This window comes from Taudactylus pleione, unplaced genomic scaffold (genome assembly GCF_031769625.1).
Source record: "Taudactylus pleione unplaced genomic scaffold, aTauple2 ptg000366l, whole genome shotgun sequence".
NCBI lineage: Eukaryota > Metazoa > Chordata > Amphibia > Anura > Myobatrachidae > Taudactylus > Taudactylus pleione.
Window position 1 is genome coordinate 8,575,472 of NW_028284767.1, and position 288,358 is coordinate 8,863,829.

The following is a 288,358-nucleotide window of genomic DNA, read 5'->3' on the forward strand; positions in this document are numbered from 1 at the left end:
AATAAGACAGAAACTTGTGGAGGATATCTCTTTGAAATATGATTAGTTTGATTATTGTAGAATGTTATTTATGTACCCCTTAGGTGAGCTTTGCATCATGTCAACTATTTGATGACTTCTGTGTATTTTCATGCTTAGAACTATATCAAACTACCGCAGTTGCCTCAGATTTGAATCTCTGTCCATCCTCTGTCTTGGTTATTGCTGGTGAAGACTTTGCCAAACAAGTTTATAGCTTTATACTAGGGATGTGCAGGCTCGGTTTTACTCGGATTTACTCGGTTCTTATCGCCACTTTACCGCAAATTCGGATTTATTATATTGACTATCCAAAACACATGATAGGCGATAGCCAATAAAATGCCGTTTAAAGATCCGAATAAATCCGAGTAAAACCGAACCCGCTCACCCCTACTTTATACAGATTTTGATGGAGTGGGCTATACACCATATTCACACTTTATCCTGATTCATGGTCTTCTTATCATCTAATTTGTGCAAATAATGATTCTATATGATTACACCATCACCATTACTTTGACAATGCTAGAGATCGTCTTACAATAAAATGATCCAGATTTGTTGTTTTCTCTGCTGTCTCCTTACTGATACTGAATAAACGTATTCTTACTAATTTTTTGGTAACTCAGTGTCATACATTCAAATGATTTATTACAGGATGGCTACAATGAAAATTGCTGCCATCTTCCCATCGTATTTAGTCCCAATGCCTTTGCATCCGATTGCACTTTAGTTTACAGGGGTTGCAGTGAATGTGCTGTCTTTGCTTGAGTTTTAAATCTCTTTACTATGTTTACTCTACCACGCTGATTACCTTTGTCAGTTTGCTGAAAAGAAGAATAGCATGCACTAAATACACCCACATGCATGCAGATGTCTTTCTCCAGGAAACCTATCACTCCTAATATTGTGAGACCTATATCTAGCATCCTAAATTCCACACTGTAATTCAAATATCTGCCCATAGCTATAAAAGTGTTGCTCTATTTCTGAATAAAACTTTTTTTTTTTATAATACTCTATCAATAGGAATAAATATGTTCGTATTTAATTATTTTTGAACTGCTTAACCAGCGAAAAATTGATTTTTCTTAAAACATATCAGATATTAAATATTACTCCCTCCAAACTAGGGAACCAGTCTACACTTAAACAACTTGTTGTGTAAAGCTGGCCACACATCTAAAGATTATTTGTCCAACCAGCCAACTAGTTGATTGGTTGGAGTGAAAATCTGGTAAGGTATGAAAGCAAATGATCAGCAATTTGCTCCAAAACGCCGGAAAATGGACAAAAATTGTTTGAACAAATTGTTTAGAACAAACATTTAACAAACTTGTCTGAACGACCATTTGCATCGGTTTTCTGGCATTTAGGAACAAATTGCTGATCATCATTTACTCCCATTCCTTACCAGATTTTCATTCCAACCAGACAACTAGCTGGCTGGTTGGACAGATAATCTTTAGATGTGTGGCCACCTTAATTCATCAATACAATTCACTGCTGTTTTATCTTGTGACCCTGATTAGGCCCTCCTTAATACAAAGAGGTTGCTATACCTTTCCTCTAAAAACAATACATATGATATGTACATATTGGATATATATTTGCCAGTGATCTATGGGTTTATAAAATAAATCTAATTACATGTTCTAACTATGGAATAATGGAGGGGATACTTAAAATGTGTTCATTTCCCAGACCTGAGAGAATGGCAGCTTATTAGCACTACACAGTATATACTCCTCATAGTAACCAAGAATTAGAAAACACCAGAATCCAGCAATATTTTCACCTCATCCATAATAAGAAGGATTTCTTTTCAGTTACCTGACGTGCATTTAAACAAGTTAGATGAAGTAATGTGATAAACTAAGTACCATGAAAGAATGGAGAATCCAATATATACAGGCTTCAGCTGAAACACCCTACAAAATGTACACAAAGGGGCAAAATTTACTAAGCGGCGGTTTGGTGGCGGGTTCTATTCTAAACCCCGGCGGTTTGGTGGCGGGTACTATTCTGTTCTAAACACAGGTGGTTTGGTGGCGGTTTTGCAGCAGTTTCTAAATGACAGCCCTGTTCTATTCTATTCTAAAATGTGTTTTGACCGTGGTTTGGCAGCGGTTTTGCTATTTGCAGATTTACTAAGGCCAAAACCGCTGCAAAATTGCCATCAAAACACATTTTAGAATAGAATAGAACACGGCTGTCATTTAGAAACCGCTGCAAAACCGCCACCAAACCCAGAGGGTTTAGAATAGAATAGAACCCGCCACCAAACCACCGGGGTTTAGAATAGAATAGAGCCTGCCGTCAAACCGCCGCTTAGTACATTTTGCCCAATTCGTCTATTATAGACACAGTCACCAGTCTGCAGACTGCTCAGCTTATTAGTGAAAAGGCCATTAAAGTTGTGAGAATTGCTAGCAGCATATGTTTAGACAAAATGAAGAAACACTTTTGTTGGCATTTCCAAATGTGATAATTTCAAAAATCAATGATGACTTCTTGTGGATATGATGTTTTCCACAACACAATCATTGATGTCCCTGTGCAATATAAATAATAACAAACTGTGGGAAAGTTTGGATATATGAAAATGTTGAGAAACTCCTAGAGATGGCATAAAAAGCACCTGAATGACCTGTGCATACATCGTTCTTCCCTCCACCCCAATATCAATGGCCTGTATATAGTGAGATCTCCAAAATGAATATCTACCATTAGAAGTGACCTCAATACCTGGTGTAAAATTTAGATTTCCTGGTAATAAAGTATTAATGCATCAAACAGAAATATCTTAATGCATATGCTGTGTGTCTTTCACTTGTTTTCTATTTGGCGGCATAAATCAGAGATTTAATTAAAAAAAAATGTATCAAACTTTGGTCTCAGAAAACAGATTACAGCTCCACCAACATTTTATATCTGTCATAAGCCATGAGGTGGCGTATTTAGGCTGCTTCTAATTCTGGGCATACATTATACAATTATGTGGGCTATCTGCCTGATATCAGCTTCTCACCCAGATAATTGTACTGTGTATTTGCGCACCTGATTGCAAAGTATCGATTGGTTGGACAAGCCGAATCGTAGAGCATTCGATGCAATATTTTTGGAGTTGCAAAGTATGTACTGCCCTGGCTGACCAATTACATTTCCCCTGCTCCTTCACAGGGGTGGAGCGGGGAAATGTCTCCTCCCCAGGGAAGGAAGCCAGATATCATGTGGACATACACTGTGACATATCTCACAATGTATGGCCACGATCTGCTGGGTGTCAGGCTGCCACATAAAATGTCTGTCAGTCTGATTTTATCGGCCAGTGTACTGTATGCCCAGCAAAAGCAGCTTAACCCACCCAAACGCTACAATGTTATCAACAGATATATTCATGCCTCTAGGTATAATAAGAAACACTTCATTCAGGTCCAATATATTCTGAGAATATGTTGCAGCTTCTTTCTAGCAAACCTCTCTGTCTGGCCTCTCCTGGTGCTTTCACTCCCCTGCTGGGACTCTTGCTAAAATTAATATTGGAATAGATGGTCAGGACTATACATGCCACTCTTCCCAATTCTGACATTTTCTCCTGACCTTAAATTAGCTTTATCTGAGCAGTGAATCTCTTCCGACCTGACTTGAATAGTGCAGATATGACATGCCAGCTTCTGAATATTTGTTATGCTCAACTGTTGCCTTTCATCAAGTGTTAATCCCTCTGATAACTCCACTGTCCAAAGAAAAAAATATCTAACATTATATGATATACAGTATGCAAATACTGCATTGAATGTTCTAGGTGGCATAATTCCAAATATTCTGGAATAGGAAGACTGAATAGATTAAGAACGCTCTCCAACAAAATCAGCCTCTTCAGCCAAATCTTCCATCTGTGCACATTTCTACATAGCCTTCATCAACTGGTTTTTGACCCTAAAGAGCAATTCTCCAATATCCAAATCCTCTGTGCAATATTGTAGGCGTAGGTCATACGCATATGGCAAATATGTCCACTATTAACTTCTGTTTCTCTTTTCCTCTTTGCACCCATCACCTGACCCTTGGATTACTTTTATTTCACAGATAACCTAACACAATAACAAAGGCCCTTTAAGATGATCCCCAATATTTCTTGAACCAGTCAGCATTGTATTTTCCATCTCTAGAAAGGAGTATGTTTTACGATGGAGATTAAAAATAAGATGCTGTGCGGTATACGGATAGATCGACAATGTAAAGGTCAACAGTCAATGGGTCAACACTGGATTATCAACATGCAATAGGTCGTCAGGTACAAACGGTTGACAGTGACAATAGGTCGACAGGTTCATATGGTCAGCACAAAAATGGTTGACACATTTTATGGTTTCTCTACATATTTTTCAGGTGAGGGTTAGGCACTTGGGGGGAGGGTTAGGCTGCCAGAGGCGATGGTTAGGTTTAGGCACTTGGGGGAGGGTTTGGGTTAGGCACTTGGGGGAGGGGTAGGAATGGGGGTAAATTAAAAAACCTGTTGGCCTTCTGCACTATTGACCTTTTGTCAGTCGACCTTTTGTCTATGTCGACCATCTGGTGTCAACCCATTGATTGTTGACCTTTACATTGTTGATATTTTGTACCACTTCCATGTTGTGCATGGTGCTTATAGAGGGATTAAGAACTTCAAGTGCTGACATATTGGATACTTTACAAAAGGCACAGACTTCTGATGCATCATGAAAGACTGATGCCATGCCATTGTTATAGACCTTATATATGTCTCAATCTTCTGAACAGTGTGGATTATTTACCTTTCCAGTAACTTCCAACTTTTCTTTTCACCTCTCTCTTTCTTCCCCTTTTGTTACCTTCTTTCTTTTTGTAATTATAAAATGCTTAAGTATGAACTTTCATATTGAATGCACCACATTCAATCTAAATATAACATTGTTTCTTATTGCTTCTCTGGCCTGAACAGTAATGTATTGGCAGATTGAAAATAATAGCAATAAAACATGAGTCTGCCTTTACTTATATACTTATTCATTTGGTGACTTGGGAACGAGTGCAGGTACCTGTGTCAGAACTAATTAATCTACATGTCTAAAGGTCCCCAAACACCTACCGAAAGGTTGCGCTATTCTGCGATCGGAAACACTGATCCACCGGTCAGAAATGCCAACTGGTGGCCATCGATGTTCCACGATCCACTGGAGGATCGGGGAAATTCTCCATGTTCAATTTCACCGCTTTGCAAATCACAGTCATACTTTGGCAATTCAATTAAATCCAAAATGTTGGATTTCACCAGTCCTGCAACCCGACATATCTGGATTGCAGGCTCGCGGCAATGCGTTGCTGGTGTATGGGGGGCCTTAGAGTTGGTCATTTGTTTGGGATGAGGCAGCTGTTGGTAAATGAATTTGACTTTTAAATGTGATAGGTCTTTTCTTCAACTAAAACCTGTTTGCAAGAAATGGATCTTTAGTGGGTTCCTCGATCATAAAATATTTTTCTTATTTACATGAACAGTTCATACTTCAATGTAGTGTACTTACATCTGCCAAACACCCTATTTCTCTGCATTTTGCCACGATATCTCCAGCCCGCAGCTTCCACCTCTTTTTATCAATTACATTATTGGTCATAAGCTTGCAATCCCCTCATCATTTCCAGAATTCAACTGCTATTCTGCAACCAAATACTTGGAAAGTGTGTATGCAGCCTTTATACTTTTATTAGGTGTTAAAAAAAACAAAATTTGTTACTAACTAGGGTTACTATTTAACAGTGGGTTGTGAAAATCAATGTCTCAAAATTGACGGTGGTAATGTGAATCATAGGGTGATCTAGGCTTCTAATTTGACTTGTAAATGGAGGCATTTAGAAACCCTCGTTTTAAACATCACTTACATGTACATCTAAACCAGCTTTAAAAGTTAATTACAATTATATCACATTAGCAGAGAGCACCAAATAGTGCAATTTACAGCGGCACAGTGCTGAGAAAGAGATCTGCCCACTGAAAAATGATATATTCCTGTGACAATCCAGGGAACATTTTCATCACACCTAGAGCAGCAAATATACTGTAAATTCGCATGATGGACAGTTTAAAACACACATATCTGTTCATGTTTTCATGCTAGGCAAAGCATCCCTCCCCTTCACTGATCAATGTGGTTTTGACACCTCTATAAAATCAACCATAATATGACAGTCTGGCATTTTTCTTTCTTATTCAAGATGTATTCAGCATCTTAATAAATGTTTTTTTTTCTGTTTAGTAGCAACAGGCGACTTCTGTATGTCGGACTGTCAGACCAGTAAATGTCAATAGGAAATGTTATGTCAGTACAATTAGTTCAACCCCAATAATCAGGTGAGTGTATTAATCTTTTTTAAGTTGTCAGGAAATTGGCTACTCTACAGCTTGCTGACATCTAAGTTAATATGGCAAAACAGGAAGTGTCACACGTGGCAGAACTATAGGTTTGTAGCCGGCTGAATACGCAAAATCTGTAATTAGTATATTAATTAAAAAGACTGCCTGAGGGGAGATATTATTGAAACAGTTAAGGCCATTTGTGTTTGCGAGAGCTCCATGGAAGTGTATAAAGTGGGAAGGGGAACTTTACAGGCCAGGTTGCCAGCAATGTCAATGATGGCCTGGAGATAAAAAGTTGAGAAAGAAGTCTGAAATAGCGTGACATCATTGAGATAAAAAATATAATAATAAAATAAAGATTTCTTTATGGCACGATCCTTTGTCTTTATTTTTTTTTTTCTTTTTTTTTTTTATAAATAAAACGACCAAATCATAGGAAGCGTTGACACTGCAATGTCAGAAACCAAATGGCTTTCATTTGATGCAAGATTTGATTTTGAATAAAGGGTGATGCAGATAGTAAATATGTCAACCCATATACTTTAAGAGAAGAATTTTGTTGACGATCAAACCTATCTCTTCCAATGTATTCCTTGTTTTTATTGATGGCAAAAGCTATGAAACTGAACGCAGTTAATTGCAGCCGCTTGTGTTTTTAGGAAAGTTAATCATATTAATATTGGACTGAATAATTGGCACAGTTTGTGCTCTACTGAACCACCTGCATTAACTATTACATGTGATTGTATTTGACGGAGATCCTCTACTAGAAAAAGGGGTGAAGTTTTTAGTTTGGGAAAAATCAAGCATTTATCCATTACAGTCTTGTCTTTGCAGTGCTACTCTGGGACATCACTGCGTTCATCCTAAGCTTATTTCTTATTGTAGAAAAGTTAATGCGCTACTTTCATTTCCAGTTGGAGTCCCATATTGACCTTACCCTTATGATATACAGATAGCCAGACGTTTCCAAATCAGTGATGTAACTTCTTACTGGCAAACACACAATGAGAAATCTATAGGTTTCATTCCATTTCCATATACCCAGTCTCCTATGGGCTTTTCAAACTAACCGCCAGCCACATTCGGTACTGCACAATTAATATATCCCCAATAAAATCATGGGCTGGCGCCTTTTCTTCTCTCAACATGCTTTCTTTGTTTAATCATCATCTTTGACATCGTCCACTTGGCGGTGGAGGCAGCTTCAAGTGACAAAGCAATAAAACTAGTCACCAATAAAACAATAAATAAGTGAGTTACTCCCTTTTCATTACCCCAGAAAGCTGGGGGTTCTTTTCTTTGTTTTATTCTTCCATTAGAAACGATGAATACAAAGTAAGCAATGGGAAAATAGTAAAGAAGCCACAGAACAAAAATCAACTGCCTCTTTCTCTAATGAAGAAAACCAAAGAAACAGTAAAACAAAAGCAGCTTAAACAGTGACCTCATTCTTGCTCCCAGTACGCAGGTGTTGGCTGGGGAGATGGCCAGGGATGAATTGAAGTTGCTCAATGGTATTTTGACGTTTAGTAGCAAAGGCCTGCCGTCGATTGGCGGTGTGGTTAGCCATATCCCATGTGGTCTTGGGAGAATTGGAAGATGTAGGGTGGGAATTCATTTTAATCATGTGGTGACGGTCTAGCATTGGGGTGCTAGCACAAACATTGGTGTGAGAAAAGGCCTTCTGGTGCCCCAGACGCATCTCTTGGAATGGTGTTGGCCCACGATGGTGCATCCTTTCGGGGGATAAAAGATGCTCCTGCGAGTGCAAAACCTCACGAGAAAGAAGACGTTCTTGAGAGATGAGGCGGTCTCTGGGTATAGTGTAATCGTGGTGAACTGGGTAGTGATTGTCCGAGAGGATGTGCTCCTGGGACATGACTCGTCTTGGCGTCTGGGATTTTTCCATATAGCCATCATGATCATAATTCATCTTCACGACATGAAGAGGGAGAGTGCCACGTGTTAATTCTGCTAAGTGTTTTCTCTTTAAGTAAAAATCATCCATATCTTTCTCTGCTTTTAGAAAATATAAAGCACAAAAGAATATAAAGTTAAGCACATCAGAATCAATGACAAAGATTTTATGTAACACTGATGCAAGACTCACATAAATCCCTACATTAATAGGACACTGCTCACAACCTATTAGAGTCAATTAATTCTCCTCTCTACAAGATTAAGTTAGTCCAGTTCATTCTGCCAATTATTACATAAATTGCTTTTTTTTTTTCCCCCCCAAATAAGTGTTTTTTCCGTTTCTATTATACAGGGTTTATGTTATGTTTTTTTATGATCAGACAGTTTGTGGCTGGTTCGGAGGCATTAGCAGCCGCTTTCCATTCTGGCTGAGGATATCTGTTTACTACATTATGCCATACTTGCCTACTCTTCCAGAACCTGCGGGAGGCTCCCGATTTTTCATGTACCCCCCCCGTACCACCGGAAGAGTAAGCATTTCTCCCTCATCTTGCCCACTTCCTAGTGAATTGGGCAGAATGGGGAGAATCTTACTGTGAATCCGCGGCCCAGTGGGAAGGGCTGGGCTTAATAACCGATTATATGATTATTTCGTCATTTGGCTCTGCCCCCTACCTAAATGTCCACAATTGACGGCATTTCGGCGTGAGGGTGTAAGGCCAAATGACGCGACCATCCGGTCACGCCCCATCACTGCCCACCTGCATCTAGTGAAGGAGCCTTCTCCCAGGAAGCTCCATTTAAATGTCGGCAAGTATGCATTATGCTAAAGCAGGAATCTGGCTGTGTATACTAATAATCAGTGTGACTGCATGTGGTTGCCTATTTCACCGACGTCATCAATAGTATCGGAGCTTACACCAGTCCCATGTTGGGTGCAAAAGATCCTGCAGAAACGCATATCCGCCCACACGCAGCAAATGAGCACTGAAGTCGCTCGACACTCCCAAAGCACTTCAATGAGTAATATCAGTTCTGTATGATCGCAGGGTCGCTGCCCACTTATTGCCCAGAAACACACATTTCACGAATTGTGTGGTCTGCTGACAGATATATAGCTGTCCTGAGCATGGCATGCTATCTCTTTGTTTTCTAGCAATTCCAGTCTGTCAGTGGCAACATTTAAGTAACAGAATGCTACAGTATAACTAGGAGCTGGCTATTCTGACACACAAATCAATGCACAGACCATTTCTCAATGGCAAAAATGGACTGTTCACTTGCTGCCTAATATATCCCATCCCTTGACAGGTGCCATTGTAACAGATAGATAGATAGATAGATAGATAGATAGATAGATAGATAGATAGATAGATAGATAGAATGAATCCTGGCGCCGTAATCCTGAAAGTGCTCAGAATTCCAGCTGCAGAATCTAAATGACTGCAATCCCGGCGTTGAGTATTAGGGTTAGGTTTAGTATTATGGTGAGCCACTAGGGAGAGGCTTAGGGTTAGGCTACAGGAGGGGATGGTTAGAGTTAGACTGTGGGGGTGGATACTTAGGGTTAGGCTGCGGGGGGGGGGGGGGGGGCAGCTAGGGTTAGGCTGAGAGAGGGAAGGGTTAGGCTGTGGGATAAATGGGTTAGGGATGGACACCAGGAGCCCACCATCAAATGATGGCTGGGCTTCTACCATTGAAACTTTCGATGCAATGCTAACCAACTAACGTATTAAAATAATTTGATGGTAAAAACTATTTATATGATGTGTGCATACGCAAAAAAGCGTGGTTGGCAAGCGGCGAGTTCAGGGTTGTGACTAAGGGCGGGTTTGGGTGCGGGGCCCAGAGCCGGAGCAACAGCAAACATACAGAAGAACAGAAGACAGACTATGCCTGTCGTAGATTAAACCACAAGGCTATGGGTGGTTTGTGTGAGGTCACATGGGTGAATTTTAGCCAGTTAGGTGTTAGTGGGTGGGGTTAAAGGTTAGAGTATTTAAGGCTTGTGGTCACATGGTACTAGCCTCTTTGTGAAGAATTTTCCCTCCCATCCGGCCACCCTTTCATTAGGTTTTGTTCGGTTGTTTGCTATTTTCTATTCTTGGGAAAGAACGGCAGGTCATTCAGCTCGGATGCAGTTGAATTGTATTTGAGTGCACTCAATTTTGTCTGGGCATTCAGCGGGACAGTCCCATTTTTTTGGGACTTTCCCGCTGACCCACCCGTGGGCCACAGTGACCCACGATGGGGGGGAAGTTGGGGGAGCACGCACCGCTGCACCCCCAGTGCATAGCAGAGCAGCGGGTAAGCAGAGTGAGAATAGATGCCGTGCACATGCGCACGGCATCTATTCACAGTGTGGGGAGGAAGCCCGTGGGCAGCCCAGCATCTCGGATATGCTGGACACGCCCATTAATGATGTAAACAGAGGTGTGTCACTAGGCCACTCCCCTTTACAATCAGGTCATGCCCCTTTTTCAGGAGCACGCATCTGAGGCACGCTTAAGTCCCTGGCTGTGAAAGTCAAATGTTGGGAGGTATGTATACACAGTAACATGTACAGAGACAGTCCAGCTCTAGTCCAGCATGCCCGGTATAGGTGACGGGGAGGCTGCTTGCTGCTGAAGTGAGTCCAGTCAAAGTGTTACATTTAGGGATGTTTGCCGACCATCAATGTTTTTCTTGTGTTGGCAGTGTTTTTACTATTCGATGGCAGCGTTCCGATGTTTGCTGCCATTGAATGGTAATGATTCTATGGTGTTGTGATGTTTTTGTGTTTTTTAATGCTGAGAGCTGCACTGTCACTGCCTGCAGCTCTTAGCATCGGGCATTTTGCCCCACCCCAGTGCTGTCTCCTGCCATCCCTGAATTAGGGCTATTGCACATGCACAAGAAGGGTGTCTTGCGCATGAGAAGATCAAATTAATAGTTTTTTTCATTTAATACTTTTGATGCGATGGTTACTTACCATCACATCGAAAGTTTTGATGATGGGAAGACCAGCCATCATTTGATGGTAGGCTTCCAATGTCCATCCCTAGTTACATTACAGCCAGGCAGCGAAGAGGAGAGAGAGAAGAGAGACACTGCTGCTGCTGCTACAAGGTGAAGGATGCACACTGATTGGCTCTCTGAGACAGTGAGATCCAATCAGAGCTAGCAATATGCCCGGTTGCCTTGCAGCAACCTAGAGAGGGGAGGGAGAGCGGGGAGGGAGGGACTGAGTGTTACATAACTGAGGCAGTGAGAGACAGCCTCCAACGAACCCAGCATGAAGATTCTCTGATGCAGACACAGCACACAGGAGCCATGGAATGCATAGCCATTAGGATTTAAGAAAACAAGATACCATCGAATGATTACCATTCAATGGTGGCAAACATCAGAAGGCCACCATCGAATGGTAAAAGCACTGCCATTGGAACAAAAACTTTGATGGTTAGTAACCATCGGTGTTCAATGTCCATCCCTAGTTAGGGTTAGGGGTAAGGTAAAAGTTGGAATATATATATTTATATATACATACACAGTATATATATATATATATATATATATATATACACAGTATATATATATATATATATATATATATATACACAGTATATATATATATATATATATATATATATATACACAGTATATATATCTCCTCATGAGACAAACAGCACCCACTCCAGCATTAATAAATAAGAGTGCACAGCACATATAATGTTACTGTATCGAGCAGAGAGAGCTGGCACATCCTTTCAATAATTGTTAAAGTTTTAATCCATCACAAAAAGGATCCATAAATAGCATCCATCAATAAAGTGCATATTCGTGAAAAAAGAGGTCAGGGCATAGGGGTGACAGTAACAGTCAATAAATCCATGTGAAAATATGGATACTTATCACAGGTCAAATCCCAGCATGTAATTCCCGACAGCTGTTTCGGTGTTTACTGTCCATGATGAAGGTGTCACAGTAAACACCGAAACAGCTGTCGGGCATTACATGCTGGGGTTTGACCTGTGATAAGTATCCATATTTTCACATGGATTTATTGACTGTTACTTGATGCTGCTTTACATGTGTTTTGGTCTCCAGTCACCCCTATGCCCTGACCTCTTTTTTCACGAATATGCACTTTATTGATGGATGCTATTTATGGATCCTTTTTGTGATGGATTACAACTTTAACAATTATTGAAAGGATGTGCTGGCTCTCTCTGCTCGATATATATATATATATATATATATATAAATATAATGTACTAACTTACTTCTTATGTTTATTTTGATATATTTGTTTATTTGCCACATGCAGTAGTCATTGCAATGCTCATAATGGCAGCACATGCTGGTTTGCAGCATCACTCACACCTCCATTGGGGTGATTAGTAGAGTGAGTGACATTGGGCTATTGTAAATGTCAGCAATGTGTACAGAAGCACATCGTGTCCCAGTGTTGGGGATGGTTGATGGTTGAATATAGAACTCTATTTCAAACTGATAACACAAACTGGAACTCAGCAAAAGGACTTCTAGGAGAAGACTTACCTAGCCTCTTCAGGGAAGAGTACCTGCTGATGTCAGACCTGATGGCAGATTCATAGGAAGGTGGCAAGTGGGAGAGGTTATGGAAAGAGCGAGAGGATGACAAGGTGTTGTATCTAGTGGAAGAAGCTGGAAGCTGAATATTGTTCATTCGGTAGTCTGGTAAAAAAAAAGTACATAAGGGTTTATCAATACACACAGTCATAAAGTATGTTCAAATCATTAGGGAAAATAAGTTTGTTGAAAGAAAAAAAATATTATATTAACTAATCTAATATTTGGAATTCATATAATAGCATTAATAAATAAATACTAATACTCCACAATCTCTAGGAAAGAGACAATTTAATCTCTCTTTCTCTCTCTCTAGCAGGGGCATATCTATAATGGGTGCCGGGTGTGCGTGGACACGGGCCCCTGGGTCCAAAGGGCCCCCGCTCTACACACCCTGCACCCATAATGTTACTTACCTCTCCGGAGTCCCACGTTGGCATGGGGGTCCAGCTATGGAAAACGACTGGAATACGGCTGCGGCGGACATTTTCCCGGTGATCTGTGCATACACTATAGACTCTGGGCACACTCTAGTGCCCAGAATCTATAACTCCAGTGCTGGCCGTGCACAGCTCAGTGCGCTGCCGGCCATCAGGTGGAGAGGAGGGGGCCCATGTCGGAGACTGCACACGGGTCCCCTCCTCTGAAGAAACGCCCCTGCTTGGTACCAATTATTTTTCCACATAGTTCACATACTTGTTTGTTTCAATGTTACACCAAGGCATCTACCCTGGCATAGGAGAAATTTTCAAGCGCCTGAAGCCAGGACATGATGACTTGCTGAACTTCACTGTCTGTTGCGAATCACCTTCCAACCAGGCGCTTCTTCAATGGTCCAAAGAGATGGAAATTACAAGGTGCCAGGTCAGGGCTGTAGGGAGGATGGTCCAGTCCCTCCCTGAATGGTAGCGCCAACAACTCACGTGTATGGGCGGGCAAGTGTGGCCTGGAGTTATCGTGCAGCAATACGACACCTGTTTGCAGCAACTCAGGTTATTTTCGACTAATTGCCCTCCGCAACTGGCTCAATGTGTGTTATAGCTGGATAATTGGCTGAGACAGAATCAGTTTAAAATTAGATTGGAACGATGCCATCTTGCGAATGGCGACAAGACTCCATCTTAAAAATGAGATTTGCAGGACGCCATTTTGCGAATGGCCGCCCAGTTCCATTTTAAGTTACAACTCACGAGCTCAGTACATATGGCAATGTTTTAATAATCCTTTCAGAAACCATACCCTGACGTATCTTAGGACAGCCTTGCATAAAAAAAAATACCATAGCAAACACAGTATTCACGCAGAGTTTAGTAAAACAGCTTCCTGAGAAAAGTAATTAGAAAAACAATACACCAGGATACTGTAGGTGTTTTTGAATGTAAATGGAGAGACCCCACATTTGGACAGGTGTTTCTGTGGCAATTGAAATCTGAATGAACAATGGTAAGAAATCTGCTTGAAAAGAACTGACACGGGTATCATAAATAGGCAGAAGAGAACTTTTGAATTCACTGTCAGACAGGATGGCACCAGCAGACAGCTGGGGGTCTCTAACCTGTTTGAGTGTGAAGCTCACTGCCCATAAGCCTTGCATAGTAGTTTTAAAATAAACATGTGTTGGAAGGGTATGGTATGTGTATATATATATATATATATATATATATATATATACAGTCAGGTCCATAAATATTGGGACATTGACAGAATTTTCAGATTTTGGTCTCTATTCACCACCACAATGGTTTTGAAATGAAACAAGCAAGATGTGCTTTAACTGCAGACTTTCAGATTTAATTTGAGGGTAATTACATCCAAATCGGGTGAACTGTGTAGAAATTACAACAGTTTCAATATGTGCCTCCCACTTTTTAAGGGGCCAAAAGTAATGGGACTATCAACTCAAAAGCTATTTCATGGACAGGTGTGGGCTATTTCCTCATTATTTCATTATCAATTAAGCAGGGAAAAGGTCTGGAGTTGATTCTAGGTGTGACATTTGCATTTGGAATCAGTTGCTGTCAACTCTCAATATGAGATCCAAAGAGCTATCAGTGAAGCAAGCCATCATTAGGCTGAAAAATTAAAACAAACCCATCAGAGTTTGCAAAAACATTAGGTGTGGCCAAATCAACTGTTTGGAACATTCTTAAAAAGAAAGAACGCATTGGAGAGCTCAGCAACACCAAAAGACCCAGAAGACCACGGACAACAACTGTGGTGGATGACAAAATAATTATTTCCCTGGTGAAGAAAAACCCCTTCACAACAGTTGGCCAAATCAAGAACACTCTCCAGGAGTTAGATGTATATGTGTCAAAGTCAACAATCAAGAGAAGACTTCACAAGAGTGAATATAGAGGGTTCACCACAAGATGCAAACCATTGGTGAGCCACAAAAACAGGAAGACCAGATTAGAGTTTGCCAAACAACATCTAAAAAAGCCATTACAGTTCTGGAACAACATCCTATTGACAGATGAGACAAAGATCAACTTGTACCAGAGTGATGGGAAGAGAAGAGAAGGAAAGGAACTGCTCATGATCCAAAACATACCACCTCATCAGTGAAGCATAGTGGTGGTAGTGTCATGGCGTGGGCATGTATGGCTGCCAATGGAACTGGTTCCCTTGTATTTATTGATAATGTGACTGCTGACAAAAGCAGCAGAATGAATTCTGAAGTGTTTCGGGCAATATTATATGCTCATATTCAGTCAAATGCTACAGAACTCATTGGACAGCTCAGTATTCAAGCTCTAGAAGGAATGACGATAACATCACAGCCAGCAGACACACCTGCATCCACTCCTGCACCTGAAGAGTTACACGTCCTCACTAATCCTACACCACCGCAAACACAGCCCTACCCCACCTCTCACACACAACCACAATTCCTGTACTATCCTCTCCCTCAATATCCTTACCCATACCCACCACCTTTCCCTCCTGCTCAACCCACACAACAATCCTTTCATCCACCCCACCCACGAAGGTGTTTTAATTGCAACCAGCCAGGACATGTAAGTAAGAACTGTATGGCAAAGAGGATAGGACCCCCTAACCAGGGAAGTAACTGGATATCCCTATAAAGGATATACACAGAGACCAGCAAATGTCCAACAGGCACCAGCTCCAATTGTGGCCGTTAATGCTTTATTGGAGAGTGGGAGCCAACGCTAGGAGTCGGGTCATACCTGTGGTCTACAGATAGACAGGTTGACGGGAAGTACTAGGGAAAAACCGGTAATGGTTAATTGATGTAACTGATACCCAATCTCTGTTCTGCTTTCTTCCCTGTGTCCTAACACCCTGACTGTCAGTATCTCTATGCTTTCACATAGGGGGAGGTGTACACTACACATGGAAACGAGTGTCCCATGGGCTCATAGACAACCCCAGTATCTTCTCCAAGGCCTTATACAACTGTTTACAATGTTTTCTACCTGCTAATGGATCTGTTCTGATACAATATGTGGGCAATTTATTGTTGTGCCCTGTTTAATTTATACCATGTTTAAATGATACTAAACTGTTGTGCTTCATCTCTCACACACAGGACACAAAGTTGCTAAGGACAAATTGCAGCCATGCCAGGCAAATGTCAAGTACTTGGGAAACTGTCCAAACCCAGGGGCTAAGACACTACCTAGAGCAGTAGCTATTAATAACAGGGTTTAATTGTACAGAAGGTTGTATGCAGATACGGTATCCCTAGAGTATAGGGATACTCATTTCACAGGTGATGTCTTTAAAAACAAATATGTGTAAGTTGGTGGGTATTAATAATATCAAGATCACCCCAGACCGTCTCTTTTTCTTTTTTTATCTGTCCCCCTTTGAGATACTGTTTGACAGGCAGCCTCATGTGAAAATATGATAATGAGGTTACTGTGCAGTGTCTCACGAAGATGAGTAAGAACAACTGAAATTGAAAATGTTATTTTCTAACATTTTTGATGCAAACTGTCATTATGTCAAACCTGGAGAATTTGCTATGATCTGAAATTTTTTTTTCGCCCAGGTTTTTTGACTGATCATTGGGAGGGTCCGTATCAGGTGTTGCTGACAAATACCACATCTTTGAAGGTGGCCGAGAGACACCTGGGTCCATTCCACTCACTGTAAAAAGGTCAACCAACTGGTAGAGAAACAAGGCGGAGACAAGGCTGATAACGTGGACCTGTCGATCGCGAGCTTGTTCTGGAAGGATTAAAAGGTTGTAGTGAGATAAATGAGCTAAAGAATTTTGCAGGTCCTTGCTGCGGCAATTGACTGGTCTGCTGTGTTCATTTCTATATTCTCTTCCAGAGTTTCCATCATCCTGGTATGTTCGGGGATATCTGGTTTCTGTGATGGGGGACCGATAGAGGAGATGGGAGCTGATGGCAGTGCTGATGGAGTGGAGTCAGGAGGAGGAGTGCTATGCCAATCAGGGGAGTGTCTGACCAATCTTAGTACTGTAACTGTTAAAAGATATGACCCTCACACATGTTGAAATGCTTGGTATTCATAAAAACATACCATCACCATATCTTCACACGCAGTATGAACACAGAGGCAAAAGAAATATGATACCTGGTGATGTGCATAAAGCCACTCAGTTAATTAGTGAGACAACTGGCTTTCAAGTTTTAGTAGCATTGGATCCCACCAGAATCGCTCGGGGTACACTAAATTTTAGATATATCCAAGATCTTGCTAAATTGATAGATAATATCACCGAGATGTATGATGACACCTTCAGGTATACAGGTAGGGAATTGCAAGCGTACAAGAAAGAACTAGTGCAACACAGACTAGTGTTAAATTAGTTAACAGCTGTCACTGGAGGGTACTGCATAACTTTGGCCACCCAATTTGGAGTGAAGTGTTGCACTCAGAGCCGGATTTAGACCTCATGGGGCCCTAGGCAAGATACCGGTTTAGGGGCCCCGTCTCTCAAACAATCCATAGCACTATTCTTTCATTCCTAATTCATGCTGCTGTGCAGCACCCTGGTGCGCCACGGCCTTGAAAGGTTGGCTAGATGAATGAATAATATATGTATTGTTTTTCATAAGACTCAGAGAATCGCCGTTATTTTCACCTGTGTGTGTATATATAAATATATATATATATATAATATTTACACACACACACATACGTTCATATCATATATATATATATATATATATATAACACACACACACATATAGATAGATATATATATATATATATATAGGAGACACATACTTACACATGTGTGTATATATATATATATATATATATATATATATACACATAAACACATATATGTGTGTGTGTGTATATATATATATATATATATATATGTAGACACACATACACAGTACATATACACACATAGCTTTAGGACCCCAGTGCCTTTAATTAATTACATCTTAATTGGTGGAAAAAAAAAAACTGTTCAACACTGCCTCTTACTTTTGTGATGCTGGCACACTGGCTCAGCCACAGCCGCCCTCAGCTGCATCGCGGCCGGCATGTTACAGCTTCCACCCGCCTCTCTTCCTTGCAGCTGTGCGGTTGGGGCCCGCTCGTTCTTCCCAAGTCACACCCTCTTCTTCCATGCAGCCTGCGCGTCACCCAGTCACTGGGAGTCGCAGGCTGCAACTTGGTATTTGATTGGTCCACCGTCAGCCCGGCAACCCAGCACTGCTCTGCGGCGCCGACGGGGACTGGGGACTGTGCGGCTGCTACTACTGGGAGGGTTGGTTGCGGATCACAGGATTTAATATGCGGCGGGGGGACCGGGAAGACTTGCCCCCAACTCAAAACTCTGCACTGCAGGATCTGTCCAGGGTCAGATTACCGGGGACCCGGCTGCGGGCCCCAAGGGACCCGCCGGGCCCTAGGCAGCCACCTAAGTTGAATAGCGGTAAATCCGGCCCTGGTTGCACTTATGTCACAAATGATACTAGCGATCCCAAGGAGGTGATAGACCGGGATATGGATGAAATTCTGCAGCTAAAATGGGAATTTTGAAAGAACCATAATGCTTCAGTGGCTGAAGTAGAGGAGAAGGTAGAGGAATGGGTTTCATGGTTGAACCCAGCAAAATGGTTCTCAGGTCTAGGAGAGTGGGTCCAGGAAAGGATCGCAAGCATAGGTAAGCTCCTGATCCTCATACTGGTTGTCATCATAATAATTGGCTTATGTGTCAGGTGTGTTCCTGACACATAAATGTGGAAAATGTAAAGATAAGGTAAACCAGAAGAACGAAATTATGATGGTGAATAGTAATGACAATGGGCCTGATTCAGACCCACTCGCGAGCGGCTGTCCGCTCGCAAGTGGGTCGATGGTGTGCACTGCGCATGCGCACGACGGAGGGAGCTCCGTCGTGCGCATGTGTGAGACGCGACGAGCGAAGGACTTTCCTCGCTCGTTGTGTCTGATCAAAGGGGGCGTGCTGTCGATGTTGATTGACAGCACGCCCCCTTTGGTGGGCGTGCCTCCCAGACGGGGGCATTCCCAAGGGAACGCCTACCGTCAGAAGCCGGCCCACTGACATCACTAGTGATGTCAGTGGGAGTGATTTTGGCTCTGATAGAGCCAAAATCACTCCGGGCCTTGCGGTTGAGAAACTCAACCACAGGCTCCGGCTCGCAGTGGCGATGGTCGCGATGGTCAAGACTATCGCGACCATCAACCTGCACGCTCGTATAGGCTGTGGGTGGTGACCCACAGCTATACGAGCGTCCAGGAGGACGCTCCATAATTATGGAGGTGGGCCCTGATTCAGAGTGAGCGCTCTGGTCAGAGCGTCCGGCTCTGAATCAGGGCCAATATGAATACTGAGGTAAATGTAGAACTGCATTACAACCCTGAACTAGGAAATACCATTGTATAATGTATTATATTTAGACATGCATAAAATGTATTATCAAAATGTTATTTTTAAACACCTTAAATAATGTAAGACCCTATTCCCCCTCAAGACTTCCTTTATAGGATAGGTGCATTGCGGCTTCTGGTACAAGCTTGAAAAGAACTGACACAGGTATCATAAATAGGCAGAAGAAAACTTTTGAATTCACTATCAGACAGGATGGCACCAGCAGACAGCTGGGGGTCTCTACCCTGTTTGAGTGTGAAGCTCACTGCTCATAACCCTTGCATAGTAGTTTTAAAATAACATGTGTTGGAAGGGTATGGTATGTGTATATATGTGTGTATATATATATATTATATATATATATATATTAGGGGTGAGCGGGTTCGGATTTCTGAAATCCGAACCCCCCCGAGCCCCCCCGATCCGAGTCCGATCCGAGTCAGGCTCGACTTTTCCCGCCTGACTCGGATCTGACATCGAGGCAAAACGTCATCATCCCGCCTTCCGAGTCTCGCGGGTTTTGGATCCTATATAAGGTACCCGCGTCGGCGCCATTTTCTCACTCGGCTGTGGACAGTGAAGAGGGAGGGTGGGAGTTAGTGCTGTGTAGTGTAGTGTAGTGTAGTGCTGCTGTTGTCCACTACTTCAAAGTCCATAGGGGCTGGCTGTGTTGTGCTGTGCTGCTGTTGTTAATAGGGGCTGTGTCCACTACTTCAAAGTCCATAGGGGCTGGCTGGACTGTGTTGTGCAGTCAGTTCCAAAGTCCTGTGCAGTGTCCCAGTCCTAAAGGGGTGCTGTAGTGTTGTCCAGGGGGTGCTCTGTCCATCAGGGGTGCTCCCCCCAAGTGCTAAAAAAATAATATATTTTCTGTGTTTGTGAATTGTGTGCGCAGTAGCCGCACGTGCATCAACAAAGTAGTGCCAAGCGTGCGCCTGTGTCATAAGTAAAGGGCCGGCTGGCTTGACCGTTAAGGGTGCTGTAACCCCCGAAAGTACACTCCAGTCCAAACCAAAAAAAAAATTATTTTCTGTGTTTGTGAATTGTGTGCGCAGTAGCCGCACGTGCATCAACAAAGTAGTGCCAAGCGTGCGCCTGTGTCATAAGTAAAGGGCCGGCTGGCTTGACCGTTAAGGGTGCTGTAACCCCCGAAAGTACACTCCAGTCCAAACCTAAAAAAAAATTATTTTCTGTGTTTGTGAATTGTGTGCGCAGTAGCCGCACGTGCATCAACAAAGTAGTGCCAAGCGTGCGCCTGTGTCATAAGTAAAGGGCCGGCTGGCTTGACCGTTAAAGGGTGCTGTAACCCCCGAAAGTACACTCCAGTCCAAACCAAAAAAAAATTATTTTCTGTGTTTGTTAATTGTGTGCGCAGTAGCCGCACGTGCATCAACAAAGTAGTGCCAAGCGTGCGCCTGTGTCATAAGTAAAGGGCCGGCTGGCTTGACCGTTAAGGGTGCTGTAACCCCCGAAAGTACACTCCAGTCCAAACCTAAAAAAAAATTATTTTCTGTGTTTGTGAATTGTGTGCGCAGTAGCCGCACGTGCATCAACAAAGTAGTGCCAAGAGTGCCCCTGTGTCATAAGTAAAGGGCCGGCTGGCTTGACCGTTAAAGGGTGCTGTAACCCCCGAAAGTACACTCCAGTTCAAACCAAAAAAAAATTATTTTCTGTGTTTGTGAATTGTGTGCGCAGTAGCCGCACGTGCATCAACAAAGTAGTGCCAAGCGTGCGCCTGTGTCATAAGTAAAGGGCCGGCTGGCTTGACCGTTAAAGGGTGCTGTAACCCCTGAAAGTACACTCCAGTCCAAACCAAAAAAAAATTATTTTCTGTGTTTGTGAATTGTGTGCGCAGTAGCCGCACGTGCATCAACAAAGTAGTGTCAAGCGTTCGCCTGTGTCATAAGTAAAGGGCCGGCTGGCTTGACCGTTAAGGGTGCTGTAACCCCCGAAAGTACACTCCAGTCCAAACCAAAAAAAAAATTATTTTCTGTGTTTGTGAATTGTGTGCGCAGTAGCCGCACGTGCATCAACAAAGTAGTGCCAAGCGTGCGCCTGTGTCATAAGTAAAGGGCCGGCTGGCTTGACCGTTAAGGGTGCTGTAACCCCCGAAAGTACACTCCAGTCCAAACCAAAAAAAAAATTATTTTCTGTGTTTGTGAATTGTGTGCGCAGTAGCCGCACGTGCATCAACAAAGTAGTGTCAAGCGTTCGCCTGTGTCATAAGTAAAGGGCCGGCTGGCTTGACCGTTAAGGGTGCTGTAACCCCCGAAAGTACACTCCAGTCCAAACCAAAAAAAAAATTATTTTCTGTGTTTGTGAATTGTGTGCGCAGTAGCCGCACGTGCATCAACAAAGTAGTGCCAAGCGTGCGCCTGTGTCATAAGTAAAGGGCCGGCTGGCTTGACCGTTAAGGGTGCTGTAACCCCCGAAAGTACACTCCAGTCCAAACCAAAAAAAAAATTATTTTCTGTGTTTGTGAATTGTGTGCGCAGTAGCCGCACGTGCATCAACAAAGTAGTGCCAAGCGTGCGCCTGTGTCATAAGTAAAGGGCCGGCTGGCTTGACCGTTAAGGGTGCTGTAACCCCCGAAAGTACACTCCAGTCCAAACCTAAAAAAAAATTATTTTCTGTGTTTGTGAATTGTGTGCGCAGTAGCCGCACGTGCATCAACAAAGTAGTGCCAAGCGTGCGCCTGTGTCATAAGTAAAGGGCCGGCTGGCTTGACCGTTAAAGGGTGCTGTAACCCCCGAAAGTACACTCCAGTCCAAACCAAAAAAAAATTATTTTCTGTGTTTGTGAATTGTGTGCGCAGTAGCCGCACGTGCATCAACAAAGTAGTGCCAAGCGTGCGCCTGTGTCATAAGTAAAGGGCCGGCTGGCTTGACCGTTAAAGGGTGCTGTAACCCCCAAAGTACACTCCAGTCCAAACCAAAAAAAAATTATTTTCTGTGTTTGTGAATTGTGTGCGCAGTAGCCGCACGTGCATCAACAAAGTAGTGCCAAGAGTGCGCCTGTGTCATAAGTAAAGGGCCGGCTGGCTTGACCGTTAAAGGGTGCTGTAACCCACAAAGTACACTCCAGTCCGAACCAAAAAAAAATTTATTTTCTGTGTTTAGCCGCACGTATATATCAAATCGATATAACATAAATGGAGGACCAAACTTTCTCCGATAAAAATAAAATAGAGAAAGATCAAGAACCACTTCCTCCTAGTGCTGAAGCTGCTGCCACTAGTCATGACATAGACGATAACATGCCATCAACGTCGTCTGCCAAGGCCGATGCCCAATGTCATAGTAGAGGGCACATACAATCCCAAATGGCAAAGTTCAGGAAAATGACCTTGAAAAAGACATTTAAATCAGCTGAAGAGAAACGTAAACTTGCCAATATGCCATTTACGACACGGAGTGGCAAGGAACGGCTAAGGTCGATCCCTAGTATGTTCATGACTAGTGGTTCAGCTTCACATGACGATGGAAGCACTCCTCCCACTAAAAAAATCAAAAGAGTTAAGCTGGCAAAAGCACAGCGAAGAACTGTGCTTTCTAAGAAGATATCACAAATCCCCAAAGAGAGTCCAAGTGTGGTGGTGGTTGCGATGCCTGACCTTCCCAGCACTGGACGGGAAGAGGTGGCTCTTTCCACCATTTGCACGCCCCCTGCAAGTGCTGAAAGGAGCACCCACAGTCCACTTGCTGATATGCAAATTGAAGATGTCACTGTTGAAGTACAACAGGATGAGGATACTGGTGTAGCTGGCGCTGAGGAGGAAGTTGGCGAGGAGGATTCTGATGGTGATGTGGTTTGTTTAAATCAGGCTCCGGGGGAGACAGTTGTTGTCCGTGGGATGAAAAAGCCCATCACGGTCATGCCTGGGCAGAAGACCAAACATTCCACCTCTTTGGTCTGGCAATATTTCTATCCAAATCCGGACAACAACTGTCTTGCCATATGTACCATATGTAAAGGTGAAATAAGTAGGGGTAGGGACGTCAACCACCTAGGAACATCCTCCCTTATACGGCACCTGCAGCGCGTTCATAAAAAGTTACTGTCAAGTTCAGAAACTTTGGCTCAGACCGTAAGCAGTCCAGGGACACCTAAATCCCGTTGTCCTGTTGTATCCAAGCGCCTGCAAACCACACCGTCAACTCCCTCCTCGTCAATTTCCTCCTTAGTCAGGATCGGAAGTAGTCCTGCAGGCCATATCACTGGCATGACTGACTCTCCTATCCGGGATTCCTCCGGAGGATCCTGCATTGCTACGCCTACTGCTGCCGCTGCTGCTGTTGCTGCTGCTGCTGGGAGTCGTTCATCATCCCAGAGAGGAAGTAGGAACACCACTACTTTTACTAAACAATTGACCCTCCAACAGTCCTTAGCGAGGAGGATGAAGTACGACAGCAGTCATCCTGAAGCAAAACGTATAACTGAGGCCTTGACTGCTATGTTGGTGTTAGACGTGCGTCCGGTATCCGCCATTAGTGCAGTGGGATTTAGACAATTGATGGAGGTAGTGTGTCCCCGGTTCCAAATCCCGTCTAGATTCCACTTCACTAGGCAGGCGATACCGAGACTGTACAGAAACGTCAGAAAAAGTGTCCTCAGTGTCCTGAAAAATGCCGTTGTACACAATGTCCACTTAACCACGGACATGTGGACAAGTGGAACAGGGCAGACTAAGGACTATATGACTGTGACAGCCCACTGGGTAGATGTATCACCTTACGCAGCAACAGCAGCAGCGTCACCAGTAGCAGCATCTCAGAAACGCCAGCTCGTTACAAGGCAGGCTACGCTGTGTATCACCGGTTTCAGTAAGAGGCACACCGCCGACAACCTCTTAGAGAAACTGAGGGAAATCATCGCCCAGTGGCTTACCCCACTTAGACTCTCCTGGGGATTTGTGATATCTGACAACGCCACCAATATTGTGCGGGCATTACATCTGGGCAAATTCCAGCACGTCCCATGTTTTGCTCACACAATAAACTTGGTGGTGCAGAATTTTCTGAAAAGCGACAGGGGCGTGCAGGAGACGCTTTGGGTGGCCCGAAAAATTTCTGGCCACTTTCGCCATTCAGCGACTGCGTGCCGAAGACTGGAGCGCCAGCAAACACTCTTGAACCTGCCCCGCCATCACCTGAAGCAAGAGGTTGTGACGCGGTGGAACTCAACCCTCTATATGCTTCAGAGGATGGAGGAGCAGCAAAAGGCCATACAAGCCTATACATCCACCTATGACATAGGCAAAGGAGGGGGTATGCACCTGACTCAAGCGCAGTGGAGAATGATTTCCGTGTTGTGCAAGGTTCTTCAGCCCTTCGAACTTGCCACACGTGAAGTCAGTTCAGACACTGCCAGCTTGAGTCAGGTCATTCCCCTCATCAGGCTTTTGCAGAAGCAGCTGGAGAAAGTGAAGGAGGAGCTAAGACGGAGCGATTCCGCTCGGCATGTGGGACTTGTGGATGAAGCCCTTCATTCGCTTTGCCAGGATTCCAGGGTGGTCAATCTGTTGAAATCAGACCACTACATTTTGGCCACCGTGCTCGATCCTAGGTTTAAAGCCTATGTGGTGTCTCTCTTTCCGGCCGACACAAGCCTGCAGAGGTGCAAAGACCTGCTGGTGAACACACTGTCAGCTGAAGCGGAACGTGACACGTCAACGGCTCCTTCTTCATTTTCTCCCGCAACTGGGGCTGCCAGGAAAAAACTTAGGTATCCTAAGCAACCCGCTGGCGGTTATGCAGGGCAGGCAGGACCAAGTTTGGACATCTGGTCCGGACTGAAGGACCTGGCAACAATTTCTGACATGTCTACTGTCACTGCATATGATACTGTCACCATTGACAGAATGGTGGAGGATTACATCGGTGACAGCATCCAAGTAGGCATGTCAGACAGTCCATACCTGTACTGGCAGGAAAAAGAGGCAATTTGGAGGCCCCTGTACAAACTGGCTCTATTTTACCTGAGTTGCCCCCCCTCCAGTGTGTACTCCGAAAGAGTGTTTAGTGCAGCCGGGAACCTTGTCAGCGAAAGGCGTAGGAGGTTGCTTCCACAGAATGTGGAGAAGATGATGTTCATCAAAATGAATTATCAGCTCTTCCAGGGAGACCAGCCTCCAGAAGGTACAGAGGGACCTGTGGTGGTGGATTCAAGTGGGGACGAGTTAATACTTTGTGAGGATGAGGATGTACACACTGAAGAGGGTGAGGAATCGGTGGATGAGGAGGATGAGGATGACATCTTGCCTCCGTAGAGCCAGTTTGTGCAGGGACACATTAATTGCCAGCTTGTTTTGTGGGGGCCCAAACGAACCAATCATTTCAGCCACAGTTGTGTGGCAGACCCTGGCGCTGAAATGATTGATTTGTTAAAGTGTGCATGTCCTGTTTATACAACATAAGGGTGGGTGGGAGGGCCCAAGGACAATTCCATCTTGCACCTCTTTTTTTCTTTGCATTATGTACAGTTTGGGGCCTAGTTTTTCTAACTGCCATCCTGCCTGCCACTGCAGTGTCACTCCTAGATGGGTCACGTGTTTGTGCCGCCCACTCGTGTCGCTTAGCATAGTCATCCAGCTACCTCGGTGCAACCTTTTGGACATAAAAACACTATTGTGAGGTGTGAGGTGTTCAGAATAGACTGGAAATGAGTGGAAATTAAGGTTATTGAGGTTAATAATAGCATAGGAGCAGAAAAACCTACAAATTCTGTGATTTTAGCTGTTTTTATGCTTTTTTTCAAAAAAATACAGATCCAAAACACAAAACCCAGAACCCAAAACACGGAAGGGTGGTTTTGGCAAAACCAATCCAGATCCAAAACACGAAGAAAGATCCAGATCCAAAACCAAAACACAAAACACGAAAAGTGGCCGGTGCACACCCCTAATATATATATATATATATGTTATCCATCATAGATAGACTTACACACTGCACACTCACATAAAAGGTTCCATAGCTTCAAAGTGTAATGTTCAAGGTTTATTCATTTATTACTAATGTTGTGAAACAAAGACTATTTGATATTTAAGGTTTAGTGCATGATAAGCAAACCGTGTTTGGTGTTGTACTGGTCTACTCTGTCTCAATAGCTTTCCGGTGTCATCGGTGAGAAGATCGCAACATGCGTTCGCAACTTATGGACTGCAGAGAGTTAAAATACTAAAATGTACTTTGTAATGTTAGCAGCTTAGATTTGCATGCAGGGGGAAAAAGGAGACAAAAGGCTGTCGGAGGTTTCCCTGTGTCCATTTGAATCGACCTGTTAAATGTCCTGTAACAGAAGCACCGTGACGGAGAACCAATGGAATTATGCCAAACTTGCCTATTGTATTGCTTATCCCTGTAAGGGTAGATATGTGCGTTCAGACCCCAATCTGGAGTCTTCTTGCTGATGCTGTTGATGGAGGTTTCTTGTTTATGCCGGTAACTGGTCCCAGTGCGCGTGTGCATGTATAACTGTACCTTGGGTCTGTATGATTTCTTTGCACTAAATTGTCTTTAGATCATAGCATGTAACCTACTGTTTTTATGTTGAATAATAACCTTTGTGCGTTGGAAACACATTTCAAAGTCTGAAGGCATTTATTTACTGTATGACTGTGTACGCAAATAGCGACAATTCTAGAAGGTATAGGCAGGATTTAGAAGGTATAGGCAGGATTGTACCAAGGTTTAATTACGTCATAACATGTGTTATAATAGCGGTCAGCATTCACAGTATCTCCCTTGGTGAGGAAATCAACAAGAAGCACGTCCTTAGGGTCCCAAAACTCAGTCGCAATGAACTTCTTTGCTAATGGAGTATTGAATTTCCTTGAAGGTGGGGACGATGCGTGTTTTCATGTCATGGATGCTTGCTTCGTCTCCGGTGTCACATGATGCACCGACGCCTGTAATTATAAGCTGCAGGAACTCATTCCATCCTCATGGTACCGCGTCAAGTGTATAAGAGACATTCCCATCCTATTAGTTTTGTGAACTTCTGTGAGTTGCTTCGGTTACCAGCATGAACACTTTTTCCTATACCCCAGTTGCTTATGAATGATAATGTGCACAGTACCCATTGTTCAGTTCAGTTTTCAGCAATATTACTAACTCAAATAGGTCTGTCCTCCTGAAACAGACCTTCAGTGCAGCACAGAGTGTCCTCTGTGGTGGCCGTGCTGGGCCGGTCGGATCGCTGCTCATCTTGAACGTCTGTCTGGCTATTAATAAATGCAGTGCACCAATCACAAACCTGTTTCCGTGACATTATGTTATCACCGTACACTTTGACCGTACAAGTTGGCGATAAATTTTAGTTGCTGATGTGCCTTTAGACGCAGAAGTCTGATCACACTACACACCTCAATGTTTGACAATGATTCTGCCAACTCCGCCATCCTTACCACCCTCGTACTTAGGTTCAATTTAATTAGGTGTGACATGGCTCCTGCGAGTTATTCTCACGGTGAACTTGCACCAAAAATTGTAGTTACATTCAATTCCAAACTCACATTAATTTTTCATAGGAAATTTGCGTTTGTTTGTGTGCAATCCCCTGAGCAGGAGAAAAGGTAGGGAGGACCTGTAGTTTAAAGTACAAATGTCGGGACACAGTGCAGAACCTCTGGTTCACCCCTCCCAATGAATAATCACACACTTGGAGAGATTTATATAGCATGATTTTTCCAATAAAGACATGTCAGTTTTCAGGCGAATTTCTCTAAAAAGCTCCATAATGGGTTAAATGATGTGGGAAAGGTATGCAGAGGTGTAAATGATGTGGGACTGTATGTGGAGGTGTAAATTATGTGGGACAGGTATGCGGAGGTGTAAATAATGTGGAACTGGTATATAGAGGTGTAAATGATGTGGGACTGTATGTGGAGGTGTAAATGATGTGGGACAGTTATAGGGAGGTGTATATTATTTGAGACAGGTATGTGGAGGTGTAAATGATGTGGGTCAGGTATGTAGATGTGTAAATTATGTTGAACAGGTATGCAGAGGTGTAAATGATGTGGGACAGGTATGCAGAGGTGTAAATGATGTGGGACTGTATGTGGAAGTGTAAATTATGTGGGACAGGTATGCGGAGGTGTAAGTGATGTGGAACTGGTATATAGAGGTGTAAATTATGTGGGACTGTATATGGAGGTGTAAATGATTTGGGACAGGTATGCGGAGGTGTAAATTATGTGGGACAGTTATAGGGAGGTGTATATTATTGAGACAGGTATGTGGAGGTTTAAATGATGTGGGTCAGGTATGTAGATGTGTAAATTATGTTGAACAGGTATGCAGAGGTGTAAATGATGTGGAACAGGTATGCAGAGGTGTAAATGATGTGAGACAGGTATGCAGAGGTGTAAATGATGTGGGACAGGTATGCAGAGGTGTAAATGATGTGGGACAGGTATGTGGAGGTGTAAATTATGTGGGACAGGTATGCGCAGGTGTAAATAACTTGGGACAGGTATGCAGAGGTGTAAATGATGTGGTACAGGTACGTGAAGGTGTAAATTATGTGGGATAGGTATGTGGAGGTATAAATGATGTGGGACAGGTATGTGGAGGTGTAAATGATGTGGTACAGGTACGTGAAGGTGTAAATTATGTGGGATAGGTATGTGGAGGTATAAATGAAGTGGGATAGGTATGTGGATGTGTAAATGATGTGGGACAGGTATGTGGAGGTGTAAGTGATGTGGTGCAGGTATGTGAGGTGTAAATGATGTGGGATAGATATGTGGAGGTGTAAATGATCTGGGATAGGTATGTGGATGTGTAAATGATGTGGGACAGGTATGTGGAGGTGTAAATGATATGGGACAGGTATGTGGAGGTGTAAGTGATGTGGGACAGGTATGTGAGGTGTAAAAGATGTGGGATATGTGGAGGTGTAAATGATCTGGGATAGGTATGTGTACGTGTAAATGATGTGGGACAGGTATGTGGAGGTGTAAATGATGTGGAACAGGTATGTGGAGGTGTAAATGATGTAGGACAGGTATGTGGAGGTGTAAATTATGTGGAACAGGTATGTGGAGGTGTAAATGATGTGGAACAGGTATGTGAAGGTGTAAATGATGTGGAACAGGTATGTGGAGGTGTAAATTATGTGGGACAGGTATGTGGAGGTGTAAATGACTTGGGACAGGTATGCAGAGGTGTAAATTATGTGGTACAGGTATGTGAGGTGTAAATGATGTGGGATAGATATGTGGAGGTGTAAATGATCTGGGATAGGTATGTGGATGTGTAAATGATGTGGGACAGGTATGTGGAGGTGTAAATGATATGGGACAGGTATGTGGAGGTGTAAGTGATGTGGGACAGGAATGTGAGGTGTAAAAGATGTGGGATATGTGGAGGTGTAAATGATCTGGGATAGGTATGTGTACGTGTAAATGATGTGGGACAGGTATGTGGAGGTGTAAATGATGTGGAACAGGTATGTGGAGGTGTAAATGATGTAGGACAGGTATGTGGAGGTGTAAATGATGTGGAACAGGTATGTGAAGGTGTAAATGATGTGGAACAGGTATGTGGAGGTGTAAATTATGTGGGACAGGTATGTGGAGGTGTAAATGATTTGGGACTGGTATGCAGAGGTGTAAATTATGTGGTACAGGTACGTGAAGGTGTAAATTATGTGGGACAGGTATGTGGAGGTGTAAATGACTTGGGACAGGTATGCAGAGGTGTAAATTATGTGGTACAGGAATGTGAGGTGTAAAAGATGTGGGATATGTGGAGGTGTAAATGATCTGGGATAGGTATGTGTACGTGTAAATGATGTGGGACAGGTATGTGGAGGTGTAAATGATGTGGAACAGGTATGTGGAGGTGTAAATGATGTAGGACAGGTATGTGGAGGTGTAAATGATGTGGGATAGATACGTGAAGGTGTAAATTATGTGGGATAGGTATGTGGAGGTATAAATGAAGTGGGATAGGTATGTGGATGTGTAAATGATGTGGGACAGGTATGTGGAGGTGTAAGTGATGTGGTGCAGGTATGTGAGGTGTAAATGATGTGGGATAGATATGTGGAGGTGTAAATGATCTGGGATAGGTATGTGGATGTGTAAATGATGTGGGACAGGTATGTGGAGGTGTAAATGATATGGGACAGGTATGTGGAGGTGTAAGTGATGTGAGATAGGTATGTGGAGGTGTAAATTATGTGGGACAGGCATGTGAAGGTGTAAATGATGGGGGATAGGTATGTGGAGGTGTAAATGATGTGGGACAGGTATGTGGAGGTGTAAATGATGTGGGATAGGTATGTGGAGGTGTAAATGATGTGGGATAGGTATTTGGATTTGGATTTATGGGAGAGGGGTTTTTGAACTTGCAAATGAGAGGTAAAAGTGTTTATTCCGTCTTTTTACAAACTTGTATAAAAACACTGAAAGATTAGGGTTGGATACAGGAATCTGAGTGCCAGCAGCCCCCCGACAGGGGTCACAATCCTGAAAGGAGGTAAGTATACTCTCCTTCCCATACCCCTAACCCTCCCCCTCCACAGCCTACACCTAACCCTCCCCCATAGTGCGTAAACCTAGCCTCCCTCCCCCACAACCTAATCCTAACCCTCCACCTTTAGTGTCTAACCCTCCCCCTAACTCCTATACTTTCGGGATGCCAGAGCCGGGATTTTAACTGATGTTGGAATTCTAGTGCTGGCATCCACGACTACCACAAATTGACATTTCTAAATGAATCTCGGATGCGCGCATTCATGTGATGTCTGCGTGTTTCATGAAACAAACTGGCTTTCGCAAACTCGCTCTTAATATAATTGACCCCTTAGGGTGATGCTGAGGGGATGTAGTTAGCAGACCGGCAGCCGGGATGCCGCCAGTCTAAATCCCAATGGGGAAAGCCCGAAATGGGACTTAAGATAGGTGTCGTAGTACTGACACCTATCTTAATCCAGAATCATTAGGGAAAATAACTTTGTTTTAAAGAAAAAATATTGAATGAACTAATCTAATATTTGGAATTCATATAATAGCATTAATAATTAAATGTTAATATTCAACTATCTCTAGGAAAGACAATTTAATATCTCTCTCTCTCTCTCTCTCTCTCTCTCTCTCTCTCTTTCTCTCTCTATCAATACTGAGGGGCCCATTTATTAAGGATTGCATTTTGCAATGCGATCAGGGCATGCAGTATCGCCCATGATCGCATTGCAAAATGCGATCATACCGGCCGAATGTATGACCCGGCACATGCACGGAGACGGGCTCCGAAAAGAGCCCATCCCTGCAATGTGGCTGGAGCGCATTCTGGGCGACTGCGGACTGCACATGAGCGGCGCCCATTGCCAGCGGAGGGATCTGGAAGATCCCTCCGCCGTCTCAAATGCGGTAAGTGCCCATCGGACACAGCGGCTAATGCTATCTGCAGATGGCGTTAGCTGCTGGGGTCAATATAGGGAATGCGAAGCATTCCCGATATTGATACATTTGGCAGCATCGCATCCCCCATAGAAACTTATGGGGGAGGCGGCTGCTGGCGGCAATGGAGGGATCATACATTCGGGGGATACTAAATATTTGAGGTAAATTTACCTCAAATGATCTTTGATAAATGAGTCCCTGAGTTTTGGACATGTTGATGCAATAATCCCTTATATGATGGTGGATGTTAAGTGGGAAGTTGAAGGGGGAGGTGAGATACTAAATAAGCGTAACATAGATTAAACAGTAACTAAGAATGTATTAGTAATAGTGTCCTGGACTCAAATATTTTTGCAAATTCACAGAGATTTTACGTGTTCAGCTAAAGTTCAGACGTGTAAATACAAGGGTGGTTCAATAAATAAGGTAACAAGACCTCTCATTGCGAAAACGTATTCAACTCGTACATATATGAATAATCAGTAGTGTGGCCTTGGTAACGATTATTTTTCCACATGGTTCACATACTTGTCTAAGCATTTGTTCCAACATCTATCCTGGCATAGGATAAATGTTCAAGCACCTGAAGCCAGGACATGACGGCTTGCTGAACTTCAATGTCGGTTGCGAATAACTTTCCAACCAGGCGCTTCTTCAATGGTCCAAAGAGATGGAAATCACAAGTTGCCAGGTCAGGGCTGTAGGGAGGATGGTCCAGTACCTCCCAATGGTAGCGCCAACAAATCACGTGTATGGGCGGGCAAGTGTGGCCTGGTGTTATCGTGCAGCAATACGACACCTGTTTGCAGCAACTCAGGTTGTTTTCAGCGAATTGCCCTCCGCAACTGGTTCAACGTGTCATAATAGCAGTCAGCATTCACAGTATCTCCCTTGGTGAGGAAATCAACAAGAAGCATGTACTTGGGGTCCCAAAACTCGGTCAAAATTAACTTCTTTGTGTTAGGATCTGCTGTTAGCAGATCATTTTAGTTGCTATTGAGACACTGCATTTAATCTTGTCTGTGTGCTCATCACGTGTTCAGTAATTAACTGTCTGCCTGTGTGCAGTATCAGCTGCTCATTAATTGTCTTGTCTGTGTGCACAGGCCAGGTGCACACTGGTCTGTCATTAGGGAGGCTTGCAGGGCTTCCTCTGATTGGACCTTGTATCTATTAAATTACAGCCAGCCCTTCACTCCATGCCGGTGATAGAGTTACTTGTGCTTCCGGTTGTTCCAGTCTCCTGTTTGTTCAGTTGAGTACCTGTGACCAATTTGAGTATAATTCACTTCCGTTTGTTCCATCCAGGCGGAACGGTCTGCATTCCATCTGCTGTGTGCTGCTCGAGTCATCTAAGCAGCACAGTATGTATCTCTGCCCTCAGCCGCGTGTGTCATCCCAGTGGTTCAGAATACACTTCCGTCCCAGGCGCATGCCAATGTCCGGCGGCTAGTGTCAACCCGGCGACACTGGTCACATCTCAGCATCTCAGGTGTGCAATCCGGCGCACCGATGCCAGTGTCAACCCGGCAACATTGGTAGCATCTCAGCATCCGGGGTGCACAATCTGGCACACCGACGCCAGTGTCAACCCGTGGGCATTGGTAGCATCTCAGCAGTGTCAAGGCTGCTTCAACAGCCCAAAGGCTGCGTCTCACCTTCGGCCCACAGGTCACAACTAGTAAAGGCAAATCAGCCATCAAGGCTGCTTCCACAGTCCAAAGGCTGCATCACTCCCTCATCCCTCTGACCACGACTAGTCAATGAAATTCAGCCCTCAAGGCTGACACTAAACTTGATCTTGCGTGATTAACCCTGAGTTCTTAACACTTTGCTAATGGAGTTGTTTTGAATTTCTTTGAAGGTGGGGACGATGCGTGTTTTCATGTCATGGATGCTTGCTTCGTCTTTGGTGTCACATGATGCACCCACGCCTGTAATTATAAGCTGCAGGAACTCATTCCCTCATGGTACTGCGTCAAGTGCATAAGAGACATTCCCATCCTATTCGTTTTGTGAACTTCTGTGAGTTGCTTTGGTACCCAGCATGAACACTTTTTCCTGTACCCCAGTTGCTCATGAACGATAAAGTGCACAGTACCCACTGTGTTCAGTTTTCAGCAATATTACTAACTCAAATATGTCTGTCCTCCTAAAACAGACCTTCAGTACAGCATAAATTGTCATCGGATCGCTGCTGGGCTGGTCGGATCGCTGCTCATCTTGAACATCTGTCCTGCCAAGGGAGTGCATTTTTTCCAGGTCTCCTCACATAATCACAAGTTAAATAATTAGTTCCACCTGTGGATCTTTTAAAATGTATCAGTGAGTAATGAATACACCTGTGCACCTGCCAGGTGACCTGAAACATATAAACTGTGTGGTGTGCTGAGGACCAAGGGCCTGATTCAGCTTTGGGAATAGAGTGAGAAATAGCACTTAACTGTGAACCTGGACAAACCATATTGCAATGCAAGGGGTGTAAATACATAATTTTTTTTTGCATGTGGGGTAAATACTGGTTGCTTTTGAATGTAGCCCACAAATACTGCGCAGCTTTATTAATACTCTACAATTTAGATGTCAGTTTTGACACCTCCCTCCCAAATCTAAATCTCTCTCAACATTTTAATCTGCCCCACCTGCAGTGCAGCATGGTTTCACCAAGATGATCAGTTGAGTGAGATATCTCACTCTGGGGTCTATTTACTAAGCAGTGTTAGGAGACAGAGTGAAAAGTGATAAGAAAGTGATAAGGTGCCAGCCAATCAGCTCCCAACCGTCATTTTTCAAACACAGCCCGTGAGATGACAGTTCTGAGCTCATTGGCTGTCACCTTATCACTTTCTTATCACTGTTCACTCTGTCTGCTAACACTGCTTAGTAAATAGACCCCTCTATTTCCAAAGCTGAATCAGGCCCCAAGTTTGAAAACCACTGCTGCTAGATTAATGGTGCGTACACACGTTACGATATCTATGAACGATATGAACGATAACGATATCGTTCAACGATATATTCTACATATCATTTATTTTTATGCAGTGAATGACCAACGCCGCGCATTCCCAGATTAACGAAAACGATATCTATGATCGTCCGTACATGCAGGCCAACTTGCACGATATTGTCAACTTTGCCTGTTCAGAGATGTGGCAGGATGACTTCACTGAAAGATATCTTTCCAGTCGTTGGTGGTACAGATCGTACCGTGTGTATGTAGCTTAATTAGTGAAGAGTGCTTGGTTGGGTATACATCCAAACAGGCTGGGATTTAGCACTGTGGGAAATTTTTCAACTGCAAAGCTGTGTACACATGTTTAGATAAAATGAACGATTTCAAATCGTTCACTTTAATGCCCCTGCAAACGACCAAATGATGGTCGATGCACGGGAACGAATGGTCATTATCGACCATTGTCCGTTGCCCTGGCAAACCGGCATACATGGTCGTTAATCACGAGTCGTTATAGGTTAATGTATGTGTTGAATGTTCGATAATGATCATCCAACACATGCAGAACGATCAGATAACGATCGTTATCGTTATCTGATCGTCGCTGTGTCTGACCGTGTGTACGCACCTTAAGACATTGGTTTGCAGTTGCACCAGTACTATAATCTGTGAGTAGTTTAAAAATGTAACCGACAAGAATTTTACAATCAAACAATGAATGATATAAATCCACTTATGTAATATATCACCTACAATATTCCATGTAGAATGAAATACAGGAAGGACCATTATAAAGTTAGAGGTCAGGATCAGTCAGCATCTCAGAAGCGGTTTCGCATTATTATAATAACAGACATAACAGACATAACTAGGTGTCTTACATTTTTGCCAATTTGCAGAGTGGGAAAAGTATTATATAAGGGATTAACAAGGAGAAGGCTAGATGATTACTCAAATGAAATACTCTGGTACCCAATGATCTAATCATAGATTTTTAAATGAAATCAATACAGGGGATAAACTATTAACTCCAGGTACAGATAAGTGACGATAAACAACTGTGAAGAATCTGAAAGGAACTATTTGTAATAAGTAATCCAATATCATTCACTATTAGAGAGGCTTATGTGTATAGCCTGCTGTTGCAATGATCTCATGACTCTAGATCTTGTGCGACAGGTGCATTCAGAATATATGTCATCAATTTAACTGCTTTTTATCATTTTTCCACACTTATGCAATTATGCATATAACAGCCCTTTGACTCAATATAAGATCCCCAATTACTTTTATTATGGCTAATAATACATTTCTATATTGATTCCCCGGATCAGTTAGGCTTTTTAGGGGGTACAGACTGATTTCCTCCAAACAGTGTTAGTAGATAAATTAAATTACATTTTTAAGCAGGAACATGCAGGAACTCAGGGCCTGATTCAGCAAGGAATGCAAAGGAGAGAACGCACGCACTTGGCCGATGTTTTTGTACTGCGCATGCACATGCAGCGCACAGCGTGTGCGCAACCTAGCCAGTGCAATCGGGTAAGCGTACGCAGACTACACGCAGCGTGTACGCAGACCCCTTCCTATATTGTTTGACAGGAAGTGCTGTTTGTGGGTGGTGATGGGGGTGGTCGGGCGAATGCAGGCGTGCCTGTGCATTGGGACACCATTTTATGGGCATCCATAATTAAGCCAGTGCGGCGACAGACGCAGTGATGAGACTTCGTGCACACAGGAAGTTGCCAAGATCCTGCGCGAGGTCTGGCCAACCACTATTATGCAAATGTGGTCGATGGTTCTCGATGTTACCGATGTTTACGCTAACTTGCGTACTCATCAGGCTTTGAGTAAAGGGAGCTGGGCGGCCTAATATATAGCGTTGGGCGTCTGCATCTTGTGGTGCTGTCTCCGTGCATATGCATTGATTAGCATATTCTCGCAGCGGATGGGTGCTTGTGTTCTCTCCTTTGCGTTGCTTGCTGAATCAGGCCCTCAGTTCCTAAACCTCTCATTAACTTTGAAGTAATGTCCTGGGCCAAAATTTATTTTCCGTAAGATAAGTTTTATTTTAAATGCCCCTTCGTGTGCCTTCTTTTCAAAATACTCTATATATGTATGCTGGTGAGCAGCAGATTCTATGTGGGGCAGGAGAGATCCGCCCACACAGAGTAGAAAAGCATTGTGGGAAGATGCCTAAGGGCTGCCAGATGACCAGAGCCCAGGTGAGGCTGCTGGTGGACAATCAGACAGAGACAGTCCAGGTGGGGCTGCAGTGAGAGCGAAGCAGACCAGGTGGTCAGGATCATACCTGCAAGGAGGCAGGGAGATCCCTATACCTCTGACACTGTCCCTGTGAGAGGCGGCAGCCAACAAGCTAAGAAAGCTATACCAGGCCAGGAGGCCAGTGTCCAGTCCTGTATGCAGCAGGAAGGACCACAAATCTCAGAGACTGGGAGAGACTTTCATGCAGACTAGCTGCTTCTGTAGAGTGAGCTAGTGCCCTAAGACAGGGCTAGGTTGTTTGCTATATTCTATTTTTGTTAGCTGATTTCTATGAGGCAGTAAAGCACCTTTTTCATTTACTTTTACTGAAATGCCATATGTGGACCACTGGCACCAATCTACTAAGCTAAATTACCCCCAAGTTATCACATTATATATATATATATATATATATATATATATATATATATATATATATATATATATATATATATATATATATATAGTCAATAATAAATGGGGCACTCACCAGAGCAAGTATCAGCATCAGATTCCTTTAATGCTTACATATCCATTAGTATGTCATGTCGACGTTTCGGTCAAAAACTGACCTTTATCAAGGCAAGCATCCAAAAATCAACACATCACAGCCTCAGCTGTTCTTTAGGCAGCTATGCTGAAGCTGTGATGTGTTGATTTTTTGGATGCTTGTCTTGATAAAGGTCAGTTTTTGACCTAAATGTCTACATGACATACTAATGGATATGTAAGCATTAAAGGAATCTGTTGCTGATACTTGCTCTGGTGAGTGCCCCATTTATTATTGACTGTATCTATCTGGGCCTATCTAGTTCCATTGGGAAGCACCCCACTATTTGATTGCCTAAAGAGGATGTGAGTGCGGACTTATGTGGCTATATATATATATATATATATATATTATATATATATATATATATATATATATATATATATATATATATATATATATATATATAAATATATATCATCCAATCTGTCAGCAGTTGCACTCATGTTCATTATGAATAAAATTCCGGGGTGCTTCCACAGTCATCCAGTGTAGACTCTTCTTCACTGTATGTTAACAATAATTTTCAAGAAAAGGAGCACTCACCACATTCACCAATATATCAAAAGAAAAACGAGTTTAATTGCCATAGAAGAAGGCAAATATCATTATCCATGTCCATGAAAAACTTATTGCTGTGGCATGTCCCAGACAAACAATCATTTGGATTGATATATTTTATTCAAACAGTTACTGACACAAGTAAAACTTACCTAGCGTTGCTGAATGCTTTGGACTATTAACAGTGAGGATAAAATTATGATGCAGATTATCTAAAAAAGAAATAAGAATGATAGAAAATCATTATTCATGTACATGGTACTGTGTGACAAATACAACATTTTTCTGTTTCATGTGCAAAACATCTTCGCATGAGATTCAGGGTTTGATTCAGCAAGGATCACAACTGCGATTATGCACGCAATTGGCCTATTATTGCATTCTGCGCATGTGTATGCATCGCAGTGCGCGAACCAGCAACTGCGATCGGGACTGCAATCGCAGAGACTACGCAGACCCATCACAGACTGATTGTCGGGAAGTACCATTTGTGGGAGATGACGAGGGGTGGTCGGCGAAATGCAGGCGTGCCAGTGCGTTTGAACGCCGTTGCAGGAGCGTGCATAAATTAGGCACTGCCATGCCATATGCAGCTTCCACTGCGTGCAATGAGGTTATCAATTCCTGAGTAAGGTCAGAGCTTGTGCAAGTGTGCGTGAGGCTCCGATTGTACTCAATGTTACCGATAGTTTTGCAGTCTTGTCCTTATGTTCTGCTGCAACAGCATATCAGCCGCAGAGGATTAGCATACTATAACAGAGAGACTGCATGCGTAATCGCTATTGCAATCGCAGTTGCGATCCATACTGAGTCAGGTCCTCTGTCCATTATTATACTAAGTAAACCATAGTTATTCTTTTCTTACTGATATTTCATGAAACCATATGTATTTACTGTCTCGTTCTCATTTTATTTAAACCTGTAAAACCATTTCTTGGTTACACTGTTGAATCAATACATTGTTGTAATCCTGTCTGAGTTTATGAGACATGATTATAGAGATCCCTACAATATGAGATTGGTGGAGCCCATAACATATTAATGTCATTTATGACAAGTAATAGGCTTATCTGACGTTTCTTTTACTCCAAAATCTTCACAGATTCTTCATCACACATTGTTTATGAACATCTTTTCCAACTTAATTTACCTTAAAAACAGTAAAAATAACAGGTGCACACACCTAATACATTGCCACATATAAGACACTTTATTAATCCATAAAAAATGTGCTTACAAGATAAAACAAAAAAAACATTGGTGTTTATTTGCAGGGATGAAGAAGAGACCCGAGTGCAGTCTCTGGCCCTGATTCAGAACTGGACGCTCTGACAGAGTGCTCGCTCTGAATCAGGGCCGGGCTATTTTTTTTTTAGAGCGGCCTCCTGGCCGCTCGCATAGCTGTGGGTGACCACCTGCAGCTATAGTGAGCGGCCAGGAAGATGGTTGCGATGGTCAAGACCATCGCGACCATCGGGCTTGCGACGAGACCCTTGTGGTAGGGTCTCGTTGCCGCAAGCCCCAGAGAGATTTCAGCTCTAACAGAAATCTCTCCCACTGACATCACTGGTGATGTCAGTGGGGCCAGCCCCAAACGGAGGCATTCACATGGGAACGCCTCCATTTGGGCAGTCACTCCCCTGGCCCGCCCACCAAAAAGCGGGCCGGGGGACAGCACATCGACATCGACAGCACGCCCCCTTTGGTACGAGACCCGGAGCGACGGCTTGCCTGTCGCTATCCGGGTCTCACGCATGCGTACGATGGAGCCGGCTCCGTCATGCGCATGCGCTCTGGGCCACCATCGACCCGGTTGCGAGCGCTCAGCGCTTGCGACAGGGTCTGAATCAGGCCCTCTGGCAGTAAGCCTGAATCACCTGCACATGTGCAGATCTCCTGAAACATGTTGCCTGTGCCATTTTCCCTGTGATTCTGGACTGGCAGCAGACGCATTGGTAGAGGTAAGATAATAGTTTATGGGTGCAGGTTGAGTGGTGGTGGCCCCATTGGACCCAGGGGCACGTGCAACCTTTATAGATACGCTGATGCTTAACTGAAGCTCCAGAAAGTAGATGGTTTCAGTAATACGGGAATGATCCAGGATGACACAGTCACAGCATACGAGGTCACCCATACATAACAAAAAATTCAAAAATACATGTATAACAGAGTGGCAATGTAAGAAAGCACAAAATAATTATGCTGCATGATAAGGAATGGCAAATGCAGGCTTAGTATTGCTGAAGGTAAAGCATAAACATTAGTCCTATCCCCGATAGAAAAGCACATAAACATACAGTACACCATACTTGCCAACTCTCCCTGATTGTGAGGGAGACTCACAGAAATAGCAGCAATCATCTCCCTGACTCCCTGAAGATTCTAATGGGATCATTAGTATAATTTAAGGCACAATGGACCTGATTCATCACGGATCACAATTGCAACTGTATACGCAGATCGTCCAATGTAGCATTCTGCACATGCACCGCAGTGTGAGTGCGCAGGCCAGTATTGCGATTGCACTGCGATCACATATGCAGATACAAAGCCAGAGTGAGTGATGGGACGTCAGCGTTTGGGGGTGGTGACGGGGAGTGGTAGGAGAAACGCAGGCGTTCCTGTCCATTTTAACGCCGTTTCCTGGGCGTGCATAAATTAGCCACTGCGACGGCATTCGCAGCTTAAGTACTCACTGCGTGCGACGAAACTTACAATTTCTGAGACAGGTCAGACTTGCTGTAATTCTGCGTCAGGGTCCAATGTTACTCAGTGTTACCGATGTATACGAAGGACTATGAGGTCTTATGGATGGGAGAAAGCGTTAGTGGGCATCTCTATGCTGGCTGAGCAGTTGCAAACATTAGTATATTTTCACAGCAAAACTGCATGTGTAATCACAGCTGCGATCGCAATAGCATTCCGTAATGAATCAGGCCCAATGATCCCTGTGGCTACATGCATTTTCTGAAAAATATCAGTGTGTTTTCATCAACAGATAGATATTACTAACTGCTTTGGGGCTCATTACCATTTGGATGTAGGTAAATTTTATGACACACCTCTCAGATGTAGCAGTACACGCCCCGTGTGCCGCCGTCAGAGCCGTAACTAGACTTTTTGGTGCCCTGTGCCAGAAAGAGCATTGGCGCCCCCCTCATTTTTCAAAGGGACATAATACATCCAAAAAAGGGCCATGGCTTCATGTGGAAGGGCCAGAGAAGAGATAGGAGAGGCCAGGAGATGCTGGGGATGACATAAGAGGAAGCTACAAGCAAGAGTGATAATAAACAGAAATTTGATAGGGCCAAACAGCGCCCCCTGACCTGTGGTGCCCTGTGCGATGGCACCGGCCGCACTACCCTAGCTACGGCCCTGCCCGCAGTGCTCATTGGTGTTGCTTTCACAATCTCCCTGAAATGCTTTTTCAAAAGTAGGCAAGTATGACATAAAGAGTGCCTTCTCTTATCGTTTGGGTACCTTTGTGATGTCACTGCTTACTAGTAAATTGAAGTCTCATAAATGTTAGGTTAATGCTTAAAACAGCTGCCTACCCTGATTTGCATTTCTTTATCTGAAGAGATGTTTTATAAATCACCAAATTGAAAATGTCAAAATTCTGAGTGGCCACTAGATGGCAGTGCTTACTGCCATGTTGCTTGATAACAACCAATAAAAAAACCCTGACATTTTGTCGCAATTACTAAACATGTACAGTTTCCCAGAGGAATGGCTATATCCCCGAAATTGCAATAGTTCATCTATGATCTTTATGTAACATAATATGTGAAGGGGTAATCTTCAAACGTTTCATTTAGGTGCAAGATTTGCACAAAAACGTAGAGACATTGGACCTCGATTTGAATAAGCAGATCCTCAAGCATTTTATTAAGAACAAATAATTAGGAGAGAGTGACAGGAAAGAGGGAGAGTGAAGTAAGAGTGTGAGAATGAGAGAGCCAGGGGAGGGAGTGAAAGGATTTGGGAAGGGAGAAAGAGATGGAATAAGAGCGGAGGACAGAGAGAGAGATAGGGGTCAACTGATAATTAAGTATCCAACTCGCTGTGAGTAGTAACAGTGGATACAAAATCACGAGCAATTCAATATTGCTCCAGTACAGAGACAGCTGATCTGAATCAGCTGTCTGTGCGCGATTCTTATCACCACTACTTTATTAACGGTGAAACTTAGCACTGTGGTTCACCAATGCTCACAATAACCCTGTGTCCGACAGAAGGAGCCAAACGGGCAGAGAGATCCAACTGGATCCCTATTTGCAACTCCCGACCTCCTTTCCATAGGAAGGAGCAGGGGTGTGGGAACAAATGACATCTGAAGATGACGAAGGTTCCCGCTGTCAAGCTCCAATAATTTAGCATTTTCAGATGCTTGATGAATCTAGGTCCCCATACTATTGTATGGGGACACCGGGCCAGATCGGGACTGAAAGGTAAGCAGGAGATACAGTATCTATGATATTTCCTGAGTTACCTTTATAATGAATGGCCCAGATAATCACAGTACTCAAATATTATATGAAATTCAATACATAGAGCATTTATTACTCAGAATCAATGGAAATTCATGATTTCGGGCTCCACTGGTCACTGTCTGAAATGTTCTATGGACAATACATCTTATATTTATGCTTTCTGATCTTGTTATAAGATCAAAAATTCTGGCGTAAGGTTTTAAATTTTATTAATCAAACTTTTGATATTGACCTGCCCTTTTTACCTATCCCAATGTTATTTGCACATTTCAAAGCATGGAAAGACGTGACATGTGTACGGCATATTTTACCACTCTTAATCTTTATAATCATGATAGTAAAAAAAGCTTATACTGTACTTCAAAAATGGATTAAGAGGACAGCCCGTTCCATTGAAGAACTTAAATCAATGATATTAGAACATATATATTTTGATAGACATAATGCTCTTTCTGATATTGAACAAGGTGTGCGGAGATGCTATTCTAAGTGGGAGCCATACCTTCTTACTCTCCCATTACAATTGCAGACTGGTATAAACAAAGTATTTGAAAATATGACCTGGTATCTTCTCCAGCGTGTTGTATGACATAGTGCTATAGCCCTTGACATCTCACTTTGATCCTTATCACTATCCAGACATATCTGAGTGGTTTAATAGGAATGTTTGCTAATGCCACTATTTTTCACCAATACAGACCAAAGGCTGCAGCGAGCTGGCTGGCTAAAGTAAGCGACAGAGCAGCGGCACAAACGCACAGCAGTTTAAAAAAATATAGGACATCTATGAAACATTGCCACACAGCAGTGGCAGACAGGATGGCAGTTTAATAAACTATAATAATGTCAGTCGGCAATACCCCAAATTGTGCCAAATGTAAAGGAAAGAGGTGCAAGATGGAATTGTCCCTCCCACCCACTCTTATGTGGGATATTAAAAAGGACATGCACAGTTTAACAAACCAAGCACTTTAGTGACTAGGACTGACACTTTCGTGGCTGAACTCCTTGGTTTGTTTGGGCCCCCACAAAACATTTTTTGGAAGGATTACCTTCAATTATTAAGGAGGAGGCTGATGATGAGGGTGTTGATGGTGGAGATTGCATGTTATGGTCCAGACTGCTGGTAGCTGACACTGGACTGCTTGTAATTAATTTACAAATCATTATAATTTTGTTAAACAAATTGCATGAACTCAATGCAAATGACGTAACACAGAGGAGGTGCCTAGATGGTTAACGTCCCTTCCTCTGCTAACTTTGGCTTTACAAATGGTACAGATACCTTCACAACTGTTGTCAGAATTTAGATTAAAATAATTCCACACCCAAGACGTGGCTTTTCTGGCTTTCTTTTTATCATGAGCAAGAGCTGCTGCCACTGGTGGCTGATTTACGCAAACAGCATCCTCATCATCAACATCCTCATTGGCGTCAGATAGGACACAAATTTCCCCCTCATCCTCCTTTTGCACTTCCTTCACACTATCATCCTCATTTTCTATTATTTCACCATCTAATACTAGCACAGCCGTCATGGCATCAGTGATCAGCTGTGAAACTGGGTGACAGCTGTTATACTTACTTCCTCTAACAAAGGACTGTTTAATAGTCAATTGTTTTTTAAAAATTACTACTAGTAGTAGTCTTCTTGGTCCCTTTCTGGGATGAAGATCCACCCCCAGCAGCAGCAACAGGCGTAGCACTCAAGGATCCTTCTGAGGAATCACGGATAGGAGAGGAAGTCATGTTTATGAAACTGGTTGCAGGACTACTTCTAATCATGAATGAGGATGTTGATGATGATGTAGGTGTTGGTGGTGGATATTGCAGGCGCTTGGATCCATATAGAAGGGAGCAGCTAGGTGACACTGGACTGATTGTTGTTCATTTTTTTGTCCCCAAAGGTTTCGAATTTGAAATCACCTTTCCAATTTGATGAATGCGCTGCAAGTGATTTAACAGGGAGGAGGTTCCTAGATGGTTAAGGTCCTTATCTCTGCTTACTGTTACATGGCAATGGTTACAAATGGCTTGGCAAAGGTTGTCTGGATTTGGGTGGAAATGATTCTACACATGAGAAGTGGATTTTTTGGCCCTTTGCCCAGGCATGGCAACAATGGGATTTTTCCCACCATGGGTAACAACTGTTGCCTGATTTACAGTTTTTACACAAACATCCTCATCATCAACATCCTCAACATCCTTGTTGTTATCACTAACTACGTAAATATCCTCCTAATTCTACTGGTGCAATTCCACAGAAGCATCCTCAATTTCTACATCAGCATGTTGACTTGTGTTGCTCATCCTCACATTTGCAGATGGCACACAAATGGTGGAAGGAGGATCATCTTCAAGTACAGTATTAGAAAGGTCAGGCTCACACATGGCAACCGTGGACACACTTGGACTCTCCTCGGGGTCGTTGAATTTTCAGAGACAATTTTAATTGTACCTCTTCTACAAGCAGAATGGCTTAAATCATCACAACTAGAACTACCAGTCATAAATAAAAGCCAAGGCCTTATCCTTTCCTTGCCATTACGTGTAGTGAATGGCATTATTTTTTTTTCTTTAACAGGGTAAAAGTAGATTTTTTTGCAAGGCCTGACTTAAGCCCTGGTGCATCGGCCTTCATGATGACGGCCTTGCATCATCATCATGACTGCTGCCGGCAGCTACAAAACTGGTATGTGGATCCTGTCATGTGACTGCCCTCCATACTTACTGCGGTCTTACAGCAGTGTCACCAAGCAATTATAGCGCAGACAAGTTGTGGCTAATGCACACAACCACATACAGAAAAAAAAAATATTTTTTTTTCACACTGAGAGCACCCCTGAACGAGGCAGCAGCCACTTGATAAATGACACAGGCAGCACCCCTGCACACCAATGTTGCTGATAAGTGTGGCTAACGTGCACACGTAGAAAAAAAAACTTTATTTTTTAATTTTTTTCGCACTGGGGGTGAAGAGCACCCCTGATGGACAGCGCACTCCCTAGACAGCACAGCCAGCCAGCCCCTATGGACAACAGCCAGCCCCTATGGATTGGACAACAGCCAGCCAGCCCCTACATGGACAACAGCCAGACAGCCCCTATGGTCATAAGCCAGACAGCCCCTATGGACAGGACAACAGCCAGCCCCCTATATGGACAACAGCCAGCCCCTATAGACACCAGCCAGCCAGCCAGCCCCTATGGACAGGACAACAGCCAGCCCCTATATGGACAACAGCCAGCCCCGCCCCCTATGGACATTAAGCAGCCAGCCCCGAGTGACAACAGTAGCCAGCCCCTATGCACAGCAACAGCACAGCGAACACATTCACAGCCCCCTCCCTCTTCCCTCTCCACAGCCGGAATGAAAATGGCGGCAATCACGGGGAACATTTATGCAATCCAAAACTCGCGAGAATCCAACAGCTGGATGATGACGTTTTGCCTCGTTTTGAAATCTGTGTCAGGCGGGAAAACCCAAGCCGGTTCGGATCCGACTCAGATCTCCGAAATTTGGGTGGGGCACGCCTCCCGCTATTATGCCACGCCCCCTTGGTCCAGCCGGCTATACAGGGGTTAAGTACTAAGTTGCTGCTGGGATATATGTGGGAAGAGGTACTGTGGAAAAATAGATGGCCCAAGCGGGTGAGCAAGCATCTCAGTGACTTGTGGAGTACAAGGGTGCTTTCATCATAGATAGTTAGATAGATAGTCACATAGTCACATATAAATATATATATATATATATATATTTATATGTTTGCATATATACTGTACTATGTATATTTTATATATATATATATATATATATATAAATAAATCCCAAATGCTCAATATAAAATCCGACGTTTCGGTCCTCTGTGGACCTTTGTCAAGGTATATATATATATATATATATATTTTATATCTATATATGTGTATATATATATATATATATATATACACACCACCACCCTCCTAAAGCAAGAGTCTAGATCCGCCCCTGTGGGAAGGTAGTAGTCTTTTAAACTTTGCAGGTCTGTTTATGAAATAGTAGAATAGAGCGATATAACCATATAGAACACACATCCAGCAAAAGGAGGTGTTTTCACCAGAGATGGAGTTTATCCCTCTTTAAGAAGCTTCCGGCCAACAAAGGTTATTGTCAGGTATCTCCAACTTTCCAATGCAAAGTAAAGTCTATTTCAGAAGAATCACAACATTACATATACTGCCGTAATCCTCTTATTGGTTATGGGTTCGGTTCCCACTATGGCCTTGACTGTGTGGAGTTTGTATATTCTCCCTGTGCTTGCGTGAGTTTACTCAGGGTATTCCGGTTTCCTACCACACTCCAAAAATATACTGGTAGGTTAATTGGCTCCAAAACAAAACAAAAAAATTAACCCTAGTGTGTGTGTGAGCATGTAGTAGGGAATTTAGATTGTAAGCTCCACTTTGGCAGGGACTGATGTGAATGGCCAAATATTCTCTGTAAAGCTCCTTGAAAAAGGCCACGAGCTGAAACACATTGGAGACAGAACACACCTGTGTTCACACCCCACCGACCTTGTGACCGGAGTCACCCCCTCGCGGCCAGATGCGAGCTCCCACAGCTGTAGCACACCACACGACTGCTCCCTTCCATCGCCTCTGAATTTGCTGCACAGGAGAACCGCCGGTCCAGGTAGCCGCTAGCACCTTCAGAAAATGGCATCCTGTCCTGGACCCCGGTGCTCTCCCATCCCCCGGCCCTGTCGGCCACACCAATCAATGACCATCCCACCCAGCACACGGTGGCTCGCAGGGGCTGGCCCTCCAGACCACATCTCGGCACCAAGAATCGCCACCCGCTAGGCAGCGCCAGCGACCACCCACAGACTGAATCACACCATCACCAACAGCAAGGGGTACCCTAATAGCCCCCCTCCAGGCGTAGTTGCAGACCGCAGCATTGCCTACATGGCACCGGCACTGTTCGTCCAAGTCAGGACAAGACTGCCATCGTCCCTGTGCTTATTACCCCATCAGCAACGCCACACCCAAGGCACCCAACCAGTAGGTAATTTGCATGCATACTTCACCATGCGGAACGTCCAAAGTGATTCCTACCATCCATCTGACGGCTCTTAAGACTGCAGACCATGGGTCCAGCAGGGAAGACGTGCCGGTCTACAACCGCACAGTAAGGAGCCCCCTGAAAGGGTCCACCAACCTTCCCCCAAGCCAGTCACATCTTGCCACCACCTCACACCCCCTTACCCCTCCTGGGACCATTCCGGAGCAGCACTGTGCCTACTCATTAAACGGTTTGGCCCCATACCTTCTTGTGCGTCTCTTATTTCCACATAAGCACTACACAATATGCACACACAACCCCCTTCCCACAGATCTAGAGAGCACACCTGACCCACCCTTCTTACAAATCTCTGTATAGCACTGCGTGCGCTATATAAATAACTGGTAATAAATACAATAATAATAAATAATAAATTACCATCTCAGGATGGGAATAGTGGAAGACCATTACAGGAAAAAAAAATCATTATTATTTAAATAAGGCATATTTCCCTAAAGTAAGAATATTAGAAAAAAGTATTTTTTATTTTACAATTTTTTTATACAAAGGTGGTTCAATAAATAATGTAACAAGACCTCTTAAATGTATTTAACTCGTACATATATGTATAATCAATAGTATGGCCTTGGTACAGATTATTTTTCCACATAATCCCCATACTTGTCTAAGCATTTGTTCCAACGGTACACCAAGGCATCTATCCCATCATAGAAGATATCAGTGTGAAGCACCTTATGCAAGTACATGATGGCTTCTGAACTGCACAATTGGTTGTGAATCGCCTTCTATCCAGGTGCTCTTCAATGGTCCAAAGAGATGGAAATCACTCAGTGCCAGGTCAGGGATGTAGGGAGGATGGTCCAGTACCTCCCAATGGTAGCATTGTAAGAACTCACGTGTGCTGTCGGCTGAGTGTGGCCTGGCTTTATTGTGCAGCAATACGACTCCTATTCAAAGCTACATAGGTTCTTTTCAAGAATTGCCCTCTGCAACCGGCTCAGTGTGTCACAATAGCGGACAGCATTCACAGTATCTCCCTTGGTGAGAAAATCAACAAGAAACATGCCCTTGTGGTCCCAAAACACGATCACCATGACCTTCTTTCCTTCTTTGCTGATGGAGTTGTTTGGAATTTTTTTAATGGTGGGGCAATGCATGTTTCCATGTCATAGATGCTTGCTTCGTCTCCAGTGTCACATGATTATTATTATAACATTTTATTTATAGCTTGCCACAAGTGGTCCGCAGCGCAGTACATACAGTACAGGGTGCACAGAAACTTATTTTACAATACAGTAACCAAAATATAAACAGAGCACAAGTAACAATTAGCAACACAATTCTCCATACACAATACAGCTGGGAAGGTGAAGGCTGTCATTGAAGTGCTTGAGAAGAGGGCTGTGAGACAGTAGGGAGGAAAACACTGCTCCTCCGAGCTTACAATCTAGGAAATATGACATATGGCATGAGCGTGTAGAAGGGGACCTGAGTGCAGGAAGTAGGCAAGTTAGAAATGGCTGAGGCAGGTGGGAGAGCGACCTGGTGACACAGTTATGTGGAACGACCTGGTGACACGGTTACGGTAATGATGCACCGACATTTAATTTCCTGCGGCAATACGCTGCAGGAACTGTACTCCCTCCTTATGGTACCACGTCAAGTGCATAAGAGACAATCCTATCCTATTGGTTTTGTGAACTTCCGTGAGTTGCATCGGCATCCAGTTTGAACACTTTTTCCTGTACCCCAGTTGCTCATGAAAGATGTTGTGCACAGAACCCACTGAGATGTTCAGGTCATCAGCGGTATGACTAACTCATTTGCATCTCTCCTCCTGAATCAGACCTTCAATGCGGCACAAATGCAAACAAGTTGGCGATGAATTTCAGCTGCTGATGTGCCCTTTAGACGCAGAAATCTGATCACACTACGCACCTCAATGTTTCACCATGTTTCCGCCAGCCCCGCTAACTTACAACTTATGTTGGGACAGTATGACTTATATGAGGTACAGTCTAATGGACATGAGAGGCAGCAGTGGTCCACCTGCTCTGGCCAGATGGGAAATTGGAATGAAATAGAGAACATTACACGCGTGAGAGATCTTGTTACCTTACTTATTGGAACCACCCTCATACTTTTTTAACTATTACTGTACTTTATTTCCATGACAGTGAAACGAGAACCCCAAGTACTGGTTAATGGTTCCACTGCGCATGAATATTCTGGTAAGTTGCCTCATACATACGCAAAAGGCCCAAGCTAAAGTATCGGTCAGCTGCCCTGGCAAAGTTTCATTGGTAAATTGTAGCGATAGAAGATCTTTACTATCACTGCATAGTACATTTTAACAAAGATGCAATGAAATGTCTGGGGCACTGAATGACCTCATGACCGCTAATCACCTATCTGCATCTTGTTAGTAGTATCCACTGAATGTCACTGTATGTCACTGACAGCCTCCGGTTCACACTGTGTTTCCCAATGTTAAAGTGCTTGCTTTGGCCTGGTGTTGCCATAGAAACCACATGAGGGGCTGGCCATATTAAGAAGAGAGATATGATGCATGCCCTTTAGCTACAACAGATCACTTATAATAGACATTTTCGGCTAGCTGGTATCTCATTAGCCTTAGAACACTATTACAAGTGATCTACCTTTGCAGAGAGACAAAAAAGACAGGAATCACACCCATCTAAACCCATAGTGTAAACAACAGTATATACACATACACACAAACACAAACATGATAAAATAATGAAATGTGATAAAAAAAAATTCAGGACTTTATTTCCCTCAACTCTGACCGCACAAAACCATATTGTGTGACAAAGAAATGATTTGCTTGTTGTAACAAGTTATGTCACGCAGAATATGTTTCCCCAACGTATAGAGCAATGCTTTAATTCCTCAGTTTATTCCTGCTCTATTTAATTATGTGCACACTAAGGGGCCTATTCAGTTATGCTAGGTACACACTAGACGACTTGCAAATGATGCCATGTTGTCAACGATTTCCCTTGAACCCCCAGGCAAACGATCTAGTGCATACACACTGTGCAATCTAACAAATGACCAAACGATACATCTTGCATCGTTCGGTGGTTATATCGTTAACTATATAATGTAACCATATCGCCTGATAGTTCGGTAGAGCGTACACACTACACGATCTAAGGGGAATCGCTAACGCGATCGACAGATCTTCCTGCATTTACAAAAGATCTGAAGCTGCGACGAACGTTGCCACGGGAGCGTGCATAGTGCGTACACACTGGACGATTTGAACGATGCTTCGGAATCGACCAAATCATTCAAAATATTGGGCCTGATTCAGACCCACTCGCGAGCGGCTGTACGCTCGCAAGTGGGTCGATGGTCTGCACTGAGCATGCGCACGACGGAGGGAGCTCCGTCGTGCGCATGCGCCAGACACGACGAGCGAAGGACTTTCCTTCGCTCGTTGTGTCCGATCAAAGGGGGCGTGCTGTCAATGTTGATTGACAGCACGCCCCCTTTGGTGGGCGTGCCGGTGGCGTGCCTCCCTGACGGGGGCGTTCCCACGGGAACGCCTCCCGTCAGAAGCCGGCCCACTGACATCACTAGTGATGTCAGTGGGAGTGATTTTGGCTCTGATAGAGCCAAAATCACTCCGGAGCTTGCGGTTGAAAACCTCAACCGCAGGCTCCGGCTCGCAATTTCGATGGTCGCGATGGTCACGACCATCGCGGCCATCAAAATGCACGCTCGTATAGCCTGTGGGTGGTGACCCACAGCTATACGAGCGTCCAGGAGGACGCTCCATGAAAAAGGAGCCCGGCCCTCATGCAGAGCGTGCGCTCTGCTCAGAGCGTACGGCTCTGAATGAGGGCCATTGTCTAGTGTGTAGGGGCCTTTAGACATAAAAAAGAGAAAGTGAAGTGCTGTGTAGAATTCAGTAAATACTTTATTAGTACATAATTCCTATAATAGCATAAAGATAAATATGACACAATGTAATTATACAGACTGTATCAATTCTAAGAACTTGTGTAGACATAAGTAAAAACCATTAAAATTATATCAGAGCAATAAGTTCCTATACGATAGTTTGGAATACAGGTCACTGGTAAAATACGCTGTTAGTATAGCGATCCACAATAAATTGAACCAATATAATCCTGTAAAGTGGTATTAAAAAATAAAAATAAAAAAATATATATGAAAGTCAGTATTTAACAATGTGTTCTATAAACGCTCGGCCTCTACTGATGGTCTTTCTAGGAGAAACATTCTGAGTATATATGGGGCATTATTTAAAGGTTGAAGCAAAGTAAAAAATAAAATCCAGGAAAGTTGTACCTTGGTAAACCCATGAGGGGTTGGAGGGAACATGTCCTATTTCGGCTCAATTGCATTTTTAAATAATATTTGTATGCTAATGCAGAAACAGTATTTTCCCTGCATGTAAATAAGTAAATGATGCATTTGCACCCCTTGCATGATTTTCAACATGGTTTGTCCAGAGACAAATTTGCACTCTTTTTTGCTCTGCTCCCAACTCTGAATGAGACCCATTATGTTCATGACTGGTGACTTCAGGTCCTATTCTGGACACATAACAGCTACAAGGGAAGGAAGGGAGTGGATTGGTTGACTGGTGGATAGTGGCAAGAGGGAACTGGCCTGATAAGAGTTTTATGCAGGGCTGACCTTGGTCCTTCTTACATTACCTATAGGGAATGGGTATGAAATACAGCCGGCCGCATGGCCAGCGGTTCAATTCCTGTCAGCGGCAGGCCGACATCAGCAGAGTTCCGAGCAGCGGAAGCCCGACAGCGCTGGAAATCCCGATCGTGGATAGGTGAGTATCTACTAACCTAACCTAACCCTAACCCTCCTTAGGGGTGCCTAACCCTAACTTCCCCCCCAAGTGCCTAACCCTAATCCCCCCCTCTAAGTGCCTAACCCTAACCACCCCCTTCCCCGCTGCCTAAACCTGAGTCCCCCGGGGGGGTGCCTAACCCTAAGTCCCCCCCGGGGGTGCTTAACCCTAACCCTCCCTCCCCCTAGCCTAACCCTAAACCTCCCGGGGGGGTGCCTAACCCTAAGTCCCCCCCGGGAGCGCTAAACCTAACCCACCCCCCCGCAGCTGTCCGCTCGTGGCGACCGGCATCACTACGATCGGGATGCCGGGCACCGGTCTCCCGGCGTCGGGGAAATGCGGGCGTCTACATCTAGACGTCCGGCATTTCACCCTTGCCGGGATATGACAGTCGGGGAGCCGGCTGCCGGTATTTAGGCAGTCGGCTTCCCGATTGCTTCCCACCTATAGGTGGCAAAGATTGAGAGGTGGCTTTTTCCTTCTTCAATGCTTACGGTACATTACACTTTTATTTAACCAGAAAATTAAATGAGGTAATGACAAAGATCACTTTAAGTGTATATCATTGTTGTGGAGAAAACAGTGGTGGTTAATTAAATAGGGAGTAAATTGTGTAACTGGTGCAGTTGTATTCCCTCTCTAACAGTACTGAGAGGCACATATGTATGCGTATCACATCACTACTCTGCTGTGTTTGGGAGACTTCTCCTTCCAGTGCCGGATTAAGGTTTGTGGAGGCCCCAGGGAAACTAAGTTGTGGGAGCCGCCGCCTACCGATAAAATAGTCAATAACATTATGCTGGCGATGTTATGATGTTATTAAACAGTATAATATGTAAATACTCCTAGTACAACAAAATGTATTAAACACACTGTAGTGCCCCAATTTCACATTATACCCAGGGGCGCAGAGATAGGTAAGGGGGACAGGTACTGGTAACCCAGGGCGGCTGGGTCAGCTGCTGAGGTAGATAGTCATTGTCCCCCTCTACTTAGCTCTGAGTGTGTAGAGGCCCGGGGGCCAACGCCCCGGCTGCCCTGTTTATCTGCCAACTGTCTCCTTCCACTCTCACTCTGATTTTCCGCTGATTTCTACTAAATTCCTCATAACATGACAGATTTATCCTCACTAACACTTAACATAATCACACAAGTGGTAAGGTCACTGCCTCAGACAAGATCAGCAAACTCACTGTTCCTGTGCATTTTCTGATGATCATATTGTGCTATATCCACTCAACTGAAAACTAGGGAATCACAGGTAAGCGTGTAATGATGATAAGTCTGTGATAAGGTGCCAGCCAATCAGCTCCCAATTGTCATTTTTCAAACACAGCCTGCGAGATGACAGTTGGGAGCTGATTGGCTGGCACTTATCACAGAGTTATCACTTTCCACTCTGGGCCTGATTCAGGGTCGATGGTGCCCAAGTGCGCATGCGCACGACGGAGGCGGCTCCGTCGTGCGCATGCGCGAGACTCGGGTTCACACCAAAGGGGGCGTGCTGTCGATGGTGATTGACAGCACGCCCCCTTTGGTGGGCGTGCCGGGGGCAAGGCTGCCCAGACGGAGGCGTTCCCATGGGAACGCCTACCATCTGGGTCCGGCCCCACTGACATCACTAGTGATGTCAGTGGGAGTGCTTTTGGCTGTGATAGAGCCAAAAGCAGTCCTGGGCTCGCGGCAGCGAGACCCTACCGCAGGGTCTCGTCGCAAGCCCGATGGTCGCGATGGTCTTGACCATCGCGACCATCATTTTGTCCACTCGCTATAGCTATGGGTGGTCACCCACAGCTATGCGAGCGGCCAGGAGGCCGCTCCAAAATGAAGGAGGGACGGCCCTGATTCAGAGCGAGCGCTCTGTCAGAGCGTCCGGCTCTGAATCAGGGCCTCTGTCTCCTAGCACAGCTTAGTAACTAGATCCCAGAGTGTGTGAATTAATGTTGTAAAGTAAAGAAATAAATAGCTATATAGCATTAAAGATATTGGGCCAAATGTAATAGGTCTTTATTTTGTGCAAAGTGATGATTTTTCTCTTGTCTTGCCTAAAAAAAATAGTTTCTTATAAATAATACATATTTTAGTTTTCTTATTCTATAAGACTGAACCACCTGAGGAGTATCCCAGGATTGGGTGGATTTATCTTTCTTCCTGAGATGGGTAAGACAATATGAGTCCCACCATGTCATATGGGAGCTTTCCAATTGGGATTCACTGCCATTTCCAAATTACAGGCCTGTGTTGTACCCTGCTCTGATTTTAGCGATAACATCAGATGTGTCTCCACTAGCATACTCCCTGGTCTGGGCTTCAACTGCTCATGTTCCTCCAAATGTATAATAGTGACTAAGGGGACATTTATCTTTCTGGAGAATCTAATTGTGCCCCCTCCCCAAAGTTAAAAACACATTTTTTTAAAAATATTAGGTGGTCTTGGACATGAGAAACTTCGAATTATTTGTTTTACATATTGCATCAACAGAGCAGTAAGGGCATAGGAGCCAACTTGTTGAAATGATTGTGGTGCTCTCTACCTCCAGCCACATGATAGGAAATTGCAATGCACAGACTCAGCTAGTGGCTGAGTCTGTGCACCACCTAATATTTTAAAAAAAATGTGTTTTTATCTTTGAGGAGGGGGCACAATTAGATTCTCCAGAAAGATAAATGTCCCCTTAGTCACTAGTAGTGATGCCGGTCGCCACGAGCGGACAGCCGCGGGGGGGAGGGTTAGGTTTAGGGCTCCCTGGGGGGACTTAGGGTTAGGTGACTCATCCAAGGTGTCCATCAGTGCTCAAAGCACACACTCCATACTCAGAGGCATGACTCTATTAGCTCTCTTTCTATGCAGCTTACTGCCGTTGGTGTGGCTCCGCCCACAGCTCTGCCAGCAGTGTCTGACTCTACAGAAGCAAGGCTGTGCTGTTGCTGCCTCATCTCTTGTCTCAAGCAGTATGAATTCTGTGTACAGACTCAGCTAGTGGCTGCGGCAGCACCAATATTCAGGGTGCTCATAGTATACACCTCGCCCCCTCCAAATGACATAAAATGCCCCTGCACACACATGGTTAAAGGCTACGGAAGCACAAATATTGGAGGTGGTGAAGCACCCACATAACTGTCTCCTCTGATTTATGGCAGTGTGCCCAGCCATGCACGTACAGTTGTATTGTTAAGAAGGCACCATGGCACACATGTATTCATACTGTACACAGAATTCATACTGCTTGAGGATTCAAGTTCATAACATTCCTCCTTGATTACATCGCTACCTCTCAAGAGACAGGCAGTCATGTTCACCAACATAGCAGCCATCATTTTCAAATGAAAACGCTTTTTAAATATAGTCATTAGGGTTAGGTACAGAGTTTTACTTTGGGATCTAATTATGTTTTGGGAATTTTTTTCACTGGGTTTTTCATAATAATAGAGGTTTCTTGGGATTGGTATGATAGCTCGACAATCAAAATGTTGATGCTGAGCAGAGCTGGTACAGTGTGAGGTCGAATGCATACTGCCAACATGTTATTAATGCAATTTAAAGCATTTTAACAGTGTTAGCTTTACAACTATGGTAACGCATCAAGGGCCTCATTTACTAATGAGTTTTATCACCAAAACGAGTGATAGATTTCACTGCGTATGATAAATGCTGCTCCAGCCAATCCGCTCCCAACTGTCAACTATTAGAAAAATGACAGTTGGGAGCTGATTGGCTGGAGCAGCATTTATCATACACAGTTAAATTGATCACTCGTGTTGGTGATAAAACTCGTTAGTAAATGGGGGCCCATGTTTGAAGTTGTAAAGTTTACACTGTTAAAAAGCTTTAAATTGCGTTATTAACGCATTACGGGTTCTACCTCACACTGGGTTCTATTCAGCAACAGTGTAGACATTGTCACAAATTATATTTATATTATATTTGTTTTTTCTCAATTCTTTTCCCCGCTATTCAGGAAACACCTTCTCAGGGACAGTGGTTGCGTTAACACGCTGTCCCTGCAAAGTCCCCCAAAGACAAGTCTGCCTGCTCTGCTCTTTCCCCATCCCTGCACAGTAAATATATATATATGTATATATATATATATATATATATATATACAGTATATATATTTATATATATGTATATATATATATATATATATATATATATCAGGGACGTGCATACTCCTAAGATTTGATATAAGAGTGATTAGAATAATACAAAGAAGATAATTATAACTTATAAACATTTTTTGTTTATTGTAATCATTTTTATAGTTAACGTTCACCAGTTTTGTGTAGCTCCCGATGACTGCAGGGAGACAAGAGATGAGGCAGCAACAGCACAGCCTTGCTTCTGTAGAGTCAGACACTGCTTGCAGAGCTGTGGGCGGAGCCACACCAACGGCAGTAAGCTGCATAGAAAGAGAGCTAATAGAGTCATGCCTCTGAGTATGGAGTGTGTGCCTTGAGCACTGATGGACACCTTGGATGAGTCATGTGATCAGGAAGTGCCCTGCAGGGTTTACAGATTAGAACTGAGTCAGCAGCAGCAAGAAAAGACACAGTGGGTGGAATTCAATTCTTTCTTGCCTCTATCGCGCCCGACGGAGCTATTCAATTCTTGCTCCTGTCGGGCACGATCAGCTGCCAGCGCTACATTTCAGCTCGCAGCCCCTGGGGGATGAGGGCTGAAATGTGCGAAAAGTGACATGTTTGAGCGCCCAAACATCACTTTTCACGATCGCGCCCAGCACTTTGGTTGGAGTTAGCCGATTTACGCGGCTAAACCCGACCACTTTGGGTGCAATCAGCGTGAAAAGCTGGCACAATTGAATAGTGGCCCGCGATCTCCTGTCACTTTAGACGGGAGATATGGGCCGCGAAATCAATTGAATTCTGCCCAGTGATGCAGGTAGGAGAATCAATGGACACTGAAGCTTAGTGCAGTGAGGGGAGAGTTACAGTGAATAGGGAGTGACAGGCTTCCAGCGCTCAGACCCATCTCCATGTGTGCCATGTTCTACTTTTCACCATGTTGCTCGAACTTTGCAACATATTTGATCATTTGATTCATTATTATCACCATATAGACATGTCCCTATAATGCATAAATCTTCCTTCCTCTAAGTCCCCCCCCACATCGCTCCAGATTTTAAACTGGATCTCATTCAAAGTTATATCTAATTCAAAGTCTTGTGTCGGTTTTTGGCTGCACATTGCAAGCTGCTTTTATATATTTTAAAGTCCTGGATTTCTCACTGGGAAATGAATTATTAAATTCATTTGTACAACAAATGATCCTGACCGCTGCTCATATATTTACTGCATTTATATACTATATACATGGATGATAATTTACTGCATTTATGTACTATATACATGGATGACAATTATCCATTTACAGTGCAAGGTGTCAGGTTTTGTGACCTATATATTATATATATGTAAATTACGCTTCTATGTGTGCTTTTTATATCTGCAAATTGTTATACTTTTTATATCATTTCAATATTACTTTTAGAAAATAGTTTGTTTTTTTTGATGATCTTTCAGTATAAACGTCATGTACCCTGTCCAACAATAGTTATTCTGTATATTTGTTGTTATACTATTTTCTCTATATTTTGAAGCCTCTCTATAAGATAATCATGCACAATTACCTTTTGTCTCTATTTTCTATTGTCGATGAATTGTCAGGATATTGCCCCCAAACATCTCCATCTAGTCTTATTTCCTTTAAATACACATATATTTTTTAATAACCCACTCTGAATCACTCACAATTATGTGAGCACTTTTCCTCCACACTCTTATGGTGCGTATCCACTAGACGATATGCTCCCTGAGCGATATCGTCTAGTGTGTCCCGGCAGGGTGTGCTCAATGTCGTTCATGACATTGAGCACACCCGCTGAACGATATCATTAACGATATCGTTCAGCGCCGGGCTCTCTCCCCCATTCCCCAACATCCAGCAACCTGACGACATCGTCAGGTTGGCCTGCATTTTAACCCAATGAACGATGACAACGAACAACCCGCGGGAACCTGCGTCGTCGTTATCGTTCATCGTTTTTGTATTAAAAATGGACGATAAACTGGACGACTGAACGATAACGATATCGTTATCGTTCAGTCATCCACTTTACCCACCATTAGTGCTCAACTCAGTAACTCTCAAATCACAGAGCGGTTACCATGTCGTGAATACACTTCACATTGTTACATTTTGGATAGAACACAGATCTCTCCATTTTGAATCATCTGGTTATCTCTAGTAGAGATCTAATATTACATATACTGCGCAACTGAGACCAGCTTCCTCTTACTGTATATTAGTGAATATCAAAGCATTACTTGTGCCGCACTTAAACTATCATGGCACACTTAAATTATTAGTTAATAAAAATATTTTGTTTTAGTGGATGATATAATGACTTCATGCACATACCCAGAGACATGTCACAATATTTACAGTAAGATATACTGTAAGTCATTTTCAACTTTTCCTCTCTATTTTCTATTCACCATGCTTCTCCCCATCTGCTTTCCTTGTTCCTCTAGCATTATCTTAATTATTCAGTTACGCGTGACACTGTGCAGGATTTTTAAGCCTTCATCTCTCACTTGTACTGTACGGCAACTGCCTGAAGAAGCAGACACATACCATGAAACGCATTGCAGATTTATATATGTAAAAATACCTTTGTCTCTTACTTTTAAATTTTTTGCTTTATTCTCATCTACTCTTTATAAATTAATTTATTTACTAAAGTTCTCTGTCTTAGAGAATGCTGCATGCTATTTAAAATGCCTTTTAGACATAAAACCCTGACACTGAGCACAGGTTGAATCCAGGGTTTTCTGTAATTACCCATTTCACAAATGGGTGACGGCCCAGGTTATACCCATGTCGTCACCATTCACACCGGACCCGGGTCACTCCTTTCACACATAAGCTGGGTCGCCGTCCCGAGTCGCGGACATGGAACTGTCAACCCGGGTTGCACCTTTCACACAGAAGCCTGGACCAATGCGCACACATGCAAAAACGCAAGTTTTTGGCTTATGTGTGAAAGAGGTATATTTTATATTGAAACTTAAGAAGTGAATATTTTTGGAAAACCAAATTGTTCTTAATAGGTCTTTTTCTATGGAGTTGTGGATACCTTTTTAAAAAAAATTTATTTGTTTTTATACCTTTCAGTATGACGGAATAAGCAATCTTACATTTGATATAGTGCATGACAGTGATTAAAACTGATCTTGATTGATTCGAAAAAAAAAAAAAGAGTTTAGTATAACATCATCCTGAATACTAAATTGACAATTAATTGTGATGTTAATTAGCCTATCACTCCACACTCAATGCTCATATGGAGGCATTGCTGCATGTATTGGTGAATTCCTCCCCTGTATTTAATAAGAAAAGTCTTAGGACTGTAGCCTCTAGGAGAAAGGAAGAAGATTCCCAATAAACTCCTAAAAGAGCATGTATATGAAAAAAAACAGAGAAAAATAGTTTTTGTCATATACATGCTCTTTTAGGAGTTTTTTGGGAATCTTCTTCCTTTCTCCTAGAGGCTACTAGGCCTGATTCAGAGGCGCACACTATTTGCGTGCACTCGCTCTGAATCAGGGCATCCCTATTTTTTTTTTACCGGCCTCCAGGCCGGTTGCACAGCGGTGGGTCACCACCCACAGTGTGTGCGTGCGGCCTGGTGATCATCGGGCTTGCGAGGAGACCCTGTGGAAGGGTCTCAGGTCTCGCAAGCCCGAATGGACTTCCTGCTCTATTAGAGCACGAAGTCCACTACTGACATCACTAGTAATGTCAGTAGGGCCGCCCACAAATGGCAGGCGTTCCTTCGGGAACGCCTCCGTTTGTGCAGCCACCCCCCCCCCCCGCCTACAAAACGGGGCGAGCTGTCAATCAACATCGACAGCCACCCCGTCTTGTAGCGAGCCCCGGGGGGAGAGATTTCTCGCTCGCTCCGGGGCTCGCGGACGCGCGGTGCGCACGCAAATGGCCCACTTGCGAGTGCTATGCGCTCACAAGTGGGTCTGAATCAGGCCCACAGTCCTAAAACCTTTCTTATTAAAGACAGGGGAGGAATTCTCCAATACATGCAGCAATGCCTCGATATGAGTATTGAGTGTGGAGTGATAGGCTAATTAATATCACTTTTACTCTTACTGCTGTTTTCTCCAAAATAACAGCACCACAAGGAAAGTGTGCATTGTAGCTACCTGTTATCCATTTCACCATGACGATTGACCAGCATGGGCAGGATCTTCTCTCAGTAATGTATATAAAAGGAAATGCAGTCAGCTTGGTAGCACACGCTGGTTCCTCCATTATCACACTGCATTGCAGGTACCTGGCTTATCTCCACTATCGTGTCTATACATTATTGGGGAAGCCTGTGATGTGAGCTCAGTGTAAAAAGGAGTGTCTGTGCAAGAGGAGATATCTACGTAAAATGGGGATGTCTGTCTGGGCAAAATAGTGCATACCTTTGCAAAGAAGGGATTGTATAAAGGGTGTAAAAGAGGACATCTGTGAAAAATAAAAAGGATATTTGCAAAAGTGGAATTGGCAGTGCAACTGCAACAACATGTCAGGAATATCGTAGTTCTTATTGTACATAGGGCCCGATTCAGACCCGCTCGCTAGATGCGTTCACACTTAGCTGTCAGCTGCCAAAGTATTAAAATCTGGCAATTGCACGGCAAGCCTTTAGCACGCCCACTATGTCTTGGAGTGCGATCACAATGTGTATATAGACGCCCACCAGACTGTCATAAGACGCCCACTTGCCATTAGTAATACATGTCATCTCCAGGAAGTGTATGCAACAATTGGTAACATCGAGTAACATCGGACCCAAACTCAGCACTTCTGGCTGACCATACCCTACCGCAAGCACTGCGAGTGCTTCAGTGTGTATTTCAGCCATGGCATGTGTATTATTTATGACGCTGCTTCTTAATTATGCACGTCTCTGAAACGGCGTTAAGACGCCCAGACATGCCTGTGTTCTCACCACCACAACCCTGTTTCCATCGACCAACCCCTGTCACTACCCACACACAGCTCGCGCTGTCACTCATTCTAGCAAGGCAACTATGCACAGCGTGCAAACGCTTCCCAATCGCATGGACTAGTTCACACACGCAGACTGCATCTTATAGCATGCGCACAATGCAAACATCGGCAGGCTACGTGCGAACGCAGCCTAGCGAGCGGGTCTGAATCGGGCTCATAGTACAAAGAAAGCAAAGTCAAATATCCAAAGTATATTACAGTAGAATCGCACCCACGAAACCGTAAATGAAACATCTTCACAGGGAGCTAGAGATTGCCAATCTTGCTTTATGTAGAGATTGCACACAGAGCAGTTAGCTTGACCATGTGTGTGCCTGAATACTTGCACGCAGTCATTAGCTAGTGAGGTATGAGATGCATTAGTACCTACACAGGTGCCCACATGTACGACATTGTACAAAACCAGGTAACAAGCATCTTTTAATTACAAAGGTGCAGATTTATTTTGAGAGTGACTTAAATGTATTCTGAATTTATCATATTTTAAGCACTTCATACATACCATGATATGAAGGTGGAAAAGGTGAAATTGGCACATCTATAATACCTCTGCCATCTGGCTATGGAAAGACAGATATACAATATGCTGGTGGAAGGCTTATTAAGAATCAAATCTGCCCATTTACATTTGATCGGATTTATTCTTAAAATAGACATTCTTGTTTACTCAAGAATGTATCATTTCTTTTCTGTTTTCTTTTCTACCACCTGCTTTGAATGTTTGCCATAGGTATATATTATTCTTTTAATAAAGTAACAGTGCCTAACATCTCTCTACAGCCTAAAACCTCCCCAACATGCCATTTTTAAAATCTTGTTCCCTTGTTTAATTTGTGCCAGAAATGAACACCGGGTACTATAAGAGGAGTGGAGATGGGTAATTTCTCAAAAGACAGAGAAAAATAGGAAAACAGTGATTCCTTCATTGGGGCACTATTATTGCAGTATTATTACAGTTTTAAAATTTGTACTTTTATTATAATCATTTAAAAAAAGGGTTTAATTGCAGCGATAATCACCAATTCAATCAATATGATTAATCCATGCATAAGGATTAGAAAAAAGAGATGTATTATTCTGCCTCTCCGGGCATGTAGTGGACCAATCACACAATCTTATTCATGACTGGCTCATCTAGCCAGAACCAAAATAATTCATATCTGGTCAATGTACACAATGAAACAGACTGTGCTGTATTCAATAACTAAGGGTGAAAATACTTAAAACAATGTATCTGACACTGTAAAATTCCTCCCGTACAATATAAATTAATCCAGGAGACTGAACTTCCTTACTATCGACTATTTGAGAAGATTAAGATGATTAGGAGGAGAAAACATGTAATATTTAGCTTGTCAAATCTTATGAGAGAGAGAAATATGTTTCCTCTTAGATACCCATGTATAATTCCCATCTTTAAACAATGTATACAGAAATTAAGATCATGTGAACAATGTCAAACAACCCACAATATGATCTCATGTGTTTAGTATGAGAGAGGAAAGAATAAGGAAACAAAGCTATAGTAATCTCCCCTAATAACACATGGGGCTTCCACAGTGCAAATCCATGTATCTAAACAATTGTACGAAAGACACATACCATAAGAGGTAATACCTAAAGTGCTTTATTGTTATTGAGATACCTCTCAATACAGGTTTTCCATAATGACATTCCCTCCATTCAATGTGTATAAGTGTATCTGCAGTCGATTAAAGAGTGTACTGTACTGGGTTACCAATGATTTCTGCTTTCCATTCATTTGCCTCATGAACAGTGAATGAAGGATGAGAGAATCTTTAATACTTTTCCAGTGCAGGAAGTATAGAAATAGAAGACATGACGATTCTGTGAACAAGCCCTGCAAGGGGTGAAACGTGCAGGTGCATCAGATGTCACTGCAGGACCTGGTCTGCGCAGACAGGACTGCACTTCTTTAACACTTTCTGAACATCCAGGTATTCTAGACACTCTCTCATCACCCTGCTCTGGGTCACCCTGCAAAACCTTGCTAAAATCGAAAGCATGAAGCAGGTCTATTCATTTAGGGATTTGAAGTTCGATTTGAACTTCGATTCTGTGTTCGATTTCAAATTGAATATTAGAAAATAAAGGATTTGTGTGTTAGTCTATGTAAAAGTACCAATGTTTTTTCGATGTTCGATTTGAGTGGGATTTGAGAGAAATTTGGTTTTATTTCGATTTGATATTCGATTATGCCTTTAGTAAATCTACAAATGCTAAATCAAATGAAAATCGAATGTCAAATCACACTAAAATCGAATATTAGTAAATATACCCCTAAATTTCTTAAATGTGTGATATTGCTGATTTTGTCACAGCTTACCGCAGTATTACAAAATCCATGTTAATTGGTTCATGTATGCGCAGGCAAAATAAATGCCCATTCCAGTTATCCTCCTAATCAAGGCTGTATATATGGGTGTTCAAGCAGGGTGCATGGAATGGCACACTGCAGCCAAAACTGCTGCTGCAGTGCTGCCCAGGGCATCCTTTGTACACTCTACAGCCGTCCGAAGCATCCTGAGGAGTGTAGTGCTGTAATTCCCAGGGCAGCTGCCCCTGCCCTCTCTACATGACATCATGGAGCGTGGCTGGCACAGGGAGCAGAAGCTCCTGTTACGGCACGACTCCTAATATAGAGCACGTTTTAACATATTTTGGATGGGATGTTCTAACTGCAAAATGTGGTAAAAACTGCAGTTTTTGGAGTTTGACCTCATTCCCCATATGATTCAAGCTCCAAAAAGCAAAACTAAACAAAGCTTGTACCCAATAGGCAACTCCATCTATAGATGACATTGCCTAATTGAAGCTTCTTTCCACATAATTCCCAGAGAGGGATCCAATAGGATCTTTCCCAGGGTCCCCTGTGGCTCGCGCATGCACTGGCTCCACCCTTATGATGGGGTGTCCTTGCACTGCACACGTTGATGGTTCTCTAATGGGCGGCCAGAATCCCCGCAAGTTCTGCGGAATCTCCTGTCCCCTATGTGTGCTGAGGTCTGGAGGAGAGAAAACTTCCTCCAGGTAGCGGTGGTGACAGCAGCTGTGATGGTAGCAGTCATGTGTCCTCTCATGGAGGTGTAACAATCCTGGCGTTGGTGTGCTATTGGTCCATTGTCTCCCACCCCATTGTCTCAAAACAAACTTCAACTGACTATAAGTGTGCCTTGAAACTTCTCCCTGGGATACCCCTGGGCCTGCATGGCCCCAAAGCATCAGCCTATCAGCCTTATGAATAATACGGCCCTGACGGAATTAATAAATGATGCTATGCATGCGGTAAGTGGCAGGATGTATTGCATTGAAAATGCGATGTTTGATACATCCCACCCTTTATGTTTTAAATATATTACCATTTTAATGTTTTTACATTGATATTTTGCACACAAACTGGAAAGTGTTGGTGAAAAAAGGCATTCCATTCAAAGTCCATTGATTGTGTAAAAATCTGGTAATTTGCATGGGGGAACACTATGGGTACCCCCGTTTTAGCCTTTAATTGAAAGTCGGGGCTTTAAATAGCCGCAGCAGGTGTTTTTTTCCCGACATTGAAGAAGTGATGCAGAAGAGCAATTAGGTTATTTTTTTCTTTTTTGTAAGTGGTCCCATCAAATTTGGGGTACATGAAAATGGGTACTAGCATATTTTGATGTCACAAAAATAAGTTTTAAAAAATTCTGCATTTGTGCACCTGCCGCTATAATTCTATTCTAGAAAACACCTGCTGCATACATGCAGAATAGCCCTGAACCTATTTGCCTATTGTTTAACAATTTTTTCCCCATTTTTTTTTTTGCACCCCAATTAAATTAATTTTTTGGGGTGTCCCTATTTTTTTTTAAAACTTTTTTTGACACAGTTCTTTTTTAAATGTCAATCTCAGGGGTGCAGGCTATTTTTTTTAAGCCTGCACCCCTAAACCCCAATTCTGCACTTTTTTTCGACACCTATTCAATGGTGAAAAGTTTTTTTATCAAAGACTTTTCAAAACTGCGATAAGTCTTTGAAATTGAATACGGTGTAAAACTAAATCAAGTGATATTAACGCAAAAACGTTAAAAAGTGCGATATTAACGCAAAAAAACCAATGTTATCGCACCCATAATGAATACCCCTATATATATATGAATTGCTATGATGCAGCGGCCACATCTCTTTCTCATGCCGAAATCCGTTGTGCTTCATCTGCGACTTTGTATGTATTTAAAACTAATTCCTGTGCGGTTAAAGTCGCAGCCCAGCGTCAGTAGTACGTTTGTGTTTCGCTGTGCCTGTCATGAGGATAAGGTGCAAACTTGAAAGAAAAAGATGGTATGTTACTTTTCTCGGTGCGGCTCAGTCGCACCAGGCATCTCTCGTATGGACGCTAGGTTTTTTTCTGACAGACTTTCAATGTATTTGGGTCAAAAAATTCCAGATCAAAAGTTTCTATAGATTAATACCTGTGGGCGTAAGGGTGTGTCTATAATGGTTGCAGGGTGTGTGGTCAGGGGTGTATCTAGGGGTCTGAGCGCTCCTGGCAAAGTAATGGACTGGCGCCCCCCTCCTTCCATATTTTCTGAATAATTACATTCTGTGTCCCCAGCTATCCCCCTTCTGTCCCCAGCCATCCCCCTTCTGTCTCCCCAGGCATTCCCCTTCTGCCTCCCCAGTCATTAGCCTTTCCCTTTCTGTGTCCCCAGCCAACTCTTTTCTGTGTCCCCAGCCATCCCTCTTCTGTGTCCTCAGCCATCCCTCTTCTGTGTCCCCAGCCATCCCTCTTCTGTGTACCCAGCCATCACTCTTCTGTATCCACAGCCTTCACTCTTCTGTGTCCCCAGCCCTCCGTCTTCTGTGTCCCAGCCATTCCCCCTTCTGTGTCCCCAGCCATCCCTCTTCTGTGTCCCCAGCCATCCCTTTTCTGTGTCCCCAGCCATCCCTCTTCTGTGTCCCCAGCCATTACTCTTCTGTGGTGTCCCCAGCCATCCCTCTTCTGTGTCCCCAGCCATCCCTTTTCTGTGTCCCCAGCCATCCCTCTTCTGTGTCCCCAGCCATCCCTCTTCTGTGTCCCCAGCCATTCCCCCTTCTGTGTCCCCAGCCATCCCTCTTCTGTGTTCCCAGCCATCCCTCTTCTGTGTCCCCAGCCATCCCTCTTCTGTGTCCCCAGCCATCCCTCTTCTGTGTCCCCAGCCATTCCCCCTTCTGTGTCCTCAGCCATCCCTCTTCTGTGTCCCCAGCCATCACTCTTCTGTGTCCCCAGCCTTCACTCTTCTGTGTCCCCAGCCATCAATCTTCTGTGTCCCCAGCCATCCTGTTCTGTGTCTCCAGCCATCACTCTTCTGTGTCCCCAGCCATCCTTCTTCTGTGTCTCCAGCCATCACTCTTCTGTGTCCCCAGCCATCCCTCTTCTGTGTCCCCAGCCATCCCCCTTCTGTGTCCCCAGCCATCCCTCTTCTGTATCCCCAGCCATTCCCCCTTCTGTGTCCCAAGCCATCCCTCTTCTGTGTCCCCAGCCATCACTCTTCTGTGTCCCCAGCCATCACTCTTCTGTGTCCCCTGCCATCCCTCTTCTGTGTCCCCAGCCATTCCCCCTTCTGCATCCCCAGCCATTCCCCCTTCTGTGTCCTCAGCCATCCCTCTTCTGTGTCCCCTGCCATCCCTCTTCTGTGTCCCCAGCCATTCCCCCTTCTGCGTCCCCAGCCATTCCCCCTTCTGTGTCCCCAGCCATTCCCTCTTCCAGTCTTCAAATTATAAAGCAAATGGAAATCAATTGTCAGGAATGTGAGCTCTTTACTAGATCTGTAAAATCCGCAAATTCCATGTGTATTACTGGCTGGCTGCTGGGCTCCGACATGGAGGGTAACACCAGCTTTTGCTGGCGTTACCCTATAGAAGCCGCATTGTGCTGGTATGAGGGATCCGATCGAATCCCTCCCAGCATGCCACGCAGCCTCCACGTCACTCAGCGCATGCACAGATGGACTCCCGGGTCATAAACCTGGAAGTACAGGGCGCAAGACTGATCGCAGAGGACAGCTCTTATCGGAAGAGCTGTCCTTTTGCAGTACTGATCGCATATATGTTAGTACATATGCGATCAGTAGGGATGCGGTGACTGGCGGGAGGTACTCTGCAAGGTTAGTACATCCCGCCCTAAGTCTGCTAACAACAATCAGACAAAATTGCATGCAACTCTGAATTAGGCCCATTGTTTCAGGAGGAATGGTATTGGGTTACTGAGCCTGGGGCCTTAGGCAAGATACTGGTTGGGACTCCTTTCTCCAATCTTCTTTGTCAAGAAATCTCACATGAAACAAGTTATGGTCCTTTGGACCTTTCAGTGCCCACTGGAAGCAAAGATGAAGCCTCTGATGCCTTATGAATGATCCATCATTGTTGTAAAAAGATAGATTGCCCAAGTGATTTTAGTGCACTGGTACTGTGTGGCCTTCTAGTAATGGTATAGATCAGTGGTTCTCAAACTCGGTCCTCAGGACCCCACACAGTTCACATTTTCCAGGTCACCTAACAGATGCACAGGTTATTCATTACTCACTGTCACATTTGTAAGATGCACAGGTGGAGCTAATTATTTCACTTGTGATTCTGTGAGACCTTGAAGACATGCACTGTGTGGGGTCCTGTGGAACGAGTTTGAGAACCTGCGGTATAGATTAATGATAAAAACTATTATACTTTCAAAACTAAACTTCATACCTGTGGGTCTGCACTACATAATGTAGGTAAGTGTCTGATAAACCAGATTTATTTATTGTTCTCATAAACAGGAGACAAAGGGGTAGATTTAGTAAGGTGTGGTTTGTCAAAGCCGCCAATCATCATTTGATATTTCCGTCCCGAGATAGTAATATCATAAGAGGACAGCTGAGGGTACAGATATCACCACTGTCCTTGATAAATGTGCACTAACTAGGTTCCCCCTCCTTTGCATGGAGAAGCCATTGCATGAGAGCCACTTGTATGGCCACTACCAGTGATACACAATGAAGGCCATCGAAGGCTATAGGGATCGATAAATAGGGAGGATCCTTTCTCCCTTTGATAAATAGCCCAGAAATCTGTGGAGTGGACTAGTAGCTAATCATTAAACACACAGTTTTAGTGTTACATTACTTTTATTCACACAAAATTCCCCAGTGGACTAATCTGACAAAGCAGATGTAACTATTACTGTGTAATATAGTCAGTGAATCATAGAACTAATCCCCTGACAACATTAGCTGAAAGGGTATGATGAAGTGGCTTCTGAAGTAGCTATTACTTCAGAATAAAATACAGTTGCAGTAAATATACATTTATAAGTAGGGGTAAGTCACTGATAAACACGGAAATGGTGAAGGGAGATTGTAAATAATGTGTTATCTAACCCTACCCTCATTTGCAGCAGATCAGTACACTGCTGACAATTATATGTTATAGAGAAATCCCAATAGATAGCATTATTCATATATTTGCTAAGGGGTGAAATAGATTAATTACAGAGACTATTTCACAGATACTTGAACTCTTTTGCGCTAAGACATTTTATTACAGAAACTTTTAATGTGTCAATAAGATATACTCAGAGATACAAGGTTATCACTTTGAATTGTAACTAATTACCAACAAAGTCATCAAGTTATACTCTATGTATCCACTTAGGTAACCATGCTTCCTGGGTGTTTTATGGAATGGAGTGTATTCGTATAATTCATTGAAATGTATTCAAACAATATTATTGCTAATAATATTGTAATTAACTGAAACATATTTAAGCATTACAACTGCTAATATTATTGCATATAGAGCAATGTACTCATTGTTTTTTCTTCTCTCTTAAGTTTAGACTAACCTTTCCATAGATGTTAGATTACTGTGACCCTTGTATCCAGCCCATCTATGTCACCCATGTTTGTCTGGCCCCTCCCCTTTAGAATGTAAGCTCTCACGAGCAGGGCCCTCTTCCCTCATGTGCTTCTCCTTCACTTAATTATACTCTACTTTACAACAGCACCCAACTCTTGGTTACAGACACCATGCTGCTTATCTAATACCCTTTTCCACGTAAATTCCGGGTCTGACCCAGAGCTGGAACAAAGTTCCTATCCGGATCAGACCAGGAATTTTGCCGGCGCCGACTCGGGATATTCCCGAGTTAGCGCCGCTCACATCGCAGTCGGGTCTGCATAGACCCGGCTTTTGCGGAGTGAAAGTGGTCGCTTGGAGATGACGTCAACTCCAAGCGCCACTGAAGCCGGACCAATCGGCCGGCTAGCAGCGCACTACAGGTCATCGTGACCCGGAGTGCGCTGTTCTCACAGCAGGGTTTCACGGGCTACGCCCGTATTAAACCCTGCTAGTTACCTTGGTTGGATTGCCGGGTCACTCGACCCGGCGATCCAACTCTCTCCCCTTTTACACCAGGGAGCTGCCCGGGTTAACCCTTTAAAAACCCGGGTTTTAGCTCCGGTGTAAAAGGGGTATAAGTGTTATGCAGCAATGTATAAATCATGTATCTGTCCTGTATTGTTTGTACTGTTAATTTCTGTTTTCTTGTGTGCTTATTTGTTTATGTACTGTGTAAGGCACTGTGGAACCCTTGTGGCGCCATATAAATAAAGGATAATAATAATAATAATAATAATAATAATAATAGAGAATTTTTTTTTAAAAACACAATATTTTGTGAATGATACAAATTAGTAATATATTGAAATATATATACTCACACACACACATATATACAGAATGTATGTATGTATATATGGAATGCTGCATATGTGCTTGTGCCTTCTAACTTCTCAGGATAGGCCTCTCTAAGCAGCTTATTGAGGACTTGGAAATATGGAAATAAAGATAATCGTATTAAGTAGGAGAGAATGACTATAAAAAAAGATGTATAAACTAGAGATGAGCGGTTCGGTTTTGGCTCGGATCTTCCCGCCAAATTTGGATCTCAGAATGTGGTAAAGCAGCATCTTGACGCTCTGCATCGTTCTGACATCCAAACTTGGCGGGAAGATCCGAGCCAAAACCGAACCGCTCATCTCTAGTACTATAAACACATGAAACTAGCAATTTCCACTACCAGGAATATCATTGAGAAATGGAAATTAGGGGAAATGTTGGAGTCTAGACTAGATTGGAAGACCCAGAAAAGACCCTAAAAGTGCTGCTTGTAAATTGGTGGCATTTGCAGAGCAGAACTCACATATCACTGTAAAGGACCTGCAGTTAGGTTTAGCTAACAGCAGAGATGAGCTCCGCATGTCCACAGTACATAACAATGAACTGCATGGAGGCATTGTTAGAAGGAAAAATAGTATATGTCCTTTTCAAAGGTCAATGTGTAAAGTATTTATGACAATAGTTAGATAAGGCAGAACAATTTGTCAACAAAGTGCTGATAACTGATGAATCAAGATGTGTTTTAGCCACAGCAAAATAAAAAACTAATTTAGTAAAAAAGCAGATGAGTAATTTGAGGATAGAACATCTTGCAATGCCAGCCATGATGCATGGAGGGGCGAGCTTAGTACTTGTTCTAGCTGCATTCACCATGAGAGGGGCACGGGATCCTTTCAGAATGCTGACAGTGGGGATTCCGGCGTTCAGAATGCTGACAGCGGGGATTCCGGCGTTCAGAATGCAGTCGACGAAATCCCAACACTTATCAGGATACCAGCACCAGCATCCTGTATGGTGGGATCCCAAAGGTAAGTAGCGGGGTTAGGGGTAGGGTTAGGCACTAAGGAGGGAGGGTTAGGTTTAGAGTGCGGGGAGGGGGAGGTTAGGTTAAGGCACTAGGGGGAGAGTTAGGCACTAAGGGGGAAGGGTTAGGTTTAGAGTGCGGGGAGGGGGAGGTTAGGTTAAGGCACTAGGGGGAGAGTTAGACATTAAGGGGGAAGAGTTAGGTTTAGAGTGCGGGGAGGGGGAGGTTAGGTTAAGGCACTAGGGGGAGAGTTAGGGTTAGGCACTAAGGGGGAAGGGTTAGGTTTAGGGTGCGGGGAGGGGAAGGTTAAGTTTACGCACTAGGGGGAAGTTAGGTTTAGGCATCGGGGAGGGAGGGTTAGGAGTAGGGTTAGGGGTTAGGTTAGGATTACTTACCTAGAGCGGTCGGGATTGCACACTGGTTGAGATGCCAGCATTGGGATTCTGACCGCCAGCATCACGAGTGTTGGCATCCCGTACCCATCCCGGGGGCACAGCTAACTGCATTGCAGGTAAAATCCTTTTAAATAGTGTGTAAGAGCTCTTATTCTCTACATATAAACTGAACAGTGTTACTATTTGTGTGACATAGTAAGTGAAGCTTTTATGGACAGAAATCACAATATGGAGGTTCAGAGCCGTAATTAGACATTCTGGTGCCCTGTGCGAGAGAAAGCACTGGTGCCCCCCCCCCCTCCCCCCCTACGATATATATCCATAATGTGCTAAGTTACTAATGTAGCAGCTGATCATGAAATATACAATCATTTCTTCTTGTTTGCCATTTAAATGAAGACAGAGGATGATTCCTGTGTTTTCATTTAAATATGATGATGGCAAACAAGAAGCCATTATTTATTGGTCACCTGCTACATTATAACCTTATATTTAGCACAGTATAGATCATTTTAATATTAATATAACATCAGGTCATGTTGTAACCAACTCCCCCCCCCCCCCCCTTCTTCCCTGGGGCTCTCTTCTATATGCAATCAGAAGCACTCACCTGGTCAATAATATTCTATGACCAGGCACAGGCTGAGTGACTGACACTTGAATTTGGAGTTGGATTGACACTGTCAGCATCACTGGAGTACTACCTGGCCTGGCCCCTACCTGCCGCCGTGTCTGTGTGCCCAGATACAACTGCTCCTCACTCTTACCAGCGCCACAGTGAGAGTGTAGAGAGGAGACGTCATGACGTCTCCCAGACCTTACAGGAAGTGCACTGACTGTGGGTGCCGGCCAGGGAAGGCGGCACTGAGGGAGATTGATACACAGGCAGGGGTTACTGTGAAGGAACCTGGTGCACACTGATGATATAAATAGCATTGGGTGGCCCGGCATATAACAATTTCAGTGGCAGCCGTTTCTGCCCCAGGGCATCCTGCACTCTGTGCGGTGGTAACCGGCCGCACCACCCTAGTTACGGCCCTGTGGAGGTCCCTTCTTTCAGCTTTCTCCTGGGCTCAAGCTGTCCTGTGTATACATGTGGGAAATTATTACAGGACACAGCAAGTTCTTCAAAAGTTTTAATCTAAACATAAGGGTAATAAAGTGCATGATTTCTAGGCACTCCACACTGACCACCTCTCCCCTAGGTGCTACCACCCTGCTTCTTATCTAATGTGGAGCCGGGTCAGGGTGGCATCTACTATTCTTGGGAATGTGGTGCTGGACTGTGATATCATGGTGCCACACCACCTAGAAACATAGAAGAGTGGCAGCCAGAGGTGCTGACAGCCATGGCGGGCCCGGGTAAAGGAGGCACGGCCACGCCCCCTTACAAAAAATAAAATAAAATAACTTTTGCAGCGCTGTGAGCCCCCCAGCTCGTCGCAAAGCCGGGAGGGGGCAAAATCAGTGTGATCGCTCCACCTACAGGCATAGGAGACTGCTGAGGCTGCTGTGAGGTAGGAGGGAGGGGGGGCAGAGCCAGACCTGGGCCCCCGCAGGGCCCCTCCAGCAAGCCTGTGCCCGGGTAATTAGTACCTGCTCCCCCCCTCTTGGCACCCCTGGTGGCAGCTGCCAGCTTCACATATGCTGTATAAAGGGAGAGCCCATGCTGGAAAACTTGGAGAGAGATAAAGTGGAGAGAGACAAAGTACTAGCCAATCAGCTTCTGTCATTTTACAGGCTATGGGGTTTATGCCCTGTTTTGCGGTAAACAAGGCTTTTCTCTGCTTGGTGCTATTCACAGAGTAGAGAAGTTCATTACTTCTCTAGCAGCACCCCCGCTCCGTGGCTTAACAGCATCACCATACTGTGGTATAGTGAGTGCAATTCATTAAGTGACAGAAAGCTCAGCTTTCCGCTTCTACCATGTGTTCAGATTCACCAACTCAGGAAGGCGTAGTCTGAACACCGTGACGAAGCGGGCAGGGGAGTTGCTTACTTCCCTGTCTTCTTCACTGCTCCCAGCACTGGCTCCGCCCCTCGACATCTCAGCAACCACCGCAGCCTCTCCTGAACTGCGACCCGGCACATGCGCAGAACGGACATGGCTGCTGACTCCTCTCTTCCCCGAGAGGACCGCAGCTGAATACAGGATCACCAGTGACCTGGATACTGGATTGCTTCGTCGGCAGGGTAACTATACATGAATTGTTACCTAGCCAAGCTATATATTGCATCGAACTGATGCAATATATAGTGAAAATTAGCAATTAATTTACGCAAATCTAAATGAATAGACCCCTGTGTTTGAAAAATGACAGGAGCTAATTGGTTGGTATTTTATCTCCCTCCTCCTTTTCTCTCTCACTGTGCTAGAGTAAGTGCCATCTTTCTGAATTTATCATTGGAAAGATGGTGCCTATGGATGAACATATAGTCGGCAATAACCACACAGGCAGGCACATTGGAACAGGCTTGGGTGGGGGAACTGCTTCATGGTGATAGGCGACGTACTGGCAGTGACACTGCACACAGGCTCCCTAACCTTAAAATACCTCTGCATGAACACCATTGATGCATATCTGGTATCTCCACTACCAGTTTATTTATCTGCTCACATCAGTGGCGTAACTAGGGTATTTGGAGCCCAGGGCAAATTTGAAAAGGGAAACCCCCCCCAACATCCCGATATGTGCGCGCGCCGAAGGCGCGCACGGGGGGAAAACAATGGGCGTGGTCACTTAAAAATGGGGCGTGTCAACATGACACACCCCTTTATTTTCACGCTGAACATTCCTATCCATATGCACCTTAACCCCAGTAGTACCCCTTATACAGTACCCCCAGTATGCAGTTGTGGTCCCTCTTATGCAGGCCCATAGTAGTGCCCCTTATACAGTATCCCCAGTAGTGGTCCCCCTTATACAGCCCCCAGTTAGTTCCCCTTACTCAGTGCCCCCAGTAGTGTTCCCCCTTATGTAGTGCCCCAGTAGCAGTCCCCAGAATGCAGTGCACCCAGTAGTGGTATCCCCTTATGCAGTGGCCTTTATATAGTGCACCCAGTAGTAGTCCCCCCCTATGCAGTGCCCTTTATATAGTACCCCCAGCAGTAGTCCCCCCCATGCACTTTTCCCAGTAGTGGTCCCCCTTATGCAGGCACCCAGTAGTGATCCCCCCCATCCAGTGCCCCCTGTAGTGGTCCCTGCACTGCCCCTAGCAGTAAGCCCCTTATATAGTTCCCCCAGCAGTAGTCCCCCCCCTCCCATGCAGTGCCCCCAGTAGTGGTCCCCCTGATGCAGGCCCCCAGTAGTGACCCCCCTATCCAGTGGTCCCTGTAGTGGTCCTTCCTGTCATTGCCCCCAGTTGTGGTCCCCCCGAGTGCAGTGCCCCTAGTAGTAGGCCCCAGTAGAGGTCCTCCCAATAATGGTGCCCCCAGTAATAGCCCCCCCCCCCCAGTAGAGGTCCTCCCAATAATGGTGCCCCCAGTAGTTGCCACCCCCCGTTGTGCCCCCACCCCAGTAGAGGTCCCCCCAGTAGTAGCCACCCCCCTCCCCCGTTGCGCCCCCAGTAGTGCTGACAGGTTTTTAAAAAAATATATATATAAAAACATACTTACCTGAATCCACGCTGCTGCTCCGGACCGCGACACCTCTCCCGCCGCTGCTGCCGCCCGCCAGTCCTCCCGGCCTGGCGCGCTCAGTATAATGGGAGAGACGTCATGATGTCATGACGTCTGTCCCATTACCCACTGCTTCCGTCCGGCTCTTGCAGTGGGTGCTGCAGCAGTCAATGAGAGTCTATCTGACTCTCATTGGCTGCTGTTTAACACACGCATCGCCGCCAGCGCTGAGCCCGCTTCCTGGCGCTATTGGGCAAGCGCTCAGGGGGAGGGAACGGGCTCAGGTGTGCAGCACAGGACTGGCGCTGGAAGCCTAGCGCCAGTCCTGTGTAAATGTGTAACGCTGACCGCACTCACTGTGGTCGGAGCTACACTGGTGTCTAACTAGGGCGGGCCGGACCGTGACCGGCGGCGCCCCCCCCGCGCCGCCAGTCCCACGGCGCCCAGGGCACGCACCCTGCTCGCCCTGCCCTAGTTACGCCACTGGCTCACATTATATTTACTGGACCTAATTTACAATGCACTTGATGGCACACTTTAAACACAGCGGTTCTGCATGCTGTAAAGTACATGCCTATTCTACAGTCTCTGCAGTCTTTACTGTTTATGGTAAAGTATTGCTCTATTTAGCCTTATTTGTCACATGAAGAGTGAAGGTACATTATGACTGCCTTTATCACTTGTTACTTTTCTGTGACAGCACCTATAAATGTACTTCCCTGGCGATATAGCATCCTATTTAGTTCCTGTATATATTTCCCTATCAGCACCATACTGTTAGACTGCAAGCTCTGAGCTAGCACACAATTCATGTCCTCTTGCAGAGTGGAGATGGCCATGTGCCCATCCGCACAGCTGGGAGTATCTCTTGCCTCTGCATCCCTTCATCTCATTTCAGTAATCTAGCTCCACAAAGGGAAATGCTGTTTTCTCACTGCTCTGCTAGTCTTGGAGAACTGGTGCACTCATTCTGCAGTTTGCCCTCGCTCTGCCTAAATCCCACTCCATGCAGAAATCTAGATGCACTTCTGTAAATTGAGGGGCACTGTAGTGCCCACAGCAACTCTGTTGACCTCTATTGTGTTCTGCAAAAGCTATTAAAGTACTGTTCAACAAGCTTTATTTATTAACAGTTTCTTATATAAAGCAGCAAATTCCGTTGCTGCTTTATAATTTGAATCAACATTAACATTTTACTGGGTTGTAAAAGACATAAATACATACATACATTACATACATACATACATACATACGTACGTATGTATGTATGTAAAAGACATACATAAGGGTAAGAGGGCCCTGTTCGCAAGCTTACTATTTGAGTGCTCTTCCCTCGAATGGATGTTGGAAACATTGCTCTTGCAAGTCCAATACTAACAGTGCTCATTCATGGTTCTGGATACTAAACTAACAAAATGTCTGTTGCAATAAGTGAACATTAATCTTTCAAGTCAAATATTGTTGGCGGTGGCGGTAATTCCCACAGTAAATCCACCAATGCTCAGTATGTCAGGCATTTATTACAAGGAGCTGCACTAATGCATTACTGTAGTTATCTAGGTGACAACAAAAGGGTTAATCATTTTAGAATAACCAGTATTGCTGAACGTAAACAAATTCCTTTCTGAAAGCATCTAAGACTTGTGCGTGTGTGAATGATTACACCTTCTTTTAGTTCCTAAATACAGGTAGACAAATATATCCTTTCTCTCATCATATAGAAGATATGAAGATGCTTGTCAGCATGGCTGTACAAAGGCATTTTGTATACTTTTGTGTAAAGCATTGAAGCATTTTACTTGTAAAGCCGCACTGGGTTGTGTCAGTTCCTACACAAGCAACATATTTGGATGTCTCGGGAAGTGCCAAATAACAAGCCTTAATATAACTAAATGCTTGAAAGTATGACAAAATGAGACAGTTTCCAGTGGAGCAGCCCGCTGATGCGTGAACATTGAAAGCAAGGCCTTAGGAATTGCTATTGTGAGCGGCAATACACAGAGTGCTAAACAGTGTGACTAATATGAGGAAGCAAAGGAGTGCATCCACATTATTTTCACTGGGATGTTGTAATGAGTCACTGTACTATGCTTTGTATCTAAACAGTCTGTGTTAGTTTAAATTATTTGCTGAATATCTTGGAATTTCCAATAATTAAAGGCTTAATGGACTAATCAACAGTGAACTGTAATAGATGAATGGAGAATGGTCCATATAACCCTGGTTTGATTATTGAATATTCTAAAATCCCATTAATAAAGTGCATTAAATAATTTGGGCTTTGTAGTTCAGGTGTTAAACTCCTGATCCTTATAATGTGTCTAGAAAATAATGGCTTGTGCGCAGGACTCTCTCCTTTTTTGGTCTCTACATAATTAGGTAATCGGCGGGTTATATTTATGTACTGTAGTAATGTTTATATACAGAGCTGTAATCTTGTTTAATATTATCCTGTTTGATCTCCCCTGTGTTATGTAATTTGAATACATGTTTTACCCTACATATGACGCAGCGGAACTCTTGTTTGTTGATATATAAATTTGATTATAATGCCTTTAAAATACATTATAAGTTTCATACAAGACACAGTTTCCTATTAATGTCAACATTTTGGGCTGGCATCCCTGTCAGACTGGGCACAATGTTGTGGTGTGTGGACTGTTTAGAAGCGAGACCAGGGTTATTTGTTTATTAGTTCTTTATATTTTATACAGAGTTCATGGTAGTTTACTCTAAAACATACAAGTTGGGGGATTTGAAACCGCCACACATCGCCAGCAGTTTGGGTTTCCTAACTAATGGATAGTAAATCCTGCTGCTTGCAGGGCACAATCACCTATAACAGCTTCAAAACCACCCAAAAAATAAAACCTTAGTAAATTTTCCCTGAGGTATCTTTACGGTATATTCACTGTTTTTCGTGTAAGGACTTTTAAGGGGAATTTTAACCAAGCCACCGTTTTTTCGCCACAACATCACAATTTTGTAAAACATTTCCATCTCGATTTTTCAACAGAAAGTATAAATTAGGGATGTGCAGGCTCGGATAGGTTCGAGTTTGCACGTGGAGTTCGGATTTTTCCCTCCAAAAAAACGGAACTCAGAACGAGGCAAAACGTCATCTTGCATGGACGAACATCATCATTCCTGGACAAAAGACCAGGAATGATGATGTTCGTCCATGTAAGATGACGTTTTGCCTCGTTGTGAGTTCCGTTTTTTTGGAGGGAAAAATCCGAACTCCACGTGCAAACTCGAACCTATCCGAGCCTGCACATCCCTAGTATAAATCACCATGTTTATCAAGTGACGAGTTTAAAAATAGCTGAAAAACCACCAGTAGAATATGAGATGGCTGTGACAAGCTGTTTCAGTTGCAGGGGCTGAGTCTTAGGCCCACGCAAAGTGGCTGTAGTTGCCGGTAGCCGCGGAAGCCAGACTTACTACCTTGTGCTAATGCGAGAATCAATAGAGATAATGCTGGGATTTGTGTGTATGTAAGCAGAAACCTTTGCAGTTCAGTGATTCTAAACAATCCACTACAACCATAATCATTAGTATCAGCACTTGCACCAGCTAGAGATCTATCAAAAACAGGCTTCCCAGGGGTGTGGCCTGGAGTAGCATGGTGTAGGCAGCATTTTGCCAGATCTCCCATAGATGCCCTGATATTTATCCTGTTTCACTGGCAGTTCCTCCATTGGTGTACCTATATTAGAGGAGCATCTTCTCCTGCTCCCATGGAGTGCTGTGGTGAGCTGTTTGTGTGATTCCTCCCGGATATTTCCCCTTTGTTTGTGTGGCCGGGTCATCTGCCTCCTCCAGCCTGGTGTTCCTGCTACCTTTCCTGGCTCCCGCTGCTGATCTCTCTACGCAGCCTTACCTGTGAGTTGCCTCAGGCTCGTAGACTGCATTCTGAGGTGTCCTGAGAGTGAGTCCAGTAATCTATCTCCTCTTCAGCTCCCAGCAGCGGATCCTGGTGGTTGGGGTGTGCGGTGTGCTAGCCACCACCATCTTGACACCGGGCTTCATTTTGAGTGCTGCACTAGTCGTCCTGCTGCTCCGATGCTCCTGGGCTGCAGTCTTCCTATCTGGTTTACCTACTCTTGGGGTGCTTTAATATACCTGCTGCCTCTGCTGTGACTTTCCACTGGTCTCAAACTCCTGAGGATGTCTTCTGGTGCTGGTGGCCATTTTCTAGTTAAGTGATCTCTACTTGTTCCTGATATCCCCTGGTTGTTACCTGATATGGCTGTGTACCAGTTAATATTTTTCTGGACTGTTTACCTGTTCTGCTTCTCATGCCTGTGAGTTCTTTGACTGTGGTTGTCAATTGTCATCATGGCTCCTCTTCAGCAGATCCTTCAGGCTATAAGTGACTCTACCCAGAGACTTGCAGACAGAATTGGAGAGTTGCAAATAAATCTCTTTCTTACTTGCCATGTGGATAAGCCCCTGATCCCTGATTCCAACTTCCTTTCCCCTCAAGTTCAAGATCAGTTACCCACTTTGGTGCTCCAGGTTCGATCCAAGGTTGCCTACCAACTTGTCTCCGGTCATCAAGATTCTGCTCTAGCGAGTTTAAAAATCCTTTTTCCATTTCCAGCATTCATGATGAAGATCTGTGATATCTTGTGCAAATGTTTTTTGTTTTTTTGTGTATACTCCTGAGTGATATGTGGCAGATTTTTTCATCTCTTTTTTTCCCAGCAGGTGGCTGAGGCCTGGTCAGATTAGATCTTTGGAATCTATAGATTTGTCATAATGTTTTATATGCTATTTTATTTGTCTTATACACTGTTATCATTTCATATATTATGTTTTCCTTACGTTATTTGTAATTTTTTTGTCCATATAAGTCTGATTAGGAGGAACTTCAAATATATTTTGCAACCCATCATCAGGCCTTACTAATTGTTACTTTTAATGTGTACTCTACATATCCTGCTTTTTCTTTTTTATGTTATTTCATATCCTCTGTGTTCTAAGTATATCTGTGAAATTTAAAAAATTCTCTATGGGAGGAACTCCAGTTTTGTATAAAGCGAGAGAGCTGGGCCTAGCTTATCTTAGATCATCTAGTATATTGCCCTTATTATTTTTGTAAGTTTATAATGCGCTATTTGGGTTTGGGGGGGGGTTGGGGGTTTATAGGTAGATTAGTGTAGTTTAGGGGGGGGCGGGTGTTAGGGGATCCAAGTATAACTAGGTTGGGTTAGGTTACAGAGGGCGGGGGGTTGTGGGGAGATTTGTTTTGGGTTTCTTTATTTTGTTTCGTTATTTTGGTATATATTTGTTTGTGTGATATGCGGTTAGTATATTTTGGATATACTGACAGTTAATTTAAATATTTTATTTTGCCTCCTCTAATTATATTTGTTTTCAAGATTAGTAAGCCCGAGTGGCGCCTTCATGTTTTTTCTACTGTATACTCTATATTTATGATAGGGAGTTACGCGTATATCCTGTGTTACTTGATAAGCTTTTTCATTCTTATATATACTGATGTAAAACCATCTATATGCCACATCTTAGCAGTTTTGCCTGTCATGTTTATGTTTTTTTTTTCCTTTGGATGTAAGTCAAACAATATCAATAAAAACTAATTGAATTTAAAAAAAAAACAGGCTTTCCTTCCCCGTACGCAGGACACAGAATCACATGGAGCTTCTGATACACACCCACAATACTCCCATGATACTCCCACAAGTCAGGGTAGTTACATGCGATTGCATGGTCACCACCCAGTCACACCCCAAAATGTCCTATTTCACAGAAATACAAATCCAGCCAAGTTCCATGCGACTCAGAGTAGGACAGATGCAAACAGTGGCGTAACTACAGCCTCCGCGGTGGCTTGGGGGCGCCGAGGCTTGTGGGGCGAGGTGGCTGCAGATTCCATGTGGACTGGCCGTCCACATGAAATCTGCAGTAAACACCCCTTCTAAAATTGCCGCCGCCTAGGAGGAGACATATGCTAGAGGTCCTACTGGACCTCTAGCATCTGTTAGTCACCCAGGCAGGGCGGTAGTGTGGACGGCACATAAGTGCCGTCCACACTACATTACTAGCAACAAACACACAGCCGCCGGCGTCGGCAGCTGTGTGTTTGTTTTAGCAGCCGATGAGAGTCTGTCAGACTCTCATCGGCTGCTGCGCCCACTGCGGGAGCCGGGCTTCCGGCTCCTGCAGTGCGTGATGGGACAGACGTCGTGACATCTCTCCCATCATTCAGGCGGGCCGGCCCGGGAGGACGCTGCACGGAGGAGCATGCCGGAGCGGGGATCAAGGTAAGCTGAGTTTTATTTTCTTTGTGTGTGTGTGTGTGTGTTTCTGGCCGGGCGGGGGGCACTGCTGGAGGGACTACCACTAAGGGCACTGCTGGGGGGGAGGACGGACTACTACTAAGGGCACTGGGGGGACAGACTACTGCTAAGGGCACTGGGGGGGGGACTACTACCACTAAGGCACTGCTGGGGGGGAAGGACGGACTACTTCCACTAAGGGCACTAGGGGGGACTACTACTGCTAAGGGCAGTGCTGGGGGGAAGACTACTACTAAGGGTACTGCTGGGGGGGACTACTACTACTAAGGGCAGTGCTGGGGGAGAGGACTACTACTAAGTGCACTGCAGGGGGGGACTACTACTAAGGCACTGCTGGGGGTTAGGACTGGGGACACTATATAAGTGGGTCTACTACTGGGGGCATTATGTAAGGGGCACTGCATAGGGGGACCACTACCTGGGGCCCTGCATGGGGGGGTGTCAGAAATTTTTTTGGCAGGGGGGAGCAAAATTTATAGTCACGCCACTGGATGCAAAGATGTGTAAATTCACATCTTCGCATGCGCTGTATGCAAACACTGACTGTGAGCAGAGATCTGTACTGTTCAGATTCAGCCCCACAGTATCAGCCAATCAGAAGATGAGGAGACACACTACATTTATTATGTGAGCTATCATTATGTATTGAATAAGGTATTATTTGATTAATATATTAGGGGGGTAAATTATTGACTAATAGAGAATAATCTACCAATATTATTTATATGATGTTTACAATAAAATGTATTTATGACGGGAAAGCAATTAATATTTTACATCACTATAAATGATGACCACATTATAAAATATCAATTGTTTCCCCACATAAAATACATATTCTTAACCATATTAGCAATCATTTCATATTGGAGACTCAATATATTATATAAATAGTTATTAAAACTTCCTGTGTGGTTACATGATACAGCAACGTGCCTTACACATTATGACACACTAAGTAATGCCACTTATAACACAGTGTGCCACACCGGAATGCCCCTTACAACACATTATGCCACACCGGAGTGCCCCTTACAACACATTATGCCACACAGCAATGCCCCTTACAAATCCGACACAATAATGCCACATATAACACATAATGACATACAGTAAAGCGCTTATAACAAATTTATGCCATGCTGTAATGCCCTTATTTCACATTATGCCACACTGTAATGCCACATACAACACATTATGCCACATACAACACATTATGCCACACAGTAATGCTCCTTACACATTATGCCACACAGTAATGCCCCTAATAGCACATTGTGCACACAGTAATGCCAAATACACATTATGCCAAACAGTAATGCCCATTACATCCCACCCTGACAGATCTACTTCACCAACCCTCCTTTCTGCTCCTGCCAGTCCGTCACCTCAGCTCAAGACAGGTTGCACAGTTTTTATGTCCGTGTAGAACCAGATTATTGGGAACATAGTTTATAACCAGTAAACTGTGTATCAAATTAGTGCCCCTTATACAGTGCCCCCTGTAGTTGTGCCCCAAAAAGCAATGCCCCCTATACTAGTGCCCCTTATGCAATGCCCCCTGTAGTAGTGCCCCTTATGCAATGCCCCCTGTAGTAGTGCCCCTTTTGCAATGTCCCCTGTAGTAGTGCCCATTATGCAATGTCCCTGTAGTAGTGCCCATTATGCAATGCCCCCTGTAGTAGTGCCCCTTATGCAATGTCCCCTGTAGTAGTGCCCCTTATGCAATGCCCCCTGTAGTAGTGCCCCTTATGCAATGCCCCCTGTAGTAGTGCCCATTATACAGGGCCCCCTGTAGTAGTGCCCATTATGCAGGGCCCCCTGTAATAGTGCCCATTAAAGTAGTGCCCCCTGTAGTAGTGCCCATTATGCAGGGCCCCCTGTAGTGCCCCTTCTAGTAGTTAGCCCCCTGTAGTGCCCCTTCTAGTAGTTATCCCCCTGTAGTGCCCCTTCTAGTAGTTAGCCGCCTGTAGTTAGCCCCCTGTAGTTAGCCCCCTGTAGTTAGCCGCCTGTAGTTAGCCACCTGTAGTTAGCCCTCTGTAGTTGCTCCCCCCTCCGCGCGCACACAAACAAACACACACACAAAAGAAAAAAACACAAACACTTACCTTTATCCCCGCTCCAGTGCTGCTGCCGTCCATACCCCGGCGTCCGCTCCTAGGCACTATGGGAGTGATGTCATTACGTCACTCCCATAGTGCTCTGCGGGACCCGGAAGACGGAGCTCACTCTTGAGCTCCGTCCCCGGCGTCCGCTCCTCAGCACTATGGGAGTGACATTATTACGTCACTCCCATAGTGCCCTGCGGGACCCGGAAGACGGAGTGAGCTCCGTCCTCCGGCTGCCGCCGGGGGTTTGAATAGGAACCGGGCGCCCGCTGGTAACACACTCAGCGGGTGCCCGGCAGATGGAGGGTGCAGGGGGTGCGACCGCACCCCCTGCACCCTCCATAGTTACTACTACTGTCCCCGTCGCCCCCAAGCTACCCAGCGCCTCCAAGCCACCGCGGGGGCTGCGGGGGTAGTAGTTACGCCATTGCCTCCCTCATCCCCAAACATGCACAACCTGATGATATCGGCAGGTTGGGCAGTGTGTTCAGTCGATGACAGATGCCGTCAACGACCAGTGGGGGCGCCTGCATCGCTGGTTGTTGCCAGCATATTCACTGCACGATTAATAAATGATTGAACGATAACAATGTCGTTATCGTTTAACGTCCATTTATATCGTGTAGTGGATACGCGCCTTTACTCTATATAAAAAAGGGTCATCCAGAAAATTTGAGCAGGCTTGTGGCATGTGAATGATTAGAATTAAGGGGCAAAACTAAATGCCAAATCCCCACCCTATAAGCATATTTACTAAAATGCCAGTTTTTGGAAGTGGAGTTGTTGCCCATAGCAACCAATCAGATTCTACTTATCATTTATCTAGCACCTTCTAGAAGATAATAGCTAAGAATCTGGTTGCTATGGGCAACAACTCTACTTTTAAAAACCTGCACTTTAGTAAATATACCACTTATGGTGCGTACACACGGTCAGATATTACAGGACGATAAGAACGATAACAATATCGATCATATCATTATCGTTCATATCATCCTGTTCTTGTGGCCCATCCAACCCCCAAACGATGGTAGATGCGTGTGCACGGATGGTCAATATCGATATCGACCATCGCCCGTGCATGCAGGCAACCTGATCGATGTCGATTATAGTTGTTTTGGGGTTGGTGCATGTGCTGGATGTTCGATATCGAACATCCAGCACATGCAGGATGATCAGACAACGATATCTGATCGCTGTCTGATCGCTCCGTGTGTACGGAGCTTAAGTGTGTTCCCAAACGGCCTTGCCAATTAAATAAATCTTCAAATTGCCCCATGTGTAATATAGTGAAATTGGGAGCGGACTTTGGGCCCATCATTGTCCCAATAAAAAGTACAGTAAAAAAATATTGTGAAATAATAAATATGATACAATCCTAAATGATTTCACATTGCCTGTTTGGGATTCCACTATTATTGATAAAATAACTATTGACCACCAACATTCCATTTGAATGTAGAATATGAGTATATATGTACAAAGTCTGAATATGAAGCGCAAAGAATACATAATCTTCACATTCCACATCTGTGGTCATAGTCAATATATTCATTGTGTATTTCATACAGTATCTCAGGAAGGCAACATAACTTTGAAGAAACTAATTACTGTCAAATTATAAATAAGAGGTCAATGGCCCAATTCCCGAAATCATTAGGAGGTGAAAGGAGTGACTTGTGTACATTGGGAGGTAATATTATGTGGGAGTGATAGAATATTTGTCAAATAAAAACAGCCATTCTTGTCTGGATAGCAGATTATCTGGACCTTAAATAACCGTTCTATGATCTGACTTTGAAATAGTTTTATTTGATCCTTGTTTAAAACTTTACAAAATGTCCTATCCCATAACAGCCCGTGTGCCTCTTTACATAGTATTATGTGTTCTGTATGACTGCACCCTGTCCTTTATCTGCAGCTTTCATTATGATGGCTTTAGTATTCCTAAGCACTCGTAAAGCTGAGTATTTATTTCTTGTTAAATTCCTTAAAAAATCGTAAGTATTCTATTTTGTGCTCTTACAGTGAGTGGAATAGTATTTGGATCTGCGTTCAAAACTGCTACAGTTTTCAGTAGTATCAAAACTACAGTAGGGATGGTGTCTAATTTGGGGTACACACCTGGCCGACTGTCCCGCTGTCCAAGCTACCGAATTGGTAAACATACACACTTACCAATCGGCCACTTGATATGTCTGGTGAGACATCACAACTGGGCGGGCAATTTAGATTCCTGCCCGGTTGTGATGTCATTGTCGGCGGTTCCTGTGGCCAGCATCACAGGTTGGTAGGTCGCACAAACACACTGGCAGAAGTGCACGATATATATCTGCAAGATATATTGCATCTGCCATCCTGCCCAGCTGACACGATATATCTGTGAACAACGTGATTCACAGATATATTGTATGTACACACAAGCCGATACACTGAACAGTATATTGTACAGTGTGTAGTCAGTATAACCCATCATCTATCTCTGTAATTCCTTCCTCTCTTAATTTTTGACAGTAGGAGCCAATCCTGGCCTTTATTTATTCTTTATTAATTATTTAAGGGTAAAACACCCTTCTTCTGCAAGTAGTTGAGATAAATTCATTTAGTTTGACAATAGGGATCAAACCGGGTTTCAAATCTTTAGTAGGTAATCTCCTCTGGGAGTCTGTCAGAGGTTTTGAGGACAAGTTAAAAGTATGTTATATACTTAATTTATTATTACTCTTCAAAAAAAAAAAAAACCCTTTCTCTCTAAGGGGGTATATATCAAAGCTGGGAGAGAAATACAATTGTAAAAAATAAATCACCAACCAAACAGCTCCTAACTATCATTTTATAAACACAGCCTGCAAAATGTAAATTGGAAGCTGATTGATTAGTACTTTATCTCTCACAATTTTATCTCTCTCCCAGCTTTGATAAATACCCCCTTATATCTGTTTCCTTTCTGATGTCCTTTTGAACAGAGGATCATAAGGGTTGTAGTCATGGAATATCTCTAATATTTGGTCTTGTTGATGTGTTAGATATCATAATCTTATTATACTCTGAATTATGTCTTTGTCTATAAACCATCTTGAGTTCTACTGACAGAATTTTCAGGTATCTTACTAAACCATTTTTTCTTTTCAGTTGAATCCTTTCACAATTAGTACTGACTCCCTTCGACTATTTTGCTTATAAGACAAATCTATAGAAGCTATACATGATCTAGATATAAATCAGATCGAGATAACATCTCTGGTTATTACATTTTCTAATATTTGTCCATACTTGATTTAGTTGATAATCATATATATTCAGAGAAATCTTTTTATTTTTAATTATCTATCATATTTGTCAGCTCTGTTGTTAGTAATTCTATATTTCTATTTGAACATAGGTAAATCTATATAATGTACAGTATAAGAGATGATTTCACCTGATCTCTCTATATTATCAACAATCGTATCAAAGAGAAGGAACACAGATACAGGGTAGGATATACTATCACTAAAATGTGGTCAAACCTCCCAAAAACTGGCATTTTCAGAAGTTTGAACGCATTTCCCATATGTATCAAGCTCCGGAAAGCGAATCTTTCCGAAGCATGCACCCGATCATCATTGCCATCTATAGATTGTGTTGCTTAATAGAAGCATATGGGCTTCCTTTTACTTCATACCCTGAGAGTGATCCAATAGGTGTTATTCCATTCTTTTAGGAGTTGTGACATAGACAAAGCCTTAAAGATCCACAATCCATTAGGATTTTTTTTATTATGAAAGTGTTTTTGCAGTTTCCAGTAGTGCATCTCACTTTGAAGTAAATGTTTAAGCTTATTACATCTGCCTCCGTTGCATTGCTCAATATATCTACACTTAAATTGAACATATACAAGTCTCTATTGTCCCTTGCTAAAGCATAGGAGATCTGCTCCATTATATATCCAGAATAGTAGAGTCCAGCCTAAGAAACGCAAACACACAGACACCAAAAAACAATTTCACTAGTGCTCTCAGAAAAATACAAATCTAGATTAAAATATCTGTTGACAAGCAAAGAGTGAAACGCGTGTCGAGGCTATCAGAGACCATGCTACCCATGTTATTATTTTACAATATACAAAGTCAATATAGGTAGGGAATTGAGAAAGGGATCTTATCTATACTGAATAAATACCACCATAGAAGCCCAAGTTAGAGACTTATATTAAGCTAGCAATAAACGTATATACTTAGAGACTCCGGCTATAGACAGGATACTTTAATACTCCAGGTATAGATAGGATATCATAGTTACACAAGTAATCCTTATGTACCCCTATCCATATATATCACTGCATACAGTAGTGTATTAAACGTTCCTAACATTCCTACTGATACATTGGAGAACAATAAGAAACAATTAGTGTAACAACCTTACCCTGGTTATAGTTTTTCCATACAAGAGCTTCTGAATTTGAATAAATCAGCATAAACCTCAAGAGTTTACAATAGTTACAAAAATCTAACAGCTTTTTATATATATATTTTTTGGCCATCTAATTCCCTGATTTAACATAATGAAAAAGAATTGTGAAAGTCTGTGTCAATTTATTCATTGAATAAATAAGGAATTGCAGTTATTAAATGAAGATGGCAATTTAATAGCGCCTGTATATGTGAAAACAACGAATACATATAATATCACACATACTACAGTTTCTCAGAAGTGACGTTATAAGAAGTTAAGTAAAACATGAATAAATAGTTCAGGTCAATTAGTTCCACACATTGCAAATAGTACTTTGTTTTATTCTAAGGTTATTGCAGATGTACATAATAGATTAATGCCCTAACCAGCACTGCAGACAATCAGCTATTCTATAGTGGACTTTTCTCTATTAGTTCCACTATCTGTACCTTTAAATGTTTGTATGACAGCTTTGTATTTACAGCAAAAACCAAGAAAAAAGAATAATAAAAAGCGCTGCTGATTGGAGACCTTCTGTCTTAATAATAATAAATACCGTTTAATATAACAAATGGCCATATATAAAACACATAAAATTAAAACACAAGACAATTTGCATAAATAACAATGCATAGGTATAAATACTTCTGGAATATCAGGTTAATATCTGAGCATGTGGTTATATAAAGCAGCCGAGATAATAGCAAGCTGCCGACAACTCCACAAATGTTGCTATGATGTAGAAGTAAACATATAAATACAATATAATAAATGAAACAGCTCCACACTTCACTAGACTTTCTCTGGATTATATCCCAAAATGACACTTCAAGATTCCAAGTGTATTTTAATCCATACCATTTTATTAGGTCAAGGACCAATTGAATAACAGTATTTTTTGTTCCTTGATGGTTGGAGAGGACTTGGTTATAAACATATGTGAGAACACGATCTCAAGTTTTAATGTCCATTTAATAGTTGGGAAATTTCTCATAGAGAGATAAAGATCCTCCAATTTCCCTTAATGGGATGTATATATATATATATATATATATATATATATTCAGCCAGGTACAAGTAGTCTCCGCTATCCTTCACCTGTTTTGTAAACAGAGATATTGGCAAGAATTTTGCTAATGCCCAGGTGAAGGTGTTCACTAAGAGTTATCTTGATGTGGTTACTCACAGTGAAGTTGATCCAACAGAGCGCACTGTTTTAGTGGATGATAGTGTGGAGCTGGAGCCTGTAACGCGTTTCCCCGCCTCGTGGTATACCTCAGCGGCTTCCTCAGACAGAATGACTCTATTTCCATTCTTCAGGATAACTCTCAGTGAACACCATCACCTGGGCATTAATAAGATTCTTTACAAAACGGGTGAAGGATAGCGGAGACTACTTGTACCTGGCTGAATATATATATATCCCACTAAGGGAAATGGGAGGATCTTTATCTCTCTATGAGCTCTATTTATTAACATTATTTTTACTAAAATAAAGTGAAAAGGGGTGTTTTCACACCCTTTTCACATTATTTTAGTTTCACCTACAGTTACTATAGGGCAATTGGAGTAGAATTCGTAAAATTCTTCTCCAACCCCTAAGTATCACTTATTTTTAGTAATCAGATCGCATTTCCCATAATTGTAATGGGAAATGTGATCCGACCAAAGGTACTAAAAATAAATTGTAAAAAAATACCGGGGAAAGCCCTGTGATAATAACGCCACCTAGAGGTGGTGTTATCCAGGGTCTCCCCCGGTTAACGGACTCCTGCCCTGCTCTAACGGGCAGAGCAGAGCCGGGAGCCGGCCCCAGTGATCAGCTGTGTTGTATAAACAGACCACACACTGATACACTGCAAAAAAAAAAAGTGAAAAAAAAATTCACCTAACTGACCCCATGGACCGGTGGTCGGGGCTCTGGTGATGACTCCCCTCTGGTCAGCTGGTCTCCCATGCTGCACTGCAGCCCGGTCATCAGCTGACCGGGTCATGGTGCAGGATTGGAGATCAGCTGACCGGAGGACATGGAAGACATCACCGGAGGTCGGATCATGCAGGTAAGTCTAATTAAGGGAGGAGGGGGTCGCAGGGGGGAGGAGGGCTTAACAATGGGGGTGGGGCTTAGCACTGGCAGGGGTAGCAGCGGAGGCCGGGCAGTGCATGCGCGGGGCACTAGTCATGGTATATTTTTGCGAAAATACCGTGACTTGTGTGCGGAGGGGATTCGCAGGGACAGAGCTTTCTCACAAGCTCTGTCCCTGCAAGGGATTTGTAGTAAATCCCTGTGATATTGTCTGAATTTGCAATGCGAATTCAGTCGGTAATATCACACTACAATCTGTAAATAGAGCCCTATGAGAAATTTCCCAACTATTACATGGACATTAAAATTTGAGATCGTGTACTCACATATATTTATAACCAAGTCCTCTCCAACCATCAAGGAATAAAAAATACTGTTATTCAATTGGTCCTTGACCTAATAAAATGGTATGGATTAAAATACACTTGGAATCTTGAAGTGTCATTTTGGGATATAATCCAGAGAAAGTCTAGTGAAGTGTGGAGCTGTTTCATTTATTATATTGTATTTATATGTTTACTTCCACATCATAGCAACATATGTGGAGTTGTCGGCAGCTTGCTATTATCTCGGCTGCTTTATATAACCACATGCTCAGATATTAACCTGATATTCCAGAAGTATTTATACCTATGCATTGTTATTTATGCAAATTGTCTTGTGTTTTAATTTTATGTGTTTTATATATGGCCATTTGTATGTTATATTAAACGGTATTTATTATTATTAAGACAGAAGGTCTCCAATCAGCAGCGCTTTTTATTATTCTTTTTTCTTGGTTTTTACTTTTAAGAGGTGTAGCAGTTATCTCTATTAAGAAGCTGCAGCGTGGATTGGGTACTAAGATTGATATCTCCATAGTCTGATCAGGCGCCTAGGTGTGTGTGTTTTGGTGCTTGTTCTGTATTTATAGCATTTCAATTTTAACTGTCATTTCTAATGAATAAATATAGGGCCTTATTCAGAGCCACTCGTAAGCGCCAGCTCGTTCGCTCCGAGCGATGTTTGGCCAACTGCGCATGCGTACGGATCGTTATACGCATGCGCGAACCAGTCAGTGCGGTCGAAATTCATGTGCTCGCAAAATAGCGAATGCCTGATAATTTGAGTGACAGAATGAGGCGTATGTGGGTGGTAACAGGGGAAGGTGCTTGAAAACGGGGAGTGGAAATCAGAACGCAGGCGTGCTTAAAGGTCAAAACGGGCGTTTTATGGGTGTGCATAATTAAAACAGCAGCGTCATTAACCACGTCACTGGGTTATTTTAGAGCCAGAACTGCTCGCAAAAATATGAGATATGGTAAGAACTTACCCTTGTTATCTCTATTTCTACGAAGTCCATAGGGTTCCACAGGATACCTTGGGGTATAGGTGTGACGTCAGTCGCAGGGCACCAAAGAGTTAAGCTTTCAGCCTCCCAGGATGCACTAGGTCCCCCTCCTATACCCCGCCCCCGGGCCAAGGCACCTCAGTTAGTTACCAAGCCATAGGCCGGAGGAGGAGAAGGAAGAGAGAGAACAAAGATCTGGACACATACAAGAATCACATTCTCACCAGAGGGAGACGGAAAACCGGTGACCAGAGCAAAGCCCATCTGCAGCACAGGTGCGACAGGGCGGGAGTCCTGTGGAACCCTATGGACTTCGTAGAAATAGAGATAACAAGGGTAAGTTCTTACCATATCTCATATTTTCTACTTCAGGGTCCATAGGGTATCCACAGGATACCTTGGGGATGTCCCAAAGCAGTATCCTTTAAGGGTGGGGACGCTCCTGTGCAGAAAGGAGAATCCGCCGCCCGAAGGAAGCATCCTGAGAGGCGAAGGTGTCAAACCTGTAATACCTCACGAAGGTATGGACAGAAGACCACGTAGCAGCCTTGCAGATCTGAACTGCCGAGGCACCACGTCGAGCTGCCCACGAAGGACCCACAGACCTAGTGGAATGAGCCTTCAGAGAAGGAGGGACCGGTAGGCCTTCATGAAGATAAGCTTCAGAAATAGCCATACGGATCCAGGCTGCCAAAGTTTGCTTTGAAGCAGGCCAACCCTTTTTACGGAAGCCAAAGAGGACAAACAAAGCGTCCGACTTCCTAAACGAAGAAGTGCGGTCAACATAAGTCCTTAAGGCCCGCACAACATCCAAAGAGGCCTCACCCACGGAAAGACCCGGTGAGTTAAAGGCCGGAACAACTATTTCCTCGTTAATATGAAACTGGGAAATAACTTTGGGAAGAAACTCGGGCCGAGTGCGGAGCACTGCCCTGTTCCCATAAAAAACCAAGAAAGGGGGTCTACAAGAAAGAGCCCCTAACTCAGAAACACGTCTGGCCGAAGCAATGGCCAGAAGGAAAACAGTCTTAGCTGTTAGCCATTTAAGATCCACTGAGCCCAGTGGTTCAAACGGCGGTCCTTGGAGAGCCCTCAGGACCACAGCCAAATCCCAAGGCGCCACAGGTGGAACAAAGGGCGGCTGAATGCGGAGAACACCCTGCATAAAGGTGCGCACATCCGGGATTGTAGCAATCCTACGGTGAAACCAGACAGATAGGGCCGAAACCTGTACCTTCAAAGAAGCAAGGCGAAGCCCATGATCTAGTCCCGCTTGCAGGAAGGCGAGAATCCGAGACAGACGAAACTCCCGCGGTGCATAACCTCTCGGTCGACACCACTGGAAGAACGTATGCCACACGCGATGGTATATCCTCGCGGAAGACGGTTTCCGAGCTCGTAACATGGTACGCACCACAGAGCTGGAAAACCCCCGGGACCTCAGCATGGCCGTCTCAACAGCCACGCCGTCAAAGACAGCCGAGTCAGGTCCGGGTGAAGGCAAGGACCCTGAGACAGAAGGTCCGGTCGTAGCGGCAACCGCAGAGGAATGTCCACGGACAGACCCTGAAGGTCTGAGAACCAGTGCCGTCTGGGCCACGCGGGAGCTATCAACAGGAGCGTCCCTCCTTCCTGTTTGAATTTCCGGATTACCCGTGGAAGAAGGGAGACCGGAGGGAACAGGTATGCGAACCGGAACGTCCACCGGACGGACAGAGCATCCACCAGAGACGCCCCTTCGTCTCTTGTGCGAGACCCGTACACCGGCAACTTGTTGTTGTGCCGGGACGCCATGAGGTCGATTTCTGGAAGACCCCACCTGTCCACCAGTAGTTGAAAAACGTCCGGGTGCAGGGACCATTCCCCCGGATGAACGTCCTGGCGACTTAGAAAGTCCGCCTCCCAATTGAGCACTCCCGGGATGAAGACCGCTGATATGGCCGGAAGATTGCGCTCCGCCCAAACCAGGATCCGAGAGACCTCTACGAGAGCCGCCCGACTGCGAGTTCCTCCTTGCCTGTTTATGTAGGCCACGGTGGTAGCGTTGTCCGACTGGACCTGCACCGGGCGACCCTGGAGAAACCGCTGTGCCTGCTGGAGAGCATTGAAGACCGCACGGAGTTCCAAGATATTTATTGGAAGCTCCGCTTCTGTCGGCGTCCACCTGCCCTGGAACAAGTGTGGACCCGAAACTGCTCCCCAGCCCCGAAGACTGGCGTCCGTTGTCAACAGGACCCAATTTGGAACCCAGAACGGACGTCCCTTGTTGAGGTGGGTCGTCTGTAACCACCACGTAAGGGACAGGCGAACCTCCTGGGTGAGCACAATCGTCTGGGACTTCAGAGACTGAGTCAGCCCGTTCCACTTGGACAGGATCAGGTGCTGCAGAGGTCTGGAGTGAAACTGGGCGTATTCCACCATGTCGAACACCGACACCATGGAGCCCAGTAACCTCATCGCCGAGTGTAAGGACACCCGGCGGCTGTGCAGACAACTGCGCACCCTTGACTGTAAAGCAGAGATCTTGTCCTCCGTCACGAAGATCCTTTGCTGTCCCGAGTCCAATAAGGCTCCAAGATGCAGAATCCTCCGAGACGGGATTAGAGTGGACTTCTGCCAGTTGATTAGCCAGCCGTGCCGTTGCAGCAGTGCAATGGTCAGGTCCAAGTGGCGTAACAGGAGCTCTGGAGATCCTGCCACCAATAACAGGTCGTCCAAATACGGCAACATGCGGACTCCCTGCAGCCGCAGAGAAGCCGCCATGACCGCCATCACCTTGGTGAAAACACGTGGTGCTGTTGCCAGGCCAAAAGGTAACGCCCGAAACTGGAAGTGGTCGCTGCTGATTGCAAACCTGAGGAACTGTTGATGGCGCCAAAGAATAGGGACATGCAGGTAAGCGTCCTGTATGTCCAATGACACCAAGTAGTCCCCAGGTTCCAGCGCCAGAATGATGGACCGTAGGGTCTCCATCCGAAACTTCGGGACCCGCAAAGACTTGTTGAGTGCTTTGAGGTTGAGAATCGGACGATATGACCCATTGGGTTTCTGTACCAAAAATAGATTTGAATAGAAACCCTGGCCCCTCTGGGAGAATGGAACCGCCACTATAACTCCAGCCTGGAGCATAGTGTGCAATACCTTCCGCAGCTCCGTAGCCTTGTTCCGGTCTGATGGGAGACCCGTGGTGAAGAAGCGAGCCGGGGGTCTGTGCCGGAAGGAGAGGGCGTATCCGTGGGAAACCACCTCCAGAACCCAAGTGTCTGTCGTAGTGGTCGACCAACACTGGGCGAACTGTAGCAGGCGGCCTCCCACCCTGGGATCCCCCAAAGGGAGGCCCGGACCGTCAGGCCGCAGGCTTGCCATCTGGCTTGGGGGCCGGACGTCTGGTACTCCATGCCTGCTTCCGGGGCTTGACCGATTTCTTAGGGCCAGCCTGTCGAGGAAACGACTGTGGTTTGGGCCTGCCCTGGGCCCTAGATGACCGAAAGGACGATGGTCCCGAACCAGAAGGAGCAGCGGCCGACGGGAGACAGGCAGATTTGGCTGCCGCCAGCGTGGCCACAATCTTATCCAGATCCGGACCGAAGAGAACTTCTCCGGTAAACGGCAACGCTTCCAGACCTTTCTTGGAATCTGCGTCCGCCTTCCAGGATCGCAGCCACAAGGTGCGACGAGCAGCTACCGCTGCTGAAGAAATTCTAGACACCAGAGTACTAATGTCTAGAGCCGCCTCGTTGATGTAGGTGGCCGAATCACGGAGATTGCCAATCAACTCCGCCTGATCGGCCGGACAGTCGGATTCAAAAGAAGCCTCTAATGAATCCGCCCAGCGCTCCATCGCTCTGGCAACCCAGCAAATGGCCATAGCCGGCCGTGCTGCCCCCCCAGCAAGGGAATAAGCGGACTTCAGGCAGATTTCTACCTTGCGGTCCGTAGCATCCTTAAGGGAGGACATGGATGGCATCGGCAATGTGGCACTACGGACAAGACGGGTCACGTGAGAATCCACCTGTGGAGGGGATTCCCACTTCGCAAAATAATTATCCGCGAACGGATAAGCCACCGCCAGGCGTCTCTGCGGCTGGTATCTTTTGCCAGGTTGTTTCCACGCCTCCTCTAAATGGTCCACCAACTGACCCGAAAGAGGAAAGACTGTGGCATCGCCCTTCACATCTTTGAAAAAGGCATACTTAGATTTAGCCGCTGGGGGAACTTCGTCCTCAATCACCAAGGCTGTGCGGACCGCCCGAATAAGTCCAGGAATATATACTTTGGACTTAGCATCAGCGTCCTTAGTATGGAGAGGTTCCTGATCGTAAGGATCTAGAATCTCCCCATCATCAGACGTCCCTTCGTCATCCTCATAAGGAGCGGACAGAGACGCCACCGGCCTTTTATGAGACCGCATCACAGACTCCCCTTGCAACACATCCGACAAGTGCTGTACAGAACTCGTCAGGGAGTTAACCCACGCTGGCTCCTGAGAACCCGGGAGCGGGGAAATAGGGAGACTGTGGGGTACCACCAATTGTCGTGGGAACCCCTGCATGGGTGACGACACCACAGACTGCTGGGACAAACCCATCGGAGTAAACGCGGGCTGCGGAGCTAACTGGCCCACTAAAGCTGTTAACGCCTGAGCGAAACAAGCCCAGGGCGGCTCCTGTACCGGTGCTGTAACCGTAATAGGCCGCGCCATGGACAAACACTGCCGGCAAAGGCCCTCCGCGCTACCCTCCCCCTCCGCTAACGGTACTTTGCACGTGGTACACTGTAGCCGGAGGGGAAAATCACTTTCAGACATGATGGCACCACGTATGTGACCTCTCTCACCAATTAAGTATTAAATAGGCGAGAGACCACCCTGCAGCACCGCACCGCAAGGGCTTTAGCAGAAAGAACAGGGACAGTAATAAAGCTGACAGTTTAGAGAAGAAAAGATTACAGGCAGCAGCGCTAGCACAGTCACATACAATGCAGAAAAATAACAATTCCTGCACTAACAGCGCTGATCACTCAACTACACAGACACAGGGCCTGGTAGGACACAGCGCTGCATACACAGACCTGACCACAGCGGAGGAGAGGTATGCGGGGGGACCCAGACCACGATGCTTCCGTCCAGCGCTTCCAGCAGCGTTCACCATGCGTTCTGGAGAAGATGGCCGCCGAGGAGCAGAGAGGAGGCTGGCCTGGGGGAGGAGCGCTGCCACAGGACCAGTCGGCAGCATGCAGAGAGGGCTGTGTGCAGCGGGGGAGGTGCCGGCTGTGAGACAGGGAAGGCGCGCTCCCCTGGCATGCATTTAACCCCTGGGACGCCGCAGCGCTACCGCTCTGCTGCGGTCCGCTGTCCCAGGGGGTAGTGGAAGCGCAGGTTGGTCGCCTGGCTCCACGCTGCAGCCAGTCCCCAGGGAGCCCCCTGCCTGGGGACTTAGGACCATGTGATCAGCGGGGACCCACCGCGGGACCCCGCTGCTTACCTCTGTCCCCCTTGAATCCGGCCATGGTCCGGAGCATCTGGGGTCACCGCTAGCTGTGACCCCAGACGCCCACCAGCATCCCCGGATCAGTACCGGCGTTCTGGTACCGGCGGGGTGTAGGGAAGACAGCATGGACGTCAGGACTGACTGTCCATGCTGTACATCCAGATGTGCAGCCACAGCTGCATGAAGAATAAGCTTCAGGGGCTCTTCTAGCCCCCACTCCAACAGGTGCACCCGACTCCGGCCGGGCACCAAACTAAACTGAGGTGCCTTGGCCCGGGGGCGGGGTATAGGAGGGGGACCTAGTGCATCCTGGGAGGCTGAAAGCTTAACTCTTTGGTGCCCTGCGACTGACGTCACACCTATACCCCAAGGTATCCTGTGGATACCCTATGGACCCTGAAGTAGAAATTGTGGTAGCAAAAACCGACCACAAGAATAGCGAGCAGTTCATACCCTGTTCGATGTACTCGATTAATCTAATAAATAGCGGACATGACGTAGGATGCGAGCGGCCAGGGGGCGTAGTCTCCCAAAAAATGACCGCAAGTTTTGTTCGCTCGTTCAGACCTAGAGGCGTGAACAGACCGCAAACAGCGAACGGTTCATTTGAATAGCCACCCCTATTTTCAGGATGAGCGAGCGCTAATTGCGTCCGGCTCTGAATGAGGGCCATAATCTTTTAACAAGTTCCATGGATATGTATGATAATTCTTCCTTAGAAAAATAGAACGTTTATTGGCATTTAGAAAGAGAGGTCTACTTTTATCTCTGCTTTACTATATTATTCTTCATGTGATTACTTTTGCGAAAGTGTCATAGCATCCCCTTGTTAAATAGCATCAGGTATCCTGACATTTCTAACTGGTTTAGGAACTGCAGTAAAGGTGCTATTCTATACTGTAGTATCAGACTAAGGGCCGTATTCAATTGCCGGCGAAAAGCTGAGATCAGTGAAAAGTTATCGCTGGTGACGTCATTTCGCCAGGCAAGAACTTTTCCCCGTATTCAATTGCAAAGACTTTTCGCCAGTGCGGAAAGTCTGCGCCTTGTAACCAGCGGAAAAGATTCGCCTGTGAATGGAGGAGGAAAAAAGTGCAGAAATTTTCCTGCAAGTACTAGTACAGAGACATCATTCAAGGGAGGATTTGTGGGTCAGCATGCCTCTAAGCACAATATTATTGAGTGCATGTTCCCCAACCAGGATGCTGCTGAGGCCCTGTCCCCTCTAGGTATTTTTTTGGCCTTTTTAGCAGGCTAAGAACCTCCTATGCCGGGTTCATGTATTGCACATGTAAAAACTCCTGAGACCTCCCTGACATGAACCTAATCTTCTGGGCCCCTGGACTCAGGGCTGGCTCTACCATTAGGCAGCTGCCTAGGGTGCCGGGATCTGGGGGGGTGCCACTGAGTTTGTCCATCACATAATTAAGGATGTCGTTAAGAGAGGCATCTCTGCTGTACTCAATGGAGGCAGGTAGCTGGGGAACTTATGAGACGCCACCTCCGCACTTTCACCTTACTGGCTGGGAATTGGGTAATTGGTGGTGGTTGCGGAGTGTACGGTAGGCTGAAGTTTTGCCTAGGGTGCCAAGAAACCCTGCAACAGCCCTGCCTGGACTGTACATGCACCCACTCCTGAGACTCTCCCTGACATGAACCTAATCTTCTGGGAACCTGGGCTGTACATGCACTCACTCCTGAGACTCTCCCTGACATGAACCTGATCTTCTGGGCCCCTGGGCTGTACATGCACTCACTCCTGAGACTCTCCCTGATGCATCTTGGTGGATGTAATCTTTGTTTTATATTCAAATAAGGTAGAGAGCAGGGATGTGCAGTCAGGGTAGGCAGATTTAATATAAAAATGATTAGAATAATACAAAGAAGATATTTATAACTTATAAATATCTTTTTTGTTTATTGTAATAATTTTGACACTCACCAGCTTTGTGGAGCTCCCTGGGACTGTAAGGTAACGAGAGATGAGGCAGCAACAGCTCAGCCTCACTTCTGTATAGTCAGACACTGCTTGCAGAGCTGGGGATGGGGCCACACTACGGGCAGTAAGCTGCACAGAAAGAGAGCTAATAGAGCCTATGAGTATCGGGGGCATGCCTTAGGCACTGATAGATACCTTGGATGTGGCATGTGACCAGAAAGTGCACTGCAGTGTTTAGAGATTGGAACTCAGTCAGCAGCAGCAAGAGAAGACATGATGCAGGGAGGAGAATCCATTGATACTGAAGCTTAGTGTAGTGAGGGGAGAGTTACAGTGAGTAGGGTTTGAGACAGGCTCCCAGCACTCAGACCCATTTCCATGTGTGCCTTCCCAGCCATTGACCTCACCGCACGTCACTGGTAGAGAGAGAAGCTACAACAGAGCTGGTACCTTGCCAATTTCATGTGTGAAGAAGTCTAATGGTGACAAATGAGCAAGTGTGATTTAAACATTTTGGAACCCTAAGAAACACCCATCTATTGGCTTGTGCAAAAAAAAAAGGATGTCTAGCAGGCAGTGTGGAAACTCAAGTGGACTCAGCTAGGGGAGGCGAGTTGTCATTGTAATGGGGAGGCGAGTTGCCATTGTAACGGCATGGAACGCCGCCAATGGCGCATCACGGCCCAATCTTGCTTCTGAATCTTGGAATTTTGTATGTGAGTGTGGTATATAGCTGCTCTTACTCGGGACGTTACAGCAGGCTGGGAAACTCGATAAGGAACTGCCATATACTAAATGACCAGCCAGTAATTTGTCCTGCACTGTGTTAATTTGAGCAAATGAGGACCCACTGATGGATATAGCTGCATGATAGGAGAGCTGCCAGCAGCTGGGAGGACATACTGTGCTATACTTACTTCAACACAGAGGAGAGTTATATTGCTATTACAAGCTTTTAAGGAAATCATTCTGTAGGGCAGGGATGGGGAACCTCAGGTTCGGGGGCCGTATAAGGCCCACGGATTCTTTTGGTCTCGCCCCTGAGCTTTTCTCTACTAGCCTCATCTGGCTAGCAGTGTGCCTAGAATGGCACCCTGCAGCCACAATCTATGCAGCATAATTATTTCCCTGGTGAAGAAAAAACCCTTCACAACAGTTGGCCAAATCAAGAACACTCTCCAGGAGGTAGGTGTATATGTGTCAAAGTCAACAATCAAGAGAAGACTTCACAAGAGTGAATATAGAGGGTTCACCACAAGATGTAAACCATTGGTGAGCCACAAAAACAGGAAGACCAGATTAGAGTTTGCCAAACAACATCTAAAAAAGCCATTACAATTCTGGAACAACATCCTATGGACAGATGTGACAAAGATCAACTTGTTCCAGAGTGATGGGAAGAGAAGAGTATGGAGAAGGAAAGGAACTGCTTATGATCCAAAACATACCACCTCATCAGTGAAGCATGGTGGTGGTAGTGTCATGGCGTGGGCATGTATGGCTGCCAATGGAACTGGTTCCCTTGTATTTATTGATGATGTGACTGCTGGCAAAAGCAGCAGAATGAATTCTGAAGTGTTAAGGGCAATATTATATGCTCATATTCAGTCAAATGCTTCAGAACTCATTGGACGGCGCTTCACAGTGCAGATGGACAATGACCCAAAGCATACTGCAAAAGCAACCAAAGAGTTTTTAAGGCTAAAAAGTGGAATGTTATGCAATGGCCAAGTCAATCCCCTGACCTGAATCCGATTGAGCATGCATTTCACTTGTTGAAAACAAAACTGAAGGGAAAATGCCCCAAGAACAAGCAGGAACTGAAGACATTTGCAGTAGAGGCCTGGCAGAGCATCACCAGGGGTGAAACCCAGCGTCTGTTGATGTCTACGCGTTCCAGACTTCAGGCTGTAATTGCCTGCAAAAGATTTGCAACAAAGTATTAAAAAGTGAAAGTCAGATTTAGGATTGTTTAGTTTGTCCCATTACTTTTGGCCCCTTAAAAAGTGGGAGGCACATATAGAAACCGTTGTAATTCCTACGCCGTTCGCCTGATTTGGATGTAATTACCCTCAAATTAAATCTGAAAGTCTGCAGTTAAAGCACATCTTGTTTGCACATTTTGGCCTCTATTCACACCGCCATTGTGGTGGTGAATAGAGGCCAAAATATGAAAATTCTGTCAATGTCCCAATATTTATGCACCTGGCTGTATATTAAAATGGCCCTCGGCAGAAAAAAGGTTCCCCACCCCTGCTGTAGGGAATAGAGCACTGTAAACCGTAAGGATTGGGACATTCCAAGCTGTGTGGGGGAACTGCTTACAAACACAGCTAATGACTATCTTTGATGATTGCTACATTTTAACAGATACACACTGCTATTTACTTCTATATGCGTGCTTAACTCAATGCATTACTTACAGCTATACTAACATCAATACTGAATCAAATATTCGCAGCTAAATGTACAGCAATACAACTATTGCTGCTTCTATAACCATAATAACATCAAGGACTGCAATTATTCATATGCATGCTGCATTATATGTAAAACTGCATATATAATTTTTGATTAAGTATTGCAAGTGTGCCATCCCATGTTGATTAATAATATTTTTAACAATATGTGGTATATTTTATGCTTTTGTTTTGTTATATATAATATATTATAGTGACAATCAGCGCTACTATTTATATTTATATTGTGCTCTTGTTTTATAGAATAGGTAATTGCCCCTTTATAGAACCTACGAGTTGTCAGTTTAATTAGTACTGCTAGTTCAGCGCCAGCTGTTTTGCATTTTTTTGGTGTTTATATATTTGCACTAGAGCCTTCACAAACTGTACACAGTGACAGTGTAACCACACAAAATATTCCTCTTTATGAGGTTTAGGAAACCAAGCCCAATGCCACAACACAATTAGCCTTTTGAAAAGAGAAACATTGTAGTAAAGACGAGTTATACCCCTTTTACACCGGAGCTAAAACCCGGGTTTTTGAAGGGTTAACCCGGGCAGCTCCCTGGTGTAAAAGGGGAGAGAGTTGGATCGCCGGGTCGAGTGACCCGGCAATCCAACCCAGGTAACTAGCAGGGTTTGACGGGCGTAGCCCGTGAAACCCTGCTGTGAGAACAGCGCACTCCGGGTCACGATGACCTGGAGTGCGCTGCTAGCCGGCCGATTGGTCCGGCTTCAGTGGCGACCACTTTCACTCCGCAAAAGCCGGGTCTATGCAGACCCGACTGCGGTGTGAGCAGCGCTGACTCGGGAATATCCCGAGTCGGCGCCGGCAAAATTCCGGGTCTGATCCGGATAGAAACTTTGTTCCAACTCCGGGTCAGACCCGGAATTTAGGTGGAAAAGGGGTATTAGAAGATTGAAATCCAGCTGTTTGCTAATAAGTTAACACTAGGAGGACATCATTCTCCAACACATATCTTCAAAAAGTTTGTAAGGGTCCCTATGTACCAGCCAATGGTAAAAAGTATATAACACATGTAACTTTGACAAGGAAGATGGCCCCACTAAGCTCTGGGCCCCATAGCAGCTGCATCCCTTGCACCTATGGTAGTTATGCCCATACATACCTTAAATGTAGGAGATTTGGAAACAAAAATTGCCTAATAGTGAAATGATTGGAGTAAAGAAGATGAAAGATGCTTGTACAAGAGTACGGATGTGCTTATATGGTAGTACTAGGTTACACAGTTAAATATTGAACTCTTTTCTTTTCCAATCCACTTCTGTAACTTATATTATAGAGCTATTGGCCTGTTGTTTTTGTTATCTACACCCTAAATTACAATGTTGTTTTCTTTACAATAAAAAAGGTTTATATAAACTCGTCAACATCCTTTTCATATGCAAAATCAATAAAAAGCTGTGTCTTACTCCTCCCGCTCCCATTCTCACATACCCTCAAGTATGAATACAATTATAAATCCATGGCCGGTGGTACCATTCGGCAACTTAAGCACCAACATGTCAGTGGCATCTAAAACAAATATGACATCATGTCACTCATTTAGGTATTTGATTTTTCCCGACACTCCTGCATTGGGCTCTGACCGCTGTGATGATTTACTTTATACATACTCATTAGCTTATAATGGGTAAGAACGTGTTTGTGGAATTATTTATATTAACTTGAGCCCGCTGCTCCTCCTCCATATTATTAATAGACTAGGAGTTTGGCACCGCACCAATATTCCGTGACATGGCGAGGCAGCAACCAATAGCATCACAGACAGCACTGTGTGTGACATTACTTAAGGGATCCTGAATGTAATGGGCGTCTCTGACCTGTATAAATGATAGTAGTTTAGTTGTTCAATATTGTTCTTCAGTACACAGGTGATTCTAGCTGAATATAGGAATTCTCTTTTGCCACCTCAATGTTTCTGGGGTAAAAACATTTATCAATTGTTGGGAGGTAGGGAAGCCCCCATCGTTGGGTGTTAACACGTAGAACATACTCTAGCCTATTCAATGCAAATTGGGCATATAGCATTGTATTTTATTAACATTACATTATTATTCCCTGAATACATATTGCAGTGTGGGAAAGGCTCTACCATGTATACTCACCATGGTTGCTCTTCACAGGTTTTACTGGGTTGTAGAGGTTTTTTGGAGGACGAGATGGTCCATTGTCATGTATTCCTGAACTCACAGTTGTGCTGTTATTTCTTTCTCCATGGCTCCCCTGAGCTGACTGGTGACGGAGAATGTCCACAAGTGCTCTGAAACAACGACAGTAATAAACAATGCACGTCCAACAAGTCTATGTAGTTAATACCAACGATGTCTGTAAGAGAGAATGGCTGAGAAGCTGGCTCCCCTGGGCATTTCTCTGATTGTGATAACAAATGAGACACAAACCACCAACCCGTTTTCCAGTACCACAAAACAATTATATTTTCGTTTCCAATCACAGTAATCTTACCCCCATCATTATTTGTATATTATATAATACAAAGGAGTGTGCGACCTCAGAACTCTTAGTCGTATAATCCAATACACAAAATGAAACCAAAAATGTGTGTTCAAAAACATTTGCGCACCGGAAGACATACACTTTACTAATGATGTTCAAAGCACATTAGTTAGTAGTATTCCTTTGTTTATTGAAATGAGAAAAAGTAGTTATGAGAAGTGTTGATAAAGTTACGGTAATAAGTTAAAAATTGCTATGTATTATCTCCCTCTGGCCCCCATTTATCAATGGTCGCTTTTGCAACGCAATTAGAGCATGCCAGTAACGGCCAGGATCGCATTGCAAATGTGATCATACCGGCCGGATGTATCATCCGGACATGCAGGGACACGGGATGTCTCAGGAGAGCTGGCCGGCAGTGGACTGCACATGCACAGCCGCCATAGCCGGGGAGGGTTCCGGCGGATCCCTCTGCCTACTAATTATGCGCGGTGTAGCTCATAGGCTACAGCGGCTAACGCCATCTTCAGATGACAATATCTGCGGGGGTCAATATCTGGAATACATCGCATTCCGTATATTGGTAAATTTGGCAGCATCGCATCCCTCATAGAAACCTATGGGGGATGCAGCTGCCTGCGGTAATGGAGGGATCACTGCTTCGGTTACTCCTTAATACATACGGGGGATACTTAATATTTGAGGTAATCCCCCGAAAACAGGTGTTTTCGGGGTTTATACCTGAAATACACTTTGATAAATGGGTCCCTCTGTCTCATACATTTCTATAGAGACCAAGCAAGTAATGTAATTGGGACTGTTATTCATGTAAATGTCGTTTTAATGATATATGTCCATAACGTCGACATTCAGAATGTCAACATTGATACAATTAACATTCCCAATGACATTGCAAATGTTGGGAAAGAATATCGACAGATGATTTTTTCATAATTTTGGTGTTAGCAGAGCAGCAGGTGAACACCATATAGCTGCCGCATGGCCCCTAAACAGTGCAGGTCGGAGAGACTGGGAGCAGACCAGCCATTTGATGAAAATGGGGGGCTTGCCATGAAGCCATGTCCCCTCCCCATGTCCATACTCTTTTTTTGGTGCCATTGTCCTGAATTAAGAGGTCCAATTGTTGGGATGTATGGATTCAGGAATGATTCAGCCTATTGTATAGTTATATCTGACTTATGTCATATCCATGCTTTGGCTTGCTACGTGTCTCTATATCTCTATATACATACATCTTGTATACTTTATTGACATATAATACAATTATAATATATATAATGGCTATTATCTCCTTCACCAGCTCCTAAGACATAAGGAGATGTATCAAAACCTTCTAAAGAGTAGTGGAGCAGTTGCCTATATTAACCAGACTTCTAAATATTATTTATATAGTACATCTTAAAAATAATAGTTAGAATCTGATTGGTTACTATGGGCAATACCTCCGCTTGTACTCTTTAATAAGTTTGATACATCTCCTCCTTTATTATTTTTATGTCATGTATATTCTTAAAACATCTGCTTTGTGGTTCACATTAACAATGTATGTTTAGATGTCTCAGCCACAATAGGTATGCTCCTCCTTTGTGTGTTGTTATACTGACCTAGCAATGACAATATTATTTATTTGTGTCATTATTGTTATCATTTATAGGCTGCAAAATGCCAACCAATTAGTAACCACAGATCATTGTTTATAATCGTCCTATGTACGGAATGAAGGAAGTGATTATTCAGACACCAATAATTATTAGCTGCCTGTCTCTTCTATCACACCTACAGTATGATGAGTTAGCTGTAGTCTATCAGAAAATAAGTAGTCGAACAACTACTAGTAACACTGGTGGCCTATATATTATGCAGGGCACTCACACTGGTTTTATACAGTATGTATTCACACTGGCTATCTAGTATAAATGTCTCTAGCAGGCTAGCCCACATTCTAAGCCAGCTCCTCTTGTAATGTTATGCAATCTCATTCTGACATTTTTAAATAATGCTTAGTGATCCATGGATGCGCGTTTCGCTATTCATAGCTTTGTTTAGGCATTTTGCATTTAACTTTATCAACACTTCTAATAACTATATTTTTACATTTTGCTAAACAAAGGAATTCTACTAAATAATTTGTTTTAAGTGTCACAGAGTGTAAGTAATTTTATTATTATTATTATTGTTCTTATCTTGTTAAAAACACATACATTTGTTGCTATGAATATTAGTTAGATGTATAGTACATGGTTCTAAATCAAAAGAAAACATACCTTATAAAACTTCCTGTATAAGGTGTCTTTCAATATATGTGAAAGTGATGTTAGTTCTTTTTTTAATTTCCGAATTAAACTGGGGCTGATGCAGACTTTGTAGCAAAATGGGTGTAAATGTAAAAAAAACAGATCCATACTCGTGTTGAGATGCGTATGCCATCATATCGGCGGCATATGCGCCTAGTTTATAACAAATCATCATCAACACTTGCGCCAGCCCTATAGCGGATGCAAAAAACACTCCTTCTCACAGGCGTATATGTGCAGAATTGCTGGTCTGCATGAGCCATACAGTATCGGAGTGAACATGCCATTGCTGAACTTTGCCTATGTAAGAACGCGTCTTCCCATCCTCATTCTGCATCTCCAGTTGTCAGATTTATTATGCGCACGGCTCTGTATAATCACATGAAAGTGTGCTAATGTTCTAAGCATGCACAGAGCAAAATCATCAGTGGTTTAAGGGCAGTGTCTTCAGATGTCATTTGCTTTCATGGGGAAGGTGAACATTTAATATTTAAACATAAGCAGTTTGTTAGCTAGAACACGCAGGGAATGGGGCTTAACTGAGAGAAATGGGAGAAGAGCGGAAGGGAGTTGGAAAAGGAGGTAAACAGATTTCTACAATTAAAAATGGTAGGTGGGACTGTGTTTATTAAAAAAACATTTATGTTTAATATTTGTCAAACATTATGTAATTGTAAAGTTTATTTGGCTGAATATAGCTATAGAGAAAGTTACAACAATTAAGGGGGAATTCAATTAGCCCCGATATTTTTTTGGGTGCGAAAAACTGGAGTTTTATGCGATTTGTTTGGGCTATTCAATTAGTCCCCGTTTTTTGCTCCCCCCAAAAAAAATCTTTTGTTCACACGAAAAGACATAAAATGTGTTTTCACGTCCGCGATCGTGTAAAGGGGCTGATTATCAGGGAAAAAAAAACTCTTGTAGAATTTGGGTCTAATTGAATAACCCCCCGGGGGATCGATTTGCTACCACTGCCAATTCAATTCCCTCCTTTTTGTTGATTATGGATTGTTATAAACCCCCTATCATAAATAATTATGCTGAAATTCCTTAACAATCCAGATAGAAATTAGGACATTAAAACTATTATATACAAATCGTATAGTGCAGAGGTGCCCAAAGTCCACCATTACTGTCAAATTTAATCATATACATGCTTGAGCCCAGATGGTTAAATCAAATTGACTGAGGTACTAATTAAGTCATCTGTGCTCAAGCTTGGATATCCTTAAAACCTGGACGGTAATGACGGAGTTTGGGACCCTTCGGAACAGTGTATAAATGTAGCCTATTGTAGATATTATAGTAATAGGCAATTTTACATATTTCCCAAGTGACAGAAGAACCAGCTAGAGGGGAAGCTCGGCTAGACTTGGTTCTAACTAATGACAGATAGTATAATTAATGTACAGGTGAGGTGACATTTATTTAGCGAATATGGGCCCTCATTCAGAGCCGTACGCTCTGAGCAGAGCGCACGCTCTGCATGAGGGCCGGGCTCCTTTTTCATGGAGCGTCCTCCTGGACGCTCGTATAGCTGTGGGTCACCACCCACAGGCTATACGAGCGTGCATTTTGATGGCCGCGATGGTCGTGACCATCGAAATTGCGAGCCGGAGCCTGCGGTTGAGGTTTTCAACCGCAAGCTCCGGAGTGATTTTGGCTCTATCAGAGCCAAAATCACTCCCACTGACATCACTAGTGATGTCAGTGGGCCGGCTTCTGACGGGAGGCGTTCCCGTGGGAACGCCCCCGTCAGGGAGGCACGCCCCCGGCACGCCCACCAAAGGGGGCGTGCTGTCAATCAACATTGACAGCACGCCCCCTTTGATCGGACACAACAAGCGAAGGAAAGTCCTTCGCTCGTCGTGTCTGGCGCATGCGCACGACGGAGCTCCCTCCGTCGTGCGCATGCTCAGTGCAGACCATCGACCCACTTGCGAGCGTACAGCCGCTCGCGAGTGGGTCTGAATCAGGCCCATAGATCACAAAATACTAGTAACATTTACCTTAAGTTCTATTAAAATGCTTTGAAGGCGAGCTACAAACGCTGTGAATTTTACAAAGCAAAGTTTAATCAGCTCAGAGAAGCATTAAAGTTTGTAGATTGGGTAAATATACCCTTAAAACAAAACTAAAAGGAATTTTATAAGATAATGTAAATAAATAACATTGCCTGTGCATACTATACATACTGTATACTTCTTTGAGGAGGCCTGCGGGGGCCTGGGTCCATCCTCCCCCCTTCTTACCTGTCAGCGACAGCAGCTTTTCTCACCAGCCCAGTACATGCTGCTGTGTGCTAAGGAGCAGTCTGCTCTGCCTGTATGATGTACTGGGGAGAGCGATCACACTGATCACAACCCCCCCCTTCCCTCCTCTATCTGCCCCTGGCTGAGGGACTCCCTGCTCTCTACGGCCGTAGGTAGAAGATATTGGAGATATTTACTGAGGTCCCTTCCATTTTCATTCACAAAATCAACCAGCCAATCTTTGTATGGAGGCTGTTAAAATCTGATATGTACAGTACCAAGCTTTCCGGAGCTTGGCACAGATAGCTAACCATCTTTAGTGTTAGATATTGTAGACTATGGGCTACATTTTACCACATTTTTTGGGAGACGGTCCTGTGATTGTGTAAATGATGACATTTTTTTTTACTATTCACCAGGATGAGCTTTTATCTGAGCCTGTGTCCCAGCGGCTGTACCTTAATGCATTCCACCATAATGCATTTCATTCCACCTGATTGACAGGCAGAGGCATTTAAGAGGTGGTGCGGGGCGGGGTCGACCAGCGTTCCTGGTCCGCCCCGTTTTCCGGGAGTGGTCAGCCCAGGGACTGCGTGGACATATGCATTCTGCTGGGCATGCATGCCGGCCAGTCTGAGTAAGCTGAGGCATACGCGCACGCAGGGGTTGTTTCTGAGTACCCAAACCCCCCCGTGCCCGCCGATCAGTAAGTGTAGTGCGGACCGCAGTGAGTGCAGTTCGCACTACTGTACACCGTAACAAGCACGCCGGCGACGGGTAGTACACTAGTACTACCTGGCAGCGGTATGTTTGTTTTAGCAGCCAATAAGAGACAGATTCTCATTGGCTGCTGCTCCTACTGCCGGATCCAGGATGGAGCTCACTCATGAGCTCCACCTTCCGGCTCTGGCAGTGGGTGATGGGAGAGACATCATGACGTCTCTTCCATAGTACAGAGCGGGCTGGGAGGATGGAGGAGCAGACAGCGGCAGGCGCAGGGATTCAGGTAAGTGTTGTATTTTTTTTGTGTTTTTGTCCTATATATGTAAGGGGCACTACATAGGGGTGGGGGCACTGCATAGGGGGTCCACTACTGGGTGCACTGTATAAGGGGCACTACTGGGGGAGGGGGGCCTTTAATAAATCATGCTGGCTGTATTTATTTGCCTGCTGCATTCATGTTTTTTAGTGATAGAGGTGTGTGTGTGTCTGTGTGTGTGTGTGTGTGTGTGTGGTGTGTGTGTGTAATCCGACATAGGCTGAGTGGTATATTTTACTGTAGTGGTCCTAAATCCTGTGTAAGCTCTATCTATCTATCTATCCATCCATCCATCTATCTATCTAAAATTTATTTGTGACTAGTTGTCTTTGGTTTGGTAACCAAGAATTTGGAAACCCCCCTTTCAAAATCCTTCATTTGCTACTGTGAGGTTTACTCAGCTGGCCGGCGCCAATCGCCATCTTCCACTGATGGTCGCAATGGTGATCCCAGCCTGCGACCTCCGCCGCAGTGCTGGGATCCCAAATGCAGCAGGGGTTGTCATACACCTCCTGCTGCATTTGCAATATTGCTAGGATTGCCCACTTGCAGCTTTACAATTGCGATCCTTGCTAAATCAGGCTCTCAGTACACAGGAAGAAGAACTTCCATAAATCAAATATAGAATGATTTTATATAATAGATCAGCATTACACTCTTATTAAGATGACTTTGTATTACCCATTTGAGCATTTAGAGCTGCCCTCCACAGAATCCAGCCAATCTCCATCCAGCCCAGTATAGAGTACCACTTTTCGTACGTGTTTCAAGGAATCAGTTTAATACTTTTTACTCGTTAAACTAAAGTCATATTCTGAATTGTCTGTACTAAATATTTTTCTACCTGATGTATGGAGGATTTCTTGTTTCTGAGCGAACAGTGCTTTTAAATCTTGTAAGGGTCTTTCATACCTCACCTGCAGGGGCGGATTGGCCATAAAAGAGCAGTGAGGAGGAGCCTGAAGGTGGGCGGACCCGGGTCAGCAGCAGCAGCAGCATCATGGCGGAAGAGGAGAAGAACCCTCCGCCATAGCAGCTACCGCTAGCAGCAGTGAGGAGGACGAGCCAGAGAAGCCGTCCATGACAGACAGCCCCAGCCGCAAACCGAGCACCAGCCCATCAACTGGGACATCAGCTCCTGTGGGAGGAGGTAACGTAATACTGATGCAGTGGTGATACAGGGGCAGGGGGGTGAGGGGACTTACTGCGGGTGATCCAGGGGGGGGCGCTTATTGAGGGTGATACTGGAGCAGGGGGGAACTTATTGAGGGTGATACAGGGGCAGAGGGGGGATGCAACATGGGGGGCACTAACTGTTGGTGAAACAGGGGCAGGGGGGCACTTAATGTAAGTGATATAGGGGCAGGGGGCATTCATTGTGGTTGATACAGGGGCATGGGGCATTAACTTTGGGTGAAACAGGGGCAGGGGGCATTCATTGTGGGTGATACAGGGAAAGGGGGTGCTAATTGTGGGTTATATAGGGACAGGGGGCACTTACTGTGGGTGATATGGGGCAGGAGGGCACTAATTGTGGGTGATACAGTGGCAGGGGGCACTTACTGTGGGTGGTGCAGGAGCAGGGGGCACTTACTGTGGGTGATACAGGAGTAGGGTAGATGGCGCTGGGGACCTGGGGAGATAGCGCTGGGGGGCACGCCCTGCTCACCTGTGTTTGTAGGGGTTGTAATTCTGCAAAAAAATATTCACATCCAAAGGTGGTACAGTGATCACAAACGTTCTAGTGAAAGTAGACTTCAACTCATTACATTGTGAACAACTTATTATATTGTGAATAGTGTCTCTGACATTGATTTTCAAAAACTCTTTTGTGCAGCATTGATCAGTGAGTTTGCTATAGCACTTTTTCATGGCCCTTTAATAAATGCAGGTTATGTATAAAACCGTTTATGAAAAATAGCACAAATAAGATCTTTAATAAACTGCAATGACATAGGGCTCTATTTATTAACATTATTTTAGTATCATTATTTTAGATTTTCACACCAATTTCACATTATTTTAGTATCACCTAAAGTTACTAAAGGGCAATTGGAGTAGGATTCGTAAAATTCTACTCCAAGCCCTAATTATCACTTATTTTTAGTAATCAGATCGAATTTCCCATGATTATAATGGGAAATGTGATCTGGCCAAAATTACTAAAAATAAATTGTGAAAAAATACTCGGGAAAGCCCTGGGATAACAACGTCACCTGGAGGTGGATTATCCAGGTTCTTCCCCAGTTACCGGACTCCTGCTCTGCTCTAACAGGGAGAGCAGAGCCCGGAGCCGGACCCAGTGATCAGCTGTGTGGTCTAAACAGCACTTACGTAGTTGTATGTGGTAGCATACAGTATAGACTTGCGCCTGAGATGGATCATTATATGTCACGTATCTGTCAGCCGTGAATGCAGCTAAGTTGGGCTATCTCTCTAGAACCTTGCTGCCCACCCATTGAGCATAGTAACACCCGAGTGAGCGCTAGGTGAACACCCATTTGGGTCCATATTTGTGTGGTTTAAACAGACCACACGCTGATGCACTGTAAAAAAAATAAAAATAAAATAACTTACCTGAGTCCAGGCACCAGTGATCGGAGCTCCGGTGATGTCTCCCCTCCGGTCAGCTGGTCTCCCATCCTGCACTGCAGCCCGGTCGTCACCTGAACGGGTCCCAGTGCAGGATGGGATGTCAGCTGACCCGAGCCACGGAGGACATCACCGGAGCACCGATCACCGGAGGAAAGTGTAAAGGGAGGAGGGGTCATGGGGGGTCGCGATCGCTAGGGGCGGGGCTTAGCGACAAAGCCAGGGCTTAGTGGTGGCCAGTCTGTGCATGAGCGGGCACTTGTCACTGTATTTTTTGCGAAAATAACATGATAAGGCTGTGGAATGGATTCGCATGGACAGAGCTTTATCACAAGCTCTGTCCCTGCAAGGGATTTTTAGTAAATCCCTGTGATATTGCCTGAATTCACAATGCGAATTCAGGGCCTGATTCAGACCCGCTCGCGAGCGCAATGCGCTCGCAAGTGAGTCGATGGTGGCCCAGTGCGCATGCGCACGACGGAGCTGGCTTCGCGTGCGCATGCGCGAGACCCGGATAGCGACAGACAAAACGTCACTCTGGGTCTCGTACCAAAGGGGGCGTGCTGTCGATGTTGAGTGACAGCACGCCCCCTTTTGTGGGCAGGCCGGGGGCATGGCTGCCCAGACGGAGGCGTTCCCATGGGAACGCCTACCCTCTGGGGCCGGCCCCACTGACATCACTAGTGATGTCAGTGGGAGTGCTTTCGGCTCTGTTAGAGCCGAAAGTACTCTAGGGCTTGCGGCAACGAGACCCTACCACAAGGGTCTCGTCGCAAGCCCGATGGTCGTGATGGTCTTGACCATCGCGACCATCTTCCTGGCCGCTCGCTATAGCTGTGGGTATGCGAGCGGCCAGGAGGCCGCTCTAAAAAAAAAGAAGGCCAGCCCTGATTCAGAGCGAGCGCTCTGTCAGAGCATCCGGCTCTGAATCAGGCCCTCAGTTAGTAATATCACACTACAATCTGCATTCAAAATGCGGATTGTAGTAAATAGAGTTAAAACTGAATCAACACGTACTGTACAGTGGTGTAACTATGGTATTTGGCATCCAGGGCAAGAAGAATAATGGTGCCCCCAAAAAAGTGGGCTTGGCCACTGAAAAATTGGGGCATGTCAACAAGACATGCCACCATTTCTCGTCACTCTGGGAACATTCCATTCCATATGCACCTTAATGTCCCCAGTAGTTGTGCCCCTTATGCAATGCCCCTAGTAACTAGACTTTTTGGTGCCCTGTGCCAGAAAGAGCATTTGGCACCCCCCCTCCATTTTTCAAATAGGGACATAAGATAGTGCACCCGAAAAAGAGCCATGGCCTCATGGGGAAAGGCCAGGATAGAGATAGGGGAGGCCAGAAGATGCTAAGGATAACAGAAGAGGAAGCTACAAGTGAGAATGATAATAAATAGGAAAATTGACAGGCCCAAACAGCACCCCCTGCCCTGCGGTGCCCTTTGCCATGGCACAGGTTACAGCACCCTAGTTACGGCCCTGGTTCTCCTTATGCAATGCCCACTGTAGTAGTGCCATTTATGCATTGTCCCAAGAAGCAGTGCCCCTTATGCAATGCCCCCAGTAGCAGTGCCACTTATGTAGTGCCCCCTTATGCAGTGCCCCCAGTAGTGCCCCTTATGCAGTGCCCCCAGTAGTGCCCCTTATTCAGTACCCACAGTAGTGCACCTTATGCAGTACCCCCAGTAATGCCCTTTAATGTAGTGCCCCCAATAGTGTCCCCCAGTAGTGCCCCTTATGCAGTGCTCCCAGTAGTGCCCCTTACACATAAAACACATAGACACAAAATTATACTTCCCTAAATCCCTGTTCCTGCGCCCGCCACCGTCCGCTCCTCCCATCCTGCTCTGCACTATGGGAGAGACGTCATGATGTCTCTCCCCTCACCCATTGTGGGAGCCGGAAGGCGGAGCTCATTAGCGAGCTGCAGGCTGGTGCAGGCCCTGGGTGCAGCAGCTAATAAGAGTCTATCTGACTCTTAGTAGCTGCTAAAACAAACACACCTCCACCGAGTAGTACACTCACTGTCATTGAATGTACTACCCGTAGCTGGCGGCGGTGTGTTTGTTGTAGTGTATAGTGCCACTGTGGGAGAAGCCGCTCGCCGCCCAGGTCAGTGTGGTCCGCCCTACGTCACACACACACCCCCTTGCCGCTGGGTCAGACAGCGCCCATGGCACGTGCCCTGCTCAATTCCCCCTAGTTACACCACTGCTACTGTACTTTAAAATGTTGGAAGTCAAAGAAGTTGAAAAGTGAAAAATAATTGCTGAAGCTAAATACATATGATGTTACTATAATATAACTTTAAAAAGACTTCTTTGTAAGCCTCCAAAATATGTACATAAAAGTAGTGTTAAAAACATTAATTATTTTGTAATCTACTTAAACAAACTAAAACAAATTACTATAAATGCTGTACTCTTTACTTACTGTAATTCCTATCCCAATGCAGTAAGTACAGTACATGCATGACACATGGATTCCGGTCTTATATTCTCAAGCAAAAAACCCCCAGACTTTTCAACCCCAAAAGCACATTGGGCCTGATTCACTGCGGATCACTATATTGCGTATGCACGCAGTTCAACTGCGATAGCAACCCAAACCACTGCGATCGCAATGTTAACTTAGTACTACATAAGGACACCCACTTTACCATACGCATATCCGTAATACTTAGAAGAATAGCGAAACCATCGGTACAATCGAGTACTATTGCAGCCTCACGCACACTTGCACAAGGTCAGACCACACTCAGAAATTGCTAACTGCAGCGCACACTAAGTGACCTCACACTGCATATGGCTTCGCACTTCCTGTCAATCACTCTGCGATGGGTCTGCGTAGCCTCTGCGATCGCAGTCCCGATCGCAGTTCCGGTTTGCGCACGCGCGCTGTAATGCGTACACATGCAACAACCGGCTGATTATTAGCAACTGCGATCCTTGTTTAATCAGGCCCATTGTACTTTATATCCACTTTACATTTAAATGCTGGTGAGCACTATCAATATTGCCTTTTATTTTGCCATTTTGTGATTAGGGGAATAAAAAAGAGAAAATAATAATTTTCTAGACCTCCGTTCTCTCTACTCACCTGGGTACATTAATCTCTCTCCCTCGTGGGCGCCGGGAGGCCTTGTTAAAGGCAATCTTGGCTCCGATGCCCACGACTAGGGTGAAACTAATGACACCACAGATGACGTAGACGGTGCTATTGGTCTGATCTGCATGTCCATTATCGTTCAGTTTGCTGTTAGCACTGGTAGTTATAGGCTGGGTTGTATGTGCCCAGAAAGGGCTTTTATCGTTGGTACAGCTGTCTTGATCCAATCGCTTGTGACGATGCTCACAACAAAAGCGGTAATGGCACGTGCCACAGCAATAGCGATATGTGCCTGTGGTACAGTTAAAGGAGGCATCATACTGCCCCATCACATCATAATACCCATTGCACATATCTGGCAACATCTGGCTCTTTCCTGAAGAGGCATTCTGAGATACCTGGGGGCGCTTCATGTGTGCAAGCAGCATTGGCATTGCCTGTGTTTGGTTTATCTGCCATCGACTTTCTCCAGCACCAACACTGAGTGCCGAGTGCACACCAAGAACATCTAGGGTAACACTGAGTAACACCGTTAAGAGATGATACATGGCAGTCCAGAACTATGGTAATTTGTGACAGTAACAAATATAATTTTCTTTTTGATGTATGGAAGAAGAGGCCTTTGTTATTTGGCTTCGGTGCTTTTGAAGTCTTCAAATGATGAATAATGAAGGACTATGTACATTTAACTCACTTTCGACTTCTATTTTTGTTTAGTAAACTTTATAAAAAGTTGTCTTCATTACAAAAAAATGGTAGCTCCGAACAAAACCTAAAAGAGACACAGAAAGAGAAAATTAGAGAAACATATAAATTACAGACTCTTTTTAAAGACACATTATTTTAAAAAGTCCCATGTCTTGATGATATGCCACATTTACTTGATTTTTAATTCATAGGGCCGTATTCAATTAGACGCGAAAAGCCATTTTCCACAAAAAAGTATCGAGGATGACGTCATTTCACCAGGCGGAAACTTTAAGCCATATTCAATTCCAAATAGTTAAAACGCAATGCAATGTAATAGGCGAAAAAGATTCGCCTATGAATAGGTGGTGCAGAATTGCGGTTTTGGGGTGCAAAGGTGGGGCACCACTCAGCACCCTTGGGACAGCCCCCCAAAACATAACTGTGTCAAAAAATCCAGGGAAAAAAACCAGGAACACCCCAAAAAATTACTTTGAAAATGGATGCAAAAAAGTGCAAAGTGGGGATACAAACTTTTAGACTAGTGAAATAGACTTTTGGGGGGTCTGCAAGTATATGGGAGGTGGTTTTTTTTATTACAGGTGTTTGCTGAAGGTGTGTTTTTTACGTTTTTTAAAACTTCACTTTTGCAATTTTAAACCATGCTTGCACCCATTTTCATGTACCCCAAATCTGACAGGACGACTGATTTTCACAAAAAAAACTGCTTAATGCTATTCTACACCACTTGTGCAAAGACGCTAAAAAGAGGCAACTGACAGCACTTAAGTACCCCAAATAGCTGCAGTAGGGCTAATGGGCGACATCTATATTGATCCCCAATGTTAGTGCATCTTTGGGGGGTGTCAGGCTGATTTCCAGCACTTTTCACCTGTTTGAGTATTGCCGTGACACGTTTTCGCGAATTGAATACGGAGAATAGCGGGGCGCGCCCGATAAGTTTCCACAGCCAAAACACACGATGTAGGCGAAAAGTGCGGCAGGCAAAACCTTTCCGACTTTTTGCGTCTAATTGAACACGGCCCTAAGTTCTTTAAATTGAATATTATTTCTAACACAGAGAGCTTTCTACATGTATTAATATGAAAAACATATTTCATTCTAATTTATTATAATTATTTATTAATATTTATTTATACAACACCAGCATACTTCACATTACTATTGAGAACAAATAGTAATTAAATAAAAGACCGGGTAATAACATAGAGGTAAAAGGGTCCTGATTTAGAGGAGAATTGGGACTCCTGGCTGCCCCTGCAAGACCAATTCACAGACACCATCAAAACTTGCACAAGCCCTGTGGCGGCAGGCGCAATTTCTGTGTGAGCGGCTCTTTAGACACAGCCGCTGACATCAACACACCCGCATCTGCCTAGCCAGCCCCTTGTTGCCTTGATGGAATGCACACTAACATCCAAACTTCCTGTGTCCACGTTCCCTCTGTGTCTCCATGCGGTAACCATTACGACTCATGTGCAGTACTTACAAGGTTGGCCAGCTGCGTGCATATCGGCATTGAGTTTTGTTAGCAACTGACTCAGTGAGGATTCTGGGTAATGTTTAGCTTTCCACACTGCTCCTGGCCTTCCTGGTATGGTGATGTGGGTTAAATCTATCATCTAGGCAAATAGATAGTGAAAGGCACAGCCTTTTAAAATTAAAATGTACAACCCAAAAATTGAGGTAATTGGAAAACAAATACCTAGGGCAGGAGTAGGAAATGCTTGGCACTAGTGAAACAAGTTGGCACACAAGGATTTGAGTAGCACCCATGGGCTCTCATACCATTCACCCTGTGCGGTACCACCCCTCCTGTTCCACCTCCTATGCTCACAGAGGAGACCTTTTCGGGATGCTGGACCCTCTTCAGTCTGAGGCCTGCATACTAGTGAAGCCTGGGCCTTTGGTGAGTAAACCCCTGCTACAGTTAATCCTTCTCACAGTCAAATGAGAGCAAAGAGTTTTAAAGCATGTCTTGGTCTGAAAGCTATCAACCTAAACTGAGCAAACTAGCTTCAAAATAGGAATGACTAATATTTTTTTAACCATTTATTTATTTTGTAAATCTATTTTAATATTGTAATGGTTTAGCTTGCAATGTCGAATACCTGGCACCCAAAGAGAGAAAGGTTACCTAACCCTAACCTAAGGGTTCATCACACTGCAAATTACAGACTCCTATAACTTACCTTACCAGAGTCTTTTCTTAGTGACTTCGATATACAATTGCAGATACTGAGCCACGCTTTTCACTACTTTACTGGTGTGGTAGGGAATGAGATTCATATGTTTATGCCCTTAATGGGTACACACCATAGCAACAGAGACTTTATGATTGACTTGCAATTGAATCTTTGCTGCCCTGTAACCAGTCTGATTGGAGCCATAACCTTGCAGCAGTATTTTCCAGGAGAGTAGGAGATCCCTTCTCCTTGCAAATATTTAAAACTTTTTCAAGTTCCCATGATGTGGGGGCTTTAGATGCACAGTCCTTTAGCCAACACCCCCACCTGGGGCTCTTCCAGTCTTCAGATCACTTGCACCTGTGGTATGTGGCTCCAGCATGTCTGCTAAAACATATGACCCAGTGGGATGCATATAGAAGCAATAGTTAGGAGATGTGTCCAGCCCACTAAATCCATATTTTCAATGTACTACCAACCCCATCTATTCACATTGACAAGAATAGAAACTGTGGGATTTGGATTTATTTTTATTAGAGTACTGAATTAAAAAAAGTAACAGGCAAATATAGAAATTTGCAAAATAATAAAAAATCCACACAAAGCTTTTGGAATCTGTGGCTTAGTCCAAAAGAATGGGATACATTTAAAAATAGGCAAATTAGGCAATGCTGTTATATACTAAGTATGTGCCAAAGAGTAGCCATTACTGTTTGTTATTTTCTAAATATAATTCCATGAGGTATGAAGTGTTGTAAGTTTGTTTTATAACAGTATAGTTATGTGAAATGTATCTGATACTTGCTGACATGCTTTCTACAGTTACCGAACTATGATTGTCTGGTTGTCCATACACTATTCAGCAATTTATTTTGTTACTCTTAACTCTTACCCTAAAGAGGCCTATCCATTACACAACTTTGTGAACAATCCGACCAAAACCTCCTGGCATTGTTCACAAAGTCGGGTAATGGATAACAAGCAAGGACCAGCGATGCGCGTGCACGCTGGGTCCTTGCCGACCCCGACTGTCTACTGAACATGCCCAATAAAATAGATGTAAATCACCTCCTAGCGCTCCCCCAATCACAAGTGCACATAAGTGACAGGAAAAGAGAGATAATCACCATAAATCGAATCCACTTGGTATAGGATCACATAACCATATACAATTTGCAGTCTTTAATGGTAAATGAACAAAGCTTGTCTTATCCTCCAGTTAATATGCGCTGATCACAGCAATCCTCATATATGGAGATATAAAAAAAATGCAGACATAGTATAGATCAAACTAAAAACACAATCTGTTTAATAATAAGGTACACTCACAAATTGCAGAAACAAATCAGGCATGTAAAATCCATTAAAAGTGGCACTGCAGCAACAGTCACACGAGCTCCCTTCTTGTAGTCCTTGGATGGTAAATGATGATGATTAAATGGTGACTTTGAATTAAAATGTTTTTTTAATTAATGTTATTGTTCTGCCATTTTATATGTCTTATTTATGTCTTTTATTCTATCTTGATGCATTTTTAAGTAATTTTTTTATCCCACTTTTTTATTAAATTTTTTTGTATGTCATCTGTGAATGGACGTTATTTATGGACTTGACATCATCTTTTGTACCATTACTTATGATTGATGAGTATAATATGGAGGACTTTTCCACTATGAGTTGTAACAACTAGGAAGTATATGAATTCCACAGTGGGCGTTGACTTTAAACATCCTGCAGACACTGGACGCTATCTATCTCTGGCCGGGTAGAGGATGTGGAACATGATACTCCTTCAATGTGTAGAAGGGGTCCTCTAAATGACTTTGGAATGCAAGAATTGTGCCATTTCCGGGTTCGCGGAGGCTGTGGAAAGCACAGCATTACCACTTCCTGTTTGGTGGAACGCACGGCCATTAGACTTCTGGGTCCATGATGTAATGCGCATGCGCACATACCCATTAGCGCCGATTAGCGGTAAATGTATTCAGGTGTTTTATGTATTAGTTAGAGTATATATACGCTTGTAGGAAAAGCCATAAGCACGCTTCTGAAGAAGGACTAATAGGTCTGAAACGTGTTAAGCTTGGGCTTTAAAGATCGTATCTGTTACTGTGTGGTGGACAACTGACTTCACTTGCTTCATCTTGGGCATACCCCTGCATCCGGAGCTGGTATTCTTTGCCTTCCTTTTACCATCCAGGGACTACAAGAAGGGAGCTCATGTGAATGTTGCTGCAGTGCCACTTTTAATGGATTTTACATGCCTGATTTTTTTTCTGCAATTTGTGAGTGTACCTTATTATTAAACAGATTGTGTTTTTAGTTTGATTTATACTATGTCTGCATTTTTTTTTTTATCTCCATATATGAGGATTGCTGTGATCAAGCTTTGTTCATTTACCATTAAAGACTGCAAATTATATATGGTTATGTGATCCTATACCAAGTGGATTCGATTTATGGTGATTATCTCTCTTTTCCTGTCACTTATGTGCACTTGTGATTGGGGAAGCGCTAGGAGGTGATTTTATTGTGCATGTTCTTTTGGAGTAGTGGGTGTCTACTCATTTATATTTTCACCCCTTGCTGCATCCTTGATTTTATTGCGCACTTGTTATCACTTTTGTTTATAATGAACATGCCCGTCAACCTGACAATGCTCGTCAGGTTTGGCAAGTTCAGAGATAGGAGGTCGGACTCCTGCACGGAATGACATTCAGTGAACGCCGTTCAGTGTGGGCACTGCACCTCGGCGACCTGAAGGTCTGAACGCTAGTCATTCAGTCTTTTCGGTTGCCTAGTGGATAGGCCCCTTTACTCTGAAGGGCCTCTATAGCTGTGGCCATTGTAGGGGTAATAGTTGTAAGTATGCAAAAAAGGATTATTATTATTATATTGTTTCTAGAAGAATGTTCATGATAATTATACATGTATATGTTTTTTCATGTGGGTGATTGAAAGTTGTTATCCTCACTTGTTCCCAATGTTTCAGTTAGCAGCTGTGTATATAGCTCTCCCTTGTGGATGTTCTCTTTATGCTATAGGTAAGGCAGACATCTTGCATATTCTGATGCGGTTTCACTCTGCACATTGCATTGCGACTAAGACGGATGTTTTGAAAAAAAGATGCTCGTCTCGCACCGCATGGCGTATTGAGGCTAGGTGTATTAAGACACATCTGTATCCAACTATTTAGCTCAGCACATACATTTGTCTTTTTACACTGGTTGGTAATCACCAAACTGTCATCAGCATCTTGTAGTTCCTCATAACTTTATCAGCATGCCAAACCTGACAAACAGGCACGTAAGGATGTTTAAGAGAAAATGTGTTCTTGGCTGAAAAACAGAATAAGGCTTCCATCCAATTGCTGGAACTGTATGTTAAACCACTCGCACACACACATACAGTATATATAAAAAAACAAAAATGGAATAGTGAGCGCACAAGTGAAAAACAATAATCCTTCAAACAAACTATAAGTGAATAATGTCAGAAAGCTCACCTAACTCCTATAAGAGTGGCTGCTAGGATAAAAAATCATATAGGGTGAAAACCATATACATAAACAGCTGAATAGTGAAAATCCCAAGCGCCAATAGGGTGAACTGAGTATAAATGGAAAAGCAACTTATCCTTAATTAGAAGAAACTTCAATCTCCTGACTAGCCATAATTCAAACATAAAAAGCAAAAAAGAGGCAAAACATCGTGTGTAACGTCTTAACACTGCATTAATCAAAAAAGATAACTGTGTAAGTTAGGAGTTAATGGAACTGATCATTAGTCCCCCACATAAACAAAAACTCCAAATAGTAACAACATCACAGTTTAATTACATAAAAATATCCATGAAAAAAATGCAGGTAAACAACGTACAGACACAATATATAATAAGGGCTTATCTGTCCATCATAAGAGGGTCCAGGATAAATGGTTCCAATGCGTTTCGTCTTTGCTAAGATAAGACTTCTTCAAGGGGATTAACTCCTAATTTACACAGTTATGTTTGTTGATTAATGCAGTGTTAAGATGTTACACACAATGTTTTGCCTCTATTTTGCTTTTTATGTTTGAATTATGGCTGGTAAGGAGATCGAAGATTCTTCTAATTAAGGATAAGTTGCTTTTCCATTTATACTCATGCAACTTTTTTGTGATCAGTTCACCTTATTGGCTCTTGGGATTTTTCACTATTCAATATATATATTATATATATATATATATGTATATATATATATATATATATATATAAAACAAATACTGATAATAATACATAGCATATAGCATAAAGCAGAGTTTGTTCTTGAAGCTAATGTGTGAAACAGAATCAATTATGGAGTCTAGCAGTATAGAGTATAGTGTTGCCTAGAAAAAAAAATAAAGCCAAGTATAGTTGCTAGGAAACAAAACATCATAGCCAATTACTAGACAAAACCTAATCCATTCAGTTTAAAAGTCTATAATGCAGTGCCAGTTCCAGCGGCATTTGTATAATACACCACAGTTCCTTCCAATAGTTTGTGTTCACCAATATATCTAATGGCAAGATACACAGCAAGCCATTCTTCTGACACGCCAAACTCCCACCTTTCTCCTCCTCAGACTATCCTCATCCTTGCTGCCCTCCTCATTTTACTCTCTCATCGCTTTACCTCTGCTGCCTCTTTCTGCCAGTAACTCCACTGGCTCTCTATACCACTCAGAACTCATCTTTCTCACCTACATCATTTTCCCACACTCTTCACTCTGCTAATGACTGCTGCCTGACCACCACTTCCTACTCTCATATTCAGGATTTCTCCTGGGCTGCTCCCATCCTATGAAATGCCCTTTCAAGCTCCATTAGAATTTATTCCAGCCTTCAAGCATGCCCCATTTTTTCGTTCTAACTTACCACCCTTCTTCTTAAGTTTCCAGTCTCTCTTTTCTCCACTCTGCTGTTTTCTACCTTTTGTTCCACCCATATCCCCAACAAATTGTACTCACATTCCCATTAAATGTTAAACTTGCGTGAGCAATGTCCTCTCCCCTTTGTCTTTTCTACACATCCTTCAAACTGGCGGATAGTAAACACAAGGTTTCGGAAGTGAAAATCGCTGGAATGTGCAGAGGTTTCAATCCCCCCCCCCCCAAAAAAAATTGCTGTTTTCCCACATTGATATAAATGCAATTGTTCTCGCTGTTTAGCATGCTGAATTCAGGCTTGTAGTCTTTAAGATATACTATTACACATTGTTTCAAGCACTCATTCCAATCAATATCCCTTGCAGCTGGTCGATGTGTGCTGTATGATGAATCTTGCATAATAATGTTCTATTCATCCCTGAAGCCATTATTATGTGTTCTACTTTTACACCTTTGTATCATTTTACATATCACACATTTTTCATTTTGGCAGGTTTTCAGCCTTCTTCTCAAATAATATAATTTAGCTATGAATAAGTTACTACTTTACTTTTCATCTCATTGCTTCAATGTTGTTTTTACAATATCTGTAGCGGGAAGCAGTCGGGAAGCCGACGGACGTAATCCCGACTGCCGGCTTCCCGACTGTCTAATCCCAGCAAGGCACTAATGACAGGCGTTGGAATCCTGATGCCTGTCATTAGACCTACACAAGGAGCCCGATACCCGGCTTACTAATCGAAGGTAAGCCGGGCGCGGACAGCCGCGGGGGGGAGGGTGAAGTTAGGAGCTCCCGTGGGGGATTTAGGATTAGGCACCCCCCCAGGTGGTTAGGTTTAGACTAGGGGAAGGGGGGGTTAGGGTTAGGCACCCCCAGGGGGAGGTTAGGTTTAGGCACCCCCCGGGGGACTTAGGTTTAGGCTGCAGGGAAGGGGGGGTTAGGTTTAAGCACTTAGGGGGGGGATTAGGGTTAGGCACTTGGGGGGGAGGTTAGGGTTAGGCACTTGGGGGGGAGGTTAGGGTTAGGCACCCCTAATGGAGGGTTATGGTTAGGGGGTAGAATTAGGTTAGTGAATACTTACCTTTTGACGATCAGGATTTTTACCCCTGTCGGGCTGCCGCTGCGGCCGGCGGTAAATTATACTGAATCCGTCTGTAGCACTGTATACAGTACACCTGAGGTGTGCAAGCCGTGGCTTCAGGACTTCCACTAGGACTTCCACTGAAGTCCCAGAACAATGTGAAAACAAGTATTTTATTACTTTTATATGCAAAAACATATCTCATAAAGCCATGGCCATAGCAGGGCTACGCCTCCAAACATGTGACAACATGACATCACAACATGGGGGCTGGGCTGCCAGGACAGGAATAAGGACGCTACGGGTGGCTCTACAGTCTGCAGGGTGCCGTTCCAGGCGCCCTGCAAGCCAAATACAGATGCCATGGGGCAGAGGCGGTGCCACCCTCAAGGCTCTGTGCCTTGCATTACACCCTTTTGAGTCACAAGTTGAGATGCAATTGGTTGGCGTGCACAACAGTAGTTGCATATTTTTAGTTCCAGAGCATGTGCAGAGCCAAAAACTTATAATATGCTCCATGAACAGACTTGTGGTCATCGTCATGTGGGCTATATTAATCATAATAACTTACTTTTAAAATCCCCTCTGTGCACACTGGATATGATGAGCTGAACAACATTATAAAACAACCAACAACTGAACAATCCTTATCAACCAGAAATTACATAGGACACAACTGCAAAGGGCAAACAGGAACATAAAAGGAATAGCAGCTTGCAGACTGTCATACAAAGGTTACACACAAGAAACAAAGAAACCTAAGTCTTGGGAAAATATCAGTCAGCCACCCCAAAAAAGGACGCCAAGAAATGGCAAATGCCAGCACAAGAGGAAATCAATTCCTTGCATCAAAATAAAATGTGACATCACCTGAAATGCTCCAAGTTTGTAAAGCAATTTCATTTACATTTGTACAGATTTTATAGAATGTATAAGGTAAATGTCAGTTTGGATTAGGTACTGTACATAGGACCTGATTAAGATTTGGGAATTGAGTAAAAATGTCACAAGTCGCCAGTGAGCCTTGTTACATATCCATGCTCTGGTTACTCCGGACTTCTGCATTTGTGCAACATACATGCCGTACTGTACGACATAAATAGAGCCCCAGCTGGGTAGACTGATATCTGCTATCCTGAGGAAGCCTTACAGGTGAAACGCATCGATTGCAGAGGAGTCGATCCTGACACGTGTCGCACAGCTCTTATTGCGGCCGTCCTAGGAAGTCTGCCAGCAGACAACCAGCTCCACGGGACTCTCAAGGGCTGCATCCAGGTACTGCACCAGAGAGGGACTGCACCCGGAAGATCAAGGTAATTACATACCTAGCTAAAGAATCTTAAAGCACGGACATACCGACCATACTGAATCGGAGCCAGATTGGACACCTCCGCGACACTGACCACACCACCACACGCACGGTACAGGAATACCTTGTGCGGTGTAGAAAATTGACCTAAAGTGGCATCAGTCACACTGCGCTCAGTCCGATCAGTACCTCCACAGACTTACCATCTACATCACATGCGGAGTAAAATGCTTTCCAGCGTATTACTCTGCACAGCACACACACTGTGTCATATAGCAATTTGAATGTCTTGTCAAATGTTGTTTTTTATGTTGTATATCGGTATTAGTCCCTTTTAAATAGCACATTGGTTACAGCTGTATTTGATCTTATATCAATGGTTTTATAACACAGTTCTAATAAATGCTATGATTGTTTACAGAGTCATACCACTCTCAGTGTATTTATTTATACACACTGTGCATGCCTTTATATAAAAAATCTACTGTACCACGAGTCTAGTACTAATACTGCATTATATTACAATACCCTATCAGCAGTGGTGTAACTAGGGTATTTGGAGCCCAGGGCAAATTTGAAAAGGAAGCCCCCCACCCGCCCCCGATGTGCGCGCACCGACAGCGCGCACGGCAAAAAAATAGGCGTGGTCACTTAAAAATGGGGCGTGTCAACATGACACACCCCTTTATTTTCAAACTGAACATTCCTATCCATATGCACCTTAACGCCAGTAGTACCTCTTATACAGTACCCCCAGTATGCAGTTGTGGTCCCTCTCATGCAGGCCCATAGTAGTGCCCCTTATACAGTATCCCCAGTAGTGGTCCCTCTTATACAGCCCCCAATTAGTTCCCCTTACTCAGTACCCCCAGTAGTGGCCCCCCCAAATGCAGTGCCCCATGTAGTGTTCCCCCTTATGCAGTGCACCCAGTAGCAGTCCCCACAATGCAGTGCGCCCAGTAGCAGTATCCCCTTATGCAGTGCCCTTTATATGGTGCCCCCAGTAGTAGCCCCCCCTATGCAGTACCCTTTTATATAGTGCCCCCAGCAGTAGTCCCCCCCATGCAGTTTTCCCAGTATTGGTCCCCTTATGCAGGCACCCTGTAGTGATACCCCCTATCTAGTGCCCCCTGTAGTGGTCCCCGCAGTGCCCCTTGCAGTAAGCCCCTTATATAGTGCCCCCAGCAGTAGTCCCCCCCCCTCCCATGCAGTGCCCCCAGTAGTGGTCCCCCTGATGCAGGCTCTCAGTAGTGACCCTCCCTATCCAGTGGTCCCTGTAGTGGCCCTTCCTATTATTGCCCCCAGTAGTGGTCCCCCGAGTGCAGTGCCTCTGGTAATAGGCCCCTTTTTGAATGCCCCCAGTGGTAGTTCCCCCTCCCCCAAGTAGTAGTCCCCAGTAGAGTAGCCCCCCCAGTAGAGGTCCTCCCAATGGCGCCCCCAGTAGTAGCCACACCTCCCCCAGTAGAGGTCCCCCCAGTAGTAGCTACCCCCCTCCCCCGTTGTGCAGATAGGTTAAAAAAAAAAAAATATATATATATATATAAAAATATACTTACCTGATTCCAAGCTGCTCCTGCTCCTGTCCGCGATGCCGCTCCCGCCCGTCAGTCCGCCCGGGCTGGCGCGCTCAGCATTATGGGACAGACGTCATGACGTCAGTCCCATTAGCCACTGCAGGCGCCGGACGGAAGTCCGGCTCTTGCAGTGGGTGCTGCAGCAGTCAATGATAGTCTATCTGACTCTCATTGGCTGCTGTTTAACACACGCATCGCCGCCAGCGCTGGCGGCGATGCGAGTGTTATGCACAGCCTGAGCCCGCCTCCTAGCGCTATTGGGCAAGCGCTCAGGGGGAGGGAACGGGCTCAGGCTTGCAGCACAGGAACGGCGCTGGAAGCCTAGCGCAGGTCCTGTGCAAATGTGTAGCGCTGACCGCACTCACTGCGGTCGGCGCTAGACTGGCTAACTAGGGCGGGCGGTCCGGTACCGTGGCCGGTGGCGCCTCCCCGCGCCGCCGGTCCAACAGCGCCCAGGGCACGAACCCCGCTTGCCCTGCCCTAGTTACGCCACTGCCTATCAGCATATATTAATCTAGATATATACTTCATTACAATATGGTGTCTAAATATATGTTGTACGGCTATCTATATAGGGTATGACCAGCCCGTTTATCATTGAAGGCTTTTATACGCGGTGGGTGTCCCCCCTTTTAACCACTGGCGTACATTATCACTGTCAAATTTAAAAAAAAAATGCTTTTTCGGAACTTGATGAAGTGCATCATTTCTACATCCCCATACTATACTATGTGGACTGTGGAAACTATCGGGGGACAAATGTAACCAGGAGATATCAATGTTACATGAATGATGAAATACCCTGACACTTAATTTCTACAAAAATAGCTGAAAATCTTAATTTTCACCTACTTTTGTAGAAATGAAGTGATGATGAATAGACCCCTAGATCATGTAGCTTGAAAGCGTCTAATCAGTATACATTTTTATACTAAGTGGGAATGCTATTCGTTTTATGACGGGGCTCAGAGGGAGGAAGTGGTGTCATATTTATCTAGGTATCATGGATACAGTTCCCATTTTCGGAAGACTGTCCCGAATAGTCAGGATAGATATGTCCTGCTTCATGCTGCACTGTTAATGAAAGAGAAAAGCATGCACAAAATAATAACCTCTATCTACCCACATGCGCACACACACATGCACGCACGCAACACACACACACGTATGGATTAGCATAAAATACATATATATAGTATATATTATATACATCACCCATTAGGGAATAGCATTATGTCACAATGTAGTGACCTATTTCACAGTATGCCACATTGTAGTCCCTCCAGTTCACATTATGCCACTCAGTTATCAGCTATTTGTGACTGAGACAGGCTCGCAAATATTGTAGTTATAGTGCCCCCAGCTCACATTGTGCCACATAAAAGCCCCAGTTCACATTCTGCCAGATGGTGCCCCAGTTCACATTATTCTATTTTACCAAAAAACACTAAAAATGAGCTTTTGCTAAACTGCTTCTTCCCCCTTAACATTTTAATTTCTAGATCACTCAGTCAATTAACTGATTTTTATGAGTCCAAGAAAACAAATACAGTTCAAACGTTTACTTACAGTATATTTGTACATAAACTAATATTTTTACCTAACACTTTTAATGTTTACACTATGCAGTAATTATAAACTTATTTAAGCAGACTTATTTTGTCTATACTTGTATTGCCACCCTGTGTGTGTATATATGTATATAAATAAAATACATACATAAAAACCCTAAGTGCGCTAATATAATGAACACCTACAGAAAAGTAATACAATAATAAAATGATACCATAATAAAACAATATGGCAGCTGTTTTTCCTGCTTGGATCTTTGTCAGCTCTGGATCACAAACAGTTACACTGTTGTAATTGTGAGAACTTGCATAGTTGTCTGATTATATTATTTCAACCCCCCCCTATTTAAGCACCTTCATGTTGACATATACCATATGAATTAAGAAGCGAGTTGTTTTGTTTCCTGTTGGTATTCTGTCACCGCCCATCTTGGAAGATCTACCGCCATTGGAGCTCCCACTCTTTGAGTGTTGTTGGCATTTGTTGAATTATATTATATACTAATCTACTTTTAATTTTATGTATGGGCTTTTAATCTTCCTTTTATTTTCAAAAATAATTTGAATAACTACAGTATGATTGCTTGGATGCAGTTGGTCCTGGGATTTATTGAAGAATTGCTGCTATCTTGTACTCAACAGAGTCCTTCATCGCCTACAACAACCACAATCTTTGAAGTGGATTACTATCATAAGACTGATAAGCTGGGAGACTGATTGTCCTTTTTTTCGTGACGCTTCCTTTCCTGTATGTATATGTGTGTGTATATATATATATATATATATATATATATATATATATATATATATAGAACAAAATAGGCGGCACTCTGGCGACTTAAAAAATACACTGGACCCCGTAGATAAGGGGTCCAGTGTATTTTTTAAGTTGCCAGAGTGCCGCCTATTTTGTTCTGGATTTTGTGTTTCCATCCCTGCATAGGGCTGGTAATTTAGGAGGGCACCGGCGCGTGTTGTTGGAGGGGCTTTTGAGTGCCGGGGTCCTGCACATGTTATACATGTGTTGTTGATCACCAGCTATATCTTCTTGTCACATAGGCTGGTTCGCGTCCTTGGTAACCCGGACAACCGGGTGTCACCAACGGGGTGACGTCATCACCCAGGGACACTGCAGCCGCGCACACTCTTTCTGCTTCCTGACACGCTTCTACACTGGCGGGCTTCTCGGAGGTATTTAAGGTAGGATTTGTATTCATCTCTTGTTCACTTACCTTGACAAAGGGGCGGTGTTGCCCCGAAACGTTGGTCCATGTTCCTGGTTTTGGAATAAACGATGTACGTTGTCTAATTGCTGCTAAGTCACAGAGTGCCACTACATTTTGTCTTGCATACTTTTCCTTAGTGGGAGGCACCTGAGCAGATTTGGATTTTCGTGAGTGCCGGACTACTGTACTGTACAAGTATATATATATATATATATATATATATATATATATATATATATATATATATATATATATATATATAGTGGTGAGAGGGGTGGTCTCTCACCTGAATTGCCAATATTCTGGGATCAGCTCCCTCCAAGGGAGAGGAAAACAAGATTGGCACATTCTGCATCTACAATAGAAGTTTGAATTCCAGGTTTTCTGGGCTGCACTGCTCAAACGATGATGTCTTGATAAAAGAGTGTCAACCTCTGAAACGTCTAGCACCCTTAGATGGTTTATCTCCCTACCTTTATATTTTTATTATATATATTATATTTTTATGGTAGTATTTAGAGAGCAGGAATTAATGATTTAAAAATCTGTTGTAATAGCAAAGTGATATTTAACTACTGTTATCTAAAGTAATATATGAGAATATATGCTTTTTTTCTTTGATGCCTATATTTCTGTTTAATTGAATGATAAGCTGTGTTATCTTTAAAACTTACTGCTCTATTTCAGAGTTTGTGCCATAACTTATATAACACTGCATCTGTTTAGCTGAAATTTGGTAAATAATTAGAAGGTGAGCAATTTAACACATTGAAAAACAGTGTAAATTCCTAGACTAGCATTTGAGCTGTTTGTGAAAACACAGAGTAGTGAAAATTTTTCTTAAAAGCACAGTTAATATTCCGTGTATAGCTATAACAAAAAACCCACTGGGGATTGGGTTTCTAAGATTTCTTGCACCCTTAATTGGCCACCTGCCAAGTTTTACTGATGAAATGATGGATGTCTGTCCCTCACCCTGTATGTCTGCCCCTCCCCTTTATAATGTAAGCTTGCACGAACAGGGCCCTCTTCCCTCATGTTCTTTTCCTTGCCTTACTTATACTAACATCTATTTCATACTCCCTGCCAATGCTCAGGATCCCAGCGGTCAAAATCACCTGTCGGTAGGTATCCTAACCCTTCTCCTATCCCTAACCCTTGCTCCCCACACCCTGAACCTAAACCCCCAGGTGCCTAACCCTCACCCTAGTGCCTAACCGTAACCCTAACCCACCCTCTAACCCCGCTACTTACCTTACCGGGATGCCGGTGGTCACAATTCTTACAAATGCCGGGATTCGGGTGCCGGTATTCTAAGCGCCGTCATCCCAGTTCCCAGGATATTGACAGCATCCCTCCTTATCCTGCAGTATTTTGCACTGTACAGTATGTCTCTGTTTTCTATGTACTTTGTAAGGCGCTGTAGAACCCTTGTGGCACCATATAAATAAAGGATAATAATGACATAACATATAACATTTCCAATTTAATTATATCACCCAGGGTACTTAGTTCTGGGCTCTGCTGTTATTAGAGATGGAGCAAACAAAGGGTGTTACTAGAGTTTTCCTAATTACTGCCAGCCATGGCCATACTTGCCAACTGTGAAATCTTCCCTCCTGGAGAGGTCCTGGAGGGGAGATTCAACTGCTCATTGAGAGGTTGACATGTCTGTGGGACTCACCAAAAATATAGGTGTCCACCAGAGGCATATCAACCCCTTGGCCAGGATGGCACTTGCCAGGGTCGTTGGCCGAGGGGGAGCATCACCCGGTGGTGCTACCCAGGGTAGTCATCCCTTCCCCACTGGGCCAATTCACAGCAGCTGTAATCTCGATTGGCTGGGTGCCCAGCTCCTTCTCTGTAGCCCGGTTTCTGGTCACCAACACCAGTTTCACCTGCTCCATCCCAAGGAGCTTTCTATACTTATTAATGAAGCATAGCCTTCTGATATACCACTTTATATAATATACCATTCAGGTGAGGAAAACACAGGGGGGAACTGAGGAGAGACAGGAGAGGGGGTGGTGGTGGGATTAAATGACTCAGGGGAAGCCTAGAGTGACACAGCAGGTCCAGGAGTGAAATAGGAAGTCCAGGAGTGACACTAGGTGGGCCAGGAGTGACACTAGGTGGGCCAGGAGTGACACTAGGTGGGCCAGGAGTGACACAGGGAGAGCCTAGAGAGACACAGGAGGGCCAGGAGTAACACTAGGTGGCCCAGGAGTGATACAGAGTGGGCAAGGAGTGACATAGGTGGAGCCTGGGAAGATACAGAAAAGGCATGCAGTGACATGGGGGGGAAACCTAGAGTAACATGGGGAAACCTGGAGTGACACAGGGGAGCCTGGAGTGACACGGGGGGTGGGGTGGGGTGACAGTCCATTACTTTGCCAGGGGGGTTCAAGATACACCCCTGATGTCCACACCTACATTCCAAGAGAGTAGGCAAGTATTACCATGGCACTAAAAGCACTAATAGTCTTTATTATGTGAGGATGGTTAGTGAAACAAGTTGGACTCCTAAGAACTGGTGGCCATGTGACTGCCTATGTAACTAATGTATGCCTCCAACTTCCTAATAAACCTGTAGAATTACATCTGGACTTCACCTATAGCAGGCCTTAATTACCCTAGAGTGCTATTTGTTCAGCAGTACTCTGTTTTCCCCAAGGTTTTTGTGCTACAGTATAGATTTGTTTTTAAGACTGGTCTATACAAAGAATATATCAGATACTGGGCTGATTCTGAGTCAAACGGCTCAATCGCTGCGGAAGCAAAGGGCGAGTATTTTCATACAAAGCATATGCAGAAGCGCTTTGTGCATTTTTGTGTATTTCCATCCTATTTCAGACTTGGCCGGATCTGTCATTCCGTGAATATGGTGTTTAGGGGCCTGAACTGGGCCGTGGCATAGAAATCGCACGTTACTACCCCGACTTGTGGGAGTGTTGTGGGCGTGCATCTAAGCTCCGTGTGATATCTCTCAGAAGCTGGGCCCGCCAGCCAAGCCGCGGCCGCTAATTGTAGAGCAACAGCTGATTTGCTGGCAGGCCCGGCTTCTGATAGTTTACATGTGGGGTGTCCCATCAGAAACCGGGTAGCCGTCTATGTGACAACACATAGACGGCTAAAGTCTGCTGTGCTCGGGACTTACCGGGGATGCTTCGGAGACCGCGGAGGTGAGTATAGGTTCTTTGTTCACAGGTATGTGTGAGTGTGGTAGGTGTATGTAATAAACTTATACTTTCTACGGTGTGTGTTGTGTTTTTTAACTTTTTTTTACAGTGGTTGTACGGGTGCTGGCTGCCTGGCACTTGTAGTTCCACAAGTGCCAAAGAGCAGGCATGTTGACACCTGTAGTTCCATAGTAAAAACAATAGTTTCTAATTTTTGACACTACTATTACCCCCGTACCCAGTGCTCCAGGGGTGCGGGGAAGAGCCCTGGGTTTCAGACTAAGCCTGGGGTACTCGGGAGAGGGGGGAACCCTCTATTGGGGGGTCCCCTTCTGCCCAGAGATCCCTGGCTCGGGCTGACCAGCTTGGGGTGATAATGCTTTGGCTGGGGTGACCCGGTGATAGGGTCCATTGGCTGTGGCATTACACCCCGGCTGGATTTGAGTCCGGTGCTGGTTTTAAATATAGGGGAAACTCTACATTTTCCACCTTATTTTTAAAACCAGGGCAGGCTCAGTAGCCCAGTGCTGGTTCCTAAAATAAGGGGTAACCCTGCTCGTTTTTTCCCCGTATTTTTAGGAACCAGGACTGGCTGAGCAGCCCGGGGCTGCTATTTTTTTGAGGGGGGCCCTACGTAATTTTTTTTTTATATATATTAACCCTTTAGATTGTGTTTCCATTAGGAACCTTCACAAATCACAATGATTTGTGTATGTTTCTGCCAAACTTGCAGATCAGGAGGTGGTCTATTTGAAACTTCAGTTTAGCTGTGAGTTTGCTACAATTACACTCAAAATTGTAATCTCGTTTATTAGTAAATTCCCGAGTTGTATCTTTTTCATGAAAAGTACTTCCGAGTTTGGCCGATGGTGAGTTTATTCGATTTTGCAATCTCGTCCGAGTTTTTCAGTGAAGAGAGAGAAATCTCATTTGAGTTTGTCTTTAGTAAATTTGCAAGTTTAAAAAAATGCTTACACTCACCCGAGATTGTAATCTTGACCAAACTGGTATCTTAGTAAATTTACCCCTAAGGCTCAGGAATGCATGCCACAGTGGTAACTGTGTAACGTTGCACTGGCACTTTGCTAGAGCCAGTGAATGGAACTTATACCCCTGGGTTAGCTGTGAGAGGCTGAGCAGAATTAGGTGGTCTGTCTGGCATAGGATTGGATGGGCCATGGTCAGTTGATCGGGACCTGTCACAACAGTACTCCAGGCTAGGCTCTGATGTGGACTGTGGTCTAGCAGGCCAGAAACAAGTGAAGCCTGCATCTCACAGGGATAACAGTAGATGCACAAACGAGTCCAGGGAGCGAGCCGGCTGGCCACAGGAGCGGTAAGTGACCCAGCGGCACAGAAAATATGACCGGACCGTGACAAACACGCTGCTATGTGGAGCCTTTCTCTCAGGGTTAGGCTGCCAGTGAAGAGGGCCAGCAATATGTGCATGTGTGGCCAGCAAGACATAGAGGTTAGAAGGCCCAGCTCGCAAGCTTCCAATCAACAGAGAAATAGGCATTGATACACGAGGATAAGTGCTACATATTGTATAATGATCCAGTCAGATTGTAATGGTAAAAATAGCTTATTGGGTTGGATGACCCAGTCATACAGCAATGTTGACAGCAATTTTGGCTTGGGTCAGAGGGTTATTTGTGTATACAAAGAAAACAATAGCTACGTGAGATTAATTGGGTGGTTCTGGAATGTGATGATCTTGAAGTGCTTGCAAGTTTGGAGACTAGAAGAAAGTTGTGCAGAGGAGGCATTCTATAGAGTGGGAATAGCCCAGAAAAAGTCCTGTTACCAAGATTGGGAGCAGGTAATGAGGGTGGATTAGAGACACAGATCTAGTGCAATGAGAATCGTTAAATTTGGAGACATTTTGAGACCAGAGAAGAGATGTATGTTGGTGTAGTCTTGTATCACATTAGTTCAGATCCAACTGCCCCCACCATCATCCCCACTGTATGCCCCCAAGGCCTTGGAACATTGTAGCCACCAACTCCCTTCCTTTTAGTACCCTTGGCTTAAATGTATAAATTCAATTTATCAAACATATATCAAACACATATATCAAATATATAATACTGATCTTTACTGAATTAAAACATTTGTAGATATTTGTTTCATTAAATGTGTAAAATTGTAGTCTTATATTTGTGATCTCAGTATATCAGGCATTTCTCCCAGATTATCATATATATGTGCTTGAACCATGACATTTTAAAGGTTGTGAAACTACAGAATAAAGACATAAATTAAAAAGAAAATAATCTACATTTCCAAGATGCAAAGAAATCCATAATTATCAGCTCCTCAGAGTTCTTACTAAAATAAGATCCTACATAGGCTCCTACATGTATTTAATGATGCTACCACTAATGCTTTCATTAACAAATGTAACTGTTATTCCAGCCCTCTACTATCCCTATGTCCCACATTTAGTCCATGCACTTTCCCTGTAATTCCTCATTTATTTTTTATGTGTTGTCACAAATCATATACAGCTTTCATTTTCTGCATGAATAACTTAGTGTAAAACACTTCTAGGGAAGATATTTAATGTATAAGAAACGACTTGCTTACTTTTAGCAGCATATGGTATGGGACACAAGTTTCTGAAGCAGTCATGTGACAAAAGGTAAATATTTATTCTGTGTTAAAGACTTTATTGAGGTCGTTTTTTGAAGTGCAACAATGTGAGACAAATGACATTTTTAAATAAATTATCGGGGCAATCCAATTACGCGCGAAGGGGGCCAGTAGCCGTTTCAACGGTGTGCAGATGCCAGCAACGGCACCCAAATTTGCACCCTGTGCAGCTCCTTCTATGTAAAAACAAGGTTTTGCAGGACATGATACAGTATATAAATAATATTCTCAGGGCGGAGAGTATGAATTCTAGAGACGCTCCTTGGTTAACAAGGGGAGGCTGAAAGAAAAACTCTAGCCAAATATTTCTATTTCCTCAGTGGTGTAGATAAAGCCATGGCCTATGTTTCATGGGGATGAAATTAATAAATGGGGTGTTCCTAAAATGATAACTAGGACTTGAAAGTGATGTTTTTACACTTTCCACCAAGCACATTTTCAGCTGTACCCACAATCTGACAAAAGGAAGGGCTGAGTCATACTCCAGGAGGCAGTCCCAAATCAGTGGAATGATTGTGAACCTATGAATGTGAATATCTGTCAACATTGGGAGGTTAGAAAATCAGGATGGGGGCAGTTTATAAGCGACTGTGACAGCCTACGTCTGTTCTCCATGACATACAGTAGGAATAGGGCATAGGTAAGGACTACTATACTTGGCCCACGTTAGTCTGCGCTTTTCCTTCCCCTTCTCCAGCCACAAGCAAGCGAAGGTGTCATGTACATGCAAATAAATGTGCGTCCCCGTATTTGGGTATCTGTACAGTCATTTTACATATTTCACATGAACTTAAATCCTGATTAACTGTTTTCTAGGAAAATGTTTTTGTGTTGCAGAGCTAACATTTCTTTATCTAATAGCATTAAAAAAATGCAGTATTCAAGTATATGTTATGATATTGTTTAGGAATCAATTAGATATTCTTTTTTACAAATATTTTTCTGTAACACTATAGTATTAAAAAGTTAAACTATTAAACATAATTATAAAATTAACGAGAAATACAGTAAAGAGTGGATAGATGTTTTTACCATTAAATACATGAATGAGAATACATGGACAATATCCTAGACATACAAGTTTGCACCCACAAGAGTTTGAGTGAAAACTAGCACAAGCACAGGCTGATGTCCAGAATATATACATGAATATTTAGCTGAAACATGACTGTGTGTATATAAGTTCTGCTTGTATTAGTAACAATATCAATTAATAAGCCTACTGTAATTGCCTCATCGAGACCCCAGACTACCCATTTCTCTGGGGAAGTGGGTCCCAGAGGCCAATCTACTGTCTTGAGAGTCCGGGAGTGCTACCCACCATTTGGGAGCCTCCCAGATATCCCAGGAAAGTAGGAGACTATGGGGCAGTTTTAATAACGAGTGATATTCTGGTTATCACTAGTTACTAATCTTAAATGATGCTCCAACCAATCAGCTCCTAACTGTCACGTGTTTGAAAAATGACAGAAACTGATTGGTTGGAGCACCAATTTAAGATTTGAAATAAGTGATAACAAGAATATCACTCATTTTTAAATATGCCCCTAAGTAACAAGCATACAGCTTTATTTCTTTCTTTTCATTCAGATTGAAAGCTTCTGTGATCACTAATTTGCTGTAATTGAAGAGGAGGAGGAGAAGGAAGAGTCCAAGGAAAGGGAAATTCAGGACGATGGATAAAAGAAAGATTATGAGGGCACAAAATGCATGTCATCAATGATTCACTCTGATGCCTCAGAGGAGAGAGATTTTTTGTCAACGTAATCAATAAAATATGACAAATGTAGTCTTATCACAGTAACTTACTGCTCTTCTCAACAAGGTATTTTATTGTTTTATTAAATTCTGTACTCTGGACTGTATCTGATTAAGTTATTAAGGACATATCAATCTATTAGTTTTATTAAAGGATGATGCCAGCAATCATACTTGGATATAAACCGTAAGCTCAATTACTAATATGCATTCCCAGCATCACACATTGTCTGCACTTTACAAGGACCGTATTCAATTTGAGGCAAAAACTCCGGATCCGCGATACTTTTTCGCCGATGACGTAGTTTTCGCCTGTTTTGCTTTCACCCCGTATTCAATTTGAAAGACTTTCCGCCTAAGCAGAAAGTCAATGCAATGTACTAGGCGAAAAAGTTTTGCCTATGAATAGCAGGCGGAAAAAAGTGCAGAATTGGAGTTTTGGGGTGCAACGTTGCGGGAACCCCCGTGCAGCCTTCAGACAGTCCCCCAAAGGTAAACTGCATCAAAAATAAAAAAAAAACACTTAAGGACAGCCCAAAAAATGACTTTGAAAATGGGGGTGAAAAAAAAAAGTTGGGGGACAAAGTTAAAAACTAGCGAACTTGACTCTGGGGGGCTCCCCAAGTATACTCCAAGTGTTTCTTTGATTGCAGGTGCTTGCGGCAGGTGGATTTTTCATGATTTTTTCAACTTCACTTTAGCAAATTACCCCAAATTTGCTGGGATGTTATTTTCTGGAAAAAATACTCTTGAATACTATTCTGCATCACGTATACAAAAACGCTATTTAGCAGCTATTGAGCCCGTTTAAAAACACCAAATACCTTCAGCAAGCCAAATCGGGGGGTACCATAGTGAACCCCCATGTCAGAGCATCATTTGGGGGGGTGTCAGGCTGATTTCTCCATTTCTGACAGTACTTTTCGCCTGTTTAAGTTTCGCCGGGTCCCGTTTTCGTGTACTTTCAAATTGAATATGGGGATAAGCGGGCACGTGCGCGATACTTTTCCGCCTGCAAAACAGGAGAAGTAGGCGAAAAGTCCGGGCCAAGAAAAAGTATCGCGGCTCGGCTCAAATTGAATACTGCTGTTTTGAATCACTGCAAACTTAAAACTCTTTTAAAATAATCAGTGCGAACCCTTTCTATATTTTCCTTTTTGGAAGAAGGAACAAATCTCTACATAATGCTGATTTGGTTATAATAGTCATTACAGAGGGCTTGTGGCAATAGATTTCAACAATTTATTCTGAGCCTCATGGCGACCAAGAGAATAATAGGTGGGGTGAAATACAGAATTCGTCCTTCGTATATACTGTATAAGTATATTGGACCCATTATTCACTGAGTCACTAGCTATTGTGGCCGGCGCCACAAGGTTTTTTTTTCTTTTTTTCTTTTGTTCTCTATCTCCCTCTTCCTACATTCCATCCACCCCCTCTCTCCTCTACATCCCATCTGCCCCATTTCTCCACTACAACCAGTCCGGAACCTTCTCTACTCTACATCCTGTCGGCCTGTCCCACCAGTTTATGCCCTCGGCCCCTCTCTCCTCTACATGCCATCCTCCCCCTCTCACTTCTACATGCAACCAACTGTCCTCCTTTAAATCCTATCTGACCCTCTAATCTCTAAATTCCATCTGCTCGCTCTATCATCTACATGCCGTCCAACCCCTCCTCTACTTGACATCGGACCCCACTCTCTTCTACATGCTGTCCATCCTATCTCACCTCTATATGCCATTCTCCCCATCTCCTTTACACAATCAGACCCCTTTCACCTCTACATGCCCTCTGACCTCTCTCTCCTCGATGTGCTGTCTGGCCCTCTCACATGTATATGCCGTTTGCACCTCTCTCCTCTACATGGCATCTTCCCCCTCTCATCTCTGCATGCTGTCCACCATCTCTCCTCTTCATCCCATCTGCCTTATGTGAGTTGAGGATTGGGCATCTCAGCCCCCCAGTGATGATTGCCCATATTCTTCTGTCCCATATTTGTCACAGCAGTGAGAACCATTGAGATCGGAGACGTGCATATAACAGATGGGTCCCCTCAGTCTACCCACTACTCTTCTCTAACCTATCCTCCCCTCTGCTCTGTCTTGCTCTGCCCTCTTTTCTCTCCACTGCTCTGATAGTCCTGTCCCACCTGTTCACTGCCCACTCCTTTGCCCGATTCCACCCGCCTTTCTGTCCCACTCCACCCTGCTCACTGTCTGCTGTGTGAGATTTTGGAGGGGCGGTGCACACCCTGGCTCCCTCTCTTCGCCAACTTTAACAGATGCTCCTGATAATTTCCCAAAAACAAAATATCTCTTTGCTGTGAATAGCAGTGATCAGAGGGCCTGATTCAGAGCCGGTTGCTCTGACAGAGCGCTCACTCTGAATCAGGGCCGGTCTTTTTATTTTTAAGGACGGCCTCCTGGCCGCTCGCATAGTTGTGGGTGACCACCCACAGCTATAGCGAGCGGCCAGGAAGATGGTCACGATGGTCAAGACCATCGCGACCATCGGGTTTGCATCGAGACCCTTGCCTTGCAAGCCCCAGAGAGCTTTCGGCTCACACAGAGGCAAAAGCTCTCCCACTGACATCACTTGTGATGTTAGTGGGGCCGGCACCAGACGGTAGGTGCTCTCATGGGAACGCCTCCATTTGGGTAGCCACCCCCCCCGGCCTGCCCACCAAAGGGGGCATGCTGTCACTCAACATCGACAGTACACCCCCTTTGGTGCGAGACCCAGAGTGGCGGATTGCCCGTCACTATCCGGGTCTCGCGCATGCGCACGACGGAGCCGGCTCCGTCGTGCGCATGCGCTGTGGGCTACCATCGACCCGGTTGCGAGCGCACAGCGCTTGTGAACGGGTCTGAATCAGGCCCAGAGACTACAGTTTATGGGCAATAAAGAAGAAGGGTCTTAAATAGACATCTGAATCTCAAGAAGAACAAGCAGTATCTGAAGTTTTCATACACCTTCCATAACGGAAATAACAGCCTCAGGTCTCATGTAATTTCTTTAGCGATGGGCACAGGTGGCACAAGGATGTGGTCCTCCAAACTTTTACCTGATGCCCTCAGCTCCTTCTGCTTTTCCCTCAGAATTGTTTTATAGCTTATGCCACTTGATTAAAATGCTTTCTGATATTTATTACAGATAGTTACCTCTTCAGTGTATTGTTTTAACTTATTACTGAGAATCAGGGTAATGTGCGGATGTTTTGAAACATAGGGCCGCCCATGCAAGCCCTGAAGTCTATTGGGTTGCTAAAACTGCTTTAGAGGATGCAAAAAAATATTAGCATTAAGTGCCCGACTGAAGGTGCCTCAAATTCAGCTAATGAGTGATCATAATGGTCTTTATTTTTCCCAATAATGTTGATGAAACATTGCAGACTGCATATGTGGGTTAAATTACTTTTACTACAAATTTGCATGTTCTAAATTTATTAACAGTCAGCAACCAGGGCAATCCCAAGCATTTTGCTGACCTCCTGCAAAAACCTCTTGATTGGCATTCTAAGGGATAATACAGTTCCTCAGATCCATCCTCCAAGACATCTGTGATTAGAAAAGGGACTCTAACAATACTGAGCTGGCACCATATCCCAGACAATGCACATCTACTGTATACTCTCATCAGTATATAATTTAGTGTATTCATTTCCAATGTATGCACAATCAGCATCATTATACAACACAGCTTGTTCATTATCAGTCCGAAGAATTTTATCATTACAGGTTTTTGAACAGTCATTATCACTTAAACCAGTTGCCAATTATTATCATACTGTGAAACATCTTGTTCATTAAGGTATACTCCTTCTACTAAAATTCCCATTTACTTCTACTATTAAATCCCCAGTAATGTTTCAGAAGTTGACAGCGAAAGAATGTGGTATACATTTTTTTATTAAATACTAAGCATAAGAGTACCTGAGAGTCATACAGTATATTTATTTTTTTATTATTTTTAATTTTAGATTTGTTTTGCTGGTTTATTCCTCTATAATGTTATTAAATTGAATTAAAAACACCAAAAGTAATATCATGAAATATAGTAGGTAATCTACAATGTGGTTATGTAATGTGAAACAATAAAAGTTGTTGCTAGCTAAACAGACTGGTAAAGATATTAAAAAATAGCTAGTACAACCAGAAACTTACAGTGGACACAGACCTCTGATCTTGCTCCAAAGGTGTTATAAGTACAGAACTTTATGTCTGAGCACCTACAGTATGTAGCACAAAACTTAGGGCCTGATTCAGAGCTCGGCTCGATGTTTCCCCCCTGCGCATGCGCCGCGTCCGGCGTGTGCGCATGCGCGAGCCCCGCCGAGTGACTGAACTTTGTGGGAGGCCCTACTGACATCACTAGTGATGTCAGTAGTGGACTTCCTGCTCTATTAGAGCAGGAAGTCCACTCGGCCTTGCGGTAGCTGAGACCCTACCACAGGGTCTCGTCGCAAGGCCGATGGTCGCGATAATCGCAACAGCCTCCAGCCCGCTCACACAAGCTGTGGCAGGTCTCCCACAGCTTAGCGAGTGGCCAGAGAACAAAAAAAAACACACCCATCAGACCCTGCGAGCTGCCTCCGGCAGTGAGTGGGTCTGAATCAAGGTTTTAGTCCCCACAACCACCCCACTCAGTTACCACATTCATTACATTCACTCTCAACAAAAAACCCACTCATTACATGGACTGCACTTACCCGTAGAGTACCAAAGACAGGTAGATGGACTATCACATGGTACCAGTCCTATGTCCCAACTTGCAATACTATCCTTGCACTGTAATCCCTCTTTATGACAATACAATGTCAGCACAGGAAACCTATACTTGTCTGTTAGGAAAGTATTTTTTTCATTTCCTGGTGCTCCATGACCGCACTGTCAAAGGAGCTGGGAAATTTAAAATGTTCTTTTCCAATTAGTAAAGGAGCACCATTTACTAGAATGTGATGCCTGGTACTTTAATGTTTATTTATTTTTAATTTCCATTAAATAGTTAATATAATAGAAACAATAATGAGACTCTCCTCCCTAAAGTGATTAGAACTATTGTTCATAACCTAGGGTATTAACAGTAAAATTAGGGGGCAAACAGCAATGGGTGCCCCTGCAAATGCCACTGCCAACACCAGAATATGACAGTCTGTGCTGGGGACAGCAAGGCCTGCAGTGTTGGGTCTTCCAGTTGTAATGTGCACCAACCCTAAACTGTTCATCACAAGGCTGAATCCCCTAGGGGTATCGGGTCCAGGCTGGCGGGTGGGGTAGACTGGCCATCTGTCAATTCTGGCAAATGTCAGAAGTGCCGATGGTCTGATGGGCTGGCACAGCCATCTGGAGTCCCAGCCAAAAGCCTTTCTCTAATTCACAGACGTGACGTGAAATCATGCTGTCATGTTGCAGCCGCATACTAGGGGAGCGGTTCAAATGCGAGGCCACACCTTTTGACTCATGACATGCCCCCTTGACTTTTTTCCGTGCTTTTTACTGTAGGTGCATACATGGAATGAATGCCGAAGCCAATTGATAGACTCAGTCCGTCCCTGGGTAACATATGCAAACACACTGCGACAAAGTTTTAGACTAGTAATTTTGTGTGGGCAACATTCTGTTTATACGCCCACAGGCTCAGAGAGGCGAGGGGCGGGTGCTGTTTACCCAGGCCCGGTCTTGTTGGACAATTCTCCCCTTTGCAGTGGGTGCCAACACTTTACGAGCTGTGCATAGTATGGTGAGTTGCTAAGGGGAAATTGCAGCACAGCTCGGCCCCTTCCCCATGGACCTGATTGGTTGAATGCCAGGAACCTGACACCTTCTATGAACAGCTCACACACCCAACACCATGCACATAGAGAGAGGACATGGTGGACAATGCTTACACCATGTTACAGCGACTGGCACCAGAGCCGGGGATGTAACATGTGAGTGAGAGCATGGCAGTACCAACAGGGACCTCAGAGTGAGAGAACAGACCGGGGGCCGAGTCACGCACTGTGCAGCCGGCACACTCCCCCTAACATCACTGTGCATAGTGCTAGTGACCCCGGGGCTCTCCTGCTGTGACTGTGTTCCATCACTGCAGCCTCTCAGCAATAGCAGCTACGTCACTGGATAATATCACCTGTCATTTTTTTTTAGGGGGAGTTGCCACGCCATGCCCTCAGTCAGTACCCAGGCCTGAGACAGCTCTCAATGACCCTGCATATGTCAATTCTGCCATTACTAGTCTAGGCTATGAGTGCTAATGTTTGGAGCTCTTTTGGGAGATGTTTTATTAACATTTATTTATGTTACACTTTTTTAATACTAGCAAGGTTACATTATTAGCATATACACAAGGGATTGAAGTACCAGGTACACCTCCTCTCAGCCATATTTGGTGGTGCTTCATTTACTGAATTATTTGCCCTTAATGTACTTGGTCTTTACTTGCTTGTCCTGATAAGCCTCTCTAAGCATGAGATGTACCAAACTGTCTAAAGAGGACAGATGGAGAAGTTATCGCAATCAATCAAATTCTAGTTATCATTTTATAGACTACTAGATAAACAGTTAGAAGCTGATTGGTTGCTATGGAAAACTTCTCTTTATCTCTCTCCAAGCCTTGATACATCTCCCTGTGTTTTAGGTGGTGAAACTTGTCCTCTTTAGGAGGTTTGATACATATCCTCCATTGTATAGTAAGTTTAAGGGCCGTCAATGCAATGTAATCGGCGGAAAAGTTTCACCTATGAATAGCAGGCGGAAAAAGTGCAGAATTGCGGCTTTGGGAAACCCCCCTGCACCCTTGGGACAGTCCCCCAAAGATAAACTGTGTAAAAAAAAGTGAAAATAGGGGTCTCCAAATATGGGGTAGGTGTTTTTTTGTTTGCTGGTGCTTGCAGCAGGTGTACTTTTTATGTTATTTAAAACTTCACTTTAGCAACTGAAAAATATGCTAGCACCCATTTTCAAGTACCCCAAATTTGCTGTGAGTAGTTATTTTCTAAAAAAAATACTGCTTAATGCTATTCTTCACCACTTGTGTAAATGCACTAATTGGCACCAATTGTCACAAATTAAATGCCCCAAATACCCAATGTTAGTGCATCTTTTGGGGAGTGTCAGGCTGATTTCCCCTTTTTTGACAGAACTTTTCGTCTGTTTCAGTTTCACCGGGTGCTGTTTTTGCGTCTTTTATAATTGAATACGGGGAGTAGCGGAAGCGTGCCCGATACTTTTCTGCATACAAAACCAGTGATGTAACCGAAAACTTCGTCATGCAAAAAATTATCGCCAGTGCGAAACTAATTGAATACGGCCCTAAGTTGTGCCTCACTCTGCATAGGAACCATAAATTTTTCAAGCACGTGCATTTTTCTACAAACAATAGCAATTACATCCACAATCCCTATAACTCAGTCACCACATACACATATTGAGAGGGATATTTGTGGTGAGCGAATTAAATCATGTAGGGCCTTTTTTTTACCACTTTTATAACGAAATTCTGGGTCTGACCCGGAGGTTGGAACAGGGTTCCAATACGGATAGACCCGGAATTTCCCCGGCGCCGGCCCAGGATATTCCCGAGTAGGCGCCGTTCACACCGGAGCCGGGTCTGAAGAGACCTGGTTTTTCTGGCGTTGAAGTGGATGCTTGGCGATGACGTCATCTCCAAGCACCACTGAAGCCGGCCCATCAGCAGCCACGTGGCACAATCCAGGGCACCCTGACCCGGATCACGCCGTTTACACTGCAGGGTTTCACGGGTTATTCCCGTATTAAATCCAGGAAGTTACCTGGGTTAGATTGTCGTGTCACTCCACCCGGGAATCCAACCCTGTCCCCTTTTACACCAATGAGCTACCCGGGTTAACTCTGCATTAACCCGGATTTTAGCACTGGTGTAAAAAGGTGTATTAGTGGGATGGATGTTTTGTGCCTGATGACTTCAGCTGCATTGACATGTGTATCCCAAGTTCGGAACTGGGATCTAAAAACCTGATCTTACGTAATTTGGTTTGCATGTAAAGCCCTGCCTCATGATTTCAGGTGCTGTGAGGTGGTCAGAATTGACTGGAAATGACTGGAAATCAAAGTCAGTGATGTTATAATACTATAGGAACAAAAAGTTACATAATTTTAGCAGTTTTTATAAATGAAAAAAAAAATCCATGACCAAAACACTTGAGAGTGGTTTTGCCAAAAAGAGTTGTACATATTTCTTGGCTGTTAACTAATGTTATTAGCCTATTCTTATAGCTCCAGACCATTTATGTTACTTGCAATAGTATATCAGTAAGGCTACAATAATTAATTATTGTGTAGATGTAGATATGTATACTGCTAGGATCCTGCAGGATGAGACTTTCCATGGGGCTATGCATGCTGGGAGGGGAGTTCCTGTTTGTGTTCAGTTCAGTTACTGATGTTGCTCTAAGTAAACGTGTTATGCTGCACTCCTGAGTCCATGAGTCTTATCTGATATACAACACATCTACATGGTGACAGAGGCGGGATACCATGGCTCAAGGACTCCGCCGCATCGACCCCCTTGTGTTTGATGAAACTATCGCTGACAGATGGGTGCAGTTCAGGAGAGAATGGGCTGTGTACCGCATGGCTGGACTGTCCGAAAAATCAAAGCAGGTACAAGAATACACATTGCTTAATCTGGCTGGTGCACAGGCAGTCACTAAAGCAGACACATTCACATATGCAGAAGGGGAAAACAAAGAAGACCCAGATGTATTAATTGCAAAGTTTGATGAGATTTGTATGCCTGTAAAAAATTTCATAATTGACAGACACACATTCAACTCCACAAACCAGAACACTGGGGAAAATATATAGTCATACGTGTCCACCCTGAAACTATTGGCAAACAAATGTAACTTTGGAGCAATTACTGATAAGCTGATCAGAGACCATATTGTATGTGGTAGTGACGCAGTACGTGCACACTTACTACGAGAAAAGGATCTAACCTTAGACTCCGCCATTCACATCTGCATGCTGCACGAGAAACCAGAACAGGGCACAACAGAGTTACAGAGGGAGGCTGAAATATGCAGTGAACAGCGCACACAAACGCAATACAGGCCATGCTACAACTGTGGAGGACGCCATGCATTTGCGCGGGAGATGTGTCCTGCCTTTAACAAACGCTGCAACTGCTGCAATAAGCTTTACCACTTTGCAAAGTGTTGCAGATCCAGACAAACCGTGACACACAGTGAACCACAAGTAACACAGGTAGACAGACAGATGCATAAAGTCAACCACGTGGGCACGGAGTCAACAGCACATACCGATGAGACAGTATTTGTGAAAGTGTTGATCTAATTGCAAACCAAGGAGAGATTTTCACTAACTTATGTGATAAAAAGAGTGACAATACATTGAAGATTAAACTTGACACTGGTGCTAAATGCAACGTGATGTCCAAAACTCTGCTACACAAAACCAGCCCGCAGGCAACAATAGATCACACAGACACTGTAAACTTAGTGGCATATGGGGGTCATATTATCAAGCCTGTGGGCACCAGGACCATCGAATATACGTGTGCACCGCTGCTATTCCACAATGTAGATAGTAACGTTAGGCCATTGCTTGGACTGCCTGACAGCGTGCACCTTGGGTTGATACATTTGGGGCCTGAAGTACACATGATACAACAAGACACTCCAAAGTTCCGCCACTTCAAGGATTTATTCACATGCGACACCATTGTCAAAGTACCTGTCATATACCACATGCGTTTAGATGAATCTGTCATTCTTACAGTGTGTGCACCCCGGAGGGTTCCAATCACCATGAAGGATAAGGTCCTAGCTGAGTTAGAGCGCATGACTGCACTTGGTGTTATTACCCCTATTGATGAAGCGACCCAGTGGGTATCTGCAATGGTTGCTGCTATAAATAAAGATGGGACTGTCAGGATTTGCATAGACCCTGTACACCTCAATAAAGCACTGCTAAAACCCCGCCACTCAATGATGACAGTAGAACAAGTTATTGCTGACATGCCAGAAGCCAAGGTCTTCAGCACGTTAGATGCGAAATGTGGGTTTTGGCAAATCCCATTAGACAAAGAATCGTCACTCCTCAAGGCTTTTATGACACCAGCTGGGAGATATGCCTTTCTACGCATGCAATGCAGATTGACTACTGGCAGTGAAGTGTTTCAACGGTGTATGGAACAATTGTTTGCTGGGTACCCCTGTGAGATTATAGTCGACGGCATCCTCGTCTGGGGCCGTATTATGCAAGAGCATGACGAGAGTCTACGCCAGGTATTGGACAGAATACGTGCTATCAACTTAAAGCTCAACCCAGATAAATGCAGATTCAGAGTGGCTGAAGTCCCATACGTGGGTCACCTCCTCACTAACCATGGTGTTAAACCCGAACCTGACAAAAAGGCAGCCATCCAAGACATGCCTTTGCCTGTGGACCAACTTAGCCTCCAACGCTTCTTAGGAATTACTAGCTACCTGTTAAAATTTCTCCCCACTTACAGTGAGATAACTGCACCCCTGCGGCATCTTCTGCAAGAAGATACAGAGTGGTGTTGGTTGGAACAGCACCAGGCCGCGGTGTCAAAACTTAAATGTATACACACCAGCTCTGTTATTCTGCAATACTTCAATGTACACTTACTGGTAGTGATCTCAGCTGATGCTTCACAGCACAGACTGGGTGCAGTTTTGCTCCAGAAGAATAGACCAATTGCTTTTCATTCCAGGGCTCTGATGGACACTGAATCTCGTTACGCGCAAATCGATAAAGAGCTGTTGGTGCTTGTTTGCCACAAATTCCATGATTTAATCTACGGGCGGCAGGTCACCATCGAAACTGACCACCAACCGCTCATTACCATCCTGCGAAAGCCCCTGCACAATGCATCTGCCCGTATTCAAAGGATGATGCTCAAATTACAGAGGTACCACCTAGACGTCATCTACAAGCGTGGCAAAGAAATGTTCATGGCTGATGCCCTCTCCAGAGCATTCCTTCCCCATTCTGCTCCGCTGCAGGTTGATGATGACTATGATTTAATGACTGTGCAATTCCTGTCCACTGCCTGAATGGAGGAGCTGCGTACAGAATCTTTGGTGGATGATTTATGTCGACGTCTCTCTCAGGTTATCCTGCAAGGCTGGCCACAGTCTTCCAGGGAGCTACCCCAAGTCTTATGCCCATTCTTTGCCATGTGAGATGAGTTATTATCACTATCAGATGGGATTGTTTTGTGAAGTCAGAGATTTGTTATACCCTACACATTGCAAAAGTACTACACCAACCAACTGCACCAAGGCCACCCTGGTCTGGAGGCCACGAAGTGCAGGGCCAGGGAACTGCTCTATTGGTCTACCATGTTTGATGATCTAGAGAAGGAGGTCTCTGTTTCATGCACACCAACCTAAAGAGCCACTGCATTCGCATGACATACCAAATCTTCCCTGGTCTGTCACTGCTCCTGATGTTTTTGTATGGAGGGGTAAGGAGTACCTAGTTCTTGTAGACTCTTACTCAGGATGGTTTGAAATCGATCAATTAACCACTGTTACCAGCACCACCATAATTACCAAGCTCAAACGGCACTTTGCCACACATGGAATACCTCAGAAACACATTACAGACAATGCCACACAGTTCACGAGCAATGAGTTCAAGCTGTTTGTTTGTACTTGGGATTTCACATACATCACCAGCAGTCCACTATATCCCCAATCCAATGGACTCGCTAAAAGAGCTGTTCGCTCTGCCAAGCATCTATTAGAGGAATGCGCACGAGACCAGACTGACATTTGGCTGGCACTCCTTAACTTACGTAACATACCACGAGATGGATTACCATCCCCTGCCCAATGGTTGTAATCACGTCGCACCAGAACCCAAATCCCAATTACCAAACAGCAATTACAGCCTCAATTACAGACACAAGTGCAGGCAGCGCTGGCTTCTAAGCACATGTGTAATAAAAGGAATTATGACCGTACAGTACACACTCCCCCTCAGTTAGTCCCAGGACAAGTTGTTCAACTACAGACTGCTCGAGGATATGACAAACTTGCTACTGTTCTAAAGGAAGCTGACCGGTCCAACAGCTATGTTGTACAAACAGATGGAACTGTGTATGAGCGTAATCGTCGCCACCTCTTGAGTATGCCTGAAGAGACTATTACTGCGCCCAATGTAACAGTGGACGGCACAAACCCCTCTCACATCGCACCAAGCCCTGGGTTGTCAGAACCGGTGGCTTCCTTAATTGATAATGAACCGCCATTGAACTCAACGGCACCAACAAATATACCTTGAAATGACCAGGCACCCACTCCGCACCGTATACCACCAAGTCAGGAAGCGTATGCAGGCCCAACTCCCGATTCCGTGTTTATGTCACATAACCATCCACACCCATTCTCTCTCCTTTCGTTATTCTCTTTTTATTGTGTTACATCTTTTCTATCATCTTCATGAAGGGAGGGATGTAGATATGTATTCTGCTAGGACCCTGCAGGATTAGACTTTCCATGGGGCTATGCATGCTGGGAGGGGAGTTCCTGTTTGTGTTCAGTTCAGTTACTGATGTTGCTCTAAGTAAACATGTAATTCTGCACTCCTGAGTCCATGAGTCTTATCTGATATACAACACATCTACAGTAGATGAACTCACACAGAGTTGCGCCAGTTTATATTTAAGTGAAATGGCTCTCAGTGGCAGGAATATGCTGAGTGGTGGAAATGACATTTGATTGGGTTATAATACTAGGATTTGGGTACTGAAATTGAGAGTACATTAAATGAGTGATTAATAGGCATCCAGAGTGCCATACAAAGTGCCTGTGCACATTCACAAATTCCCTTTCGGGTCAGCAACACTTAATTTATTACTGCTATTTAGTTAAACATTCATGAGACCATCGGGTCCCCCTGTACGCAGCTGAGCAGCCAATGTACGCTTCCCATCCTCGCTTTGTCAGAGGCACTTTCTATGTGGATGCTATGATATTCATCACTAGATGAATAACAACATTGTGCTACGGTGTGGATATTTGGAGGGTACATACAGTAAGACGAAGGTCACAGTCATTAAAAGAGTGAACCTAACTTATATTAACCCTATACTTACAGTGGCTTCCTGGTGGTATTGATAGAAAGTGGTACTCCGTCTGAACCACTAGGAAGCAACACGGCTACAATATTTGGTTGCATGTAAATTTATCACTGACTGACACTGCAAAAAATCTTTGCTTTAATAAATGGATGCAAGTAGCACAATATATTGTAATTGTAAGGAAGGAAAGTGACCATAGTGTATTACAGCTTCTGCTCCACGGGAGGTTTCTGTCCTCCCTGAGCTTGCCTTAGGACACCTGTTTTACAGTTTGACAGGTGTACCGCCCCAGTCAAACTCCCCACCTGCCACTGTCCCCGGAGTGGAGACACACATGTGCAGAAGCTGACAATGGGGACATAAGTAGCAGTGTTACTGATCGCGGGGACATCTGCTTTTCAGAGCAGCTGTCCCTGCAACGTAGCAATGCTGAAGAGCTAAGTATCACCCGTGGTGAGGTGGATACTTCATTATCGGGTGCCCCTGTTAATGAAAAGACCCCTGTATCACTAATACAAAAGGAATTGGAACCTTTAAAGAAAATTAATTTACAAATAATCTCTCAGTCTACATTGGATAGACTAGAGATTGAGTTAATGAGAATGAAACAAACCAAAGTAGTCTAAATAAAATTGTAATATGAAAAGGAATAGAGTTAGAAATGTAAAGATAATTAGTCATAAATTACAAGATTCCAAACCTAGAATGAATCAAATATTTTTAAAAAAAGTAATGGAGTAGAGAGATGGAATTCTAGAAACTACAAGGACAATGGGAATCAGGAAAGGAATTACACTTCCTTCTATAAAAAGATTGTTACTAGGAAAGATATAGCTGATATGACTGAAGAACTTAGGGCCTGATTCAGACACGCTCGCTGCCGGAGGCAGCTCGCAGGTCTGATGGGCGTGTTTTTTTTTTTTCTTTCTTCCTCCAGCCTATCGCGACCATCGGGCGACCATCGGGCTTGCGACGAGACCCTGTGGTAGGGTCTTAGCTCCCGCAAGCCCGAGTGGACTTCCTGCTCTAATAGAGCAGGAAGTCCACTACTGACATCACTGGTGATGTCAGTAGGGCCGCCCACAAACAAGGCATTCCTAAGGGAACGCCTGCGTTTGCCTAATCACCCCCCCTGCCTACAAAACGGGGCGAGCTGTCACCCACCATCAACAGACGCCCCGTCTTGTAGCGAGCCCCGGAGCGACTGAACTTAATTCACTCGCTGGGGCTCGTGCATGCGCACGCCGGAGGCGGCGCATGCAAAGGGGGCAAACATCAACCCGCTTGCGAGTGGGTTTGAATCAGGCCCTTAATACAAAGGCCCATAGGGATTATACAGTATTATTGTACTATAAACCAATGCTTATAGGCAAGGATGCAATGAGACGCAATATATAACAGTGTCAGCAATGATTCACAGTCAAGGTTAATCAAGAACTTATAGGTTGACAAAATCAAAATTCTTAAGTCTTATGATTATAATAGTTGAAGAGTTAATAAAATTGCCTAAAAAACTGAAAATCAGTTTTAACCTCACAAAAAATAAAGGTGTTTATTTAACTTTCATTACACATATATACCATATTACTCTAATTACACATTTATACTGTATTACTCTTATTCAGGGTTGGTTCTAGACCTTGTGGAGTTCAGGGCACCCCCCCTCCCCTCAAAAAAGAATGCAAAAATCAAAGAGGGTGTACTTCTGCTCTCCCGAAAAGGGTGTGTGGCTTCCCTGAATGCCATGGGTGATAACGTCACACCCGTCACCACCGGCATTCTGGGAGACTGGGAGGGATTGAGAACAGCAGCACAGTTTGTGAATAAGGCACTGCAAGAGTTTGTATGTTATGATACACAGAGTCCATTCACATTATGCCACACAGAGACCATTCACATTATACCACACAGTAGTACTCCTTATGCACATTATGCCATACTGTAGTAGTACCCCTTATAACACATTATGCCATGCAGTAATGCCCCTTACACATTATGCCACACACAGTAATGCCCCTTACACTGTATGTCACACACAGTAATGCCCCTTACACATTATGCCACACACTGTAATGCCCTTTACATATAATGCCACACTGTAATTCCCTGTACACATAATGCCACGTTGTAATACCCTCTAAACATTATGCCACACTGTAATGTCCTATACACATTATGCCACACTGTAATAACTCCCTCTACCCCCCAGTGAATCACCTGCCCCCTAGCAACTCACCTACCCCACAGTGATTCACCTTTGCCCCCCTCCCAGCGACTCGCCTCCTCCAGTGTCCCTCCAGGCTCAGGATGCAGGCTGCTTCTCCATATCCTGGTCTTCTCTCCCTTGCGGCAGCTCACTTTCCCAGAATGCTAGGCGTGGCCACAATGACATCACATGGTGTGCCGCACAGGCATTCTGAGAGACAGTGGAAGGGAAAAATTGGCCATCATGGTGCTGGTGGATTAATGTCTCAGGCGACAGTGCTGTAGTGGGCAAAAGCAGGCGGGCGCCATCTAAATATAATTAGATGGCGCCAGCGGGGAGACTGCAGCCGCGCCCTCAGGCTGCAGTGCCCTGGGCAATAGCCCTGCCTGCCTACACCTAGAACCACCACTGCTCTCATTCCCCCTCAGTGGTATAACTACCGTCTTATTGGTTATAAAGCCTGCATGGACAGAGACCCCCTTCTCAGGTATTGCCCACCCCCTGGAGAGCTAGCCTGCGGCAATGGGAAGTGTATCACTTCAAATGCACCTTGCATCACAATGTACACTGCAGGGGAGGTTACATATATTTTTAAACATACATTTTAAACTAAATTAAATTTGAAAAAATTTAGCTTTTGTGAAACGTTCTATAGGAAGAACAGCGGCCAATCAATGTGAGCAAATTTCTACAATATTGCTTGGTAATGTCTTTAAAGTAATATACTGTGTTTCATCAGAATGTGACCATCAAAAGGCACAATGCTAGCTTGTCAGTAATGATTGGCTTTTTCATAATAGACAAATACATCTTATTATGCTGACTTGGTCTGAAGCCCTAGTTTTTTTAGTAAATTTTTTTAAAACAATATGAAAATAAATCCATATTCTAGATAGATACCATGTTATTGCTTTTATAATTAAAAAAAGAAAATTAATTTCTCATGCAAGTCAGCCATGGACATCAGAGGGCTTAAATAATAACACGGTGCAATGTCTATTGATGTGCTGCAACTTGCCCAGACTGCAATGAGCAAAGACACAACTCCTTCCTCCCTCCCTCTCTATCTCCGCAGATACAATATTTAGCACTTCCACAGATGCCATCATTTCCATGTGTAATAGCCATATGCACTCTGTAAATCACAGACACATTTGTTCAATGACAAGCGCATATTGCATTTGTACTGTGTGGTACAGTTTTGGAAATGATCCTAATTAACAGGACCTTGTCTACAGCAGAGACAACAGTTAACATTGAATGAGAAATATCAAAAACCAATAAAAACAGTATAGAAGGGTATGTGTGCTACGTTATTATTAGTTGCTTGTGATGGTTATTCAGATATTGTGGACAAATAGGAGCGCTTGTAAAATGTGTAGTGTATAAAACTATAAATAATACCATAAAAGCAAAAAAAAGTGAATTAAAAACAATGTTGATACACTTAAAAATAAAAATCACAGTATGTGCAAAGAAACATAGTAAATGTATTGCACAGGTAATGTTTAAAAGCTCTTTTGAGAGTAAGGGCTATATTTACTGCAATCCGCATTTGTAATGCAGATTGTAGTGTGATATTACCGACTGAATTCACATTGCGAATTCAGGCAATATCACAGGGATTTACTACAAATCCCTTGCAGGGACAGAGCTTGCGAGAAAGCTCTGTCCCTGCGAATCCCCTCTGCACACTAGTCACAGTATCTTCGCAAAAAAATACCGTGACCATTGCCCAGCGCATGCGCCGACCGACCGTCGATGCTATTCCCCCAGTGCTAAGCCCTGCCCCCATCATTAAGCCCTGCCCCACACGACCCCCCCTCTCCCTCAATTACACTTACCTGCATGGTCCAGGCTCCGGTGATGTCTTCCGTGTCCTCCGGTCAGGTGATACTTCACTGGGACCCGATCACCTGATGACCGGGCCGCAGTGCAGCATGGGAGACCAGCTGACCGGAGGGAAGACATCACCCGGAGCCCTGACCACTGTTCCCTGGAGCCTGTTTAGACCACACAGCTGATTACTTGGGCCGACTCCCGGCTCTGCTCTCCCCGTTAGAGCAGGGCAGGAGTCCGATAACACCACCTGGTGTTATCCCAGGGCTTTCCCCGGTATTTTTTTACAATTTATTTTTAGTAACTCTGGTCGGATCACATTTCCCATTACAATTATGGGAAATGTGATCTGCTTACTAAAAATAAGTGATACTTAGGGGTTGGAGTAGAATTTTACGAATTCTACTCCAATTGCCCTATAGTAACTGTAGGTGAAACTAAAATAATGTGAAAAGGGTGTGAAAACACCCTTTTTTACTTTATTTTAGTAAAAATAATGTTAATAAATAGAGCCCTAAGTGAGGGAGCCGGGCAGCAGGGTTCCGGATAAGAGCGTATGAGAGCTGGAGAGTGGTGCCATGTGCATGATGTAGAAGAGACACTGGAGGCAGCTGTCTAAACTGTCCCTATGCTCACCGTAAGTCTTCTGGCAGTTATTGCTAAGTTATTAGCTGCTCCTGAACTTAATAAAATTAATCATAGAAGACAGAAACTTTAAAAATCTCAAAAAAATGACAAATGATAAGATTGCGGGGATAGAAGAAGCATCATACAACAGAAACAGAAAAAAATTCAAATACACATCAACTAATAAAAGAATAATTTAGATCAGGAACACAGACAGCCAAGGCAGAAGAAAGACAACAAGTCCAATCACTATTAGAAAACATTGAAACCAACAAACAGATAAGACGACAGACAACTATGGAAAAAAATCAGAGAAAAAGAGATCTAATGAATGGACAAGAACAAAAACAAGAAGAAGAAATTGATAATGATTTTTAAAATTTAATATGGGAGGAAAAATCGATAACACACAAAAAATTTAAATAAACATCCTCCCAGAAAGAGAGGCATACGAGGAGGAAAGAAGAACAAGAAACCTGAACCAACATTAGAAACTGAAGAAAAACAGACCATCTTTAACCTAAGCCTGAAAACCCTCAGTCAAGACCAAACTCATTTGTTAAAAAAGGGATTGAACTTCGTCCCCCACTCAGTCACCAACAAGTTTGATGTTTACATCGATGTACAGAAATTTGTACGCAAACTATGCATAAAAAAATTCTTCATCAAGGATCCATTAATGAAACCCACAAACAAAACTGATACATTTCAGCACACAGGTTTCAGACCAAACTCAAAGTTTTATCCTACACATATAAAGGGACCGCACGTGGGAACAGCTCAACGCACAGTTGGATGAAGGGTTATTAATGGGAATCATCAACGTAAAAGAACAAGAATACATTACAATAAAAAACCCAAAGATACCGACATTCTATCACCTACCAAAAATCCATAAGAACACAGGAAAAAACCACCAGGTTGACTAATCATTTCTCGAATTGGATCCCTCACTTCACACCTATCCTGTTACATAGACCATTTTCTGCAGCCACTAGTTAAAAAAAAAAGTTATTTAAAGTACACAATACATATCTTACAAATACTGGACACCATTGAATAGAAAGATTCATACACACTTTGTACTAGTGACGTTAAATCACTCTACACCTGCATACAACACACATTAGGATGCGATCACAAAAGACACTATCTTTCTACATAAATAGACATACCGAATGAACAAGTCATCTCAGTAGCGGATTTACCGCTAGGCAATACAAGCGGCCGCTTATGGCCCGGCTGGTCCCAGGGGGCCCGCCGACAGGGCTGTATAGTGGATGCTTTTTATATAGTTCCAGCCCCGGTTGACTGTCAGCACACTGATTGAACAGCTGCCTGGTGCCGCTCTGTCTCACATCCCTCCACTCCCCAGCTCTGTGCTGTGCTGCGTGTGACAAGTAACGTCACACCCACAGAGAGAGGAGCCCACCATGCTGACTGGAAGGTGAGTGAGGGGGAGAGTGGGGGTGGCCGTGTGGGTGGGTGGTGGTTGTATATCATGAAAGCTGTGTGCTTTCTGAAGGGACGGGAGGGTTGTAGATCATGCAGGCTATATGCACTTTGTGAAGGGGGGACCGCGGAGGAGTGGGGGGGGGCAGCAGGGGGGTTGTATATCATGAAAGGCTGTGTGTGCTTTGTGAATGCAGATTAAATAAGTCTGTGTCAGTCTGTGTATCAATAAGTGTGTGTCTAAGTAAGTGGTGTCTGTGTCAGTAAGTTGCATGTGTCTCAGTTGTATCTGTGTCAGTAAGTGTGTTTGTGTCAGTAAGTGTTGTGTGTGAGTGTCAGTAAGTTATATCTGTGTCAGTAAGGGGTGTCTGTCAGTAAGTATGTCTGTAAGTGGTGTCTGTGTGTGTCAGTAATTGTGTCTGTGCCAGTAAGGGGTCTGTGTCAAGTGGTATCTGTCAGTTTGGGGTGTCAGCAAGGCACTGTGTGTGCAATTACTGTATGGGAGCAGTGTGTGTGTGTGGCTATGGTGGTAGTGTGTGTATGTGCTATGGGGGCCGTTTGTGTATCTGCTGCTATGGGTGCAGTGTGTGTGGTTATGGGGGCCCTGTGTGTTTGCGGCTATGGGGGCAGTGTGTGTGCAGCTATGGGGGCCCTGTATGTGTGTGGCTATGAGGGCCCTGTGTGTGTGTGGCTATGGGGGCCCTATGTGTGTGCAGCTATGGGAGCAGTGTGTGTGTGGCTAAGGGGCCCTGTTTGTGTGCGGCTATGGGGCCCTGTGTGTGTGGCTATGGTGGCAGTGTGTGTATGGCTATGGGAGCAGTGTGTGTGGCTATGGGGCCCCTGTGTGTGTGGCTATGGGGGCCCTGTGTGTGTGCGGCTATGTGGGCCCTGTGTGTGGCTTTGGGGGCCCTGTTTGTGTGCGGCTATGGGGGCAGAGTGTGTGTGGCTATAGGGGCAGTGTGTGTGTATGCGGCTATGGGGGCAGTGTATGTGGGTAAAACTGCATGCAGTTGAGGGAGTGGGACCTCAAACTGATATCTTGCTTAGGGTCCCATGAGGTCTAAATCCACCTCTGCGTCAACTTCATTATGGAACAAAGAGAGTACATATTGAACAACAACTATTTCTGGTATGATGGAGATTTTTTGCCTACAGACCAAGGGACCAATGGGCACATCATTCACACCCAGTTATGCAAATTTGTTCACCGCAAAATGGGAGGATGATGCCATCTGGCACAACAATACATTTCGTGACAACCTAACCTGCTGGCACAGATATATTGATGACGTGTTCTTTATTTGACATGGACCACAAAAAGAACTAGAAGATTTAATTGTGTACATGAACTAGAATAACATTGGCCTTGAATTCACCACAACAACAAGTAAAGAAAAAGTCATTTTTCTAGATCTCAAAATTCCTATAGAAGACAACACAATTATCACAAAAACCCATATAAAGGAGTTTGACAGAAAACAACTTTCTTCCTTACAGCAACAACCACCACAGAAAGTGGTTAAACGACATCCATGGAGGACAACTAAGAAGACTCAAAAGAAACTGCACTAAAGAAGAGATGTTAAAACAACAGAGCCAAGAGATAAAATAAGAATTCCATATAAAAGGCTATGGGGATCAATTACTGGACAAAGAAATATAAAGAGTGACGTACCTCAATAGACAAGACATGATGAAATATACAGGGAAAAGTACCAACAACGATAGACTATCTACAGCCTTCATTACACAATTCAGCTCAAATCACACTGAAATAGAAAAGATTATCATGAAAAACTGGCAAATCTTATTACTGGATGAAGACCTCCGAAAAATCATCCCATCTAACCCACAAATAATATACAGATGAGCATAAAACTCTTAAACAACAATTGACACACAGTTTTATTTCAACAGAAAAAAAAAAAATACAGACAGAGATACAAAGGGGTTCTACACCTGTCTAAAGTGTATGGCATTTAGAATAACAGAGAAGAAAACTACAAAACCAACACTAAAGTTTAAATCCAACCAAACCAATAAAGACTATGGTCCGGATTCAATTAGACGTGAAAAGTCGTAATCCGCGACTTTTCGCCTATTGACGCTTTTTGCCTGTTTGCGTCTTATCTCCAAATTCAATTCCAGGACGTTTTCACGTACGCGAAAACTCAGTGCACTGAAACAGGAGGAAAAGTTTCTCTATTTTGGGGAATTGATTCAGAACCCTTTGAACACCTCCCCAAAGGACAAATCAGGCAAAAAAAATAAATAAATTACCTCAGAACACCAAAAAAAAGACATGTAATTTTTGGGGTGAAAATGAAAAAAGTGGGGGACAAGGATAAAAACTAGCAAAATAGGTTTCTTGGGGGGCTGTATGGATGGGCCAGGTGTTTTTAGGATTGCAGGTGCATGCAGCAGGTTGATTTTTCACTTTATTTTTAAAAGTGCACTTTAGAGACACAAAAATATGCTAACACACATTTTCAAGTACCCCAAATTTGACTAGACTATTTATTTTCACCCAAAAAATACTGATTTCTATCATTCTTCACCACTTTAAAAAAAAAAAGCTTCTAGAAAGCATTTAACACAACTTAAGGACACAAAGTACATTTATAAGGGCTAATAGTACACATCTATAATGATTTCCAGGGTCAGTGCATCTTATTTTGGGGTAAAGACTGATTCCTCCTCTCTATTCAGTACTTTCCGCCTGTTGTGCATTAGCTGATTTGCGTTTTTGCCTGTTCTGCAATTGAATAATGCAAAACGCGGGGACGCGCATGCTGCAAATTTGCGTCCCAAACAGGTGAGTGCGGCGGAAAGTACAGCAGGGGAAAAGTCTGGGACTTTTTGCGGCTAATTGAATACGGGCCCATGTGATAAAACAACACCTCACCTGCAAATCTGAAGGGGTGATATATTTATTGGAATGCCCTTGTGGCTCACTGTACGTGGGTCAAACAAGAAGCAAAATGAAAACACATATAGCTGAACATATTTATAACATCAATAGGGGATTGGCTACACACAGCGTATCGCAACATTTTGCTGAAGCCCACGGAAAGAGCCCCCATGGATTGAAATACACCGCCATCCAGAAAATAACCCCTCTTGGGGGGGAGGAGATTTGGTAACAAATTTTAAAAAATCTGACACAAAATGGATCTTAATATTATTAAACACCTTAAGACCAAAGGGTCTCAACTTTGATATAGAGCTTAATGCCTTTTTATAATATTCTTCATTTTTTTCATCAATTCCTTTTTTATACAATCCATTTTAATCCACTTCCACTTCCTTATAATTTATTGGTTAATCTAATTTCTTTACCATAGATTTCATCATTATTTCATCAGGCACTGCCTCCACTAAAATTGCCCTCAACATGTTTTAAATACATCCTAACACAAGTTTTATACATTATTCTTTAAACAATGCTGAACACTAGGAGCACAAAACATGTGCTGACCGCCTTTTTTAATACAAGATCTGCTCAAGGACTTCCTTTTGTTACTTACAACCAATACTAATAAAGTTTTTGCAAACATTTCTGAATAAAAATGGATCACCAGCACCAAGCAGTATCCTTGACAAAGTGTCTGAGTACACCAAATGCATTGGATACTGGGATACCCGGCATTCGCCAAATTGGAAGTGACACGGCCGGCCACTCTGGCACTTCTGGCCACACGAACAGCGTCGGCGGGGAAGAAGGACCAGACCCTTCCAGGAGAAAGGAAGAGGTGACCACTGCCAGAAGACTTAAGGTGAGCATAGGGACAGTTTAGTCAGCCGCCACCAGTGTCTCTTTAACATCATGCACACGGCACTGCTCTCCTGCTCTTATCCAGAACCCTGCTGTCCGGCTCCCTCACTTACTCCCAAAAGAGCTTTTTAAACACTACCTGTGCAATACATTTAGTATGTTCTTTGCACATACTGTGATTTATATTTTTAACTGTATCAGCATTGTTTTTAATTCACTTTTTTTGCCTTTATGGTATTATTTAAAGTTTTAAACACAAAACCAATAAAAACAGACCAAAATATATTAAATCTCTAAACTTAACATTGCGACATCCCCATCAGCATCTTCATAAGGTATGAAAGACATATTGTTTGTCTACCACAGACAAGGCAATATAAGTGTGAAAAACACGCAGCAAATGCAAATGAAACCATTCTGATAACCTTTCAGTCTTCAATTTAATTATATTTCCAATAATATTGTTTGAAAACTTTCTACCCAGAATATTGAATGCACTAAACACTGCTATACACCCCTGGCCAGAAGACATACTTGAGTAACCTTGAAGCAGTCTAACCATTTGAAGGAATGCCATACACCACGTAACCATGTGGAACCGAACCGCTCATCTCTAATATAAATATGGGTCTTTGACATTGAAGGCAGCCCCCCTCCCCCAACCCCCAACACATACTTCTTGATACCATAGCAGCAATACCCCCTTCATCCATGTTAGTTTACCCCTTGTCATAAACAATATGCTACCCAAATTTTCTCAGTTAAATCATTTTCCAGTGAACAAAAAATTTTAGAAAATTTGTTAGCTAGGATAAAGTAACACTCCAAACGATGCAATACAACAGTAAGCAGATGGATTTATTTTAGAGATGAGCGAATTCAGTTTTTCCGAAAACGAACCCACCCGAACTTTGCATATCTAAAGGGAACCGAGTCTTGACTCGGTTAGCTCCGTCAGGCTCGGATCCCGGAACGAGGCAAAATGTCATCTTCCTGTTGTTGCATCTCGTGGTGTTTTGGATTGCATATAAAAGTCTCTCCCATGTGTTTGGCCACTATTTCACACTGGAGATCGGTCGGGGAGGTAGTGTAGGTAGGGCTCTAGCTAGAAAGAAAAAAGGCTAGTTTAGTAAGCTTGGCAGCAGTACTTAGCAGCAGTGCACAGTCACAGAGTGTCCCTTGTCTGCCTATAAGGCAGGGGCACTGTGTCTGTGTGGAGTCTCAAGCAGGGGCAGTGGGCACTTTGTGTCAAACTGTCTGGTCACTATTGGTCACAAAACAAATCCATTTATATTGTTTGTGGTGGTCACTAATTTAAAACAAAATAGAAAAAAAACTTTTTTATTTTAAATTTGTATGTTTTTTTTGTATAGACCAGGGAACGCCAGGCATGCCCGTGATACTAGACTAGGGGGTAAATTGACTAAAGTGAGAGTTTTTAGAAGTGAGTTTTAGAAGAGACCAATCAGATTCTACTTAACATTTAACTAGCTCCCTCTAGAAGATAATAGTTAGAATCTGATTGGTTGCTATGGGCAACATCTCTTCTAAAACTCACTTCTAAAAACTCCCACTTTAGTAAATTTACCCTTAAGACTAATGCACAGTAGCTTCAGGGTCACCATGTTATCTGCAGAGTGTGTTGCAGACAGTTTCTTTGGAGTTATATAAAAAAAATCAAATAATATTTTTTCTGTTTAAGATAAGTTGTGTCTTTCAGACTACTGAATGCCAGGCAGGCCCATGATATAAGACCAGCTTAAGGGTCACCGTGTTATCTGCGTAGTGTGTCGCAGACAGTTTGTGCGATGTTATAAAATAAAATCATATTTTTCTTGTTTTAAATTGTGTCTTTCAAACTAGTGAATGCCAGGTAGGCCCATGATGCAAACTAATGCACAGTAGCTTCAGGGCCACTGTGTTATCTGTGCTGTTTGTCACAGACAGTTTGTGTGGAGTTATAAAAAATAATCAAATCATATTTTTCTTGTTTTAAATAATTCGAGTCTTTTCAAACTAGTGAACACCAGCTAGGCCCATGATACAAGACTAATGCACAGTAGCTTCAGGGTCACTGTGTTAACAATATCTGTATAGTGCATCAATATGGATCAGGACGATCAATCAATAGAACAGCTGGAGCAGCAACCAAGTACTAGCACTGCAGCTGCTGCTTCCAATCATGAGGACGTTACTAGTTCTTCAACGTCATCTACTAAAGCCGGAGCTCAAGGGCATAGAGGTATAAGTCAGTAAACAAGACACTGATGAAGATGAGGGTGAGGATGAAAATGACAACTACATCTTGCCACTGTCATTGATAGCACTGTTAGCTTAGCTGCCTTAAGCTCATCATTAACAACAACAACACTGTTACCTGCCCTTTGATAGCTTGTTTTGTGGGGGCCCAAACAAACCAATCACTACAGTCACAAGAGTGGCAGTCGCTGTTGCTGTCGCTGAAGCGATTGGTTTCTTAAACTGTGCATGTTCTTTTTAATATACTAGGACAATTTGATCTTGCACCACTATTCATTATTGGCTTTGCCAAGATTGTGTGGTTTGACAGGCAGTGTACTGTATTTTACTGTACTTTACTGGGGCATTCATATTCTTTTGTATCTTGCAATGCCATCCATCACCAGCTTCTCATCCAGGCATATAGGCCCCATTTTCTGCAGCTTCTCAGCAGATGCAGACTAGTATAAACAAATCATATAATTCATTATTCAAATTGACTAGGCTTTAAATCCTGAGGAATCAACTTCTTTGGGATTTTTGGTGCTTGTTTTTTAACAATGCTTTACACTTCTCTGGTTTGCCTTTTTTATGGTTAAATTCTCAACACCATTCATGTGTGGAGTCTTTATATTATCCCTCTGCTTGTGTGGGTTTCCTACATGTACTCCATTTTCCTCCCACACTCCAAAAATATAGGGAAATAATTGGTAGGTTAATAATTGGCTCCCAACATAATTTAACCCTAGTGTGTACTAGGGGTGAGCGGGTTCGGATTTCTGAAATCCGAACCCCCCCGAGACCCCCCGATCCGAGTCCGATCCGAGTCAGGCTCGACTTTTCTCGCCTGACTCGGATCTGAAATCGAGGCAAAACGTCATCATCCCGCCTTCCGAGTCTCGCGGGTTTTGGATCCTATATAAGGTACCCGCGTCGGCGCCATTTTCTCACTCGGCTGTGGACAGTGAAGAGGGAGGGTGGGAGTTAGGGCTGGCTGGGCTGTGTAGTGTAGTGTAGTGCTGCTGTTGTCCACTACTTCAAAGTCCATAGGGGCTGGCTGTGTTGTGCTGTGCTGCTGTTGTTAATAGGGGCTGTGTCCACTACTTCAAAGTCCATAGGGGCTGGCTGGACTGTGTTGTGCAGTCAGTTCTCCATAGGGGCTGTGTCCACTCCAAAGTCCTGTGCAGTGTCCCAGTCCTAAAGGGGTGCTGTAGTGTTGTCCAGGGGGTGCTCTGTCCATCAGGGGTGCTCCCCCCAAGTGCTAAAAAAATAATATATTTTCTGTGTTTGTGAATTGTGAGCGCAGTAGCCGCACGTGCATCAACAAAGTAGTGGCAAGCGTGCGCCTGTGTCATAAGTAAAGGGCCGGCTGGCTTGACCGTTAAAGGGTGCTGTAACCCCCAAAGTACACTCCAGTCCAAACCAAAAAAAAATTATTTTCTGTGTTTGTGAATTGTGTGCGCAGTAGCCGCACGTGCATCAACAAAGTAGTGCCAAGCGTGCGCCTGTGTCATAAGTAAAGGGCCGGCTGGCTTGACCGTTAAAGGGTGCTGTAACCCCCAAAGTACACTCCAAACCAAAAAATATATATTTTCTGTGTTTGTGAATTGTGTGCGCAGTAGCCGCACGTGCATCAACAAAGTAGTGCCAAGCGTGCGCCTGTGTCATAAGTAAAGGGCCGGCTGGCTTGACCGTTAAAGGGTGCTGTAACCCCCAAAGTACACTCCAGTCCAAACCAAAAAAAAAATTATTTTCTGTGTTTGTGAATTGTGTGCGCAGTAGCCGCACGTGCATCAACAAAGTAATGCCAAGCGTGCGCCTGTGTCATAAGTAAAGGGCCGGCTGGCTTGACCGTTAAAGGGTGCTGTAACCCCCAAAGTACACTCCAGTCCAAACCAAAAAAAAATTATTTTCTGTGTTTGTGAATTGTGTGCGCAGTAGCCGCACGTGCATCAACAAAGTAGTGCCAAGCGTGCGCCTGTGTCATAAGTAAAGGGCCGGCTGGCTTGACCGTTAAAGGGTGCTGTAACCCCCAAAGTACACTCCAAACCCAAAAAATATATATTTTCTGTGTTTGTGACTTGTGTGCACTGTGGCTGCACGTGCATCAACAAAGGAGCAGCGCCAAGCGTGCGCCTGTGTCCCCTAAGTAAAGAGCCGGCTGGCTCATTTCTTAAAGGGTGGTGTAACCCACAAAGTGCACTACTCTCCAGCAAAAATAAAAAAATATTTTCTGTGTTTGTGTGCGCTTTAGCCGCACGTATATATCAATATAACATAAATGGAGGACCAAACTTTCTCCGATAAAAATAAAATAGGGAAAGATCAAGAACCACTTCCTCCTAGTGCTGTTGCTGCTGCTGGGAGTTGTTCATCATCCCAGAGAGGAAGTAGGAACATCACTACTTTTACTAAACAATTGACCCTCCAACAGTCCCTAGTGATGAGGATGAAGTACGACAGCAGTCATCCTGAAGCAAAACGTATAACTGAGGCCTTGACTGCTATGTTGGTGTTAGACGTGCGTCCGGTATCCGCCATTAGTGCAGTGGGATTTAGACAATTGATGGAGGTAGTGTGTCCCCGGTTCCAAATCCCGTCTAGATTCCACCTGCATCCTCAAAGCAGCAGCGACAAGCGTGCGTCTGTCTGTTAAAGGGTGGTGACACCCTCAAAGTGTGCTACACAAACAATAAAAATATTCTTCTTCTTTTTTCTGTCTTTGTGAATTGTGTGGGCTGTAGCCGCACTTGCATCCTCAAAGCAGCAGCGACAAGCGTGCGTCTGTCTGTTAAAGGGTGGTATAACCCTCAAAGTGCGCTCCACAAACAATAAAAATATTCTTTTTTTTTCTGTCTTTGTGAATTGTGTGGGCTGTAGCCGCACTTGCATCCTCAAAGCAGCAGCGACAAGCGTGCATCTGTCTGTTAAAGGATTACATCGGTGACAGCATCCAAGTAGGCATGTCAGACAGTCCGTACCTGTACTGGCAGGAAAAAGAAGCAATTTGGAGGTCCCTGTACAAACTGGCTCTATTTTACCTGAGTTGCCCCCCCTCCAATGTGTGTACTACGAAAGAGTGTTTAGTGCAGCAAGGAACCTTGTCAGCGAAAGGCGTAGGAGGTTGCTTCCACAAAATGTGGAGAAGATGATATTCATAAAATGAATTATCAACTCTTCCAGGGAGACCAGCCTCCAGAACGTACAGAGGGACCTGTGGTTGTGGATTCCAGCGGGGACGAATTAATACTCTGTGAGGATGAGGATGTACACAACACTGAAGAGGGTGAGGAATCGGTGGATGAGGAGGATGAGGACGACATCTTGCCTCCGTAGAGCCAGTTTGTGCAGGGACAGATTAATTGCCAGCTTGTTTTGTGGGGTCCAAACGAACCAATAATTTCAGCCACAGTCGTGTGGCAGACCCTGGCGCTGAAATGTTTGGTTTGTTAAAGTGTGCATGTCCTGTTTATACAACATAAGGGTGGGTGGGAGGGCCCAAGGACAATTCCATCTTGCACCTCTTTTTTTTCTTTGCATTATGTATAGTTTGGGGCCTAGTTTTTCAAACTGCCATCCTGTCTGCCACTGCAGTGCCTCTCCTAGATGGACCACGTGTTTGTGCCGCCCACTCGTATCTCTTAGCATAGTCATCCAGCTACCTCGGTGCAACCTTTTGGACATAAAAACACTATTGTGAGGTGTTCAGAATAGACTGGAAATGAGTGGAAATTAAGGTTATTGAGGTTAATAATAGCATAGGAGCAGAAAATCCCACAAATTCTGTGATTTTAGCTGTTTTTATGCTTTTTTTCAAAAAAATACAGATCCAAAACCCAGAACCCAAAACACGGAAGGGTGGTTTTGTCAAAACCAATCCAGATCCAAAACACGAAGAAAGATCCAGATCCAAAACCAAAACACAAAACACGAAAAGTGGCCGGTGCACACCCCTAGTGTGTACGTGTATTTGCATATGTTAGGAAACATAGATTATAACTCCACCCGGGCAGAGATGAATGTGATAGGCTAAAATATTCTCTCTAAAGTGCTCCCCACCTCCCTCATAAATTTGCTTCAGAATCAAACATTTTAATTCAATTGACTAATAATCAACCTTTCCTTCCTTGCCTTCCACTACATACATACTCCACATCCCTTGGGCCTCTAATCTAGTTTGTGAATAATGGAAACATTCTTGAGACATGTTCACTCAGTTGTAATAATTAATCAATCAACATTCATTGAGATTTTGGATGCTTGCTTTTCAACAATCCTTCCACTTCTCTGATCTGCTTTTTCTTATAATTATAACTGCTCTCCCCTCCTCCCTCATACATTTGCTTCAGAATCCAAATATTACATTCAATTTCGCAACTAATCAATCCTTTATTTACATGCCTTCAACTAAATAAATACTCCCTCTCCCTTGGGCCTCTGATCTAGTTCTTGATTAATTCTTGGTTTCTAATATAGCATTCCCGCTAGGCTGTTTTAGCGGGGCGCAGCACAGCACCCTGCCCTCCTTCTGGAGCACCCTGCCCTTACCGCGCAGTGCCCCGCTAAAACAGCCATCTCCACCCGTGGGTCGCAGTGTCCCGCAGGTGGTGAAATGTGAGGTGACCTGGTCACCGCCGGTGAATAGCTGCCCAGTGTGTCCATAAGTGCCGGGCACGCCCCCAAGAGTGACGAAAAGGGGATGAGACTTATAGACATGCCCCCTTTTCAATAGCCATGCCCCCTTTTCGGGAAGTGCCCTCTCTAGCTCCAGCGCCCTGCCTGTCGCCAAAGTTAGAGTGAACACTATAATATAGGTTTGTATAATTTATTAAACTGCCATCCAGTCTGTCACTGCAGTGCCACTCTGTTTCCTAGATGTGCCATGTTAGAAGTTGAACTGCTAAGTGTTTGTGCCGCCCACTGCTGTTGCTTAGCTTAGTCAGCCAGCTAGCTCGGTGCAACCTTTTTGCCTAAACTGGATGAAAGCAATATTGTGAGCTGTGAGGTGGTCTGACTGGAAATTACTGGACATTAATGTTATTGAGGTTAATAATACTGTAGGAACAAAAACAGTCTCAAATTATGTGATTTTAGCTGTTTAAATTATTTAAATAAAAAATACAGATCCAAAACTCGACAACGAATTAGAATCAAAACTAATACACGGGGGTTGGCGCACATCTCTAGTTTATTTACTTATCTTTATCAGTGTAATATTAAGCTAATATCTAACATATTGCATCATACTCATAACATTATAAACATTTCATAAAGAAGAAATGAAAAGGATATTACTAAATTGGCTTACCATGTGATGATTTAGATTAAAATAACCAACAAATAACCAACATATCAAACTAGCAAATGACCACAATGTCAAATATCCAGGTTAGCATGCCCAACAACTGTACAGTATATTAAATTAATTTTGTGAATAGAGTTATATCATTGGTCTTTGGAAGGGACAATATGTATTTAACTTCAATTATTTACATTTTATATACATTATTTTTATCAATATGCACTTTGCTTGAAGGGGCGCAGAGATGAGGGGAGAATGGGTACTAATTTCCTCGGCCTGGGGTTGTCCGAGGGGCCCCACATGCTGTTGTGGAGGACAACCTCCGTGGCAGCATGCATAGTTTCTTTATATTTTTTATTTGAAGGAGAATGTCCACGCTGCCCGGATTTGACCACGCCTCTGTATTTCCCAGGCCTACCATATGTCTTGGTGGCAATGTTTGCATGTGATCTCTCCATATATACTGATACATAGCATGGCAGGCTTCGAGATATAAGTATAAGTTAAAATACAACTCTGAACCTTTCACAGATAAGCCAAGCAAAAAGTACTAGAAGTAGTCATAATACACAACACATTTGCTATTCTTATCCTAAATGTGTGGGTAGACAGCACGTGCACAGGTAAGTATAGCTCATTTCAGAACTCTAGCTGCCAATTGTCAAAGAAAAGTTATTGTCTCAGAGCCCACAGTGTGGAGAAAATGCTCCATCAGTCAGCTCTCCAGATGATGTCCCTGACTAATGATGGCCAATAAAGAGTAAAGCTGATCAGTAGTGAGTGAATCTCCATATAGGTCCTCTGTAAAGCTATAGCATTGCTGCATGACTGGAAAATCCTTGATATAAAATGAACATGAATAATGTATTTTTTGTAAAGGCCATATAAAAATGTCACTCTGTATAAGGTGTTTATGATAGGTTACACTACACTGATCCAAATAACAAAAGTATGTTGTGAGTTGGGGCACACCGGAATGAATGAACAACAATATAACACTGAATGCCTGTTTATTATAGTAGTTGCCCATAGCAGCTACTGAAATAAACAGCTGTTCAGCATTATCTTATTGCTCATTCATTAGAGGAGTGCCATAACTTTATATATATGTTTTTGAAGTGAAGCGCATGGCTTAATGCATGTGAATGGCAGTGACTGTGGATGTATAAAATAGTTTTCTTGCTTATGGGTGATGTCCTTGATACCGTGCCCAAAAGTAAAATGAGATTTCTTGTAGTGAGACACAATAGTCTAATGTGCTTAAAGGAATGAGTGTTTAGAGGAAAGCTCATGGTCCGGGTGGGTGCCTCTAGTGCCTTTCAATCCTTGCAGCTATTTTGTTTAATTTCTTTCTCGTGATGTGGTGGAGATCAGGCATCATCCATGACTTTCTATGCGATGCTCACTTTGGGGCTCATGCAAATACTTCCAATCCAACTTGGTTAAAATAAGCAATAGAAAAGTTTTTTGTTTTAATATTTATTTTGATAAGGAAATATGTATTCACTATTAGGTTTGATTTAAATAAAGAAAAAAACTCCATATAATTCGGCAGGTACAGTATAATCATATTTAGAATAATGGGGAGTCTTACTGGGAGAATAGGACATGGTCCCAGATCCTGCTGCTCTTTCTCACATCATCAGGACCCACCAGTGGTGCATAAGGATGTGATTAACATCATTTATACAACTGTGGGCACTGCCTGATATTGCAAATTGCATCAAGAGACCGCCTTCATCTCCGCTATGATACAGATTGTGCCATTGAGAGACTGGTGCATGGTGATCGAATCATCATCATCAGTGTTGGATTACAGATGGGGGAGATGGGATGGTTGTCTAGGGGCTCACATATTTGGGGACCCTACACATCCGCAATATTTGTCTCGACGGTGACTCCTTAGTTGCTCAGATCACAATCCCTGTCTCCACTTTCAGGCACTACCTGATCCCAACAGCGTGATGTAATGACATTGGAATGCTACTGGTCATTGAAGACCGGAGGAGTAGAGTTGCAGGGTCTGGAAACAGTGGTGCACAGGGGGACCACAATATGGAGATTGAGGGTGGTGGGGGAAAGGAGTACATTTTATTGGTGGGGACCACCACAAGTGAACTGCCCTGGGACCCCCAAAAAAATTAAACTGCCCATGGTCATCACTCCCCATTATTCTTGCTTAGGCTTACTCAGATGGCTGATGTTCATTGGTTGTCGCGATGGTGATCCGATGTTGCATCTTCGGACACAGCACTCGGATCTGCAATGCTGGCAGGAGGCGTATTTTGTCCTCAGACACCTCTTGCTGAATTAGCATAATTTAGCATCCATCTCTGAATATCCTATGTCCTCAAAATCATATAATATATGCATAAGCAACCAGCCAATCATAAGGAGCTAGCCGCTAGCTAGTTCTGGTGGACAACATCATCATCATTATCAGCAGCAGCGTGTATCTGTGTAAGCTCTCAGGTACCTGTACAGCAAACAGTTATATCTAGGAGTTACCAATAGAAACCAGCATGTGCATAAACTATTCTAGACAATAGAAGAAAAGGGAAATGTACAGATTATTAGAGCCACCCTGATATACAATATAATTAAAAAATATTGTACAAACCAAGAAGTCCTGCAAGCCATGGCATACATCTCCAAAATGTAAACACAGGTGTGACAGAAGTTATTTACTGTAGTATACACATAGATATTACATTTTATGTTGCACTCAAAGGTTCGAAGACTAGTCAAATAAAGTGCTGTTGGATGCTAAGCCTGACCAAGCACACAGTGATTAACTTAATGCTTAATGTCTGATCATCCGTCTAACCGTGCAGCAATGAAGATAAAAACATTCAATAAACTTTTGTGTGTGTTTTTTTGTAACATAAACTATAAGCTATAGTGTAACATAAACATTAGCTCCGCAAATCTGCTGAAATGGAAGAACGAATACCTAGAACCTGGATAACCTATAACATAAAGGAAGGAGTTTAAGAGTTCTCTAGGTTTACACAAAATACTGTAAACAGTATATTTATAGTACAGGTTTTCTGTCTATCACAGTGATAGAAAATCATCTATTTCCATATTTTATCAATAAAATGTTGAGGTTGTATAATTAATAATAATTGTCTGTATTATTATTATTATTATTTCACACAGCACTGTGCTCCAAGCAACACATTAATAGAGGGTGTAATAAAAATCATACAATTTTTTATTTTATCCAACATGGGAGCACAATAGGAAAGAATACCCTTCTCAAGAGCTTACAATCTAAAAAGGAATTAAAACAAAATGTGTGGAAAATCTATAAGATGACAAGGTAGGTGATGAGAGATATGATGTCAGATTTACCTGGTTATAATTTTATTCTGTATTAAAATGTTTTGTTGCTAGATGTTCCTCTTACCTAGGTGTGTTTATTGTTAATGACTGATGTACGTTGTAGTGAGCTGTAGGACAAGGGACTCCTATTAGTATGTATTAATGGTTTGGGTATAAAATCCCTGCGCTGATAATCCTGGCGGTCAGAATCCCAGCAGTGTAATCCCGATGGTGGAAATTCTGATGCATGCAGGTAAGTATTCTGACCCTTCCCCTAATCCTACCACTGACCCTAACCCACCTTTCCTGCAGCCTAACCTCTTCTCCCCTCCCTTCCTGCAGCCTAACCATAACCGTCCCCCCACAGCCTACCCTAACTTTCTCCTCCTGCAGACTAACCCTAACCTCCCCTCCCGCAGCCTAATGCTAACCCTCCCTATAGTGCCTAACCCTAATTGCTAACCCTAAAGCTATCCCTAACACTCACCGTCGGGGCTTCTGGAACTCTTTTAAAGTAACACATGTAGAATTTAAAAATAGGTGCACTGCTAATCATTTTTGGGCACAGTCAGTACTATAAAATATAAAATTGATGTCAAGTACACCAACTACACTAGGGTAGTTGGTAATTGCACATAAATTCTAGTAACCAATGACTGCTTTATTATTGGTGGCTGATAATGCTGCTGACTAGCAATAGCCACACTTACTATCCCTACTTGCTACATTTGGTATTCTACTATCTTATACAGTATATCAACTTTTCCTTACACCTCTTCGCAGAGGCGGATCAGAGGGGGGAATTTAGCAGAGCCACAACCCCTTTTCAACATTGATATTCATTACAAATTAACTTGCTTTAACTTTAAGCTTTATTTATTACAAATAGTTTTTCAGGAAATCAACATCAACACTGTAAAACAGACTTATTAGGTAAATAAGCAAACACATAATGAAGAAAAAAAATGATACATAATGAAACTTTGCTTCATCTGCCTAGTTTTCTAAGCTACTTTTATCAGAAGCTCTTATTTCTTCTGATAGCTGACAGTTGGCTTGGAATGAGATAGACTGTCTAGTTTTTCACATATTAGCCTATTTCTTGATTTGGTGAACGTGTCTCCAAACACAGACCAGCTTCTCTTATATGCTTCAGGAAATAGAGGGATCTAAAGCAGACATGAAGCAAGAAGTATCAGAAGCTTATGAAGCGCAGAGGCCTTGCCACCAAATTGCAGCACAACTGTCATTGTCAGAGTCCCGTGGGTATATTTACAAAGCAACGGCAGCTTTTCCAACCACCACATGTCAGCAGTTCTGGCCAAGAAATCTGAAACGGCGATTAAAATTAAATAAAAAACCAGGAGACTTTTGCATTTAAAATTGGCATTTTAAATCTTGTGGCCAGAACCATAGACAAGAGGCGGCTCTGATAAGACGCTGCTTAGTAAATATACCCCCAAGTCTGTATTCCTAGATCAATTACCTATAGATGTCCAAACTGATTTGCTGATTTTGTTATACAGAAAAAAGCAGTAGTAATGATATCGTGACTACCGTGTCTTCCTTTTAATCTTGGATTCAGGAGATTTGCACAAATTGATTGGCAGCAAAATTATTCCACCTCTTAATAAAGTCTTTTAACTTTTCATTTTCTGTACATATTAGCAACGATGCACTTAGTGTCTCTACAACAGCTGATGTTATCTGAGCCACATGATAAGGGATTTATGACAGAAGAAAATAAAAAGTTCTTGCTACTTTATGGTCTCACTGCAGAAATGACATGAACGGATTGAACAGCTTTTAAAAATCAACAATATTATACGCTTCTGATGAAGTAGGCATGTACTCCTATGAAACGCACGTCAAGCAAAATAGAGAAATTCACATTTCTACACCAGAAAGTACATTACAGATTACCTCCCACATGGGATAACTACGGAAATTGCAATCAACTATATCTTCTGGAACACTGTGAGGTAATTGTTGGATTCTTATGTATGTTGTATCACCAGCTAATTTTAGGGGCTTATTCCTTATCGGGGGCTGGGTGGTCACTGAGGATTAGGTATCTGACTCACTGCAAGTGTAGAGACATCTGACCCAATGAAGAGCTATACTTGCGATCCCTATTGTAAAACTTAACACTGCCTAGACTGATTCGGCAAGTGTTATTGTGCATTAATGAAGTTGGGTTAAAGCATGCACACCTAATGTGTGAATTTTGGTGGAGGGAATGGAGCAGGGGCGGATTTTCTCAAACTGGGACTCCTACCCATAGGGAATTAGTGCCATCTGAATATAGCAAAGGTTCCCGCTGTCAAGCTCCGAAAATGTGGTATTTTCGGCGCTTGCTGAATTTAGGCCCACTATTGCATGGGAACACCGGGACTGAAAGCTAAGCAGGAGATATCCATGATATCTCCTGTGTTACCTTTATAATGCATGTACATTTCTACAAAAGTAGGTGAAAATTTAAATTTTAACCTACTTTTGTAGAAATTAAGGAATAATGACTCCATGATGACTACATGTGAAAGAGAGTATTTCATCCAATATCCCGGAAGTGACAGAACAGGATTAAATATTATGTCACCAAATATAAATGAGTAAACCCCCAACTAGTCTGAATATTGACACCACCTATAGTAGCACAGCAGAGTATACAGCAGAGCAGGGAGAGAGCAGAGACTGCTGCTGCTCAGTGCCGGCAGCCTCCCGGACCCTCCCCAGGCTAGCTCATAGCAGCATGGACTGTTGGTCTGCTGTTCTCTCCCTGCCCAAAATAGCCAACACCAAGACAGCAAAATAAGGCAAAACTTAAAGGGATGGGATGGGATGGTGGGAATTCACCAAATAAAGCCCTACATAAAAGAACAAACAGATTCTGCCCACAGCCATAAGGTTTAACCAACTTCAGTTTTATTCAAATACTTCAGTTCCTCGTTCTTCCTGAAAAGTGGCCATTAGATCAAATCCCAATCATCAATCACCTTCATAATGGTCCTAATTAAGATTTGGTCCCAATTTGTTTCTAAACGCAAACGTGAGATGTGATCTACGCTGCATAGATAGCAAGTACAACTTCCAGGCCCTCAAATAACAGGAGCAGATGCACCATATATACATCAGTTGGCTTTACTGTGTGCAAAAATATGGACAGAAACACAACTCATACACATTGCAGTATTAGGCCAGTAAGTGTAGATAATACGTAAGTACCAAGGTCCACACTAATAAACATCAGCAGACTTCGCCTTCCTAAACTGAGTAGAAAACATGCTTTATTTTTTAAAACCAAGTGTTCAGTGCACTGTAAATCTGCTATTAGTTCACATACACATCACTTTCACAATGTTTCCGTCATCATCATCAACGTGCACCAGGGATCGAGTATTCTCAACTCATTTCACTCCCAACAGGTGCCTGTTTGGTGGCTATCTTGGGACACATTTCGCATCAACGCACTTTTCTGTACTTTGGGTGTGACTAATTTATTCAGTTAAATATTTTTCATATAATATATATTGAAAATAGGCATTTTTAAAAGTTATAGCACTATAAAAAGAAACACATACACCGATCTAAAATAATAACAATTTAACTAAAAAGTGAAGAGTTATAAGATAGGTACTAACCACAATTACAATTGTGGTACTATTAAATAGAGGCAGCTGGGGCTGTTTGGCAGCTGGGGTTAAAAGCACCAAGTGTTAAAGGCTCAAAGTGTGATAACATAACAGTTAATCAAACAGTTTTCCTGCATGAATATGGACTAATCATCTGTTCATTTCATTTCATCCCTCAGGTATGTGATATTTCCTCTCTCATCCTGCCTAATGCATATACAGTATACTCTGCATAGACCTTCATGCAATCATGTGCAGTTTTAAATGTATGTGATATTTCCTCTCTCATCCTGCCTACTGCATATACAGTATACTCTGCATAGACCTTCATGCAATCATGTGCAGTTTTAAATGTGTGTGATATTTCCTCTCTCATCCTGCCTACTGCATATACAGTATACTCTGCATAGACCTTCATGCAATCATGTGCAGTTTTAAATGTATGTGATATTTCCTCTCTTGCATAGATTTGTTTTTACACGTATAGTCTATATTGTTCAGTGAAGCAACTGCAGGAGGATCTTGTCACATTAGGTAGAGATAACACCAGTAGGTGAAGCATTGCACCGGTAGGTGCAGCAAAAAAGTGTTCAGAGTTAGCACACCAATGGGTCAGGTACAAACATTAATTATATGAGTGATACCACATACTCCAGCACTATTCCCATTAGTATTGAAGTGGTAATAGAAAAAGTCCTGACTGCTGGATGAATCAGTTATCATAAAATAGATCATTCTTTCTGTGGTCTCATCCACCCATTAAATACCCACAGGTTTCATGTTTCCTTACAGTGTAATAGAAAACATAAATCACAATGCCTCTGTCTACCATTCTAGTGTCAGATATTAACTACAAACTACTTGGTGATTTCAATATCCCCATTGACAGTCCACACTCTCCTCATGCCTCTCTTTAACATCCTTTCTTGGCCTCTCCCAATGGACTGACTCTGCTACTCATCAGGAGGGCCACTGCCTTGATCTTGTATTCACTCGCCTATGCTCACTTTCTGATTTCACTAATGCTCCTTTCCTCTCTCAGATCACAACCTTATTACCTGCACACTCTCTTCCATTACATCAACGTCCTTGAAATTAACCAAACCTAAACCTAAAACCCACAGAAATATTGATGTTATTAACTTTCAACAACTATCTACCTCTCTACAACAACACCTCTCACCTATTTCTACATTCACTTCTCCTGAGACTGCGGGATCACACCTAAACCAGATTCTAGAAAAAGTTCTCGATGAAGTAGCTCCAGCTACCCATCACACACCACGTAGAGTTAGACGTCAACCGTGGCATTCTAACCTAACAAGGCATCTACAAAAACTCTCACGTAAAGTTGAACATCAGTGGCGAAAGTCTCTTACTCCAACTGACTTCCTCACATATAAGACTATCTACAACTCTTATCGTGCTGCTCTGGACACTGCCAAACAAACATATTTCCAATCTCTTATCTCTGCTCAAGCCTCTAACCCCAAGCGACTTTTTAATACATTTAAACTGCTTCTTACCCCTCCTTCACCCAAACCACCGGCTACTATCTGTGCGCAAGATTTTGCTTCCGAGTTTAGGGACAAGATTGATGAGATCTGAAATGAAATGGTACGCTCTTCTTCAGCTAGTGACTTGCTCAATTCCCTACCTGAATCCTCTGGCACATTCTCTTCATTTGATCTCACAAACAAAGATGAAGTATCTTCCCTCTTCTCTTCCTCCTACTGTATTACCTCTACTCTAGATCCTTTACCCTCACAAATCAGTAAAGCTCTGTCTCCTGTGCTTATCCCAACCCTAACTAAAATCTGTAATCTCTCTCTCTCTCTACTGGTAACTTTCCATCACTGTTCAAGCATGCAGTGATTACTCCTATTCTGAAAAAACGAAACTCTGACCCCATCACTCTCTCAAATTACCGTCCTATCTCCCAGCTCCCATGCCCCTCCAAGCTACTTGAGAGACTTGTCTACACCCGCCTCACACACTTAACTCACATAACTTATTGGACCCACTTCAGTCCGGCTTCCGTTCTCAACACTCCACAGAGACAGCACTGACTAAGGTAGTAAATGATCTGGTCACTGCCAAGGCTAAAGGCCATTACTCACTCCTATTACTTCTAGATCTCTCTGCTCCTTTTGACACTGTTGACCACTCTCTTCTCATACAAACACTACAATCCCTAGGTCTTAAAGGCACAGCTCTTTCTTGGTTCTCTTCCTACCTATCTGATCGCTCTTTTACTGTTCATTTTTCTGATTCTGCCTCCTCTTCACTACCTCTATCAGTTGGAGTACCGCAAGGCTCTGTCTTAGGGCCTCTGTTATTCTCAATCTATACCTCCTCTCTTGGCAAACTAATCAGCTCTTTTGGATTTCAGTACCATCTGTATGCAGATGATACTCAAATCTACCTATCTTCCCCAGATTTATCACCATCTGTACTGGTCCGTGTCACTGAATGTCTTTCTGCAATTTCATCTTGGATGTCATCTCGCCACCTGAAACTTAATATTTCTAAAACAGAATTAATTATATTTCCACCAGCCAATAACAGTTAGCAAACTGATCTCTCTATCACTGTTGACAACTCGACAATCCACCCTGCCCCACAAGCTCGCTGCCTTGGTGTCATCCTTGACTGAACTGTACTTTGTTCCCCACATTCAATCTGTCTCAAAATCATGTTACATTCATCTAAAAAACATATCCAAAATTTGACCATATCTCACACAAGACACTGCAAAAACTCTAATCCATGCACTTATTATTTCCCGTATTGACTATTGCAATAGCCTCCTTACTGGTCTTCCCAAAAACAGGCTATCTCCATTACAATCAATTATGAATGCAGCTGCAAGGCTTATCTTCCTTGCCAAACGTTCATCGTCTGCTGCCCCGCTCTGTCAGTCCCTCCACTGGTTGCCGGTTTTCTACCGTATTCAATACAAAATACTCTTACTTATGCTCTTAACCAAACCACACCAACATACATCTCTTCACTCATTTCTAAATATCTCCCTACCTGACCTCTCCGCTCAGCACAAGATCTGCGTCTCTCATCCCCACGCATTACTTGCTCCCATTAACGGTTACAGGACTTTCTTCGGGCTGCACCAACTCTATGGAATGCCTTACCATGCACAATACGACTTTCCTCTAGTCTCCAATCCTTCAAGCGATCCCTGAAAACTCACCTCTTCAGGCAAGCTTATCAGATCCCAGAACCACCCACATAACCTTCATAGCCTCCATATGTAATTACATCCCCTTTCACAGTCCACACACAACCTCACACATCGTCTTTCTCTCACATCCTCATGACATTTGGCTGACATTCCGGTGTAAATGGGTCATGCAACTGTGCATTCTGGCTGGACCAAAATGCAATATATAGCACCTATCCTCGTGTATCAATGCCTATTTCCCTATAGATTGTAAGCTTCCGAGCAGGCCCTTCCTACCTATATATATCTGTCTGTTATTACCCAGTTTTGTTCTATTAATGTTTACAATTGTAAAGCGCAATGGAATATGCTGCGCTATATAAGAAACTATAAATAAATAAATAAATACAAGCAGCATCCCAGTGACCACCATACAATACAGATATACAGATAGCAACCTAATGCCGCTGTATACAAAGCGCTTCCCAGTGATCACCAGACATTATAGGGAGCATCATAGTGAGCACAGGGCCTGATTAAGACCCGTTCGCTAGGCTGCGTTCGCACGTAGCCTGACGATGTTTGCAATCTGCGCATTTGTACAAGACACAGTGCGTGTGCGCAAACTAGTCCATGCTATCGGGAAGCGTTCACACCCTGTACACAGATGCTCCGCTACCATGAGTGACAGGACGAGCCGTTTGTGGGTGGTGACGGGTTGGTCGGTGGTAACGGGGGTGTGGTGGTGCGAATGCAGGCGTGTCTGTGCATCTGAACGCCGTTTAAAGGGCGTGCATAATTACGACGCAGCATCAGCATACCCGTCACCTGGCTGAATTACACACAGCAGCACTCGCAGTGCTTGCGGTAGGGTATGGTCAGCCACAAGTACTGCGTATGGGTCCGATGTTACGCGATGTTACCGATTGTTTAATACACTTCCTGGAGATGATGTATGTTACTAAGTGGGTGTTTTGTGTCAGGCTGGTGGGTGTCTAAATACACACCGCGATCGTACGGCCAGACATAGTGGGCGTGTTAATATCTTGCTAGCGATTGCGGGATTTGCATACTCAGGCTGCTGATGGCTGCGTGCGAACACATCCTAGGGAACGGGTCTGAATCAGGCCCACAGTACAATAGGTTGTGAAAGTGGGAGACAGCATGAAGTATATGTTACTAATAGTATTAATCACTACTACACTGGGCAAAAATAAAGACCCTGAAAACAAACCTAATGCTAATAACATTGGCCACTAGGAGGCAGTCTTTATTATTGTCTGAGGATATTTTAGTTTATATCATAGACAAACTGGCAGCATAATCTAGATGACAGTTCCTTCTTTGATAATTCCACAAAGCAAATGAGTAAGCTACAAAGTGATGTAAAAAAAACATTTATATTAAAAATAAAGAGAAAACTGTATTTGAAATTGGTAAAAATTACTATATGCTAACCCTACAGCTATGATCTCTGTAGACGGATTTATTTCTCAATCTTTTCCCCTGTCTTGGGGTACAAGACAAGGGTGTCCGTTGTCCCCGACCCTATTTGCATTGGCTATAGAGCCGTTGGCCTGTATTATACGATCTCTATAGATCTCTGTATTATAGACCCTGATATTCTAGGATTATGTTTGGGTAATTTAATGGATAAAATAGCCCTATATGCAAATGATCTTTTATTATTATTTTATTGATTATGTGACAGCTATGCCAGTGGCTCTTAAGGTAATAGAACAATTTGGTGATTTTTCTGGTTTTAAGATTAACTTGGACAAATCATCTATCCTTCCTCTTGGAATGTGTCCGACTAGTCCCCTTATTAATCTCCCATTGTGTTGGGTTAATCAATTCAAGTATTTAGGTATTTGGATACCCAATTCCCCAAAAGAATACATCACCCTGAATATTGTTTGTTTACTCAAAAGATAAACTTTGGTCTTGGGGAAGGCTACCCCTTACATTTATTGGTAGAATTAAGGGGGTGCAGACAAAATTTTTGTATGCTTTGCGGCATTCTCCAGTTTTTATCCCAGATGCATTGTTCAGGGATCTAGAGGAGTAACTATATTGGGTCAGTTATATGACAAGTCTGTCCTTAAATCCTTTGTACAGCTTAGAGAGGCCTATCACTTACCTAATATGTATTTTATGTATTTTTATAGGTATTTACAATTACGGCATGCTCTCGAAGCAACATTTTTGAATGGCCCTCCTCCAATTCAAACATCCACTTTAAAGTCATTTCTTCTATCTCTAAGTCCACATAGGACTCTTTATTATTCATGATTCATGGCTTGCCACATCTTAGATCAAAGTGGGAACTAGATTTAGGCCCTATGAGTGATACAGATTGGGATAAAGCTCTTGAAACTTCTTGAATCTCCACGACTGCTGTTAAATTTAAACAATTTCTATCGTACCTATTTAACTCCTGTTCGCTTGATGAAGTTTGGGGGTAGAGCATTGGATATGTGCCCTAAATTTGTATATAAAAGATTATTATGTGGGAACAGTTGGGATTACTAAGTTTTTGTACTTTAGGTGAGGCTATAGGTGTCACCTCAGTAATAGCAGAGTGAGGCTTTTCACTAAAAAAATTTTTTCCCTTTTTTAATTGCATAATCTGCAATTTATAGATTATATATTAGTTTTTTCTACTTTGGAAAATGTATATTTGTACAGTATACAATGTTTTATGATGGTTGTGGGAAAACTGCTATTATTTTGCTACAGAATATACCTTAATATTGTAGTTAACAATAATTACATATTATATTTTCAAAAATAGACATCATAAGAATATGCATTTATGTTTATTTTCCCCTTTTTCTCTTGTTTTATTTGTTTGTATGTTTATAAAATTAATAAAATATTACTCAATCAAAGAAATAAATACAGAGGAAAAACTAATTTATTTGTAGGATGTATTTGCCTATTATGAATTGTTTAAAAAGACCAGTGTTATATTATAGATAAATGTGATTGCACTGATATGCGGCTCAGGAAGCATATTAATGTCGGGGGCTCAGGGTGACAATGCTGAACGCAAGATTCAGAACTGGGCCAGATGAGAGTGCAGAGTAGATACAAATATTTATTTAAAGCAAATAAGTAAGTAAAATACACACACATCAAGGGGTCTCCTGAGTCAACAGCCCACCAATAAATCTCCCAATGTAGCCTAGGACCAATCCGCTGGATGGCACAGTTTTTTATCATTACTGCCATGTAACATTGGAAGCCTGGATCCAGAGTTTTGTGGAGTTTGTATATGTTTGTCTGGATTTGCAGCTGTTATCTCACATAGACCATAAACATGATGGTAGGTCAAACTACTGTCCTATCTCTTAGCTGCCTTGAGCCTGAAAATGTACTGAGATGCTAGCCTAAGCTACTTATTTTCTTCACATAACCTATTGGACCCTCCTTTCCAACTCCTTTCCAGAGACTGCACTGACTAAGGTAGTCAACAATTTAATCACTACTAAATCTAATGGCCATTACTCACTTCTACTTCTCATAATGACTCTGCTGTAATAGACACTGTTGATCACTCTTCTCTCATATAAATGCATTCTGTAGACCTTAGGACACTGTTCTATCTTTGTTCTCATCCTACTTATCAAATGGCTCTATCATTGTTTGTTTTTCTGGATCCCCCTCTGTTACATTTTGGAGCACCACAAGGGTCAGTCTTAGGTAAATTGCTCTTATATATTGTTACCACTTCTCTTGGGAAACCAGCCCTGCTTGCGCTCACACCCAATTTTTGACTGCTGGTTCATTCTGTTTGAACTTTAACAACTGCCGCCCTCGAACAATTCACCAGTGCAGGCGTTTTGCTGATGTTTGGACCGAGGCTGTGAGCGCCAACAATTGTTCCAAGTTCAAAGTTCATCAGATCAAGTCATTTACTCATTATTTCATGTGTTATACACTTCATTAGTCTCTGCATACATTCGCCTTTCCGTTCTTATACAGATTCAGACATCCTACGTCAGCATTATCTGCGGAATAGCTTCTTTGAAAAAAAATATCTGGTGGTCATAATAATTTGGCCTCTCAGTGTATATAATAAAATCTTTGTATATAATAAAATCTCTCTTTGGTACAACACAGAGCTTTAAAAAAATCAAGTAAGAAAAATATTTGTGAGCACTTTGCCAAAACGAGAGAAAGAACCTGTGACATACAACAAAGAACACTTCGGTCAGGTATGTATTAAGTCTTGGAGAGAGAGAGATATAGTGGACAGAGAAAAAGTACCATCCAATCAATTCCTGTCACTTTACAGGCTGTGTTTGAAAAATGACAGTTAGGATCTGGTTGGTTGGTACTTTATCTCCATCCACTTTATCTCTCTATAAGGCTAAGGACCTGATTCAGAGCTGCTCGCTGTTTGCCAGCTCTCGCCCTGAATCAGGGTGGGGATTTTTAATAATTTTTTTTCTCCTGCCCACTCGCTAAGCTTGTGCGAGCGGGCTGGAGATGGTCACGATTATTGCGACCATCGGGCTTGCAAGGAGACCCTGTGGTAGGGTCTCAGCTCTCGTAAACCCGTGTGGACAACCTGCTCTAATAGAGCAGGAAGTCCACTACTGACATCACAAGTGATGTCAGTAGGGCCGACCGCAAACACCAGGCGTTCCTAAGGGAACGCCTGCGTTTGGCTAACCACAGCCTACAAAACAGGGCGAGCGGTCAATCAACATCGACAGCCACCCCGTCCTGTAGCGAGCCCCGGAGCGACTGAACTTCAGATGCTCGCTGGGGCTCGCGCATGCGCTTGCTGGAGGTGGCGCATGCACAGGGAGCAAACACTGACCCGCTTGCGAGCGGGTCTGAATCAGCCCCTTAGTACATAGACCCTTAAGAGTCAGTAAAAAGGGGTGTGTTGGTAATGGATGTATCTTTGCTCCTCAAAGAAAATACTACACCAAGTTTTGCTTTAATTTCTCTTTTTACATGTGTTGAGAGAGTTTGTCATGATAGAGACAAGTATCTTTCACAGATGTATGTATTAAAATGTTCTCATGTATTTCTATGTAGTATTAGAAGACCACCAATTGGTGTGGTGAAGGTTTGTAGTAATGATTTAGCTATCTAGTTTAGGTTCAGGAGAGCCTATAGTCATTTATACTTATAGGGCCTGATTCAGAGCCGTTCGCTATTTGTGGTCGTTCGTTCAAAAACAAGGGGTGGCTATTCAAATGATCCGTTCGCAAATTGCAGTCTGTTCCCACCTCTAAGTCTGAACGAGCGAGCAAAACATACGCTCGTTTTTTTTATAAAAGCGCCCCCTGGCCGCACGCACCATACGTCATGTCCGCTATTTATTAGATTAATCGAGTACATCGTACAGCGTATGAACTGCTCGCTATTCTTGTGGTTGGTGTTTTCAACCGCTATTTTGCGAGCAGTTCTGAGTAAAAAAAAAACAAGTGACGTGGTCAATGACGCTGCTGTATTAATTATGCACTCCCTTAAAACGCCCGTTTTGACCTTTAAGCACGCCTGCGTTCGGATCTCCACTCCCCGTTTTCAAGCACCTTCCCCTGTTACCACCCACATATGCCTCATTCTGTCACTCAAAATAGCAGGCCCTCGCTATATTGCGTACCAACGATTTTCGGCCGCACTGACTGGTTCGCGCATGCGTACTAAAAACCGTACGCATGCGCAGATGTGCGAACATCGCTCGGAACGAGCGTACTGCCGCTAGCGAGTGGCTCTGAATGAGGGCCATAGTATACTAACTTCCTTACAATCTTTTTATTCTATCCCTACAGTTCAGTATGGTTATCAAATATTGCTTTCAATGGAACCTTCTGTTTTCCTTTACCACAGTTTCACAGTTCCCCATTTAGAAATAATTATACATTCAGATATAAATGATGTAAAATACCCAGCGCTCAGCCTGTAGGAAGATGCAGCTGTTCTTTATAAATGATATTGTTAGCGCTGATAGCAAAAGTTTTTCTGTTTTGTATACATTTATGGCATTAATATTGCCACGCTGCTGGTACCATGTATGATATGGGTAAAGCCGAGCGCAGGCATATTCCTTTTCTGTTTTGTTTCAAAAATTTGCCTTGTGCTATCATGACAGCTTTCAATTAAGGCTATAAAAGGCCTATTTGGGTGTGGCTCACAGCCAGCCCCTGTATAGATGTGTTCCTCTGTATCTAGGAGGTAAGTACATTCAACTACAATGTAATGATGTGCTGGGCATATATGCTAGTGTTAGGGACCTGCAGAAAAATGGGGTCCCTTGATGCTGGGCTGCAGGCTTAAATGGTTTGATCAAATCATGACAAAATCCCCTTTGTTTTATTTGCTACACATATAGATTTGCAGTATATTGTTGTTAGCGCCGATAGCAAAAGTTTTTCTGTTTTATAAATGATATAATAATTAATACGAAAAAAGCACAAGTTTGTGATTAAAAATATTATGTATGTATAAAAGGTGATGTGTAAAAGGTGTTTAATAATGTTTATGCTCTTTTGAAAGTGTTTATAGTGAGATGAAAATTCTGCCAGGACTACTTTAGTTATTATGCAGTATAGTACAGTCTGTACAGTCTGATGCAATACTGCAGTCCTTCTTTAGATGCTGTACTTATATGCTGCCCCTGTTGGTTGCACCGGGGGTCCGGGACAGGGTGAGTTATCTGGTGTGTTATATTAGTCTGGCCGCTGATGTACAGGTCTTGTCGCAGTGAGATTTTACTACTTGTCTTAGTTCAAAGCGGGCAATCAACACTTATACATAATTGTATTAAATCTTCTAGGGCTTTACCCATTGCATGGATTTATGTATAGCCATGCTCCAGTGACTCCCTGCTCCCCATGGTGTGACCTGTACAAATTTTGGCTGCCGTGGTTCTCTCATTACACTAGAACAAATGTGCTTTACAGGTCATACAGTTCTACAAGCCAGTGTTTTTTATTCCACAATATTCTTTCTAGGGACTTAATCCAAATCAGTTACTATAACACAAAACTTAAAGGTGCGTACACACATAACGATTTTTTGAACAATTTAACTATAACGATGTCGTTATCGTTAAATTGCTTGTAAAATCGTTCATATTTTTAAGCTGAACGATAATCGTTCATGCGCGTTCACGTTTGTAGTTTGTAGTTCATCGTCCATTCTGACTGTCCAACAAACGATTTTCGTTCAGAAAATCGTTCATGTTGTGCAGAATGAACGATAATCGATGAACAATTTCCATTCACTGTATGCATGATTAAAAAATCGTTCATCGTTCATCGTTTTTGAAAATCGTTAATTATCTTAGTAATCAACGATTTTTAGTGATCGATTTTCGTTCACTTTTTCAAAGGAAAATCTGAACGAAAATCGCTCACTAAAATAGTTGGTTACTAACATCGTTGTGTGTGTATGCAGCTTAAGTAACAAGTTTGAATGTTTATTTGTACACAGATTATTCTTTCTTTACACAATGAGAGAGGCTGGTGGTATTACCACCCTCTGTATATCTATACACATCACTATTGTGGTTTCTGACTGTGTGCCTGTTTCAGCACTTTCATGTGGATGTCTTCTGTGTTTCTGACATACTTAAATAGATTACAGCACCCAAGGGGCACGGAAAGATTAGTGGGGGGGAAAAAAATCAACAACACTTTGTTATTTCTTTCTTGCTTCCAGCATGCCACTGGCAAACATACAGCATTCAGGACCTTGTACCAGGCCAGTCTAATGTTGATTCAGTGATGTTAATTCATACCCTGAAGATCCTGTAGCACAAAAATTTATTTAGCCAGAGATATTGCTGACAGCAACTCACAGTCACATAGCCTTAATACTAACAATTATTGTGATGACTTTGTTTCTTTGATAAATGGAGATAAGCTTTATCGGATTTGTCATGTCCCTTAGCACTGCTGAGGACATGAAGCCTTTGGTAGTCCAATTCATGGGTTGTTCATAGTCCCTTTGCTTCCGTTGTGCATGTTTCCAATCAAAATCTAAGGGAATTAATCAAATTACTATTATGAGTGTCAGGAAGATTTTTTTTTTCTCTATGTGGTTTTCAACTGCCTCACAGAGAACAGGCAGAAGGAAGGGGTGTTGGAGTGTTGGAAGGGGTGTTGTGTTGCACTTGCAGTAATGGACTTGTGTCATCTTCATTACCACTATGTTAATATGTAAGCTAACATGACATGACCAATGGTAGAAATAATAACAATAAGCCTCTTTTATGATGTAGAATTTGTCAACAATATTTTTTTTAATAAAAACTTTTATCAATAGTAACCTCAAAAAATAGTTTATTTATCTCCTCCCAGCTCTTCCCTATAATGCCTCTTCAATTCAGCAGCCAGGTTCTGTACACTGCCTTTGGCTACACAGCAATGTGACTTATCAGCTGTTAGACTTTCCAATGTGCTTTCTAAGCAACACTAGTGGGTGGTCTGCTGAAGCACAGCCTCCTGTAGTGCCTGAGCTATGACATAAATGGATTCCATCTGCTTTTGACAACTATGGACATGCCAGATAAAGTTAAGCAGGCAATATAGCTTGTATAAAAATTGTACAATGTCTGGGGCATGTGGCACATTTGTACTCAGTCACTTCTAGACAAAAGCCAAGTATGGCACAATCACAATGGTCACAGCTGGAAGAGCATTACAGATTCTGGGATTGCAATGTGGATATCAGCGTTGATGTTCCTTTGTTTCAGTACACTGTTTTGCTTTTTGTATACCTTTAACTATTATTATTACTGCTATTAATATGTGTTTATATAGCACCAGCATACCCTGTAACACTTTACAATACAAAACAAGCCTTAAGGTAAGTGGGCCATGCTTGCAAGTTTACAGTCTCATACTGTAGTGTTTTATACTTATTGTTTGTGCTCAGCAGAGGACTATTTATAATTTACTTTGCCTATAATTGCCAAACAGCATGCTTTTTGTATGCCAGAATTCCCAAACACGAGAAGTGGCAATTTGCTTTTACTTTAAATTGCATTACAGTATTATATTATAAATTTAATCCATACTTGCCTACTTTTGAAAAAGCATTTCAGGGAGATTGTGAAAGCAGCACCTATCAGCGCAGCGGGAAAGTGACTGTGTAGTGCTACAGTTGAGAGGCGTGCCATAAAATTGATGTCATTTTTTTTTTTAATGTATATATCTGTTTTTTGTTTTTTAATATAACAACTTCATAATGGGGGTAAAGTGCAATCAGGGAGATTGGGGTACTCTTCAGGGAGACAGGGAGATTGCTACTATTTCAGGGAGTCTCCATGACAATGAGGGAGAGTTGGCAAGTATGGGTTTAATCATAAGCAGCACTTTCACATGGTATGATACTGTAACTTATGTTAGTTTGTGTGTGATATGCATATACAATAATGTGCAGGACTTTATTTTAGACCAGAGACAGGAAAACAGGGTTAGTTCATCTACAGGTAGATTGTGGCCACTTGTATGGTAGATTGTGGCATCTGGGACAGTCTGGCACAGTGGTGCTCCTAAGTCAGTTTTTACAAAAAGTTAAAATATGTTTTGGAAATTTAATTTTAGGTTTCTCTTAGTTATTCATTTGTTTGTACCTTCTCATGCAGTTTACCTTGTACGCTGCCATTTTTTCCCCTAAAGGCAAATTTTGGAACTAATTTTTTATTTCACAGAATCCTTCTCCCTATTGTTTGAATATTAAATTTGGTGGCATTCCGCCTATTAGTTAGAGCTGCAAATAGCTCTGAACAGGGAAACTATTATATATATATTATAATATATTTATGGCAGTGAGCATTTGTTTTAGTACTTTATTTTTATTCTTCTGCGAATACAGAAAACATTCAAGTATTTTTATTTACATAGATTAAAATAAAATTTTTTTTAAAAAATGTGTATGCTGTATCAGGCTGTGTCATTTATATATAGGTAAGCCAACTGCTGACATCAGTTGACAAAGTGTAATGAAAAATTGTATGCGTTATTTAAAAATGAAGCAAACCATCAATATAACAAAATGTATGAAAACATAGTGTAATTATTAAACGCTTGAGCGGCTAGTGGCAGCTTCTGCTCCTAAGTCAGTATTGATAACCAAATACATAAACTGTATATATAAACCTACCCCGTGTAATGAAGCAGTGCACAGTGCAGCAAGATGGCTACCAGACTGCCATTCATTCCCACCTAGCACTACAAAGCAGACAAAATAACATACCAGGGAGGAGGGAGGATGGGAAATTCAGGCAGAACACAAGCCAAGAACCTACTATAAACCTGAAGACACATCCAAACTCTGCCTCTGCACAGCTATAAGTGGAACAATCACAACACAACAAAACCCAAAATAGGAACCAAAGTAATGAAATTTTCCTCATACTCTGTCACAGCCTTGAAGTTTATAGGCACACTTACTTCAGCGCTTTGTTATTAAAACATGACATGACTGAAGGAAATCTGTCCAGTATGCTATCTGTCAGGGCCATAACTAGGGGCGTGCGAGTGGTGACGCGCAGGGCCCAGGGGGTGGTACCATTGTTGCCCTATGGCGCTTGCATTTGGATTGCAGGGTGCCTGGAATAGCATTCTGCAGTCTGTAAAGTCGCCTAGAGCATCCTTAGGACAATCCGGGTAGTCACATTACATCTTGAAGTGTCGCCTGGAAAGCGTCATTTGGACGCTCCGGGCACTACGCTTCCCTACCCTCCAACATGTCCCCTTCCATCTGGTACAAAATGCTCTGCTCCTGGGCTTCCCACCTAATTAATGATTGCAGAAACCTATGTTGAGCTTGTTAATAGATGAGGCATTTGTATCACCACAGGTGGCTGCAATCACAAATTAAGCAATTAAGAGAGAAATCCAGGAGCAGAGCTTTTTGTACTGGATGGAAGGGGTATTGTTGGAGAGTCTGAGCTTCTTGCGGGTCAAGGCAGCTCCTCCCCCTCAAGGGCGTATTTTAGCCCTGCTACAACTCTCCTATCCCTACAATGATGGAAAGTTTTAGATGTGGGGATCTACTCTACTGCAATAGAAATACTTTTCAGACACTATATTATTAGTAAAAATGTAAAAAGAAATACATTGTTATGCATATAGGCAGGGCCAGACTGACCATCGGGCACTTCTGGCAAATGCCAGAAGGGCCGATGGCTGCGTGGGCCGGTCTGTCCATCTACATGGATACATTACTATTGAAATTGTCTCTCCCAAAATGGCCACCGCCTCATAGGAGACATCGTAGCACATTGACATTTGAGAGGTCTTCATTTGCCATGTTCTGCTGCCAGGACCAGCTGTACCTCTAGTAACAGGGTGCAGCTAGTTAAGCAAAATCCTGGGCAAGACCTGCATGCTGCCTCCCCTGCCTTTCAGGTAAGTGTTTTTTTTTTTTCATTATGTGTGTGTCTACTGGGGGGTGGCACTACTGTGGGGGGATTACTACTAAGGGGACTACTACTACAAGGGGGGGGACAACTACTAGGGACACTGCATCAGGGGTGCTACTACTGTGGGGGGATTACTACTAGGGGGACTACTATTACAAGGGAGGGGACAAATACTAGGGCTACTACTGTGGGGGGATTACTACTAGGGCGACTACTACTACAAGGGAGGGGAAAACTACTAGGGGTACTACTGTGGGGGGATTACTAGGGGGACTACTACAAGGGGGGCTACTAGTAGGGGCACTGCATCGGGGGACCACTACTGGGGGTACTGCATATGGGGGACTACTAATAGGGGAATTACAAGGGGGGGACTACTACTAGGGGCACCACAAGGGCTACAAAGGGGGACTACTACTAGGGGCACTACAAGGGGAGGGGACTACTACTAGTGGCACTACAAGGGGAGGGGACTACTATTAGGGGCACTGCATAGGGGGGAGACTACCACTGGGATCACTGCACCACTACTGGGAGCTCTATATAAAGGGCAATACTGGGGGCACTACATCGGGGGATCACTACTGGGGGCTCTATATAAAAGGCAATACTGGGCGTACTGCATAGGGGGGGACTACCACTGGGGGGACTGCATCGTGGGATCACTCCTGGGGGCTCTATATAAAGGGCAATACTGGGGATACTGCATAGGGGGGGAATACAACTGGGGCCACTATTTAAAGGGCACTGCATAAGGGGTACCACTATTGGGGGCACTGCATGGGGGGACTACCACTGGGGGCACTGCATAAGGGGTACCACTACTGGGGGCACTGCATAGGGGGCACTACTACTGGGAACACTATATAATGGGCTTACTACTCGGGGCACAAGGGGTACTGCATAGGGGGGATCACTACTGGGGGCACTACTGGAGGCCTGCATAAGGGGGACCTCTCCTTGGGCACAATGGGCACTGCATAAGGGGGACCACTACTGGGGGCACTGAATAGGGAGGACCACTACAGGGGGTGCTGTATAAAGGGTACTGCATAGGGGGGACCACTACTGGGGGCACTGCATAGGGAGGGACTACTACTGGGGGCACTATATAAGGGGCACTACTGGGAGACTGCATAAGGGGGACCACTCCTGGGGCACTGCATTGCACAGGGGGGGGACAACTACTGGGAGCACAGTATAAGGGGGATCACTACTGGGGGCCTGCATAGGGTGACCACTACTGGGGGCATTGCATACTGGGAGTAGTGTATAATGGGAACTACTGGGGGGACACTGGGGGATATGGAAAGGACTGTTCCCAGAGTGACGAGAAAGGGGTATGTGTAATGATTATGGCTTTTTCCATGAGACCACGGCCCCTTAATTTGTTTAGGCATGCGCAATAATATGCCTGGGGGCCCCCAAAAATATATTTGCTTACAGAAAAATTTGGGCTTTGGCTGCCCCTGTCTATATGGCTGGGATTCTACAAGCTGCTGGTGACTGGGCAGGATAGAGGAGGAGGCTTGTGTACTGTACCATATGCTTATTTATATATCCACAACATGTTCTATTGGATTGCGGCAATAGCCCTCTCTGAGGGGCCTATTCATTAAACCTAAAAATTAGATGGAGATAATTAGGTTTAGAACTCGCATGGAGTTCTACCTAATTATAGGTGGAATTCATCATTCCACCTCTCCTTAAGTATCTATTCCGAAAAGCTGTCATTTTTGCAATGACAGCTTTTCGGGAAATAGATACTTTTCCCTGCCTACACTACCTTATCGCATCTGGAAACAGTGCTGCGCATGCGCTGATACATCTGTAAAACCAGCGCATGCGCAGCACTGCCTAAAGATGCGTTAAGGTAGTGTACCCCCCCGACACTCCCCACCCCCCTCCCCCCTCCGCTCACCTCCCCCCCCCCCCCGACTTACCTGTCCGCGCAGCAGCCTCCGGTTCCGTCCTGCTGGTCTGTCATGTGGTTTCCCAGCAGACCACATGACAGATTAGAAAAAGAAACAAAACTTTTTTTTTCTTTTTCTAAACTTTCTTGTGCTCTGCTGGGGAGCACACATGTCCGACCAGCCTCCGGAGCCTAAGGACAGAGCAGAGCGCCGGAGGGACTCGTCGGGGGACCTGCACACGCGGATACAGGTAAGTCGATTCTGCTATTCGCCACCTCACAGTGGCGAATAGTGACTGCATCAAATTCCGAAAATTCATAATTTTCGGAATTTGATGAATACCACAATTTCCACATCCCCATACTAATGTATGGGGAGTGTGGAAATGAACGCAGGGGAACTTAGCAAGGAGATATCTGTGATATCTCCTGTGCTAAGTCTGTTCATGAATACCAAAATAACGTTATTTAAGGAAAACGTCCTTAAAAACGTTATTTTAGTGTTGATGAATAGGCCCCTGAGTGTTGTTTGCTGTGTGCCTTGGACACATTACAGCTAGTGTGAACAGCTGGAAACACATATTGTTACTAGGGGTGTGCACCGGCCACTTTTCGTGTTTTGTGTTTTGGTTTTGGATCTGGATCTTTCTTCGTGTTTTGGATCTGGATTGGTTTTGCCAAAACCACCCTTCCGTGTTTTGGGTTCTGGGTTTTGTGTTTTGGATCTGTATTTTTTTGAAAAAAAGCATAAAAACAGCTAAAATCACAGAATTTGTAGGTTTTTCTGCTCCTATGCTATTATTAACCTCAATAACCTTAATTTCCACTCATTTCTAGTCTATTCTGAACACCTCACACCTCACAATAGTGTTTTTATGTCCAAAAGGTTGCACCGAGGTAGCTGGATGACTATGCTAAGCGACACGAGTGGGCGGCACAAACACGTGACCCATCTAGGCGTGATACTGCAGTGGCAGACAGGATGGCAGTTTGAAAAACTAGGCCCCAAACTGTACATAATGCAAAGAAAAAAAAGAGGTGCAAGATGGAATTGTCCTTGGGCCCTCCCACCCACCCTTATGTTGTATAAACAGGACATGCACACTTTAACAAACCAATCATTTCAGCGCCAGGGTCTGCCACACGACTGTGGCTGAAATTATTGGTTCGTTTGGGCCCCCACAAAACAAGCTGGCAATTAATCTGTCCCTGCACAAACTGGCTCTACGGAGGCAAGATGTCATCCTCATCCTCCTCATCCACCGATTCCTCACCCTCTTCAGTGTGTACATCCTCATCCTCACAGAGTATTAATTCGTCCCTGCTGGAACCACAGGTCCCTCTGTACGTTCTGGAGGCTGGTCTCCCTGGAAGAGTTGATAATTCATTTTATGAACATCATCTTCTCCACATTTTGTGGAAGCAACCTCCTACGCCTTTCGCTGACAAGGTTCCCGGCTGCACTAAACACTCTTTCGGAGTACACACTGGAGGGGGGGCAACTCAGGTAAAATAGAGCCAGTTTGTACAGGGACCTCCAAATTGCTTCTTTTTCCTGCCAGTACAGGTACGGACTGTCTGACATGCCTACTTGGATGCTGTCACTGATGTAATCCTTTAACAGACAGACGCACGCTTGTCGCTGCTGCTTTAAGGATGCAGGTGCGGCTACAGCCCACACAATTCACAAAGACACAAAAAAGAAGAATATTTTTATTGTTTGTGTAGCACACTTTGAGGGTGTCACCACCCTTTAACAGACAGACGCACGCTTGTCGCTGCTGCTTTAAGGATGCAAGTGCGGCTACAGCCCACACAATTCACAAAGACAGAAAAAAGAAGAATATTTTTATTGTTTGTGTAGCACACTTTGAGGGTGTCACCACCCTTTAGCAGACAGACGCACGCTTGTCGCTGCTGCTTTAAGGATGCAGGTGCGGCTACAGCCCACACAATTCACAAAGACAGAAAAAAGAAGAATATTTTTATTGTTTGTGTAGCACACTTTGAGGGTGTCACCACCCTTTAACAGACAGACGCACGCTTGTCGCTGCTGCTTTAAGGATGCAGGTGCGGCTACAGCCCACACAATTCACAAAGACAGAAAAAAGAAGAATATTTTTATTGTTTGTGTAGCACACTTTGAGGGTGTCACCACCCTTTAACAGACAGACGCACGCTTGTCGCTGCTGCTTTGAGGATGCAAGTGCGGCTACATTGCACACAAGTCACAAACACATTAAAAAAATAGTTTTTTATTTTTTGGAGCACTTTGAGAGTTACACCACCCTTTAACAGACAGACGCACGCTTGTCGCTGCTGCTTTAAGGATGCAGGTGCGGCTACAGCCCACACAATTCACAAAGACAGAAAAAAGAAGAATATTTTTATTGTTTGTGTAGCACACTTTGAGGGTGTCACCACCCTTTAACAGACAGACGCACGCTTGTCGCTGCTGCTTTGAGGATGCTGGTGGAATCTAGACGGGATTTGGAACCGAGGACACACTACCTCCATCAATTGTCTAAATCCCACTGCACTAATGGCGGATACCGGACGCACGTCTAACACCAACATAGCAGTCAAGGCCTCAGTTATACGTTTTGCTTCAGGATGACTGCTGTCGTACTTCATCCTCATCGCTAGGGACTGTTGGAGGGTCAATTGTTTAGTAAAAGTAGTGATGTTCCTACTTCCTCTCTGGGATGATGAACAACTCCCAGCAGCAGCAACAGCACTAGGAGGAAGTGGTTCTTGATCTTTCCCTATTTTATTTTTATCGGAGAAAGTTTGGTCCTCCATTTATGTTATATTGATATATACGTGCGGCTAAAGCGCACACAAACACAGAAAATATTTTTTTATTTTTGCTGGAGAGTAGTGCACTTTGTGGGTTACACCACCCTTTAAGAAATGAGCCAGCCGGCTCTTTACTTATGGGACACAGGCGCACGCTTGGCGCTGCTCCTTTGTTGATGCACGTGCAGCCACAGTGCACACAAGTCACAAACACAGAAAATATATATTTTTTTGTTTTGGAGTGTACTTTGGGGGTTACAGAACCCTTTAACGGTCAAGCCAGCCGGCCCTTTACTTATGACACAGGCACACGCTTGGCACTACTTTGTTGATGCACGTGCGGCTACTGCGCACACAATTCACAAACACACAAAATATATAATTTTTTTTTTGGTTTGGACTGGAGTGTACTTTCGGGGGTTACAGCACCCTTTAACGGTCAAGCCAGCCGGCCCTTTACTTATGACACAGGCGCACGCTTGGCACTACTTTGTTGATGCACGTGCGGCTACTGCGCACACAATTCACAAACACAGAAAATATATAATTTTTTTTTTGGTTTGGACTGGAGTGTACTTTCGGGGGTTACAGCACCCTTTAACGGTCAAGCCAGCCGGCCCTTTACTTATGACACAGGCGCACGCTTGGCACTACTTTGTTGATGCACGTGCGGCTACTGCGCACACAATTCACAAACACAGAAAATATATAATTTTTTTAGCACTTGGGGGGAGCACCCCTGATGGACAGAGCACCCCCTGGACAACACTACAGCACCCCTTTAGGACTGGAACACTGCACAGGACTTTGGAGTGGACACAGCCCCTATGGAGAACTGACTGCACAACACAGTCCAGCCAGCCCCTATGGACTTTGAAGTAGTGGACACAGCCCCTATTAACAACAGCAGCACAGCACAACACAGCCAGCCCCTATGGACTTTGAAGTAGTGGACAACAGCAGCACTACACTACACTACACAGCCCAGCCAGCCCTAACTCCCACCCTCCCTCTTCACTGTCCACAGCCGAGTGAGAAAATGGCGCCGACGCGGGTACCTTATATAGGATCCAAAACCCGCGAGACTCGGAAGGCGGGATGATGACGTTTTGCCTCGATTTCAGATCCGAGTCAGGCGGGAAAAGTCGAGCCTGACTCGGATCGGACTCGGATCGGGGGGTCTCGGGGGGGTTCGGATTTCAGAAATCCGAACCCGCTCACCCCTAATTGTTACCCATATTTTTCTCACTTTTCATCAAATTTCTTTGTTTGTTAAAAACTGAGCTTTTCATACTTACCCTCCCCCCTTCTCCCACTAGCCCTCCCCATTAGTGCCTAAACCTAACCCTCCACCCCCTTCATGCCTAGACCTAACCCTCCACCCTTCGTACTTAAACCTAACCCTCCCCCTATTTCTGTACTCATTCTGCTCTCAAGCTCCATTATGCCCTGTTCCCCTCTCCCCATGTCTGTACATGTTCTGCTCTTCCCTCCCACCAGTGCCCCCTGTTCCCCTCTCCCCATATCTGTACATGTTCTGCTCTCCTGTGTACTCTGCCCTCCCACCTGTGCCCCCTGTTCCCCTCTCCCCATGCCTGTGCATGTTCTGCTCTCCTGTATACTCTGCCCTCCCACCTCTGTGCCCCCTGTTCCCCTCTCCCCATGTCTGTACCCCTTCTGCTCTCCCATGTACTCTGCCCTCCCACCTTTGTGAGCCCTGTACCCCTCTCCCCGTGTCTGTACCCCTTCTGCCCTCCCACCTCTGTGACCCCTGTTCCCCTCTCCCCATGTCTGTACCCCTTCTGCTCTCCCGTATACTCTGCCTCCCACCTCTGTGACCCTTGTTCCCTTCTCCCCATGTCTGTACCCTTTCTGCTCTCCCATGTACTCTGCCCTCCCACCTCTGTGCCCCCCGTTCCCCTCTCCTCATGTCTGTACCCCTTCTGCTCTCCCATGTATTCTGCCCTCCCACCTCTGTGACCCCTGTTCCCTTCTCCCAATGTCTGTACCCCTTCTGCTCTCCCATGTATTCTGCCCTCCCACCTCTGTAACACCTGTTCCCTTCTCCCCATGTCTGTACCCCTTATGCATTCCCGTGTATTTTGCCCTCCCACCTCTGTGACCCCTGTTCCCCTCTCCCCATGCCTGTACATGTTCTGCTCTCTCTGTACTCTGCCCTCACACCTCTGTGCCCCCTGTTCCCTTCTCCCCATGTTTGTACCCCTTCTGCTCTCCCGTGTACTCTGCCCTTCCACCTCTGTGACCCCTGTTCCCCTCTCCCCATGTCTGTACCCCTTCTGCTCTCCCGTGTCTGTACCCCTTCTGCCCTTCCACCTCTGTGACCTCTGTTCCCCTCTCCCCGTGTCTGTACCCCTTCTGCCCTCCCACCTCTGTGACCCTATTCCCCTCTCCCCATGTCTGTACCCCTTCTGCTCTCCCGTATACTCTGCCTCCCACCTCTGTGACCTTTGTTCCCTTCTCCCCATGTCTGTACCCCTTCTGCTCTCCCATGCATTCTGCCCTCCCACCTCTGTGACCCCTGTTCCCTTCTCCCAATGTCTGTACCCCTTCTGCTCTCCTGTGTATTCTGCCCTCCCACCTCTGTGACACCTGTTCCCTTCTCCCCATGTCTGTACCCCTTCTGCTCTCCCGTGTATTTTGCCCTCCCATCTCTGTGACCCCTGTTCCCCTCTCCCCATGTCTGTACCCCTTCTGCTCTCCCGTATACTCTGCCTCCCACCTCTGTGACCCTTGTTTCCTTCTCCCCATGTCTGTACCCCTTCTGCTCTCCCGTGTATTCTGCCCTCCCACCTCTGTGACCCCTGTTCCCTCCTCCCCATGTCTGTACCCCTTCTGCTCTCCCGTGTATTTTGCCCTCCCATCTCTGTGACCCCTGTTCCCCTCTCCCCATGTCTGTACCCCTTCTGCTTTTCTGTGTACTAAGTGCCCCCTATTCTCCTCATGTCTGTACCGGGCATGCTGTTCTGGGCTTTTTTATGTGCTACACACAGTGAGGCATAAATTGTCATAGGACCCAGACACTATGGAGTAGGACCCCATTTTTTTGAAAGTGAGGGGTCCCTGGGACCCACACTTTTTTACATTTAGCGCGATCACTAGGTGTAAGGGGCATTACTGTGTGTAACTTGAATGAGGGGCACTACTCTGCAGTGTAATGTGACAAAGGGGCACTATGGTATGGAATAATTTGAATTGGGGGTACTATTGTGTGCTCACGCCCCTTCTCAGCGAGCACACAACTGTTTTTTTCGACGCGCGCCTACGATGCGCATACTACCATATTCTTTTGTGTCGGGGGAACCAAAGCTCTTTATGTCTACAGGGCATCAAAATGTGTAGTAACAGCTCTGCTTTGGTGGCACAGACGTGTCCTCCTCTGCTCAGCTCCCCTGCCCTAAAAAATTCCTACAGTGAACACCATCTAATCCTCTACAACTGCTAGGCCTTGGTCAACTGGGAAAATGCCTTTCCTTTACTTTGTGCGTGACATATACTAATGTAGCGCCAGCTTTACCTAACAGAGCCAACCAAATACCAAATGTTTAAATATGGCACATGTTTAAATCCTCTGTAGGATGTGCTCTTTTGTGTGTATTTTAATACAGAGAATGATGTACACTTTTATGTTCTAATATTAATTATATGTGTAAGCGCATAGACTAAGATGTGGGAGGAGTCAGGATTAGTAAGGGGAGGAGTCTATGCCAGGAGCCAGGTGCTGACGCGAGGTGGGCCTGTGTGCTTTAAAATGCCAGGGCCTATTTTTAGTCCCAGTCCGGCCCTGCATATAGGAAAGGAAAAGCTGCTGTATTTTGCTAACAAAGCATATTTTTCCTTTACCCCCCACAACTATCGCCATCCTCCGGTGATCAGATGACAATAACAGTACTTGTACTATAGCAATCCTAGTTAAATAGCCGATAGTTAGCTTTAGGGTTGCCATCACGTGGTTAAAACCAGTACATAAACAAGGGGTCTGAATAGTGTAGAGGCCCACAGCTTTATTGTACCTGTGACCTACTGTATGGGCATCCATTTTTTTTTTTAACTGACTACTCACTGCCACATTGGTTTATAATTATATATTTATTGTAGATGCAAAAAGTACTGATCTGGAGTATTCAGTTAAAGGTGCAGTGGCGTAACTACTGCCCCCGCAGCCCCCGCGGTGGCTTGGAGGTGCCAGGTAGCTTGGGGGCGACGGGGGCAGTGGTTACGCCACTGCAACTGTGAGCGCTGGGTTCTGAAATGATCGGAGGCTAAGGAAGCCTCCAATCACTTCAGAGGCCAGCGTTCCCAGTAATGCAGTGCGCGGGTGACGTCATAACGTCACCCGCGACCTGGGGAACCTGCGTGGCCGCGTCTGCTGGATCTGTTTAGATCCAGTCAGCGTGGCAGCGGGAGAGACAACGCGAATGACAGCGCGCAAAGTCAGGTAAGTGAGGGAAGCGGAGGGGAAGGAGAGAGAGGTTTGGGGAGGCCACAACTACAGGAGAGGCCACAACTACAGTGGGCACTACTAAAAGGGGCACAACTACGGGGGCACTACTAAAAGAGGCACAACTACAGAGGGCACTACTAAAAGAGGCACTACTAGAAGGGGCACAACTACAGGGGGAATTACTAAAAGGGGCACAACTACAGAGGGCACTACTTTAATGGGCACTACTACAGGGGGCCCTGCATAATGGGCACTACTACAGGGGGCATTGCATAATGGGCACTATTATAGGGGGCATTGCATAAGGAGCACTAGTATAGGAGGCATTGCATATGGGGTACAACTACAGGAGGCACTACTTTAATGGTCACAACTACAGGGGGCCCTGCATAATGGGCACAACTACATGGGGCCCTGCATAATGGGCACAACTACAGGGGGCATTGCATAAGGGGCACTATTACAGGGGACATTGCATAAGGGGCGCATCTACAGGGGGAATTACTAAAAGGGGCACAACTACAGAGGGCACTACTTTAATGGGCACAACTACAGGGGGCCCTGCATAATGGGCACTACTACAGGGGGCATTGCATAATGGGCACTATTATAGGGGGCATTGCATAAGGAGCACTAGTATAGGAGGCATTGCATATGGGGTACACTACAGGGGGCACTACTTTAATGGTCACAACTACAGGGGGCCCTGCATAATGGGCACAACTACATGGGGCCCTGCATAATGGGCACTACTACAGGGGGCATTGCATAAGAGGCACTACTACAGGGGACATTGCATAAGGGGCACTATTACAGGGGACATTGCATAAGGGGCACTAGTATAAGGGGCATTGCATATGGGGCACAACAACAGGGGGCACTACTTTAATGGGCACAACTACAAGGGGCCCTGCATAATGGGCACTATTACAGGGGGCATTGCATAAGGGGCACTATTACAGGGGGCATTGCATAAGGGGCACTAGTATAGGGGGCACTGTATAAGGGGCACTAACTTGATACACGCAGTTTACAGGTTATAAACTATGGGCCTGATTCAGACCCACTCGCAAGCGGCTGTCCGCTCGCAAGTGGGTCGATGTTGTGCTCTGCGCATGCGCACGACGGCGGGAGCTCCGTCGTGCGCATGCGCCAGACGCGACGAGCGAAGGACTTTCCTTCGCTCGTTGTGTCTGATCAAAGGGGGCGTGCTGTCGATGTTAATTGACAGCACGCCCCCTTTGGTGGGCGTGCCGGGGGCGTGCCTCCCTGACGGGGGCGTTCCCATGGGAACGCCTCCCGTCAGAAGCCGGCCCACTGACATCACTAGTGATGTCAGTGGGAGTGATTTTGGCTCTGATAGAGCCAAAATCACTCCGGGGCTTGCGGTTGAAAACCTCAACCGCAGGCTCCGGCTCGCAGTTTCGATGGTCGCGATGGTCACGACCATCGCGGCCATCAAACTGCACGCTCGTATAGGCTGTGGGTGGTGACCCACAGCTATACGAGCGTCCAGGAGGACGCTCCATTTTTATGGAGGGCGGCCCTCATTCAGAGCGTGCGCTCTGCTCAGAGCGTACGGCTCTGAATGAGGGCCTATGTTCCCAATAATCTGGTTCTACACGGGCATAAAATCTGTGCAACCTGTCTTCAGCTGAGGTGACAGACTGGCAGGAGCAGAGAGGAGGGTTGGTGAAGTAGATCTGTCAGGGTGGGATGTAATGGGCATTACTGTTTGGCATAATGTGTATTTGGCATTACTGTGTGCACAATGTGCTATTAGGGGCATTAATGTGTGGCATAATGTGTTGTATGTGGCATTATAGTGTGGCATAATGTGAAAAAGGGGCATTACAGTGTGGTATAAATATGTTATAAGGGCATTACTGTATGTCATTATGTGTTATACGTGGCATTATTGTGTGGCATGTGTAAGGGGATTGCTGTGTGGCATAATGTGTTGTAAGGGGCATTCCGGTGTGGTATACTGTGTTATAAGTGGCTTTACTTAGTGTGTCATAATGTGTAAGACACGTTACTGTATCATGTAACCACACACCTTTAATGTCGTCTTTGGGTGTGTTTGAGCTTTGGACGGGGAAGGGGGCGTCTGAAACTTTTTTGGCATGGGGGAGCAAAATTTATAGTTACGCCACTGTAGGGGTGGTGGGGAGCAGTACCATTGCAGGGGGTTGTATTCTGTCATGGGGCAGGGCTGCTATCATGGGAGTACAGGGGGGATGGATGTAAGTGGGCCAGAATGATGTGGGGAACCAGCGGACGCTGATGATGCAGGTCGCAAATTGCTTCTCATTCAAAAACAATCCTGTGAATGTTCTTCCAAATAACAGCGTGGTCATTTTTGATTTCTGTTTTTAACTGGCTATTGCACATGTAGTTGAAGCTCCATAACACAGATTAATTATTGAGAGGACTAATGGATTACATGCTGTGTAGTCAGTATTAGGCCACTCTATATGGCCCTATGTATTTTCTGATGTATTACGCTTTGATACACTTTGCTAGAGGTACATCAGAAAACTGTGTAACTTGGATGTAAAGAACTTCAGGATTTGTCAGCATCTCTGGTAAATTAATAAAACGTAGGAGTATTCACAGAGCCGTAACTAGACTTTTTGGTGCCCTGTACCAGAAAGAGCATTGGTGCCCCCCTCATTTTTCAAAGGGACATAATGCACCCACAAAAAAAAAAAGGGCCATGGCTTCATGGGGAAGGGCCAGGGAAGAGACAGGAGAGGCCAGGAGATGCTGGGGATGAAATAAGAGGAAGCTACAAGCAAGAATGATAATAAACAGAAATTTGACAGGCCCAAACAGCGCCCACTGACCTGTGGTGCCCTGTGCGATGGCACCAGCCACACTACCCTAGCTAAGGTCCTGAGTATTCACACTCATTATACATTGCGGTACTCATATACTAATTCAGATTTTCAGGCTATTAATCAGCTGTCCTTATTTTATTTTATTAACAGTTTCTTATAAAGTGCAGCATATTCCGTTGCGCTTTACAATTGTAAACATTAATAGAATAAAACTGGGTAATAACAGACAGATATATAGGTAGGAAGGCCCTGCCCGCAAGCTTACAATCTATAGTCCTTGACTATTTAAAAAAAAAAAAGGCCTAATTTAATATTGTAACTTGCAACAAATATGGGTATGAGTGAGATCACCAATGGATACTTAACTGTGGTTGCAGTTTCGAAAAGCCATAAGTGATTTGGGCTGTTGGCCAGACTGAATCACCTGTGTTTGAATGCTCAACAATGGAGAGTTGTCATTGGGCCTGATTCAATACGGATCGCAACTGGGATTGCAATAGCGATTACGCACACAGTCTCTCTGTTATAGTATGCTAATCCACTGTGATCGCAATGCCGTCGCAGCCCAGTATAAGGACGCCCACCTTACACACATCCGTAATACTTTGCAAGACTGCGAAACCATTGGTAACATCGAGTACCATTGCAGACTCACACACACTTGCACAAGCTCTGACCTTACTCAGGAATTGCTGACCTCATCGCACGCAGTGAGTACACAAGTTGCGTAAGGCATCGCAGTGGATAATTTATGCATGTCCCTGCAACAGCGTTCAAATGCACTGGCATGCCTGCGTTTCGCCGACCCCCCCCCGTCATCACCCCCAAATGGTACTTCCTGACAATCACTATGCGATGGGTCTGCGTAGTCACTGCGATCGCCAGGGGCTGGCTGGCAACTTTTAGCCTGGGGGGCAAATGCATGCAGGCGGCCCTGGCAGAGGAGTAGCGTGTAGCCAGGGTGCTCGAAAGAACGTGCGTGCTACGGTGCCCTCCTCCCCCCCTCAAGTGTTCTAGGGAGGAGGCGGGTCCATATGGGATTATGTAAGGTAAAAATAAAGATATGGGGCAGCCCCCTGTCGTAGTGCCCATATGCAGTGCCACCCTGTGCCACAGGAGGACACCCTTATGCAGGCCTCGAGTAGTGCCCCCAGTAGTGATCCCCCCTATGCAGAGGAGTAGCGTTGAACCATGGCACCCGGAGAAAGTGCATATCATAGCGCCCCCCTCCCTGTACTGAACTGTGCCAGTGGGATATGGCCAGCCTGTGGGGGAATACTGAAGTGAAGAGAAAAACAGGAAACAGTGGCAGTATCATGCTGGGCATTGAGGTCCCAATAGGGGAATATAATGCTTCGGTGATGCACTATCTGACAGTAAGGGGTAGCTGCTTTGGCACTGCTTTATTTATGTACAGCTCCTAGGATCTAACTTTTATCTCATTTGAATCATTGTTATTAGTCAGTAGAGGAGATTGTATTATATATTCTGATCATTTAACTGAAATAGACAGAATAAATGTGCTAGAGTGAGATTACACAGGGTACACAGTTTATTACTGCAATTACTGCCCCAAGCAGCTATCACTGGAGTGGGGACACCTATAGGAAGCTCCATTCTCAGCTATGCTCCTACTTAGCAAATATACATTGCACCTATATTACTGTGAGTACTACTAATCATGTTCTGTCTACCACCATTATTATTATATAAGGTCTACTAATACAGTATTTTTTAAAAGATCTTTCAGATACCACTGAGTGGTCATGCCTGGGAACACCTCATTACTTTATATAGCAAAGCAATGACTTTTTTGAAACTCATACCTGCCAATAAGAAAAGGAGAGGAGAGGGGTGGTGACAGAAGCCAATAAGAAAGGAGAGGGGAGGGGCAAAGTGCCGATCAGAGAGGGGTGTTGACAGAAGCCAATAAGAGAGGAGTGGGGAGGGGCAAAGAGCCGATCACATGGTAGAGAGGGGAGGAAATTATAGAGGTGAGAAGTAAATAATCAGTGCGACAGGAAAGGGAAGGTGACAGAAGATGATCACAGAGGAGGGAGGGCCGGAGGGGAGATGACAGAAGATGATCACAGAGGAGGGAGGGCCGGAGGGGAGGTGACAGAAGATGATCACAGAGGAGGGAGGGCCGGAGGGGAGGTGACAGAAGATGATCACAGAGGAGGAAGGGCCGGAGGGGAGGTGACAGAAGATGGTCACAGAGGAGGGGGGGCCAGAGGGGAGGTGACAAGTGACAGAAGATGATCACAGAGAAGGGGGGCCGGAAGGGAGGTGACAGAAGGTGATCCCAGAGGGGGGGGGGGGCGGAGGGGAGGTGACAGAAGATGGTCACAAAGGAGGGGGGGCCGGAGGAGAGGTGACAGAAGATGGTCACAGAGGAGGGGGGGCCGGAGGGGAGGTGACAGAAGATGATCACAGAGGAGGGGGGGCCGGAGGGGAGGTGACAGAAGATGATCACAGAGGAGGGAGGGCCGGAGGGGAGGTGACAGAAGATGATCACAAAGGAGGGAGGGCCAGAGGGAAAAAAATCTGGGCAGCCTGAGGGAGCATGAAATGTAGAAACAGATCTCAGATCCGTAACTTATTTAGGATATAGAGCAAACACACCAAGATAAAACTAACAGGCGGCCATCATACTGTGCAGCGCCCCATGAATTCCGGAACCCTGAATGGCGCCCTCTCTCCATTTTGGCGCCCGGAGCTCATGCTCCACTGGAACCACCCTCGCTACTCCCCTGCCCCTATGCAGTGCCCCTTGTGCCCCCAGTAGTAAGCCCCATAGTGCCCCCAGTAGTGGTAACCCTTATGCAGTGCCCCTTAAATAGTGGCCCCAGTTGTAATCTTCCCCCTATGCAGTACCCCCACTATTGCCCTTTATATAGAGCCCCCAGCAGTGGTCCCTCGATGCAGTGCCCCCAGTGGTAGTCCTCTCCCCCCTATGCAATGCCCCTAGTAGTAGTCCCCTCCCCTTGTAGTGCCCCTAGTAGTAGTCCCCTCCAGTAGTAGTACCCCCCTTGTAGTGCCCCCAGTAGTAGTAGTCCCCCCCTTGTAGTGCTCCCAGTAGTAGTAGTCCCCCCCTTGTAGTGCTCCCAGTAGTATTCCCCCCCTGTTGTGCTCCCAGGAGTCCCCCCCTTGTAGTGCCCCCAGTAGTATTCCCCCTCTGTAGTGCTCCCAGTAGTCCCCCCCTTGTAGTGCTCCCAGTAGTCCCCCCCTTGTGCCCCCAGTAGTATTCCCCCCCTTGTAGTGCCCCCAGTAGTCCCCCCCTTGTAGTGCTCCCAGGAGTCCCCCCCTTGTAGTGCTCCCAGGAGTCCCCCCCTTGTAGTGCTCCCAGGAGTCCCCCCCTTGTAGTGCTCCCAGGAGTCCCCCCCCCTTGTAGTGCTCCCAGGAGTCCCCCCCCCTTGTAGTGCTCCCAGGAGTCCCCCCCCCTTGTAGTGCTCCCAGGAGTCCCCCCCCCTTGTAGTGCTCCCAGGAGTCCCCCCCTTGTAGTGCTCCCAGGAGTCCCCCCCTTGTAGTGCTCCCAGGAGTCCCCCCCTTGTAGTGCTCCCAGGAGTCCCCCCCTTGTAGTGCTCCCAGGAGTCCCCCCCTTGTAGTGCTCCCAGGAGTCCCCCCCTTGTAGTGCTCCCAGGAGTCCCCCCCTTGTAGTGCTCCCAGGAGTCCCCCCCTTGTAGTGCTCCCAGGAGTCCCCCCCCTGTAGTGCTCCCAGGAGTCCCCCCCCTGTAGTGCTCCCAGGAGTCCCCCCCTTGTAGTGCTCCCAGGAGTCCCCCCCTTGTAGTGCTCCCAGGAGTCCCCCCCTTGTAGTGCTCCCAGGAGTCCCCCCCTTGTAGTGCTCCCAGGAGTCCCCCCCTTGTAGTGCTCCCAGGAGTCCCCCCCCCTTGTAGTGCTCCCAGGAGTCCCCCCCCCTTGTAGTGCTCCCAGGAGTCCCCCCCCTTGTAGTGCTCCCAGGAGTCCCCCCCCCTTGTAGTGCTCCCAGGAGTCCCCCCCCCTTGTAGTGCTCCCAGGAGTCCCCCCCCCTTGTAGTGCTCCCAGGAGTCCCCCCCCCTTGTAGTGCTCCCAGGAGTCCCCCCCCCTTGTAGTGCTCCCAGGAGTCCCCCCCCTTGTAGTGCTCCCAGGAGTCCCCCCCCTTGTAGTGCTCCCAGGAGTCCCCCCCCTTGTAGTGCTCCCAGGAGTCCCCCCCCTTGTAGTGCTCCCAGGAGTCCCCCCCCTTGTAGTGCTCCCAGGAGTCCCCCCCCTTGTAGTGCTCCCAGGAGTCCCCCCCCTTGTAGTGCTCCCAGGAGTCCCCCCCCTTGCAGTGCTCCCAGGAGTCCCCCCCCTTGCAGTGCTCCCAGGAGTCCCCCCCCTTGCAGTGCTCCCAGGAGTCCCCCCCCTTGCAGTGCTCCCAGGAGTCCCCCCCCTTGCAGTGCTCCCAGGAGTCCCCCCCCTTGCAGTGCTCCCAGGAGTCCCCCCCCTTGTAGTGCCCCCAGGAGTCCCCCCCTGTAGTGCTCCCAGGAGTCCCCCCCTTGTAGTGCTCCCAGTAGTCCGTTCCCCCCAGTAGAGACATAATAAAAGAAAAACACACTTACCTGACACCCGCTCCTGCTCCTTGTCCCGCCGCCGAGATCAGCTCCTCCGTCCGCCGCTTTGCATTATGGGAGTGACGCGTCATGGGAGTGACGCGTCACTCCCATTTTACCCACTGCGGGAGCCGGAAGATGTCCGGCTCTGGCAGTGGGAGCAGCAGCAGCCGATAAGAGTCTGTCTGACTCTCATCAGCTGCTAAAGCAAACACACAGCTGCCGGCGCCGGCGGCTGTGTGTTTGTGCTGTGTAGCGCTGACCGAACTCCGTCCGGTCAGCGCTACACACGCGGTGCAGACTGTGTCACAGTGACACAGTCTGCACCGCGGCCCGCATGACGCTGCGGCCCGGGGGGCACATGGCACCCTGCCCCCCGGCCCAGCCCGCCACTAGCGATCGCAGTCCCGATCGCAGTGGAGTATTTTCACACGCACACTGCGATGCATATGTAGGACGCAACAATTGCGTGCAACGGAGATCCTCTGCGAGGAGCAGCTTACCCTATTTTTCTTAGAGAGGCGTGACTGAAGCAACAGTAAAAAGGATCCATCTGTATCAATACATTGTTTTTGGCCACTTCTTTGACACAATATATATTTTATTTATCAAAATTACCTTTCCAATCACAGCCCTGTTTCTTGTTTAAATGTAGCATGTATTTCTCTTTTTAATTATCATTTTATTCCTAAGGAAGTCAGAACATATATTATTTTAGAATTTTAGAACATATATTAACTTTTTTTTCAGTTTAGTACATTCCTTATTATTCTATAATCAGCCTGACTACCATCTTTGTTTTCAGTAACTTATTTAGTACGCTATGACAACTGTCCATCTTCGTGGACAGAGTAATGCGGAGACACTTAGAATGACTAACAGTCCACAGGGCCTTATAGGAACCACAGCCACTATGTTAAGTATTCACTTCCTATTGGTCTATTGCACCAACATTTTTATTTCTTTCATTCTTCAAGGACAATTTATTGACCATCTAAGGAGTATGTTTCCTAAATGAAAATGTTAAGGCTAATAGCCCCAAAACCTTACTTGGTATCTGAGTACCCCAATATTGGACTCTACCCACTAACCGGAGTACTGCCCAAGCTGGCACTCTGTTCCATTCCACATTTTTGTAGAGGAACTCCAGTACCCAGGTAGAAGCTGCAATACATAGCATTTTCTTTGCACACAATAAATGGACAATTAATATTAGCAAACACGGGTATTACCTGCTCAGTAACTGTACTGATGACTTGAAGAGCCACTTTGAACATACAGTACTGTATATAGGAAGTTGTTTTTTGTCAGTGTTCACTGGTACATGTTTTTTATTGTACTGTGTCTCCCACTTGAGCATTATGAACATCAATAGCATCGTAATGCCCAAGAGCGTAGGTAGGTGTAGAGAATGTAATACCTATGTCATCCTTGTGATGGGGGATGAAGACAATGGGGTCTATTTACTAGCTTTGTTTGGAGTCATAGGGCCTTATTCAATTAGGTGCGAAAAGTTGAGTACTTTCCGCATGCCGGACTTTTCACCGTCATCGCTGGTTTTCCATGGGAAAAAGTATTGCATGCGTCCCCGCTTTTCCCCGTATTCAATTAGAAATCAGCAAAAATGGCACCTGGCGAATTCGTACCTGGCGAAAAGTACTGTCAACAATGGGGAAAACAGTCTGTACCCCCCGAAAAGCTGCACTAACATAGGGGATCACTATAGGTGAGTCCTAGTAACCTTACTAAAGCTATTCTGGGTACTTTAGTTCTCTCAATTGCTTGCTATTAGCGTCTTTGCATAAGTGGTGAAGAATGGCATTAAGCAATATTTTTTCAATAAAATAACTAGACCCAGCAAATTTGGGGTATACGAAAATGGGTGCTCGCATATTTAAACTTTATTAATGTTAAGTTTAAAAAAAACTTAAAAATCCACCTGCCGCAACCACCTGCAATCCCAAAAACACCTGGTGCATACTTGGGGACCCCTCTGGAGTCTATGTCGCTAGTTTTTAAGTTTGTCCCCCAACTTCGGTCTTTTTTGCCCCCAAAATGAAAGTGCTTTTTTGAGGTGTTTTTTTGACACAGTTTACCTTTGGGGGGCTGTCCCTAGGGTGCTGAGTGGTTTCCGGATGTCTGCACCCCAAAACCCCAATTCTGCACTTTTTTGCGACTGCTATTCATAGGCAAAACTTTTTCGGCGGGTTCATTGCATTGACTTTCCACACCGGCGAAAAAGTCTCCACAATTAAATACGGGGATAAGTTGCCACTGGTGAAATACGTAATCGGCGAAATTTTTACACCAAAAATGTCTTTTCGCACATAATTGAATACAGCCCATAGTGAATGGAGATAACATTCCAACCAACCAGCTCCTCATTGTAATTTTTCAAACACAGCCTGTGACATGGCAGTTAGGAGCTGATTGGCTGGTACTTTATCTCTGTTCACTTTATCTCCATCCAAAGTGTAGTAAATAGACCCCTCTATCATGTCTGTTTCATTATGATCAATGATGCAATGCTTTCTTGTAAGCAAGGCTCAGGGGCATATTAAGAGAGGAGGAGGCCTGTGTTCACTCTCCATCCGGGGCCCCCTCCTCTCTCCCCTGTTGCCATCTGTGAACTGCGTGGCAGCCATTTTCCCAATGATTTCCTACTGCACATGTGCAAAACGCCAGGAAAATGGCAGCGGTGGCTATTTTCCAGGCATTTTCCAGCAGCACTACTCTGTGGGACATCAGAAAGGTACAGTAAGCATGAAAAAAGTATGGGTGCAGGGTGTGCGATGCGGGACCCCCTGGACTTAGGGGCCCATGTACACTACACACCCTACACCCATAAGCGCACGCAGGGGGGGTTTCCGAGTACCCAGAAACCCACCCCGCCCACCGATCAGTGCGGTAAGTGTAGTGTGGACCGCAGTGAGTGCAGTCCACACTACATAGTAACAAACACACTGCCGTGCCAGGTAGTACTACCCAGCGGCGGTGTGTTTGGTTAAGCAGCCAATGACAGGCATACTCTCTTTGGCTGCTGCACCCACGGAGGGAGCCGGGCTGGAACTCACTCATGAGATCTGCCTTCCGGCTCCTGCAGTGGGTATTGGACGTTATGACGTCTCTCCCTTAGTGCAGAACGGGAGGACAGAGAAGCCGACAGTGGCGGTCGCAAGAGTGGGGATTCAGGTAAGTATACTGTGTGTGTTTTGTTTTATATATGTAAAGGGCACTACATAGGGCGGACCACTACTGGGGCCACTGTATAAGGGGCACTACTGGGGGCACTGCATAGGTGGGACCACTACTGGGGACACTGTATAAAGGGCACTAGTGGGGGCACTGTATAAGGGGTACTACTGGGGGCACTGCATAGGTGGGACCACTACTGGGGCACTGTATAAAGGGCACTACTGGGGGCACTGTATAAAGGGCTCTACTGGGGGCACTGTATAAGGGGCACTACTGGGGGGAGGTTTTTTTTTAAATAATGCTGTCTGTATTTATTTGCCTGCTGCATTCATGTTTTTTAGTGATAGAGGTTAGTGTGTCTGTGTCAGTCAGTGTGTGTGTACCCTGTCATAGGCTGAGTGGTATATTTTACTGTAGTGGTCCTAAATCCTGTGTAAGATGTTTATATATATATATATATATATATATATATATATATATATATATATTTATATATATATATATTTGTGGCTAGATGTTTTTTCATTGGTTCGGTAACCAAGGATGTGGAAAACCCCCTTCAAAATCCTGCGTTTGCCACCGGCACCCATTTATCGAACATAAGCTATAGTAAATAATGTTCCTTTGAGACTAGTTTGAAAATATTACACTAAAATAGTTGCCTATGAAAAACACTTCATATAAAAATTTAGCGACCAATGCTGAACTGTATGCAAGTCAGCCGCTATTGCTCATGCACTGTGCTCAGAGCAAAATGCTTATATTCACTCATATGCAAAGTTATACCATCTCTGCTGCCAGACCACCCCTACGCGTCCATGTTTTTCTCCTATTTGCTGTATGCATTAAGTTTAACTAAGCCATTTGACTGGACTGTACTACATTTGCTTTACCTACTGAGTAGACTTATGTTCCCTGATATTATATAAAAAGTTTGGCAGCAATGAACAGATACAGGAAGCAGTGAAAGTCTGGACTGCGGTTATAGTTACATTGTTCTGGTAAATATTCATGTCATTACAAAAATGTCTGTATGATTTCAAAGATAACTATGGGCCTGATTCAGAGCTGAACGCTCTGACCAGAGCGCTCGCTCTGAATCAGGGCCCTCCTACCTTTTTTTGGAGCGTCCTCATGGACGCTCGCATAGCTGTGGGTTACCACCCACAGCTAAAGCGAGCGTCCATGATGATGGTCGCGATGGTCTTGACCATCGCGACCATCGGGCTTGCGATGGAGACCCTGCTGTAGGGTCTCGCTGCCGCAAGCCCTGGAGTGATTTTGGCTCTTTCAGAGCCAAAATCACTCCCACTGACATCACTAGTGACGTTAGTGGGGCCGGCTTCAGACGGCAGGCGTTCCCATGGGAACGCCTCCGTCTGGCAGGCACGCCCACCAAAGGGGGTGTGCTGTCAATCAACATCGACAGCACGCCCCCTTTGGTGCGAGACCCGGAGTGATGGAGAGCCCGTCGCTCGCCGGGTCTCGCGCATGCGCACGACGGAGCTCCCTCCGTTGTGCGCATGCACAGTGGGTGAACATCGACCCGCTTGCGAGCGTACTGCCACTCACGAGCGGGTCTGAATGACCCCCTATATCCACGAACAAGAAAAAAAATGTAGCATACTGTATGTATTCCCTTCCACACTCCATGTGCAGGATCTACCAGGGTTCCCTATGACCCTAGAGCCACAGGCACTGTACTTTCAGCAAATGCTGAGCTGATTGGGAAGATGAGAATTTTGTGACTATATCATATGTTACTTTATGTTACTTTAGTACAGGCCGCCTGCAGATATACTCATGTTAAGCTGCTAACAATAGCAACAGCAAACTGGATGATACTAAATAATAAGCTCAGAGTAAAATGCTACTTAATGAATAGTGGATTGTTTACAAAAGACTGACCAAAAGTGTTTCCTAATATGGTGCATTAATGTTTACTTGGTCAGAAGACAGAACAGCAGGGCCTTCAGTCCATTGTTTGTATGTATGTATGAGGAGTGTCGCACTGGCACACTGTGATTCTAGTATTATCTATAAAAGCTCCCCCTACTCCATGACACTACATGTAAGACTTATATCCCTAATTATATATTTTGTCCCAGTGATTTTGGAGACACACCAGAGTCCTGCTTGTAACTCACATATTAATGACTCTGCAGCATTATCTCATCGCCTCATCTTTACTTCCTGAGCTATGATGTATAAAATGACATTGATATGCAAGTGCAGGTCTCCGCATTAATTAAGCCAAGCTGTGTTTAACCTTTCACTAACATCCTCTGGAGTGCATTGGCTTACACAAGCACAATGCAAAAAAATGAATAAATAATCATTGCAATTTATTCACAAATAGTGGATTTTTCATATATCCAAAACTGATCTCTGTAGAACATGCTGTTCTGCATTATGCATGATCCCCAGAATAAAACATACAATTAGCCATCTAGTAGCAGACATTACAATTTATTTCTTCTCTTCTTTTCTGCACATTGACTCTTCTCTTCCCCCGTTCACCCTTCACTGTCCATTCATTTTACAGTGCACATAGCCCATGTGAAGCATGGCGGGCAGTCTGTACTGTTTCCATAGCAACCAACACTGTAGAAATGGCACCCTTCCCCCTATCCTCTTACTGTTTCTTTAGGGATGCTGTTTGTACTCTTTCTATCTGATTACTCCCCTCCTCCTCCCACCAACTGTACACAATCCCATATTCTGTTCTGGTACATACAATGTGGACAATGAAACACATGTCTGTGTCATGTACCAAAACCATGTGCACCACCGAAGTTCACAAGTTGCATTGAATAACTTGTTCTGCACACAGAGATGCGCAATCTTCAAGCATTCATATAATAATACTACTACTAATAATAATAATATTAATAATAATAATCATATCATAATAAAAAGCAGAAACATGCAGGCTCAGTTTGAGCACCCACACCTTCTCAGTGCAAAATTATTCAATATCCCTAAATATGCAGCTTCATTCAAACACTTCTATACATGCTCTTGTCAGTATCAGTGATGGCCAGCCACAGTAGCTGTAATGTAAGCAGTCTTGTTTGCACCACTATAAAAAAGATTATTAGTTATTCACAACACACGCTCGCATGAGCACGCTGCACCTGTTTGTGTACTTCACACAAAGAGCTGCAAATCCCTTTTCTGAGCCCATGCATAACGTATATCATATGGAAAATGATATACACTGATTGCACTAAAATATTTGATAAGCCTTTGCAAAGTAGAGAGTGACAGCTGCAACAAGACATTGGTTTGACAATACATAAAATAGGTAATTTGTAGTGTAATATTTTCCTAATCTATAGGTCAACAAATGGCAATAGATGGACCACCGGTTTGTGATTTGACTGCTGAATAATTGGATTGGAGGTACAAAGAACTGCACATGCGGACAGGCAGGCACATCTTGTGTCAGTTTAAGAAACATGTTATTCCGCAGGCACTGAAAGACATTGCAATATCTATGTTACAATAATCACTATTACCTTAACATAAAATTCTCAACAACATATAATCTAACATATGTATACTTACTGTATCTGCACCACATACAATAGATTTTATGTTAAGGCAAAAGATAATATCTTACCTTTCTAATAGAAAATTCATCAAGTATAAAATCCAATATTGTTGCACGTATTTGAATTGCAAGTGAACAGTATCCATGCAAAAATATAGAAAACAGGAGAAAAAATATGTTGCTTTTTTTGTGTTGTCTTTTATGTATTTTCCTCGTTTTGCTTTGATCCGTACTCAGTTTGATACAAAAGAAACAGAGAATAAAAATGAAGCACTTGTTTTAAAAAAATGAATTTCTTCTATGCTTACAAAAAGACTGTGGAAAAAATTAGACCTAATGTCTATTTGATTCCGTTGGATAAAATACCCCTCCTCATTTCCAAACGGATGCTCTTATTGGTTGGAAATATCAATGGGTGTCTGTTATTTTGTAAACCCACCTAGTCCCCTCCTCATATATATAATATATCTCCTCCTTTCCTGTAAAGATTCCATCAATAAACAGTCAATTCTCTATGTCTGGTTTGTTTTGCAGAGAAGACATAAAGAATTGTCAGCTATAATAACCTTTCCTATACTAAGGAGTTCTGCAGTATACATACAGTTGCAGACCTCTACCGCTGTGAATGGCTGGTTTCTTACATAAATTGTATTTTTGAGCATCCTTAAATGCTTCTGCCTAAAAATTTGGTTTTTCTTACTTCTTTTCTAATCAACTCACTGCCTTTCATTTTATTCACCACCCTCTTTATCGGTCAGATGTCAAGAGTATAGCAGCAGGATTGATCCTGTTTGAATATTGATTCTGGGGTGAGCAGCGTGTAGCCTGGAGAATGCTCACATAACAAGCCTATACGAAAAAGGACAAGGGAGCTTTTGCTTACTACACAAAGATACAGGTTATAAGGGATATGCAACATAGTACAACATACATATACCGTAAGAGAGGTGAGCATGAAAACAATGTGGCAAATTATAAAATATATATATATATATATATATAATTAATAAATATAATAAAACTTATCATACAGTTTACATTGGTCAACTTGTTAATGGGGATGAATTATACTATATGTACCCTAATATAATAGCACAAAATGACTCAAGGCTGCACATTCCTACCTTATGTGAAGCGTAAATTAGCAGATTGCTAGCCCCTGTAGGCAAGGTCAGATCTGTGCCATATGTTATAAAACACTGAATGCCTTTACCACCAAAGTCTGTGACTGTATTACAGACTACTGGTTAATGTGTACAGCTCATCATATTTCCCCTGTGCTAGCAATGGAAAGCACTGTATTATATACCACATTAGCATTTTGGAATTTGCTTATAAACTCAGGCCCTCATTCAGAGCCGGTCGTACGCTCGTAGTCATCCGATGTTGTAAAACCACGCATGCGTTGGTGTAACAGTGCGCATGTGCGTACGGCTGTTTGCGATCATTTTTTCAGTCGTTCGTCGAATAGCAAACATGAAGTGACATGTTAAATGTGATTGACAGAACTGTCCGTTTTGGGGCGGTGACGGGGGTGGAGATGGCAAAACGCAGGCGTGTCGAGGCGTTTTTTGGGCGTACATAAATTATCTGATGCGAACGGCCAATGTGAATGGAAGAAGGGTTATGTCACTGTCTGATTCACTTTCCATTCAAACTGCTCGCTCAGCTTGTGGTCTGGTATTCTCTAACGCAATGACGATGGTCTCTTCGTTCTTCCCGAAGCTCATCGATGGTTTCCCGATTTATCAATTGAGGCCTCAAAAACAATCAGTTTTGAATTGCAAAAATGCTTGTAAGGTGTTTAGCAAATAGCCTTTTTTTAGTAGCAAAAAACCGTACGCAGGTGAACTACTCAGCTGATAATTTCTGGGTTAGACAATCAATTAGCTTACAAATTTATTTTACATTTGCGTGTTTTTGCCAAATTGTTTTTGTATTTTTTTTTCGGGCAACAATATTGTACGCAGGTTTGTTGTTTTTCTTCATTTTTTAGGGGCCAAGAAAACAATCGTCCTTTGGTTTTTTGCTAAGTGTTAATTAAAACTCATAAATTGTTTTTAACCCTTGGTTTTTTTTTACCTAAAAAATGTTTAGATTTCCTTTGTATTGTTTGTAATGTTGTTTGCGGGATTACCTTTTAACCAGTTTTTTAATAAATTAACAATAGAATTGTGCAGATTTTCAACAGTATTTTTTTTATTTTTTTGTTTATTTCTAAACAAATTTTGGTGAAATAAAAAAAACTTGATAACGTAAAAACAAATAACAATTGATTTTAAAAACACACAAACAAAATAAGTGGCATTTGAAATCCACAAACAAACACAATTAACAAAAAATTCACAAGAAAGGAGAGGGAGGTTTTTGGCATTAAGGAATACGGGGCAAACACAGAGAAGGATTGTGGGAAAATTAGCCAGTGCTGTCATCGCCTTTTGGCCCGTTTGGCCGGGGTAGGGAGGGAGCCTGAATGGGGTCGGGATGTCCTTCTGCTGGCCTGGCCAGAGGCAGATGTTGTGGCCTCTGGACTAGGCATAGGGCTAGGCACATTTGGAGGGATGGCTGTTGTTGTGCCAGAGGTGGAGGGTCCTGATGTTCCGGCAGGAAGGGAGGCCGGCTCCAACATGTGCTGGCGAACGAGCTGCTCTAGGGCATTTGCTATTCGCACGTTGGCCCCAGTATTCTCCGCCAGGGCCTTAGCAATGGTCACGTTGGCCGCAGCACTTTGCTCCAGGGCGTCCGCCACCCGTAGCAGATTGGCGTCCATCCTCAGCAGAATCTCGGTCTGCTGATCCGTTTTAATATTGAGATCACTGAGGAGGCTCACTGCCTGTGAGGGGGAATGCCCTGGACTGTCTGCCACAGGGTCCACAGCCGGATCTACTGCTTCCTCCCCTGCAGAGCCAGAAGAAATTCTGCGGCCAAAGCTCCCCTCTGGAGCAGACTCATTCGCCTGTGTCTCTGTGAGAAAAAAGAGAAAAGAGTAACATTATAATCTAGATATTGTGCCAAACACATTTCTGAGTTGTTAACATTACAACATTAACCTGGGGCAACATGAGGAGCCGCAAAGTCTGGCATGTCGGTATCCATGTTCGATACGCCAAACACCTCCTCATCCTGCACACACACCTGGGCCAGCTCCTCCAAATCTGTGAGCTCCAGTGACACAGGGGTGGGACCCCCACCTGTCCCCCCTGCATGCCTAGCCCTATCAGCCAGTTTTTGCTTAAGCCGATATTTGAAGTCGCTCCATCTGTGGGGTAAAAAGTTGGCATAATTCCTGCGGTATTTGGACCTGTAAACACATTTTACTAAAATATAGTTTTTACGTATCGGCGTTTGACCTCCCGGGTTGACCGTTCACAATCACCCACCCTATTGACACCACTGGCTATGTCATCCCACATTTTCTATTTCTGGCTTGCACCCATATTCCTTGGTGCCTGTGGCAGGTTGTCATTGCACATTTGCACCAAAACCTCCATCTCCTTTCTTGTTAATTGTGGCTACCTTTTTTGGGGGGGTTTAGTTGGCCTACTAGGCCCAGCAGCCTCTTCCATGGCATCCTCCACTCCTTTTTTTAAAAAGATTGTAAAAATTATAATATCAAACGTTACCCAAATTATTGTTAAACATAATCCTTTAGTCCCAAAAAGACAAATACTTACCTGGCGCCTCTTGGCCAGTGCTTTGCTGCTCTGTAGCCATTTTTGACTTTCAGGTCTCACTACAGCAGACTGATTGGGGTTTTCAGTGACGTTTTTATACATGCGTCAGCATTATTCAGCCACATCATTGATTGTGCGCTCCTATTGTCCGTCCTTAATTTGAGCGGGAAAATAAAGACTATTTATGGCTTGGTGTAACTCGAGTCGAGGTGGCGGGTTATGGATGTTGGAGGTTTGGCGTAGGAGTTGATTGTTGGCGGTATTTGGAGTTTGAGGCGGATTTCTACACTTGTGATCGTTTTGTTTGTTTTCTTACTTATTTAATTTCCGTTCGCTTTTTTTTTATCGTTTAGCTTTTTTTTTGGAGTTTTTGAGTAAGTCTTTTTACAAACCACCGTAAAAAATAATAGTAAATAGTTTACAAATGTTAGTACTTATTTTAAATTTTTTTCTTTTTACAGTTATTTTGGCATTGCCCCATTGAAGTTTTTGTACTTTGGGATATTTGTCTGTTTTTGGTAAGTGTTTTTAGTTTCATGAAGTTACAATTTCGATGTGTTGGTCTTCGCATATGTTTCGCTAAGTAATCTTTTTTTTTCCTTGGACCAATCATGTCTTACCACTAAATATAGCGTACTCTTTTGCGAAATAATGTTTGAGTTGTTTTTAATTTAAAATGAATGTACTATTTAGCGCAGTAATTTCTCCTTATTTAACTGTATAAATTGCGTACTATTTAGCGCACTAATGTGTTCTGTTTTTTTCATTGTAAAATCATGTTTTCCCACTAAATGTAGCGTGCGATTTTCCAAACTAATGTGTTCTCTATTTTTTAACCAAAAAAAATGTGTTTACAATCCAAGTTTTCCAAAAAAAAGCAAAAAATATTTTCTACTTTTGAAATGTAGGTTGTTCTACTCATGACAAGACCCCGGCCTGTAAGCATCTTTGGATTTCATAGAAAAGATAAGTATATTTTTCTTTACACATTTGTCTAAACCAATAACTACCTGGCTTACCATTTCAGGTTGATGTTGGTCGTATTATATTGGCCATGGTTCCAGAACCCGACCAACCTCAACTTCGTCCCAGGCATAGGCCTCGTAGGCGTGCAAGGCCCCAGATATATAGAACACGTGTCACCCTTTTTGGAATGCCAGTTGATGAGGTATTAAGACGATACCGTCTTCCTCCCCAAATCATCCTAGACACACTCTCATTAATAGAGAGTGATCTTGAATGGCTAATTGACAGTCCTACAGCAATACCACCACTTACATAATTAATGTCAGTGTTACATTTCTGTGCCTCATGATCCTTTCAAACCACTGTGGGAATAGTTGCCAAAATCTCCCAATCCTCCTTTTCAAGGATCCTCAGGGCAGTGATGGATGCCATTTTTAAACACCTCCATCATTTTATTACAATGCCATTGGATATGGGTTCCCTTAGTGTGGCAAAGGCCAATTTTTACGAAATAGCTGGCTTCCCACACATCATAGGGGTTGTGGATGGCACTCACATACCACTTCAGCCTCCAGCAAGGCTGGAGGCTATTTTTAGGAACCGCAAACACTTTCATTCACTGAATGTAATGGTGGTATGTGATGCCTCCCTCCAGATCCTGTCCCTGAATGCCAAATTCCCCGGGAGTGCACATGATTCCTTCGTCATCCGGCAATCAGGGATTTGGCACAAATTAGACAACCTACAAGCTGGTGATGCGTGGCTTCTGGGTAAGTAGACACCTTCTGTTGCAACCAATGCAAAGCTTGTTACACAATGATGTTTGTTTTTGTTTTTTCACAGGAGACAGTGGTTACCCTTGCATGCCCTGGCTGCTCACTCCTTATTTGGCTCCCACACCAGGGCCACAAAGTGAGTATAATTCCGCACTTACAGCCACCAGGCAGGTGGTGGAGTGCTGTATCGGCCTTTTAAAAGGCCGTTTCAGGTGCCTCCACCGCTCTGGTGGCGAGCTCATGTATTTGCCGGCTATTTTCGAAAATTGTGGTCCTGTGTGGGATATTTCACAACATCGCTATAAGGAGTGGTGTCCCAATGCAGCCAGAGGATGCCTTGCCTGAGGATGGCCCCCCCGAGGTTGGTCAGAGGTCAGTATGTGGGGGGGCCATACGCGATGATGTGGTGGCCAGACTTTTTAGGTAATTATTGTTAAAAATTTTGTCAATTGACACAATGTAGACATGTAAGATTTTAATGGCCAATTTTAATTTGAGGTTTTTTTTTTTGGTCTTTTATTCCATAAAATTAACCGAAAAAACGATGCCTACTACCTGATCCTAAAAATTTACTTCATGTGGCCACATTGGATATAACTTCTGGAACAATTATTTCTTCGCCTCATTTGTGGATTCATGTTGGCATGCTACTTCTTCAAACAGTTCTTGATTGTTGTTGTTATTTTGTTATTTTTGGTGTTGGCTGTATTTTTGAGTGTGTTTTCACTGTGTGAATTGATTGTGACAATTCACTTTGTTTTTATTATTTGTGTGGAATAAATTTTAGGTTAACGTTAAAAAAACATTTCCTTGGTAATATACACGCAAGTGTAATCTGGTCCAAAAAAGGCAAACTTGCTAAATGGCTAATCCTGTAATGTGTTAAATTGTAAAGTATTTTACCATGCTTTGTGGCTAAAAACAAACACCAAAGGTATTATGGTGAATCAATATGTTTTCTAATCTAGGCCTAAGCAGGTTAGATTTAATATTTACATTACCCACCAAAAAAAAAAAAAATTGCTGGTAATTCTACAAACCTATTGGCATTGTTAGGTGTTTAATGTGCCAGCTTACATACTTACTTGAGCTTTCTACAATCTAATTTACATTACTTAATAAAACATGCTCCAATAGTCGACTTATGTAATGTTAAACAATCTAATATTTACAGACAAGGAATGAGACTTTAATGAATCAAAATATATTTTATTTTTTTTTACATTTTTAGGGTGAAAAAACAAAAAAATTAGTGGCGCAGGAGCGCCAACATGTGATCCAGGACCACGAGCATGCCTACAACATGGCCCCTCAACCTGTGCAAGCCATCCTGCATTTCTTGCATCTGCCTCTGGTCCTCTGTGGGTTAAAAAAATGAGTGGATTACTACACTGACACCTTAATTTATATGTTACCAAACAACTTAAAAATCAGACTATACTTTAAGAAAAGAGAAACAAATAAAAAAAAAAAGTAATGGCAAACGCAAAGATTGTATAAATAAAAACTTAAAAAATTACACATAAAAATACAACAAAAAAAAGGGAGAAGTACGCCAAAAAACTACATTTGTTGGTACCGTAAACAAGAAAGACACAAGTATGAGTGTTTGGACATGTGTGATATGTGTAAGGGGAAAACATCCTAGACATTGTTTGGCAAAGATATATATCCAAAACATTAGAAATACTTAACAAATTGGAAATGCGCAGGCAAAAGGACAACATCACCCAAAAACAAAAAAATGCAAAAGCAACCATAGTTTAAAAGGGAAACATACCGGTCAGAATGATGACTGGTCCTGGAGCCCCGACATCGTCCTCCTCCGAGGTGGGCCAGTGCTGGTCGGATGGAGGTGGGGTGATTTGACTTGGTGTGGAGGGGGAGGAAATGAGAGGGGTGGGTGGAGGGGAGGGTGATGAAAAGAGGGGGGGGTGGAGGGGAGGGTGAATTTTGAGGGCTGGGAATATTAGGAGAGGGAGGGGCATCACGGTCTGGCCAGTCTGGGGTGGAGGGGGAATTTGGGGAAGGTTGGGGAGAGGAGGTTTGGGTGGGAGTGGGGGATAGGGGACGAGGCCGACGTCGTTGACGTAGTAGACGTCCTAGTCTGCGCTCAGCCCCTAAATGATGGATAAAAATTTTTAAGATTATTTTTTTGGGGGGTTTTGTAAAAAATTTACACAACCAAAAAATTTAATTAAAAAAAGCGCAATACGGAAAACATGCACACGCAGGTATGTCCTAAATAAAGAAACAGGGCTAGACGGAAAACATGCACACGCAGGTATGTCCTAAATAAAGAAACAGGGCTAGACAGAAAACATGCACACGCAGGTATGTCCTAAATAAAGAAACAGGGCTAGACGGAAAACATGCACAAGCAGGTATGTCCTAAATAAAGAAACAGGGCTAGACGGAAAACATGCACACCCAGGTATGTCCTAAATAAAGAAAGAGGGCTAGACAGAAAACATGCACACGCAGGTATGTCCTAAATAAAGAAACAGGGCTAGACGGAAACCATGCACACCCAGGTATGTCCTAAATAAAGAAACAGGGCTAGAGGGAAAACATGCACACGCAGGTATGCTTACATTTAAAATGTTAAAAAAATACACTTACTTTCGCTAATTTGCTAACGCAAATTGGCCAAAAGGCGTGGGGATCTGCGTTGGAGATCTGACCAGCGCCTTTCGAGCTGGCCGATATTGCGGCGGTAGCCCAAGTTACGCAGGCGGCGCCGCACCTCCGCATAGGCGAGCCGCTTGCGGAGGTTAGTGATGGGGGCCGGATGCTCTGTGATTCTCCATCACATCTGTCAGGACCAGGAGTTCTCTGCGAGTAAATGCTGCGGCTCTCATGATGGCAATGATTTTTTCAACACAAAAAAGGTCCCAGAAAAAATTTGATTGGCTAATGTACTTTGAAAAATAACAGAAAGCATTGTATTGGTTATTGTATGAGTCATGTGACCTACACCCTCACAAATATAATGTGAGTTATGATAGGCTTGATGCAGTGACATCCGTAAGCTAATTTAAATATTATTAATAAAGATGAAAAATCAGCATATAAACTAACGCAAAACAATAGTAGCATTCAAACAAACTTTAAAATTTGAAAAACCATCCCCTTGGTACAAACGTACGTATTCTGCGGAAGAAATGACACACACGAACAATAATAAAGTTTATTGACAGTGAAAAAAAAAACAGATTGCAAAGATGTGAATACCAATTAAGCTAATGAATATACTGATTGCTATTAATCGATTCAAGTATGTTTGCAGAATGAAATAGCAGGCAATCGAAAAATGACAGAGCCACTTCCGGATTTGACTTGTGCGAGCGTTCCCTGCAACCAAAGAGGAGACGGACGGTCGCTATTTAGAACGTTCGCTAGCTAGAGGAGGGGTTGGGAGACTATGGGGCGGAAGATTAGCTGTGAGCGAACATACGAGCCAGCGCTTGAATTTAAATTTTTTCGCTCGTACGCCGAACGAACGGCCACTTGCGTCCGGCTCTGAATCAGGCCCTCAGATACTACCATCCCTTCCCATATAATATTATTGTAGGCCTGCATTTGTGGCTAATCTTTTCAGCGGAGCATGCAGTCCATTGATCAGGGATCTGGAACAGAAGTAATTTGTTCCAGGTCCCCTTACTGGGCCTCCATGTTGTTATTATACTTATTCCAAGCATCAAAATACCATAACAATGACATCACCTCTTTACCACAAATGTATTTTTTCCTTTATATGGGGGAATAGATACACCTGGATTAAAAATATATATATTAATGACCTCATATGCTCAGTTCGATTGGGCCTCCCTAGTATCACATAGTGTTATCAGGCCAGGGGAATAGTATCTGTGCTATTAGAAAAAACTATGGGGCATATCTAATAACACTGATATACATGTTATCACTCGTTACGAATCTTAAATGGTGCTCCAACCAATCAGCTCCTAACTGTCATATGTTTGAAAAATGACAGGAGCTGATTGGTTAGAGCACCACTTAAGATTAGTAACGAGTGATACAAGTAACAAGAATATAACTTGTTATTAAATATGCCCCTATGGGTAGACATACAGTATCATCATTGATGATGGAACAACTTTGCCAAGCCTAACCTGACTCCTCTTGACAAACAAACCAGCATTGACTGACGATCGCTCCTCGATTAACCAAGCCCTACAAGTATGGGATGAGGTGCTGCAGTTTATTGCTGACCACCCCTTCAGCAAATTGCAGGAGAGTAGGCAAGTATGGCTATAATCATGTAGCCTATCTGACCAGTATTATTGTGATTACTACAAAGAAAATATGTCACACTCCAGCCCTTAAAAAACACTTTCTTACATCTCCGGTGCCTGTACAGGCAAGCGCTGAGGTCTGCTCTTGCTGTGCATCACTCCTGGATAGCACAGAGGTCCGCTCATGCTGCACATCGCTCCCGGCTGGTACTGAGGCCTGTCTGTGATGCGTCTTTGCTGCTCCTGCCCCGTCTGCTCAGTGTCCTGTCACTGAGAATGGAGATGGATCTCTGCAGCCCCTTGCTCTTAGCGTGTCTTCCCAGCATGATGGCACACAAGCTGCATGCCAGAGTTCCCTCCTAAACCACAGTATGGGCACAGCCATGTTGGACTCTGTCTCCTGGAACTTTTCCTCTACTCAGAGCGCTGCTACCAGACCAGCTGATCACAGCATCCAATCCCTGGGGATCCTCCCCTATAAATTCCATTTCTTGACTGACCTCTGTTGCTAGTACAACGTCACTTCTTGCTGAAGTTACAGCTCTATGCTGAGCTGCCAGGAACTCTGTATCTGAACGATAACAGTCCATTATATCCAGTTCCTAAATCTGGTAAACAAGTCTCTTATAACATCTTTCACACCAGTCTGGTTTATCCACTGAGACTTGCTCTTTCAGCCTCCATAGGTTCCAACCGACACCTCCAACCATCGGTCCCATCCAATGCTTCCAACATCGGTCCCAACCAATCAAGTTAATCAATTCATCAACATCGGACTCATATCAATTACGTAATTAAATTCTTCAACATCGGTCCCAACCGATCAAGGCCCTCATTCAGAGCCGGACGCTCTGAGCAGAGCGCTCGCTCTGAATGAGGGCGGTCCTCCATAAAAATGGAGCGTCCTCCTGCACGCTCGTATAGCTGTGGGTCACCACCCACAGCACATACGAGTGTGCAGGATGATGGTCGCGATGATCCTGACCATCGCGACCATCGCCAGTGCGACCAGAAGCCTGTGGTCGAGTTTTTCGACCACAAGCCCTGGAGTGATTTTGGCTCTATCAGAACCAAAATCACTCCCACTGACATCACTAGTGATGTCAGTGGGGCCGGCTTCAGACGGTAGGCGTTCCCTTGGGAACGCCTCCGTCTGGCAGGCACGCCCCGGGCACGCCCACCAAAGGGGGCGTGCTGTCAATCAACATCGACAGCACGCCCCCTTTGATCAGACACAACGAGCGAAGGAAAGTCCTTCGCTCGTCGCGTCTGACTCATGCGCACGACGGAGCTCACTCCGTCGTGCGAATGCGCAGTGCACACCATCGACCCACTTGCGAGCGGACAGCCGCTTGCGATGGGTCTGAATGAGGCCACAAGTTCTCAATTCATCAGCATCGGACTCATATCAATTAAGTTCTTCTATTCTTCAACATCGGTTCCAAATTGATCAAGATCATCAATTCATCAACATCAGATTCAAATCCATCAAGTTCTTCAATTCATAAACATCGGTCTCAAACCGATCCAGCTCTCGATCCAGCATCATCGGTCCTAATCTGATTCTTATCATTCACTTCAGTATTATCCAGTCCCATTCCAACCTGCTGTTTAATAAAGACATTCTATTCCTGTTCTCGCTTTCAGGCCCATCATCCACTGCCGTATCTCTACCTCCTCACATCAATACATGAGGAAGTCCTGGCTCAAGCCATCTAATTTCCTTCACGCATCTCTGATCTCCCCTTCAGCCTCCCACGCCTGCTCCAACCTAAACCAACCCTCAGGCGTGACAGAATATAAGTGATAAATACTACAGATAGCAATGTAGTAACGATTTTTTAATATGACAACTTACTAATTTTTGCGTATGTCCGTCATATTCTGAGCTGGACTGAACTTGGCCGGATCTGTCTTTCCATGATATTGGGAGTTTTGGGGCGGTAACTGGGCCTTGACAATGCAATCGCACGTAACTGCCCGGTCTTATAGGATTGTCTTAGGAGTCATGAGTGTGTAGCTAAAAATCGATTCCTCATCATGCGTATGGGGAAGGGAAGCCTGCTTCTGTCGTATCTTTTGCACCTAGTAGACCTGGTGCCAGTGCTGATCCTAATTAGAGATGAGCGGGTTCGGTTCCTCCACCGGCCCCGGATCTCAATCCGAGGCAAAACATTGAGTTGAAAATCTCGCGGCTCACGAGCTTTCGTCTCTATGATCTATGTTGTATATAAGGGACCAAGCGGCGGACGCCATTTCACTCCGGCTGTGGAGACTGAACAGGGAGGGTGGGTAGTGTAGGGCTGGGAGAGGTGCCGGTACTATGCTGATGCTGTGCTTTCTGCTGTGTCCTGGGCTGGTGCACTGCTAATCCATCTGGTGCTGTCACTGCTGTGCTGTCTGCTGTGTCCATCTGGGCTGTTGCTGATCCATCTGGGCTGGTGCTGTGCTGTCTTCTGTGTCCTGGGCTGGTGCCCTGCTGATCCATCTGGTGCTGTCACTGCTGTGCTGTCTGCTGTGTCCATCTGGGCTGTTGCTGATCCATCTGGGCTGGTGCTGTGCTGTCTGCTGCATCCATCTGGGCTGTTGCTGATCCATCTGGGCTGGTGCTGTGCTATCTACTGCATCCATCTGGCCCCAAGTTCTGGACCCCCCTCCCAAAAAAAAAAATATATTGTCTTTTTATTTTTTTTCTGTGTGTGCGTGTTGGGCTTAGCCGCACAAGATACAGCAGCGCAACCTTGCTCTGGGACCAAGTTGTGGACCGGCAAAAAAAATAAAACAAATAGTGTTTTTTTTTTGCTCTAATTTTGTTCTGTGTGTGTGTGCAGGTTAGGCTTAGCCGCACAAGATACAGCCAGCAACGCAAGTTTCAACCTAGTGCTGCCTGACTCCAGTCGTCATCAATCGGTATTCTGGGCCCAAGTTGTGGACCGGCAAAAAAAATAAAACATAGTGTATTTTTTTTTTGCTCTAATTTTGTTTTGTTTGTGTGTGCGTGTTAGGCTTAGCCGCACAGGATACAGCCAGCAACGCAAGTTGCAACCTAGTGCTGCCCGACTCCAGTCGTCATCAATCGGTGCTCTGGAACCAAGTTGTGGGCCGGCAAAAAAAATAAAACATAGTGTATTTTTTTGTCAAATTTTTTTCAGTGTGCGCAAGACTGCACGTGTGTGAATTTTGTAACAGCACCTTGGCTACACTATTGGTGCTTGTGACACAGCTTCAAGACTGCAGAAAATATGGAGGGCTGTCACATGACAGGAGAGCAAGGCCAAGAACCACATTTTGTAGCTGCCGCCAGCAGTGCAAGGCCATCAAATTCCTCATCCTCTATGAAGGCTCATGCCCCAGGGCTTAAGTCATGCCATGGATATGGTGAAGCTACTTTTACTGAGAAAAAAAAAATCAAAAGGCAAGTTGCCTTTAGATAAACAAAAAATTGGCAATGTGCCATTCACTACACGAAGTGGCAAGGAAAGGATAAGGCCTTGGCCTTTATTTATGATGACTGCTGGTTCTGATTCTGATTCTGATAGCCCTTCTGCTTGTAGTAGTAGTAGTGGTGGTGGTACCATTAAAAAATGTAAAGTTGTTAAAAAGAGTAAGACAACTCTGGAAAAACCAACTGTGTGCCCTGAGAAATCGAAATCACAAATCTCCGAGGAGAGTGCAAGTGTGTCCGCAGTTGCCATGTGTGAGCCAGACCTAAATACTAGTGTACTGGAGGATCCACCAAGTTCCAACATTTGTGTGCCCTCTGTAAATGTGGGGAAGGGCAGTCAACATCTTGCAGATGTAGTCAGTAAAGAAGCTGCTGTGGAATTGCACATGGAGGAAGAGGATATTTTAGTAGTTGAAGGCACTAAGGATGATGAGGATGTTGATGATGAAGATGTTGGTGATGAGGATGTTGATCCTGAGGATGTCCTTTGTATAAGTAAGGCAACAGTTGTTGCCCGTTGATTGAAAGAGCCAAAGCCCATTGTTGTCATGCTGGGGCAAAAGACAAAAAAATCCACTTCTCACGTGTGGAATTATTTCCACCCCAATCCAGACAACAGTTGTCAAGCCATATGTGACCACCATTGCAAAGCAAGAGTGAGTAGAGGGAGGGACCTAAACCACCTAGGAACCTCCTCCTTGTTACATCACTTGGAGAGCATTCATCAAATATCAAAGTGTATGTCGCCAAGTTCCAAAACTCAAAATGTAGCAAGTCTAGTGTCAATTACCTGCTCCCTCTCTATGGGATCCAAGTGCCTTCGATCTCATACATCAACACCTGCATCATCAACATCCTCATTCATCATTGGGAGTAGTCCTGCTGCATCCAATGTTATTATTCGAAGCATGATTGACTCCTCTCCTATCCGTGATTCCTCAGAAGGATCCTTGATGGCTACGCCTGTTGCTGCTGCTGTTGCTGTGAGTGGATCTTCATCCCAGAAGGGGACCAGGAGGAAGACTACTTGTAGCGTATCCTCCAAAAAACAATTAACTGTAAAACAATCGTTTGCAAGGGAAAACAAGTATGACAGCAATCACCCATTTGCACAACAGATTACTGACACCATAACAGTTATGCTGTATTAGATGTGCGTCCAGTATCCGCCATTACAGCAGTGGGTTTTCAACAGTTAATTAAGGTCCTGTGTCCTCACTACCAGATCCCTTCTAGATTCCAATTCGCTAGAACAGCAATTCCAAGTCTGTACAAGGACATAAAAAAAAACCTTATTAATGTCATCAGAAATGACATTGTACCCACTGTCCACTTGACCACTGATATGTGGGCAAATGGGACAGGACAAACTAAGGATTACATGACTGTGACAGCCCACTGGGTAGGTGTATTGCCTACAACAGCAACAGCAGCAGCAACATCTACCAAAAGACAGCTGATACAGAGGCAGGCTACTATTTGTATAACTGGTTTCACTAAGAGGCATACTGCTGAGAACCTCTTAGAAAAACTCAGGGAAATCATTGCTAAATGGCTTACCCCACATGGACTCTCCTCGGGATTTGTGATTTCAGACAATGCCACCAATATTGTGAGAGCATTACATGTGGGCGACTTCCAACACGTCCCATGTTTTGCTCACACAATTAATTTGGTGGTGCAACATTTTTTAAAAACTGACACAGTCGTGCAGGAGATGCTCTCAGTGGCCTGCAAAATATCCGGACATTTTAGAGATTCGGCGACCGCTTGTCGAAGATTGCATGACCAGCAGGTAGTGTTAAATTTTCCCTTCCATCAGCTGAAGCAAGAGGTAGTAACTCGGTGGAATTCTACCCTCTATATGCATTAGCAGATGGAGGAACAGCAAAAGGCCATCCAGGGCTATACAATGGCCTATGACATAGTCCGTGGAGAGGGAATACACCTTACTGAAGCACAGTGGAGAATAATTTTCGTGATGTGTAAAGTTCTCAAACCCTTTGAACTTGCCACATGTGAAGTTAGTTGAGACACTGCCAGCTTGAGTCAGGTCATTCCCCTCATCAGACCTTTGCAAAAACATCTGGAGAAACTGAAGGAGGAGCTGAAATGGAGCGATTGCACAAGGTATGTCGGACTGGTGGATCAAGCCCTTGATTCACTTCACCAGGATCCAAGAGTCATCAGTCTATTGAAATCTGAAAAATATATTTTGGCAACCATGCTGGATCCTAGGTTTAAGTCCTACCTTGTGAGTTTTTTTCCAACAGACCTAAATCTAAAGCTATGAAAAGAGCTGTTGGTAAAAAAATTGTCAGCTGCAGCCGCACATGAAACGCCATCATCTCCTCCTTCAGTTTCTGCAGCTGCAAGGAGAAAACTCAATTTTCCTTACAGAATGCCTGCTGGTCATGCAGATCATTCACCAAAAAATGACATCTGGTTGGGCCTGAGAGAACTGCCTACTAGTGAAATGTCTTCTACAGTGACTAGTGCCCTGATTCAGACCTGCTCACAGCCAGGGGAAGCTTGTAGGTCTGAAGGGTGTTTTTTTTTTCTGGTCCGGCCTTCTGGCCACTCACTAAGCTGTGGGTGACCACCCACAGCTTTTGCGAGCGGCCAGGTGATGGTCACAATGGTCGCGACCATCGCAACCATCGGGCTTGTGACGAGACCCTTGTGGTAGGGTGTTATCTGCTGCAAGCCCCAGTGAGCTTCCGGCTCTAATAGAGCCGTAAGCTCACTACTGACATCACTCATAATGTCAGTAGGGCCGCCACAAACGGCAGGCGTTCCTTCAGGAATGCCTCCGTTTGTCCAGCCAACCCCCACCCTGCCTACAAAATGGGATGAGCTATCGATCAACATCGACAGCCGCCCCATTTGTAGCGAGCCCCAGAGCGAGAGAATTTCTCTCTTGCTCCGGGGCTTGCGCACGCACATTGTGCACATCGCGCATGCACAATGCACCACCATCGACCCGCTTGTGAGCGCATAGTGCTTGCAAGCTGGCCTGAATCAGGCCCTATGTGTGATACGGTCTCCATTCACAGAATGGTGGAGGACTATATCATTATATAGCACATCCTAATAGGCATGTCAGACAGTCACTTTCAGTACTGGCAGGAAAAAGAGGCAATTTGGAAGCCCATACACAAACTGGCTTTGTATTACTTAGTTGCCCACCCTCCAGTGTGTACTCCGAAAGAGTTTTCAGTGCAGCTGGCAACCTTGTCAGTGATCAGCGTAGGAGGTTACTTCCTCAAAATATGGAAAAGATGATGTTCATTAAAATGAATTACAAATTCCACGAGGAAGACCTCTACCAACAATTACATCAAAAAATTACAGAGGCACCTATGGTGGATTCCAGCGGGGACAACTTAATATTGTGTGAAGAAGAGGATGTACACACTGATGGGGATGACGAGGACAAGGACGACAACAACTTGTAATGTAAAGCCAGTTTGTGTATGGGAGCATTTTCATTTCCATGTCCAATGCACATTGGCACCTTGTTTTATGGGGATCCAAACAAACCAATCATTTCAGCCACAATTGGCAGTCCTTGTCGCTGAAATGATTGGTTTGTTAAACTGCGAATGTCCTGTTTCGTATACAACATAAGGGTGGGTGGGAGGGCCCAAGGGCTATTCCATCTTGCACCTTTTTTCTTTCCATTATGTGCTGGCTGGGGCATTGCTGCCTGACATTTTAAATTAATGTTATGGTTGGTTTAGGAACCAATGATTTGTTTTTAAATAAATTTGTTATCAATTTTACAGCCAGGGGCTGCACCAATGAAATTCTTTTTATTATTAATTATTCTGCCTGGGGCTGCACCAATGAATTGTTTTATAATTTATTTATTATCAATTTTACAGGCAGGGGCTGCACCAATAAATTGTTTTTAAATTAATTTATTATCAATTTTACAGCCAAGGGTATCCCAACCATGATCTTTGCACAGTCCTCAACTCTGTTAATAATTATATCAATCAGTTTTGAGGCAGCAAGCTGGATGCAACCTTTTGGCCCTTTAACTAGATAAAAAAATCAATATGGTCAGCTGTGAGGTGGTCAAAATTGACTGGAAATGAGTGGAAATAAATGTTATTGAGTTTATTAATACTGTATGAACAAAAAAAGGCCAATTTTATGTGATTTTAGCTGTTTTTTTTTTTTTTAAGAAAAAATCCTGATCCAAAACACAAAAACAAAACACGAAGGTGAGATTTTGGCAAAACCAATCCATATCCAAAACCAGGGGAGATCCAGATCCAAAGCCAAACCAAAACCAAAACACGGGGTCGGCGCACATCACTAATCCTAATGATGACGGTTGCAGTGGTTGGTGTAAAATCAATGGGTGGCGTGGCTTTCTGCTTGCAGATGCATGGACCACTGCATTAGCTGAACGGAATCTCATATTAGCAAGAGATAGTAAATAAGGCATCAGAGCTGCTCACAAATACAGCCACTTTGCATACGACTCAGACTCTGCCCCAGAGTGTATAATAGTAATCATTATGTAAAAACAGTGCAAACTAGGGAACACTATGCAATGCAGGACCGAAATCTAGAGTGACCATACAATGCAGACCCCAGAACAGTGCAAGGTTTACAGACCCCTCCTCCCCTAATACCCAGTTCTCAGATCATCACACACTTAACTTTTGCAAATAAAAATTAAGACTCTTATCTACTCCTGTCTGACAAGGAGGCAGTCCAAATGCAGGGATGTCTGACGGCAAATGATGTCCAGGCTCCTGTGCTGCCCAGTTTAAAATGCAGGGTTCAAACATGATGATTTGTTTTTGTTGTCTATTATTTTGCACTTTTTTAAAGGCACTGGGAAATACCTGCATACCTGCACAATAAATAAAATGTGTCTATTTTAAATTAAATAAAACAAAACTTAAAGAATGTTTGAAAATTTCTACCCCGTGTTACTACTAATTTAACAAATAATCATTGTATTACAGCGCAAGAATGCACATTTGCCTATGGAAGGTCAAACAAATCTCCACTTTTGTGTGTGTGACCCATGCATATAATGAATCCCTTTATTAACCTTATACAATGTCAGACTAGGACTAAAAGATGGCCATGTCATTTAAAGCACTCAGGCATACCTTTCGTGGGCTCCATGTACAATATTGTTGCACGCTGATGGGGCTTTGCTTGTGCACTGCAAAATGAAGAGTCGCCACAAAAGTATGTATCACGCTAGGCATTTTGCCCCAACCAATTATTTCCCTTGTTGTGCAAAGCAAAGCTCCCGTGTGACACAGAGCACCAGGTATATATAATACCATGGCCCAAATGTAATAGCCTGTGATTTGATGGCGCTGGCACAAGTTATAGCCGCTAGATTATAGTAGGGATGTGCTCCAACCCCCGTGTTTTGGTTTTGGTTCTAATTCATCATCAGGTTTTGGTTTTAGTTTTGCCAAAACCGCCCTCATGTGTTATGGTTTTGTATTTGTATTTTTTTTTTTAAATGATAAAACAGCTGAAATCACATAATTTGGGCCTGTGTTTGTTCCTACAGTATTATTAACCTCAATAGCATTAATTTCCAGTCATTTCCAGTAAATTTTGACCACCTCACAGCTCACAATATTGTTTACATTCAGATTAAGCCAAAAGGTTGCACCGAGCTAGCTGGCTGACTAAGCTAAGTGACAGCAGTGGGTGGCACAAACACATGGCAGTTCAACTTCCAACATGGCACATCTAGGATACAGAGTGGCACAGCAGTGGCAGACAGGATGGCAGTTTAATAAACAATACCCCATATTAGAAACCAAATATGTTTTCACTAATCAAGAACTAGATCAGAGGCCTAAGGGAGGTTGAGTCAGACAGGATCCGAGCCCCAGCTCTTGTTTTTCCTCCAGGCTTGAATTCCAAATTGAGGCAAAACATCATCTTTCCAGCATCAGATTTTGCAGATTTTGGTTTTGATCTGTATCTGCTGAGAAGGTGCAGAAAATGGAGCCTATATGCCTGAAGGAGAAGCTGGTGATGGATGGTATTGCCATACAAAATAACATGAATGCCCCATTAAAGTACAGTAATATACAATACACTGGTCTTTATCATGGAATTTGTAGTTCATTTTGATAAACATAATCTTTTCCACATTTTGAGGAAGTAGCCTCCTATGCCAATCACTGACAAGTTCCCGTCTGTGCTGAAAGCCCTTTCTGAGTACATACTTTGGAGGGTGAGCAGCTTTAGTAAAGCAAAGCCAGTTTGTACAAGGGCCTCCAATTTGCCTTTTTTTCCTCCCAGTAATCAAATTGACTGTCTGATGTGCCTATTTGGATGCTATCATTGAAATTGCCCTCCACCATTCTTTGGATAGTGACTGTATCAGATGGAGTTGCAGTAGAGGTGTCACTAATTTTAGGCAACTCTTTTAGACCCGATCAGATGTTAAAATGTTGTTTTGACTAATCTGCATCACCAGTGTGTCTTTTGGGAAAGCTCAGTTTTTTCTGGCAGACGCAGTTGCCGGATAAACTGAAGGAGTAGAAATCGTCATGTCACGTGCTGCTTGAGCTGACAACTTTTTCCCCAGGAGCTCTTTGCATCTCTTAAGATCTGTGTCCATTGGAAAGAAATACACGACATATAACTTGAACCTAGGATCAAGCACAGTTGGCAAAATGTATTGATCCAATTTCAAAATTCCGAAAACCCTTGGATCCTAGCGAATGTAATAATGGACATAATCTACAAGTCCGACATACTTAGTGGAATCACTTTGTTTCATCTCCTCCTTCAGTTTCTCAAGCTATTTTTGTAAAAGTCTAATTAGGGGAATCACCTGAATTAAGTTGGCAAAGGTTGAACTCACTTCACAGGTGACTTCTTGAATGGTTTTGGCACCTTGCACAACACGGAAAGTATTCTCCACTGCGCTGTACTAAGGTACATTCTCCCTATGTCATGGCTCATTGTGTAGCTTTGGATGGCTTTTTGCTGTTCCACCATCCACTGAAGAATATAAAGGGTAGAATTCCACCTGGCTACTACCTGTTGCTTCAGCTGGTGGCAGGGCAAATTTAACTTGCAGGTTCTGTAATCTTCCACAGTTGCTGAATGCCGAGAATGTCCCGCAGTTTCTTGTGCCACAGACAGCATCTCCTGCCTGCCCCTATCATTTAAAAAAAAATTGTGAACCACCAAATTGATTGTGTGAGCAAAACATGGGATGTGTTTGAAATAAGCCAGCTGTAATGCTCTCACAATATTTGTGGCATTATTAGAAATCACAAATCCAGAGGAGAGTTTAAGTGAAGTAAGCCAATTTGCAATGATATCCTTGAGTTTTTATAAGAGGTTGAAATCGATATGTCTCATAGTGAAGCCAGTGATACAGAGAGTAGCCTGCCTCTGAATGAGCTGACATTTGTTAGATGCTGCTGTATATATTGCTGATATACACCCACCTAGTGGGCTGTCACAGTCATGTAATCTTTAGTTTGCCCATTTTTGTTTGTCCACATGTCTGTGGTTAAGGCATTTTGGAGGCCAATAATTAATTTTTTTTAACATCCATGTGCAGGTCAATTAACTGTCTAAAACCCACTGCATTAATGGCAGACATTGGATGCAGATCTAATACTAGTATAGTCATCATGGCATCAGTGATCCGCTGTGCAACTGGGTGACAGCTGTCATACTTGCTTCCTCTAGCAAATGATTGTTTAACAGTAAATTGTTTTTTTAAACTACTACTAGTAGTCTTCTTGGTTCCCTTCTGGGATGAAGATCCACCCACAGCAGTAGCAGCAGACACAGAGCTCAAGGATTTTACTGAGGAATCATGAATCATGGAGCAGTTAGTAGCTTTATCAAATTGGATGCAGAACTACTTCTGATTATAATTGAGGATATTGATGATGAAGGTGTTGGTGGTGGAGATTGTATGTGCTTGAATCTAGCAGAGAGAAGGGAGCTAACTGACGCTGGACTGCTTGTTGTTACTTTTTTCTGATTTTTCCAAAAACTTTTCATAAACGTGCTGCAAATAACGTAATAGGGAAGAGGTTCCTACCTCTACTTAATGTGGCTTTACAAACGCTACAGATGGCAAGACAATTAATGTCAGTATTTGGATAAAATAATTCCACACATAAGAGGTGGATTTTTTTGGTCAAGGCATGACAATGGCCTTCTTATCATGAGCAAGAACTGCTTCTACTGGTGCCTCACTTACACAAACAACATCCTCATCATCAACATCCTCATCTTCAACATCCTCATTATTATAATCCTTTATTTACAAGGCGCAACAAGGGTTCCCCAGTGCCTAACAGAGTACATAAACAATTGAGCAAAACAAGAGAACAGTGACATAGTACAAGACAATGCAGGACAATTACATGATATATACACATTGCTGACACAGCGGTCATAACACTCAGTCATGGGTTAGGTGCCATGAATAATAGTAAGGCAGGGAAAAGCACATAGCGATGAGGGCCCTGCTCGTGAGAGATTACCTTCTAAAGGGTAGGCGCCAACAAAAATATCCTCCTTCCACTTCCATGGTTGCATCCTCAATTTCTAGGTGAGCATCTTCTTGACTTGTGCTGCTCATCCACACATTGGCAGAGGGTGCAGAAATGGTGAAAGGAGGCTTCTCTATGAGTACAGTAGAAAGGTCAGGCTCACACATAGCACTCGCAGACACACTTATGGTTACTAAAGTGCACGTTTTTAGAATTGGCGTTGCTGCCCATAGCAGCCAATCAGATTGCAGCTATTATAGTCTAGAAGGTGCTAGATAAATGATAAGCAGAATCTAATTGGTTGCTATGGGCAACAACTCCACTTCTAAAAAACAACACTTAAGTAAATATTCCCCATAGACTCTCCTCAGGGATTTGTGACATATATATATATACATATATATGTACATACAGTAAATATATATATATATATTTTTTTATATATATATACATTTCTCACACAGCTCTCCTCACTCAGATCTCCCCCTGCACACACAGCTCTTTCCCCTCCCTCAGCTCTCCTCCCTTCAAACACACAGAATGATCCCTCTCACTCAGATCTCCCCCTCACTCGTGGGAAGCCACACTTTTATGCCCACACCATGCCCCCTGTCTGGAGGCACTGATCTCTTTATGTGCTTTACGCTCAGCTCAGCAGCAGGTGATCCACACCCCATTCGGGTGGCTGCTCTCCAGTGCCCTGGCCAGAGCAGGCGTCTGGAGCAGGATCTACACTGGAACCACCCTCGCTAAGTCCCTGAGAGTGAGACGGTCTTGCATCATCATGTGAGGCAGAAGAAGATGCCTGACTGACAGCAGTTGCAAAACCACCAATCAGAGATAAAAGACAAGGCCTGAGCCTTTCCTTGCAATTGTGTGTGGTGTATGGCATGTTGGCAATTTTATGTTTTTCTGCAGGAAACTTTCCCTTTATTAGAGGTGTTATTTCTTTAGCAATGTAAAATATGGTTTTGATTTTAGATGCCCTGACTCAATCCCTCTATGCCCTTGACCATTAGCTTTAGTAGATGACGATGAAGTTGTATCATTATGACTAGTGGTGGTAGCAGCTGCAGCATTGTTGCTGATTTTTTTTGAACAAACACTTTTTTTATTTTAAACCACACACAATAAGTAATTATAATTACTATAATTAGTAATATAATGATGTTCCTGCACTATAAAAAAACAATGTTTTGCTAACTGCCTGTCCAAAATTCTAGCTCGGTCAGTATTACTCTAGGAAGATGTGGGTGCCACTGCCCATCAAAGACCGTGTCACTGAATTTGAACTTGTCTTGAACTGTGGTGCTTCACTGTCTCTCGTATCTCCTTCCCCTCCAGCGGTTCTGTGACAAATGACGCCAAATCACTGCAGGAGGGACTTATATCGGATCCAAAACATGTGAAATCTGACGCCGGGAAGATGACATTTTGCCTCGTTTTGGAATCCGAAAATGGCTGAGGAGATCCATGCCGGTGCTTGGATCAGCTCAGTTCAGGGAAGTTCGGGTGGGTTTTGTTTCCTGGAAATCAAACCCGTTTATCGCTAATATAATCCTCAGATTATAGGCGAAACTCACATGGTTTTGCCTTAAACATATTGCTGTTTTAAATCTAGCGGCTATATAACTGAAATTATGTCAGTTCTTGCAAATCGCAGGCTATTACATATATAAGAAACTGCCGTTTGTGGGTGGTGACAGAGGGGTGGTCGGGTAAATGCAGGTGTGCCAGTGCGTTGGGACGGCATTGAAGGGGCATGCTTAAATTAGCCACTGTGAAACCATATGCAGCCTGAGGTCTCATAGCGTGCGCTGAAGTAAGCAATTCCTGAGTGAGGTCTGACCTGCCCTAACTGTGCATATGGGTCCGATGTTACTCGATGTTACCGATTGTATTGCTATGTTGCCCAAGTATACAAATGTGAGTAAGTGGTAGTGGATGTCCTTATATTAGGCTGCAATCGCAATGCGAATACAGACATTTGAATATAACCGCTGATATTAGCAACTGCGTTGCGTGCGTATAAGCAGAATAGTGATCCATGCTGAAGCAGGCCCATACAGCAGTGACAATATTAGTGGTTTATATGGTGGTACAGCGCATATATATAGTCTCACATCTATGGGAGTGTGTACGTGCAGCACTACGACCAGTCAACACAGCAATGCACACTAGTGTACCAGTGGCCATCTTGGTAAAGGTGTCCAGCCAGAGTCACTGTAGGGAGGAAGGAGACAGTGCAGGAAAGCACTCCTCTTCAACACTTCTCCTAACTCACGGTTGCATAAAATAAATTTTTACCTCACTTAAATGACTTGGTAAAGTCCATATGTAACGAAAAACATGTGTTATGTGATACCTCAACCAGTGAAACAAATCAAAATGTCAAATATATTCTAGTCCACATTTTCTAAGGAACATGATTAGCAATTCTGATGTTAGTCCCTTTGTTAACATATCAGCAGTATTATTTTCACTTGATACAAAGACTTCATTTCCACTAGCTCACAGATGAAGTGGTGTCTAATAGCTGTCATGCCTGAGGGTTGGTTTGGGCTGGAACAGGCATGGGAGGCTGAGGAGGAGACTTCAGGAGGTGTGACCTGAGCCAGGGCTTCCTCATGTATTGCTGTGAGGAGGTAGAGGATGATGCAGCAGAGGATGATGGGCTGAAGGCGAAAACAAGAATGGAATGTCTTTATTAAACAGTAGGTTGGAATGAGAACTGGAGATGATAATACTGAATGAATGAGCAGAATCGGATTGAGACCGACGATGCTGAATTGAGAGCTGGATTGGTTTGAGACCTGTGTTGCTGATTTGAAGAACTTGATGGATTTGAATCCAATGTTGAAGAATTGATTAACTTGATTGGTTTGAGACCGATGTTGATGAATTGAAGAATTTAATTGATATAAGTCCGATGTTGATGAATTGATGAACTTGATCGGTTGGGACCGATGTTGATGAATTGAGGAACTTAATTGATAAAAGTTCAATGTTGATGAATTTATGAACTTGAGGTATCGGCTGTAAGCGATGGTGGCTGTAAAAACTTGTCTCAGTGGTAAAAACAGACTGGTGTGCAAGATGGTACAGGAGACTTGTTTACCAGATATAGTAACTGGCTATAACGGACTGGGACCGTTCAGATGCAGAGTACCTGGGAGCTCAGCAAGAAGCAATGTTGTACTAGCAACAGAGGCCAGTCTGGAAATGGAGTTTATAGGGAAAGATCCCAAGAGATTGGATGCTGTGATCAGCTGGTCTGGGAGCAGCGCTCTGAGTGGAGGAAGAGTGTCAGGTGACAGTCTAACATGGCTGTGCCCATACTGTTGTTTAGGAAGGAACTTTGGTGTGCAGTTTGTGTGGGAGACATGCTGAGAGCAAGAGGCTGCGGAGAGCCACCTCCATAGTCAGTAACAGGACACTTGGTGGATGGGGCAGGAGCAGCACAGACAGACCTCAGCACCAGCCGGGAGTGATGTGCAGCATGAGCGGACCTCTGTGCTATCCTGGACAGGCACAGGAGCGGTAAGAAAGTGATTGTAATAACCCGGAGTGTGACAGCATCCCCCCTTGCCGGGTGACCCCAGGACACCTCTTAGGCTTTCATGGAAACTTAATTAAATTAGATTTATCATGTGCACTGAGCTCTGGAATAGCGGCAAACTGCTCACAACCAATAGGTACCCTCACCTATTCATTAGAATCATAAGAAAAGATAGACTGGTGTAGCACTCAGCCTGTTTGGTAATTGGTTATGGATTACAGTGTTGTGTGATCTACCAAAAATTATATTGTGCCTATAAAAATATATGTCCTGTAATGGTATGCAGTAACTACTAGGTAGTAAAACGTAAATAGCAGTTTCAGATGTATAGAATAATTCTTTACTTATATAGCAAACACTTAACATACCTAAAAAATATATATATAAATACAGTGCAGAAAAAAATAGCAGATAGTTCTGGATAATTATTAGTGGTCCAAAATCATCAAAAACGGATTCACTAGATATACTGTATATTAAACTGTATATTACACTTCACATACAAGTAATAGTCTCTTGTTGATATAGGAAGAAGTCCAAATAGAATAAGCTTGGTGTGAGAGTCCGGGTAGACTGCGGTGCCCCACTAGTCTACCTCTTGTAATGTAAGTAACAAAATAATTTCAATAGTTCTCACCGGTGCCCGGGAAGATCTTCTTGGGAGTGCGAGCTGGGGAACTGGGGCAGTGAAGAGGGTCCCCTGGCTAGACTTCCTCCCCTATGGACGGGATGACCGGTAGAGTCCATTAGTATATATTACATTTGGGGCGAGCGTTTGGGCGTAGGGCCCCTGAGGCTACTCTGGCTGAGCCTCCTCAGGGCATCGCCACTTAATACACATAGTTACTTTTCACATCACCTTTTATGTTTGTTTTTTATTCATGTAGTTTTTTCACATATATTTTAACCCCTTTTTCCACACTTATTAACTACTCGCACACATATATACTTTACACTGCACTGTCATTCTTTTTCCATTGTTCGTGTGATGCCCTGAGGGGGGGAGGGTCCTGGGGTGGATGTTTTTTGGGGTGGATGTGTACCCCTTAGTGTTAGGGACTGCCAGTGACAGAGAAGCCGTGATGTGGCCTAGCAGATTCCTATGTATTTGCAAATGCATGCAAATAATATCTCTAAATTTCTATTACCATATAGTCTTCATATATTGTTGCAAGTATAATTCAGTGTGCTGAGGTTGACCCCCACCCCTTTTCTCCTCTGTAAGTGGAAGTGCAAGTGCCTCTAGCACAGGGCATACCCTCACAGTGTTCTATTTCGCTGCCAGTCCTGGGGCCCCATGGCCCACCGCAGCCTAGCTAAACCAGTTCTGCAGAATGTGACTTATGTGTAGCCCATAATTTATCCCCCCTTTGATTTATGGGCACTTCATTATTCATCCCCCTCTGTGATTTTGATGCCCCATGTTATTCCCCCCCCAGTGATTTGTGGACCCCATTATTAATCCCCCCTGGGATGAAGGTTCACCCCATTATTCATCCCCCCTCTGTAATTTAAGTGCACCCCATAATTCATCCCCCTTAGGTTCAGGTGCACCCCATTATTCATATCCCTCTGTAATTTAGGTGCACACCATTTTGACGCCCCTTGTGATTTATATGCACCCCATAATTCCCCCCCTCCTGTGATTTATGAGCTCATGTTCTCAACATTATTCATCACTGCACTGACTTCCCACATTTTCACATTCAGATCAGCTCTTAGGACCTGATTCAGAGCCACTTGCTGTTTGCAAGCGCTCGCTCTGAATCAGGACGGGGATTTTTTATTTTTATATTTTCTCCTGCCCGCTCATTAAGCTGTGGGTGCCCACCCACAGCTTGTGCGAGCGGGCTGGAGATGGTCGCAATTATCGCAACCATCGGGCTTGCAAGGAGACCCGGTGGTAGGGTCTCAGCTCTCGCAAGTCCGAGTGGACTCCCTGCTCTAATAGAGCAGGAAGTCCACTACTGACATCACAAGTGATGTCAGTAGGGCCGCCCACAAATGCCAGGCATTCCTAAGGGAATGCCTGCGTTTGTGCAGCCACCCTCCCTCCCCGCCTACAAAACGGGCCGAGCTGTCAATTAACATCGACTGCCGCCCCGTCTTGTAGCGAGACCCATAGTTGGGCGGGTCTCATGCATGCACACGCCGGAGGCGGCGCATGTGCAGAGGGGGGACCATTGACCCGCTTGCGAGCGCTGTGTGCTTGCGAGCGGGTCTGAATCAGCCCCTTAGTTGGCATGGATAAGAAAAGTAAAATAAGCATTGTTATTAGCTTTTATTTATATTCGCTTTTATAAAGCATTAGCATATTCCATTGCGCTTTACAATTTTAGGCACAGTAATAAAATGAGAATGAGTAATGACAGACAGAGAATGCTTAAATATTAAGAAGCGTTGTACAATTCGGGGATCTTAACGCAAACAAATGACATATAATGACATACTGTACGTCAGGAAGAAACTTTGGCTCTGCCCAACTGAGTTTACAATCTAAGAATGGGAGCAGTTACAAGACAGGACATTACCATGCCAGTGACCACTGTTTTAGTTCTATGTTGTCTAATTAATTAAAAAAAAAATTGCATGTTCATAACCTGGAATTATGCTGATTTATGGAAACTAGAGGATATAAACAGGAGTTGTGTGAGGATTTTGCAGGTAGTTAATAGTAGGATGCATTTATTTCATAAAATCTGGACTAAGGGCCTGATTCCGAGATGTACAGAGATTGACCAATTGGTTTGCAAATACGCTCACACAGAGGATTCACTCTCAAAGTGAGTGACAGTTAGTAAGCATTTGGAGGAGGTAACGGGGGTGGCTAAGGAAACACAGGCATTTTGGGACTGTTTAAATTAGAGATGTGCACCAACCCCCGTGTTTTGGTTTTGGATCTGGATCTCTCCTGGTTTTGGATCTGGATTGGTTTTGCCAAAACCTCACCTCTGTGTTTTGTTTTCATGTTTTGGTTTTGGATCTGGATTTTTTCTTAAAAAATAAAAAAACAGCTAAAATCATATAAAATGGGCCTTTTTTTGTTCCCACAGTATTACTAACCTCAATAACATTTATTTCCACTCGTTTCCAGTCAATTTTAACCACCTCAAAGCTCACAATGTTGATTTTTTCACCTAATTATACGGCCAAAAAGTTGCATCCAGCTTGCTGGCTCAAAACTGATCAATATAATTATTAATAGAGTTGAATACTGTGCAAATATGATGGTTGGGCTACACTTGAAGATTGAAGAATTGATAGTTGATAGTTGGTGCAGCCCCTGGCTGTAAAATTGATAATAAATTAATTAAAAGCAATTCATTGGGTGCAGCCCCTGGCTGAATAATTAATAAAAAGAAATTCATTGGTGCAGCCCCTGGCTGTTAAATTGATAATAAATTAATTAAAAACCATTCATTGGGTGTTGCCCCTGGCTGTAAAATTGATAATAAATTAATTAAAAAACAATTCATTGGGTGCAGCCCCTGGCTGAATAATTAATAAAAACCAATTCATTGTTACAGCCCCTGGCTATTAAATTGATAATAAATTAATTAAAAAACAATTCATTGGGTGCGACCCCTGGCTGAATAATTAATAAAAACCAATTCATTGGTACAGCCCCTGGCTGTAAAATTTATAATAAATTCATTTAAAAATAAATCATTTGTTCCTAAACCAACCATAACATTAATTTAAAATGTCAGGCAGCAATGCCCCAACCATCACATAATGGAAAGGAAAAAGGTGCAAAATGGAACTGTCCTTGGGCCCTCCCACCCACCCTTATGTGGAATACAAAACAGGACAGTTTAACAACCAATCATTTCAGTGACAAGGACTTCCACTTGTGGCTGAAATTATTGGTTTGTTTGGACCCCCATAAAACAAGTTGCCAATGTGCATTGGACATGAAAATGACAATTATCCCATACACAAACTGGCTTTACATTACAAGTTGTCATCATCCTTGTCCTCATCATCCCCATCAGTGTGTACATCCTCTCCTTCACACAATATTAATTCTCCTCCGCTGGAATCAACCACAGACGCCTCTGTCATTATTTTATATAATTGTTGGTAGAGGTCTTCCTCGTGGAATTTGTAATTCATTTTAATGAACATCATCTTTTCCATGTTTTGAGGAGGTAACCTCCTACACCGATCACTGACAAGGTTGCCAGCTGCACTGAAAACTCTTTCAGAGTACACACTGGAGGGTGGGCAACTTAAGTAATGCAAAGCCAGTTTGTGTGTGGGCTTCCAAATTGCCTCTTTTTCCTGCCAGTACTGAAAGGGACTGTCTGAAATACCTATTAGTATGTTATCTTTGAAATAGTCCTCCACCATTCTGTGAATGGAGACTGTATAACACTTAGTCACGGTAGAAGACATTTTACTAGTAGGCAGTTCTCTCAGGCCCGACCATATGTAATTTTTTGGTGACCGATCTGCATGACCAGCAGGCATTCTGTAAGGGAAATTTAGTTTTTTCTTGGCAGCTGCAGAAACTGAAGGAGGAGATGATGGCATTTCATGTGCGGCTGCGCGGACAATTGTTTTTACCAACAGGTCTTTGCACAGTTTTAGATTTGGGTCTGTTGGAAAAAAACTCTCAAGGTAGGACTTAAACCTAGGATCCAGAATGGTCGCCAAAATATATTTTTCAGATTTCAATAGATTGACGACTCTTGGATTCTGGTGAAGTGAATCAAGGGCTTGATCCACCAGTCTGACATACTTTGCGCAATCGCTCCATTTCACCTCCTCCTTCAGTTTCTCCAGCTGTTTTTGCAAAAGTCTGATGAGGGGAATGACCTGACTCAAGCTGGCAGGCAGTGTCTGAGCTAACTTCACGTGTGGCAAGTTCAAAGGGTTTGAGAACATTGCACAACACAAAAATTATTTTCCACTGCACTTCAGTAAGGTGCATTCCCCCTCCACGGCCTATGTCATAGGCTGTTGTATAGCCCTGGATGGCCTTTTGCTGGTTCTCCATCCGCTAATGCATATAGAGGGTAGAATTCCATCGAGTTGCTACCTCTTGCTTCAGCTGATGGAAGGGAAAATTTAACACTACCTGCTGGTCATGCAATCTTCGACAAGCGGTCGCCGAATGTCTAAAATGTCCGGATATTTCCGGGCCACCGAGAGCATCTCCTGCATGACCGTGTCAGTTTTAAAAAAATGTTGCACCACCAAATTAATTGTGTGAGCAAAACATGGGACGTGTTGGAAGTCGCCCACATGTAATGCTCTCACAATATTGGTGGCATTGTCCGAAATCACAAATCCTGTGGAGAATCCAAGTGGGGTAAGCCATTTAGCAATGATTTCCCTGAGTTTTTCTAAGAGTTTCTCAGAGGTATGCCTCTTAGTGAAACCAGTTATACAAAGAGTAGCCTGCCTCTGTATCAGCTGTCTTTTGGTAGATGTTGCTGCTGCTGCTGCTGTTGTAGGCAATACACCTACCCAGTGGGCTGTCAGTCATGTAATCCTTAGTTTGTCCTGTCCTACTTGTCCACATATCAGTGGTGAAGTGAACAGTGGGTACAACGTAATTTCTGAGGACATTAATAAGGCTTTTTTTAATGTCCTTGTACAGACTTGGAATTGCTGTTCTAGTGAAGTGGAATCTAGAAGGGATCTGGTAGCGAGGACACAGGACCTTAATTAACTGTTGAAAACCCACTGCAGTAATGGTGAATACTGGATGCACATCTAATACCAGCATAGCTGTTATGGTGTCAGTAATCTGCTGTGCAAATGGGTGATTGCTGTCATACTTGTTTTCCCTTGCAAACGATTGTTTTACAGTTAATTGTTTTTTGGAGGATATGCTACAAGTAGTCTTCCTCCTGGTCCCCTTGTGGGATGAAGATCCACTCACAGCAACAGCAGCAGCAACAGGCGTAGCCATCAAGGATCCTTCTGAGGAATCACGGATAGGAGAGGAGTCAATCATGCTTTGAATACCAACATTGCATGCAGCAGGACTACTCCCGATGACGAATGAGGATGTTGATGATGCAGGTGTTGGTGTTTGAGATCGAAGGTGCTTGGATCTCACAGAGAGGGAGCAGGTAGGTGACACTGGACTTACGTTTTGAGTTTTGGAACTTGGCGACATATATTTGATGAATGCGCTCCAAGTGACATAACAAGGGGGAGGTTTCTAGGTGGTTTATGTCCCTCCCTCTATTCACTCTTGCTTGGCAAGGGTCACATATGGCTTGACAACTTTTGTCCGTATCAGGGTGGAAATAATTCCACACGTGAGAAGTAGATTTTTTTTGTCTTTTGTCCCAGCATGACAACAATGGGCTTTGGCTTTTTCAAACCATGGGCAACAACTGTTGCCTTACTTACACAAAGGACATCCTTGGCATCAACATCCTCATCATCCTTAGAACCTTCAACTACCAAAATATCCTCCTCCATGTGCAATTCCACAGAAGCATCCTCGATGACTACGTCTGCAAGATGTTGACTGCCCTTCCCCACATTTACAGAGGGCACACAAATGTTGGAACTTGGAGGATCCTCCAGTACACTAGTATTTAGGTCGGGCTCACAAATGGCAACCGCGGACACACTTGCACTCTCCTCAGGGATTTGTGATTTCGATTTATCAGGGCATACAGTTGGTTTTTCCGGAGCTGTCTTAACAACTTTCACATTTTTATGTGAAGTCGTGCGCACACAGACAAATATTAGACAAAAAAAATAATTTTTATTTGTTTTCAGGTCCAGAACTTGGGCCCAGAGCACCGATTAATGACGACTGGAGTAGGGCAGCACTAGGTTGCAACTTGCATTGCTGGCTGGATCTTGTGCGGTTAAGCCTAACACGCACACACACAAAGATTAAAAAAAAGACAATTTATTTTTATTTTTTTTCAGCTCCAGAACTTGGGCCCAGAGCACCGATTGATGACGACTGGAGTCGGGCAGCACTAGGTTGCAACTTGCGTTGCTGGCTGTATGTTGTGCGGTTAAGCCTCACACACACTCACAGACAAAGATTTTAAAAACAGACAATTTATTTTTATTTTTTTCTCAGCTCCAGAACTTGGGCCCAGAGCACCGATTGATGACGACTGGAGTTGGGCAGCACTAGGTTGCAGCTTGCGTTGCTGGCTGGATCTTGTGTGGTTAAGCCTAACACGCACATGCACAGAAAAATATTACACAAAAAGACACTTTTATTGTTTTTTTTTTTTTTTTTTTGACAATATATATATATTTTTTTTTAGTTCAGAACTTGGGCCCAGATGGATGCAGCACCAGCCCAGATGTATCTGCACCAGCTCAGATGGACACAGCAGACAGCACAGCACCAGCCAAGAATGGATCAGCAGTACCAGCCCAGGACACAGCAGACAGCACAGCACCAGCCTAGAATGGATCAGCAGTACATCTGCCAAGGACACAGCAGACAGCAGACAGCACAGCACACAAGCAGGAGCAGGAGCACCAGCACCTGCACCTATCCCAGCCCTACACTACCCACCCTCCCTGTTCAGTCTCCACAGCCGGAGTGAAATGGCGTCCACCGCGTGGTCCTTATATACTACATAGAGACGTAAGCTCACGAACCGCGAGATTTCTGACTCTATGGTTTTGCCTCGGTTTTGAGATCCGAGTTAGGCGGGAAACCCAGAGCCTGCTTGGATCAGACTCGGGTCTGCTAAATTCGGGTGGGTTCGGATCTCTGAGATCCGAACCCGCTCAGCTCTAGTTTAAATGCTGTTTCATGAGCGTGCAAAAATTAGCCATTGCGATCTCCTTTGCAGCATAAGAGCTCTCAGCGTGTCAGGAGAGACGCAGTGTTTGAGACAGGTCAGACTTCACTTAGAAACTGCGTGACTGCCTGATCTGCTTAGATGATCTCGATGTTTGTGCTGCTGCATGTCGTCGGACTTATATGAGAAGGCAGCAGCGGGCGTTCCTATGCATGAGTTAGCTTTGGAAGACATTAGCATATTTTCACAATTGCGATCCATAAGAGATCACAGTTGCGATTGCATTACTGTAAATCTTGGAATTTATCCCCTGAGTAAATATATTTTAATAGCCTGATTTATTCTGGGATGCATACCTTGAGAGTAGCGGGCTTTTGGCAGATTTTTGTATTATTTGGATTTATTCTATATGTGTGGGTTTTGTTTATAATACTATATTTTCCCTTTTTATTTATACATGGTTTTCTTCTGTAATTCGTATTTTTGTCAATATTAATTTATGAAGTGTCAACAAATCCTGTATCATTGTATAATTTAGGAGTACAGGTTCAGAGCTTACACTGCACAATATAAAAGAGCAATTACCAGACCTTATTTTGGTAATGAGGTTGTCAGCCCCCAAGATGGTTTTCCAATGCAGACAGTTTTACCGGATTTATGATGGGTGGTTAACATATTGGTTTAACTTTGTAAATAAAAGTTGGATCAGTCATGCAGTCAAGGAATAGCTAAAGCATAGATTAATACCATTGCAGGTGGCAGATCAACATATGTATGGTTTGTTGACGTTTATACGCAATTTGGCTCCCAGTGCAAAAGTAAAAAATGTGCCCCCACCCCCCTAGACAGTTTACAGTATTTTTCCTCCTTATAGTAATGTCCCTTACACATTATTCCACACCCCCAGCACCTCACATTACTTGCTTCCCCCCCACCCCCTGTGCCTCATACTACCTGCTTCTCCCACCCAACCCCCGCACCTCACACTACCTGCTTCCCCGGCACCCCCTGCGCTTTACACTACCTGCTTCCCCCCCACCCCCTGTGCCTCATACTACCTGCTTCCCTATCCTACTCCCTGCACCTCACAGTGCTCACACTACTTTGCCCCAGTTACAGTACCTCTCAGTCCCCCTTTGCTGACAGAGACTGGCTGCATCTTCTCCTTCCCATCCCCAACGCTCTCCGTGGGCGGCTCGGCACCAAGCAGGGCACTCCTTTGATCAGCACTGGATGAGGTCGGCTGCTTCTCCTCCCCTTCTCAAGGCAGGCAGTGGGTTCTCCGCGGCGGCTCAGCACCCAGCAGGAACACACACACATCTTCAGCGCTGGGATAGTGAATCGGGTCCCCAGTGCTAGGGCATGAAGGCAGAATACAGTGGCAGCTTAAACTTTGAGCCGGCTTCTGAGGATGGATCCCATGCGGCGTCCTCATCAGCACACATTTGAGCTGCCGTCCTCAACGTTCCCCTCCCCGACCGTGCACACACACAGTGACAGCAGGGAGGCGGAGCTGAGGAAACTGACGGGAGGGAGGCGATGCTGAGGACAGCGTCACAAGGAAGCGGAGCAGTGTACAGTTTGCCGGTACAGTATAGCAGGGAGCCCCTGGGTCCTTAAGCGTAAAAGACGCTAGAGGTCCAGTAGGATCTCTAGTGTATGTTTCCTCCTATGCGGCAGCCATTTTTGGAGGGCCCGTTTTCAGCAGATTTCATGGGGACAGCTAGTCCGCATGGAGTCTGCAGCCCCCAAGCCTCCACTCCCCCAAGCCACCGCGGGGTCTGCGGGGGCGGTAGTTACGCCACTGTTTTGTTGTATTAAAATTAGGGGTGTGCACCGGCCACTTTTCGTGTTTTGTGTTTTGGTTTTGGATCTGGATCTTTCTTCGTGTTTTGGATCTGGATTGGTTTTGCCAAAACCACCCTTCCGTGTTTTGGGTTCTGGGTTTTGTGTTTTGGATCTGTATTTTTTTTTAAAAAAGCATAAAAACAGCTAAAATCACAGAATTTGTAGGTTTTTCTGCTCCTATGCTATTATTAACCTCAATAACCTTAATTTCCACTCATTTCCAGTCTATTCTGAACACCTCACACCTCACAATAGTGTTTTTATGTCCAAAACATTGCACCGAGGTAGCTGGATGACTATGCTAAGCGACACGAGTGGGCGGCACAAACACGTGACCCATCTAGGCGTGAAACTGCAGTGGCAGACAGGATGGCAGTTTGAAAAACTAGGCCCCAAACTGTACATAATGCAAAGAAAAAAAAGAGGTGCAAGATGGAATTGTCCTTGGGCCCTCCCACCCACCCTTATGTTGTATAAACAGGACATGCACACTTTAACAAACCAATCATTTCAGCGCCAGGGTCTGCCACACAACTGTGGCTGAAATGATTGGTTCGTTTGGGCCCCCACAAAACAAGCTGGCACTTAATGTGTCCCTGCACAAACTGGCTCTATGGAGGCAAGATGTCATCCTCATCCTCCTCATCCACTGATTCCTCACCCTCTTCAGTGTGTACATCCTCATCCTCACAAAGTATTAACTCGTCCCCACTTGAATCCACCACCACAGGTCCCTCTGTACCTTCTGGAGGCTGGTCTCCCTGGAAGAGCTGATAATTCATTTTGATGAACATCATCTTCTCCACATTCTGTGGAAGCAACCTCCTACGCCTTTCGCTGACAAGGTTCCCGGCTGCACTAAACACTCTTTCGGAGTACACACTGGAGGGGGGGCAACTCAGGTAAAATAGAGCCAGTTTGTACAGGGGCCTCCAAATTGCCTCTTTTTCCTGCCAGTACAGGTATGGACTGTCTGCCATGCCTACTTGGATGCTGTCACCGATGTAATCCTCCACCATTCTGTCAATGGTGACAGTATCATATGCAGTGACAGTAGACATGTCAGAAATTGTTGCCAGGTCCTTCAGTCCGGACCAGATGTCCAAACTTGGTCCTGCCTGCCCTGCATCACCGCCAGCGGGTTGCTTAGGATACCTAAGTTTTTTCCTGGCAGCCCCAGTTGCAGGAGAAAATGAAGAAGGAGCCGTTGACGTGTCACGTTCCGCTTCAGCTGACAGTGTGTTCACCAGCAGGTCTTTGCACCTCTGCAGGCTTGTGTCGGCCGGAAAGAGAGACACCACATAGGCTTTAAACCTAGGATCGAGCACGGTGGCCAAAACATAGTGGTCTGATTTCAACAGATTGACCACCCTGGAATCCTGGCAAAGCGAATGAAGGGCTTCATCCACAAGTCCCACATGCCGAGCGGAATCGCTCCGTCTTAGCTCCTCCTTCACTTTCTCCAGCTGCTTCTGCAAAAGCCTGATGAGGGGAATGACCTGACTCAAGCTGGCAGTGTCTGAACTGACTTCACGTGTGGCAAGTTCGAAGGGCTGGAGAACCTTGCACAACACGGAAATCATTCTCCACTGCGCTTGAGTCAGGTGCATACCCCCTCCTTTGCCTATGTCATAGGTGGATGTATAGGCTTGTATGGCCTTTTGCTGCTCCTCCATCCTCTGAAGCATATAGAGGGTTGAGTTCCACCGCGTCACAACCTCTTGCTTCAGGTGATGGCGGGGCAGGTTCAAGAGTGTTTGCTGGCGCTCCAGTCTTCGGCACGCAGTCGCTGAATGGCGAAAGTGGCCAGAAATTTTTCGGGCCACCCAAAGCGTCTCCTGCACGCCCCTGTCGCTTTTCAGAAAATTCTGCACCACCAAGTTTATTGTGTGAGCAAAACATGGGACATGCTGGAATTTGCCCAGATGTAATGCCCGCACAATATTGGTGGCGTTGTCAGATATCACAAATCCCCAGGAGAGTCTAAGTGGGGTAAGCCACTGGGCGATGATTTCCCTCAGTTTCTCTAAGAGGTTGTCGGCGGTGTGCCTCTTACTGAAACCGGTGATACACAGCGTAGCCTGCCTTGTAACGAGCTGGCATTTCTGAGATGCTGCTACTGGTGACGCTGCTGCTGTTGCTGCGTAAGGTGATACATCTACCCAGTGGGCTGTCACAGTCATATAGTCCTTAGTCTGCCCTGTTCCACTTGTCCACATGTCCGTGGTTAAGTGGACATTGTGTACAACGGCATTTTTCAGGACACTGAGGACACTTTTTCTGACGTTTCTGTACAGTCTCGGTATCGCCTGCCTAGTGAAGTGGAATCTAGACGGGATTTGGAACCGGGGACACACTACCTCCATCAATTGTCTAAATCCCACTGCACTAATGGCGGATACCGGACGCACGTCTAACACCAACATAGCAGTCAAGGCCTCAGTTATACGTTTTGCTTCAGGATGACTGCTGTCGTACTTCATCCTCCTCGCTAAGGACTGTTGGAGGGTCAATTGTTTAGTAAAAGTAGTGGTGTTCCTACTTCCTCTCTGGGATGATGAACGACTCCCAGCAGCAGCAACAGCAGCAGCGGCAGCAGTAGGCGTAGCAATGCAGGATCCTCCAGAGGAATCCCGGATAGGAGAGTCAGTCATGCCAGTGACATGGCCTGCAGGACTACTTCCGATCCTGACTAAGGAGGAAATTGACGAGGAGGGAGTTGACGGTGTGGTTTGCAGGCGCTTGGATACAACAGGACAACGGGATTTAGGTGTCCCTGGACTGCTTACGGTCTTAGCCAAAGTTTCTGAACTTGACAGTAACTTTTTATGAATGCGCTGCAGGTGCCGTATAAGGGAGGATGTTCCTAGGTGGTTGACGTCCCTACCCCTACTTATTTCACCTTTACATATGGTACATATGGCAAGACAGTTGTTGTCCGGATTTGGATAGAAATATTGCCAGACCAAAGAGGTGGAATGTTTGGTCTTCTGCCCAGGCATGACCGTGATGGGCTTTTTCATCCCACGGACAACAACTGTCTCCCCCGGAGCCTGATTTAAACACACCACATCACCATCAGAATCCTCCTCGCCAACTTCCTCCTCAGCGCCAGCTACACCAGTATCCTCATCCTGTTGTACTTCAACAGTGACATCTTCAATTTGCATATCAGCAAGTGGACTGTGGGTGCTCCTTTCAGCACTTGCAGGGGGCGTGCAAATGGTGGAAAGAGCCACCTCTTCCCGTCCAGTGCTGGGAAGGTCAGGCATCGCAACCACCACCACACTTGGACTCTCCTTGGGGATTTGTGATATCTTCTTAGAAAGCACAGTTCTTCGCTGTGCTTTTGCCAGCTTAACTCTTTTGATTTTTTTAGTGGGAGGAGGGCTTCCATCGTCATGTGAAGCTGAACCACTAGTCATGAACATACTAGGGATCGACCTTAGCCGTTCCTTGCCACTCCGTGTCGTAAATGGCATATTGGCAAGTTTACGTTTCTCTTCAGCTGATTTAAATGTCTTTTTCAAGGTCATTTTCCTGAACTTTGCCATTTGGGATTGTATGTGCCCTCTACTATGACATTGGGCATCGGCCTTGGCAGACGACGTTGATGGCATGTTATCGTCTATGTCATGACTAGTGGCAGCAGCTTCAGCACTAGGAGGAAGTGGTTCTTGATCTTTCTCTATTTTATTTTTATCGGAGAAAGTTTGGTCCTCCATTTATGTTATATCGATTTGATATATACGTGCGGCTAAACACAGAAAATAATTTTTTTTTTGGTTTGGACTGGAGTGTACTTTGTGGGTTACAGCACCCTTTAACGGTCAAGCCAGCCGGCCCTTTACTTATGACACAGGCGCACGCTTGGCACTACTTTGTTGATGCACGTGCGGCTACTGCGCACACAATTCACAAACACAGAAAATAATTTTTTTTTGGTTTGGACTGGAGTGTACTTTCGGGGGTTACAGCACCCTTAACGGTCAAGCCAGCCGGCCCTTTACTTATGACACAGGCGCACGCTTGGCACTACTTTGTTGATGCACGTGCGGCTACTGCGCACACAATTCACAAACACAGAAAATAATTTTTTTTTGGTTTGGACTGGAGTGTACTTTCGGGGGTTACAGCACCCTTTAATGGTCAAGCCAGCCGGCCCTTTACTTATGACACAGGCGCACGCTTGGCACTACTTTGTTGATGCACGTGTGGCTACTGCGCACACAATTCACAAACACAGAAAATAATTTTTTTTTGGTTTGGACTGGAGTGTACTTTCGGGGGTTACAGCACCCTTAACGGTCAAGCCAGCCGGCCCTTTACTTATGACACAGGTGCACGCTTGGCACTACTTTGTTGATGCACGTGCGGCTACTGCGCACACAATTCACAAACACAGAAAATAAATTTTTTTTGGTTTGGACTGGAGTGTACTTTCGGGGGTTACAGCACCCTTAACGGTCAAGCCAGCCGGCCCTTTACTTATGACACAGGCGCACGCTTGGCACTACTTTGTTGATGCACGTGCGGCTACTGCGCACACAATTCACAAACACAGAAAATAATTTTGTTTTGGTTTGGACTGGAGTGTACTTTCGGGGGTTACAGCACCCTTTAACGGTCAAGCCAGCCGGCCCTTTACTTATGACACAGGCGCACGCTTGGCACTACTTTGTTGATGCACGTGCGGCTACTGCGCACACAATTCACAAACACAGAAAATAATTTTTTTTTTGGTTTGGACTGGAGTGTACTTTCGGGGGTTACAGCACCCTTAACGGTCAAGCCAGCCGGCCCTTTACTTATGACACAGGTGCACGCTTGGCACTACTTTGTTGATGCACGTGCGGCTACTGCGCACACAATTCACAAACACAGAAAATTATTTTTTTTTGGTTTGGACTGGAGTGTACTTTCGGGGGTTACAGCACCCTTTAACGGTCAAGCCAGCCGGCCCTTTGCTTATGACACAGGCGCACGCTTGGCACTACTTTGTTGATGCACGTGCGGCTACTGCGCACACAATTCACAAACACAGAAAATATATATTTTTTTGGTTTGGACTGGAGTGTACTTTGGGGGTTACAGCACCCTTTAACGGTCAAGCCAGCCGGCCCTTTACTTATGACACAGGCGCACGCTTGGCACTACTTTGTTGATGCACGTGCGGCTACTGCGCACACAATTCACAAACACAGAAAATAATTTTTTTTTTGGTTTGGACTGGAGTGTACTTTCGGGGGTTACAGCACCCTTAACGGTCAAGCCAGCCGGCCCTTTACTTATGACACAGGTGCACGCTTGGCACTACTTTGTTGATGCACGTGCGGCTACTGCGCACACAATTCACAAACACAGAAAATTATTTTTTTTTTGGTTTGGACTGGAGTGTACTTTCGGGGGTTACAGCACCCTTAACGGTCAAGCCAGCCGGCCCTTTACTTATGACACAGGCGCACGCTTGGCACTACTTTGTTGATGCACGTGCGGCTACTGCGCACACAATTCACAAACACAGAAAATAATTTTTTTTTTGCTTTGGACTGGAGTGTACTTTCGGGGGTTACAGCACCCTTAACGGTCAAGCCAGCCGGCCCTTTACTTATGACACAGGCGCACGCTTGGCACTACTTTGTTGATGCACGTGCGGCTACTGCGCACACAATTCACAAACACAGAAAATATTTTTTTTTTGGTTTGGACTGGAGTGTACTTTCGGGGGTTACAGCACCCTTTAACGGTCAAGCCAGCCGGCCCTTTACTTATGACACAGGCGCACGCTTGGCACTACTTTGTTGATGCACGTGCGGCTACTGCGCACACAATTCACAAACACAGAAAATATATTATTTTTTTAGCACTTGGGGGGAGCACCCCTGATGGACAGAGCACCCCCTGGACAACACTACAGCACTCCTTTAGGACTGGGACACTGCACAGGACTTTGGAGTGGACACAGCCCCTATGGAGAACTGACTGCACAACACAGTCCAGCCAGCCCCTATGGACTTTGAAGTAGTGGACACAGCCCCTATTAACAACAGCAGCACAGCACAACACAGCCAGCCCCTATGGACTTTGAAGTAGTGGACAACAGCAGCACTACACTACACTACACTACACTACACAGCCCTAACTCCCACCCTCCCTCTTCACTGTCCACAGCCGAGTGAGAAAATGGCGCCGACGCGGGTACCTTATATAGGATCCAAAACCCGCGAGATTCGGAAGGCGGGATGATGACGTTTTGCCTCGATTTCAGATCCGAGTCAGGCGGGAAAAGTCGAGCCTGACTCGGATCGGACTCGGATCGGGGGGGCTCGGGGGGGTTCGGATTTCAGAAATCCGAACCCGCTCACCCCTAATTAAAATGCATGCCGCCTATACACACAGAAGAGACTGGCAGCCCGGCACTGCAGTTCTCTCGCGAGACAGAGCTCCTCTGACCAGTCCCCCACCCAGACAGAACTGAGCCACATGCCTCAGAAGCAGAGTAGTTTGCGTCCAGCTGCCTGATAAGTTACTGTAGTAAAGAAGTACTGTGTAACAGTAACATAGCACTGCAGAAACACATTACTGCCATGTTACTGGCTATATGGCACTCTCTGACACTGTAGCTGGGAAAGGACCCTGTGAATGTGGTCAGCCATGATGGTATTTAGGGATATTATCAGATGGCATCAGTACAGAAGTGACTGTTGCTCTAAGCAGCTCCAATTCTCTTTCACATCTTACCTGAATTTCATATTTCTCAGTACATATTCAGTAACAGCAATGTGGATGAGAGGTGAATGTATTAGGTCCCCAATAATTTAAATGAAAAACCCAACTGCCTTTATCCTCCGTATTGTCTATATTGTGACTGCAATGACTACTGAGCCTGAGGTCCTGGGATTATGACCTGCTCAGTAATAAGTACAATAGGTAATGAGAGTGAACGGTAATTGTCTGCAGAACATCTCTGTACCAGTTCAAGTTTGGTACCAGTGTTTTATTCACTGCAATTCAAATACATATAAAGATGCAGGGCCGAAACTAGTAATTTGGCGCCCCCCTCCCCCTGGTAATTCCCCCGCAGCAGTGCCCCCATAGTAATGCCCCTTCAGTAGTGCATCTATAGTAATGCCCGCTGAGGTAATGCCCCTGTACTAGTGGCCATATGGTAATGCCCCAATAGTAATGCCCCTGTAGTGCCCAAATAGTAATGCCCCTGTAGTCCCCATATAGTAATGCCCTCTAGTAATGCCCCTGTAGTGCCCATGTAGTAATACCCCTAGTAATGCCCCTGTAGTGCCCATTTAGTAATGCCCCTGTAGAGTCTCCTGGTAATGCCCCTGTAGTGCCCATTTAGTAATGCTCCTGTAGTGCCCATGTACAGCCCCCTGCTAATGCCTCTGTAGAGCCCCCTGGTAATTCCCCTGTAGTCCCCCCTGGTAATGCCCATGTAGAGCCTCCTAATAATTCCCCTGTAGTGCCCCCTGTTAATGCCCCTGTAGTGCCCCCTGGTAATGCCCCCCCGTAGTGCACCCTGTTAATGCCCCCGTAGTGCCTCCTGATAATGCCCCTGTACTGCTCCCTGGTAATGCTTCTGTAGTCCCCCTGGTAATGCCCCCGTAGTGCCGCTTGCACACACACAAAAAAAACAAACAAATACTTACCTTAAACCCCGCTCCTGTGACCGCTGCCATTGGGACCGCCCGGCTGCTCCTTGGAACTATGGGAGAGACATCATTACGTCTCTCTCATTGTGCCTGTGGGGAGGGCCAGAAGCTGGAGTTCAGGAGAGAACTCCAGCCTCCGGCTAGCGCAGCGATGTAGAAAAGAGCCGGGCGCCCGCTGGTAATAAAATCTCACTGACGCCGGGTGCAGCGGTGTACCCGGTGCACGTGCACCTCCAGCCCCCCCCCCCCTCTCCAGTTGCGGCCCTGTGTAGATGGATACTGTACCCCATCTAATTTTTGTCTAGCTCTGGTAGCACAAGTAAGCTATATATAGTGAGTTTATTATCATATAACATGACAATGCTGGATATCTTATACTCAGTAGCAGCGAATGGCTCAGCTGGGGAGCGAGATATTCTATACCAGTCCTTATAGAGCGCTGTAATGTAATGTTTGATCCATTTAAGAGAAAGGTGATTTACATTTCAATGTGTTATCAATGTATTAGCTATACTGTGTATACGTATACATCGCTTCTCTTAAAAGCAGCAAAGTGTATGCTCCATGAGATTATTTACACGTTATAGGTTGAAATTAATTTGCTACATATGATTAGAAATAAAACCTGCTGATTACATAAAGAAGGAAGATACAATATGTTACCTGCAAATTGTTTCAGTATTGCTTCTTTATAAATATATGATATGTGGGTGGGGTTACATAGGCTCTTTCTGAGCTTACAGTACCTTTACTAAAACTACAGTATCATTCTGCTTTGCATACAGCTTCAGTCCCCAGTTTTAATTTCTTAACTACAGTACTTGTTGTACAGCAAAATACTTTCTAACCTTTTTTGTGTTAGGTCTGGCTACTGTGACATGCTCTGCCTACTAATGTAATCCTGCCTACTTTGGTATTGGTTCCGTCTACAGTTGATTGGGTGCTGCCCACATAAGGCCACTTCTAAAAAAATTTACAGGTTCACTTTTTGGCCCTCATTCAGACCCGGACGCAAGTGGCCGTTCGTACGTTCGGCGTACGTACACACATATGTAAATTCAAGCACTCGCTCGTATTTTCAAACGCATCTAAACATCCTCCCCAAACTCTACCGACCCCTCCTCTAACTAACGAGCATGCCAAATAGCGAGCGTACATCCCCAATGTGGCTTGAAGGGAACGCACGCACAAGTACAAACCGGAAGTGGGTCTGTCAGATTCCGATTACCTGCTCCTTTATTCTGCCTACCTCCCTCAATCGTATCATGCCAATCAATATATCAATTAGCTTAATTGGTTTTTTTTTTTTTTTGGACAAAGCAATAAACTTTACTCTTGTCCGTGTTTGTGTTTACCCGCAGAATACGTACGGCTTAAACATTCGCTTTTCTTTGTCAAAATACATGTTTGAGCCAATTAAACATTTGTTTTATTTGTTTTTAAACACGCATATTTTCCGGGGTTCATTTCTTTATTTAAATTTGCTTACGCATGTCACTGCATCAAGCCTATCATAACTCTCAAGAGATTTGTGGCCCTGTCGAACACATGACTCATACACTAACCAATAGAATTGGTCCTGTTAATTACCCAAATACATTAGCCAATCAAATTTATTTTCGGGTCTTTATTAAAAATCATTTTTAGAAAATACACCATTGCCATCATGAGAGCCTCGGCATTCACCAGGCGCGAGCTGCTGGTGTTGACCGAGGTCATGGACAGGCGGATCACCAGCCAGCCTCCCCCCATCACCAATAGAGAAAAGCGTTCCGCATATGCGGAGGTACGTGGCCGCCTGCGTTCCTTCGGCTCACGCCACCAGATCGGCCAGCTGGAGCGCAGGTGGTCCGACCTGCAACGGCGGACGCCCCGCTTGCTGGCATGCTTTCACATGCAGATCGCGGAAAGTAAGTTTTTGTGACTGTGGTTTTCATGTTTATCTTTGTATTCATATGTGCATGGCCATGTTTTCATGTATGTCCTATTTATTCATTGTACTCATATGTGCATGGCCATGTTTTCATGTATGTCCTATTTATTCATTGTACTCATATGTGCATGGCCATGTTTTCATGTATGTCCTATTTATTCATTGTACTCATATGTGTCTGGCCATGTTTTCATGTATGGCCTATTTATTCATTGTACTCATATGTGCATGGCCATGTTTTCATGTATGTCCTATTTATTAATTGTACTCATATGTGCATGGCCATGTTTTCATGTATGGCCTATTTATTCATTGTACTCATATGTGCATGGCCATGTTTTCATGTATGTCCTATTTATTCATTGTACTCATATGTGCATGGCCATGTTTACATATTTGTGTTGTCAAAAATTAGTGTTTAACTAGGTCTGGGTTGAAAATAACCACAATTTGTTTCCCATCTTTTAGGGGCAGAGCGAAGACTACGGCGTCATCGGCGTCAAAGACGGTGCTCTCGGCCCCTCTCCCCAACCCCAAGCCAAACATCAACACCCCAAAATTCCCGTATTTCCCCCTCCTCCCCAGCCTGCACAGACCCTGTTGAGGATGTTTCGGGGCCCCTTCTCCTCCATCCCAATTCCCCCTCTCCTCCTTCCACCCCTCTCAAAACTACCCCCTCCCCTGAATCCCAAATCACCCCGCCAACCTCGTTGGGGAATGTAGGCACCTCCGAGGAGGACGAGGGAGTGGCTTCTGGAGCGGGCGTTATTTTGAACGGTATGTTTTTTTTTTATTTTAGTTTTTAGAAAAAACTGTTTGTATGTAATCCTGTGTCTGTGCCTTTTTTGTGTGGTTTGTGAGAATTTGCTGTAGATTTCTGTTTGTCTTTACCTTTTACTGCTGATTTCCCCATACACATATCACACCTGTCAGAATCTGTTTTTTTTTCTTGGAATTTTTGGGGGGTCCATTTTTGGGGCCTTGGTATTTTTGGGGTAATTCTGCTTTTGGTCACAATATTGTCATTTTTGGTTAGCTTTGTTTGGCTTGTTTTTTAATGTGGTTTCATTATTTATGTATTAAGCCCCACGCTTTTCTAACCCACAGAGGAACAGAGGCGTATGGCGGACTTAGCCGGATGTGTCGAACGGATGCGTGCCTATGTCATCGGGCTGCTGGTGGTCCTTGACCATATGTCGGTCATCCTGCGTCCCTAATTTTTTATTTACATTTTAAATTAGTTTTCTACAATAAAAAATTATTCTTAACGTTCTGTCTCATTCCTTGTCTACAAATCTGAAATTGTTTACACTGACATAAATAGACTCTTCCAGCAAGTATTTGCAATTATTGTCACTAAGATTGTGTGTTGTATTTTGTAGGAAAACAGGCACAAGAAACACCTAACAGTAACAATCTGATTGGCCTTTTTTGGGGTTTGACAATTTATATATTACTACATTTTCCAGGTTCCAATTTGGGGGGAAACCTGCTTAGGCCGAGATTACAAAGCCAACTGATTGTACAGGATTCCTTTTGGTGTTGGTTTTGACCCAGAAAACATCTTTAAATTTAGCTCAACTTGCGTCATTACAGGATTACCCCTTATTAAATTTTAACGTGGTTGAACCTGGTTACACTTGCTTGTAATGGGCAATAAAATGACCAAAATTACACTCTCAAAACATTTATTCACAACATAACTAAAATAACAAAGTGTTCACTCACAAACAATACACACAGTGATAAACAAAAATACAACCCATAAAACAACATTTGTAAAAAATAAAGGAAAATCAAGAACTGGTTGACGAAGGACCATGCCAACATGATTCCACAAATGTTGCGTTGCAATATGGGTTCCAGAATATATTTCCAATGTGTCCCCATGAAGGATTTTTTAGGGTAGCAGGAAGTAGTCATCGTTGGAGTCCCAAAGATTATGAAATCAAACAGAAGATGGTGAAAAAAAAGAAAATAATTAGATGTTCTCCAAAAATCCTTACCACATTGTGTCTAAACACTGTTGTGTTGCCAATAATTACCTAAAATATCTGGCCACCACATCATCGCGTATGGCCCCCCACATACTGACCTCCGACCAAGCTCGGGGGGGCCATCCTCAGGCAAGGCATCCTCTGGCTGCATTGGGACACCACTCCCTATGGCAATGTTGTGAAATATCCCACACAGGACCACAATTTTCGAAACCATATCCGGCAAATACATGAGCTCGCCACCAGAGCGGTGGAGGTATCTGAATCGGCCTTTTAAAAGGCCAATACAGCGCTCCACCACTTGCCTGGTGGCTGTAAGTGCGGCATTAAACTCACTTTGTGGCCCTGGTGTGGGAGCCAAATAAGGAGTGAGCAGCCAGGGCCTGCAAGGGTAGCCACTGTCTCCTGTGAAAAAGAAGTGACAACATCAGGATCACTGTGTATCAAGCTTAACATTGTTATGTACTAAAGGTCTCCACTTACCCAGAAGCCATGCATCACCAGCTTGTAGGTTGTTTAATTTGTGCCATATCCATGATTGCCGGATGACGAATGAGTCATGTGCACTTCCGGGTAATTTTGCATTCAGGGACAGGATCTGGAGGGAGGCATCACATACCACCATTACATTCAGGGAGTGATAGTGTTTACGGTTGCGAAATATGGCCTCCAGCCGTGCTGGAGGCTGAAGTGGTATGTGAGTACCATCCACAACCCCTATGATGTGTGGGAAGCCAGCTATTTGGTAAAAATTGGCCTTGGCCACACTAAGGGCACCCATATCCAAAGGCATTTTAATAAAATGATGGAGGTGCTTGAAAAGTGCCTCCATCACTGCCCTCAGGATCCGGGAAAAGGAGGATTGGGAAATTCCCGCCACTATTCCCACCGTTGTTTGAAACGATCCTGAGGCACAGAAATGTAACACCGCCATAAATTGCGTAAGTGGTGGTATTACTGTAGGACTGTCAATTTGCCGCTCAAGATCACTCTCTATTAATGAGAGAGTGTCTATGATGACTTTGGGCGGAAGACGGTAGCGTCTTAACACCTCATCATTGGGCATTCCAAAAAGGGTGACACGTGTTCAATATATCTGGGGCCTTGCACGCCTACGATGCCTACGCCTGGGACGAGATTGAGGTTGGTCGGCTTCCGGGAGCATGGCCAGAACAATCCGACCAAGATCAACCTGAAATGGCAAGAATTGAATGTAAGGCTTTTTCCCCCCCCAAAAAAAAATTTTTTACTTACCTTGATGATACAATCCAATGATGCTTACATGCCAGGGTATTGTCATGATTGTCCAAACCTATAAATAATCACAATTTAAAAATGCAACAATTTAGGGTGGGCATTTAGGAATCTAAATTGGGTGCAAGACAAAACATGAAAGGGGAGAAACACACATTTGGGCAAAGAGCAAAACGACAGTGCACAGACTACCTCAATTTGGGCCCAAATGTATTAAACAAATGCTAAAGGGAAAACGCAACCAATGTAACGGATCTAAATAAGCATTTAAAAATGCGCTAATTAGTTCGCAAATACAAGTCACAATAGAAACAGATAAAAATGCGCTAATTAGTTCGCAAATACAAGTCACAATAGAAACAGAGAAAAATGCGCTAATTAGTTCGCAAATACAAGTCAATAGAAACAGATAAAAATGCGCTAATAGTTCGCAAATACAAGTCCAAAAATACGCAGATATAAAAACACGAATTATTTCATACATTTCTGACTAACAAAACCAAAGGTTAAAAGTGTAAGGTCAAACAAAGTTGCGTAAATACAAACATGAACATTTAATAAACAAGTGAAAAAAAAAACTTACCAATAGAGAATATATAAGTCTCCGGATCAAAAGGTCGTTGGGGCAGAGCCAAAAGAAACCTAATAAAGGTGAAAGTTGGAAACATTAACGAGCCAAATTTCACGAAAAGAAGGAGACACAAATTGAACAAAAGTTAAATGGACAAAAACTTACCAAATAAATACACGCCAAAAAAAAAACCACCAGAAAAAAAGCGAATGGAAAAAAATTAAAGAAAAAGACAAACCAAAAACAACTCCCAACAACTCTAAATCCAAAACCCGCCAACAATCCACTCCGACCAACGTAACCTCCAACAACCGCCACCTCGACTCGAGACGCCCCAAGCCATAAATAGTGTTTAGTTTCCCGCACAAATTAAGGAGGGATCATAGGAACGCACAATCAATGATGCGGCCGAAAAATAAGGACGCATGTATAAATACGTCACGAGCCAAAAAAAACGTTCTGGTGTATTTCTTGTTTGGAGATAAGACATGGCTACAGACCAGGGAAACAATGGGCAACAGTCTGCCGGTAAGTATTTCAGGCATTTCAAAACAATGATTAATTTGAAACATAATATAGTGCAAGTTGTGAAGCTTAAAATTCTCAACATTTAAACAAATAGGTGAGGAGGATGACATGGAAGAAGCTGCTGGGCCCAGTATTCCGGCCAAAGCTGGCAAAAAGAAAAGGCAACCACAATTCACAAGAAAGGAGATGGAGGTTTTGGTACAGAAGTGTGTGGACATCCTGCCACATGCAGACAGGAATATGAGTGCAAGCCAGAAGTGGAGAATGTGGGAGGAGGTAGCCAGTGCTGTCAATAGGGTGGGTGATTATGTCCGTCTAGCGCGGGATTTCAAACAGCAGAAAGTACAAACTTGACCCCCCTAAAACCAAAACCCATTTAAAACAAAAGGATAATGGTTCCAATTTCACCCACAGATGGGCCGACTTCAAATATCGCCTGAAGCAAAAACTGGCGGACAGGGCTAAGCATGCAAGGGGTACAGGTGGGGGACCCACCCCTGTGTCATTGGAGTTGAATGATTTAGAAGAGCTGGCACAGGGGTGTGTGCAGGCTGTGGAGGTGTTTGGCGTGTCCAACATGGATACGGACATGCCAGACTTTGCGGCTCCTCATGTTGTCCCAGGTAAATATTGTGATGTCACCAACTCTGAAATGTTATTGTGCCAATATGTAGATTCTAATGTGACTCTTTTCTCATTTTTCCAACAGAGACACAGGCGGATGAGTCTGCTCCAGAGGGGAGCCTTGTCCGCCGAATTTCTGCTGGCTCTGCAGGGGAGGAACCAGTACATCCGGCTGAGGACCCTGCAGAAGCCAGTCCAGGGCAATCCCCCTCGCAGGCAGTGTCCCTCCTCACAGAACTCAATTTTAAATCGGATTTCCATACGGAGATTCTGCAGAGGATGGACGCCAGTCTGGTACGGGTGGCTGAGGCCCTGGAGCAAAATGCTGCGGCCAACGTGACCATTGGTCAGGCCCTGGCAGAAAATACCAGGGCCAACATCCGCATTGCCAATGCCCTGGAGCAGCTCGTTCGCCAGCACATAGTGGAGCCGACCTCCCTTCCTGCCGGAACATCAGGATCCTCCACCTCTGGCACAACATCAGCCAATCCTCCAAATGTGCCTAGCCCTGTGCCTAGTCCAGAGGCCACAACATCTGCCTCTGGACGGGCCAGCCCGATGACATCCCGGACCCGGTCTGGCGCCCTCCCTCCCCCTGCCAAACGGGGGAAAAAACGTTGACAGCACTGGCTACTTTTCCCACACTCCTTCTGTGCTTGCCCCATATTCCTTTCTGGCCAAAACTTCCCTCTCTTTTCTTGTGAATTGTTTTTAATTTTTAGCTTTAAGTTTCCATACCTTTTATGTTTGCACAATTAAAAATTTTTTTGGGAAGAACACTGCAAAAAATGTTTGGGCCAAAATTGTGCATTAAAATGTTTTTATTTTCCAATAATTTATTAAAAAATGTTCAACATTGTATTGTGACATTATTGTAGAGATGGTTTCATTTAATCCTGGCCCACAAGGCAAAAACGAACTCCCCCAAAATTTTACCCAAAAAAAAAAAAGGGCTCTTTAAGGAACGTTTTAAAATTTACATATTTACATAAGGATGCAAATTCTCCAGGCAAAAGCAAAATGGAAAAAAACACACAAACATGATGACATTATTGTTACAATAGCCCAAAAACCAAATTTCAACCCAAAACAAAACACCCACAAATGTACGCTAATTGATTGTGTAATCCTGACATTAGCAGCTATGATTTCCACCTGCGTACGGTTTTGTGCTAACCCAAAAAACTGATTTCAAAACACATTCCAAGCCGGTTTTCAATACAACACTAATTGTTTTTCTGACAAGCCGTGATTAATCGATGCAACATCGTGGAGTGCCGGGACGGAGGAGAAGGCCATCGCCAATGTGGTCGAGTAATCCAGACCCTAAGCTGTGCGAGCATTTTGAACGGAAAGAGGATCATCCAGTGACGTATGAGTTGGTACGAACACATTTGACGTTCGCATCTGATAATGTATGTACGCCCCAAAAACGCCTCGCCACGCCTGCGTTTTTCCATCTCCACCCCCGTCGACACCCAAAAACGCCCTGTTCTGTCAATCACATTTGACATGTCACTTCCTGTACGCTATTTGATAAACGAGACAAAAAAAGCTGGCAATATGCCGTACGCACATGCGCAGTGTTACACCGACGCATGTGCGCTTTCTCAACATCGGAACGCAACGAGCGTACTGCTGTTAACGAGCGGCTCTGAATCAAGCTCTTAGTCCCCAATACCTCCCTGCATACATACACACACACTCCCTCTCTCATAAAAACTGACTCACACTCCCTATCTCATATATAGACACACACGCCTCTCATACACACTGAATCACACTCCCTATCTCTTGCATACACAAACTCCCTCTCTCATACATACACACACTCCCTCTCTCATAAATACATACATACATACACTCCCTCTCTCATACATACTCCCTATTTCATACAAACACTCCTACTCTCATACACACTGACTCACATTCCCTATCTCATACATACACACACACTCTCTCTCTCATACACAGTGACTCACAATCCCTATCTCATATATATGCAAACACACTCCTTATCTCATACATACACACACCCTCTCTCCAGGGGTGTTTCTAAAGAGATGGGGGCCCGTGTGCAGTCTCTGACACGGGCCCCCTCCTCTCCATCCGGCGGCCGGCTGCGCACTGAGTTGTGCGTGTCCAGCGCCGCACTTACAGACTCAGGGAACTACAGAGTCTATAGCACATACATAGGTCACTGGGAAAATGGCCGTGGCAGGCATTTTCCCTGTATTGCACATGCACAAGCAATGGCCATTATCCAGCCGTTTTTACAGGCGCAGATACCGGAGCAGACGTGGGACTCTAGAGACGTAAGTTTTATGGGTGCAGGGTGTGTGGTGCGGGCCCCACCTGGACCCAAACACGTGTGCCCCGCACACCCTACACCGATCATAAATACGCCCCTGCCTCTCTCATACACACTGACTCACACTCCCTCTCTCATACATACATACATACACTCCCTCTCTCATACATACTCCCTATTTCAAACATGCAAACACTCCTACTCACATACACACTGACTCACATTCCCTATCTCATACATACACACACTCCATCTCTCATACACACTGACTCACACACTCTATCTCATATATACACACACTCCTTCTCTCATACATACACACTCCCTCTTATACATACACACACTCCCTACCTCATACATACACACACTCCCTATCTCATACATACACACACTCCCACTCTTATACATACACATACTCCTTCTCTCATACACACTGACTCATACACACTATTTCAAATATACACACACACCATTTCTCATACATACTGACTAACACTCCCCATGTCATACATACACACACTCCTCTCATACACACGGACTCACATTCCCTATCTCATACATACACACACTCATTCTCTCATACACATTGACACACATTCCCTATCTCATACATACACACACTCCTCTCATACATACGGACTCACATTCCCTATCTCATACATACACACACTCCCTCTCTCACACTGACATACACTCCCTATGTCATACATACACACACTACTCTCATACCCACAGACTCACATTCCCTCTCTCATACATACACACACTCCCTCTCACATACATACATACACTCCTTCTCTCATACACACTGACTCATACACACTATCTCAAACATTTGCACACTGACACTCCCTTTCTCATACACACTGACTAACACTCACCATGTCATACATACACACACTCCTCTCATACACACGGACTCACATTCCCTATCTCATACATATACACACACTCCCTCTCTCATACTTACTGACTTACACTCCCTATGTCATACATACACACACTCCTCTCATACACACGGACTCACATTCCCTATCTCATACATACACACACTCCCTCTCTCATACTTACTGACTTACACTCCCTATGTCATACATACACACACTACCCTCATACACACTGACTCACATTCCCTATCTCACACATACACACACTCCCTCTCAGAGGTGTAGCATGTAGCCAGGGTGCCCAGAGCATGTGCTTGCTATGGCGCCCCCCTTCCCCTCAAGTATTCCAGGGAGGAGGCGGGTCCATATGGGATTAAAGTAAAGAGAAATAAAAATAAAGATATGGGGCAGCATCAAAGTGGGGCATGGAGGGATAAATATATTCGGCCTTCTTCCCCCTGTCTCTCCATCCTCCTGCCCCAGCTCTCCATCCTCCCGTATCACTCCAGTCATCAGCTCCTGTAGTAGTACCCCTTATGCAGGGCCCTCTGTAGTGCCCATATGCAGTGCCCCTGTAGTTGTGTCCATATGCATTGCCCCCTGTAGCTGTTCCCATATGTAATGCCCCATGTAGCTGTGCCCATATGCAGTGCCCCTTGTAGTGGTTCACATCTGCAGTGCCCCCTGTAGCTGTGCCCATATGCAGTGCCCCTTGTATTGGGTCCCATCTGCAGTGCCCCCTGTAGATGAGCCCATATGCATAGCCCCTTGTAGTGGTGCCCATATGCAGTGCCCTCTGTAGTGGTGCCCATATGCAATGTCCCCTGTAGTGGTGCCCATATGCAGTGCCGCCTGTAGTAGTACCCATATGCAGTGCCCCCTGTAGTGGTGCCCATATGCAATGCCCCCTGTAGTGGTGCCATATGCAATGTCCCCTGTACTGGTGCCCATATGCAGTGCCCCCTGTAGTGGTGCCCATATGCAGTGCCCCTTGTGGTGCCCACATGCAATGCCCCCTGTAGTGGTGCCCATATGCAGTGCCCCCTGTAGTAGTTACATCTGCAGTGTTTCCTGTAGTTGAGCCCATATGCATTGCCCCCTGCAGTGGTGCCCATATGCATTGACCATTGTAGTGGTGCCCATATGCAGTGCCCCCTGTAGTGGTGCCCATATGCAATACCCCCTGTAGTGGTGCCCATATGCAATGCCCCCTGTAGTAGTGCCCACGTGCAGTGCCCCCTGTATAGGTACCCCTTAAAGTAGTGCCACTGTAGCATCCCCAACCCCACCCCACCCCAATACTTACATCATCCATCGTGGCCATTGTCCCGGCCTGTTGTTCCTGCTGCCACGCTGACTGGATCTAACTAGATCCAGCAGGCATGGCCGCATAGGCTCCTCAGCGCGCGGGTGATGTCATGACGTCACCCGCACACTGCATCCCTGGGAACGCTGGCCTCTGAAGCAATCGGAGGCCAGCATTCACATTGCAGTGGGGAAGCAATTGCCCACGGCGCCTCCGGACACCTTTGGCGTCTGGAGCTTGCGCTCCACTGGAACCGCGCTCCCTATGCCCCTGCCCTCTCTCATACACACTGACTCACACTCCCTCTCTCATACTGTACATAGTCCCTATTTCATACATACAAACACTCCTACTCTCATACACACTGACTCACATTCCCTATCTCATACATACACACACACTACCTCTCTCATACACACTGACTCACACTCCCTATCTCATGTATACACACACTCTTTCTCTTTTACACACTGACACACACTCGCTATCTCATACATGCACACTCCATTTCTCTTACACACTGACTCACACTCCCTCTCTCATAAATACACACACTCCCTCTCTCATACATACATACATACACTCCATCTATAATACACACTGACTCACACTCCCTATCTCATACATAAACACACTTCTTCTCTCATACATACTCACTCCATCTCTCATACACACTGACTCACACTCCCAATCTCATATATATATATATACACACACTCAAGATCTCATACATACACATACTCCCTCTCTCATACATTCTGACTCATGCTTCCTATCTCATACATACACACACACTCCCTCTCTCATACACACTGACTCACACTCCCTATCTCATACATAAACACTCCTTCTCTCATACACACTGACTTACACTCCCTATGTCATACATGCACACACTCCTTTCATACACACTGACTCACATTCCCTATCTCATACATACACACACTCCCTCTTTCATACACACGGACTCACATTCCCTATCTTATACATACACACACACTCCCTCTCTCATACACACTGACACACACTCCCTATCTCATACATACGCACACTCCCTCTCTCATATATACATACATACATACACTCACTCTCTCATACATACTCCCTATTTCATACTGATAGATTGTAATCAATCTTCTGTAATTAATTACCAGCCCAAGCTCATTATTGTATGTCAACCCTTGCATTACTGAGATCTCAGGAGACGGAATCACCACAAACATCAGTCTTGGGGGTAAATTTACTTTTTTTTTCAAAGTGATTTATCTCGCTTGAATTCGCCCAAATTCGGGTGATTTAATCCCTTTTCTTTTACCAAATTTACCAACAGGCGATTTGAGACTAAACGAGTTTGTCGATGGTGAAGCAGAACGAGATATCTCTCCCGAGTAACTCGTTTTGCAGGAGATTAGTCTCCCGAGATTGCAGTGTTTTCTCTCTGCAAATCTCTCCCGAGCTAGCAGCCAGCACATATCAGTGAGATATGTGCTTGCTGCTTGTGTTTTAACTCTTGTAAAAATGTGAAAAATGTATTTTAAAAAATTACGTGAGGTCCCCCCCCAAAACACTAACCAGCCCTGGGCTTGCTAGCCTGTCCAGGTTCTTAACATTACAGGGAAAAAAATGTGTAGGGATTCACTGTAATGTAAGAACCAGCACAAGGCTGCAGGGACAGAGCTGTTTTTAAATATACGGAGAGAAAAAATGACGTGAGTTCCACCGTATATTTAAAACCAGTCCTGGACCCTTTCTAACGGGGGGCTGATCCCCTGTATTGGCTGGTACCCGCGTGGAGGAACCGCTCATTGGCTAAGCCCACTTGGGTCCCAGCCAATGAGCAGCCGCTAATGTTAGCCACCGCTGATTGGCCAAGCAGACAAGCAGACAGTAGCGCAATGTAACAGCATGCAGTAACATGCTGTTTCATTGTATCCGGGGCCCATCTTGGATTTCTGCGGAGAACATCGTGGGACAGAAAGGTGAGTATTGGATCTTTTTTTACAGGTAATTCTAATAGGATACTTTACGCTGACAAGTGGACGTGAACATCTGGAAACAGGTGAGTATGTATGTGTATGTATGTATGTATGTATGTAATAAAGCTTTATTTTACAGGTGTGTTGTGTGTTTTTTTAACCATTTCTTTACAGGTGAAGTACAGGTACCAGAGGGCCCTTACTGCCCTGCATGCTAGTACTTGTGGTTCTCCAAGTACCAGCATGCGGGGGAGGCTTGCTGGAACCTGTAGTTCCACTGTAAAGACAATGATGATACATCTATTTTTTACACTTCACCTAACACAATCAACCTGCCACCCACCACCAAGGGGTGGCGGGTATAGCCCCGGGCTAACAGCCTAGGCCAGGGGTGCCCTGGAGAGGGTGACCCCTTTATTGGGGGGGTTACCAACTCCCCAGGGATCCCTGGCCTGGGCTGACTAGTGGTCAGGGCTGATGCTGCGGCTGGGGGCCCAGTGAAAGGGCATCCCTGGCTGTGGCATCAGCCTTCCATTAGAAAGGGTCCAGGGCTGGTTTTAAATATACGGTGGAACCCACGTCATTTTTTATCACCGTATATTTAAAACCAGCTCTGTCCCTGCTGCCTTGTGCTGGTTCTTACATTACTGGGGATCCCTACACATTTTTTTCCCTGTAATGTTAAGAACCTGGACAGGCTGGCAAGCTCGAGGCTGGTTAGTGTTTTTAGGGGAGGGGACCTCAAGTCATTGTTTTTTACAATTTATCCCTATTTTTTACAGTTACAGAAAGAAACATACACAAATCACAATGATTTATATGTGTTTCTGACCATCTCGCAGCTCAGGGGGTTGAGAGTTTGAGAGTTGAGAGTTTGAAAAGTAATTTTGCAAGAGAGTTTGCTCCTATTTCACCCAAGCTTGTCATCCCGATATTTGGTAAATTTGAGAGATGTATGTTTTAGGTGAAAAGTACTTCCGATTTGGCCCGATGGTGATTTGATTCGAGATTGCTATCTCACCCGAGTTTTACGAGGGAGATGACAGAAATCTCTCTAACTCACCCGACTTTGCCTTTAGTAAATTGGCAACCAGGGAAAAAATCAATAAATCACCCGAGATGGTCATCTCGACCTATCTCGATTGATAGTAAATTTACCCCTTGGTTTCAAGATTCCCTCTGGCTATATTTGCGTGTCGTACAATAATATAAAGCACAGTGTTCTTACTTTGCAACTTATGAAAATATTCACATTATATCTCACTACAGCAGTCATTGTTAGTATTCATTACATTATTATCTGTGCACGTGGGAGTGTTAGGGGGGTAAGCATACACAGTACACTATCTGGTGTGACACCATCTGCATGTTTATACATTTCAAGGTTCTCCAACTCAAAGCTCAGCAGAAATCAATCTCTATAATATTATATTTTTAAAGCTATGAATACTTAAAGGCACACACCATCTTGTGACAAGATGGAGTCTTATGTAGATATATAATAACAGATTTATAATCTTCCCATTTTTTATTCATAACTTTACTCTATACTATCTACCTATGAGGAAAGCGATCTTGCTATTCTAAGTATAGGTACATTTACATATAAGTCCCATCTACAGGAACCCATACATAGGATTATGCATTGATCTATTCCCCATAATGCAAGTCCATGGTCCTCAGTCTCTAATATTCTCTTCTTCAGTCCATCTTGTTATGAATATTCAAAGAAAAGATGATAGTCTTGCATTGTCCACATGTTTGCTTGTCACCCTCAATGAGGCTGGTTCCACAAATGGTATAGCTTGGAATGTTAGATGTTATCATAGACTTGAGTTATCATCAAGGCCTTTAGTGTAGTCTCCTTGGAGAAACAACAGTCATGTGTAAGTAATAACGATACTGCCTTTGAACCTTATAAATACCCCTGCCTATACCTTCTAATATCCTGCCTATAAACCTCTAAGGATTACGCTAATTTGCATACGCAGTCATACAGTAAATAAAGACTCCAGACCTAGAACCTGTGTTTCCAAAGCACAAAGTATTATTCAAGTAAAAGTACAGCAGTTACATGCTATGATCCTCATATAATCTTAGCGCAAAGAGATTATACAGACCCAAGTACAATTATACATACGCAGCGCTCTCTGGTCCAGATGAAGGCATCAGCAAGAAACCCCTCATCAATCAGCATTCAGCACGAAGACTAGGAACCCAGGGTCAGAGCACACATATTTATGCCCCCCAGGAATAAACAACACAATATAGAAGTTTGTTGCTAATACCATTGGTCTTAAAGGAGAGGGCATATGTTACAAGTCATTTAACAGGTTGGTTCAAATAGACACAGTCCAGCCTCTAACAACTGGTGGTCTCTGGTTTCCCGCTTCATGCAAATCCTAACAGTTGTTCATATAATGTACATTTTGTTGCTTGAAGTCTCTGCGGTCCATAAGTTGAGAATGCATATTGCGGTCTCTCCATCAATATTACCGGAATACTGTTGAGAGAGTACGCATCAGTACAATACCAAACATGGCTTACTTATCACGTACAAAACCTTAGTTACGAAATAACCTTTATTTCCTAGCAATGATAATAAATGTGCATACTCGAATCTTATACCTTAAAGATTATGGAACCTTGTATGTGAATATGTAATGTGTGAGTATGTGGGGTTTAATGTAAAGACGCTAGTTAACTTGGGGCAGATGCGTGTGCATGGAGCTAATATTCAGCGTTTTCATACAGGGTCTTATGCATTCGCTATTATGCGACTAGTTAACAGCGCAATTGTGCGTATTAATGTGTGTATGAGAAATGGTGCACTAAAATCTCACTTAAACTCACAGTGATTACGCAATTATAGCATGAGCCTCTACAGGCACGTGAATTCTTTAGAGCACAGAGATAACGCTGAACTGAAGTCTTAGAGAATCTGTGTGGAGGGAGACCACCATAGACCGACATGGGGAGCACTTCTTCGCTGTCAGCTATCCCTAGAAGTGAACACCTAGCAGCGTGGAATGCTGAGCATTATAGCTCCATGACTTGCTCATGCCCCAGCAGCCCCCACCCTTTTCAGGCTCCAAAATACTGGTCTTTGTTCTCCCAGGGCCTGTGTAGATGCAAATTAGCACAGCTATAAGACCCAAACCTCAGATAACACTGTTGGCATTGAAGGTATTTTATTGTAGGAAGCCTGCTAATGTAAGGTGCTACAAACGACCCTCTTGCTGTATTCGAGCAGGGCCACCTGGAGTGAGAGCAGACGTTATGTCCATGAAGCTTGTCTTCACAGGTTAGTTGTCACGTGGCGATTTGCTCTGTTTAGCTAATGCAATCCAATTTTGACATACTGTACAGCTATTTCTGAAATATATCCTTTAGGGGAATTATAATAATACACACACTTTATCCAGAGCACCCAAACTATGTAAAGTCATGAAATGGGCTTTAGATGAATCGCCATAACTTATGGCGATGGTCACAGATGCAATCGCATGATGCTAATGGTAATATCGACACATGTACTAAAGTGTGAGTTTATCTAAAATGGCGCTTAGGCGGCCATTTGCAAAATGGCATCTTGCGATCTCATTTCCAAGATGGCGTCTTGCGGCCAGTCGCAAGATGGCATCGCTGCGATCCAATATTAAACTGATCTTGTCTCAGCCAATTATCCAGCTTTGACAGTCCACCCTTTCATAGCAAACAACATGCTATCACAATCTGATTTTAAAATATAATTTAGGCTTACATTTATATACTATTTAGTGTTACCACAAGGTGGTTCTTAATGTGTCTTTGAGTGGGGACATAAAATTACTATTATACGCACACTGTGGATCTTGGAAGATCATGTGAAAGGTGTGGGGATGCACCAGTCCTATAAAGGCAGTCTTGAAGGGGAAATTTGAGACTTTACATTATCTGAGGTGTTTTAAAATAACATTTCAATAATACATTCTATGCATGTCTAAGTATAATACATTAAATGATGGTATTTCCTAGTTCAGGGTTGTAATGCAGTTCTGTATTTACCTCAGTATTCATACTGAAAACCATCACAATTTCGTTCTTTTGTCTTACTCTATTTTTACATTTTCCACACTTCAACACAATAGGAACACACCGGACACATATGCCAATTATTATGATGACAATCAGTATAAGGATTAAGAATTTGCCGATGCTTGCGATCACTTCCTGGACCCATTCCCTTAGACCTGAGAACCATTTCACTGGGTTCAGCCATGAAACCCATCCTTCTATCTTCTCCCCTACTTCAGCCACTGAAGCATTATGGTTCTTACGAAATTCCCATTTTAGCTGCAGAATTTCAATCATCTTCCGGTCTATCACTTCCATAGGGTCGCTGGTATCATTGGTGACATAGGTGCAACATTTTACTCCAGTAACAGCAGTTAAATAATTTAACACTAGCCTGTGTTGCACCAGTTCTTTCTTGTACGCTTGCAATTCTCTCCCTGTATACCTGAATGTGTCATCGTACATCTCGGTGATATTATCTATCAATTTAGCAAGTTCCTGAATATATCTAAAGTTTAATGTACCCCGAGCGATCCTGGTGGGATCCAATGCGACTAAAACTTTAAAGCCAGTTGTCTCACTAATTAACTGAGTGGCTTTGTGCACGTCACCAGGTATCATATTTCGTTTGCCTCTGTGTTCATATTGTGTGTGAAGATATGGTGACGGTGTGTTTTTATGTATACCAAGCATTTCAACATGTGTGAGGGTCATAACTTATGGGACTACTCTTCCCAGGTAACACAAACCTTTGGAACTCGGGGAGAGCCACTTATACGCTTTTATTCCACATATAAAATATACATTATCAGGGAGAACATAAGGAATGGTATGCATCATTATCATTAAGCACATTTCCCTTGCAAACAATCCTATTTCTGAGTCTTCCATCTGGAACATGCAAGTTTCTGGCTGTATTATTTTAGCACAATAACCATCTGGCACCTTATCAATAATTTCTTTGGTGGAACTCAATGCATACCGGTACCTAAAATGTCTCCCACTAGATTTAATTGAGCGTAACAGATCATGGTTTATGGACTCATTATCAGCTCTTTGTGAGAAGGTCATCGTCTGATTATTCCCCGTCACTTCCCAACTCCAGGGTTCATTGGTGTTAGTTTTGTTTAAACACAAAAGTGATCTATCTACTTGGAATTGATAGAGTTTGAAATGAGGTGGTTTGGATGAGAGGAATTTTCCATCCAATGTTTTCCCTTTCTGTAATTCTAAAATTTCCGTGTTATTCAGCGGAAATGGCACCAACCCTACATTATGCTGTCCCGGTGGCACATGTGAACACACCCAGCAATCAGTTTGATTTAACACTTTGCCTACCATGCTATGATAATCCTCTAAAGGATACCCACCCCAGTACGGGTTATATTTAGGCTTTCACCATTGGATACAATTCTCATCAACTAGGGACCCACAAAGCTCACAAATACAGGAATCTTCAGACGATAAACCTCCACACCGTCCCCGAGTATCTGTAATAACAGCTCTCTTAACAATAACAGTACTAAGATTGGTCAGACACTCCCCTAATTGGCATTGCACTCCTGACTCCACTCCATCAGCACTGCCATCAGCTCCCATCTCCTCTATCGGTCCTCCATCACAGAAACTAGGTAACCCCAAACAGATCAACACTACAAAAACTCTGGAAGAAAGAACTAGGATGACCACAGCAGACCACTCCATTGCTGGGAGCACTGATCTACACATTTCTTTAGCTCAGGTATCTCACTAGCATCATTTTTAATCCTTCTGGCACAAGCTCGCAATTGACAGGTCCACGTTATCGGCCTCGTCTCCGCCTTGTATCTCCACCGGTTGGTTAACCTCCCTATAGTGAGTGGAATGGACCCACATATCTTCCCCGGCCACCCTTTGAGGATGTGGTACTTTGTCAACAATCGTCAGATACGGACCTTTCCACCAATCAGCCAAACGACCTGTGCTAAAAAAATTTGGATCATAACAAATTCCCCAGGTTTGACATCATGACAGTTTGTATTAGACATGTTAGTTAATAACACTTTCAATTTCTGTTATTCTTATTCATCTTCGTATCTCAAAGGGGGGACAGATAAAAGAAATGACAGTCTGGAACGATCTTGGTTTTATTACCCATCTCCTTACACATGTTCTGGGAAACGTCACCTGTAAAATGAGTCCCACTATCACTTTGAATAATTCTAGGGATATAGGACCTCATTCAGAGTCGGTCGTTGCGGCCGCACGGTTGTACGACCAATGACCGCAAAATCCGATCGTACGGCAGGGCGATCGTAAACAAAGTGACGCCCATTCATTAGCACTGTACCTCCTCTAGCTACCGACTGATCTGAATGAACGATCGAGTCAATCGTAGTCAGGCGCTGTCAGTTGCTGTATGCTAATTATGTTCTGATGTTTGCAGCCGTATGTGCTGTTTTGATGGTCACATGTCATGTTTACATGGACTATCGATCAGCTTGTTATTAGCTTGTTGGCAATTATCTAATTAAGTGTTTAACTCTTGCTGTTCTTTCAAACGAGTTTTTTCTATGTGTCAATAAACTTTATTGTTCATTTCGTGGTTGTTTTCTCCGTTCTTATTTTTTCATACAATGTTAAAAACAAAGTAAGGTTTATTAACTGTGAATGTCCGTTTGCTAATTGTGTTAACTTTATAAATGCATGTGCATTTTGCGTTAGGATCATTTGCACTCTTATGTTTGCAATTGCACACTGTGTGTTGTAGCCAATCAAATGTGACCTTATTTTTCGGGACACATGATTAAAGGATTGGCCAATAGTGGTGTTTTTGATGAAAGTGTAAATATTTTAGCCAATCATATTTTTTCTACCCCATGTATATTTCATGTTTTCTGTAAAAACGCCCATTGCCATCATGAGAGCCGCAGCGTTTACCAGGAGAGAGCTGCTTGTCCTGGTAAACATAATGGACAGGCGTATCACCCAGGCTGTGCCGCCCATTTCAAATCAGACAAAACGGGCCGCCTATGCGGAGGTGAGCCCTCCGATCAGCGGGGTTTCGCCGAAACATTGCCCAATTAGAGCGTCGCTGGTTGGACCTGGGCCGCCAGTCGCCTGTGCTCCTCAGGAATTTGCGGTTGCAAATACGCAGACGTAAGTATGCGTTTGTTTAAAAGTATTAATTAGTGGACTGTTAAAAATGTATGTTCCTTTGCCAATTATTTTAGTCAATGTTCAAAAACCCTCCTGTATGTTGTCCCTATTGTACAGAATGTGTACTTGTATTGTGTAACCGAAATTCAAGACTTTATTTTTGGGATTTTATGTTTACATTTTAGAAGCCCAGCGGAGACAGAGAAGGGCACACCGAGTGCAAAGACAAGCTAACAACCAGCAGCCCTCACCTGCATCTCCTCAACCCAGCCCGCCCTCCCCACCACCATACTCCCCCAGTAACCCTCCCTCCCTCTTCCAATCCTCCCCAAGTCTTCCTCCCTCCCCTGCCAACTCATCCCAAATGTCCCAAAGCTCCCCTCCCTGTGATCTTTCCTGCTCCATTTCCCCTTCAACCATTCCCTCCACTCCCGAATATTCACCCTCACCCGAAGCTTCGCCGGCACCATCTGTTGCTGTGTCTGAACACTCTCAGGGTATGTTTTTTTTATTAAAATTTTGTGGGTGTTGTTGTTATCCATGTATTTGTTCAAATTTCTGTGCTTTTTTTGTTGTTTTGAAAATTTGCTGTATGGGGTTTAACATCATTGCGCAGTAATGCTGTTTTTCAGACTTACAACCTTATGTTTATTGTCTGGCCCTTTTTTGTTTTGGGGTCCTCAAAAATATAGGTTTATTATTTTTTCAAAAATGTTTTTGAGTTTGAGGAACTAATGATTAAATTTGGATTAGTATTTTACAATGTAAAAAAACCTGTCACCAAAGTTGCAAAGGTGCTAGGAACCAGACTACCCTTGTTGATATTGTGTACACTGTGTTTAAAATGTACTAATGTACTTAGGCAAAGTGATGTTTTTTATTGCAAAAAAAACCAAACTTTTTTTGGTTTATCAACAACATTCTAGAAGTGAATATGTGCATTGTGTTTTAAGGATATGGCCATCATGACTTAAGAATACACCTCCCATTATTTGTAACATCATCATAGTGGATTTTGGCTTATGCCACATAGTTAGGGTTTAAAATTAGTTCAACAACAGAAAAGTAGAAACCTATTAATAATGTTGTGTGTCTGATACTTTCAAACACACCGTAACATCAGTGTGTTTAAACACTTTTTGGTACATTGAATAATGTGTAATGTTCAAATGTTTCTAATTGTAATGAAGTATTTAATCCGCAATTTTTACAAATTTTCAACAGATCTAACCCACATCCTGAGGGAATTTCGGGAGGAGCTGTGAGAGACCTCGGGCTACTTAATGCAGGCCTACTGCTGCCTCCAAAGATTAGTGGGGCGTTTGGAGGATGTGTAGTATTTTTTATTTATTTTTTTAAAATTTTTTGACATTTACAAAAAAAAAATAAAGTTGTGTTGTTTCCAACATTTGTCCTCTTTTTTGCCACACATAATTGTAATTCTGCATGTGAAAAAATTTAGGAACAAAGGTGGGTGCCTTTCCATAGTGTAAGAACTTAAAACATGTATTAGTAAACCTTAAGAAAATTTGCAGTAATGTTGTTTATTTTTCAGTTATGGGTTGGCATACATTATACACCTCAAAATGGCTTTCAATTTTTTAAAACAAACAAGCAACAACATTTTTTCTTCATTGAAAACATTTATTACATAACAAACATGTTGCCAACAGGCTTTTAATATTAAAAAAAAACATAACAGATTCACACATAACAAATGTCTTCATGGTTTTGGCAAATTAATCATCTGGCTTAGTCAAACCTAAACAAGTATAGTAAAAAAACAAACAGATTTTGGAATGGAAAACATATCAATTACTAAAACAAAAGGCAAATTAACTAAACATGTTGGGGGATATCCGTGCAAAATGTGTTAGTTGTCCAAAAACATACAGGGTATTGGCAATGGGTTCCATTTTTTATCCATGTTTTGGAAAGTGTTGTGATTTTGTTGGTAGGAAAAGAAAACAAAAGAAAAAAGGCCACATTAAAATACAGTTTGCAAAATGTAAATATGCATACCTAAAAAAACATGAAACGAAATCATCGCGTCTGGCCCCCCCCTGACAGCATCACAACACCTTCCTCCAGGGGGCCATCCTCTGGAAAGGCCTCCTCTGGCTGCATGGGTACTCAACTCCTTATTGCAATGTTTTGTAAAATCCCACACAGGACCACAATGCGAGAAACCATATCCGGCGAGTACATGAGTGCACCACCAGAGTGATGGAGACACCGGAACCGGCCCTTTAAAAGGCCGATACAGCGCTCCACCACCTGCCTGGTGGCAGTAAACGCGGCATTATATTGAGTTTGGGGCCCTGGTGTGGGAGTCAAATAAGGAGTCAGCAGCCAGGGCGTGCAAGGATATCCACTGTCACCTGATGGAAATGGGACACCAAAAGATATACATTTACCATGAGAACCTGTTTACACTATTACTACAAAGACATACTGGATTTTTACTTACCAAGAATACACGCGTCACCAGCTTGCAGTGTGCTTAATTTGGGCCAAATCCCTGAATGCTGGATCACATACGCATCATGGCTGCAGCCTGGGAATTTTGCATTCAGGGAGAGGATCTGGAGAGAGGCATCACATAGCACCATTACATTTAGGGAATGGTAATGTTTGCGGTTCCTATATATTTGTTCCCTGCATGCAGGGGGCTGAAGTGCTATGTGAGTGCCATCCACTACCCCTATGATGTGTGGAAAGCCTGCAATTTCAAAAAACTTCTGCTTTACCACATCAAGGGCTTCCGTATCCAAAGGCATACTAATAAAATGTGCTAGATGATTGAAAAATACATCTAGCACACCCCTCAGGATCCATGAAATTGAGGGCTGGGAGAGGCCACCCACCAGCCCCACAGTGGTTTGGAAGGAGCCCGAGGTGCATAAATGTAACACAGCCAACAACTGTGTAAGTGGTGAGATTGCTGTAGGAGTGTTAATCTGACTTTCTAGATCATTCTTTATTATTGAAAGAGTGTCTAGGATAATATTTGGAGGCAGGTGATAAGTGGTAACAACCACATCATCAGGCATTCCAAAAAGGGTGACACGTGTTCTATATATCTTGGCCCTTGCACGCCTCCTATGCCTACGCCCAGGAGGAGGCTGAGGAAGGTTGGTGGGGGTCAACATGGCCACTATTAGCTGTCCAACATTGCTCTGTAAAGTTAAATTTATATTTTTAATTGGTGCTCCAGAGTGTATTGCGAAATTTTGTGCAAAAATACTTAGCTTTATAATAATGGGGCATATTCTTACAGGGTCGGGCAGTGCCATCTTCGGAAACCACTACATGTGTATTTGTTGTTCGATTTAAAAATGGGAGGGAAAAATTAAAAAAAACATTTTTTTAGGTCAAACCAATATTACTACTTTTATTGTTAAAACCATGCTTAATTTTTAAACTCGCAAATATGAATTGTTGTTAAATGTACCAAATTAGAATTTAAAAATAGAACAATAAACAATATTCCCCAAACATTTGGTTAAAAAAATAGAATAAACTAAAAAATAAGTGTATGTTTGAAAAAATAGACACTTACCTGATTCCAGACCAAAAAGGAGTGTTAAACACCTTTAAGAAATATTTTAAACAAAAATTAAAATAAAAAACAAAAAATAACGAAGCTTAGGATTGTTGATCCAAAAAAAAATAAATGCAGTAGGCTGGCACACTTACTTGATTCTTCGAATAACGTTGGATTTAGGAAGAAGACAAAAGGCCTGCCAACCAAACAAAAAAAAGTCACCGGATCAAGCCCAAAAACTTACGGGATTTTTCAAAGTCCAAAGCAATCAAATTTTGCAAAACAAAAACAACACCAAAAACAAAACACACACAAAAAAAGGAACACAAAAACCAACACCACAAAAAAAGGAACACAAAAACCAACACCACAAAAAAACGAACACAAAAAAAAACACCAAAAAGAAAGGAACACCAATAAAAAACCAACCCAAAAAGAAATGAACACAAAAAAAACAACACTAAAAAAATTTAAAAAAAACCCACAACCAAAATAAATTAATACCAAAAAAATGAAAAACACACAAGCACCTCTCAATCAACTTCAAACAAACATCTCTTAAACTACACACACAAGCACCTCTCAATCAACTTCAAACAAACACCTCACAAACTACACACACAAGCACCTCTCAATCAACTTCAAACAAACACCTCACAAACTACACACATAAGCACCTCTCAATCAACTTCAAACTATTTAACTATTAGCAAACACCTCCTGCACCACCAAACACTCCAACTACAACCCACAAGTAAGGGAACATTTGGCTTTGCCTTAAATAAAGAAACCAAACACCAATTATTGAAACATGCAGGAAAGGTGTGCATTTGTAGTTAGGGAAATAAGGATGCATGGGTAACCAATCCAGGGATGTGCTCACATCTAGCCCAACCCACGCAGTGATTACGGAATGCAGGAAAGGTGTGCATTTGTAGTTAGGGAAATAAGGATGCACGGGTAACCAATCCAGGGATACGATCACATCTAGCCCAACCCACGCAGTGATTTCGGAATGCAGGAAAGGTGTGCATGTGTAGTTAGGGAAATAAGGATGCACGGTTAACCAATCCAGGAATGCGATCACATCTATAAAAAAGTCTGCAGAAGCAGTATTCTTCATGCTCTCTCACAGGTTAGCAGAATGGCAAGCGAAGAGCATGGTGAGCAGAGGCCAACTGAGCCAGGTAAGTTCCAATCACATTTTTTACACAACACAAGAACTGGTCATATTTCCCATACAATTTTAAAAAAAATTGTACTATTTGAAAAATTGTTGTAGGTGCTTGGAATCAAAGTCCAGCAGTAGAGGAGGAGGAGGCGGGCCCAAGCAGGCCAAGGCCAAGAAACCCTCCATTTTCACGGATCGAACGTGAGACATTGGTGACCATGACAATGGAGAACCTAGTCAATGAACCCAGAAATATGGGGGCTGGAGCCAAAGACAGGATTTGGGAGGAGATATCCAGGGCTGTTAATGGTGTGGGGACAACCTACAGAACACAGAAAGTCGAAAGAAAACGGTAAGAAAATGATATTGTGAGTGTACTGAAGTCCAAAGCTTGATCTTATTTAAAAAAACTAACACTTAAATTTTCAAAAATAACATTGACAGCTGGACGGATTTCAAGTACCAACTGAAGAGGAAGCTACAGAGTAGGGTGGACCATGCTGCGGGGACAGGTGGTGGTCCCATCCCTGAGGAGCTGGCCTTGACAAGGTTGGAGACGTTGGCTCAGGGATGTGTGACGGAAGAAGAGATAGTCGGCGTGTCCACTATGGACACTGATATGGCCGACTTCAACGCTCCACATGTGCAAGAAGGTAATTTAAATTTGTAAGCCAAAAAGTATAAAGCTGAAACGTCTCTGTTTTTTTTTTTTGGGAAAAACAAATAAAAATTTTTATTTTATATTCCAGACTCAGAGGAGGTAGTGCCTGCTCCTGAGGTCAGGTCTGGGTCCAGCACAGATGGGGACTCTGCAGGGGAGGATCCAAGTACTCCATCTGGGGACCCTCTGGAGTCTACTCCAGGGCAAACATCAGACCGAGCAGTGCCTCTCCTCACCAGGTTGGTCTCCCAAACTCAGGATAACACATGTGTTCTTCTGAGGATGGAGACCACTCTGGTGAGGGTGGCGGTGGCCCTGGAGACCATTGCTGGTGCCCTAGATTGTTTGGCCAATACCCAGGAGCAGGCCAACCCACCTGCCATGATGGAGCGAGACTCCCTTCCTCCCAGGACCACCACCTCTGGCAGCCCAACAGCCACCCCAGCAAGTATGGAGAGCCCTATGCCTAGGCCAGAGGAAATCCCATCTACCTCTGGCCAGGCCAGTCGGCGTGTTACACGCCAGTCGGCTGTCCGTAGCTTACCGCTTCCTCCGAGCCGGCCCAAAATACGCAAGTAGCCCTGGATATCTCCTACCTCACCTGTTGTCCAGTCCCCATATTTCTGGTCTCCAATGTCTAAAGCTCTTTTTTTTTTTTAACCCAAATTTTTTTTTTTTTTTTTATTTCTTTATTTTAATTATATACAAATGTTGCCTAAACAATTATTCTTGACATTGTGATGAAAGGCAAATTTCACAAAAATAAAATAATTTCATACCAAAAATGTCTATCTTTAACTATATCAATGTATACAAGGTTTAAACAGTGTGGTATCTGAAAAGGCTGCTACGCAAAACGCAATGCTAGATGTTTTAAAAACTGTTTGAGCAAAAAACTGGTTAAAAAGCACAAAGAAACATTTTGGTTACGAATTCACTAATGCACACGCAAGTGAAATGAGTTACAAGGTAATTAGCAGTGTTAATAGTTACAATGCAGCAATCTTAGCTGCTTGGTTTGTGTGGTTCAAAATCGAAACATCGCAGGGAACATCAGATTAATGATTGTACTATTGTGGCTTACGGACGCTTCTTGCCTACCTTAGCCTGGACGATCAGCCTGTTCGTAGAGTGACGTTTTCATGCATCCGCAATTCTTGGTCGTACGAAGCAGGTAATTTATGCACTCCCCTAAAATGCCTGGAAACGCTGAATAGCGCCTCCGTTTCCAGACCACCACCCCCGTATACTCCCACAAACGGTCTTTCCTGTCAATCAACTTTAGCAATCCACTTCCGTGTCGGAAGCCCTATGACCGACAGTATTTGTGATTGGTAGAGCTCGTACGAACATGCGCACTGCTAGCCGTGCACAGGCACAGAAAGAAAAACATCATATGCGTATGACCGTGCGGCCGCAACGACCGACTCTGAATGAGGTCCATAGTATCTGCATACAGGTTCCTGCAATTAAATCTTGTTATTAATAGCTACTGCTCTAAATAATGCCTGGGCCCCTGGGGGTTGGATAGTATTCCGAGTATTTGACCTTAGCCTGGCATCGCTGCCGTTTATCCTTAACAACCTTGTGACCTGTGTGTGAGAGATAAAGCACAACAGTTAAATATCATTTAAACATTACCTAAATACAACAATAAATCGTCCACATTTTACATTAGAACAGATCCATTGGCAGGTTGAAAAGATTGTAAACAGTCATATAAGGCCTGGGAGAAGATATTGGGGTTGCCTATGAACCCACGGGAAACCCGTGTTCATGTGTGGTGTTCTTCACTTTGCAGTACTTACTTATGTGTCCCACTTGGTGACAGTTAAAACATCTTTTTGAATGGGGTGGATGAAAGGATTGTTGTGGGAGTTGAGCAAGAGGGAAAGATGTTGGGTGTGGGTAGGAATATGAAGGATAAGGGTATGGTGGGAGGTATGAAATTTGTGGGTAGCATGGGAACTGTGGTTGTGTATGATATGTGGGGAAAGGATGTGTTTGCTGTGGTGTGGGATTGGTGAGGATGTGTAACTGTTCAGGTGCAAGTGTGTGTATAGTGCAGGTGTGTCTACTGGCTGTGATGTTACAGTCATTCCTTCCAGAGTTTGGATACTGGCAGCCATTAGTTTTTCGCTCTGGGTCTCTCTCTTCTTTGAGATGTTTTTATCATGTTCTATGGCAGATTCTATGAGGGTATCTAATGTGACTCCCCTCCAGCCCGTCTGTGAGGTCTGAACCCGGGTAATATTATCTTGGTTTACTTGGTCTGTTAAGGGAACGTCACCATCCAATACACAATCCGTGACAAATTTTGTCACGTCGGTATTGCGTGGTAGACAGGCCCTTAACACCACACGCCAATCTTTATTAGTTATTTTTGATAACTGTACTTGCACCTCCATCCACATAAGGTGGGGGTGGTGCGCGTGAAGCGCTGGCAATACCTTCCGCAACACTACCTTGCGGCACGTGCGCGCCATTTTGCGGCTCGCCCGCACTGCAATTCAGCGCCGAGGTTGTATTCTCTGGCAATGCGCTCATAACGCTAGTTTGCATCGCTTACGCATTTTTAAGCCACGCATCCCCGTCATGCTGCCACAACTTTAAACATTCATAATATTTGACCTTTTTCTCTCGGGAGCGCATCAGACTGATGTGATCCCGGACATTATCTATTACTTCTTTATCAAAACTACCAATTCTGGGAAACGGTCTAATACTCTTCATCATCATTTTAAACAATACATCACAATACCTTATTGCATAAGTACCGTACTTAGTAAGCATAATACGACGGGCCAATCCAAACGGCGCTTCTATTAGCATCACATCATTGTCTAACATCTCTATTGTTTGCATGGCTCCCATTCTGAGACAACTCCTATGTTTTTCAATAAAGATTTAAACTGGTGAAAGACAGTCAAGATACTTTCACTTACCTGTGGAAGATTTAAACGGCAGCGCCCACACACCTGTGAAGATTTGAAGAAGGCTACTCCACACACCCGGATAAGACTTAAGAAGGCAACTTCCACACCTATGGAAGTTTAAGGCCCTCATTCAGAGCCGCACGTTAACAACAGTACGCTCGTTGCGTTCCGATGTTGACTAACCGCGCATGCGTCGGTGTTACACTGCGCATGTGCGTACGGCAGATTGCGTTTTTTTTTTCTCTCGTTCCTAAAATAGCGTACAGGAAGTGACATGTCAAATGTGATTGACAGAACAGGGCGTTTTTGGGTGTTGACGGGGGTGGAGATGAAAAAACGCAGGCGTGGCGAGGCGTTTTTGGGGCGTACATACATTAGCAGATGCGAACGTCAAATGTGTTCGGACCGTCTCATACGTCACTGAAACATCCGCTTTCCCTTCAAAATGCTCGCACAGCTTAGGGTCAGGATTACTCGACCACATTGGCGATGGCCTTCTCCTCCGTCCCGGGACTCCACGATGGTGCTGCGATTAATCGCGGCTGGTCAGTAAAGTAATTAGTGTTGGATTGAAATCCGGCTTGGTATGTGTTTGGAAAGCAATTTATTGGGATAGCACAAAAGCGTACGCAGGTGGAAATCAGAGCTGCTAATGTCATGATTACACAATCAATTAGCGTACATTTTTGGGGTTTTATTTTGGCCACAATTTGTTGGTTATGGCCTATTGTAACAATAATGTCATCATCTTTTAATTAGCTCCCCTTTTTTTTGGTTTACTGTGGAATTTGCATCGCTATGTGATTTTTGAAACGTTCCTTAAAGAGGCCTTTTTTTTGTTTTAAGAGGGTCAGTTTTTGCCTTTAGGGCCAGGATTAAATGTAACCCATTTGTACAATAATGTCACAATACAATGTCAGTTTTTTGTTTTTAATTTATTGTTTAAACACAAACAAATTGGCCTAATATTTTTTTGCCTTTTTTTGTGGCAAAGATATTTGATCAAAAAAAAAAAAAACCATAACTGCTAACATAAGCGTAAATACAAAATTTAAAAACATTTCACAAGAAAGGAGAGGGAAGTTTTGACCAGAAAGGAATATGAGCCAAGCACAGAAGGAGTGTGGGAAAAGTTGCCATTGCTGTCACCGTTTTCTCGCCCGTTTGGCTGGGTGAGGGTGGGCGCCAGACCGGGTCCGGGATGCCATCGGGCTGGCCTGTCCAGAGGCAGATGTTGTGGCCTCTGGACTAGGCACAGGGCTAGGCACATTTGGAGGATTGGCTGATGTTGTGCCAGAGGTGGAGGATCCGGATGTTCCGGCAGGAAGGGAGGTCGGCTCCACCATGTGCTGGCGAACGAGCTGCTCCAGGGCATCGGCGATGCGGATGTTGGCCCTGGTATTTTCCGCCAGGGCCTGAGCAATGGTCACGTTGGCCGCAGCATTTTGCTCCAGGGCCTCAGCCACCAGTATCAGACTGGCGTCCATCCTCTGCAGAATCTCCGTATGGAAATCCGATTTAAAATTGAGTTCTGTGAGGAGGCCCACTGCCTGCGAGGGGGCACGCCCTGGACTGGCTTCTGCAGGGTCCTCAGCCGGATGTACTGGTTCCTCCCCTGCAGAGCCAGCAGAAATTCTGCGGCCAAGGCTCCCCTCTGGAGCAGACTCATCCGCCTCTGTCTCTGTTAGGAAATTTGAGAAAAGACTCACATTAGAATCTACATATTGGCACAATAGCATTTCAGAGTTGGTGACATCACAAGACTTACCTTGGCCAACATGAGGAGCCGCAAAGTCTGGCATGTCCGTATCCATGTTGGACACGCCAAACACCTCCACAGCCTGCACACACCCCTGTGCCATCTCTTCTAAGTCTGTCAACTCCAATGACACAGGGGTGGGACCCCCACCTGTCCCCCTTGCATGCCTAGCCCTGTCGGCAAGTTTTTGTTTGAGACGATATTTGAAGTCGGCCCATCTGTGGAATGAAATTGGAACCATTATCCTTTTTTTTACAATGGGGTTTGTTTATAGGATGGGAAAGTTTTTATTTACCGCCGTTTGACATCCCGGGCTAGACGGACATAATCACCCACCCTATTGACAGCAACGGCGACCTCCTCCCACATTCTCCACTTCTGGCTTTGGCTCATATTCCTGGCTGCCTGGGGCAGGATGTCAACGCACTTCTGGATCAAAACCTCCATCTCCTTGCTTGTGAAATGTGGCTGCCTTTTTTTTTTGGCAGCTTTGGCGGGTTGACTGGGGCCAGCAGTCTCTTCCATGTCATCCTCCTCACCTATTTGGGTAAATATGCAGATTTAGCCACTTCACAACTTGACCAATATATTTGTTTTAAAATAATCATGGAGACAAAATGCATGAAGGCCTTACCGCCGGATTTTTGGCCATTGTTTCCCTGGTCTGAAGCCATGTTTCTGCTTCCAGAATGAAATCAACCAGAAATTCAATGTGATTTCGTGACGTATTTATACATGCGTCCTTTGTTTGCGGCCGCATCATTGATTGTGCGTCCCTATGATTCATCCTTAATTTGTGCGGGAAAATAAACACTATTTATGGCTTGGTGTGTGTGGAGTCGAGGTGGGGTTGTTGGATTGTTGGCGGTTAAGTTGTTTGGATTTGGTTGTTTGCGGTTGGAGGATTTGGCAGAGTTGTTTTTTTGTTTGTTTTTGCTACAGTTCTTTTGTTTTTCCGTTCGCATTTTTTTCCTTTTTTACACATCCTTTCCTGATTTGGTAAGTTTTGTGCAGTCAAATTTGTGGCCAATTGGTGTCTTCTTCTGTTTTGTGGTTAGTTAATTTTTTTATCACTAATTTCATCTTTTTTAGTTTTTTTTGGCTTTCGGACCCAAAGACCTTTTTTTTGGAAATCTTATATATTCGAGTTGGGTAAGTCCATTTTTTGTCTTGCATTTGCGAACTAATTACCGCATTTTTGACTGTTGGTGTAGTGACTTGCATTTGCGAATTAATTACCGCATTTTTGACTGTTGGTGTAGTGACTTGCATTTGCGAATTAATTACCGCATTTTTGACTGTTGGTGTAGTGACTTGCATTTGCGAATTAATTACCGCATTTTTGACTGTTGGTGTAGTGACTTGCATTTGCGAATTAATTACCGCATTTTTGACTGTTGGTGTAGTGACTTGCATTTGCGAATTAATTACCGCATTTTTGACTGTTGGTGTAGTGACTTGCATTTGCGAATTAATTACCGCATTTTTGACTGTTGGTGTAGTGACTTGCATTTGCGAACTAATTAACGCATTTTTGGCGGCTTATTCATCATGTAATCCAATTTTGCTTTTCCCTTTTCCATTTTTGGGGTCCATTTGAACCCTATTTGACGTACGGTGTGCAATGTCATTTTCATCGATGGCCAAATGTGTGTTTCGGCTATTTTCTGTGTTGGCTTGCAACAATTTGAAAAAAAAAAATTCACCCTCTAAATTTTTGAAGTCTCATTTTTGGCTTTTTTACAGTTTATACGTATCATGACAATACCCCGGCATGTAAGCAGCTATGGATGGTATCAGAAAGCTAAGTTGATTTTTCTTACTTTTGGGGTGGCTCAAAAGCCTTACATTGTAAACTTTGAATTTCAGGTAGATCTGGGGCGAATTGTTCTGGCCCTGCTCCCGGAAGACGA

The 288,358-nt window shown here is 44.0% G+C and overlaps 1 protein-coding gene and 1 long non-coding RNA gene across 3 annotated transcripts; one reads left to right on the forward strand and one right to left on the reverse strand.

Annotated features, from left to right (window-relative positions):
• Positions 1-6,851: 6,851 nt before the first annotated feature.
• SHISA7 (shisa family member 7) lies at positions 6,852-213,474 on the reverse strand. 2 transcript variants are annotated; one of them, XM_088444489.1, is made up of 6 exons: positions 213,387-213,474; positions 115,726-116,506; positions 104,068-104,222; positions 38,666-38,725; positions 12,863-13,018; positions 6,852-8,416 (listed from the first exon to the last, which is right to left on the reverse strand). In XM_088444489.1, exons 2-6 carry the CDS (start codon positions 116,280-116,282, stop codon positions 7,833-7,835), a joined length of 1,512 nt encoding a protein of 503 aa, XP_088300615.1. In that variant the 5' UTR covers positions 116,283-116,506; positions 213,387-213,474; the 3' UTR covers positions 6,852-7,832. The 2 variants fall into 2 exon arrangements, with proteins under 2 accessions (XP_088300615.1, XP_088300614.1); XM_088444488.1 differs by having other exon boundaries at positions 6,852-8,419.
• Positions 110,998-137,935, forward strand: LOC148508466 (uncharacterized). The gene is made up of 2 exons (XR_015869586.1): positions 110,998-111,172; positions 137,722-137,935. It is a non-coding gene; the product is annotated as an uncharacterized LOC148508466 (long non-coding RNA).
• Positions 213,475-288,358: the final 74,884 nt, after the last annotated feature.

Bases quoted from the DNA above. Each gene is read 5' to 3' on its own strand.
- SHISA7 (XM_088444488.1), bottom strand. From the start codon at position 116,282: ATGTATCATCTCTTAACGGTGTTACTCAGTGTTACCCTAGATGTTCTT. The intron at 104,223-115,725 runs GTGAGTAGAGAG...TCGTTGTTTCAG, and splicing joins AGAGAGATTAATGTACCCAG to AGCACTTGTGGACATTCTCC. The intron at 38,726-104,067 runs GTGAGTATACAT...TTTCTTTTTTAG, and splicing joins ACCTGTGAAGAGCAACCATG to ATAATCTGCATCATAATTTT.